Genomic DNA, 287,770 nt, shown 5'->3' with positions numbered 1-287,770 from the left:
GAGGAATGTGTCTCCTTAGAAGAGATCTCACATGGTTCTGACAACTTGTCAAATCACCTGACAAGATGGGTCAACAATAGCCAGGACCACACATTGAGCAGAACTGCCTAATTATGGCCCCTCTTACCCTGAATTTAACCCTAAACCTTATCAAGGGTTGCAAAGATGGACTTGCAGGGAGACACTAGACTTTCTTACTGCCCCTCCTCCCAATGTGTCCACATTGAATAAATCTCTTTTTTTGGCTTTTCACTACTGTTTATCTTTGTGATCAGCATCTTGAGAAAGGTGGCTGAGCCCAGCTTGTTAGAGCTTCTGGATTCTATGTGTTGATCCTAAAGACTCTTATAAAACCCATGTTCCAAGGAACCAAAGGAGGATAGAATGGGATCCAGGCACTGGGTGGAGTAAGCAAGACCCAGCTCCCATCCATCTTCGGAAACTCTGCTTTCTAGTTTGTCAACAACAACAACAACAACAACAACAACAACAAAAACCCTATCACCTCAAAGGAGCTAACAGACAGTTTACTCTGGACCATGACACAGGAATACAGACTTAGGTTACCTCACATTCCATTGTCCAACGTGGCAACATTTTTATATTAATAGAACAAAGGAAGTCATAAGTCAAGGCACTTTTTTTTTTGTTATTTTGTGGCGGGGGAGTGGGGGTTGCTTTTGTTTTTGTTTTGTTTTGTTTTTTCAAGACAGGGTCTCACTATGTACCTCTGGCTGTCCTGGAACTCACTCTGTATACCAAGCTGGCCTCAAACTCAGAGATCCACCTGCCTCTGCTTCCTGAGTGCTGGCATTAAAGGTGTGCGTCACTACACCTGGCTTGTCAAGGCACTTCCAAATGCAACAGTAGGAATATAAGGTAGGTGGGTTACAGCTAAGTAGGGAAATACTTGGTGAGAACTGACAAATACACTTGATAGGTCCTCTGCAAGAGCACTGCATACTCTCAGAGCTGAGTGGATCAGTCTTTGGTTTTTGTTTGTTATTGTGGTGCCGGGGACAGAACTCAGGGCCCTGTACATTTGAGGCAAGACTCCAGCCCTTTGTGTAACTTTTAGCTTCTCCTTTTTAACTAAGAACTAGCTTGGAGGTACTAGCCTAAATCACATCGATGAAAATCAGTAGAGAGTAAACTAAACATAAAGCTGAATTCATCCTGATCATGTTCTTTGTTGCCTCTGGCTAATTTGATGACGAAGCAACTATTTTAATCTTCTAGGCTTAGAGTTTTTGTTGCTGGACACCTTGAGAGGAGGGGGTAATTATACAGCCCATTTATCAAAAAGATTAACGAAACAGGAGAAGTGGGAATTGGTTTACAAGCATTTTAGGAATTACAGCATTGTGACACCAAGATCTCCAGAGAGTTTCTCAAATTACATTGTTTCTCCTCTCCTCCTAGGCCCCACAAATCACCAGATATGACTAAGGCTGATAAGGAGGTGGCTGGAGTCAGGAGTCCACTATTTGCCTGTCCTGGGATGGGAGCTTCCTTATCTTAATAAGGGACTGGCCTGTTGGGGGAAAAACACTTGTTTTTCTGCAACTGTGTTACCATGGATACAGCATCCGGTCCTCAGCATCTCAATGAAAGAGCCCGGCTTCCCAGGTTTTTTTGTGCAAATCATAATTTAGAATGTGTTTGGTTTTCATTTGCAGCCCAGTCTGCCAGCCCGTTTTCCCCTGAGATTCTGCAAAGTTCAACCATAACGAACATGAATAAATTGTCTTCTCAGCTCCAGCTACCTCTTGGAAAGATGTATTTCAGGGTGTTGGGAGGATTAAAGGGTTCCTTGGTTGGGGGTCCTCAAGATTCACCCTCAGAATCAGAGCAGACTATGTGTGACAGACTGTGGTCCTCCAAACAAAACAGCCACCCTCCTCATCAAGTCCCTACTTGTAAGAGTCCATCTGGCCTGTGACTTTCAACTTCCCCTCAGAGAAAGTGGAGACAGGAAGGTCACTGGACCTCACTTGAGCTTCCAGATGCCCCTAGCCATCTGCATGCAATTCTACTCCATTTGCCCCAGGGTTTTGTGCTCAGGGAGGGCAAGAGAATAAGCTGGAGAAGGTTGACGGAAGGGGAATCTCTGAAGCTGTGGAGGAGTCATCATGCATACTGGTTGAAGACTTCCCAGTGTGGCTGCTTTGGGGTCACCCACACTCCTGGCATTAACTCCTCACCTATGCTCTACAAGTAACCCCAAGGGCAACTCTGGTGGAATCACATTTTAGTTTGTCTTGAGACCTCATGACAAGGGGCTGACCTTGTGTCTGAGTCTCCCCAGAGATAAGTCCTTGAGATACCAGGGCTATCTAGGAGACTTCTAGAAAATGCCCACTTATGGTCTGCCATGTGTAGGCTGAGGCCGAGGTGGGTTTTACAGAAGTTCCCCATGTTTCACACCTTCTGTGTCTGCATGGAGTCCAGAGCCTGCAAGCAGTTCCATGAATCCCAAGGTGAAGACCTCAGGGACATACGGCAATCAGCCGTTGCTTCCAGATTTACACCTCATGGTGGCCAGGGGCTTAATGCCTCTGTCAATCATGTGTTCATTCTTGGACCAAGAGGTTCAGTTAACCAAGCCAGTTTGCATAGTCTGAAGTCGGGGAGTTGATATGGCTCTAGAGCAATGTGGTTCTCAACCTTCCTAATGCTATGACCCTTTAATACAGTTCCTCATGTTGTGGTGACCCCTAACCATAACATTATTTCATTGCTATATCATAACTGTAATTTTGCTACCATTATAAATTATAATGTAAATATCTGATATTCGGCCTTTGGGAGTTGAGACCCACAGGTTGAGAACAACTGTCCTAGAGGGAAGGCATGGTTTACTTGAGAGGGATGATGGGTGGAGGGGAGTGGCTTCCTTTTAAAGCTGGGAAAGGAGCTTTATCAAGGGTAAGAAAGAGAGAGTCCGGGAGGGAGACAAAGAGAGAGAGAAAGGCACATACAAACATTGGGAAGGGCATGTGGAGGAGCCTCTTCAGACAGAAACCTGCAGAACATTCTCCTCAGCCTGGCACTCCTCCTGAGGAGTCCTGGACCAAACCTCGAAAACAAGGAAAGAACTGACATTTTATAACCTTTTAAGAGTTTTGCATCAAGTTTGCATCAAGTGATTCAATTCAAGCAGTATACACGACAAAGAGCATGGAGGAGCCAGGTACTCATTAGGACCACAACTGTTTGGGGGCTTCTGGTAGCCATCAAACAGACAACCACTTCACACTGTCCCAGGGAGCACAACAGAGAGGCATAGACTGATTGATCTCTTTAGGCTTATGATTTTGATTTAAAGATGCAGGCCAGTGATCTAACCACTACCAAGGATACTGTTTCACCTGCTGCTGGGTGAGTCTCAGCCTCCAGTAATTGAGCAGGTAGGGGCTAGAGTTCACAACCAACTCAGGACTTAGCCACAGATGAGCCTGACAGGTCAGTGAGTTCTGGAATCTTCTAGACCCTCAACCACCTTACCCCTCGGGTCAACAGGAAAATTATGAAAAGCCAAATAGACAGCATCAACTTTGAGGATAAGAAAGGACTAGTGGCTGGTCCTCAGTTTGGGAGGGAGCATGAGAGAGGGGTGACCAGGCCAGTAGGTCAAGATGCCAGAATGGAGAGTCGATATACAAATGTTGAAACAAAGAAGAACTTGGGGCCGGGTGTGCAACTTACCTTGTAGAGTGCTTGTCCAGCATGCATGAGGCCATGGGTTCCACCTCCAGGACTGGGTGCATGGTGCATACCTATAACTACAGGAAAGGAAGGAAGGAAGATCATATGTTAAAGTAATCTCTGGCTACTAGAGAGCCCAAGACCAATCCGGGGCACAAGAAAGCCAGTCTCAAAAAAAAAAAAAAAAAAGGACCAGGTATGGTGGCACATGCCTGTAGCCTCAGCACTTGACACTTGAGAGACTGAAGAAGGAAGGAGGGAGCAAAAGGAGGGGGAGGGAGGGAGAGAGAGAGCCAGGCCAGCCACCTTATTCCTGACAGATATATCGAGGTCCCTTGCCTCTGCAGAATCCATAGCCACCTGCTATTGATAACCCGTTGGTGCCTTTTCCAGCTGGGCCTTAGTGTTTTCTTGATCAGGGCATTTGGAATTTTTTTTAAACAGCAGAATTCTGAAGCTAATTAGGCCATTATTCTTCAAAGATTTAATTTGCTTTGATGGGCTAATCTATAATCATATTTCCAAACAGCTTCTATTTAATTACTGCACAAAATGAATGAGGTCCTGGGGCAGTTTGTGCCTGATAAACTCACTGCTGTGGTCTGTGTGTTTGTGTCTGCCCCCAGAGTCACATGCTGACGCTGAACCCCCAAAGTGGTGGCATGAAGAAAAGCACCTGGCAGGCTGAGGTAGGAAGATCCAGGGTTTCAGGCCAGCCTGGGCTGTAGGCAAGACAGGGGGGCTCTGGCTCTGTGGATAAGATGCTTGCTGTGAAAGCATGGGCATCAGAGTTTCAGTCACAAGCATCCGTAAAAACCAGGAGTGGTGATACATACTTGGAACCCCAAAACTGGGGAGACAGAGACAGGAGGATCCTCGGGGATCCCCAATCTAATGGAATGGCAAGCTCCAAGTGAGAAACTGTCTCAAAAAATAAGATAGAATGCATGAGAAGAAATTTGACTTTGGCCTCTGAGAGAGAGAGAGAGAGAGAGAGAGAGAGAGAGAGAGAGAGAGAGAAGGCGGGGGAAGGGAAAGGAAGGTAGGAAAGAAAGAAAGGAAGGTAGAAGAGAGGACAAGAAAGGAGAGGAGGAGGGAGGGGAGGAGAGGAGAAAGGGGAAGAGAAAGACCCTGGCTTTGGGAAGTAATTAGGTCATGAGGGTGGCCCCACATGAACATGATTAGTGTCCTTATGAAAGAGGTCTAACAGAGTATGTTTGCTCTCCCACCATAGGAGCAGACAATAGTAACCAAGAGATACAGCTTTTAACCAGGAGATACAGCTTTACGCTGCAGCCAGCAACCCTGGGAGGTCCCCCCTCCTTTAGGGAACTTTTGGTATTTCAAGACCAGGTCTCTCTGTGTAGCCCTGGCTGTCCAGGAATTCGCTCTGTAGACCAGGCTAACCTCAAACTCAGATCCACCAACCTCTGCCTGCCTAGTGTTGAGGTTAAAGGCATGAGATACCACCACTGGGCTAAAGCCAGTAATTTAATTAGGATTTCTATTGCTGTGATAAAACACCATAACCAGCTGAGCAGTGATAGTGTACATGCCTTTAATCCCAGCATTCGGGGGGAAGCAGAGGCAGGTGGATTACTGTGAGTTAGAAGCCATCCTGGTCTACAGAGTGAGTTTTAGGACAGCTAGAGCTACACGGAGAAACCAGCCAAACGAACAAAACAAAACAAAAAACCACCATGACCAAAAGCAGCTTGGGGAGGGGATGTTTGTTTCAGCTTTCTGATGCTCAGGTCACACTCCTTCACTGAGGGAAGTCAGGACAGGATCTCAAGACAGAAAGGTGGAGGTAGGAACTACCAGAGGCCATGGATGGGTGCTGCTTGCTGACTTGCTCCACAAAGCTTGCTTAGCTGGCTTTCTTACACCATCCCGGACCACCTGCCTAAGGAGCAGGCAACCACCCGCAGTGAGCTGGGCCCACCCACATCAGTTATTAGTCAGGAAAATGCACTACAGACTTGCCGACAGGCTAATCTCATGGGGCATTTTATCTCCACTAAGATTCCCTCTTCCCAGTGACTCTAGTTTGTGTCAAGTTGACACGGAGCTAAGCAGCACAGCCAGATTCTCGACTGTACTGCAGAAAAGAATTTTCACAGCAAGCCAGAGTGAGGTGATTCTGGAGCATATATTAAGATGATGGAGGAGTATGAACTTCAAGATTTTTTTTATTTTATACTTGTATGTATGAGAGCAATGTATATGCATGTGAGCACAGGTGCCTGTGGAGACCCAAATAGGTTGTCAGATACCCTGCAGCTGGAGTCAATGGTGGTTGTGAGCCAAACAATGTGAATGCTGGAAATTGAACCCAGGACCTCTATGAGAGGTACATGCTCTTAACCACCAAACCATCTCTCCAGGCCCCAGACTCTAAAAGTAAGTGCAAGCACGAGAGAAAGGAGCTCTTGGAAAAAGGAGACTACCCCATGCAAAGAATGGGTGCAGGCATCTAAGACAGAGAGTTGTCTACCGCTGTCTTAATAGTTATAGACATGGCCCTGGGTCCTTCTAAGTCAAGGACCTCAAAGGATGTCACTGACAACAAGATCCAAAGATTAAGCAAAACTTCACATTTAAGTAAAAAAAATTAAATGAAGTAAAAATATTAAGACGCAACCAGTCTTGTTCATTTCCATTAAGGAATTTCTCTTCTGGAATGGAATGGGAAAGTGGTTTGACAAGGTACCTTGTTTAGACTTAGGCATGAGACAGGTGTGTTAACATTAGACCCAAGTGAGCACAGTATGTTTTTTTTAAGATCTTTTTTGAGGTACCTTTAGGAAAACAAGCATCTCGGCAGACCACTTGAATTTCATTGGTCAAATTTCATTGCTGTTGTTCTCTTACATTTATTTATTTATTTATTATGGTGTGTGTGATAGGGGGGGTGATGGTGGTGGACAGAGGACAACTTTTGAGTGTCCACTATGTGGGTCCTGGGGATTGAACCCAGGCTGCCAGCCTTGGCAGCAGACCTCTTTACCTGCTGAACTATCTCACCAGCCCAGCCTTATATGAGACAGTGTCTCTCACTGAAGCTCAGCTCAGTGCTGGAGTTTTTGTTTTGTTTCTGTTTTGGCAGATATAGCCCTCCCGACCCCTGACTTGGAACTTGCTATGTAGACCAGGCTGGCCTCCAACTCACAGAGCTCTGCCTGCCTCTTGGGTGCAGAGATTAGAGTCATGTACCACCACATTCACCAAACAGTAAATGTTTTGTATGTTTTGTTTTGTTAAGACAGTCTCAGCCGGGCAGTGGTGGCACAGGCCTTTAATCCCGGCACTCGGCACTCAGGAGGCAGAGGCAGGCAGATCTCTGTGAGTTCAAGGCAGCCTGGTCTATAAAGTGAGATCCAGGACAGGCACCAAAGCTACAGGAAAAAACCCTGTCTCTAAAAGACCAAAAAAGAAAGAAAGAAAGAAAGAAAGAAAGAAAGAAAGAAAGAAAGAAAGAAAGAAAGAAAGAAAGAAAGAAAGACACAGTCTTCCTACACAACCCTTGAACTTGCTAGAGCTGGTGTTAAAGGCATCTGGCTTTTATGTGGATGCTAAAGAGCGAGTTCAGGTCCTCACACTTATGTGGTGAGCAGTCTACTAAACAAAGCTACAACCCCAGTTTCTTTGTTTGTTTCTCAAGGACAAGGTCTCACTCCATAGCCCGGTCTGATCACAAAGATGTCATGAAGGTGCCACCACACCCAGCTGATCAACTACATCACCAGTTTGATGCAGTGAACTAAGCAGCAGATAAAACTCACTAGATACGTGACATCCGTGCGTGGGTCCCTCAGGCTGGATTTCCTTTCTTTTTTTATTAAGAAAATTCTTTCATTCATTTTACACATCAAAGATTCCCCTCTTCCCTCCTCTCACCCCCCCAGCCTCCCCTCCTAACCCCCCTAAACCCCCCACAAGAAGGCAAGGCCTCCCATGGGGAGGCACATTCAGTAGAGGCAAGTCCAAGCCCTTCCCCCTGCCTCAAGGCTGCATGAGGCATCCCATCACAGCTAGTGGGCTCCAAAAAAGCCCCCTCATGCACCAGGGATGGATTCTGATCTCACTGCCAGGGCCCCCGCCCCAAGCAAATCAAGCTACACAATTGTCTCACCATGCAGAGGGCCTAGTCCAATCCCATGCAGGCTCCACAGCCATTGATCCAGCTTTCATGAGTTTCCACTAGTTTGGTTTGGTCATCTCTTCAGGTTTCCCCATCATGATCCTGATGCACTTGCTCATAGAATCCCTCCTCTCTCTCTCTCTCTCTGACTGGACTCCTGGAGCTCTTCCCTCAGACCAGGGAGCAGTTATGATATGATATGGAGTCTGTGCAAGTAGTTGGAAGCACATATTAACGAGAGAGGCGGTCCAGGAGAAGACAGTAGGCAACAGAGGCAGGAAGATGGAGCTGGGGTGCCCAGTTGTCCAGTTAACCGGGACTGTCCCATTTTACTCATTAAAAAGACCTGGGCCAAGAGGCTGGGATATTGCTCAGTGGTAAGAGTGCAAACATGAAGACCCAGCGTCCATGTAAAAAAGATAGACTTGCTTTCAGGAGGCAGAGGCAAGGAGATCTTCTAGTTTAAGCTTCAGACCAGCCTAGTCTGCATAGCAAGTTCCAGGCCAGCCTGGTCTACATATTGAGAGAGTGTCTCAAAAAAAAAGAAGAAAAAGAAAGAAAGAAAGAAAGAAAAAGAAAAAAAGGAAAAAGGAAATAAAGAGAGAAAGGAAGAAAGAAAAAAAGGCAAAAATGGGTACCCTGTAATCCTAGCAATGTGGGGAACAGAAACAAGAACAAAAACAACAACAACAACAAAAACCCTAAAGATCCAAGTTCAGAAGTAGCCTTTGACTCAAGGGAATAAAATGGAAAATGATTAAAAAAAAAAAAAAAAAAAAGATGCCTTGATGACCTCCTCTGGTCTCCGAGCAGCCACATGTACCCACTCACTCACACACACACCCTAACACTCATGAATTATGTATGTATAAATACACATAATTTAAATTTTAATTTCTCAGTGGTAAAGACACTTGCCACCAAGCCTGATGACCTGAGTTTGATCCCTGGGCCCCACAGAGTAGAAGAGAACCTACTTCCTCTAGTTGTCCTGGGACCTTCTCATGTACTATGGCATAACACACACACACACACACACACACACACACACACACACACACACACACACCACAAAGGGAATAAATAAGCACAGCTTATTTTTTTTAACTAAATATTTTTTGTAAATACCAGCATGGCCTGGGAAGTCCTATAGTTATAGTGCTGGGCAAGAGAAAATGGGATTCCCCAACATGGATAAAAGACAAAAACAAAAAGGATGTGACCCCCAACAAAAAGGATGTGATCCCAAGCCATCCAGCCTTTACAGCTGGAGCAGAGGATGTAGGGAGGGGTGGGAAGGCACTGACATGCCCCTGGAAGATCTAGTCTGGTGGACTAGATCTGAGAGGCAGAGAGCGTGGGAGGGTGTCACGCAGGAGCACACAGAGCTGTGTGACTTCTCAAGGACTCCCGGGGTTACGGTGAGAAGGAGCATTGTGGGCAGGGATGCCAGGCAGAAAGCTGCCGCCCCCACACAGGGACCCTTCCGGAGGCTGGAGGAAGCCAAAGCCTGAGCTTCTGCCCAAGTGGAGGGTGGCAGCTGACCCACTCTGAGACCCAACAAGTTTTAGCAATTAGCAGCACATCTCCCTTCCCAGCCCCCTTTCCCATGGCAGTGGCTGATGGAGCTGCGTCCCTTCCTCTCGTGTCTCTGTGGAGACACAGGATACAGCTCATCTGCCCTGGATACAGCTCATCCACCCTGATTCTGTGTCTCAGAGAAAGCTCAAGACCTACAGGTTCCCTCAAGCAGACACAGTGATCAACCCTTTCCCTTGAGGTCACAGTCATCCCTACTTCCTGGTTGTTTCTAACCCAGCTTCTGTAGTCACCTGAACACCAAGTGAGTGCTGGCATGTCTTTCCATTAAGCTTCTCTTGTGGAGCTAGGAAGATGTCTCATGCTGGAGTAGGGGAAGGTTCAGGCCCTGGTCTCAGCCCTAGGGCGAACTCGTTGCCTAAGAGATGTCACACGGCCCTGACAACTTCTCAAGCACCTTGTGAGAGGGGCTGGAGCTAAGACATGATAGGTCAGTGATATGCAGGACCACATCTTGACCAGGACTGCTTAACAACACATCGCTCTTGCCCTTAATTTAAACATAAACCTTATATCCGGATGGTGAAGATGGATTTGGGGAGGGAGTTACTTGTTCACCTTCCCAATGAGGATACATTGTATGACTCTCCTTTATCTTTTTTCCAATGTCTCTTGTCTGTTGGTTTATTTAGGACCGGTGGCTGAGCTGAGAATCTTAGGGCTGCCAGGGCCCAGGCTCTGGACCTAACAATTCTGAAACACATGAACAGAAGACACAGCTAACAGTGGGCTTGGGCAAATTTGCCGCAACACAGCAGCCTCTATTTCGTTGGTGCAGCTTTAGAATGGGGGAAGCATGCCTATGAGCTTGTGCCTGAGTCAAGTGTCGGCTGTTATCTTAAAAGGGAGAGGAGTGTTGCAGGCCGGGAGATGGTAAAGTGCCTGTCCAACAAGCATGGGGACCTGAGTTCAACCCTCTGCAAGCACTGTAACATGGGCTGGCAGTTTCAGCTCTGGAGAGCTGGAGACAGGCTGCTTCCTGGTGCTCACTGGCCAGCAGATCAGCCAAAGCTGTGAGCTCCAGGTCCAGTGAGAAACACTGCCTGAAAAAATGAAGTGGGGGGGGCAATAGAGGAAAATACCCAATGTTCGTCTCCGGCACACACACACACACACACACACACACACACACACACACACTCGGAAATAGTAACATGGCAAAGACCAGATTATTCTGAGCTACATTGCAAGATATCATCTCATAGAGAGAAGCAGGGGTGGCATAGAAAATGTGGTACAATTCAGTAGCAGTAAAGGATTTGCCTTATGTGTGGAGAGACTCGGGTTCCAATCTTAGCCTGAACAAGTAACCAAGCAAACAAACAAACAAAAAAACCTACCTCCTTAGGTAAGGCTTTAATGCACTCAGAATCTTTACTGATATGAAACAATGTAGGAAAAAGATCACTTGTGTGTTTACACACGTGTGCCCATGCACATGGAGGCCAGAGATTAAGCATCAGGTACTTCCTCTGTTGCTCTTCACCTCATTTTTTGAGGCAGAGTCTCTCCCTGAACCTGAAGGCTACAGATTCCACTAGGCGGGCTGGCCAGTAAGCCCCAGGCATTCTCCTGTCTCCACACCCCAGTACTAAGGTACATGCAGCTATGCCTGTCTTTTACATGAGTGCTAGAGATCCAAACTCAGGTTCCTGCACTGCTTTGCTGGCTCTTTACCACCTCAGTCATCTCCTCAGCCTGGAAAAAATGGTCGTTTTGCACACAGCTAGAGGTCTCTCAGGAGAGAGCCAGGCCTGTCTGTAGCTGGTCCCTATTCATATCATGGTGACATTGAATCTGCTGTGTAAAGCATTCACAGAAATGAGATACAGCCAGGCAGACATTGACTCTCAGGTGCTAATCCAAGCCACCAGCCACTTCAAAGACAAGACTCTCCAGGGACCTTGGCTTTGCTCTCTTGCCCTTAGCAAAGCTGTTCACTCATCCTTGCTGCCTGCAATCCATCAATAGGATGGCGAAAGCGCCTGCCAAATAGTGACCAAGAATATAGATGGCATCTGGGCACAGCTACAGAAAGATAGGCTCAGCTTCAGATACCAGTCATGTACGAGTCTGGCAAGAGTCTACATGTCCTAAAGAGAGACACGCGTGCCCTTCCTTTGGCCATCAGACTTATTGAATCAATGGTTCCCACAAGGATTGGAATTCTCCCAGGAGTTCCATGCTGGAGAAAGGGAAAGGATGGAGCCCAGAGCCAGCCAGAGAGGGAGCTTGTCTCTCAGGAAGAAATTTCACACAGTTTTAACCACATTGCAGGAGACACTGATGACTCAGTGATGGGCTGGACCACACCTCAACCAGGACAGCTTGGCTATACATACGTGTGTGTGTGTGTGTGTGTGTGTGTGTGTGTGTGTGTGTGTGTATACAAAAGTATGCTTGTTTCTCCTTTTCTACCCTGTCAAGTCATTAGGCTATCAGCAAACACCTTTGCTCACTGAGCCATCTTGCTGGTCCCATACCTCTTGTCCTCTATGTAAACCTAAACCTTATGTCATGATCCTGAAGATGGACTTGGGGTGGCGCAGCGGGAGGAGCGGGGTGGTCATCATTTATTCTTCTCAATGTGACCATATCAAACAAATCTCTCTTCTCTGCTGTTTACTGTCATTGTCTGATTCTCCCCCACCCCCAACTTTCTCTCCAATGAAACTCTCTGTGTAGATGAGGATGAACTTGAACTACTGATCCTCCTATGTCCACCTCCCTAATGCTGGAATGATAGAAATGCACACCACATCTGGTTTGTGTAATGCTAGGGACCAAACCCTGTGCTTTGTGTGTGCTAGGCAGGCACTCTGTAAGTTACGTCCCAGCCCCTCCTCTCTGCTGAACTCATTGCCCCTCTGCCTGGGCTTCATGAAGGTCTTCAGAGGCTACACTAAAAGATGGGCCATAGATGATGGGGACTCAACAATGGCAATGCATTGCCTCTCAGTCTAGAGACTAGAAGTCTGGGTGAGACCAAGGTGTCAGGAAGGTCAGTGCCTTCCCGCAGCTGGTGTCCTTCACCACTCAGTGACTGCCTGCCTTCTCCACTGGGGCTCTGCCTGATGGGCTGGTTAGTTTGTCGTCACCTTGACACAGCTCAGTTCATCTGGGAAGAGGTAACCTCAACTGAAAAAAAAGCCTCGTCAGGTTGGCCTGTAGGCAAGTCTGTAGGGCATATTCCTGGTGGATGATTGATGTGGGAGGGCCCAGTCCACTGTGAGTGATGCCACCCCTGGGCAGTTGCTTCAGGAAGGACATGAGCCAAGAGAGCAAGCCAGTAAACAGTGTTCCTCCATGGCCTCTGCTTCAGTTCTCGCTTCCGGGATCCTGCACTGAGTTCTTGCCTTGGTGGCCCTCAGTGATGGACGGTGATCAGGACATGTAAACCAAATCAACCCTCCTTTCCCCAGTTGCTTTTGATGATGGTGTTTATCACAGCAACAGAAAGCAAATCCACATACCTGGTCATCCCTCTTTATAGGCATGGGCCCTTTCCCTTCTTATAAGGGCACAGATCCTGTTGATAAGGGCACATCCTAGTGTAACTCACCTGGCAAAGGAGAATACAATTTAAAGAGATACTTGAATCCCTCAAAATGACTATCAGACTATGGAAACAATGGAACCCCAAGAAACTAAAATTCTCCCCAGGAATCTCATGCTGAGAAGACCCTGAAGCCTGGGCCAGCCAGAGAGGGGAAAGAAAGACCTTTACAACTTGTTAAACTACCTTACAGAAGAGGCAAGGGGCAGGCAGGACCACACCTTGACCTCAGAGATCTGCCAAACAGAGGCCTTCTGCTTAAGCCTCAGCCTTACTTCAGGACCCTCTGGCAGAGGGGTGGGGTGCCACAGATCTGTGCCGCTTACCCCAGTGTGGACATATCGAATAACTCTCCTTTTTATGCTTTTCACTTTTAATTGGGCTGCTTTAATTGGCTGGTGGAGGACAGGTGGCTGAACCTGGGTTGTTAGGGGCACAGGCTATGACCTCAAGTCCAGTAAACAACTAATGACTTCATTTTGATCTTAAAGACTCTATCTCCAAATATAGTCACATTCTGGGGGGATTATGGGGGTTAATGAGGAGGGTGATGTTCCCAGAGAAACTAAGGTTCCCTTTGTGGGTTCTTAGTGTCATTAATAAAAGACTTTAGAAACACATTCAGAAGAAAGCTGAAGGACAGTTGGGGTTTAAGAGAGAAAGAATACAGATGAGGTGAAAACCCCAGTGGCCTCCAGGAGAGAGAAAGTTAGGTGTGGAATAGAAATAGAGACAACTTGTTAAGAAATTGAAAACACACCAACAATTGGAAGTGCCTAGTGAGCTGAGGAAAGCTCCCAGAAAGCACTGGGCCACCTATCTGTGGGCTTTCCTAACCCCCTACTCCCCCCCTGCACCCTGCCACACCCCACCACACCACACCCTTACCCCGTGTATTTCGAGGGCTTTCTTTTGAACATGCTCTGTTCCCTAGATGATGCTGAGGTAAGGATGGGGCTTCCCATCTTTCTCTGAAAACTGGCTTGCTTTGCGTGTTAACCTTGATGCAGCTTTCTCCGTTTCTACTCTCTTATCACAGAGGCTTGTGGTAAACAAGATGCTGCAGAGACCAAGAGGCCCTGAAGGTGACTGACAAGCAGTAGGGAGCATGTGCACTTGCTTTAGGGCAAGCACAAGAGACAAGCAGAGCTCAGGCACCACCTTGGAGTTCCTGCTTCCTCCCCTGTTGGCTCTGCTCTGCTCTGTGAACCCACCCTGGCTTCCACTGGTGGCTCATCCCATGCCTTGTGCAAGCCTAGCTTTCTGGCCCAACTTTACTGAACTGACTCTCATGTGTGCATTCGTGTGTGTGTGTGTGTGTGTGTGTGTGTGTGTGTGTGTGTGTGTGTGTGCAGGCCAGCAGTCAACCTTGGCTGTTGTTCCTCAGAAACCACCCTCCACCATCCACCTCTGTCCTGGAGTTCACCAAGTAGGCAAGGCTGGCTGGCCAGCAAGTCCCAAGGATCCATCTCTCTCTGCCTCCCCTGAACTGGAATTATAAACACACATTAGCACACACTTCCACACTTAACCTGCTTTTCTTTTTGGATATATTTGGAGGGGTGGGGGGCAGCGCACAGGTATGGAGGTCAAAGGACAGCATTCAGCATTAGCAGTGAGCTTTGGGGCCATTTTGCCTGCCCAATCCATACTAGCTTTTCTTACATGGGTGCTGGGAGTTGAACTCAAGTTCTCAAGCTTGCAGGGCAGGCATTTTATTAACTGAGCCATGTCCCCAGACCCAGAGAGGCAATTTCTGTACCCCAAGTCTTTCTCTTTCTGACTTGAATCCATCAGTGAGTTTTCCTAAGAGGAAATCACTTCCGGATTCTGATCTACACTAAAGAGATATTTATTTGTACCTGTAAGAAGGGAAGTTAACCTGTAAGCCCCACCCACCCAAGGACCAGATAACCTCTAGAATGCTGGGAGTTCCTGGAAAATAACAAAGCCTCATGTAAAAATACAGTGGCAGTATGGGTTTGTCCTTATAAGTCCCAGCAAAACGTGTCTGGGAATTCCGGGGACTAGACCTGGCCAGAGTCCATTTACCTGGCCCAGATTTAATATTTAATAAAGCCGGCTTTAAATTTGACTCTGTAGACCAGGCTGGCCTTGAACTCACCGAGATCCACCTGCCTCTGCCTCCCAAGTGCTGGGATTAAAGGTGTGTGCCACCACTAGGCTTGTGTTTAACTTTTTAATGAACATATATATACATATGCCTGACTCAGATCAAGTTTCTCATGGCCTGGCAAGTTTCAGTTTAACCTGAATAATATTCTGGAACTTGAATGTTAAAGAATAAATATATAACTGTCTCATAGGTTTTTCAAAAATGATGGTAAAAAAATTTTTTTTATAGTTTTAACCAGTTTTTTTACTATTGTTGTTTGAAACTAGGTACTAGGTCTTATGTATTCCAGGATAGCCTCAAATTCACTATGTAGCCAAGGGTAACCATCTCCTGCCTCCTTTTTAAATGCTGGGATTACAGGTGTTCATCCTGATGCCGGGTTTTGTCTCAGTGCATGTTAGGTGAGCACTCTGCCAGCTGAACTGTGTCTCCTGCCCACATCTCAACTTTTTAGTGTATTTAGTTCCATATTGTTGTATATATTCATTTTACTGAGGAGCAGATTCCCCAAACCTCTTTGGATTTTTTTTTTTTTCAGATCTACTAAAAGTGAGAATCGGCCTGTTAAAACACTAACTCACTGTGCCCTCCACAAGCCCTGGAGCATGCGATTCTTTCTGTCTTGTGAATCTCATCACTCTGGGGACCTTACAGTGTCACAGTAGCATTGAACCCGCCAAGAGAAAGCTGATGCCTCTTAGCCAAAAGAATGGGCTCCACTCCTGGATGGAGACATACCACTGTTTCCTCCACGAGGACTGTCCAGATGCGGGGCTGGAGATTGCACAGGAATCAGGTTTGGTTCCCGGCACCCACATGGTACTGCACAACCTTCTGTATCTCTAGCTCCAGGGGATCTGGTGACCTCTTCTGGCCTCCTTGGGCACTAGGTATTCACATGGTGCCCAGACTACATGAAGACAAGACACATATACATATAAAATAAAATAAAGATAAATTTTTAAAGTTAATCCAGATGATTCAGTCAATCACCTGGCCAAGGGACCACCCCTCGGGAAGGCAGTTTCATCTTAGGCTAAACTGTAGAGATAGAAGGAATAATTAGCCTTCCAATGAGACATAATGTACTTTTCCTTTGTGGAATTCCCACCATCTAGCAGAGTTCCTTACAGAACACAGTCTGCAGCTTCATAAGTCTGCCTGCTTCTCTGATCACTCAGAAAAGCATAACTTTGCCTTTTCTCTCTTTTATCTCCTTTTGGAGCATCCTTTCCCTAACACTTTGGACCTCACTCTTTCTCGAAGCCCTTCTCTCCACTGTGTGTGCTCTTGTAACCTCAGCACTGGGGAGGTGGAGACAAGTGGATCCCTGGGGCACACTGGCTAGCCAGCCTAGCCTCCTGGGCAAGTTCCAGGCCAGTGAGAGACTCTTCCCACCAAAAAAAAAAATTAAGATGACTGGCACTTGTGGAACACCTCGCCTACACACACACACACACACACACACACACACACACACATGCACACATATGTAACCCTCACACAGAGAGAAAACTATGTCTCGGGGCTGGCTCTGTGTTGTGTTCTCCTGGGCAATTTGGCCTCTTAGCTTGAGTACACAGTACACTAAGTTAGTTGGCAGGAAAGACCTCTCAGCCCTTATGATCTGAGGTTGGCTTCCCAAAAGCCATTTCCAAAGCCATGTTGTTATTTATTTCCCTCCTCCCCATCTATCATCCGCCCCACCCCTCCCCTGTTCCTGCCATTCCACTCTACTAATGAGTCCCAAGGAGATGCTGCCGTGCCAGGAGCTGCCCTTCCCATCGGCAGACGGGAGGCCCTCAGAGCCTCTGGCACACTTGGCTCTGCTAAGTGCAGCCCTGACTTGGAGTTTCCATGGTGATGGCACCTGTAGTCACAGCTTTGGCTTGTTGCCAGAGCAGATAACAATCAGACCCCATCCAGCTGCACCTGCAACCTGAGGGGAACAGAGATACTAAGCGGGAAGGGGGTTCTCTTATTCCTCTCTCCACTCACCCACCTTTCAGCCCAGAGTGCTATGCCTCCAGGGGCTATCCCACAAGCCTAGACAACCAGGGGCTTCCTAGCTCCTGCCACCACCTCCCAAGCCTGCCTTCCACCTGCTGTGTGACCCTGAGCCAATCCCAACCACTCTGGGCCTTCCTAAAATGGACATAGTACCAAATTGGTCTTGAAGGATTCAAAATGTCTGTGCCTGGAATACTTCTAGTCAAGTGTGGCCACAGTAATGAAAAAGCTTCAGAGAATGACAATTGTCCACTCCTCCTCCTGATTCTGCTCAACTGGATTAAAACATGTATGTAAGGCAAGGAAGATGAATCAACAGCATGTGTGCTTTGCAAACACAAGGACCTAAGTTCAACCCCAGCACTCATGTAAAAAGAGTTGATCATAATGGCATGTTCCTATGATTCCAACGCAGGGGAGGTGGAGATAGGCAGGTCCCTGGGGCTCACTGGCCAGACAGCTTTGTCTACTTGATGAGTTCTAGGCCACTGAGAAACACTGTCTCAAAACAAACATGGCCGAGGAGATGGCTCAGCGGGTTACCTGATGATCTGAGTTTGATTCCTGGAACTCACGGTGATAAAAACCACTCCCAAAATGTCCTCTGACCTCGACATTAATGTACACACACACACACACACACACACACACACACACACACACACACACACACACACAGTCCCATGGACCTAAAGTCCTGATGCCTGTCTGTTCCTCTGGCCACATCTGATCCAGAGCCCTCTACCCAGACCTGGTGTCCCCTGCTATGATCTCCAGACATACAGACTCAGATCTGCAGGTCTCCTGTTACCTAACGTAGTAGGACACAAAGACACTGAGTCCCTTGGCTTACTTATGTGACTTCAGCCCTATGTCTCACTAGGACTTTTGACTGAAAATTGAATCTTATATGACAGGTGCCTGGGGCTGTTTTGCCTGGTGATTCAGTGAGACAAAGTGAGTCCTCTGTCAGATCGAGGGAAGTTACCACAGTACCAGTTTCTGGAGATAGCTAGATCTGGGTAGGCCCAGGTACATAATAAGGCAGACATTTAGCGTCCTATCCAATCACTTCTCAACTGCTTTCTAGTTAGATTTGTCTGTATTATGGTGCAATAAACTTAATAACAGCTACTGTTTGGAAGGAAGGAGGTTCCTGGAGATGGAGCTGAGGGCCTTGTGTATACTGGGTAAGCACTGTACTGCTGAACCACATCCCAGCCCCTCACCGGGGGATTCTAGGCAGGTGCTCTACTTCCCAGCTACAGCCCCAGCACCAACTGTTGATATTGGCTCCATTTTTGAGTGCATTGCTTAATCACATTAAGTACTTTCACACTTTTGTGAACCCGTCCCCATCATCTATCTCCTGAACATTCCCATCCTCCCAAACTGAAACTCTGCCCCTACTAAATACTAACTTCTCTTTTCCCTCCCCAGCCCCTGGCTCCCACCATTCTGCTCTGTGTTCTAAGTCCTCCTTATAGGTGGAATATTCTAGCCTTCTTTTTGAGATGAAGTTTCACTATGTAGCCCTGGATGTCCTGGAGCTCACTATATAAATATACTCAACTGGCCTGAACTCACAGAGATCTGACTGCCATTGCTTCTCAAATGCTGGGATTAAAGGTCTGTGTCACCATGCCTGGCCTCCACCCTGTTCAAGACAGGATCTCCTTGTTGTTTGCCACTAACTATGCCAGGCTAGCTGGTCCATGAGCTTCCAGGAACTCCCCTGTCTCCACCTCCCATCTCACAGTAGAGGCTCTGGGAATACAGCTGTGTGCTACCACACCCAGCTTTATGTGGGTTCTGGGTATTTGAACTCTGGTCTTCATGTTTACAAAACAAGCACGTTATTAACTGAGCCATTTTCCCAGCATGTAGTTTGTTTGGGTTAGAAGTTTATTTTTTCCTTTTTTTAATTAAAAAAGAAAATTTCGAGCCAGCTGGAGCACACCTTTGATCCTAGAACTTGGGAGCCAGAGGCAGGCAGATGTCTTTGAGGCCACCCTGGTCTACAGAATGAGTTTCAGGACAGCCATGGCTACACAGAGAAACCCTGTCTCAAAAATAAATAAATAAATTAAATAAATAAATAAAAAATTTTAAAAAAGAAAGAAAGAAAAGAAAAAGAAAGAAAGGAAAAAGAAAATTTCCCTTTATTTTCATGTGTATGTGTTTTCCCTGTAGCATGTGTATGTAGTATCCTCAGAAGCCAGAAAAGGGCATCAGATCCCCTAGAAGTTACAGATGATTGTGAGCAGTCCTGTCAATGCTGGGAGTTGAATCTGGGTCCTCTGCTCTTAACCTATGAGCCATCTCTCTAGTCCTCTTTTAACAATGGCAAGGAAATGAAATCATCTCTGGATCATGGGCTGCATCATGAGAGGCCATCCTGCAGAGCCGCTGCCCTTCCCACCTCACCCCACCCCCAGAGACAGACAGACAGAGAGGAGGGGAGAGAGAGAGAAAGACAATTTTAAAAAGAAAGATCTGTTTCCCATGTGCCTGCTTCTCACTACCACCAGGTGCAGCCATGCAAACCAGGTTCACAGGGAAGGGACATGTCACTCAGATGGCATATTGAGGCCACAGTCTGAGTGCCAAGTATCTTAGTTGATAAGTATCTTGCTATCAATGGCCCCATTCCATACAAAAAGCAAACAGCTTTCCAGAGAGGATATGGTTGTCAAAGGCTGCTGCTATAGAGACAGCATCTTACTTTCCCCCAAAGGCTGGTGGTATTCACAGCCCTAGTCTTCAACTTAGTGCTATCAGGACATAGTGGGAATTTTTAAAAGGAAGGGTGATTGGTGGGAGGTCTCAGATCATTGAAGATTTTGAAGCCCAGTGTGTTGTATGTATGGAATTCACGTGCTCAGGAGACTGGAATAAGAGGATCTCAAGTTTGAGGCCAGCTTGGGCTACATGGTGAGTTTCAGACTATCCTGGTCTATATAGCATGACTATGTCTAAAGAGGAAGGAAGGGAAGAAGAAAGGAAGGGAGGGACGGAGGGAGGGAGGGAGGAAGGAAGGAAGGAAGGAAGGAAGGAAGGAAGGAAGGAAGGAATACTAATGAGACCCTGGCCCTGCCTCTTCTTGTGTCTTTCTCTCTCTGGCCCATATGAAGTGAACAGCTTGCTCCACCATGCATTCCCACCATGATATGATGCTTCACCGTAGGTTCAAAAACAACAGGATCAATTGTTGGACATCTCCACATCAACATGGAATTCACTACAACTGTGGCCAAAATAAACATTTCCTCTTCATAAGCTTACAGCTTATTTTCCTTACAGCTACGGAGAGCTGAATACCACGTAGCTCCATGTACTCAGTTACTTTGGAATAGTGTGGTCTCACACTTTGCCACCAAGCATGGGCCACGTGTCCAAGGCACCCATGGGAAGCTATGATACTGAAGGAAACCCAAATATGTCTCACTAATCTAAAGAAGTTAAAATGCAAGTGGATTTTCTTTCTGGTGTGTCTGGTTGATCACATAGACAAAGGGTCCTTGTAAACTCCCCAAATTTCTTTCTAAACCCAGGGCTATAAATTGTCCTCTAATGATACCCAGCCAGACATGGGTATGAGAGAGCCAAAAGACTTAATTACCTTCCCATAGTTTCGCCACCTTTGGAGCCTGAACTGCTTGCTCCTCTGTCTCCACACTAGAAGATTTATTACTCGTTCATAAAATGCCATTGTGGAGAGAGTCCCAAGGCACTGCTTTGAGAGAATTACTTTTCTGAGAGACTGGCCCTTCTTCTATATGAAGTATACTGTAATGATTTGTGGAGCGGTGACCAGTGTGCCTCGGAACAACTAAAGAAGAGGGAGGATTTACATTGGCTCATGGTTTCAAAGGGTTCCATCCCTCATGGTGGCAAGGACATGGTGAGACAAAACAACTCCTGTCATGATGGACAGGAAGCACAGGAAAGGAAATAGGGGGCCCTGGAAAGATGGCTGTGTGATGAGAAGGTAATAGTGATTCTGCAGAGGAACTGGGTTCGGTTCCCAGCACCCATGTCGGGCAGCTCACAATTTCCTGTAACCTTGTTCCAGGGGATCTGATGTTCTATTTTGGCCTCTGAAGGTACTACACTCAACACACACACACACACACACACACACACACACACACACACACACACACACACCACAATGATAAAAATATGAGCAAAGTCGGGGGGGTCTATCACCACCATAGCCAGCAGAGTGGTGATCCATTTGAGGCAAGAAGATAGTTCAGTTTAACAAGACGCAGTAGCCAGTGTTGGTTCAAACTTTGGGTATCTGACCCTGAGTAACCGGTTTATTTTGGGCATATTTGAACACAGCACAGTTTGGTGAAAACTTTCCTAGTGATAATTAACTCAATCCCATGTATACAACAAAACACCAAGTAAGCTAAATAAAGATCGTACATGACTACATCCAAACTCTTTGTAAATTGCACATGACACCTTCCATAAAGATTGGTTTTAGCTGGGCAGTAGTGGAGCAAGTCTTTAATCCCAGCACTCAGGAGGCAGAGGCAGGTGGATTTCTGTGAATTCAAGGCCAGCCTGGTCTACAGAGTGAGTTCCAGGCCAGACAGAAACCTTGTCTCGAAAAACAAAAAACAAACAAACAAAAAAAGATTGATTTTACAGATGACTATATGAGACACCTTCCATAAAGAATGGGTTCTATAGATTGACTGAGAAAAACAAGGTCATGTTAAGGATCTAGGGGATCCTCAACCACACAGATAGCTCAGAACTCACCAGGCTATTAACCATGTCTCTCCTCCCAGCCCTCTGGAGAGATAACATGATTACAAATTCCTTCCTTTGAAGGAACATTCCAGATCCCCCCAAGTGCTGATCTGTGATCACAAAGACTTCCTTGCCTCCTATGGGCAGGAAGATGACCTGGTCCTGTCCATTAGCATGCCTCAATCTTTTCCCATCATCATTCTCCTAAGGAACTTTCTAACTTTTACATCTTTAATTGCCCACATATATTAAATACACGGGATCAAGCACATCTGTAATTCTGGTGTTCTGTGAGGCAGGAGGATTGTGAATTCAGGGCCAGCCTGGACTACTATTGCATTAACTTTTCCTGAGAGACATCAACAAACACAATAGTGTACCCAGAGTAGACCAAGATGACTGCACCCAAGTTCTAGCCCAGTGAACCAGTGAGCTTATTCGAGGGACTCACATGAGCATGGTTGACACAAAGGTAGCTGTGTCACCAAAAGCTCACCAGCATTCGTGACAACTCATGAAAGTGGAGCTTCTTCCTTCCTCTTTCCTCCTCTTCTTCCCTCTTCCTCCTCCTGTTTTTCTTTCTTCCTCTTCCTCCTCCTCCTCTCTTGTCCCTCATCCTCCTCCCATTTTTCCTTCTCTTCTTCATCATATTACCCAGGGTTCTATAAAGGAACAGAGATGGCAGATAGATAGATAGATAGATAGATAGATAGATAGATAGATAGATAAATGGGTGGGTAGATAGATAGATAGATAGATAGATGAATGGGTGGGTAGATAGATAGATAGATAGATAGATAGATAGATAGATAGATAGATAAATGGGTGGGTAGATAGATAGATAGATAGATAGATAGATAGATAGATAGATAGATAGATGAATGGGTAGATAGATAGATAGATAGATAGATAGATAGATAGATAGATAGATGATAGATGATAGATTTATCCATGTGATTCATAGGTTGTGATGTGAGTAGTACTACAATGGCTGCCTCCTGATGGGAAGACCCAGGATCTGGAGTTGTTCAGTCCATGAGACTGGATGTCTCAGCTGTCCCCATGTGGTACAGGAGTCCCAGGGAGCTCTTCAGAGCTGCTGTTCCTCAGCCTACATTGGAATCCCAAAGAAGTCAATTATAACGGCAGTGAAGGAATATCTCAGCAGCCCGATGGGTAAACTTGCCAGCTTCCTTCTCCCGTGTCCTTTATGTGGGCTGCCATCAGAAGGTATGACCCAGATTTAGGAAGCATCTGCATACCTCTAATGATCCAATCAAGAAAATCCATGACTGGAATGCCTAGCAGCTTGGGTTTTAGTTGATTGCAGATGTAGTCAAGTTGACAATTAAGATGAACATCACACTCCTCCTCACCCCCTCTTCTCCTTCCCCTTCATCCTCCTCTCTCTTCTTCTCCTTCTCCTTTTCTCCCACCAGCATCTCACAAACAACAGTGAAGGCCACTTTGGAAGACATCCTTGCCAAGCCAGGTTGGATTTTTTACTTATCCTACCCAGCCAGGATTGGTGGCACACACCTACAAATCCCAGCACCTGAGAGGCTTGGGGTAGAGTATTAAAGTTCAACCTGGGAACTTCAAGTAAACAAACTTTTTTTTAAAGTACTGGAACTATTCAAAGTGCCCTGCACTACCAGGAATTGACCCTAACATGATAGGCAGGTGCTCTACCACTGAGCAACAGCCCCAGCCCCTCACTGGGGGATTCTAGGCAGGTGCTCTACCACTGAGCCATACCCCAGTCCCTCACTGGGGGATTCTAGGTGGGTGCTCTACCACTGAGCAATGGCCCCAGCCCCTCACTGGAGGATTCTAGGCAGGTGCTCTACCACTGAGCCACACCCCAGCCCCACACTGGGGGATTCTAGGCAGGTGCTCTACCACTGAGCCATACCCCAGTCCCTCACTGGGGATTCTAGGCAGATGCTCTACCACTGAGCCACACCCCAGCCCCTCACTGGGGGATTCTAGGCAGGTGCTCTACCACTGAGTCACACTCCAGCCCCTCACTGGGGGATTCTAGGCAGATGCTCTACCACTGAGCCACACCCAGCCCCTCACTGGGGATTCTAGGCAGGTGCTCTACCACTGAGCCACACCCCAGCCCCTCACTGGGGGATTCTAGGCAGGTGCTCTACCACTGAGCCACACCCCAGCCCCTCACTGGGGGATTCTAGGCAGGTGCTCTACCACTGAGCCACACCCCAGTCCCTCACTGGGGGATTCTAGGCAGATGCTCTACCACTGAGCCACACCCCAGCCCCTCACTGGGGGATTCTAGGCAGATGCTCTACCACTGAGCCACACCCCAGCCCCTCACTGGGGGATTCTAGGCAGGGGCTCTACCACTGAGCCACACCCCAGCCCCTCACTGGGGGATTCTAGGCAGGTGCTCTACCACTGAGACACACCCCAGCCCCTCATTGGGGGATTCTAGGCAGGTGCTCTACCACTGAGACACACCCCAGCCCCTCACTGGGGGATTCTAGGCAGGGGCTCTACCACTGAGCCACACCCAGCCCCTCACTGGGGGATTCTAGGCAGGTGCTCTACCACTGAGCCACACTCTAGCTCCTCACTGGGGGATTCTAGGCAGGGGCTCTACCACTGAGCCACACTCTAGCTCCTCACTGGGGGATTCTAGGCAGGGGCTCTACCTCTTAGTTGCATCCCCAGCTCTCTTTACACTTTTATTCTGAAGTAAGTTCTCGCTAAATTGACCAATCTGGCCTCAAACTCACTCTCTAGTCCAGGCAGTCCTTGTACTTGCATCCTGTTGTTCAACCTCTCATACAGCTGGGATAGCAGGCCTGTATCACCACTCCCTGTTCCAAAGTGCCTTTTAATTAAACTAAAAAGAAGAGTCCCACTCTTGGAGAGCAGCTCCTCCTTCCTCTTCCCCAAGATTGATACTTGATTATGGGTGTGGCTGGCAGAGGGTAGGGCCACATGGAGAGTGAACAGAGTCTCTACAGTCCTCAACATCTGGGACCAAGCTGATTCTCCTTGGCCAAGAAGAGAAGGCACTCACATCAGAAGTTAGCAGATTCCTTAATTAGAGCCAGACTATTCCGAGATGCACCCCCCCTATGTCAACCTGGGTGGCCCCCACTAGAAGAGGAGACAGCATTGTTGTGTTTATGCTTATGAGGCGGATCTGCTGAAAGAGAGCATTCTAAATGAGATTACATCTTATACATGTTTAATGTACTGTTCCCACCATTTAAAATGCAGCTCTATTAAAATAGCAGGGAGGGGGGAATTGACTCACAGAGCTGGGTGTGGAGAGAATAGATCAGCAGTGAAATGAATAATATATTAACAGAAGAATGCTGTTGCTTTTCATATTAATCGTATAAATCACGGGATTCTTGGGCTGTCAGCAAAAGTTAAGGAGGAGGGGAAACCGACAGCCCTGGGAAGACCAAGGCTGGGGAGGTATGGGAGCCAGATGCCTGGTGACCATGCTGGTAACAAGATGGGTTTTCTGGGCATGATAATGAGGCTGCCAAGGGCCTGGGATTCCCCCAGGGCAGTGCTATTTGCTGTAGGAGGGCATCAACTCAGCCCCTGACTATATCCCTTACTAATACTTACTGCTTACTATGAGTACGAGAAAGATGAATGGGATACAGTCCCTGCCTGCAGGCCAAGGAGACAGGCGTATACACAGATGGTCCAGCAATGTGCAGCCAGGCAGAACAGAGGCCTTCCCAAGAAACACAGGTGGGCATCCCCAAATGCCAAATGTCTCCTATCCTTGTAGGTGAATCTTTATTTATATATAGTTTTTTATGATTTTTTTGAGGCAGGGAGCCTGGTGTGGTTGTTGATTTTTGCAACCCCAGCACTTGGGTGAGGAAGCAAGAGGATCAGGATTTCAAGGCCATCCTCTGCTACACACTGCGTTTGAGACTACCCATGGCTACATGAGACCCTGCCTCAAAAAGAAACAACAGGAAAGATCAGGAGAGATGTCTCCATGGTTAAGAGCAGCTACTGCTCAGGCAGAGGACCCAGGTTATCTGAGTTTGGTTCCCAGCATCCACATTGGATTACTCATAAAATTCCAGTAACTCCAGCTCCTAGGGACCTGACATCATGGCTGGCCATTCAGGCCCAAGCATCTCTCCAGGGCTAGGATTGCAAGCATATACCAACACAGATTTTCTATGTGGATTCTAGGAATCAAAGTCAGGTCTCATGCTTAAACAGCAGCCATTTTACCCACTGAGCTACTGAAGCAAGGTCTTCGGTGATGGGTATCTACCTGAGTCAAGTCTTAAGTTCAAGCTCATTCCCAGGTACATTACTGGAGGCCCATCAATGTGGAATTACTAGTGGTACTTTTCAAAACTGCATTTATTTGTGTGCATGTGCCTGTGTGTGTTCGTGTATGAGTATGGGTGCACACATGCCATGGTAGATAGGTCAGAGTTCAACTCACAGAGGTTGGTGCTCTCCTTCCATCATGTGGGTTCCAGGTATGAAACCAGGCTTGACAGCAGTCACCTTTACTTGCTAAGCCATCTCACCAACCCATCAGTCACATTTATGAATAAATATTTGAGCTCTGATCACATCCACTTCTTTGTTATCCCATGTCATCAGCGTACTGTCATTCAAGGATGTAGGTGTGCTCTCTACAGTGCTTGGAGGAGGCAGTGCTTGTGGAAGTCATTTGACTTCCACAAAGTCACACAGCTAATAAACACCAGGGCTGCTTCTAAGATGCAAACTAGCCAGGCACTATATCAAGTGCTGTCATCTGCCCTCTGTGTTTACCCACAATTCCCTCCTTCGTGGCCAGGCCTCCACTCTGGGCCCTGTAAGTTGAGCCATTGAGCACAGTGCTGAGAAATCACCTTGCTCTAGCAGGGAGGTTGAATCTTGCAAGCTGTGACTGAAGGTGGATGAAGACAGGGGTGTTAAGAAGGGCCAGGACCCACCAGGATAAGGATGAGGCTGGGCAAGTGCAAATGGGCTCTGGTAATGGGTAGGGTTGAGTCTGCTGTTGTGCCTACCTAGGTCTAGGGCAGACAGACCTATAAACAATCTCCCACTTTTGGGATATTTTGCCTCCTTTTCTGATGCCTGAGGGTTTGGAGGAAGACAGAATGCCCTGACAATGACCACACGACCATTCTGACATCTACTAGATGTCCCTGTCTCATGTGACAAATTATGCCAATAAAGCCTTGCTTTGTGGGGGCTGGTGAGATGGCTCAGCAGTTAAGAGCACTTGATGCTCTTGCAGAAGATCCAAGTGTTCAGTGACAAGATTCCTGGGGAGATGTGAATAAACTTCTTCTCTCCCAGATAGTAGGAACCAATGTCAGACCAAAGTAAGGGTACCACTAAAGCCAAGTTGGTGAGCCAGTGAGATTTATTAGAGTTAGCTATAGAAATATGGGTGAGGGGTTACTTGCAGGAGCAGAAATGAGTCAAAGACAGTTGCATCGCCAAAGCTTACCTCAACACAGGTGACAGCTCACAAAAACAGGGAAATCTAAAGCTCACTGCTCAACCCACAGGCAGCTCAATTGGTTGGCATGTGTCTCCCTCAGACAGCTCAGGTAGGCTGAGCCTCTTCTAGGAAGCTTGTCTGAGGGGGTCATTCAGCAGTTATTATTACTGTAAAATACCTGAGGAGAGAGGGTCCTAGTGAATCTGGTAAGTTTCAGGAACTTCCTAAAGCTATCGAGTAGTTTACCTCTTGAGCTTTACCAAGCTTCCCTGCGAAATGGAATGTTCTGCCTCACCTTTAACATCCTGCATCTTAAAGGAGCTTTCCATCCAAAATGGAAGGTCTTAACCCGGAAAAAATGGCTACATGACACCAAGTTTGGTTTCCCGCACCTAGAAGTTAAGTGGCTCACAACCATCCTGTAACTTCAGCTTTGGGGACTCTAATGCCTTCTGCTGGGCTCCCCAGGGACCTGTGTGCACATTCACACATGTACACACATATAAAATGTAAAAAAAAAACTAAATAAAAGTTTAAAAAAAACAAAATGAGTCTCTTTGGAAGCTGAGGAGGTGGCTTGGCTACTAACAGTGCTTGCTTGCAAACATGAGGTTCAGAGCATAGATTTCCAGGAACTCACGTAAAGACCAGGCAGGTGTGATGGCATGCGTGCCATTCTAGCCTCAGAGGTCAGAGATGGAATCTCCCAGAGCAAGACAGCCAGTGAGACTAACCGTATTGAGCTGTAGGCTTGATTGAGAGACCCTGTCTCATTGAATAGATTATGATTCCCAACATCAGGAACATGCACACACACACACACACACACACACACACACACACACACACACACGTGCTCACACATATGTGTGCATACCAAAACCATGCATACACATACACATGAAAAATGGAAAAAAGAAAAAGAACAGAGTTGCTTTGGGACCTAGGGATGCGACTGAGTTCTCTAGCACTTGCCTAGCTTGAAGAAGCCCCTGGTTTTCATTCCTAGCCTTATGTAAAACTGAGTGGGGTAGTGCCTGCCTCTAATCCCAACACTCAGGAGATGAAGGAGTAAAAGTATCAGAAGTTCAAAGTCATCCTTGGTTACTTATCAAGGTCAAGGCTAGTTTGACCCAGCTTCAAAACCAAAAAGCAAGGGCTGGCATGATGACTCAGCAGGTAAAGGTGATCACCACCAAGGTTGGAAACCCAAATTCAACCCAGGACTCACATGGTGATGGGAGAAAATCAAGACCAGAAGTTGTTCTCTGATCCCCACACACATGTGGGGATACAGGTGGGTGTTCAGGTACATGCAGGCTTGTTTACAGTATAAGCACTGCTACTGGAGTAGTGCATGCTCAGGGCCAGCATGCCCAGATGTCCATAGCAATGACCATCCGAGACAAGTGAGCTCAGCTTCCCCTTACAGAGAGGACCAACACAGAGCTCAGCCTGAGGGGAGCACTGGGAACATCACATGTGGGTCACTGTGACTGTTGTAGCCAAGCTGGATCCCTCTCCTGGCAGAGACCAAGCTCCAGCCTGGAACTCTGCCTGGCAGGCCATCCCCTACAAAGATGCAAAGGGTTGAGAGAGAGAGAGCATCTCCATGACAACCATGATACCCCCGTCCTGGCGGGGGGGTGGGAGGGGGGGGGGGGGGGGTGTCATTGGCTTCCCATTTCCAGGCCACAAGCTGGCAACTGAAACCCACAAGCTGGAAAAACTGGGGTGAAGACAAGAGTGGCTTCTGGCAGCAGGCAGATCACAAGCTCCCTAGGTCCCCAGGCTGCAGCCTGAGCCAGAGTAAGCTGGGGGAAAGTAGGCCAAGGCACCCGCCTGCACAGCGCACCCTGCCTCCCTCCCACACTCCTACTTCCTAATGCACTGAAAAGGGATTGAATGTTCTTGGAAACACTGGAACCATGAGTGGGTCATGGGCCTCATGTGGGGGCAGTTCTGAGCCTTGACAGGACCACCAAGGGGATTCCAGAAACCCTTGGGGTGTGCATCTGAACCTGAAAGAGAAAGGAGAACCCTGACTTTCTGTGGCTTTTTAAAAACTTCTGTGGGGCTGGAGATGGAATACAGGATCTACTGTGCTAGAGCCATGCCCACTGGGGGATTCAAGGCAGGTGCTCTACCACTGAGCCACACCCCAGCCCCTCACTGGGGGATTCTAGGCAGGTGCTCTACCACTGAGCCACACCCCCAGCCCCACACTGGGGGACTCTAGGCAGGTGCTCTACCACTGAGCCACACCCCAGCCCCTCACTGGGGGATTCTAGGCAGGAGCTCTACCACTTAGCCACACCCCAGCCCCTCACTGGGGGATTCTAGGCAGGTACTCTACCACTGAGCCACCCCAGCCCTCACTGGGGGATTTTAGGCAGGTGCTCTACCACTGAGCCACACCCCACCCCCTCACTGGGGGACTCAAGGCAGGTGCTCTACCACTGAGCCACACCCCCCCTCACTGGGGGATTCTAGGCAGGTGATCTACAGCCCCTCACTAGGGGATTCTAGGCAGGTGCTCTACCACTGAGCCACACCCCAGCCCCTCACTGGGGGGATTCTAGGCAGGTGCTCTACCACTGAGCCACACACCCCAGCCCCACACTGGGGGACTCTAGGCAGGTGCTCTACCACTGAGCCACACCCCCAGCCCCTCACTGGGGGATTCTAGGCAGGTGGTCTACAGCCCCTCACTAGGGGATTCTAGGCAGGGGCTCTACCACTGAGCCACACCCCAGCCCCTCACTGGGGGATTCTAGGCAGGAGCTCTACCACTGAGCCACACCCCAGCCCCTCACTGGGGGATTCTAGGCAGGAGCTCTACCACTGAGCCACACCCCAGCCCCTCACTGGGGGATTCTAGGCAGGTGCTCTACCACTGAGCCACACCCCAGCTCCTCACTGGGGGGTTCTAGGCAGGTGCTCTACTGCTGAACTGAACTCAGCCTCTTTTCTGAGGCTTTTGTGCTTGCTTGAATGATCATGTCTGCTGGTCAAGAGCGACTGATCACCAGTGTCCTGTTATGATACAAAATAGACTCTAATATGAACGGTTCTGTCTCAGGTGGTGGTTTGAATGAGAAAATCTTTCATAGCCATTTGAACACTTGGTCCACAGTTGGATGGTACTGTTTGGGGAGGTTTGGGAGGTATGGCTTTGCTGGAGAAAGCATGTCACTGGAGGTGGGCTTCGAGAGCTTAACACCTCACCCTGCTTGCAGTTTGCTCTCTCTGCTCTGTGCTTGAGGTTCAAGATGTGAATCCTCAGCTTCATCCTCCAGCCACCATGCCTGCCTGCTGCCTCCACTCTGCCTTTATGGACTCAACTGTCTAGAACCATTAGCCGAAATTAACTCTTTCATCTATAAATTGCCTTGGTCATGGTGTTTATCACAGCAATAGAAAGCAAATTGATACAGAATCATGACTGCTGTGACAAACCTGACCTTGTTTGGGGTAAGATTGTAGATGTGTTTGGAGCTTTGGGTTGGCTGTAAACAAAGTCACCCTCCCCTCCCCTCCCCAAGTTGCTTTTGATAATGGTCTTTACCACAGCAATAGAAAACAAATTAAGATACTCTGTCTAGGAAAATATAGGACAACCAGGGCTCAGAAAGGAAGTCAAGCTGGGCATGGTAGCACAGACCTGTAATCCCAGCTACTCAAGGGATTGAGGCAGGAGGATGACAAGTTCAAGACCAGCCTGGACAACAAAATGAATTCCAAGCCAGCCTAATAAGACTCTATCCCACAAAAAACAAAGTAAAAGTAGAACTGAGATTATTACTTAGCTGTGGAGCACTGGCCTAGATCTTCATGTCTAATTAATCCTTCAATCACAAGGACACTGTTCTGCTGATAGATAAATGCTGAGATGTCTCAATCTACTTTCTGTTGCTTCCGTGGAATATCGTGGACTCTGTAATTCATAAAGACTAAAGGTTATTAGAGCTTGGATATGAATTGTCTTCCCCAAAAGCTTGTGTGTTGAAGCTCAGTTCCCTGTTGGTGGATCCAATCTTTGTGACAAGACTGGGTCGTGAGAGTTCTGCTTTCATTTCTAGATCAAGCCCTTGATTGATTCCTAATATCATGGCATTTTAGCAGGTAGAAATAAGAAGAAGGTGGAGCCTAGCTGGAGGAAGATAGGAGGCAGGTCCTTGGAGGGTATCTTGTTCCTTTTGTTAATTTATGCATGTGTGTGTGTGTGCGTATGCACATTCATGTGTGGCTAGGGGTACATGCACATGTGTATGTGTCATTCCTCAGGTGCTGTCCTTCTTCTTGTTTGTTTGGAACTCCCCAAATAGGTAGACTGGCTGACCAGACAGCTCCAGGAATGCACTCGTCTCTGCCTCCAGAGTGCAGGTATTGGAAGCATACAACACTATACTTTGGGGAATCCCACTCAAGTCCTCATTCTTGCCAAACATGCACTTTACTGACCCCAACATGCTTGCAAAGCATGCACTTTACTGACCCAAACATACTTGCAAAGCATGCCCTTTACTGACCCCCAGGCTCCTAATTACCACTTAAAGATTCCATCTGGTCCCCCTTTTTAGTGTCTTACAATGAGTAACATTCCACCTGAGTTGGTGGCACATACCTGCAATCCTAGCACTCAGGAGACTGAGACAGAAGGAGAATAAGTTCAAGGCAAGCCTGGGGTACATAGTAAAACCCCATCTCCAGATAGAAAGATAGATAGATACATGGATAGGTAGATTAGGTAGATAGATAGATAGATAGATAGATAGATAGATAGATAGATAGATAGAGATAGATAGATACATGGATAGGTAGATAGATAGATAGATAGATAGATAGATAGATAGATAGATAGATACATGGATAGGTAGATTAGGTAGATAGATGATAGATAGATAGATAGATAGATAGATAGATAGATAGATAGATAGATAGATAGAGATAGATACATGGATAGGTAGATAGATAGATAGATACATGGATAGGTAGATTAGGTAGATAGATAGGTAGATAGATAGATAGATAGATAGATAGATAGATAGATAGATAGATAGATAGATAGATAGATAGATAGAGATAGATACATGGATAGGTAGATTAGGTAGATAGAGATAGATAGATAGATAGATAGATAGATAGATAGATAGATAGAGATAGATAGATAGAGATAGATAGATAGATAGATAGATAGATAGATAGATAGATAGATAGATAGATAGATAGATACATGGATAGGTAGATTAGGTAGATAGATAGATAGATAGATAGATAGATAGATAGATAGATAGGTAGATAGATAGACAGACTGACTTACAGATATAAAGATTAGAGATAGAAATGAAATAGAGATGGATACAGACACAGATGCAGGGTTGAGTGTGTGTGTGATTTGTGTGTGGGAATATGTATACGTTGTGTGTAAGTATGTGTGTTCATTTGTGTGTTGTGTGTATGAGTGTGTTCTGTGTTGCTATGCTTTGCATTTCTGTGTATGTTCTGTGTATGTGTGTTGTGTATTTGTGTGTATTCTATGTATTTGTGTGTGTTGTATATTTGTGTTTGTGTTGCATGTATATGTGTATTTTATATGTGGATATGTTGTGTATTTGTGTGTTGTACATATGGTGTAGGGGGTTGTGTGTGTATCCTGTGTGTATTTGTACGTATGTGGTGTGTGTGTGTGTGTGTGTGTGTGTGTGTGTGTGTGTGTCAAGTTTTCTGCCACCACCCTCGGTGATGCTGACCATAAGAATTTGAAAATGAACATGGCATCTCTAATGAGAAATCTGGTTCATCCTCATACTCACTCATCCCACCCATCTTACCAAGGCAAGATGCTGCAAAACTCTTTCCAGGAGGTAGCCCCTGTGGGAGACTGGAAGCCCTGCAAATATTTGTACTCTGGAAATTATATGTAGCTATCTTTGCATCGTTTTAAGAAAACTGTCCTGTTTTCTTTCATCCTAGTTTCCACCAAATGCTCCATGGGTCTTCACAGGACAGTAAATAGACACAATAACACCAGACAGCCCACTCTGTCAAATACTCCAGGGACAGATAAACTACTGCACACAGCAAGAGGAAGACCAACAGGGCACTGTCTAAGCTAAGCAGCGTCTCAGTTGGGTGGCAGGATGGTTGCTTTCAGTGTGGATTCTGACTGTACTATACCCTCACTTGCTGGCCTTTGGCTACACACACACAGCCACCTCCTGTCCTGCAAGCCCACCCGGGATCTAGGAGATGCTCAAGCGTTCATAGCCCACAGGCTTTTAGGAGGAGCCATTGCAGAACAGCCGTCACCATGGAGGGGCCTTGTGTGTTTGCATGACCATCCAGGACTTGTACAAATATATTACACAGGCCACATCTGCCTTCTATGAAAAGTAGTAGTTACTTTTACACAGTATTAGTTACTTCTGCAAAGCTATGATAAAAATACCAGATAAAAACACCTTAAGGATAGAAAGGTTTGTTTTCACTTGGTGTCTATATTAGTCAGAGTTCTCTAAAGAAACAGAACTGATAGAATAAAAGGTGTGTGTGTGTGTGTGTGTGTGTGTGTGTGTGTGTGTGTGTGTGTGTGTTTTATGAGATTGGCTTATAGGATGGAATCCAGGCAGTCCAACAGTAGCTGTTCCAATGAAAAAGGCTGTGAATCTGATAGTTATTCAGTCCATAAGGCTGGATGTCTCAAAGGAATGTCTCAGCAACATGGTACATGAACTTGCCAGGCAGGAGGGCAAGCAGGCCAAAAGCAAAAACTTCCTCCTTCCACATCCTTTTATTTTGGGCTGCCACTAGAAGAAATGGCCCAGATTTAGTGTGGATCTTCCTGCTTCAAATAATCTGATTAATAAAGGCCCTCAAAGGAGTGCCCAGCAGCTTGGGCTTTAGTTGATTCCAGATGTAGTCAAGTTGGCAACCAAAATGAACCATCACCATGTCAGAGGGGGTGTTCTGTATGCTCTGAAATGTGTTGCTCTGAATGGTTAATAAATAAAGTGCTGATTGGCCAGTAGCCAGGCAGGAAGTATAGGTGGGACAAAGAGAGAAGAGACTTCTGGGAACAGGAAGTCTGAGTCAGGAGTCTCCAGCTAGAGACAGAGAAGTAAGATATAAGATACTGGTAAGCCATGAGCCATGTGGCAAGTTATAGATTTATAGAAATGGGTTAATTTAAGATATAAAAACTAGATAGCAAGAATCCTGAGCCATTAGGTCAAGTGTTTAAATAATATAAGTATCTGTGCATTTATTTGGGTCTGAGTGGCTGCTGGCCCAGGCAAGACTGGAGATAACTTCAGTTACACCCATCATAGCAGGGAAGGCATTGGCCCATTGTAGTTCATACTGACAGAGCATGTGATGATGTTCATGCCATGGTGGACCAGGAATGTGGGGTTCACATCATGGTGGTCCAGGAAACAAGGGCAGGAACACTGGCATCTGGGTGTTCCTTCTGTTCTTCCTTATTGCATCTCCAATACTGTAGGATGGCTGCCCTAGTTTCATTTCTGCAGCTGTGATAAAATTTCTTGACAACTTAGAAGAGAAAGGTTCACATTAGCTCACAGTTCCAGGCTATAGTCCATCACTGCAGAGAAGTCAAGAGCCTAAGATCCCAGGTCACATCACATCCCCAGTCAAGAGCAGAGAGAGTGAATGCATGCATGCTTAGTGCCCAGCTCTTTCTCTGCTTTCACACAGTCCAGTGCTGTGGAATATTAGTTTAAGATGTGTTACACTTATATATGCTGTGAAGTATTTGGTTAATGATGCAAAGATGTGCTGCATCTGTTTATGTTGCATTTGTTTAACTCTGTAAAGCTGTGTTACTCTGCCTGTCTAAAACACCTGATAGTCTAATAAAGAGCTGAACGTCCAATAGCTAGGCAGGAGAGAGAAATAAGCAGGGCTGGCAGACAGAGAGAATAAATAGGAGGAGAAATCTAGGGAAGAGAATGAGGATCAAGAAAAGGGGAAGGAGAGGAGGATACCAGGGGCAGCCACACAGCCACACAACCAGCCACAGAGTAAAAAAGAAAGATATATATATATTAAAGAAAGATAAAAAGCCCAGAGGCAAAAGGTGGTCAAAGAGAAACAGGATAATTTAAGTTAGAAAAGCTGGCTAGAAACAAGCCAAGCTAAGGCTGGGCATTCATAAATAAGAATAAATCTCCTTGTATTTATTTGGGAGCTAGGTTGTGAGCCCCCAAAGAGTTAAAAAAAAAAAACCAGTTATACACACACCACTAAACTATCAAATATATGTAATTTTTAAATTTAAAAGAGTGTGGGCACTGGAGAGGTGGCTCAGCAGTTAAGAACACTGGCTGCTCTTTGCAGAGAACCCAGATTTGGATCCTAGCACCCACATCAGGCAGCTCACAGCCATCTGTAATTCCAGTTCCAGAGGCAAGACACCCTCTTCTGGCCTCTGTGAACACTGGTACACATACGAGAGAGAGAGAGAGAGAGAGAGAGAGAGAGAGAGAGAGAGAGAGAGAGAGAGAACAGTGCAGGTATGCAGTCATACGCATAAAAATAAATCTAAAAACTGATTGGAAGCATGCTTCTCTTTGAAAACAAAGGAAAAGAATGTGGAAGGTCAGGTGACTGGGGGAAAGTAATGGAACATTCTAGGCCTCAGCTAGGAGGACCTTTTCTCCAAGGTGGACTTGAAGGAATGAAGCGGAAGGGGGATTTCCAGCCTGCTTTCATACCAAAAGAGACACTAGCAATTTCCCCCTGCTGCTGTCGGCCCCATTAAAGATCTAATTTCTATTCACCTATAACTTTATTAGGCTCATCCAAGCTATTCATCAAGGAAGCCTGTCTGGGAAAGGGTGTATTGTAGCTTTTATTAAAATGTCCTCTCCGTGGCAGCTGTGTTAGGTTTTATGACCCTGCACACAGATCTATCTTGACAATGGGAGTCTTCTCTCCATCACCTCAGTAAAAGAGGTTGCAGGTAGGGTACCTGGGATCTGCATATCTGAGATGCTGTATCCCCAAGTATGAGCTTAAGAGTCTTTCTGCTGTTGTTTTTAATGTTTTAGGTTTATTTTATTTTTAAAATTATGTGTATGTGGGAGGTACATGTACATGTAAGTATAGGTGCCTGCAGAGGCCAGAGGAGGGTGCCAGATTCCCCTGGAGCTGGAGTTAAAGGTGAATGTGAGCCTCCTGGTATGGGTTTTGAACTCGGGTCCTCAGCAAGAGCAGTATGTGCTCTTAACCACTGAGACATCCCCCCCCATCCCTGATTTAGAGTCTTAACTGGGTTTTTACCTCAAAAATTTTCCCTCCTGTAGAATGGCTAGCTCTTTCAGACACTGTCCAAGTTTTCCCTCTGTTGCTGTGATAAAATACCCTGATGGAAAGCAACTTAGGGGGAAAGGCTTTATTCCACGTACAATTCAAAGTTGTAGTTCATTGTTTTGGGGAGGTCTTAGAGGCGGGATTCTGAGACAGCTGCTTACATCATATGCAGAGAAATGAGTACACACCCATGCTGCCTGTTTGCTGCTCCTTAGCTAGCTTTCTTCACTCATGTAAGTTCAGGGCCCACCCTAGGGAATTATGCCACCCACGATGGTCTGGGTCTGCTCTCCTCAATTAAGTTAAGAATAATCCTCCACAAACCTGAGCTAGACAATTCCTCAGGTGAGGCTGTCCTCTGGGATCATTCTAAATTGCAGCAAGTAACCTCTTTAAAAAACAAAGAGTGTGTGTGTGTGTGTGTGTGTGTGTGTGTGTGTGTGTGTGTACACACGTGCATGCATGCCTTGGAGGCAAGAATGGGGAGTTGGATTTCCTGGAGCTAGAATTACTCTAGACAGTTGTGAGCCACTTCCTGGGTACTGGGCACTGATCTGGATCCTCTACAGAAGTAGGACAACCTTTTAAGACCTGAGCCATCTCTCTGGCCTTGCAAGTTGACACTTAAGACAAACCATGTCAACTAGGTTCTTAGCTCAGTTCTGGGAGTTCAGATACAGGTTTCCATCCCATTACACTCTCAGAGGCTACCATCTTCCCAAATTCTTGGCTGCTTTGCCCTTCAGCCATGCACTAAAGCCAATGTGGGTTTTGGGGTTTTGTTTTGTTTTGTTTTGTTTTTGTGTTGTTGTTGTTGTTGTTGTTGTTGGTGGTGGTGGTGGTGGTGGTGGTGGTGGTGGTAGTGGTGGTGGTATTTGAAAGTTGTCCCTAAAGACTCAGGATGAGGTTGGTTACCAGGCTGCAGGAAGATTATGAACGGTGGCCCTAGGGGTACAGGACTTGGCAGGTTGTGAAAAAAACATTGAGGGAAACAAATGCAAGAGCCTAGACTGGATGACAGTTACTCACCGATTCAGAGCCACACAGAAAAGCCTGTCCTCTTTGCTTGACTGAGAGAGAGTAAGCCCCTCCCCCAAGCTCATTCCAGGTCCCAGCTGCTAGGAAAGCCCCACAGATGGACAGAAGCATCCAAGGAGTGAGTTCTACCCCAGCTATCATGAGCTTCACAATCGCCTGCCTGTCGTAGGGTGAATTCCCAAAGATTTGGTTGTTGTTAATGATAATTACAATACTGCTAAAGAGAGGATAATGAACCCACAAACATCTGGAGACAGAGCTGTCGCCTGCCGCAGGGCCTGGCATGCAGAGTAAACGAAACAAATCTCATAATTAATAAAACTGAATGCCAGACACGGTAGTGCAAGCTTGAAATCCTAGTGCCTGGGAGGCAAAGGCAAGAGTTCAAGGTCATCCTCAGCTACAGAGTCAGTTCAAGACAACCTGGGTTTTACATAAGACCTTGACTGCAAAAAATAAAAAACAAACACTGAACTGAAGTTGGTTCTGCTGTTAAAGCTTAACTTTGCTCTTGTAGAGAACCTGAGTTCGGTTCCCAGCAGCTCACAACCACCTTTAACTCCAGCTCCATGCACATCTGATGTCCCTGGTCTCCAGGGGCACATGCACTGAGGTGCACATAGACATGCACATAGACATGCACACATATACATAAATAAAAAATAAAAAATAAACCTTGGGGCTGGAGCAATGACTCAGTAGTTAAAAGTGTGGGATCTAAGTTCAGTTCCCAGAACCCACTCAGTAGTTAAAAGTGTGGGATCTAAGTTCAGTTCCCAGAACCCAACTGTCTGTCACTCCAGTTACAGAGGGTTTGGACACCCTCTTCTGTCTTCTGTGGGTACTGGATATGTGCATGGTATAGATGTGCTGTCAAAACACCCATACACATTAATGTTTTTAATTAAAAATAAATCTTAAAATGTGTATGTGTGTATGATGTCCACGCATGTATGTGTGTTTGCATGCACGGGGGGTGATGTGTATGTGTGTTCATGCATGTGAAGATCCAAGGTTGATGTCCAGAATCATCCTCTATCACTTGTTCACCTTATTCATGGAGGCAAGGTTTCTCGATCAAACCCAGAACTTATCAATACAGCTAGTCTCTAGTCTCTCTAGTCAGCTTGCTCTAGCAATCTTGTCTCCACCTTCTAAGCCTGAAATCACAAGCAGGCTATCGAATCCCCCAGACATTTACATGGGTTCTGGGGACCTAAACTCAGGTTCTCGTGCTTGCGGGAAGACAAGCCCCTATTTTTGGGACTGTCTCTGAACCTCAAGCTCACTGATTTGTGCAGAGTTGACACCTGACCTCCGTGCCTTTCCTTGATAAAGCCTGTCCCCGGCATAGCTCATCTCAGCTTACTTCATTATTCTGCACGGAGGTTAGTTCTCCCAAAAAGGAGCCCTTAGAATTCCTCTTGCTTGGGGTGAGGGATATATTTATCTGCTGTTAGCCTCCCTTTCTCCCTTCTGTATTCTCAGTATAAGGCTTGAGTTCCTTTATAATTCATCAACAAAGGCTCACAGAGTGAGCTCAGCTCTTACTCTGCAGCCAAACTGCCAGCTCACCTCTTAAGAAGCCCACACCTCAGAGGAGGACCCTCAGATCTCCATGTCCTGAGGCTGGAGATGACTCGTCTGTGAGTCAGGCATAGGGCTGAGCAGGCACCACTATCCTGAGCTGCACCCTGTCTGCCTGAGCTGTGTGAGAGGAAATAAGCGGGATGTTCGTTCATTCATTGAACAAGCATGCCCTGGGTGCCTGCTGGGTGCCAGGCACTGGGTTGGGACCTCTTGTTGATGCCATCTGTGGTGGTGAGCTTTATTGCCAATTTAACACAACCTAGAATCATCCAGGAAGAGAATCTCGGTGAAGGGGCTATTTAGGCCAGGTTGGCCTGTGGACCTGTCTGTGGGGATTGTCTTAATTGAATTCATTGATTTGGGAAGACTCAGCTCACCATGGACAGCCCCATTCCCTAGGTTCTGGGATTAGGGCTGGGGGAGGGGAGGTGGTTCTGAACTGTAAGAGAGGAGAAATTGGGCTGAATGCATGCATACATTCAATTCTCTCTGCTCTTGACTGTGAATGACATTCTTGACTGTGGATGTCATGTGACCAGCTGTTTGCCGTCCTTGCCTTGACTTCCCCACAGTGATGCAGTGTGATCTGGAATCGTAAGCCAGACTGGGCCCCTTTTTCCTCTAAACTGCTTTTTGTCAGGGTATTTTATCACAGCAACAGACATGAAACTAGGAAAGCATCTTACGTAAGTCCCCGCCAAGGGAAGGAAGATGTCCGCACATCCATCCGAAAGATGTGGAGTCTGAGTCCAGGAGACTGTCACTTTCGCCTAGCTGATGGGTAACAATGAGTCTTTGTCTGCAGACACCTGCCATCCAAACACTTGGGTGTTTAGGTCAGCCTACAACAAGGAACGAGATTGAGCCATAAAACTATCTCAAAACAAAACAAACAAAGGCTGGCAAGATGGCTCAGCTCCCTGGAACCATGGTGGAAGGTGAGAACCAACCTCCAAAATGTTTTTTGTTTTGTTTTGTTTTGTTTTGTTTTGCCTTGGCTGTCCTAGAACTCAATTTGTAGACCAGGCTGGCCTCAAACTCAGAAATCCACTTGCCTTTGCCTCCTGAGTGCTGGGATTGAAAGTATGTGCCATCACCACCAATTTCCAAAAGTCTTCTGGTTTGGTGAACCCATGAATTTGTTGAAAGCTTACTTAGAGTAGCATGTATGGGGGTTACTTACAGGAGTGACCCCAAAAACGTCACTGAAAAGTCCAAGAGAGACTCCTGAAAGCTTCAAGGTAGAGCTGCACTCCCATGTCCCCCCAGACCTCCCCAGTCCTCCCCCCCCCCCGTCATTTAATTAACTTCCTACCTTTTGTACACTCTAGCATCTCCAAAGACTGCCTGTAGCTGGGTAGGGTTACCTGTGGCTCAGAGAGGGTTGCTCAAGAGGGAGGCAATAATGGTCAGGAGACAGATTCTATGACATCCCCAAGCCCAGGATAACATCATCTTGAGATCCTTAATACCATCTGTACAGACCCTGCTTCCCGGAAAGGCACATTCTGAGGTCTGGATAAACATGGTTTGTTTGTTAGTTGGTTGGTTGGTTGTTTTTTGTTTTGTTTTTTGTTTTGTTTTTTGTTTGTTTGTTTGTTTTTTGAGAAAGGGTTTTGCTGTGTAGCTTTGGAGCCTGTCCTAGAACTCACTCTGTAGCCCAGGCTGGCCTCAAACTCCCAGAGATCCGCCTGCCTCTGCCTCCCAAGTGCTGGGATTAAAGGCATGCGCCACCACCCCCGGCAGAATTGAACCTGGATCCTCTGGAAGAGCAGCCAGTGTTCTTAACCACTGAGCCATCTCTCCAGCCCCCTTGTTTGTTTGTTTATTGGCAGGGGTCAGAGGGAGTTGCATGCCATGGAGCCCAGGTGGCAATCACAGGACAACTTGCAGATGCCCATTCTCCCTTTCCCACCCTTTAAATTCAGCTTGGCAGTGGGCACCTTCACCCAGAGCCATCTTCCTAGCTCATGAATTTCAGAGGGGACAGTTTTACACAAGTGTTTCTCCTAACAGAATTCCAAATTCTAGTAGACTTGAATTAATAGATCTTCGAGGGCCAAGCACTGTGCTGGGGGCCTTGGAGCTACAGCTGGCAACCACTCCCTTGAGGCCAAGAATCACATAAGTGTGGAGGGTAGTTCAAGGGACCTATGCATACAATGGCCCACCTCCACTCGGCTCCTCCACCCGTAGCCAGAGGCTCGGGTCTTGCCAGGCACTGCCTGTTCTAGGACACAATCTACTTGTTCTAGAGCGTATCCTACCTGTTCTGGATTGGCTCTGCCTCTTCTGGAGCCAGGCCCTGGCTTCCACAGCATGTGTGCTCAGGAGGCTGTCATGTTGATGAAAATACCAGGGAGCCATCTGCAGGGTTCTTCCTCTTGCTGCCTCTCTGGAGCCTGAAATAAATGAGAAAGAGATGTTCCTGGCAGGGTCTGCTGAGGAGTTTCACAGCACGAAGGAAAATTGGCTGCAGTAGCAGAGAAATCCTGGAAAGGAGAGGGATTTCTAGGGTAACACACCTCTAGGAAAGAACGTAGGTGTGAGGCTAGGGAGGAGGTGAGCCCACCGCCGCCCCCCCATGCCTGCATGTACCTTCTGTGTACATGTATATACACCAATGCAGATAAGAACATGAGTCTGAGGATCCCAACAGACATCCCAACCTATATGTCCTCACATTGTTCCCAGCCTTTCCCATCACCCTCAAGCCCCCCTAACATCTGGAGTCACCTTGTCCTTATATATTTCAACCAAATTGGGCTCGGCACCCATCCAAGACCTGGGAGGGAAGCCAGGTTCTCCCTGACTCTCTGGGGATTCTTTGCAAGCTGACATGGCTCCAGGCCCACCTGGCAGCGTGTTCTGGCTTCCTCTGTTTTCTCCATCTGCCCTGTGATGTGGCATGCCCCAAGCCAGCCGGTCCCTCCTCAGCCAGATGCCACATCCACAGAATAACAGACTCAAAGCAGCCGATAGGTGGCTTTTCCCAGGCTCTGTCACAGTCTTGAGTGTAGTCACACTGAAAGGAGCCAATTGACTCTTGATGTCCCTGGGCCAACCCTGCCTCTGGGTGCTGCTCCTGTCCCTCTCCTCCCATCAGAATCTGGCCTCAAGGCCCTTACCCGGCAGATCATTGCTCAGTGACGTGTGTGTTTATAATTTCAGCACTTAGGGGTTGGAGAAGATCAGAAATTCAAGGTCATCCCTGGCTACAGGAACCCTATCTCAAAATAACAACAAAACCAATGGCCTACATAGGATTTGATATTCCCTTCTCGCCTCCCAGGTCCTGCTCTGAGTACCCTACCTCACATCCCAAAGGGCAGTAGATCTCTAGACCCTTCTAGAAACACAAACTCAACAGCCTGGTGTTTGCCTGAGAAGCTCCAGCCTTAAGCTGAACTGAGGCATGCTGATATGAAATCTCTGTACAGAGGGGAAACCGAGGCCAGAAAGCAAAGCACCCATCTGAGTCAAGCCACAAGTAAGTGGATTTGTTGTTTGTTCATTTGGAGACACGGTCTCGAGGATCCCAGGATAGCATCGTATATATAGCCCAGGATGACGTCCAAGCTTCTGAGTCCTCCAGCCTCTACCTCTCCAGTACTGCAATGACAAGTGATCCCCACCACCCTTAGTTTATAGGCCGCTAATAATTGAACCCAGGGCTCATGCATGCTAAATGAGTACTCTACTAACGGAGCCACATTCCCCAGCCTGATTCAGTGGTACTGGATATGCTGAGGTCTTCACCCCATCTCACAGGACCAACGGACCTGGGAATGGGGGGCCTCTATACCTCTGAATCCTGCATGGAGAGGGCTCTGTTACATCTGGAAGTTCTAAATCTGCAGTGACCGCCTCCCCTAACGTCTTGTTTCTCACTTCAGGTTTGAGGACACTGGACTATGAGATGGGCAGACCTTAGTGCCTTCCTGTCCCTTCTCTCCACAGCAACCTGCAAAGTATAGGATTTGTCCCATCCTCCTCCTCATGGGAAGCAGCTTTGCTAAAACCATAACGCTGCTATGAAGGAAGCCCTTGTCCCTCCCTCAACATGCATGCTGGAGACCGCACCCTTAGTGGAGTCATAGTCCATAAGGAAGTGTAAACAAAGTTAAACACAGTCTTAAGTGTAGGGCCAGATCCTCGGTTCTGTTCCCAGCACCTACATCGCAGCTCATGACCACCTATAACTCCAGTTCCGGGGGCTCAAGTGCCCTCTTTGGACCGCCAAAAGCACCAGGTACACACATGGTACACACAAACATATATGTAAGGAAAATATTCATATACATAAAATAAAATAAATAAATGTTCTTTTAAAAAAATTTAAGTTTGTAAAAACAGCATAGTGGAACAGGACATGAAATTAATTTGATAGGTCTCATCCAACATTTTTGTGTATTTGTGTTTGTGGGGGAGGGGGAAAGTGCCCATGTGTATGAAGGTCAGAGACCAACCTAGAGTATCATTCTTTAAAGGCTACATGCCTTGGTTTTGTGGGGACAGTATCTCTCTCCAGGTGGGAATTTGTTGATTCAGCTAGGCTAGCTGGCGAGCAAGCCCCAGGGATCCACTTGCCTCTGCCTACCCAGGACTGGGAATACAGTGTGAGCCACCACACCTGGCTTTTTACATGTCAGGATGGAGCTCAGGTCCCTGTGTTTACACAGCACACCTTTACCTCTATGCTATCTCTCTAGCCCCACAGCCAACACTATTTAAAAGTTTAGAGTGTGTGTGTGTGTGTGTGTGTGTGTGTGTGTGTGTGTGTGTACCTACAGTGGCCAGAAGAGGGCATTGGATCCCTTGGAGCTGGGGTCATAAGCAGTTGGGAGCCAACTGATATGGGTGCTGGGAACTGATCTCACACCCTCTCTAAGAGCAGCAAATGCTCTTAACTACGGAGTCACTCTCAATATTTTTAATAAAATAGACTAAGGGGCTGGAGAGATGGCTCAGTGGTTAAGAGCACTGGCTGCTCTTCCAGAGGACCTGGGTTCAATTCCCAGCACCCACATGACAGCTCACAACTGTCTGTAACTCCAATTCCATGTGATCACAGGCATACATGCAGGCAAAACACCAATGCAGATAAAATAAAAATAAATGAAATATTAAAAAAAGACAGAATAGTATAGTCTAGAACACACCAGAACATGTTGCATATAATTATATAATTGGCAGTTTATAAAACTTCCTTTGGGTGTTTGTATGCGTGTGCACATGCTCACAAGTGAATCTGAATACTAATGAACTTCTCACTCCAAGGCCATCCAAGGAGCTGGAAGCTCATTTCTCATGGTTGTTTTCACCACAGCCTTTGCGACTGGATTACGTGATTCTGGTTCGGCCACTGACTGGCTGTGTGACTGTGAGCGACTTAAAAACTTCTCTGTGCCTCCATTCCCTCCTTCATCTTTAAAGTGATCACATCATAGGATGTACATGAACAGTCTTATTAAATAAGAAACACAGAGCCAATTGCAGAGTTAAAAGCTCAAGAGGTCAGAGCAAGAGCTAAGGAGCTGAGACTTAAAACCGCCTTCTTACCCTTAGCTGTCACCACTGTCCTTCCCCTCAGAAAGAGGCCTATTTCCTGTGTGTCTGTCCTTTTTATTGACTTTCTGTTCTGCCTTCTCATTGGTTGTAAACCCAACCACATGACCTCCTCGTCACTGCCTGTCTGTACAGACCTCCAGGTCTTCTATGGTTGGTATTGAGATTAAAGGTGTGTGTTTCCATGCTGGCTGTGTCCTTGAACACACAGAGATCTGCCTAGCTCTGCCTCCCAAGTGCTGGGATTAAAGGCATGCACCACGACCGCCCAGCTTCTGCTATGGCTTGCTATTAGCTCTGACCCCCAGGCAACTTTATTTATTAACATACAAATAAAATCACATTTCAGTACAAATAAAATATCACCATATAGGGTTAGTGTGCAGATTAAGTGAACCAAAGCCTGGAAATCACTCCAAATAACTCCTCAGCTATATCCCTACTGCTCTGTTATGATGATGATGATGATGATGATGATGATGATGATGATGATGATTTAGTTGAGATGAGATTATTTACTATGTATCCCAGGCTGAACTGATGATCTTATATGTTCTCAAGTGCTAAGATTATAGCTGTGCATCACCACATTTGACTAAGAAACTCAACTCAAAAAGAACATAGAATCGCTGGGCGGTGGGGGTGCGTGCCTTTAATCTCAGCATTTAAGAGGCAAGGGCAGGCAGACCTTGCTTGAGTTCCAGGCCAGCCTGGGCTACACAGAGAAATTCTGTCTCAAAAGACCATAAACTCCTCTCCTCCTCCTCCCCTCCTCTTTTTATGTTTTAATATTTTTGTTGTTGTTTTGTTTTTGGGTTTGTTTGTTTGTTTGTTTGTTTTTCAAAACAGGGTTTCTCTGTAACAGCTCTTGCTGTCCTAGAACTCACTCTGTAGCCCAGGCTGGCCTCAAATTCATAGCCTGCCTCTGCCTCCCGAGTGCTGGGATTGGAGTCATGAGCCGCCACACCTAGCTTCATTTTCATTCATTAAAATCGCGTTTTAAAATGAATCCCTGATTCCTTCATTGGAAGACTTAGTTATGTTTGAAACAAGTTGGGTTGGGGTGTGTGCTTTCTCAACTGTGTATCTTATGGAGTCTAAATACAGATCGAGCTGCAATATACTGTAAGGAGAGAATACACCAGATGGCAGAGACATAGCATTAAGGAAGTGAAAGCAAAATATGCCATTAATATGTTTTACATTGAGGGCTAGCAAGATGGCTCAGGAGGTAAAGATGCTTGCTGCCAAACCTAATGACCTGAGTTCAATACCCAGGTCCCACCTGATGAAGAACTCACTCCATCAAGTTGTCCTCTGACCTAAACACAGCATGCATACACACACAGACACACAGACACACACACACACACACACACACACACACACACACACGCATACACATTAATTAATGTAACAAAAGGAAAGATAAAATTACAGCTAGGCCTGATGGTACAACCCTATAATCCTAACATTCAGAAGGTGGGTAGACGGTGAACTTGAGAGTTCTGAAGATTTGGGGCCTTACAGCAACTTGAACTTCTTCCTGGGTAATGAGAAGCCACAGAAGATAGTTGATCAGGACAATGGCAGGGTGAGCTACCGATACTTGCAAGGATCCCCGGGGCAGCTTCAGAGAGAATGGAGACCTCAGCCCTCACATGGCTAGTACACGGCTCAGAGACCTGGTCTGTGGAGAAGAGTCAGTACACAAACTGGTTATAGGTCAGGTAATTCCAGGAAAGAGGAACAAGTTAAATGGCAGAAGCCTGAGAATAAAGACCTGAGACACTGGAGTTCTGGAGATACAGTGTAATGGGAAAGCTACTGTCTAGAATCCCCCAGTGAGGAGTTAGGGAAATGGCTGAGGGACAGAGAGAGGTAAAAGCCTGGGCTTTGCCTAGGACTTGAGTGTCTCTGAAGCAGTGGTTCACACATACATAGCAAATAATATGGGTTTGGCCACATGCTCATCCTCAATGTCCCCAACAGATGTGGTTTCAGAGTGAGAAGCCAGAACCCCTCGGTAGCAGGAGGAGACACACACACACACACACACACACACACACACACACACACACACACACACACACGGTGGTAGGGGATAGAGAGAGAGAGAGGCACAATTCTTTCTACAAATAATTCAGGAAGGGCAGTATTGGTTAAGCGGTGGTGCTCATGGCTGGCCACTGCCTGCGCCGACAGAGCAGAGTGCTGGATGTATCGGTGACAGAAGAGTCATGAGCCATAGTTACCTTTCTAGAGCTTTATTGGGAGAGAGAGAGGGAGAGAGAGGAGATGGAGAGAGAGAGAGAGAGAGAGAGAGAGAGAGAGAGAGAGAGAGAGAGAGAGGAAGGACCACGTGGAGGGGGAAGAATATGGAAGGACAGAGTGCAGAAAAGAGAACACACAGAGGGCACACCCAGCCGCTTTTTAGGCTGGGACGCCGTCGCAGGCTGGTGATGTAATTAGGGACAGAATCTTTACAGGCAGGCCAGCATATGTGAGTCTCAGCACCCAGTATTACCATTATTTTCCCCATGACACTGGAGATGGAACTCAGGACTTCACACATGTCATCAAGTTCTTAACATGAGCTACAAAGCCAGCTGTGTTTCCTTTTCTTTATTCTGAGATGCTCAACTCTGTAGCCCAGGCTGGACCTGAACTCATTCTGTAGTCTACAACAGCCTTCGAGTTATAATCTTCTTCCTCATCCTCACAAGCAACTGGGATTCCAGGCCTGTTCTTGCTATTTATTTATTGTTGGGAACACATGCATGGAGGTCAGAAGCTGGCTTTCAGGAGTCAGTTCTCTCCTTCCACCATTAGCTCCCAGGGATTGAACTCGGGTCACCAGGTCTGGCAGGTCTTTACCCCCTGAGCCATCTTGCTGGCCCTTATTCATTATCAGCTGTTGTCCCCAACATGCATTTGCAAAAAGACAGGCTCAGAGAAGTGGCATGACTGTCATGGCTTTGCAAAGCACGCCTTGTTCCTTAGGCCACCACCCACGTGGGCTCCATCATCCCCCATCCACTCCCCCCTTGAGTCCACCCTTCCCTGCCATCCTCCTGTTTTGTCTTTAATGAGCCGGGTTCTTTGATAACAGTGGAGGGCCTTTCATGAACTAAACAAACTAAAGCTGAGGCTTTTTTCCCCCTTTCACAAAAGAGCTCATTGAATAAGCAATGGGCTTTTCTGCAACTATTTTTAAAGATGGAGCTGCAGGCGAGGCAGTGAGCAAAGTCATGGAGAGTCGGTTGCTCCTGAAGGTCACCAGAACTCAGCGATAAGGGCAGTGCTGGTGGCTTCCCTGTGGACCCCATGTACTGGGCCTCATTACAACGCCTGCCACCATCACTCAGTCTCCTTGGAACAGCCCGGAGTAGTGTCCCTCAGTCTTCTACAGTGTCCCCTAGCCTGGTCTCTTGGATCCAAGGATTTTGTGATGCTTAGACACTGGTCCCCCTAGGACATGGCACTTAACTTCATAGAGCACCAAACAGGCACCATTGTTCCCACTCATCCCCACATCTCGTTCTTAGCTACGTTTTTATATTTCAAACACACACACACACACACACACACACACCTGTGTGTACATGTGAGTGCAGTGCTCACAGAGGACAGAAGAGGGCATTGGAGACCCTGGAGCTGGAGTACAGGCTTTTATGTGTAGTCCAACCTGGGTGCTGGTCCTCTATAAGAATAGCAAGTGCTGGATAATCGTAGTGCACATGCCTTTAATCCCAGCACTTGGGAGCAGAGGCAGGCAGATCTCTATGAGTTTGAGGCCAGCCTGGGCTACACAGTGAGTTCCAGAATAACCAGGGCTGTTACACAGGGAAACCATGTCTGAAAAAAAAATTACACACACACACACACACACACACACACACACACACACACACACACATACACACACACATACACACACACACACACCCCAAAAAAGAGTTAGTGCTCTTAGCCCCAGAACCATCTCTTTGTTCCCTAATTCACAACTACTTCTAAGGTCGCATCTTCAGGAAAAGTGAGGCCCAGAAAGATCCACAAGGCTATATTTAGTCAAGATATCAGCAATCTAGCCTGAGGTTCGCTGTTTGATTGTGGCATTAGCTTTCAGCATTGCTCCCTAACCCGCTGTAAATAACATGGGAGGTTCTAGAACTTTGAAGCCTGTCTGGGCCATGCTGGGAGTTGAGTTTCTATCAGAACTGTGTGGCGAAATCTTACTCACTGTATGCAAGTAACCTCCATTCCCTGATCTGTACATTGGGTTGATAGTAGCAATAGTCCCATTTAATGTTTCCTGGCTCCTCCGCTCATAGCTCAAAGAGTCCACTAGAGAAAGTCTTTGTGGCTTGTGCAAGGTCACAAGGCTTGCAGAGGTGTGAGCCCAGTCGGCCCTGCTAGCTTTATGAGGTTGTTAAGAACTATTATTATTATTATTATTATTATTATTATTATTATAACATTTGTTTGTATATGCAGTGGGCATACACGTGCTACAGCAACCCAGTGGAGGACTGGAGGCAGCTTGCAGGAGCTGGCTCTCTCCATCCACCATGTGGGGATTGAACTCAGGTCACCAAGATTGAGGTCAAGTGCCTTTCCTTGTTGAGCCACCTCACTGGATCTTGAACCTGAATTTAAAAACAAATCTTGGGGGCTAATGTCTGTGTCAGAAGGGGAGTGCTAACCTGCAAACGGGTTGATGTCTGTGCCTTCCCTCACTCTCCATCCTCGTTTTAAAATAATTTTCATTATATTTTGTTTTGATTTGATTTGATTTGTGCTGTGTGTGGTGTGGTGTGTGTGTGTGTGTGTGTGTGTGTGTGTGTGTGTGTGTGTATGACATGGTACACTTATAGAGGTCAGAGAACAACCTGTGGGAGTCAATTCTCTTTTTCTACCATGTGGGTCCAGAACTCAGGTTACCTAGCAGCAAGCACCTTTATCCACTAAGCTATCTAGCTTATCCTTACTTATCTCTCACTGAACTTCAGGCTGAAACTTGCAGTTCTGGCTAGGCTAACTGGCAAGAGAGCCCCTGACCCCTAGAGTTCTACATGGGTTCTGGAGATCCGAACTCAGGTCCCCAACTGAGCCATCTTCCCAGCCTTTGAATCTGGTATTTTCCACTAGAAGGACCTTCTAGGTATCGGGCTTCTATTTCTCCTTTGGAGCCTTGGTACCCCCTGGTGGTCACAGAAGGCCATGCAACCAGACACTCTTCCTGATCCAGCTTCCACCTGGCTACTCCCAATGCAGGTGGGACTCCAGCAGGCCGGCGGGCTTTCTGTTGCACTGAGGAGCAGCAGCTGGGAAGCCCACCATGAGGGGGTCCAGGAATCCAGAGTAGAATCTCAGCTGTGCCATCCCCAGCTCTGTGACTTTGGAGAGATATTTAAGTAAGGTGAAGTCATCATCGTCGTCGTCACCGTCATCATAACTGAACAATTTATGTGGGGTATTTTGGGGGTGGGGGGTTGAGGGTTTTTTGTTTTTGTTTTTGTTTTTGTTTTGTTTTGTTGTTGTTGTTTGTTTTTTTGAGACAGGGTTTCTCTGTGTAGCTTTGCGCCTTTCCTGGAACTCACTTGGTAGCCCAGGTTGGCCTTGAATTTACAGAGATCCTCCTGCCTCTGCCTCCTCGAGTGCTGGGATTACAGGCATGTGCCACTACCGCCCAGCCAATTTTATGTGTTTTAATGCTCTCTCCCAGGCGGAGAGAGGGGGCAACAGTGTTGCATGGCCTCTGTGTCTTTGAATCAGATAATCCCTCTTTCTTGGCATGTATCTAGAACATGAAAGGATTCCCCTGGAGAGGTAAGAAACAGGAGGAAGTGGCTGGGAGGCTGTTAGGATGCACTCATGGGGGTTACAGAGCCAGTCTCCTGGGGTGGTAGGACCCCTGTGCTTTTGTAACTGGCCTGGAAGGAAGAAGCATGTTCTAAAGAGACACTGTGCTCCTGCTTCGGTAATCAAACTCTTGAAACAATGGACCCCCCAAGAACTGGAACTTCCCGCCAGGAATCTCATCTTGGGGAAAGGACAGGGACCTGGTGCCAGCCAGAGCTTGTTTTCCAGGAAGAGATTTCACACAGTCAGACCTCCTTAACCATGGCTGTTTAGCTGTCCATTCCTGTACTAACCCTAAACATCTGTCAGTGCCCAAGAGATGATGGGCTTGGGCCTGGGAGGTCACCGTACCTCTTTGTTCCTCTTGTTAGCAGGGCCACCTTGAATAAACCTCTCTCTCTTCCTCTCTACCTCCCCTCTCTTTTAGACAGAGTTTCTGCTATGTAGATCAGTCTGGCCTGGAATGCTCTGCCACCAACATGCTCTGCTAATGATGTGTGTGTGTGTGTGTGTGTGTGTGTGTGTGTGTGTGTGTGTGTACACTTTTAATTGTCTTACCAAGACACCCTCCGAGCCTGGCTTGTTAGGGTTTGCCAGGGCCCTGACTCTGACCCTAGCAATTCTGCTAACAAGAAATCCCTTTGTCCCAAAAAGTTTGGGACCCCCTCCCTGTGCCCCCACATCCCAAGCCACCTGCTGGTCTCTTGAAATTTGCTTCATCCTGGTGCTCTCTTAGAGCTTAAGTATGGAGAGCCTTTCACAAAAGAATCATTGACTGTACCCTAGGGAAAGAAAGGGGCCATCACAACAGGGCCGGCATCTCACTGTGGGGCTGACCTGAGGTTCAGAAGTTAGACACACAAATGGTTCCGGTTTGTGTTTGTTGTTGTTTTATTACGTATACTTATTTATTTATTGTCAGGGAGGCACACATACAGAGGTCAGAGTACAACTTTTGGGAGTCAGTCTGAAGAACCAGCCTGCCTCCATCTTAGGCTTGAAAGTCATCTTACAGTAAAGACAAACTAGGTTCACTCCTGTTTATGACTAAACCTTTGTTTCTCAAGGATTGGGCTATATACCCCCACCTGTAACCTTAACTACACATAGTTCTGTACTGCCTGTTCCAGGAATGGAAATCACGTCATTGTTTCAAAGAGTTGTTTATAACCATCTTGAGGCCCTCTGTTTCAGTAGGTTATATGACCCCCATGACGTCCTTGTCATGACCACCTGTTGTGAGTGCCTTGTTCTGAGCACCTGTTAGTTCCGCTCCTGTAACCCCACCTATTTCCCCCATTTGGAAACCCCCTACCCCTGAGCTCTATAAAAACCTTGTTTTCCTCACCTCCAATGCTGACCTCTTGAACCCCAACTTAGGAAGAGACAGCCCATGTACATGAATAAAAATCTTGCTTTCATTAACCTGACCATGATGATTTGGGTCAGTGGTCTTTCTCCTCCCATCTTTAGGATTAACAGTTCCTCTTCCTCCACCATGTGAGACCTGAGGATTGAACCTTCACCCACTGAGCTGTCTCCACGGCCCTGTTTCTGTTTTTGATTTTGTTTTTTTTTTTTTGGGGGGGGGGTTGTTTGTTTGTTTTTTGGTTTCTAAAAGAAAGAAGTAGACAAAGGTAGACGTAGGTGAAGGGTAAGAGAGACAGGATGCTTTCTCCCTAGCCACCCTGATGTTACCAAGGACCAGGAGCTCCAGGTGGTGGCCAGATGTGGTGGTGTGCCTGGCAGGAGTATTGCTGCAACCTCATGGCTAGCCTGATCTACACAGAAAGTTCCAGGCCAGCCAGGGCAACTTAGTGAGTTTTGTTTAAATATCCCACCCCCTGTCTCTCTGTGTGTCTCTATGTCTCTCTCTCTCTCTGTCTCTCTCCTCTCCTCCCCCCAAAACAAGAGTAGCAGTGGCTAGCAACATTTTGTTCCAATTGGCCAGTTTACCTACCTCACCACACATCTCACCCTCTCCACTTTTGCATTTGTCAGAGTCTGGGACTCTTGAACCCCACAATCCTCATGCCTCAATCTCCTGAGCAGATGGGATGGCAGACATGTACTGCTGTGCCCAGGTTAGTCAAGCATTTCTGAGGCAAAGAAAGACATGTTGGAGGGTCTTTGTGACCTTGTCTCATGCTAAACTAGGGTGAAGAGGAACCTCCATGAGGTTTTTCCTACCCAAGTCTTTGTCTACGTGCCTGGGCTACATTGTCAACTGGATTTTTTTTTTTTTCATTTTATTTTGTGTTTGCCTGTGTATATGTCTGTGTATCATGTGCATGCAGTACCTACAAAGGCCAGAAGAGGGCTTCAGCTCCCCTGGAACTGGGGTTATAAATGATTGTGAGCTGTCATGTGGGTGCTGGGAATTGAACCCAACCCTCTGGAAGAGCAGGCAGTGCTCTTATTCAGAAACAGCTTGGGATAAGTTAGTCCTTAGTTTTTGTATGTGGGTCTTAAATGTTTTCCCATAACATAAAGGGTGAAGAGGGAACACTGTCCCCATTAATTAGTTGATTCTGATGATAACAAGAATGATCACTGTGTACAAGGAGAAATTGAGGAAGCAAGGGACAACCAGCTAACTCGGCAGTGGAGCACCTGACTAGAATCCCCCCAGTGAGGGGCTGGGTGTGGCTCAGTAGTAGAGCACCTGCCTAGAATCCCCCAGTGAGGGGCTGGGGTGTGGCTCAGTGGTAGACCACCTGCCTAGAACCCCCAGTGAGGGGCTGGGGTGTGGCTCAGTGGTAGAGCACCTGCCTAGAATACCCAGTGAGGGACTGAGTTATGGCTCAGTGGTAGAGCACCTGACTAGAGTCCCCCAGTGAGAGGCTGGGTGTGGCTCAGTGGCAGAGCAGTTCCTAGGGCTCTGGCTCCCTCTCCCGGACTCTGAGGATAGCACATGCACATGCACATGCACATACTCTGCCTCCCTTTTCCTCATATACAGCGAAACTTAAAAATTACAATTAGGGACTAGAGAGATTGTGGTGGTATTTTGTTCCCCAAAATATTGTGTTCCCTAAAAAACCTATCTGGGGTCAGAGAATAGAAAAGCCACTAGATACAGAGGCTAGAAAATGGTGGCACTCACACCTTTAATCCTAGCATTTCAGAGACAGAAATCCCTCTGGATCTCTGTGAGTTCAAGGCCACATTGGAAACAGCCAGGCATGGTGACACACGCCTTTAATCCCAGGGAGTGATGGTAGAAAACAGAAAGGCATATAAGGTGTGAGGACCAGAAGCTAGAAGCATTTGGCTGGTTAAGCTTTTAGGCTTTTGAGCAGCGGTTCAGCTGAGACCCATTCGGATAAGGACACAGAGGCTTCCAGTCTGAGGAAACAAGATCAGCTGAGAAGTTGGCCAGTGAGGGAGCTGAAGCTTGTTCCGTCTCTCTGATCTTCCAGCATTCACCCCAATAACTGGCCTCAGGTTTGATTTTATTAAGACCTGTTAAGAATCCTGCTACAGGGTTGGAGCTCTGAGCACATAGATAATACACATAACTATACTCAGATACACACACATATACACATAAAACAGTATTTTTTAATTAAAATTTAAAAATCTTTTGAGGGAGACTCTTTCGGGCTGGGGGGAGGGGCACTGAGCAAGCATAGCTAACTGGGGACCGCTGAAGCCATCACTTATCCTGATTCTACTCAAGAATGTCCCTTCCCCTTCTGATGGGATCTCTTTCCCTCCAGGCACAGGAAGGATGCCTCTCACAGGACAGCCCCGTCTCAAGGGAAGGGCGGTGACTTCCTTGTACTTGATGCATCTCAAATTCCTTTACTTTCAAGTATTACTAAACTGAGGTAACATTTATGGGGTACCACATCCTGAACCTCATCATTGGCTATTTGTTGTTATCTTTGTACCCCTTAGGGGAAAGCTATGGACTGGTCCACCTCATTGATGAACTCCTTGAGGAACTCAGCTTTCTTCACTGGCCCTTCTGCCGAGCTACACCCCGACTCTTTTTCCTCTTCATTTTGATACATTGTCACAGGAACTGCTGAACTAGAGCCAGGTCTGCTACTCTTTATTTTGAGACAGGGTCTCACTAAGTTACCCAGGCTGACCTTGAACTCACTCCATAGCCCAGATGTGGACCTTCTGCCTCAGTTTCCCCAAAAATCAAGAATGACAGACCTGTGTCAGTAGGCCGGCGGCCTTGTGGCTTTCTGTCTAAGCTACCTATGGTCACTGTGTGTTTGAATGAGAACACCACGCCTCCCCGCATTGGCTCATGTATTTGGATGCTTGGGTCCCAGCTGGGAACTGTTTGGGAAGGATTAGGAGGTGTGGCCTTGTTGAAGTGGGTGTGGCTGGTTAGAGGTATGTCACTGGAGGTGGGCTTTGAGGATTCCAAGGCCCAAGCCAGGCCCAGTCTCTCTCTGTGTCTGTATCTCTGTCTGTCTGTCTGTCTCTCTCCCTTTATGTGGATCAGGATGTAAAGCTCTCAGCTGCTGTCTCAGCACCATGCTCCCCACCATGATGACAGTGGACCAACCCTCTGAAACTGTAAGCCAGCCCTCACTGAACGCTTTCTTTTAGAAGAGTGGCCTTGGTCATGGTGTCTCCCCACAGCAACAGAACACTGACTAGGACACTCACCAAAACTCACCGCAACTGTCAAGACCAATGAAGAAATTCTGTGACAGACTTTAAGCTGAGTGCTGGTCACATTTCAGTCACATTCCCCAGGAAAGGCAAAGAGAAGAGGTTAGCCCCCCTCCCATGTTCCCAAATCATGCAACTGTCTGTGGATGATGTCCTAGTTTGTTTTCCATTGGGGTGATACACAGCATAACAAAAACAACTTGGGGAGAAAGGGGTTTCTTCCATCTTACAGATGAGTCTGTCCAGTCAGGCTTCTCTAAAGGAAGAACCAAAGGGAAGAACATGTATCCAGAGGGTGTTTGTTACATTTGTATACAGGATGTAGTCCAGGTGGTCCAACAGTGGCTGCCTCACACTAGAGAGGCAGGGAATCCTGCCCTTGATCAGTACACAAGACTGGATGTCTCAACAGTGGCTGCCTGGCACTCAAGGCCTGAGCAGTGGTTCTCAACCTTCCCGTGTGAGCCTTTAATGCAGTTAGTTCCTCATGTTGTGATGACCCCCAGCTGTAAAATTATTTTTGTTGCTGCTTCATAACTGTAATTTTGCTACTTTATGAATCATAACGTAAATATCTGTGTTTTCCGATGGCCTTGAGTAACCCCTGTGAAATGTTCCTTTAAACCCCAAGGGGTTGGGACCCATGGGTTGAGAAACAAGACTGGAGGCTTCCTGGAGAGCCACTGATCTTCAGTTCATGTCGGAATCCAGATGTTGGTTTTATTCCCAGTAAAGGGATGCCTCAGGAGCAGGACAGACGAACTTACCAGTGACAGTGAGGGCAAGCAGGCAGAAAACAAAGCTTGAATCTTCTACGACCTTTTACCAGAAGCTGTGGCCCAGACTCAGGGTGGGCCTTCCTGCTTCAGATAATCTGATCAAGGAAATCCCTCCCACCAGTGCCCAGCAGCATGGGGTGTCATTGACTCCAGATGTGGTCAAGTTGACAATCAGGATGAGCTACCATGTGAGGGAAGCTAGGACTCCTGTTCAACCTTTCATTGTTGTATCCTCAGTGTGGCAATCGGGAAGATTTCCTGAATGGATGAGAGGTCAGCTCTGACACCAAATGATGTGATTTGTACAATGCTGTTCCTTAGTTGGATGTCCCTCAAGACACACATTTTTTTTTTTTTTTTTTGCTTTTTAAAAATTTTCTTTTCTACATTTTCATGTGTGTTCATGTATATGCATGTTTTTGCACATGTGTGACGGACCATGCATGTGGAGGCCTAAAGCTGATGTCCAGAATCATCCTCCACCGCATTTCCATCTTCCTCAATGAGGTGGGGTCTCTCAGTCAGACTCAGAGCTCACCAGCATGAATTGTCTAACTAGACAGCTTGCTCTGGGGAATGACTCTCCTGTCTCTGCCTTCTGAGGCTGGAACAATAAGCAGCTGCCAGAGCCACCCACGATCTGTGGGTTCTGGGAATCCCAGCTCTGCTCCTCACACTTGCCAGGCAAGTATTTTTAACCACTGAGCCATCCCCCCATAGTCTGCTTTTTAATACAGGGTTGGTTTCACGTGGCTCAAGCTGGTGTCAAACTCACTATGTCACTGAAGATGACCTTGAACTCTTTTTTTTTTTTTTTTTTTTTTTTTTAGTTTTGTTTGTTTGTTTGTTTTTGGAGACAGGGTTTCTCTGTGTAGCTTTGCGCCTTTCCTGGAACTCACTTGGTAGACCAGGCTGGCCTCGAACTCACAGAGATCCGCCAGGCTCTGCCTCCCAAGTGCTGGGATTACAGGCGTGCGCCACCACCGCCCAGCTGACTTGAACTCTTGATCCTCCTGCTTCCACATCGAGAGTTGCAGGGATTACAGGTGTGCTCCACCATGCCTGGCTTATGGGGTACAGGGGATCGTGCATGCCAGGCAAGCAACTGAGACACTTCACAGAACCCAGTGTGGAGAGCCCTTGGGTTGTTGGAGCAAGCTCTCAGAAGGGAGGGCGGCACTCCATGTCTTTCTCTTTTGCTTCCTAGGCATGGCAATGGCCATTTACTCTGCCACACATTTCTCACCACAAGTCTTTGGCACCTCACCAGAGACCCAAAGCAAGACAGCTCACCCAATCTTGGACTGGAGTCCCAAAAACTCAGACAAAGAAGTCCTGACTATTGAGGATCCTAGGAATTTAGATTAGTGCTGAAAATCCTGGGAGTCGTTGGGGATTTGAGAGGGAATGAGCTGATCAATAGTTGGGGAAACAATATGGCTACAGATGAACTGAGTTTTGGCTCAAAAACCAAATTAATAAATACTCAAGGACTAGGAGTCCCCTACTATACTGGCCTTCTGTGGCATCTTGCAAAATCTTGTAGCACCCCCTGGTGTCCATTACTGGAATTGCACTGGGATTTCTTGGAGAAATCGAGTGGCGAGAGGTTTGGATTACACAGAAGGTTCCAGCTTTGGGGACAGCTTTGGGGTAGACTGGAATCAGATGTGAGAAGTCGAGAAGCCAAAGGTTGATCCAAACATAGATAGGCTCATCAGGAGCTCAGGGTATTGTCTGAGCTGGAGGCAAACATTTGGGGACCATTTTGATGGAAATTGTGCTGGCTAGTTTTGCGTCAATTTGACAGAAGTTAGAACCATCTGAGAGGAGAGAGCCACAATTGAGAAAATGCCTTCACAAGATCAGACTGCAGACATGCTTGTAGGGCATTTTCTTTCTTTTTAATTTCATAATATTTTTATTGATTATTTGGGAACTTCAAATCATGAACCCCCAAGCACACTCATTTCCCAATCTTCCAGATCTTGCCCCCCTGACTCTTGTGACCTACCCTCTGCCCCCCCCAAAAAAAAGAAGGAAAAAAAAGCAAGTCCAATTTGTGTTGCTCATATACTCCCTGGAGCATGGCCAAACTCCTGTGGCCAGCCCTTAAAGGAAACTGAATCCTTCCCCACACGCACCCCATCAGTTATGAAGAGCTCAGCATCCTTACCACAACTTTAAAGAGTTCTCTAGCCAGGCGGTGGTGGCGCACACCTTTAATCCCAGTACAAACTCTGTGAGTTTGAGGCCAGCCTGGTCTACAGAGTGAGATCCAGGATAGGAACCAAAACCACACAGAGAAACCCTGTCTCAAAAAGACCAGTTCTCTTTGGTGGATTTCTGTCTAGACTGTTATTTTTCTGGGAGGGGAGGGTGGGGTGGAGATAGGGGGTTCTATGTCCTTCTTTCTCAGCTGCAAGTCTGCAGTCATCAATACCACTACAGAAGAAGCTTCCTTGTCCCTCACAGCCAGCAGGAGCATGGATCATGAACTTCCACATGGTTTCTGGAGACAGCATGGACCACAGACATCCACATGATCTCCAGCATCAGTACATGCCATGGACCTCTCAGCATGGTCTCTGGTAGCAAGCAGTACAGATCACAGACATCAACAACACAGTACAACCATCTGCTCTGCACCATCCACGGACACATGAGAGCACAGGCAGCACAGGCCAAGGACATCCACATGGCCTCAGGTGGCAGCACAGGCTGCTTACACCAATGTGGCCCTCAGTGGCAGCTCAGCCATGGACAGCAACAACATGTTCAGGTTGCAGCACAGTCCAGAGGCATACTCATGGCCTTTGGTGGTAACATGGGCCACAAACATCAATACAGACCAAACTGCAGTAGGACCACAGACGCTGACGTGGCCCTCAGCAGTGGCATGGCCCGCAAACATTAACATGGCTTTAGGTGGTAGGGCCAGGGACTTGAACACAGCTCCCAGCTGCTGTAGGACTGACTACAGACATCCACATGAACCTTGGGCTTCAACATGATCAGTATCAGCAGACTACAAATACTAAAGTGGCCTCCAGAGACAACATGGGCCATAGAGATTTTTTGAGGAGGTCCAATCTAGAAAATGAACTGTTCTTCATCTTGGACATCCTGTTGCTGCTCAGAACCAGGGTGATTGTGCAGCTGAGGAGTGTTTAATCGGGGTGCAAGCTCCAGGCTGCTGCACACCACCCTGTTGGCCCTACTTGGCCAGGACATGTCCCTGTCTACCACAGGCCTCTCTCACACCCATTACTACCATGGCATCTCTAGTTCCACCTCTCTCCACCACTCACTGTTCTGTTCCTCCATCTTTCCTTCCTCTCCATCGAATGCGCGTTCATCATAATGGAAACTGCAGTGCGTCACTATCTGTATCCCAGACAGCTTTGCATGCAAATATTCATTGCATCCAGTCTTTGGTCTGGTTCAAGGTTTCTGGTTTCTGAAGTGCCATAAACATTGGACCATGGCCAAGACTTGTCTTTTTTTTTTTTTAATCCTGCTGTTGCTGTAGTCATGGTGATCCTGCAACTCTGGTTCTGCATGACTGGCTTATTCATGCGCTCCAGCAGCTTGTAGATTGGGTGGATGTTGGCGTGAACTGGCTCAAAGCACTGGATCCGAGCCTGGATGGTAGCTGAGTTGGTCAGCCACTGCTGGCTCAGGGGCCCAGGCCTTTTCTTAATTGATGGGGAAGTGCCCAGGCCATTGTGGGTGGGGCCATCTCTAGGCTGGTGGTTCTGGGTTCTAAAAGAAAGCAGGCTGAGTAAGCCATGTGGAGCAAGCCATTAAGCAGCAGTACTCCATGGCTTCTGCATCAGATCTTGCCTCCAGGCTCCTAGCCTCACTGCTTTTGATGATGAACTGTTATATGAAAGTGTAAGCCAAATAAACCCTCCCACCCAAGTTGCTTTTTTATCATGGTATTTCATCACAGCAATTCTAACCCTAACTAAGACAGAAAGTAAACCACACAGCCCAGTGGGCTTTCTGCAAAGGGCATCTTCCAGCACACACACACACACACACACACACACACACACACACACACACACAAAATGCATCATAAAGATGGAAATTTGAGGTTCCATAAAAACAAGAGAGAAGTCAGAACATCCCTGATCCTTGTGGGCATCTGTGACAGACACAGGGACAGAAGACAGGTCATGGCCAGGCTGTCCCACAAAGGCATGAGTAGAGCTGTCCTTTCTATCTGGGTTCCATATCTTGCCTCTCCTGAAACCAGAGTCCCATACCTGCTGTTGTGCATAGATACCTGTATTCGTGTGTGATTGTAGAGGCCAAAGGAAGATGTTCGTTGGATGTCCTGTGTAGACGGAGTTTTCCTGTCCTGACCACCTGCTCCCAAATAACCGGCAGTTGCTTCCCAAGTAACTGACTCAGAGACTTAATATAAATTATAAATGCTCAGCCAATAGCTCAGGCTTGTTACTAGCTAACTCTTATACTTTAAATTAACCCATATTTCTTATCTACCCTCTGCCATGTGACTCATGGCTTGCTACCTCATTTTTCTACACATCCTGTTTCCCCTCAGTCTGCTGGCATCTCTCTCAAATCCACCCTTCTTCATCCTAGCATCCTTAGTTTGGTTGCCTTCCCCCAACCCCCAAACTTCCTGCCTGGCTACTGGCCAATCAGCATTTTATTAAACCAATTTGAGTGACAAATCTTTACAGTGTACAAGATGATTATTCCACAACAGTCCTACTCTATCACTGTTTGCCTTGTTGAGATGAGTCTCTCACTGAACCTGGATCTAGGCTGGCAGCTGGCAGTCATCTTCCTGTTCCCACCCACACAGTACTTGGGTTATAGGCACATGTGCAGCCATGCCTGGCCTTTTATAAGAGTCCTAGAGATTCTAAACTGTTCTGTCCTAGAAGGGGCTGAATGTCCCAGAAGCTGATTGCCAGGCTAGCTATCTATCCTGTGGGAGTGAGAGTGGGAGTATGCATGCATGTGTAGCATTTTGCTAAGTCTTCAGACAGGTGCTGCAGCTGTGGGGGTGCATTGGGAGTCTGTTCCCCTCTTGACTCTTGGACTTGGCCAAGGCTGGGCAAAGGAAACCACCAGAAAGGACACATGACCTCTAAGTAACAACTCAAAGAACTGTTGTTTTTCAAAAGCATAATAAAGTATTACAAAGGAAAACAATTATATTAAAATTCTAATAAGTATTTCTATATACAAACATGTATGTGAATGTTTGCCTATGTGAGTACTTGTGCACATGTGTGCATATATGTGTGGTTGAAGGTTAGACTAAAGGGTAACCTCAGGCCTCATTCCCAATAGCTCTCCACCTTGTGTTCCTTGAGACCCCATTTCTCACTAACCTGGAGATTGCTGGTTCAGCTAGACTAGCTGGCCAACGAGTGAGTCCCTGAGGGTCCTGTTTCTGCCTCCTCAGCACAAGGCTTACAAACACATGTCACTGTGCCTGGCTTTGTTTTTGTTGATGTTTTGTTTTTGTGTTTTAAACATGGGCTCTGGGAATCGAACTCCAGGTCTCAAGGAAAGCGTTTTTTTTCCCAGCTCAGCCCCCTCCTCGGGGCCCTGGAATGGTTAATCTTGACTGTCCCTTTGATGGACTTCAGAAGCCTCAAGGAGACAAGCCTGTGAGGGCATTTTCAGAGAGACTCAACAGGAAAGGAAGACCCTCTGGGAATGTGGGCACAATCCCTTGGACCCATGGATTGAATTTTATAAAGGAAAAGTGGCCTGCTGCCTCCCGCTGCCGCTGCCACGCCTCCCCCCCCCCCCCCCCCCCCATGATGGACTGTCTGCCCTGGCACATCTTCCTCAAGTCACTTGGGTCAGGTGTTCTAAGGGCGACAAGGAAAGGCACCAACACACCTGGATCATCACACCTCTAACATCATTGCAGAATGCCTGAAAGGGTAGCCTGATGCTTCCAAGCATCATTTACAAAGCTTCATGGACACACAGGGGACAAAAATTCTCTGCCACACTGACTGCGCTTGATGAAGCTTTTATTCAGGGACAATGGCAGTATGTCATGGGAATGAGCAGTACACGAGAGAACACTATTTCAGCAGGATGTCCAAGGGCCAACCAACAGTTACAGTGACAGAGAGCCATCTTTACAGTCTTGACCATCCCTATCCAACAGGCGCAGGCTGCCCTGGCACACCTGATGTGTGTGCCTGTGCCCATCCATCCAGCACATGCAGGCTGCCCTAGTGTGCTAGATACATCTGTACCTACTTACCATCCTTTGTTCTTTCCCTTTCTTTCCTTTCTTCTTTGTTCCTTTCCTTTCCTTTCCCTTCCCTTCCCTTTCTTTTCTTTTCTTTTCTCTCTTTCCTTCCTTTCTTTCTTTTTTTGAGACAGGGACTCCCTATACAGCTCTGAATGTTGTTGAACTCATTATGTAGATCAGGCCAACCTTGAACTCTGTCCAGAGATCCACATGCCTCTGCCTCCTCAGTGCTGGGATTAAAGGTGTGCACTACCACACCAGGCTTCTACTTATAATCTCTCAAGGTATCTTTTGACTCCTGATTCTTTCTTCTGTTACCTTGGGAGCAACTGAGTGGGTAAGGTATCACACACACACACACACACACAGAGAGAGAGAGAGAGAGAGAGAGAGAGAGAGATCGCCCAAGTCCTCACTAGCAAACCTTTCTTTTTGCTCCAACTCTTCTTTCCTCAGTGGACACTGATCTTATGGGTTTCAGTGAAAGAAGATCAATTTATAGAGCATTCTACACTCACCAGTGTTCATTCCACCCCACCCACCACCACCACCATCCAGCTTCCAGCAAGCAAGCAGGGAACAGAATGACCTGGTAATGGAACTGCAGAGACAAAGGACAGCGTGCCAGGCTCAGGTGTTACATTTGAATTCAGGTCCACCCCAGCAATGATCATGCCTTGGAGATATACAGCAGATCATCTGAGCTACACCATCACATCCATGTGTATGCCCCCTTGCTGTAAGTGTGTCCATCTGAGTGTGGGTTACCTTTCACTATGCATCCTTAACCATCTGTGACCTCCTTCCTAGCTCTCTCTGGTTGGAGTGGAGCTGCATTGCCTCATGAATCCCCAGTGAGTCACAGATGTGCTAACATGAAAGCAACGGGTAAGGGGCATCCAGGTCTACTTGGAAGAGTCTTAATAGAGCACAACAAATATCAGAATCCTGCTCAGGAGAGGGTGGGAGGGTGATGGGGAAAAGCTAACAGCTGTGACTAGAGTGTACAGATGAGTGGATGACATCTGGGAGGGTGACACAAAGGACATATCACAACAACTGGACTGTACAGAGCCATGACCAGTCTGGGCAAACGGCCACACCTGTGTGAACCCCTCCTGCTCAGTAGCATATGCCACCCTGCCCCGAAGCTCCCGATGGGTGATCAGCGAACACTGAGAGGCATGGGGTGGGGAGTTCACACGTTGTAAGTTTTCATAGGTTTGTAGAGGGGTGGAAGCAGCCCGTGGTCCTCTCGGACAATTTCCAGGTACTCGGATGGTGATTCCAGGAAGAGGGATCCACAGCACAGCTGGCAGCAGCACTTGAGCCCAGTGACCTCTGGGCTCTTGTCAGACATAGGGGGAAAGTCAAAATCAGCCACCTCTGGTGAATGAAACCTTTTCGATCAATTACCTCCTCCCGGGAGACTCCTCCACCAGCCCATTCGGTGGGCTGAGAGCTCAGCAGAAAGGAAACAGTCAGATGGGAGATCAGCTAACTCAGCAAACCTACTACCCAGTCTACTCATGTCTCTTTGGTACATCATTAGCAAGACTCCCTCCAGACGACATTCGGGTTGGCCTACCATACCCGGCTCAGTGGTCTAGCCTCCATCCCACATAGTGCCTACCTCCGTCGCATCCTTCTGTTGAGCAGCACTCCGCACAGTCATGTACATGATGAAAACCAGCAACACAGTGATCAGCGTGGCGCACGGGAAAGCAAAGACAATGGGCTGGAAGGCTGGGAGGGAGAGAGGAGGGTGAGAGGACTGGGTAGCTGGTGTTGAAATACTGGTGTGAGGGTAAAGGCAGGTATTGCCAAGCCTGGTGACCTGGGCTCCATCCCAGGCGTGAACACGGTGATGGAAGGAGATAACTGACTCCCAGAGTTGTCCCTTGGCCTCCACGTGTGTCATGGCACACACATACAAGCACACACAATAGCTGGTGGTGGTGCACACGCCTTTAGTCCTAGCACGGAGGAGGCAGAGGCAGGCAGATCTCTACATTTGGGGCCAGCCTGGTCTACAGAGTGAGTTCCAGAAGAGCTAGAGCTATACAGAGAAACCCTGTCTCCAAAAAAAAAGGGCACATACCATAAATAAATACTTAATTTTTTTAAATATTGGGTTTTGTGTGTGTGTGTGTGTGTGTGTGTGTGTGTGTGTGTTTGTAAGTGTGTGGATATATTATATTTTGTGTGCAGTTATGTATGTGTGCACAAGTGTGTGTGCACATGAAAATCAGGACAACTTCAAATGTTGTTCCTTGGGTTCCTTTGGCTTTTTGTTTGAAACAGGATCAAGGCCTTCACCAAGCAGGCCAGGCTGCCAGCTCCTGGCCCTGCCTCCTAGCTACACCCAGCTTTTTACAAGGATTCTGGGGACCAAACTCTGATCCTCATGTTTACAAGGCAAGCACTTTCCTGACTGAGCCCAAAATTCTGGCTCTGAAGAAGCCAAAGAGGCAGCCAGGGCCAAAAGACGAAGAGACCAAAATGACTGAGTTATAGGGATCAGGCTGGAGGAAGGTAAATGGAAGCCCCGCCCCTGAGAGGGAGGGGCTTAGAATAGGGGGCGTGGTGAGGAGTGTTGAGAGCAGCCACAGGCACTGAGCGATGCTGGGAGAGCAGGGGTTGCAGACGGAGGCTTGCATCCTGCTTTTATGTATTCTGGGGACTGGAGCTTGGGTCCTCATGCTTGTACAGCAAGTATTTTACCCACTGAGCCCTCTCCCCAGCCTTGGACAAGTATCTTCTTCACAGAATTCATGGGGTTCTGGACACTCACCAGAGCATGTTGGAGCTAGCAGAACCCAAGGTACCCAATGAGGCCCATGAGGTCCTTCAGGGCCTGGACTGGGATAGAATTCTTGGAGTTCAGAAAGAGACCAGAGAATAGAGGAAGCAGAAATGAAGATGGAAATGGGGAATGGCGGGCATGTGGGAGCTGACTTCATTGTTACTCTTTAATATGCTGATGTTCATGGAGGTGTGGCAGAGTTGATGGGGGCTGTGCTACTAGGTTGGTAGAGTGTTAAGGATTGTACTGGCAGAATTTGGTGGCAGTGGTGGTGCTGGAATGGGTAGAGTATTGTAAACAGTATTTAGTGAGGGTGATGAAGTTGTAGAGTGTTAGGGATACTGTAATGGAATTGGGTGGTGGCACTGCCGTTGGTAAAGACTGGTGGTGGTATAGATTGGTAGAGTGTGATGGCATTGGTGGAGTTCAGCAGTGGTGCCTAGACTGGTAGATTGTTAAGGATGGTTCTGGTGGTGTTTGGTGTTGGTGCTGGAGATGGTGTTGGTGGAGCTGGTGGTGGGGCTGAGGTGGTGTTGTTGGTTAGCAGGATGTTCAGGATAATAATGGTAGAGTTTTGAGTTGGTGCTGAAATAGGTAGTGTTGGTTGTTAATGATGATGTTGGCAGAGTGTGGGTGGTGGTGGTGGTGGTGGTGGTGGTGGTGGTGGTTTTAGCATTTGGTCATTGAAATGTGGGCTGTTTCTTCACCTAGGAGAACTACTCATGACCTTAGTGCTGGTGGAGTCAATTCTTGACAGCCTTGGTAGGATTGGCTACCAAGTGCTCGGCTGGTCACCAGAGGTGGTGGCAGGGTTTGATGCCCGCAATGGTACTGCAGCAGAAGGCAAGGTGTCACTTACTGGAGGGCCACACCTGAATCCTGTGGTACTGGTGAGCCTTGTTGATGACATTCTCAGCACGGAAGATGAAGCAGTAGTCCCCAGGGTCCTGGAAGACGTGGCTCAGGTTAAAAGATGTGCTGGTCACCAACACAGAGTGGCACTCTCTGTCCTCCAGTGGGAGACATTGTGGCTTCAGGCCCCAGCACACCTCCAGAGGTGGGCTACAGAAGAACAGATACACATTTTCAAAATGGCTTGGGAAGGAGCAGGTGCCTGACCAAGCCCAGGGAAGCTAACTGGGGCAGAAACTTCAGAGTCCTTTCCATACGGATACCAGGCTGCCCTGGTCCATGTGATGGTTCATCTTAACTATCAATTTAATAGGACTTAGAATCACCATGTAAACAAACCTCTGGGCATGTCTGTGATGGGGTTTCTAGGTTAGGTTAATTAAGGAGGGAAGACCCACCCTGAATGTAGACAGCACCATTCAATGGGTTACAGTCCTGGATTAAATACAAACGGGAAAGCAGGCTGATCAACAGCATTCATCACTCTCTGCTTCCTGTCTGAGGATGTCATGGGATCAGGCATCTAAAGATCCTTCTGCCATGCCTCTGCACCATGAACTGTGAGCCCAAATAAACCCTTCCTTCCTTAGGATGGGTATTTTGTCACAGCAAGGAAAACATTAACTAATACAGCTCAACATTCCAGATGCAGAACTCAAAAAAATGAAAGAGCTATGGCCACAGTTCTTCCCCAGGTCATAGCCACAGGACAGGAAGGTACCATTCTCCCATGAAACTCAGGCTCTTTAAAGGTCAGAGCAGGATCTGTGGAGTGATTGGTAATCTAGAGAGGCCATGAAACACCCATACATCACTCTTCAGGTTCACTCACCTCCCGAGGAAGTTCATGGTCATTGTGAACTTTTGGAATGTCTGCAAGAGGGTGGGCCCCAAGACCTGGATGCCTTGAAGGGCCTCTGTAAGGAGAGAGAAACCCATCAGACCCAGTGGCTGAGGACTAACACAAGGTGCACAGTCCCTTAGCTTGCATGGCCACATCTATGTCCTTGCCTCTCACCCACTCTCTTACCCACTGTCACTAAACCATTAACTATGCTTCAAGAAAAGCACCAGCCATTACCAGAGGCAAGAAAATCCTCCAAGGGCTGGAGAGACAACTCATTTGATGTCCTAGTTAGTTAACTCTGTCAACTTGTCACCTGAGAAGGGAGTCTCCATTAAGGTATTGCCCAGATCAGATTAGCCTGTGGGCATCTCTGTGATGGATTGTGGAAGGACCCAGACCACTGTGGGCAGCACCATTCTCTAGGCAGGTGGTCCTGGGCTGTATGAGAAAGCTAGCTGAGCATGAGTTAGTGAGTGAGCTGCCATGCAGCAAGCTCATAGTTTCCGCTGTACTTCCTCAACATGACTTCCCTGGTTGGAGGTAATGTTGAGTGGAATAGCAAGCAGTTCTGCCTTCAGGTTCCTGCCTTGAGTTCTTTCCTTGACTTCTCTCAGTGATGGACTGCAACCTGGAGTGTAAGCCATATAAACCTTTTCCTCCCCTAAGTTGCTTTTAGTTGATTTTGTTGTTGTTTCTCTTGTTTGTTTTCAAGAAAGGGTTCCTCTGTGTAGCCCTGGCCATCCTGGAATTCGCTCTGTATACCAGGCTGACCTCAGACTCAGAGATCCATCTGCCACCTGAATGCTGAGAGTAAAGGTGTATACCAACACTGCCTGGCATGTCAGTGTTTTATCACAGCAACAGAGACCCAAATAGAACAGTGGGTAAAGTGTGGAGCTGAATTCCACTCTCAGTATCTGAAAAAAAAATTTTGGGTACAGCGACACCTGCTTGAAATCCCAGAGCTGGGGAGGTGGAGATGTGTGGATCCCTGGAAGTCACTGGCTAGTCAGGCTAACCTACTAAGTAAACTCCAGGCTAGTGAGAAACACTTGTATCACATGAAGATTGTTGACCCAAGAGTGGTGACTCATTCCTTTTATCCTAGCACTTGGAGGCAGAGGTAGACCGATCTCTGTGAGTTCCAGGCCAGCCAGGACTACACTGTCAAAAACAATTAATTTTAAAAAGGTGAAGGGCATCTGAAAACACAAAGGCTTTTCTCTGACCTCCACAAGCATTTAAATACACACACGTACACACACACACATACACGTTAAGCATGGACTCAGGTATACGTGCATATCATGTACATCCCTTCTCCCCCACATTACAAAGAAATCTCTGAAAACTGCCCAAACCAATGCCAGGTAACTAGATGGAGGCTTCCCACCCTCCCTAGCCAGCTTTGATCTGAAACTGTAGTGACTAAAGAATAAGGAGCATCCCTACCATTCCCTGTGGTAGGTGTCTGGTCAAGCTGAGGCTCTGGGGACAGGATGGCCTGGACTCACATGCCAGCTCTGCTACAGAGTAGCTGTGTGACTCTGTCTGGCCTTGAGTGGACTCTCTGGGGCAGACATTTACAGTAGAGATGGCTTCAAGAATACCCGTTCAAGTGCAGCTGATGCTAGCCCAGAGTCACTTGATCTGGAAGGAGTGTGGTCTGGGGTGCCTGGGGTACAGCCAACCTGGCGGGAGACCTACCCCGAAGGTTTAAGGAAGCTGAGAAGTCACCACTCTTCTGCACGGTGCCCTTCACGGCATCCGGCTTTGTCTGCTCCCATTCTGCCACAACCCTGACTTTCACCGTGAAGGTTCCAACACTCGAATAGTTGTAGTGGGCCACAGGGGTGTCAGTGATCAACAAGGTCCTGTAAGATGACAAGGAGGAGGACATGGACACCACTGCTTCCCTTTCCAGGAATTCAGAAGGGAATCCAGCAAGGCATCATGGAAGCAGTTTGTAGCACGAAATCCTAAATGGTCTTATGAAAAAAACCCAGAGCCAGATAGCAGGGTGAAAGCTGAAAGATCAGAGAGGCAGAGCAGGCCACAGCCACCACCTCTTACCTCACCAACTCCTCAGCCTGAAAGAGGCTGAGTGCCTGTCTCCTCCTGCCTTATATTCCTTTCTCTGCCCAGCCATATCACTTCCTGTCTCAACCTTCCTAGTGCTGGGATTAAAGGTGTGTGATCCCAAGTGCTGGAATTAAATATGTGCGCCACCTCTGCCTGGTTCTGTTTCTCTTTTAGACTGGATAAACCTCATGTAGCCCAGTGTGGCCTTGAACTCACAGAAACCTTAGCTTCCCAAGTGTTAGGAGTAAAGGTGTGAGCCACCACTGCCTGACCTCTGTGGCTAACCCTGCAGCTGGATCTGTCCTCTGACCTTCAGGCAAGTTTCATTTCTTAGATTACAAACACTATATCACCACAACAACCTGTAATTACAGCATTCAAGAGGCTGAGGCAGGATCTTAAATTCAAGGCCAGCCTGGGCTACACAGACAAGCTTTGTCTCAAAAATAAAAACAAACAAAAACAAAAACCCATAGCTTTTAAATTTGAATTTGTTGGTTCTGGCTTCCTACATTTCTGTTTGTTTGTTTTTGTCTTTTGAGGTGGAGTCTTATGAGCCCAGACTAACTTTGGACTTGCTTTGTAGCTCAGGCTGGCCTTAACGTCCTGATTCATCTGCCCAAACCTCCTGAATGCTGGAATTAAAGGTCTGTACCACCATACCAGACTCTCTTTCTTTCTTAGGGTTGGAAAGATTTCTTAGTGGTTAAAACCATGCTCTTGCAAAGGATCCCAGTTTAGTTGGTTCCAAGAATCCATTTTGGGTAGGTCATAACCACCTATAACTCCAACCCTGGGGGATCTGTCTTCCTCCTGTGGCCTCCATGGACACCTGCATTCATATGCACATATCTATACATAGACATGAACATACATTTACATGAGTAAGAAAATAAAAACAAACCCTGAAAAAAACAAACCAAGAACAATTAAAACTACAAATCTGAAGTTAATAAGATGACTCAGTGGGTAAAAGTACTTGCTACCAAGTCTAATAACCTGAGTTGGTTGATCCCCAGGATTCATGTGGTGGAAAGAGAACACTAACTCCCACAAGCTGTCCTCTGAACTTCGAACAGAGAGAGAGACAGAGAGAGGGGAATGTTCCTGTGTAGTCCCCACTGTCCTGGAACTCTCTTTGTAGGCCAGGCTGGCCTCGAACTATCAGAGATCTACCTGTCTCTGCCTCTGCTTCCTGAGTGCTGGGACTAAAGGTGTGCATCACCGCCACCTGATGGGCAATTGTTTTAAAGAGTAAATAGCTGGCCATGGTGGCCCATACCTTTAATCCTTGAGAGGAAAAAGCGGGCATACCTCTGCAATTAAGACCATCCTGGTCTGTATAATGAGTTCCAGGGCAGCCAAGGTTGTGTAGTGAGATCCCGGAAAAGGGGTGGGGGGAGAGAGTGGGGGAAGAGAGGATGCATACCCGTCTCCGAAGTCCCATCGGTAGAAGAAGGAAGCCAACTTGAAGAAGTCACTCGGGTCATGGAGGAAAAAGGAGAATCTAAGGCTTTTATTGGTGAGGTAGGCATTCGGCCAAGACACAGAGGTGTTTTGGGTAATGACTAGTTTTCCCACAAGCGACTCTGAGAAAGACAAAGGGAGAGTGAGTTCACAGAGGCATGAGGTACCCATAGCCTGAGTTGTGACCTTGGGCTGGAGCAGAGCAGCCTGGCTCAGCCTCCTCCAGCTGTCAGAACTATGTGCAGTGTGGGGGACCCCACAGATCCTTCAACACAGAGACATTCTAGTCACTGCCTCACAGCACATGCTCAATCTGTGCCCCTGCCCCACCTCCCTTTCACAGTGACTCCACTCTTCCTGGCAAAAGGGCTACCCGCCATGAAGAAAGACATGGGCTGAAGCAGGACGTGATGCCCACACTTGTAATTCCAGCACCTGGGAGGCTGGGACTGGAGGATCAAGGGTTCAAAGCCATCCTTGGCTACACAGTGAGTTGAAGGTCAGCCTGGGCTACATGAGACCCTGTCTCAAAACAATAAAAAAATATGCATCAAAACTGAATACATATACACTATTTTTGCTGTTGTTAATGTCCTCTAAGAAATATAACATAACAACTACTTACATAGTGTTTATATTGTATCAGATACTATAAGGCATAGGGAGATAATTTAAAGGATATAGGCGTGGTAGGGAATGTGACTTAGAAATGAAGCAATTGCCTAAAACACAGGAGGCCCTGAGTTCTATCCCCAACACCAAAAAAAATAGTGTAAGTCCCAGGTGGGTGCTGGATCTGGACTCTGGGCCTCTGCCAGAGCAGCAAGCCCTCTTAACTGCCAAACCATTTCTCTGGTCTTGAGTCTTTATTTTTTAAAATTGTTTTCTGTGTATGAGTGTGTGTGCCTGGTGCTCTAGGAGGTCAGAAAAGGATGCTGGGTCGCCTTGGGCTAGACTTATAGACAGTTGTGAGCTGCCATGTGGGAGCTGGAAATTGAATCAGGGTTGTCTTCAAAAGCAACAAATGCCCTTAACCTCTGAGCCAACTCTCCAGTCCTTTTTTTTTTTTAAGTAAAAAAGTTTTAATTAAATTTATTTATCTACTTATTTATTTTGTGAGTGTTTTGGTCTATGTGTGCACCCATGCCATGATATGAATGTCAAGATGAGAGAGTAACTTTCAAGAGTGGGTTCTCTCTTTCCCCCATGTAGGTCCTGGGGATCAAACTCAGATCCTTAGATTTTGCAATGAGCACCTTTACCCGCTCAACCATCTTGTTGACCCTATGTTCTGTTTTTTTTTTTTTTTAACTTAACGAAGAATCAAGAATCCATGTGAGATGGCTCAGTTGGTGATGTGCTTGCTTTGAAAGCATAAGAATCTGAATTTGATCCCCCACATTTTTCAAAAAAGCTGTGCAGAGTGGTAGAATACATTGTAATCCTGTTGCAGAATATTTGTTTAATTATGTAAAGATGTGTTGCTGTTTTACCTTACCTGCCTAGGGCACCTGACTGGTCTAGAAAAAAGCTGAACAGCAACTAATGGGGGAGAAGGTATAGGCGGAACTTCTGGGTAGGGAGAGTAAGGAGGAGGAGAAATTTAGGCACAGGATAGGAAGAAAAGGAGATGATAGGGAGTCGCCAGGGGCCAGCCAGCCAGACACAGAGAAAGCAGGAAAGCATGACATACAGAAAGAAAGAAAAGTAAAAAGCCCTGAAGCAAAACATAGACGAACAGAAACAGGTTAAATTAAGTTATAAGAGCTAGTGGGACAAGCCTAAGCTAAGGCCAAGCATTCATAATTAATAATAAGTGTCTTTATTTAGGAGCTAGTTGTCGGCCCAAAGAAAATTCCAACTACATAATCCTAGTGCTAGGGCATACTGGCCGGCCAGCCTGTCTAATTGGTGAGCTCGCCAAAGAGAGATTCTGTCTCAAAAAAAAAAAAGGTGGTGGATGCTGCCTGAAGCCCCCCCCCCCCCACACACACACGAACATACAGACACAAACACACATGCACAAGACTTGAAAGTAGGCCTCAGTGGTGAAGCACTAACACAGCATGTTCGAGGCCCTGGGTTGCACAACATGAAAGAGTTTGAAAGCAAACAGGTAAACATGAAAGGCCTCCAGAGATCCTCACCTTTGATGGGGAGTACCAGGGCGTTCTTGGCTAACGGCTTGCACATCCAGCAGTCGACAGCAGTGACCCAGACAGAGACAGAGAAGTCCCCAGCCACTCTGCCCACCACCCGGATGGTTGAGGTTACATTCTTCTCAGTCTTGGCAGTGAGTATCAGTGGTGTGTGGATCCAGTGGAAACGGTAGAGGTGGGTGTCTGCAGGCAGGGACAGGCTGCCATTGTCCTTGACCATCAGGCTGGCTGAGATGGTCACTTCTGTGCCAATGGTGGCAGGACCATCAGTAGCAAGACTAAGATTATAGAGACCTAGGAGACACATGCAGGCCAGGTTTCAGGAAGACAACAAGGAATTCCTCAGTTAGTTTTCCAGTCATCAGTGATAACAGTGGGGCCATCGAGATAGCTCATCACACCAAATCTCATGATGCGAGTTTGATTCCTCAGGCAAAGAAGAAAGCCAACTCCCCCAAGTCTTCCTTTGCCCACCACCCCCCACAAAATAAATGTAGCACCACAGAATGTCCCTATTTATTTACAGGGGATCCTTACCAAGACTCCTACCTGATGTTTGAAATCAAAGACAGCACCAGACCCAAAGTATCCTGTGTGTTTTTCCTTGTTCGTTCACTCTCTCTCATTCATACATACAATTCATGGTGAACTTTAAATCGGTCACAATAAGAGATTAACAATAGTAACTAATAATAAAATGGAACTAAGATCAGTGTTGTATGCCAGTCATCCCAGCACCAGGGAGGCTGAGGCAAGAGGACTGAATATTTGAGTCCACCCCGGGCTACATAATGACTGTGTTCAAGGCCAGTCTGGGCTATATAGTGAGACTCCATCTAAAGAAACAGAACAGAAGCCGGGTGGTGGTGGCACACGCCTTTAATCCCAGCACTCAGAAGGCAGAGGCAGGTGGATCTCTGAGTTTGCAGTCAGCCTGGTCTACAAAGCAAGTTCTAAGACAGCCAGGGCTACACAGAGAAACCCTGCAGAGAGAGAGGGAGAGGGAGAGGGAGAGGGAGAGGGAGAGGGAGAAAGAGAGAACAAAATAGGGCAGGAGGCAGGGCTGGAGAGATGGCTCAGCAGTGAAAGGCATGTACTATTCTTGCAGAGGAATGGAGTTCAGTTTCCAGCACTGGCATCTGGCAGCTTACAACCATCTGTAACTCCAGCTCTGGAAGGATATGATGCCCTCTCTGGCCACTTCTGGCACTGCACTCATGCCCACAAAACCACACGTATGCACACACGCACATAATTAAAGTAATAATAATTGTTGCAGCTGGTTTTATGTCAACTTGATACAAGAGAGAGTCACCTGAGAGGAGGGAGCCTCAATTGAGAAAATACTTCCATAAGATCGGGCTGTAGGGCATTTTCTTAATTAGTGATTTATTGGGGAGGGCCCTAGCCATTATGAGTGGTGCCATCCCCGGGCTGGAGGTCCTGAGTGCTAAAAGCAAGCAAACTAAGCAAGCTATGAAGACCTTGTTTAAAAAAAAAAAAAAAAAAGGCCTGATCCTTCCTACATAGTCCAAACTGGTGTTGAACTTGTGGCAATCCTCCTGCCTCCCCCTCTAGAGCACTCTGGTTGCAGTCTCATGCCATCACACCCAACCTAAGACTCATTTCACCGAAACCCACTTTCCCAGCTTAAGTCCCTGTATGAGGCTCAAGCCTTCCTAGGCATTGATAGTATGTATTCCCTTTCTAGTCAGTCTACATTGTAACCACATGTAACTAGGTGTAAATTAACCTATTGTGACTGCTTACATTTACTTAAGCATTCTGTTTCCCAGTCCCTGCACCCATGCCCTCATGTGTTTAATAACAAGGTGGCTAGTGGTCAATCTTCCGGAGGCACACAGAAAACTTCCGTTTGCTCAAAGCCCCATTTCCCATGGGTAGTTGAATCTCTGAATTTTTGTTCTCTCCTCACTTCTTGTTAGAATGAAAAGAGCCAGGTGGGGTCAGGTGGAGGGCTGGGTACACTCTAAGCAGGCAGAGTGCTTGCCTGGAGTGAATGAAGCTCTGGGTTCCATCCCTCCCATTCCAGGAATGATGGTGACAAACACCAAAAATCCTAGCACTCAGGAGGTGGAAACTGGAGGTCCAGAAGTTCAAGACCATCCTCAGCTACATGTGAATCTGAGGTCAGCCTGTGCTGTAGAACAATCTTCGAAGAAAAAAAAAAAAAAAAAAAAAGCAGCTGTCCCAAGCACCAGCCACAGGCCTCTGATTTTCTCTTTTTTGGGTACCCTCCCTCTTCTACATCACCACTCTATCCCTGTGGTGATGTAGTGTGTACCTTAATAAACTTGCCTGAGGATCCGAAGACAGAGCCACCCACTAAATTAGAAATAGAGGTCAGGCAGTGGTGGCACACACTTTAATCCCAGCACTTGAGATCTCATGCCTTTGCTTGGGAAGCACACACACCTTTAATCCCAGGAAGTAATACGGCAGGGCAGAGAAAGGTATCTAAGGCGTGAGGAAACAGGAACTCACTCTCCTTAGGCTGAGGATTTCGTAGAGGTAAGAACTAATGGCAGGCTGCTCTGCTTCTCTGATCTTTCACCTTTCACCCTGATATCTAGCTCTGGGTTTTTTTTTTTTTATTAAAGACCGTCTAAGATTCAAACACCACACCCCATTCCCAGGGGCCCCACATACAGTCATCTGGATTTCTGCTCTTGGCCCTGATCTATGTCTTTTCTTTTCTATTTCTTTTTTCTTTCTTTCTTTTTTTTTTTTTTTTTTGAAAGACACATTTTTAATAATTTGGATCCTTTCACAAAGAGACAGGGAAGCCCTGCCCCTATAGATAGGCTTTCCCACCTGTCCCTGCACCACAGCAGGACATATAAGATGTGACCAGTACACTAAGACTTTAAAAAGCATCCTGCTGGGCTGTCTGTGGCTGGTGGTGGCTGAGAAGTGTGAAATGGCCAGGAATAAAAACTGCAAACTCAGACTTACTTCTCCTGAAGCTGGTAGTGCCAAGTAGTGCCTAATACTGTCCCCACCTCCACTATTTCCTCTATTTTCCAGTCAAGTGACCGGCTTTATGTCTTATCTCTTGTTGCTCCAACAAGTGTCCCGAATTCAATTTAGTGTAATCATGAACCTTCCTTTGGGGTCTAGAGTCACACTTGGGGACCTTACACCTGGCAGCCAGCCACTTTAACTCTTGCAGTTCCAGGACGTGCACAGTGGCACACACCTTTAATCCCAGCACTCAGGAGGCTGAGGCAAGTGGGTCTCTGTGAGTTCAAGGCCAGCCTGGTCTATAGAGTGAATTCTAGGCCAGGCAGGGTTACATAGTGAGACCCTGTCTAAAAAAGAAAAACTTTCCAGTTCCCAGGATGCTTTGGTCTTCTGACTTCAGGGTTTTTGTATATCCTGGCTCAGTGGGTAATGGCACTTGCTGCCATGCCTGACAACCTGATTTTGATCCCTGGGTATGCAAACATTCTAGTGAAAATAAATCTAAAAATAAAATAAAAAATTCCTGTCCTACCTTCTGTCCCACCATAAGTCTTTCGAGAAGCTTTCCTGCGCCCTGACCCCTCAGTGCTCTCCTGACAGACTGGGTACACTACTGTCACTGAGATATCACTATACTGAATGAAGATTTCTTCTTCTCTCCCAATGTACTTTTAATTCCTTGAGGACAAGAATCATCTGCTTCTTTATTGTGCAAGCAAAATGCTTACCATGTAGTAAGGAGCTCAGGCCATGGCTCTGTGGATAAAGTGCTTGCTACATTGTCGTGAGGACCTGAGTTCAGTCCCCCAGACCCATGTGAAAAAGCCAGGCCTGATGATACGCCTATCCCTGGACTGGGGAGAGGGACAGGAGGATCTCCAGGGCTTGCTGGCCAGTCAACCTAATGGAATTAATGAGCTCCAGATTCTACTGTGATTGTTTAAATTTGATTAAAACTAAGAATTTGGCCTCAAAGTCATATTAGCAAAAACCCAAGTGTTTAATCACAACCATATGCTATTAATGGCTAATATGAGGCAGCCAGAGGCAGACAGAATCTGAGAAAGACATCTCAGGTCACCCACTCACCTCCACATACAGGAGCATGCATGTGAATGCATGTGCACCATTGTGTACACCCATGCACGCATGCACACACTCACACACACACAAACTGTATGGTTAGTGTTCAGTGGTACTTCTGAGCCACGTGATTACCTGGAAAGGAAGATGTGGTATGAAGTCCAGACCGCCTGGCACTGTCACAGAAGACTGTTCACATGGGGGTTACTGACTGAACCCCTTCTGTGTGCCCCACTCCCACAGGTGCTGGGTAACCTAGCATGGACATGGTCTTCCTCAGAGTGAGTTCACAGGATACCTGCTGGAGTCTTCAGCAAAACCAGAAGTCTGTCTGCAAACGTGCCCCTTGTTTACCTCACAACATTCCCAGTCCCAACTGGGGACTCTGGCTTCAGTCCTTTCTGTTGTTCCGCCCCGGGTTCCTCTTACGAATCGCTTTTCTTCAAATCCATTTGTTGAGTTATAAGCTGTTTGAGTCATGATGCTAAAGGCATGGGCTGCCACTGCTATCCTAGATACTGTGGGTTTGAGGGTTAATATGGTCAACATGGTGGGATTTAGTTTAGTTTTGAGACAGGATTTCTCTGTGTACTCCTGGCTGTCCTGGAACTCTCTATGTAGACCAGGCTGGCCTCAAACTAACAGAGATCCACTTGATTGTATATGCAATGTGACTAGCCATGGCCCCTGCTACCATAAATTCCCTGACATGATGGACTCTATTTTTGAACACTCATTTATCTTTTTTTTTGGGGGGGGGGGTTAGGGGGGGTTGTGTGTGTGTGTGTGTGTGTGTGTGTGTGTGTGTGCGCTCTCGAACATATGTGCAAATGTGTGTATCATAATGGACATGTAGCATGGGTCAGTTTTCTCCATCTAATGTTTGGGTTCCAGGAATCAAATGCAGGTCTTCAGCTTTGGCAGCAAGTGCCTTTACTCCCTGAGGCATCTATTCAGTCCCATTTCCAGCTATTTTGCCATAGCATCCAGGCAAGTACGTAATACAAAAGGAAAGGGCTACTGCTGCTGTTCCCCCAGGACTATTTGCCCTCCCTCTAGTTGGCAGGCAGCATGTCCCTTTCCTCAAAGGCTCTTACCTGTTTCCATGCCCCCCATCACTACTACCACCCACCCCTCCCTCCTCCCACTCAAGTGGAGGAGGAACAAGGACCAGAGTGAGGCTCTGAGGTGGCAGGAACACTAAGCTGCATGTTAATTGCCATCCTGCATCTGCAGTGAGAGCGGGGTGACGCAGATTGGTTGCCATGGAAATGGAATCAGGGGGCAGCTGGCTGGAGCGGGGAAGAAGGAGGACCCACTGACGCTGTTGTTGCAAATGGTTGCCCAGCTCAGGGCAACTCCCACCAGTCCTGCCTGAAGGAGACCACAACTGTCTTTTAAAAAACAGAAGCTGGGCGAGAGGGATGGCTCCGGTGGTTAAGAGCCCTGGCTGTTCTTGCCTAGAACCTGAATTCAGTTTCCAGCGTCTACTATGGACAGCTCCCAAGCGTCCTGATCTTGGGAATCCAAAGCCCTCTTCTAGTCTCTACAGACATTCAAACACATGTGAGCATACATTCACACTGATAAGTGTGCATGCTCATAAATTTAAAAAAAATTAAAAAGAAATTAAAAACAGAAGCCACACCAGGCATGGTGGTGTAGCATATCTTTACTGCACTTGAGAGACAAAGGTATGCAGATCTCTGTGAGTTCAAGGCTAGCTTAGTCTACATAAATGAATTCCAGGCCAGTTGGGCTACATAATGAGATTCTGTCTCAAAACAACATCAACAATAAAAACACCCAAAACAACAACAAATTGGAAGTTGGGGCTGGGAATATAGTTCAATTAGTAGAGCGACTACCTAACACCCATGTTGCCCCAAGGTCTATTCCCACTATCTCATCAAACTGAGTGTGGTGGCACACCCCTATGGTCCCCCAAACTCTGGCGGTAGAAGCAGGAGGATCAGAAGCTCAAGGTCATCTTTGGCTGTATGAGTTTGACACCAGCCTCCCAGGTTACATGAGAGCCTGTCTAAAGGAGGGGCGGGGAAGCGGCCCTGGACCCCCTTCACCCGGTCAAGGTGACCTCCTTCTTCCTCTGAGCTTTTGGGAAGTATACAGGGTATCCAGTGGACAGTGAAGACCTTTGTCATACCCCAAGTGCACTCAAGTGACATAGAACTAGATGTGCCAAAACAGAAAAAAGGGCAACGCCCTCAAAAGCATGGCTCCAGTTTCCTAACAGGTTACCAGGGCTTCAGTGTTTTCCCATGAAACATGTGAGGCTTGGAACATTCTAGATAATGACTACAGTGGCCTTTTCACATAGCACATGTAGGCAGCCAAAAACACTTACCAAACACACCTGTGATGGTCTAAATAACACAAAAATCCACCTGCCTCTGTCTCCCAAATGCTGGGATTAAAGAGGTAAGTCAAGAGCATCAGGAGTTCTAGGCCAGCCTGGGCTACATAAGACCCCATTGGGGGAACTTTTTATTTTTAGTGTGTGTGTGACTACAGTGGTGACTCATGCTTATAATCCCAGCACTAGGTAGAGGAAACAGGAGGGTGCAAGGTAGAGGCTAGCTTGGACAATTCATGAAGACCTCATCTCAAAATAAATATTGCCTGATAAGATGGCACATGCCTTAATCCCAGCGCTGGGGAGCCTGAGGTAGGAGATCTGAGCTTAAGGCTAGGCTGGCTACAGGGTGAGCTCCAGGACAGCCAGGGCTATATAGAGAAATCCTGCCTTGAAATAAATAGATAGATGATAGATAGATAGATAGATAGATAGATGACAGACAGACAGATAGATATTAAGTTGTGTATTTCTTGTAATTTAAATCACGTAACTTCTAGACACATATAACCCAATGGGTGTCCATTTCTAGATGAATTCTATGTTGAATTTCCAGGAGTGGGGGAGGGTGCAGGTAATTTGATACGTGCAAAATTCCCACAAAATCCTCTGATGCATGCCAAAAACGCAGGTTGTTTTTTTATTTTTAATTTACTTCGTGGCTCTGCCGTTCTCACAAATCTGCACCAGGTCCCCCTCTTCCCCCACCTCTCTTTTAATGGGCAGATGCGCTGTGAAGAATGATGTGGGTTTTTGTTTTGTTTTGTTTTGTTTTGTTTTTTTCCTCCAGCTACTCACAACCCACCGGTCTCTGACAATTCTCGATTCTGTGTCGTTTGTTACTCCTAAAATGGGGTAAGAAGGTTGATGTTGGTCTTTTCATCACGGAGAGATTGGTCCTGGTGAGCCTAGGGAAGAATCTGTCGGCTCAAGCCCCACCCCACCCCCCATCCCCTTTTTAAAAATCATTCCCAGGGAGGAAATGGCAGACTGGCCTCCTGGGCTGCAGACTAGCACCTGCGCCGCCCCTAAGCGAACTCAATCACGGTGGAAACCTCTAGAAAAAGGGACATCTTAAAGCAAAAGCGCTGCCCCATGCAGGCAAAGGGGGCGGTTCTCCCTGGGGGTGGCTGAGGCGCGATGACCTCTCCCAACCCACCCGGGGTTCCCTGCATGCATCCATACTCCCTGTCCCTCCCCTAGTGAGTACTATTCCCAAGCATCCGGATGGATGTGCTTCCCAGGGCAGAGTGCTGAAGGCAGGCATCGAGGGGGAGGAGGGAGACACCCCAAGTGCCATCTCAGTAGCTCAGGTTCTGGATAGCACTGGACAGCTCCAGGCAGAATTTGGCTTACCTGCAGCCACCTTCGCTGGGCCCAAGGGCAGGAGGCAGGCGAGCAAGAAGACGAGGCCCAGGTCGGACCAGACATCGGCGGCCTTTGCCATGGCGCAGCGTGGATGCTGAGGGACTCCCGGCCGATGTGCAGGGAGCTGGGTTGGAGCTCCGCAGTGGCAGGTTCGTGTGGCTGTGCGTAGAGACGCAGCGCTCGCTTGTCTCCGCCTTCAGCCACCTCCGCCCACACAGCCCTCCGCGGAGCCCCGGAGTCCCTCCCCTCTAGGGATCACAGAAACCATCCTTACTTCACCAGGTGCGCATGCTCTCTTCCCGCATCGTGCTTCTGTGGGGTCCAGAGCCATCTTTCCAGCCCGAAACAGGGTCTCTTTACTGAACCTTTAGCTCACCACATTGGTTAGACAGACGATCTAGGAGCCTATGGAGTCTGTCTACCTCTGTTCCTCCCAGCCTGGGGCTACAGATGCTTACCACGCCTGACTTTTAAATGCGTGCTGATGATCCGAACTCAGATCCTTATGCTTGCGCAGCAAACAACCCACTAAGTCCTCTCTCCCTAGCCCTTAAATCTCTTACAGTCCTAAATTTTCACTACTTTGTATACATTTTGTACTTACACAATGTCGCCACTCAAACTAGCCACAGTTCCTTGGGGATAGTCCTACTGAAGAAGAATGCACATACTTAACTGTTGTTGACTAATTTTTGTTTTTGCTTTGTTGTTGTTGTTATTTGAGACAGGTTTCCCTGGGAGGTGGTGGTGCACGCCTTTAACCCCAGCACTAGGGAGGCAAAGCCAGACGGATCTCTGTGAGTTCGAGGCCAGCCTGGTCTACAGAGCAAGACCCAGGGCATACACCAAAACTACACAAAGAAACCCTGTCTCCAAAAACCAATTAGAGAGGGGGGTGGTTCTTTATGTAGTCCTGCTGTCCTGGAACTCACTCTGTAGACCAGGCTGACCTCAAACTCACAGAGATCCACCTGCCTGTGCCTCTGAATGCTGAGATTAAAGGCGTGAGCCACCACCACCTATTTGTGTAGCTTTGTGTTATTTTCTGCTTGGGAAGACAAATATGACCTGCTCCTCCTAAAATCCAGCCAAAGTTTTCCCTTGCATAGATGGAGTTCCCCCGATTCCCTTAGGCTTCCGTAGTCTATACACTGTATTACTTTCCAGGGCCACAAGCTCATAGACAAGGCAGAACTGTATACTGCTAGCTAAAAGGTATGGGAGGGAGTGGGTGAGATAGCAATTGAGGGTCCAGGGACTTTCCCATACTTCTCTTTCTATAAGGGAATAGGCCCAATCTTGAGAGGCCCTGGTAGTTGCAGCCTTTGTGATGAAGATAATGACTGTCATCCTCAGAGGACCCAGAGACCCATGATAGGTATGGCTAAGAGAATCTCATTTATTTTAGCAGTAGTTTGTTTGGACTAATTTAATTCTTCTGGGTAATAGAAAGTTCACACTTATTTATCTATCTACCTAATTCTATGTGTGTATGTACATGTATATATTATAGTCAAACACCTGCTAGTGTATTGTGGAGGTCAGAAGATAATTTGCAGAAATTGAGTCTCCTGGGTCCAGGGGATTGAACTCATGTCCTTAGGCTGGGTGGGCAGTAAGCACCTTTGCCTGCCAATCTTTCTCACTGGCACCCAACTGATTTTTGCTAATGGTAGCCTTTTGAGAGTAGGTTATTCTGTTGGTACTAGCAAGGTGGTGCAATGGAGTATCTTTTGGTCACAGATGGGAGAAGCCCCAGAGTTCATATCCCTACTAAGGCAAAATAGTGAGGCAGGGAAAATTTTAGTGAGGTGAGAAGGGGGAAGGAGCTCTTTCGTCTTAGAACCTGGTTAAAATCTCTTGCCAAGAGAGAAACAAGAATCCCTGCACAGCACATATACATCATGTATATTCATACAGACATATGCATACACATTAACAAAAAAATTGAGGGGGTTGTTTTTTTGTTTGTTTTTTTGAGACAGAGTTTCTCTGTGTAGCTTTGGAGCCTGTCCTGGAACTCTCTCTGTAGACCAGGCTGGCCTCGAACTCACAGAGTTCTGCCTTTGCCTCCCAAGTGCTGGGATCAAAGGCATGCGCCACCACTTCCCAGCGATATTTTTAAAAAGAACCCCAGCACAATTAACAACTGCTTAAGGTCTGTGGTGGTTTGAATGGGAACGATCCCCATAGACTCATGTGTTTCAATGTTTGGCCCCTAGGGAGTGGCACTGTTGGGTATGGCCTTGTTGGAGGAAGTGTGTCAGTGCGGGGGCAGGCTTTGAGGTCTCATATGCTCAAGCTAAGCGCAGTGTGTCACACAGTTTCCTTCTGCTTCCTGTGTATCAGCATGTAGAACTCTCAGCTCCTCCTCCAGCACCATGTTTGTCTGCATGTCACCATGTTTCCCATCATGATTATAATGAACGAAACCTCTGAAACTGCAATCTAGCCCCAATTAAATGTTTTCCTTTATAAGAGTTGTTGTAGTTGTGGTGTCTCTTCACAGCTATAGAAACCCTAAGATAAGGCCTTTCTCTCTTCCCGACTATAAATCTTCAGTTTTCTGAGATTCTCACTAGAAAATCCACTTTTAGGAAAAAGAAATGTACTAAACCCTGTCTGAACCTTTATATTTTCGGTTTTAGTTTATCAGATTATAATGCCATCCTAGGCATGTACAGATCCACCTATTATCTCACATAATAAATAAAAGTCAATAGATGAGGTGTGTTTCTTAGTAACATCTAGAAAAAATATTTAAGTTTTATTTTGTGGGGTTTTTTTGTTTTTTTGTTTTGTTTTGTTTTGTTTGTGTGTGTATCTGTGTCTGTGTCTCTGTGAGTATATGTGCACTGACTGCAGGCATCCACAGAGGCCAGAAGAGGGCACTGGATCCCTTGAAAGAGGAGTTACAGGCAGCCTAACATGGATGCTGGGAGTGAGCAGGAGTGAGGAGCCTAACATGGATGCTGGGAACCAAATCAGGTCCTCTGGAGAAGTAAGTGCTTTTACCCCAAATCATTTCTCCAGCTCCTATTATTGATCTTTTGAGATGATAGCCACCAAAATGGTAGATTTGGTTAATGCTGAGACAATTAATTGCTTACTCTTCCCTGAGGAGTCCATTCTCACCTGGCTTATATCCTTCTTTCTATGGCTCTTCCTTAGGAAGTGCATACCGACATACAGATGTGTATTGTTTTCTTCTAAGCACCTCTCTTTCTCTTAACCCTTCAGATTAAACCTATATTAAAGTAATCTTTAACAAAACCTCCAACTCAGGGCAGCAACGACAACAGTGGGTAAAGGTTCCTATGGCTGAGCTTCATTCAATCTCTGGGATGCACGCAGTAGATAGAACCAACTCCCACAGGGTATGGGATCTTGCTCTGTCAGCTCACCATTCTGAATGAATGTTTTTATTTGTTTGTTTTTTAATCAGCTGGGTTTTGTGGCACACACCTTCAATCCCATCACTCCACTTGGGACACAGAGGCAGGCAGATCTCTGAGTTCAAGGCCAGCCTAGTCTACAGAGTGAGATCCAGGAAAGGCGCAAAGCTACACAGAGAAACCCCGTCTCGAAACCCCCCCCCCAAGAAAAAAAAGAAGGTAGATATGAGTAGTTTTATTATAACAAAAGTTATATATTATTATTCTAAGTCTATCTCCCTAAGGCTGTTCACGTGTGTGTCATATCTTAGCTGAATGTCAGGTCCAGTCTCTTGTGACATCTCTCCAGATGTGCAGAGCAGAGCATTTTTCTTGGTCTCTGCTTATTGACTGTCCAGTGGGCGTCATAGAGTCTAGGACTGTGTCTGGTTGTCTTGAGTGAGTGAAGTCGCTGGGTTCTGGTTGTCAGAGGCAGCCTTGGGTAGAGTGGAGCTCCTGCCTGTGTTTTCACGTCTAAAAGCCATTTTTACTATACTCATTACAATGGAGAAGTAGAGTCTACCTTCTTGCTCTCAACAATCATAAACTGGTTGATATTGAAATTCTTTTTAGCATAGAAACCACAAATTCTGGTTTACCCCGAGTCTTGGTCCCTAAAAACGTAGGGGTACTTATCAGGCTCCCAAGGATGGCATTGTGGAGCTGTGTCTTTTTCTTCTCACAAATGACACTACCACACACTGTCCTCCACTGGAAATGTTACAGAAGGAAATGAGGACCAGTGGGTAAGTTGGAGGGGTCAAATGGAATTTAGAATGCAGGGTTTGTTTCATTTATCATGGCTCAGGCTTACATCTCCACTCTGCTAGGACAGTTTGACCTGTGAGACCCCAGGACACCAAGTCACCCTGTTGAAACCAACAAGAGATCCTGAGAGGCCAAGCCACCGGAATATTGCCTCAGTATAGTGGAAACTTCATCATGGGGAGAGGGACCACAACTCATGGTTCAGCCTCAACCTGTAAACCCAAGGCCTGTGAATCAGGTACCCAAGTAGAGAAGGGAGCATGGCGTCTCAGTCATTTTCAAAAGATCAGGCTCACGCTGAATGTGGTGGCATATCTAGCACCAAGGAAGCTGAGGCAGAAGGATTGAGAATTGAAGGCCACATACTGGATACTCTCTTAACTGGGAAGGGGAGAGTGTAATGCTGCAGAGATGACTTGGCAGTTAAGAGTTCTTCCTGCTCTTCTAGAGGACCTGAGTTTGGTTACCAACATCTATGTTGATTGGTTCACAACCAGTAGCAACTCAAGCTCCAAGAGATCCAACACCTTCCTGGCCTCCACTGACATCTGCACTTATAGGGCATCTGTGTGTATGTGCATATCAGGGCAGGTGCCTGAAGAGGCCAGAAGAGGGTGTCAGATCCTCTCAGGCTGGAGTTTAACAGTTGTTTGTAAGCCTCTCAGCTCAACATAAATGTCGGGGACTGAATTCAGGACCTCTGCAAGAGCAGCAAACAGTCCTGACCACTGTGCCATCTCTGCAGTTGGTTATCGTGGGTATTTGTTATAGTGATAAAAAGCTGAGCAACCAAACACCCGTTGCAGTCTGCATCACATCACTTCTGAGACTCCTGCATTAACCCTTTTTTTTTAGTGTTCTGTGATTTATTTCATTTTTAGATATACAGGTATTCTGCCCTCATTTATTTCTGGGTATCACTTGTGTGCCTAGTGCCCAGAGACAGAAGAAGGCATTGGAGCCCTGGAACTAGAGTTACAGACAGTTGTAAGTTGCCATGTGGGTGCTGGGAATCGAACCTGAGTCCTCTGCTACAATCCCACCTAAGTCCCAGTGTGGTGAAACAATGACTTTATTGTGTTTATTTACAGAGCAAGGTGAAGGATGTTTACAGGAGTGTGGGTGACCCCAAAACAACAGCATCACTGCAATGTGTCACCCCCAGTATGGATGATGACCTCACGGAATCCCTTAGCCAGTCAACCTTCTACTCTTTGTTGTTTGTTTTATTTTTCCAAGATGGGGGTTTTCCTAAGTAACCCTGGCTGTCTTGGAACTCACTCTGTAGACCAGGCTGGCCTCGAACTCACAGAGATCCTCCTGCCTCTGTCTCCTGAGAGAGTGCTGGCATTAAAGATGTGTGCTCCACCCAAACTTGGCCAACCTTTCACTTTCTATATAATCCAAAATATATATCCCAAGGTCACTTGCCATTGGGGTGTTCAGGAGAGAGGGTCTTGTGGCCCTCCCCCCTGTTTCTACTGAGGAGTGTCAACAGCTGCAGCCACATTACCTTAACCTGGCTAGGTCTTCCTGTCCCTTTCTGATTGACACGGCTACTGGCCTCTGTAGTTTCTACCCCCAGGCAGCAATGGGGTAAACAAGATAGGCCCGAGGGAAGTAACTGCCGTGCAGCACTTCACCTACTAAGTATTGAAATTACAGCTAGAGCAAGTTTGGGGTGACACCCAGGGCTGCCTACGCACTAGACTGCCACTGCCTTCTGAGTCCAATCGGTGATATTTCAGTTGAGCAAGACTCGGCGCCTCTGAGGGAAGAACGTTCCAGACAGGCAGCTGAACTTCAAAGGACCTAAGAGAGGAACAGTGGACGTTAAGCACAGCAAGACCCCAGTAGCTGAAAGGTGATCTTCCAGGGTTGTGTGGCAGGCAGGCACGCAGGCCCAGAACACCTTGATGGGCTGCAAAGTCTTTGTAGATTTTAAGCAGAAGAGACTTGATCTAATTGACCTAATAGGGATGATGTTGACCCTGTCCCTAACCTGGAATTCAGAAGACAAACAAGCAAAACCCTAACAAGGCAAGATTACCTTGGTAAAACTGTACCATTAGGGAAGAGAGGAAGTTTCGCCAATGTTAGAGCTAAAAGCAATTATAGGTCTGTATGATATGCAATTATGCTGGAATTTATCAAAGATAGATTTGCTTTGTTTTTTCTTTTTTAAAAAATTCATCTATTTATTTTACATCCCAGCTGCAGTCTCCCCACCCCATTTTCTCCTCCCAGTCCCTCACTCCCACCCCAACGCATACTCTTCTGTCTCCACCCAGGAAAGGACAGGTCTCCCATGAATATCAATAAAACATGGCATATCAAGTTGCAATAAGACTAATCACCTCATGTATTAAGGCTGGGCAAGGTGACCCAGTATGAGCTGTAGGGTCATAGAAGCCAGTAAAAAGAGTCCAAGACAGCCCCTGTTCCCACTGTTAGGAGTCCCATAAGAGGACCATCTTTCTTCCTTCCTCCCTTTTCCTCCCTCCTTCCCTCCTTTCCTTCCTTCCTTTCTTGACAGGCTCTCACTAGATAGACCAGGCTGCCCTCAAATTCACCGAGATTGTCCTTCTTTGTCTCCCAAGAGCTGGGATTAAGAGTGTGTCCCACCACGTTTTTCTTTTGTAAATGTATACTATTTATTTGTTTATTATTACTGTGTGTGTACATGATGTCTAAATGTGTGAGCATGTGAGGGCACCCTTGTGAAAGTCAGAAGACAACTCTGTGGAATCAGTTCTCTCCTTCCTTCACAGGGTTCCAGAGTTCTAACTCAAACTCAGGTCCTGAGCTCTTTCATCCAGCACTTTCTACTCCAAGGCAGCAATGTGGTAAACATGATATGCCCAGAGGGAAGTAACTGCCGTGCAGCACTTCACCTACAAAGTATTGAAATGGCAGGCTAGAGCAAGTTTAGAATGTAACGCAGAGCTTCCTATGGGCTAGATAAGCATTGTACCTTCTGAGCTACAACTCAGTGAGCAATCTACTCAGCAATCTCACCAGCTTCTACCTGGTTCTACTCCCAAATGATACAAAACAACTCCCAGGGCACTGATTTGATGATCCCTGTTTTAAGCCCTTCTCAAACTCTGGACTTGTAAGTTTTGGAAGTTGTCATGGCATAGACTTTATTTGTAAACAAACAATTTCCTGCAGGGGCGGGGGGATGTCATTAGAACCAAATTGCACCTTGCCAAGGTTTCAGCTACAGCTAGTTTTTTTTGTGTGTGGCAACAATAGACAAATACTGGAGCCTATTTTCAAAGGGCCGTCTTAACCCCCGGGGTTATTTTTTGCAGGCACAGCAAGCTCTGTTTATTACGACTTGAGAAAATGTATCAATTTAGGATCAGAACACAAAGACCCTGGTGGTTCCAGGTTTCAGAGTAGGCACAGGAAGTTGCAGGATATAAATACAAGGAGGCTGGAGGTAGAACAACTGTCATTTACGTGGTTCATCAAAACTGGGTAACTAAACCGGGCGTTTAATCCCAGCATTTGGGAGGCAGAGCCAGGCGCATTTCTGTGAGTTCGAGGCCAGCCTGGGCTACAGCACGAACTCCAGGACAGGCACCAAAACTACACAGAGAAACCCTGTCTCAAAAACCAAACAAAAAAACCCAAACAAACAAAAAACAAAAACAAAAAAACCAAAACAAAACCCTCAGTAACTATGGTTACAGAGCTCTCTCCCCTGTCAGTGGCTGTCACAGAACCCACTCGGTAGTGGAGAATTGATAGTTCTCGTCCCTTATAAAGCAAGGCCTCTTCGTCAGCTTCAGCCTCCTCATCTGGATATCACAGGATTCATTTTCCCCTTCCCTCCGCTATGTTTCTTTATTGCTTTGGTCTGGCTTGAGGCCTGTCTAGTTCTAATTTTGTCTTGGATGGAGGACATCAGCTACAAGCAGGACAATTACGGCTGTCTCGGGGTGGCCTAGCTGCAGAACAAGCTAACAGTGTGGGTATCAATCTATTTGCAACATTCCCAAAAGCCTTCCTTGCCTCTTCCCGCTTGCACGAACTACGAAGACTCTCCAGCGGCTGAGAATATAGATCAGAAGTAGAGGTTCAGCCTAGTGTATGTGAGGCCCTAAGTTCAACACCCAGCATTGCAGGAAGAGGAAAAAAAAAAAGCATCTCAGGGAAGGGAAGTCCAGCCCTAAAGGCCACACACACACTCAGTCTAACTGCGGACCAACTGGATAGGTATTTCGGGTGTCCATCACCCTTCAGGCTGGCCCCCTGCGAGGTAAAGGGACTCTGGGATCACGAATCTTGAAACTGCAGCAGCCCACAGCCCCCCAGGCCTGGATGCTCCGCAGCGAGGTCACCCCAAGGCGACGATTTAAAAGAACAGCTCGCCCACCCAGGCGGCAAACGCCCCTCCCTGCCCGGCCGCCCGCCCAGGCCGCACCCACTTGGGGGCGGTGCACCTAGGCTTAGTTCTCGGTGGGCGGACGCCGCGGCTTTAAGTAGGGGCGGGACTGAGCGCTGAGTAGCAGCGGCGTCGGCGGCGAGAGTTCTCGGACACTCGGGGCCGGATACGGGAGGCTAGCTGGCAAGTCCCGGTAAGCGCGGGGCTGGCGGGCGAACGACCCCGGGAGATGCACGCGCGGATGTGTGTGTCTCAGGTGTGGGCGAGAGGTCGGTGCAGCGCGACGGCTCCATAGAGGGGCGGAGAAGGCTGTCCCGGCAGGACCGAGATCCTTAAGGCCCCCACGGAAGCTCTCTTTGGCCGGATCGGCCCCACTGCAGTGTTTAGTCCTCCGCGGTGCCCGGCTGCTCTGGAGCAGACTGCGGGACGCGCAGCGCTGGCGGACGCGGCGATTGGCCCTCGGCGCTCGCCGTAGCTCAGCGGCCTGCTTGGGGGGCGGTCGCTGAGAGTCCCGGGAAGGACCGCCGACAAAAGGAGGGAACCCGAAGGCCGTTTGCGACCGGAAGGGATTGAGTGAGGAGTCGCGGGGGCTGCGGCGCCCAACTAAAGCCATCCTGGCATCTGCGGGCCTCCACGCAGGCACCTGGCTCTCCGGGCCAGACGCTGAGAGTGAAGGTAGCGGTGGCTGCAGCGCCCCCTGGCGGCCTGGCGGCACGGTGTCAAGCCAGTCGAGCGTCGTGGGCGGGGCGGACCCGACGGAGGACAGCGGACTGTAGGGCCGTTTGCCTTTTTCTTACCTGGGTGGGGACTCGGTGGGCTCGTGGCCTGAGCCTACATCCTCCCGGAAAGTTCAGAACCTCCTTCCGGAATCCGCAGGCGAAATAGGGTCTTCCCCTGATGGCAGGGTCTTAGCCCAGGGGGAAGCAAGGCCAGGCCGCTGGGAAGCCTGGGCGGGGGTTTGGAAATGGCACATTTAATGAGTGGCATATAAAAAGGGGAGTAAGTGTCGCAAAAGTCTGCGCAGATGTTGGGATTATAGCTCAGAGGATAGAAAGCCCGCCTAGCATACTAAAGACCCTGGATTCCATTCCCCAGAACCTCCTAAACCTGGGGTGGTGGTACACAGGCTTGTCAGGGGCGGGGGTGCTGAAGGATCAAGAGTCAAGGCCATCCCTACCTCAGCCAGCTCTTCCTACGAGTTTCACGACACCACCTCACAGCAGGAAAGTTAGATAAAAAGTTGGGCAGGACTGAGGCTTCTCTGTTCTTAAGAAGGCTGTGACCCTGAGTCTAGCTAGCAGGCCTCGGGTGTGAGGGCCCTCCAGTGTGTTTGGACGGTGATAGGAAAAGGCAAGAGTTTAGCCAAGTCATGGTTGCAAGGCTGATAATATCCTTAGCTTTCCATTTTCTCCCTACAAACAGGGTCTCTGATATTATGATATTATGTAAGCCTTGCTGTTCTGGAACTCTCTCAGTGCTAGGATTAAAGGTGTGCTCTACCACGCTCAGCTTTTTTTTTTTTTTTGAGACGGGGTTTCTCTATGTAGCTTTGCGCCTTTCCTGGATCTCGCTCTGTAGACCAGGCTGGCCTTGAACTCACAGAGATCCGCCTGGCTCTGCCTCCCGGGTGCTGGGATTAAAGGCTTGCACCACCACCGCCCGGCCGCTCAGCTATTCTTATTTATTTTTAACATTCATATATTTGTATGTGTGTTGGGTATGTATGTGGAAGTCAGAGGCCGGCGGTGGGAGTCAGTCCTTCCAGCCTGGGGTGGGGCACAGGTATGAAGTCAGTTCTCCAGACTTGGTAGCAGCCACCTTTACATTATGAGTTAGGGGTCAGCAGCCTGTTTCCAACTTAGTGAGGTGCCCTTAAAGCATTCTTTGGGGCCACTGAGGTGGTTCTTTGGGTGAAAGTTGTTTGCAGCTAAGCTGAATGACCTGAGTTCAATCCCTTAGACCCGCATGGTGGGCAAAAGGAAGGGCCTTCCACAAGTTGTCCCTGTGTTGCACACACCTTCCTCAACCCCAATAAGTAAATACAGTAATAAGACGCATTGTTTGAGTGTGTTTTGTGCCTTGGCTGTAGATAAAACCCACAGCTTTCTGGGCACTTCACAGCCTTGGAGGTAATACTTAGGAAAATGGTTTACTTATTTATTTAATAATTTACGCAGTGTTGCCGATAAAACCCAGGACAAGGGCTCTACCACAGTGTGTGTATTTTCTTTTGAGGGTCTCATCAAGTAGCCCTGGCTAGCTTCCAACTCACTATGTAGACCAGGCTGGCCCGTCTCCTGAGTGCTGGAATTAAAAGCATTTGCCACCATGCCCAGCCGTTTTTTTTATGTTTTTAAAAAGTGGCTTGGGAGAGGTGTTGAAGACAGTAGTGTTTCATGATGAGCCCACATCACATGGAACTCACACTTCCGCTATCATGAGTAGTTCTCTTGGACACAGCTGTTGTCATTTATCTATACTTTGTAACTCCTTCCTGAATACAGAAGAACTAGGTCACTATGGTAGACATTGCATAGCTACAAAGACTAAAATATTAAGCCGGGTGGTGGTGGTGCACACCTTTCATCCCAGCATTGGGAGGCAGAGCCAGGTGGATCTCTGTGAGTTTGAGGCCAGCCTGGGCTACAGAGCAAGATAGGCACCAAAACTAAACAGAAACCTTGTCTCAAAAAACAAAACAAAAAATTTACTCTCTAGCTCTCTGGCTTACCCCCCCCCCCCCCCACACACACACTTGGAGATAGTGTCTCATGTATCCCAGGCTCCTCTCTGGGCCTCTCAAGTGTTGGTATTACAAACTTTGCTTTATGTATTGCTGGGGGTCAAACCTAGGGCTTCATAAACATGTTAGGCAAACCCTATCTCCCTGAGCCCCAGCCCTAGCTCTCCCTCTATTCTCTACAGCTCTTTATACAAAATGTTTGTCAGCTGCTGGCTTGGGGAAAGAAGGATATATAATGGGAAAGAAAACCTTTCATGTTAAAAAACAATGTTTAAACAATGGATTTGGGTAAACTTTACATTGAAACAGTATGTCCAAAGCAATCAGAAACAACCTATAAAGAACTGTATTATAATCTGGATTACTGCAAAATCATTTAGGGAGGGGAAGTGAGACGGCTCAGCAGGTGAAAATTTCAAGCACAACCCGTGATGACCTGAGTTCGATTCCTTGGAAGTGCAATTCCTCTGACACATCTGTGGAGGCATAGGGGTCTCCCCCAGAGAATAAATAAATGAATGTAATTTTAGAAGGTACTTGGGTAAAATCTTTCACAGGTTATATGCCTGTGCCCTTGAAAGCTGCTAATTGGATGTTTCTTTTCACAGACGGGGTGAACCCATGGAGTTGGTATTTTAGTTTTGAGAAAGAAACAAACTCAGAAGAAAGATGGCATTTGTTGCAACCCAGGGGGCCACGGTGGTTGACCAAACCACTCTGATGAAGAAATACCTTCAGTTCGTGGCAGCTCTCACGGATGTAAATACACGTGAGTGATTCTTTTTGACACAAGGGGATAAATAACAACCTTAATGTTTGTCCTTGGTCTCCCTTTCTACCTTGTGGAGAAGCAAAGTGATGAGCAGCAGTGCTGGAGCCCAAAGAGGCACGAATGCGTGTGTGCACGCCTGTGCGTGTCTGTGTCTTTGTCTGTGCATGCACATGTGAGTCTGTGAGGACGGGTGTGTGTGACTGAGGGTAGGGACCTAGCCATGTGCCATCTTCCAGGCTGTGACAGTCAAACTGATAAGATCTGATTGCTTCTCTTCAATTCTTAAATCCGGGGATTGTTCTTAAAGCCTCCTTAAGGCAGTTTCAATGACCTGATTGTTTTTTTGGCTTTGTTTTGTTTTATATTTTTGCCATTTACAGCCGATGAAACGAAGTTGAAGATGATGCAGGAAGTTAGTGAGAACTTTGAGGTATGACTTTTATGCTTTTCTTTTCTTTCTAATTACACTTATTTCATGTCTGTGTATTTGCCTGTACATGCCACGGTGCTACATGCTGGTCACAGGACAGTCTAAGGGACTCTGTTCTTTCTCCCATCATGTGGGCCCAGGGATTGACCTCAGGCCATTTTGATGGCCCTGCAGTTTTCTTTGTTTTCTGTGCTTTCTCCTATTTTCACATCAATATTTTTTAAATGTTATTTATTATTATTGTTGTGTGTAAGGTGTGTGGGGGGGGGGTGTACATGCAACCACAGTGTTTACATGGAGTGGTTCTCTCCTACCTCTACATGGGTTCTGGGTATCAAACTCAGGTTGTCAGGCTGGACGATTTGGGTGACCCTTGGCCTGCCGAATCATCTTGCCAGCCCTTTTGTCAGTCTTTCTAAAAGTTCTGTTTAGTCATTGTTACTTGTTATGGCGGGAGGGGGTACAGAAGCACTGCAGCGCACACATGAAGGTCGGAGCACCACTTTGGAAATGGTTTCTCCTTCCGTCTTCACCGTTACATAGGCTCTGGTGTTGAACTCGGGGCTTCAGGCTCATGTGGCAAGCATTTCCACTGCTGAGCCATCTCTCCAGCCCTGTCAGATCCTTTTATTGTTACTGACTCAGAGGTCACTTATAACAAAGGCTAGCCTGTGATAGCATACTCCTGTAGCAGTGGGAAAGCTGAAGCAGGAAAATTGGCAGTAATTATTCAGTGCCAGCCTGGGCTATGTGTACAGCTCCGCGCCAGCCTGGAATATAGTGTGAAAGTGTTTGGAAAAAAAGTCTTATTTTTTTCTCCCTAAACATTTACTTGTTTTGTTTGTGTATGTGTTTGGGCACATACATGCCATGAGGTGCATGTAGAGCTCAGAGAACAACTTCTACAGCATGGGTTCTTCCTGAGGCTTGGCAATAAGCATCTTTACCCTCTGAGCCATTTGCCATTCCCCATAGAATCGATGCAACTGATGGTATTTCAAAACAGGAATTTGAAACTGTGCAGAATATTGCTCATCTTCATGGTAGCAATCTCAGTGTTGTGTTTAGGAATGTTGGCTCTGTTTTGGTTGCTGTGTTGTGGCATTTTTATCTTTTAAAAGGGGGCTCTTTCCATGTTTTCACTTGAATGCATTCAAGTTTGTGTTGTGATCTGTTATGTTCAGGTGATTGCTCATCTGGCAAGATGGGCTGCCTGTCATTTCTGATTTTAGTACTTAAGATGTCTGTCACCTTGATAAAGCAGTTGCTCCCTTCTGAGTTTCTTGTATTTGTACGATTTTATATTGTCCCACAGATCTCCTAGACTTTGTCTGCAATTGGTCTTTGATTTGTTTTTACACTGGAAAATACTGATTGATCTTAAAAACAACAACCACAACAAAAAAGCTCTTTCATTTTATGTGTATCTGTATGAATGCCCAGGTGTGTGCATGTGCACAACATACATGCAGTGCCTGTGCAGGCCAGAAGAAAGTGTCAGTCTCTGGAGTTAAAGGTGCTTGTAAGAAGCCGTGTAGATGTAAGAAAGTCAGTCCAGGTCCCCTGCAAGAATAGTAAGCCCTCTTAATGGCTGAGCTGTCTTTCCTGCTCTTTCTTGATCTATCTTTAGGGGTACTGCCACCTCCAATTCAGTTTACTTTTCCATATGTTTTTAAAGTCACTTTACTTTTAGTTCTAGCCTTTCCATTGTGTTCTTTGGATTTCATTTCCCTGCATATTTCCTATTTGTTCACACACTGTCTTTTTCTTTGGATTTCTTTCTTTCTTTCTTTCTTTCTTTCTTTCTTTTTTTTTTTTTTTGTGTGTGTGTGTGTGTGTGTGTGTGTGTGTGTATATATGTGTGTTTTGTTTGTTTGTTTTTGGTTTTGTTTTTTTTGAGACAGGGTTTCTCTGTGTAGCTTTGGTGCCTGTCCTGGATCTCGCTCTGTAGAACAGGCTGGCCTCAAACTCACAGAGATCCGCCTGCCTCTGCCTCCCAAATGCTGGGATTAAAGGTGTGCGCCACCACCGCCGCCTGCTTAGTTTTACTTTTTGAACAAGCAGGCATTTAATGACTGGGACACATTTTGGGAATTGTGTCACTTGGCAATTTTGTTATTTGAGCATCATTGAGTGTCCTTACACAGACAGATGGGATAGGTCAGTTAGTCAACATTAGCCTCTTTAAAAAATTACAGTTGTACCTGTGTGTGCATGTGCAAGAATATGCACAGGTGTGCATGCCATGGCACATGTGTAGAGGCTAGAGGACAGCTTGAAGGAGCTGGCTTTCTTACTATGTGGTGCTGCTCAGTGGTTAGTACCTTTACCTGCTGAGCTGTCTCTCTAGCCTGCCTCTTAATATGATCAAAATGTAGTGAACACAAAACATATGTGGCTGCTGCCAGTGTGTAACATGGCAAACTGTTGGACAGTGGCATTTAAAGATTCATACATTCAAATAATGATGTATGTGATCATTATTTGATATGTGCCTGTGATATGTGCCTATTTGTCCCAGTAGGGCAACATCGTGTCAAAAAATCAAAAAAGTCTGTAGCCAGTTGAGCTGACCCAAATACCTTTCCTGGAGGGACCATGGAGTGTGAGGATTGCAGATAGCCACCTACTTGGGGTGTAGGCAGCCGGTGTACTGGGCTGCCCTGGGGCCTTTCAAGGCAGTTTTCCTGCAGATACTCATCGCTCCAGTGTCGGTTCTGGCCCCAGCCTTGGCTCCAGGAAGATGAAGATATGCAGGCGCCTTTGGGAAGCCCCAGGGCACAGTGGCCAGAGTTCATGCTGGCCAGGTTTTATGTTCATCTGCACCGAACTGCAAAACAAGGAACATTTGAATGAGGCCTTGTGTAGAGTCAAGCTTTAGTTCTCTGACCAACCAAAGGCCCATACCTCAAAGAAGTAGGGCTTCACCATGTTTAATGCAGGTGAACTTGAAGATACAGTGGCTTGTCCCATAGCTGTTGGCTCAGATATATCCATGGTAGTTGCCTGGACAAATGGCAGGCGCTGCATTTCTGAGGGCTCCCATTGTCCACACCCCACCAAATCATGTGTAGTAATGAATCTCACATCCAATATGTCTTTAAAGGAAAAGAAGCTAAAAAAGCATGGTGGAGTTAATATAGAAACTGTAACAAGGTGGTTTGCTATTTGACTTTAAGCACTGCCATGTGTTATACTTTATCTGAGAGGCAGTGTGGACTTGTTGACATCCCCCTGCCACAAAGACGTGCATTGCCCTTGATGCTGTGATGCCTGTGACAGCACCAGGTGATAGATAGGACTTTTTTTTTTCTTGGCTCCTTTAGGATTTTACAGGACCACTGTCATGTGTCATTCATTGTTATGTGTGGTACCTATTGACTGTATAATGGCTGCTTTAAAAGCCTTATCTTTTTTGAGACAGTATCTCTTTCTGTAGCCCTGACTGGTCTATAACTCAGTATGGAGAGGGGACTTGCCTGAAACTTGGAGATCTGCTTGCCTCTGCCTCTCCAGTGCTGGGATTAAAGGGTTTTTACCACCCTTCATGGCCAATATGTTAGTGTTTTAAAAAGATAATTTGGGGCGGTGATGGCGCACGCCTTTAATCCCAGCACTTGGGAGACAGAGGCAGGCGGATCTCTGTGAGTTTGAGGCCAGCCTGGTCTACAAAGTGAGATCCAGGAAAGGCACAAAGCTACACAGAGAAACCCTTTTCGAAAAGCCAAAAAAAAAAAAAAAAGATAATTTGTTTGATGTGTATGATTGTTTCTTCTAAGTGAAGACCTAAATGATCCCCCTTCCCCCTTGATACAGTGTCTGGCTTTGTAGCAAAGAGTAGCCTCTAACTCATGTCCTTCTGCCTTATCCTTGTGCTAGGTTACAGGCATACGCCACTGTACTTTGCTGACTGGCTTTGGAGGTTAGCCTTGAATGTTCAATATTTTCCAGAGCATTGGCATTTTTTTTCTTTGCTCAAATTCATTTATTTATTTACTTAGTTACTTTTGTTCAAATTATATTTATGTGTGTACCTGGAGTTTGCATATGGAGGTCAGAGGATAATTTACAGGAATGTTCTTTCCTATCACGTGAGTCCCAGGGATTGAACTTGGCTCATCATGTGTCTCAGAAACGTCCTCAACTCACTGAACCATCTTTAAGAGTCCTCATGAGTGAGGCTTAGAACTTACTTCTATGTATGGCTCATTTCATTTAATGTAGTAATCATGTGAGCTGTGTACTTTTTCCCCAAAGGACAGGACAGAATCACATTTTTTCTTAATGGTTGTATTTATATACCACATTTTCTTGAACCAATCATTATTTGATGGACACTTCCTTTGTTCTGATTTCTTGACTCTTATGAATTGTGTTGTGTGAACATGGGAGGAATACAAGCAATTGTGTATGCTGGGAGTCAAACCCAGAACCTAAGGTCTGCTAGGCAAATAACCATTGAGTTATGTGTCTAACTTGGCATGTCATGTGTGTGTGTGTGTGTGTGTGTGTGTGTGTGTTTGTGTGTGTGTGTCTTTTTGTATACCATGTGTATGTGGATACCTGTGAGTCCAGAAGAGGATGTTGAATCCCCTCGAGCTGGAGTTACAGGCAGATGTTATCTACCTGCCATGGGTGCCGGGAACCAAACTCAGGTACCAGAGGAAGAAAAAGACCAAAAGCCTAACTTGTAAGCCATCTCTGCTACCCCTACTATATCCAATTTTAACAGTAGTGCTTAATTCTCTTTATTAGATTTTAGATCTGAATTTCTTTAACATGATATTATCTCAGAAGCATCTGAAAAGCATTGGGAATTAATGTCAGGTCTGGAAATGCTTAGATGTCTCAGTGGTTAAGAGTGTTTACAGCTCTTGCAGAAGACCTGGCTTTGGTTCCACTTGCAATGGCTTCTAACTCCAGTTCCAGGGACCCAGTGCCTTTTTGTGGCTTCCTTGGAAACTTGGGTGCATGTGGTACACATAAAAACTCATGTAGGTACAAGCATAAATTTAAAAACAAAAACAAACTTTGTTTTGTTTTCTTTTGAGATTGTTATATAAATTTAAAATGAAAATAAACATGTAACTTACTCTATCTTTTTTTTTTTTTTTTTTTTAAACTGTCAACTAGAATGTCACGTCATCTCCTCAGTATTCTACATTTCTGGAACATATCATCCCTCGATTTCTTACATTTCTTCAAGATGGAGAAGTCCAGTTTCTTCAGGAGAAGCCGGCCCAGGTAATCTGTTCACAGTAGTGGGGAAAGAAAAGATGCACACTGAGGGTCAGATGCAAAAATGAATCAAAATGACAAAATCAAATCAAAGAGTGCACGGGTACCAAAGAATAAAAAGGTGTTGTCAGCAGGGTAACCACTCAGGACCTCTGACTCCTGGGCTTTATTCATCTTTTCTGCAGGTTCAGTTATTTACATCTGCCAACTAGGGGTGTGTGTATTCAGATTAATTCAGTTAGGCACAAAGGAAGGCTGGTGAGATCGCTCAGTAGGCAGAGGTGCTGGCCTGAGGACCTGAGTTCAGTCTGGTGAGGCTCACATGAAGAAGGGGAGAACTTAACTCCTGAAGGTTGTCCTCTAGCCTCTACATGTGCCCACATCTAATAATCAATCAGTTAAGTTTGGCTGGAGAGTGATTTAAGAGTCTGTGTACTCCTCTTGCAAAGGGCAGAGTTTGGTTCCTAGCACACAGGCAAGATGACTCAAAACCGCCTGTAACTCTAGAGCCAGCCAGACCTGATATCTCTGGCCTCCTGGAGTACCTGCACACATATGAATAATTAAAAAATTAATTCTATAGTTCAACATCATCTCCCAGTACCTCTAACCATATAAGCAACGTAGACTCATTATGCCATTGTTTTCTCTATATCAGCTTTTATTTCTTAAAGAATTTGAGAACAATTGCTGTAATGCTGGTGAGGTTTGTTAATACCTGGAGCATTTTGAGGTTGTACCAGTTCTGAGAGCTTATGTGACTGGCCTCCTAGTTTTGAGCCACTGTGAAGGTTCGTGGAGACTTAGTGTAGTGTGGCTGAAACACACCCAGTGGGCTCATAGAAACAGGAAATGAGTGTGGGGGAACCCTCATTTTAGTTATTTTGTATTCTCTGCTTTTTCTTTTCTCTTTTAAGGACTTTAAAAATGTATATGGGTGTTTTGCTTGCATGTATGTTTATATACCTCAGACATGCCTGGTGCCTGTGGAAGCCAGATAAGGATACTGCATTCCCTAGAACTGGGGTTGCAGATGGTTGTGAGTCACTGTGTGTGTCCTGGGACTAGAACCCAGGTCCTCTGGAAGAGCAGCCAGTGTTCTTAACCACTAAGCAATCTCTAGCTCAAAATATGTATTTTATTATTAATTATATGTCTGTGTGTATGGGTGCATGAGCATATATGAATTCAGGGTCCCTTAGAAGTCAGAAGTGGGCATTGGATCCTTTGGAGCTGGAGTTACAGGTGGTTGTGAGTCACCTGACAGGTGCTGGGAATAAGCTACTGTTCTCTTGCAAGAATAGGAAGTGCTCTTAACCACTGAGTTCTCTTTCCTCTTAAGAGTCTGTGTTTGCTCTTGGGTTTCATTCTACTCTATTCTCACAGTTGAATCTTGTGCTTGAAGTACTGGTGAGGTTGTAAAAGCACAATGGAGTTAATTTGTTACATAGTCATGGAGCTACTGAAGATGATCTGCACACATACTGTTGGTTACATGTGAACCATTTGCAGGTGGTTTCTAAGGTCAGGCCCCTCTTGATGGCGGTTGCTGGCGATGTGAGGTCAAACAGTGAGTCTGGAACCCCTTTGTTTTACATGTGTGTTTCTTACCAGCAACTCCGGAAGCTAGTACTTGAAATCCTTCACAGGATCCCAACCAATGAGCATCTTCGTCCTCATACGAAAAACGTTCTGTCTGTGATGTTTCGATTTTTAGAGGTAATCTTTGCGAATTCTTCTAATAGCCATGTTGAAAACATTTCATACAATAAATCCAGTCGTAGTCCAAGCCTCACTAAAGATCTGATTAATGAGTGACGTTTCTCTTAGTGTCTCTTTTTTCCATTTTTGTCTAATTCAGAAAGAAAGATTACTTAATTGAAGACACCCCCCCCCCCCTTTTTTTTTTTTAAAGAGAGGGTCTCACAATGTAACCCAGGCAAACCTGGAACTCTCTGTGTAGAACAAGTTGGTCTTGAACTAAGAGATTACCAGCCTCTGCCTCCTGAGTGCTGGGATTGAAAGTGTATGCCCACATACCTGCCCTTTCTTCTTTTTGAGACAAGGTTTCACAATGTAACCCTGGCCTGCCAGCGACTTGCTGAGTAGACCAGGTTGGCCTGTCTCTGCCTCCCAAGTGGTTGGGATTAAAGACATGGGCCACCATGTACAGAAAGACCTGAGATTCCTAGGTGAATGTTTTTTGTTAATCTTTTTGCTTTCTCCCATTTTGACATGTTTAAAATCCCGTTGTGCCTCGGGCCTTGAGAAAATAAGCTTCCTTAGGAGACAGTCTGGGGTTCTTATCTTAGCTCTGCTATTCATAGCTGACCACATTGGCCACATTGCATAAGATCTCTGAGGCTCTGTGACCTCCAGGGTAAAATGTATCTGGTCAGTCCCTAACCTAGTCCAGTCCATGGTGGTTGCTCAGTAGCTGATTGTTTTTTCTTGGTCTTTTGGCAACACGGGTTGGGCACCCCTTACCCCAAATACTTGGGAATGGGAATGTTTGAGATTTTTATTTTATTTTGAGTTTCAGGAATATTTGCATATACATAACAGTATTTTAGGGCTACAGTCTGAACCTGAATGTGAAGTTTGTTGGAATATCATTGGCACCTTCTTCAGATAGCTCAAAGATAGTTTTATGAAAAGTTTTTTTCTTTTCTTTTTTTTCTTAAATAAATATATTTTATAAATGTAAATTTTTTTTTTTTGGTTTTTCGAGACAAGGTTTCTCTGTGTAGCTTTGCACCTTTCCTGGAACTCCCTCTGTATACCAGGTTGGCCTTGAACTCACAGAGATCTGCCTGCCTCTGCCTCCCGAGTGCTAGGATTACAGGCGTGCGCCACCACCATCTGGCTATAAAATGTAAACTTAATGAATCAGCTTTTCAGTGATGATAATTCAAAATTATTCTTACAGAATCTGTGTGTTTTGACTTAAAACCATTATGTGAAGTCAGTCGTAGTTTTCCTAGTTGTGTTATCTTGTCTGGTGCTCAAAAAGTTTAGGATTTTAGAGCAGTTCAGGTTTTGGGTTTTTGGATCAGGAATGTGCAACCTGTATTTCCAAGTAGTGAGCCACTTTTTGTTTGTTTCAGCTAGGATGTTATTTAACCATGAAAGCATCAATTCAGGCCTGCCTGTTGTGGGGGTACACCCCTCTAATACCAACACTTGGGAGAGAGAGGCTGACTGCTGTTAATGAGTTTCAGGCTAGCTTGGTCTACATAGTGAGTTCCAAGCCAGCTGGGCTACACAGTAAGGCCCTGTTTCAAACAAAATAATGTTAATTCAGGACTGGGGATATAGCTCAGCTGGTGGAGTGCTTCATAGCATGCACAAAACCCTGGGTGTTCCATCCTCAGTACCACAATCCAAGCTAGTGCTGTCCAGCACTCAGGAGTTCAAGGTCATCCTTCAACATGTAGTGAGACCCTGTATCAAAAGGGTAGAAGAAGCAGTAATTCACGGCGTGGCGCACCTCTCTCTTACACGCTAGGTCACCTATCCTAGTAGAGTTACTCTAACACATTGGGATGCTGTTCAGATGGTCCATCAAGATCGTAGCTCTTTCTGTCTAGGACCTCTATATCTTGGAACAGTGTTTATCAGCAAATCAAATGCAAGCTGATTGATTCAGGAAGAGAAACATGCAGAAAATGCCTAGACTGCTTTTTGCTTTTTGAGAGGGTCTCACTATGTAGTCTTGGTTTTCCTAGAACTCACTGTGTAGATCAGGCTAGCCCTAAACTTAAAGAGCTCTGCTTGCCTCTGCCTCCCAAGTGCTAGGATTAAAGGCGTGTGCCACTATGCCCATCAACAATTTGTCTTAATCTTGAGATTAAAATGTCTTCAGAAATATAACTTGATTTTTTGTTGTTGTTGTTGTTGTTGTTGTTGTTATAAAGACTGAAAATGAAGAAAATGTTCTTATTTGCCTAAGAATAATTATTGAGCTGCACAAACAGTTCAGGCCACCAATCACACAAGAAGTAAGTTATTACATTTATTTATTTACTTGTCTCTGTCTCTGTCTCTGTCTCTCTGTGTGTGTGTGTGTGTGTGTGTGTGTGTGTGTGTGTGTGTGTGTGTTTGTGTCTTTGTGTTCACATATGTGACATGGCATATGCTTGGTATTTAGAGGTCAACTTGGGGTAGTTGGTTCTCTCCTTCTATTATATAGGTCCCAGGAATCAAATTCAGATTGTTAGGCTTGGTGGCAAGCACCTTTACCTTCTGAGCCATCTTGCTGACCCTTATCCTTATTTGAGCTGACTGACCCTTACCCTTACATGAGCTCACTGGCCTTTTTCCTTATTTGTACAAGTACTGTGTAGAAAATAGAGCCTTAGTCGGGAGATTTTGTATCCCTCTGCTTTCCCCTGCTCCTTCCTGTCTTGTGCAGAGTTACATGAGGGCATTTTCATAGAGTACATAACACACTTTGAGCATATTCCTGCTCCATACTCCACTACCTTCCCTCTTTTTAGAGCCGTCTTTATAATTTCTCTTGGCATGAATGGACAGATATCTCCCTGAATTTTCTCAGTAGTTGGAGTGTAGTACCTGACCAGGGTGTTGAGTGGTGAGTTCCAGCCATTTCCTTTTGAGTAAGGATTAAGGGGAATTCTGAAGTTGGAGCTGGGTTTGCATCTCCGCTCTCCAGCCCCAGTAGCAGAGCGATGCTGGGTAAGCTGTAACTTTTGGGAGCCAGGTTCTTTGACCTGTAATTGACATGTGTGCAGGTGTCCATGGAGACAGAAGAGGGAGGGTGTCACATCCATTGAAGATGGATTTATGGGTGATTGTAAGCCACCCAGTGTGGGTGCTCGGAACTGAACTCACATTCTTTGAGAGCAGGAACTGCATTGAACTTCTGAGCCACCTCTCTAGCCTTGATTTTTCTTTTTTATGATCATAATTCTGGTCATTTAAAGTCTTTTCCATTTTTCTTGTCTTTTGTTTTTTGATTTTTGAGATAGAGTTTCTCTCTGTGTAAGCCTGGCTATCCTGGAACTTGCCTTGTAGACTAGGCTGGCCTTGAACTCACAGAGATTCTACCTCTGCCTCCTGAGCTGGGATTAAAAGTGTGTGTCATCACCGTCCAGTTCAAATTTTCTTTCTTTTGTTTTTGTTTTTGTGTTTTTGAGACAGGGTTTCTCTGTGTATGTAGCTTTGCGCCCTTCCTGGAACTCGCTTTGTAGACTAGGCTGGCCTCGAACTCACAGAGCTTCACCTGGCTCTGCCTCCCGAGTGCTGGGATTAAAGGCATGCACCACCACTGCCTGGCTCAAATTTTCCTTTTAATGGCTATTACCAAATATTCTTTGTTTATTGATCAGGCTATTTAATTAACTAGGTTTGCAGAAGCAGGGTTCCTGAGTCAGAGTACAGTTCCAGTGCTTCACATGTGTTCCCAGGCTGGTTCTGGGAAGCATGGTTGGTTTGATTCCCTTAGTGGTATAAGAGTCTCTATTCTTGCACCATCTCAAACACGTGTATTTATTAATTTTATTTTTAAAATATGTGTGTGCCTCGACGGATGTTTATCGTGTGTGTGGTTGCCATCTGAGATTAGAAAAGGGTGCTGGATCTCCCAGAATCGGAGTTACAGTAGGCAGCTGTGAGCTGCCAGAGACAGGGATGCTGAGAATCCATTCTGGTTCCTCTGTGAGAGCAGCCAACCCTCAGCTCACTGTTTTCTGAAGTTTCTGAATGGCCGTTCCTTAGCATTGACCCCTTGGCTGTTGCTGACAGAGAGAACTGGTTTCCATCCATCAGTGTCTTTTGGTCTTCTCCTTCTTCCTCTTTCTTTGTCTTTGTTTGTTTATATCCATTTGTACCTTGCTTACCTTTTAAAGTCAATTCAAAAAGGTATTTGTGGGGTGAGGGAGGCGAGTGTGCCCAGGCACATGTGTGGGGGTCAGAGGACAACTTCTGGATTCAGTGAGGTGTCGGGCTTGAACAGCAAGCGCCTTTACCCCCTAAGCCTGTACTGGCCCTGTAAGTATGTTCTTAAAATGAAGTGTTGCTTGTTTTGTTTTGTTTTAGATCCATCACTTTTTGGATTTTGTGAAACAGATTTACAAGGAGCTTCCAAAAGTAGTGGTATGTTTTTTTTGTTAAAGTTTGAATTTATTGCTTATATTCATTTATTTACCATTATTATCCAAAGGGTATTTGGAGTGTTTTGGTTTGAAGGAGTGACTGAGGTGGGTTCTGGTTTTAGGATGGAGAATATTGAACACCACATGGCACACTGTTTGCCATTTCTGTCTTCTTTCTGTGTAGAACCGCTACTTTGAGAGCCCTCAGGGGATCCCTGAGAACACAGTGCCTCCACCAGAAATGGTTGGTATGATCACAACAATTGCCGTGAAGGTCAATCCTGAGCGGGAGGACAGCGAAACCAGGACGGTGGGTGTTCCTCCCTCCCTGCTGACAGCTGTGTCTCATTTTTTGTGTTCTCTCTCCAAATCTATGACTTCTCCATTTGGTAGAGGGGGAAATGAGATAACTTAGACCATTTGGTTTTTTCTTTTCTCTTTCCATAAACTTGGAGGCATAAGGAGGTCCTGCCACCTTGGGCACTCATGATTCCTGGCAGTAAAGACCAGCCCACTGAGGAAACCTGGGGTCTCTGGCTGGCAAGAGCATCAGGCTAGGCATAGGGGCAGAGAGATTCTGATCTGTTAGAAGTCCTTTGAAGCTATAGGTAAAATTGAAGTGCCCTGAGCCAGAGAGGACCTGGATGGGGCCCAGCCCCACTCTGGTTTCCTGACTCTAAAACTCAGTGAACCTTCCCCTCAACCTTGTTTTTCCTGTTTTTATCTGGAAATCTGTGTCTTGGGCTTTGCAGACGTAATGCGTCACGTAGGAGAGATGTGGTGACCTTTTGCCGTGACTCATTTTTAGGGCTGAGTTAAGAATATTTTACTGGGGCTAGGGACCTGTGTCTATTAGAAGAATGTTTACCGGCGTGCAGGAAGGCCCAGGGCTCTGTCCTCAGCATTGGGTCAACTGAGCATGTGGGTGCATGCCTGTAATCCTAGCACTAGGGAGGTGTGGGCTCAGTTGAAGGCCCTCCTCAGCTGCATAGTGAGTTGGATGCCAGCTTTGGCTATATGTGACAGCCTAAAGAAGGCATTTTAGCACTTGTGCTTGTACTGAGACAAGGCCTCAGCTTGTACTGAATTTTAAGCAAAGCTCAGTCCGTTGCTCGCTGGTAGTGTGCATGCAGCTGCCCTTCTTCTTGTTTTAAGAGTCCTTAATAAGCTCGTTCAGCTCTCCTGGATTTACTATAAGCATTTTTTTCTGCATATAAATATTGTCAAAACCTGTAGGCTAAATTGGACTCTTGAAGTTTTTCTTGTTTGTTTAAGTCAGATAGTGGCTTAAAGAGCTGGGTGTGTTGCTGGGCTGGATGGCACACACCATCATTGCTCTTGGGAGGCAGAGGCAAATGAATCTCTGTGAGTTTGAGGTCAGCCTGGTCTACGTTACAAAACCCTGTCTCAAAAACAGACTGAATGTAGTGGTACATGACTAAGGCAGGATTGCTATGAGTTACAAGTTCACCTTGGCTAAGTAGTAAATTCAGTCAAGGCCAGGCTGGGTTATACAGTGAGACTCTTTCAAAAACCAGACAGCTAGGCCTGGTGTTGCATGCTCACAGTCCCAGCATTTAGGATGCCAAGGCAGGAGGATCACTGTAAGTTTGAGGTCAGCCAAGGGTATGTAGGGAGACCTTATCTCCAAACCAGGCTTCCTACCCTCACAGAAATACCCAACCCCCCAGATTTCTTAGGTGATTTGAATCTGTTTGGATTTCCCCACAAGATTTTGCCTTCTGTGAAGTAACAATTGTATGTACTTAGTTTGGGCCTTCCACAGACACTTGCAAGGATGTGTCACTGTGTCTGTTCAATGTCCCTTAGTGGGACTGGCTAGACTTGTAGGTGCCACAGAGCTGATGGTTGCCTCTCCTCTTCACATCTCACAGCATTCCATCATTCCACGAGGATCACTTTCACTGAAAGTCCTAGCCGAACTGCCCATCATCGTTGTCCTAATGTACCAGGTATGTGTACCCCTTTCATGTGAAATTTCATGTCTCATTTCCTTCAGTGAATAAGATGTACATGAAGCCCACATGCTCATGGATGCAGTGCATCCTGCTGTCTGTGGTGTGCCAGATCAGTCTGTGGTAGATGAATGTGGAACTCCACTGTTTACCTTTCAGCTGTACAAGCTGAACATCCACAGTGTCGTTGCTGAGTTTGTGCCCTTGATCATGAATACCATCGCGATCCAGGTCTCTGCACAAGCCAGGTAAGCAATCCTCAGACCAAGACGAAGCTGACAGCACGGTGCTTTTCCCAACTTGAAATTGCCGTTGCCCCCATTCTTGAGATGTTGAGAATTGTGAGTATTAGCAGTGTGCTGAGACCAAGTGCATCTGGACTTCCTTTAAACTCGCACTGGAGTAGTGGTGGGAAGGATTGTTTTCCATTCCTTCTGTGTGTCTGTGGGTGTGAGTGTGTGCACGCCCATGCCACAGCATGTGCTGTGGAGATCAGAAGACAACTTGCAGAAGTTGGTCTCTCCTTCCACCTTGGGAGTCCCAGGGGTTGAAGTCAGGCTGCCAGTTTTGGCAGCAGGAGCCGTGTCACAGGCCTCCTAGTTGACAAGGTGCTGTAGTAGGTCTCTCTTCTTAGTCCTCAGAGTCACTGGGCATTGCTTTTCTGACTGTCCTTTGAGAAAACTCATAGTGGGATTAACTTCCAGGGCTCCCTGCTGAGGAGGTCCAGGCCCACTGGATCCATCCGTGTGTTAAACCAAATAGCATTCCTTAAGGACACCCTCTCTTGACATGCAGCCCCTCTAACTGAGGTACTTGAGAAGCATCTGAGGAGTGACCCTCTCCAGCCCCAGAGCTTGTATTAAGCACACAGGTGCCCTGAGGAATGCAGGTCATGAAGCATGGGTGATAGGGAATCCATGTTAGTTAGGAGTGCTGTGGTATGGTTTGGTTTGAGCCTTCTAGAACTTCTATGTCATGCCATTTTTATTTTACTTTCAAAAATTCTGTGTATGTGTGCATGGCTATGTGTGGGTGGGTATGTGCACCTGAGTACAGTGCCCATGGAGGCCAGAAGAGGGCATCAGATCCCCCTGGAGCTATAGTTTGAGGAGCTTATGAGCTGTCCAACATGATGTTGGGAGTGGAACCTGGGTTCTTTGTAAACAGCAAGTGCTCTTAACCACTGAGCCTTTCATGTGATTTGAAACTGCATAAAAGTAGATGCATTTATGCTCCAGTGGTGCTTTTGGTCTATATGGAAATGAGGGAACTTCAAGGCTTAGTCCTTGCTGTAGGTGCTTAATTCCAAGTCACTTAAACGACTGATGTTGGACTTGTATTCATTTCCTGCCCAGGCAACATAAGCTTTACAACAAGGAGCTGTATGCGGACTTCATTGCAGCTCAGATCAAAACGTTGTCGTTTTTAGCCTATATCATCAGAATTTACCAGGTAAGTTTCTAGACTTGGTTAGCTTTTATTCTTGTGTTTGTGTGCGTGTGTGTGTGTGTGTGTGCGTGTGTGTGTGCGCATGCCCACTTTGAGTAGGTATGTATTTGTATATGATGTATGTGTGTATATGTATTTATAAATGAATGCACATGTGTGCAGGTATGTGTGTATGTAGGCCAAGGGTTTGTGTAGGGAATCTTCTAGATCACTCTCTCATCTTTTTCTTTTGGAGGCAGGATCTCTTAAGTCAAACCCAGAGCTCATTGTATAGTTAGTCCTGTCAGCACCCTGCTCCAGATCCTGTCTCTCCCTTCCAAGGGTGAAGAATCATTGCTGTTGTGCCCCTGAGTTTCTGTAGGTTCTGGCGAGCTGGCCTCTTATTCTCCAGCACGGCAGCACTTCAGCCCCGAGTCCCCCCGGTTGTTGCTGTACTTCACAGACAGTAAAATTCATTTTCTGTGCGTGTGTCCTTGAGTTGACCATGGATTCCAGTCAGTCATTAGCATATAGAAGGCTTCTGTCCCCCTAAAGTTTGGTGGCTTATTGTAGTCAGTGCTGTCCCGGCATCTCCAGTTCCGGGCAGACCTTGCTGTGTGTTTTTTGTCCCATAGCTTTGCCTGTTCTGTTCTCAAATGGGCTGTGTGTCTCCGGTGTGGTGTCTGCTGCTCATGTCTGCATCTTTCACTAGGCAGGAGTGCTGAGATGTCATGAGTGAACTGCTTCTCTTCAGGCAGAAGGAAGGAAAGGGGACCTGAGCACCCACATTTAGGCTACATTTTTTTTTTTTTTTCTTTTTTGGTTTTTCGAGACAGGGTTTCTCTGTGTAGCTTTGAGCCTGTCCTGGACTAGCTCTGTAGACCAGGCTGGACTCAAACTCACAGAGATCCACCTGCCTCTGCCTCCCAAGTGCTGGGATTACAGGCGTGCGCCACCACCGCCCGGCCTGTTTTTCTTTTTAAAATTTTATTGTGTGTACATGTGTGACTGGTTCTCTGCTTCCTCCTTAATGGGGTTCTGGGGACCTAACTTGGGTCACCAGGCTTGCATGGCGAGTGGTGTTACCTCCTGAGTCCTCTTACTCTCCCAAACTCATCTTTTTCTTCTTTGAGATGTGGTCTCACTGCACATGCATGGTTGCCATGATTTGCTATGGTAACAGATCAATCTCCAATTGGCAGAGATCTTCCTGCTTCTGCCTCTCAAGAGCTGGAATTGCAGGCATTTAACATCAGACCTGGCTTAAGCTATATAATATTTTTGTTTGTTTTGGTTTTGGTTTTGGTTTTTCAAGACAGGATTTCACTGTGTAGCTTTGACTGTCCTGGAACTCACTCTATAGACCAGGCTGTCCTTGAATTCACAGAGATCTGCCTGCTTCTGCCTCCCAAGTGCTGGGACTAAAGGCGTGCACCTCCACTACCTAGCAAGCTCTGTAATTTTTTAATAAAGTTTTTGTGTAGGCAGTCAACAATTATCCTAAAGTATGGAGTAAATGTGATTCTGATCTCTTGCAATGAAATTATGTTTTGTTTCTAAAGCTTTTTGTTTTTGGAGACAGGGTTTAACAGTTGTTTTAAAATAAAAACTACTTTACAGTCTCACTGTGTAGCCCAGCCTGGCCTTTAACCCATGATCCTTAATCTCCAGAGTGCTGGATTGTGGGCATTGACCACCATAATAACCAGGTAAATGGAGGTTTTGTCCCTTGGTGTTGAGTCAGGAAGAGACTGTTGAGAACTCCTCAGAACCATCCCAATCAGTCTGTCGTCATCTCAACTCAGGTTAGTGGGATGACTAAGAGGACCAATTGATTTTTAAGCCATTGTCTTACTATGTAGCTTTGACTGGCCTAGAACTTACTAGGTAGACCAGGGTGGTCTCACAGAGATCTTTCTAGCCCTGAATTTTTTTTTTCTTTTTTAAGATTTATCACGTTTTCTGCATGCAGGAACACCTGCAGGCCAGAAGAGGGCACCAGATCTCATTACAGATGGTTGTGAGCCACCATGTGGTGGCTGGGAATTGAACTCAGGACCTCTGGAAGAGCAGGCAGCACTCTTAACCCCTGAGCCATCTCTCCATCTCCCACCCTGAATATTTTTTAAACAGGCTTTAGCATTTATTTTCTCTCTAACGGAATAATGCATATTTACTATGGAAATTTGTAAAATAATAAAGCAATACAAACACTGCATCCACACTCAACCCACCTGAAAGGCCATCTGTCCATGTTGTCATATTTTCAGAATGACGTTGACTGCATGGCTCTATGCAAACACATGTCCACACTGAACCTTTTGGGTGGTACTTGCTTAGTAGGCCTGACGATTTGTGATAGGACTTGGTGTCTCTGCCACCTCCCACACAAGTATGACTGCTGTCTTCCTTGCTGTGACAGGAGCTAGTGACCAAGTACTCTCAGCAGATGGTGAAAGGCATGCTACAGTTGCTTTCCAATTGCCCGGCGGAGACTGCACACCTCAGAAAGGAGCTTCTCATCGCTGCCAAGCACATCCTCACCACGGAACTGAGGAACCGTAAGGCTAGCTTTTCTTTGAAGGCCTGTGTCGCCTGTGCCAACTTTGGGGCCAGTGACTTCCTGAAGGTTCTACAGGGTTTTGGCATGCCTGTTCTTTCTTTATTGCTTGCTGCCTTGGGGCTTTTCATTTCTTTAATTTTTTTTTTTAACTTTTGTTTACTTTTAATGTGCATGGATGTGTAGATATTTTAACTTGCATCTATGTGGGTCTGTGCACCACATGTATGCTTGTTGTCTGCAGAGACCAGAAGAGGGTGTCAAATCCCTGAGACTGGAGTCATTGTGAGCTGCCATGTAGGTGCTGAGAATCGAACACATGTCTCCTGCTGAGCTAACTTCTTTTCTTTTGTTTGTTTGTTTTGTTTTGCTTTTGTTGAGACAGGGTTTTTCTGTGTTAATAGTTCTGGCTGTCCTGGAACTCACTCAATAGACCAGGCTGGCCTCAAACTCAGAGATCCACCTGCTTCTGCCTCCCGAGTGCTGGGATTAAAAGTGTGTGCCACCACGCCCATTTGCCCTCCTTTTTAAAGATTTATTTTACTAATTGTCTGTGTGCTGGGGTGAGGAGTCTGCAGGAGACCAGAGGCATGAAATGTTGGTTGTGAGCTTAGAGCTATCTCTCCAGCCTGCCTTGGTCAGTTCTCTAACAATAGACATTACCCTGGTTGTATCTTTGTGGGCAGGTGGTTCGTGTGGCCCAGTAGAACCAACATTCTACTTTGCAGTGTCTTTCTGGTCTTTTCTTTGCCCTTTTCTTTGCCTAACAGGTCACAGGCTGACAACTGTAGAAGGTCTATGCAGTCTTTAATGTTCTCATGTGTTTCCTAGAGTTCATCCCCTGCATGGACAAGCTGTTTGATGAATCCATCCTGATTGGCTCTGGATACACGGCACGAGAGACGCTCAGGTACAGCATCATCAGACCCAGGATGCAGGCCTGCCTGGCATGATGACCAGGGTCACCTGCACTCTGGGCGAGCTCTAATGCAGGCTGTTGCACCTACTCACCTGTTGGATTTAGAGTGACAGCAGGTTTGGAAGTGCAGAAATGCTTAGGTTGTGTGTGCTCATGCGCTCATCCAAGGTGTAGAGGTCATTGGACAACTTGCATGACTTAATAACCCAGGAAGTGTATGTGCATACAGTGTCATAACATGTAGAGCATTAACCTATTAACTAGTTAACATTTTGAGATAGTCTCACTATGTAGCCATAGCTGGCCTGGAACAAATAGAGATCTGCCTGCCGCTGCTTCCTAAGTGCTGGGATTAAAGGTGTGTACCACCATGTCTGGCACACAGTTTGAACAAGCCCCACTCAGTACAAGAACAAGCTGGTGATCGTTTATGCTGTGGTTAGTGTATCTGCCAGTACCTGTTAGGTATTTTCCTGGTTAGTTATTATTGTTGACTTGACATAGCCTAGAGCAGTGATTCTCAACCCCAAAGGGTTTCTGACCCACAGGTTGAGAACTGCTGCCTTAAAGGGAACATTTATCCCTGCCAAGAAGCCATCAACAGTCAGTAGCTGATCTAGAGAGTTCCCTGACTAACAGGAGGGAACCTTCATGAAGAGTTGTTCCTGTCTGATTGACCTGTGGTCATGTCGATGGGGCATGTTCTTGGTTGCTGATTAGTAGGAGAGTCCAGTCCACTGTGGGTGGCACCATCCTTAGGCAGGGGATCCTGGGTTGTAGAAAAGCTGAGTGTAAGCCAGTAGGCAGGGCTCCCCATTGTTGCTGCTTCAAGCTCTTGCTTGAATTCCTTCCTGGGTTACTGCAGTGATAAACTGTGACCTAGAAGTAGAAGCCAACTAACCCTTCCCTCCCTAAAGTTGCTTTTGGTCAGAGTGTTTTATCCTAAAAGCTGACTAGGACAGGAACTTTATGAGTTAGATGAAAGTTAGCTTTTCAGTGTGTAGAGTGAAGCATGACAAGAAAGATTGGGTCTTTCATTTGAGCAGCTGGGAGAGGAACAAGGGCCTGGGAGGGGCCTAAGTCTCAGCAGTGACTACAGGGAATACACTGATGACGTCTCTTCCTGCAGACCCCTCGCTTACAGCACACTCGCTGACCTTGTGCATCATGTTCGCCAGCACCTGCCCCTCAGTGACCTTTCCCTCGCCGTCCAGCTCTTTGCTAAGAACATCGATGATGAGTCCCTGCCCAGCAGCATCCAAACCATGTCCTGCAAACTCCTGCTGAATCTGGTAGACTGCATCCGCTCCAAGAGTGAGCAGGAGAGCGGCAATGGCAGAGATGTTTTGATGCGGATGCTGGAGGTACCCGATGCTTTGATTTATCTTACGCATTGTTAATTGCACTGGAGGGGCACTCCAACAGTCTTGAGTCAAAGCTGGATCCTGCTCACCCAGCTCAGAAACCAGCAGCTGTTGACCTTTGTGCATATGTGTGTGGGGGGGCCACAGGACTGTTTTAGATGTCCTCAAGGGCCATCTACTCTATGTTACAGTTTTTCTTTCCTTTGCTTTTTTTTTTTTTTTTTTTTGGTTTTTCGAGATAGGATTTCTTTGTGTAGCCCTAGCTGTCCTGGAATTATGCACTTTGTAGACCAGGCTGGCCTTGAATTCACAGAGATCCATTTGCCTCTGCCTACCAAGTGCTATGATTAAAGGCATGAGCTACCACTGTCTGGCTCTGTTTTGGATTTTCTAAAGATTTAATTTTAAATTTTAATTGTGTGTGTGTGTGTGCATGTGTGTGTGTGTGTGTGCGTGTGCGTGTGTGTGTGTGTGTGTGCGTGTGCGCGCTGTGCATATGTTCATGTGTGCCAGAGGTTTTAGATTACCATAGAGCTGGTTCCAGACAGTTTGAGCCATCCCATGGGAGTACTGGGAATGGATCTTTGGTCCTCTGGAAGAGAAGTATGATCTCTTAATAGCTGAGCCATCTCTGCAGCGTGTTTTGTATTTTTAAAACAAGGTCTTGTTGGTCTGTAGTTCCCCCCTGGAGCCTCTGCTGGCTAGTAACCAGCCTCAGAGTTCCCTGCTGTGTCTGCCTCCCCAGAGCTGGGATTACAAGAGCATGTTGCCATACCCTGCTCTTCTGTGTGGGCTCTGAGAACTGCACACAATCCTCATGCTTGCAAGGCAAGCACTTTTTAGACTGAGCAATCATCCCTTTTGGTGTCCGTTTAGTGACAGGCAGGATGACTTCAGAGGGTTTCAGATGTTTGGCTATTAACTTTTCGCTCCTTCCCTTGACCCTAATTCCTTTTGCCATTAGGTTTTTGTCCTCAAGTTCCACACCATTGCCCGGTACCAGCTCTCAGCCATTTTTAAGAAATGCAAGCCTCAATCTGAACTGGGAGCTGCAGAAGCCGCACTGCCTGGGGTGCCCACGGCCCCTGCTGCCCCTGGTCCAGCACCTTCCCCGGCCCCTGTGCCTGCCCCTCCTCCACCCCCACCCCCAACCCCAGCCACCCCAGTGACCCCGGCCCCTGTGCCCCCATTTGAGAAGCAAGGAGAAAAGGACAAGGAAGATAAGCAAACGTTCCAAGTCACAGATTGCCGGAGTTTGGTGAAGACCTTGGTCTGTGGAGTGAAGACCATCACGTGGGGCATAACGTCATGTAAAGCACCTGGTGGTAATTCTACTCTTACACCTTTTAGACCGACAACATTTTCAGTCGGTGTGTTTGCCAGGTTTTAATGTATTCTCTCTCTTCTAGAAGCTCAGTTTATTCCTAACAAGCAGTTACAACCCAAAGAAACTCAGATCTACATCAAACTCGTGAAGTATGCAATGCAAGCCTTGGATATTTATCAGGTATGAAGCAGCAGCAAAGCATGCTGTTGAGTGTGGAAGGTTCCCTTAGATGGAGTCTAGTGACGGACGGGCCCTCGGACTTCACTCCAAGTGGGATGGGTCTGGTTTTGTTGTTGCTGGCCTGCCCAGCTTTTGCAGGGTAGCACACGTGCATCATCACATGGGTTTATGTGGTTCTGGGAATCAAACCCAGGCTTCATGCACGTTGGTGTTTAATTCCCTCTCCTGTTACTGTGGTAAAGCACTCTGACAAAAGCCATTTAGGGGATAAGGGGTTATTTATTATCAAATGGAGGTTGTTGGGTACCTCTACCCTCTGAGCTGTCTCTCTGGCCTCTTAAGTTTACTTACTGTTTTTTGGTTTGTTTTTTTTTTTTCCCCGTGATGTAAATACCTAGTTTCTTCTTTTTCAAAATTGAGGCAAGAATAGTGATTTTTAGAAGGAGGATAATAACTTTTATTGTTGTATTCAGCACCCCGTTTTAAGTGTATATCTTGTGATTTTGTAAAGAAATATATGTACAGTGGAAGGTGCTCCTTTTTAACGACCATGGTGGTTCCCCCTTTCTAGGTCCAGATCGCAGGAAATGGACAGACATACATTCGAGTAGCCAACTGCCAGACTGTGAGGATGAAAGAAGAAAAGGAGGTGCTGGAGCACTTTGCTGGAGTCTTCACCATGATGAACCCCCTAACGTTCAAGGAGATCTTCCAGACTACAGTCCCTTACATGGTAGAAAGGATCTCAAAAAATTATGCTCTTCAGGTATATAACTCCTTTTTATATTTGTATGTGTGTGTGTGTGTGTGTGTGTGTGTGTGTGTGTGTGTGTGTTTTGGATGTAACAGGACGGTTTGTGGGCGTGAGTTCTCTCCTTTCACCATGTGGCTTAGGGATTGAACTCAGGTCTTCAGGCTTGGTGGTAGTTGCTGAGTCATCTTGCCAGCCCCTTTTATATTCTTTCTGCATTCACTTTAACTTTTTTGTATATTGAATGTCTTGTGTTTACTCATCTACTTTGAAGCTTTAAAAAAAAAAAAAAAAAAAAAAGCTGTCCCTTGGCTGGAGAGATGGCTCAGAGGTTGAGAACACTGGCTGCCTGAGTCCCTGAGTTCAATTCCCAGCAACCACATGATGGCTCACAACCATCTATAATGAGATTTGGCGCCTTTTCTGGCCTGTAGGCATACATGCAAATAGAACACTGTATGCATAATAAATAGATAAATCTTAGGGGGAAAAAAATGCTGTACCAAGGATGTGTTTGTGGGGGAGTATTCGTAATGATGTTTGAGAAAGTTTCAAGCCTTCAGATGCCTCGGGCGGGTTCCTTTCAAGAGTAGAAGCTAATGGGTGCTAAATGCACTTGTCAAGTGTTAGTGGTGAGCAGGGTAGGTCAAAAGCTTGGGGCTCTGGTAGGAGGTGCAGCTTGTCTGATGTGACAGGTTTAGTTTTCTCAGCTCTTGTTTAGAAACTCATTACTTTGCCTTTTACAGCTGCTTTGGGGAAGGGGATTATTTTTGTCATGGGCATTTCTCATTTTGACAGATTGTTGCCAACTCCTTCTTGGCAAATCCTACTACCTCGGCTCTGTTTGCCACAATCCTGGTGGAGTACCTCCTGGACCGGCTGCCAGAAATGGGCTCTAATGTGGAACTTTCCAACTTGTATCTCAAGCTGTTCAAGTTGGTCTTCGGTTCAGTGTCCCTGTTTGCAGCTGAAAATGAGCAGATGCTGAAGGTAATGTGCACCCTGCTCTGAGGGCCACTTGGGGTACTGGGGTTTTTATTGTTTCATTTTTGAACAGAAATTACAGCAACTCTTTTTTTTTTTTTTTTTTAAGACAAGGTTTCTCTGTGTAGTTTTGGAACCTGTCTTGAAACTCACTCTGTAGACCAGGCTGGCCTCGAACTCACAGAGATCCACCTGGCTCTCCCTTTGAGTGCTGGAATTTAAAGGTGTGTGCTACCACTGCCCAGCAAATGACTCTATTTTTACATGTGTAAACACTCTTTAAATTCAGTGTGCCACAGATGAGGGCCGTGTGCCAACAACAGTTTCAGGTCGTACTCGCTGATGCTTGGTTGCTCTGCCAGGTGACAGTGAGAATTCAGGGTCAAGGCCGAGTGTGCAGACCTAGTATGTAATCCGCCACTTGGGAGATAGAGGCAGTGGGATGAAGGCAGCTTCAGCTACTCTAGCACATTTGCGGCCAGCCTGGGCTACATGAGACCCCATCTCAAAAACCTAAAAGAAAATTCCATCCTCAGGTAATGGTACAGAAATCTGGGAACCTATTAAGTACGTCTTTCATAGCTAGATGGCTGAAACCACCCCAGTTGTTATATTCTTTTGCTCCCATTGAAGCAAGCTCTTCATGCTGCTGATGGCAGTGTTGAAGGGTGTGGAAACTCCTCACTGGTGCTCACCCATCTCCCTTCTCTGCACAGCCTCACCTGCACAAGATTGTGAACAGCTCCATGGAGCTGGCGCAGACCGCCAAGGAGCCTTACAACTACTTCCTGCTGCTCCGTGCCCTCTTCCGATCCATAGGAGGTGGCAGCCATGACCTCCTGTATCAGGAGTTTCTGCCTCTCCTCCCAAACCTCCTCCAAGGCGAGTGCAGCATCTTGACAGGGGTCTGTTTGACTGACTGCTGGGCTTATGCTCTCTGCCTGGCATAGCTCAGGAGAGGTGGGTGGGTGCTAGGAAGCCCACCCATTTTAGAAAACAACTTTTATTAGTTTCTATAATCAAACCACATAGGACTTGTTATGTCAAGGCCTTATTTATGTTTATTGCAGTGTTACCTCTGTACAAATGGTGTGGAGTGTAAAATACTTTTGAGTTTTTCGCTGTATGCTTTGGGTGGCCCTTGTACCTGCTCAGCCCTTACCTTGTCTGGTTCTTTTCTCTTTGCCTAGATACATCACAAAAAGTGTAACAGGATGTTTGTTACAGCTTGTGACTTTGTACAGCTGACATTGCATGCATTAGGGAAGTAACGTGCCCCTCTAACCCTGTTTCCAGGCCTGAACATGTTGCAGAGTGGCCTGCATAAGCAGCACATGAAGGACCTCTTTGTGGAGCTGTGTCTCACAGTGCCGGTGCGGCTGAGCTCTCTGCTGCCCTATCTGCCTATGTTGATGGATCCCTTGGTGTCTGCCCTCAATGGGTCTCAGACATTGGTCAGCCAAGGCCTGAGGACCTTGGAGTTATGTGTAGACAACCTGCAACCAGATTTCCTCTATGACCACATTCAGCCTGTGCGTGCAGAGCTCATGCAGGTAAGTGTACTTTCACCTCTGCACCAGCAGGGGGCAACAACTCTTCAAACCTCCAGTTTGTCCTAAAGAGTCACTGTACTCAGTCAGAGGCAGACTGAGTGATGCTTGCTTGCCGAGCCCTGGGATGTACTAACCAGTGTTTATCACTAGTGTAGTCTCCATAAGCCAGTGTGAAGGCAGATGGTGTGTGCTGTATAGCTGCTGATGCTCCCAGAAGGAGCCTGCCTGTATCCACATACTTAGTTTCATAGTAAAATGATAAAACTGCAGGGAAGCTGATGGACGTCTTGCCTGCCCCGCCTCACCCCAAGAGAAAAAGAACAGATAATACCATGTTTTTTTGAAGTCTTAGGCAGTTTTTTGTTGTTGTTCATTAGAAATCAGATATTGCTAGGTGGTGATGGCATACAACTTTAGTCCCAACACTTTCGAGTTTTCACTGTATGCCTTGGGTGGCCCTTGTACCTGCTCAGCCCTTACCTGGTCTGGTTTTGGAGGCAGGCAGATATTTGAGTTTGAAGCCAGCCTGGTCTACAGAATGAGTTCCAGGACAGCCAGGACTACACAGAGAACCCTGTCTCACCCCTACCCCCAAATGAGGTGCTAAGTATCCCGTTTTTCACTTTGTTTTGTACTGTGGTTAGATGGGATTGGTGGTCACTGGTGGCAGGGAACTCTTCACTCCTGCCCCTAGTGTAGGGTTCCCAGGCAGCCCTCCATGGAGGCTCAGCAGCTCCTGACACAGGGCTCTCTAGACTAGCTGGATTGGAGGGGCGACTGGCACCTTCCTTCCCAGCCTGAGGTGATCTCTGAGTCTCTCTGCACTGAAAGAAGAGGATGCAGAGCCTGCTCTGAGGGCTGTGCTGTCGGGGCTCTGGCAAGCGGAGCTCGTGTTGACCTGAGCATGTATGGACAGCCAGGGAAAGTGGAGGCAAGGTGGCTGCGGGGCTGAGGCAGTGCTGGGTCTCCATCTGCTTTACCACGAGGACCCTCAGGTAAGGTTAAAGGTCCCTCCTAGTTCTGGGGGCCCAGTAACCCACAAGACAAGTGGTGGTGTTGTCTCTCCTGATCACCCACTGAACCTCGGTGCTGCCCTCACCTGCCTGAGGAGCAGAAGACCCCTCCCTGAGGCAGGGGCCTCACAGCCCATCCTCATAGTGGCTTGACATGCAAGAACATGAGATAAACTAGATTTTGCTTGGTGGGAGGAAATGTCCCAGGATTCCATGTTAAGCTTGAGTATGGCTGGTTCCTACCAATGACTGTTGTGATGGAAATAGTTAAGAAAATAGACCTAAAACCAGGACAACAGTAATTTTGAGACATGAGTCATTCAGATGAGGGGACACATGAGCAATGTACACAGTGTTCTGCCGTAGGCTGTGCAAGTGTTTGCCGTGCAGAGCACAGCTGAGCTTATTAACCCTACAGTCCTGCTTCAGACGATATTACGAACAAAGATACAGCATACTGAGGCTTTAAGACAGCGAGTACTGAGCAGAGCAAAGGTGGGCTTTATGTGACCTTTGCTTGTTGGTCTCTCATAATGTGCTGTTGGTGATGGTGTTGTTGGTGTTTTGGGTTTGCAAGACAGGGTTTCTCTGTGTAGCCCTGGCTGTCATGGAACTCACCCTGGAGACCAGGCTGGCCTTGAACTCAAAGAGATCCACCTGCCTCTGCTTCCCAAGTGCTGGAATTAAAGCCTGGCTCGTGTTAACATTATTTTATTGGTCATCTTAAAAACCAAAGGTGGGGTCTAAAGATGGCCCGGATGTAGAGGGAGGGTTACTCTGGGGATGTAACAAGGTCTCACATAAGCATTTTGGCAGAGACTGATTAAACCACCCAAATGGTGGCCTCACTGTCCTTCAGGAAGGCTTACTGAGCAAGGAGGGGCTGCAGGAGAGATGTGATTAAGTTTATGTATATTTAAGGACATTGCTTGGCCTTTGTGTCTATTTTCTGTTTTTCTTTTCCCTGGCTCTCAGGGACCCCTACCATACCCTTACCCTCCTCTAATGGAATTATTTATTTGTCATGTTTCTAAGTAGAAGAAAAAAATCCAGGACAAGAATGTTTAGTGGGCTACCCTGAGCCTCATCCCACTCCATACCTGAGAATTGTAGCTTTTTATTCTGACTCTTGAACCTTTCATTTTACAGATGCGTGTTCGGGTGTTCGCTTACATGTATTTACATAACATTTGTGCAGTGTCTGAGGAGGCTAGAAGAGGGACTAGCTCACAAAGAGTAGTGAGCCAGCGTGTGGGGCTGGGAACTGAACCCAGGTCCTCTAGAAGAGCCGCCAGTGCTCTTAATTGCTGAGCCGTCTCTCCAGCCCCAACCCTTTGATTTTTTTTTTTATCCTGTGACCTTTTTTTTTTTTTTTTTTTTTTTTTTTTTTTTTAAATAAAATAGCACCAACATATGTTTGTTTATTTGTTTAGTAAAGACACAGAACTTCCCTGGAGGAAAACAAGTAAGGCTATATTAACATTGACCTTTCCCCAAGAAGAGGGACAGTTTGCAGGAGGAAGAGTCCTCACATCTGACAAATTGGAACTGTGGTCATAAACTGTGAGCTTGTTGCCTGGCCAAGCCTTCAATGCAAGTCCATTCATATTTTAGGCTTTGTGGCGCACATTGCGCAACCCTGCAGACAGCATCTCCCACGTGGCCTACCGTGTGCTTGGGAAGTTTGGCGGCAGCAACAGGAAGATGTTGAAGGAGTCCCAGAAGCTGCACTATGTTGTGACTGAAGTTCAAGGCCCCAGCATTACCGTCGAGTTCTCTGATTGCAAAGCCTCCCTCCAGCTTCCAATGGAGAAGGTAAAGTTGGAAGCTACCAAGGGGACCTTGTGTTGCTCTGGGAAGATTGATCTCGATATAAAATACATGCATGAGCCTATGTTGAGGGAGGGACTCTCACTCAGCCCAGGAGTTACATGATTTGCTTGGCTGGGGAGGTGGCTTGCATAATGCCCGTGGGCCATTGGAATGGTATTCCACAGGAGTTTAGGACCTTGAGTGAGGAGGGTAGAGTTCTTTCCCATGACCAGCTCATCTGAATTGCTGGTCTGTTGGGATCTTACTGGGCCTTATTTCCAGGGCCATTGAGAACTCAGGTAGATTTGTACTTGTCTCTCACCCCTGGTATACCAGGGCCCAGTTTTCTCCCATTTTTTTTTATCCTAACCCTCCTGTTTTCTTTCCTGGCTCTTTGGAAATGAGTTAGTATAAAATTGTACCTCTGTGTTCTCTGTCTCTGTCTCTGTTTCTTTTTGGACCTGAGGATTGAACCCCGGGCCTTCTAGGCAAGCGCTCTACCACTGAGCTAAATCCCCTGTCTCTGTTTCTTTTTCTGTGTGCGCATGTGCCCGCATGCAGATGTGTAGGTTTGGGGGAGCTGGTGGGTGGATGGCTTTCTCTTTCAAAGAGCAGTAAAAGCATAAGAAAGCCATCTTTCAGGTTTCAACTTTCGGGCAGGCAAACATGTGTACCTTCAAAAGCTCATGAGCTTCAGACCTGGCTGAGTGTGTGAGATGACAGCCTGCCACATCAGACCTTCCAGTTTGACTTCTGGTTGTTTCCCATTGGTCATTAAACCATGAAATGAGGGGCTAAGGAGCTGGCTGAGCACTTAACGAACATTTGCTGCTCTTGCTGAGGCTGCAGGCTCAGTTCCCAGCATCCATAGTGTTACCCACACTTCAGCTCTAAGGGATCAGTCACCCGCTGACTTCTGTGGAAGTCAGTGTATGCATAACCTATAGACAGATGCACACAGACACATAATTAAAAATAAAATCTTGAAGTGGAGTTCCTGTGCATTTTATCTGGAGCCATGCAGCTCCTTATTTTCTTCACTGTCTCCATTTTCCGAGCTCTTGCTGTGTTGCCTGTAGACTTACCTGCTCTGCTCTCCCCGGAAGACGGTAGCAGCACACACTATGCATTCTGTGCTTTTTGTCCTAGGCCATTGAGACCGCCCTGGACTGCCTGAAAAGTGCCAACACAGAGCCCTACTATCGGAGGCAGGCTTGGGAGGTGATCAGGTGCTTCCTGGTAGCCATGATGAGCCTGGATGACAACAAGCATGCGCTCTACCAGCTGCTGGCACACCCCAAGTATGTGCTCGGGCCATTCTCTGGGACTGGTGCAGCTTACTACTGAAGTTAGGGACAGAAGTGACTCTCCAGAAGTCCGTTACAAGTGTGTCCCTTTAAGTGGTCAAGGTAGCATTTAACTTACCAAGTGATTCATCAGGGAAGCCTCTAAAGCCATGGTTCTCAACATGGGGGTTGCGACCCCCGGGAGGGGGCAGATGACCCTTTCACAGGGTGTGCATATTAGATGTCCTTTGTATCTGTTACATTAGGGTTCATAACAGTAGCAGACTTACAGTTATGAAGTATCAATGAAAATAAATTTATGGTTTGGTGTCACCACAACATGAGAAACTGTATTCAAGGGTCTCAACATTGGGAAGGTTGAGAACCATGGTCTTAGATACAGTGGAGAGAACATGGGCTCTTACAGTAGAGTTAGTCTTAGATTCATTTCGTTGTGTGCCCTGCCGTCATAGAGTCTAGGGTCATGTCCCTATGTTTGACATATAGCTTTTTAAAATCTCCTTTTTGTGTTTAGAGATAGGGTCTCATGCAGCTCAGGCTGGCCTCAAACTTAGTGTGCACCTGAGGATTACTTAAATGGTCCTCCAGCTCACAGGTGCTAGGTGACAGGTTTCTTGTACACCAGGCAAGTGCTCTGCTGACAGCCATATTTTGGCCCGTGACAGGTGACAGACATATTCTCATTCCCACTCCATCATTAATTTACTTTGGTTTTATGAGACAGGGTTTCTCTGTGTAGCTTTGCGCCTTTTCTGGAACTTGCTTTGGAGACCAGGCTGGCCTTGAACTCACAGAGATCTACCTGTCTCTGCCTCCTGAGTTCTGGGATTAAAGGCATGTGCCACCACCACCTGGTGATTTACTTCTTATAATTTGGCTTTATTTTGGAGATGGACCTGGAACTCACTATGTAAGCGAGGCTCATCTCAAACCCACAGATATCCAATTGCCTCTGCCTCCACAGTGCTGATATTAAGGTGTGTGCCACTATTCCTGGACACACACACACACACACAACTTTTAAAAAAATGGTCCATATTTTTTTCTGCTTGTGTGTGCAGGTGACTGGCTGTCTATGTAGGGAGGCCAGTGGACTTCAGTGTCTAGCCTGACAATCAGTGAGCCCCAGTGATCCTCCTGGGTCACCCCCTTTTCCCCATAGTGCTGCTGTTATAGGCATGTGTGGGTCTTTATGGCTCTTTATGTAGGTTCTAGAGACTAGAACTGAGGTGCTCGTGGCTTATACAACAAACACTTTGAGCCACCAAGCCATCCTTCCAGTCCCCCATATTTTTTTTAGCCCCAGATTTTAAAATTTGTTTACTATACTCTTAGGTTAAAGCTTGGCCAGGCAGCAAGCTCACAATTTATGACCACAGTTCCAATTTGTCAGATGTGAGGACTCTTCCTCCTGCAAACTGTCCCCCTTCTTGGGGAAAGGTCTTTGCCATCATCTTTAACCACTGGACAGCTGCAGCCAGCCACTTAGCAGGGTCTCTCCTTTGATAGCTTTACAAAAACCTCCCCACCCCTCTGATTTCTCAAATTTAGCATACACAGGCTCATCACACTTGGATGCAAGCACTCAAAGATGGGCCTGGAGCTTAAGGCTCTGGAAGCCTTGCAGATTTCACATGCCAGGCCACAGAGAAAGCAGGCTGTCTCTGGTGCCTCTGTGAAGCAGCATCACCATCCAGTATATACCTGCACTAGCAGATACTGCAGTGGGTGACTGGGGAAGTGACTGCAGATGCACTTTTGTAACAGCAGGGAAAAAAAAAAAAACAAAAAACAAAAAGCAAAACCTTTATTTCTCTTTAAAAAGATGTATTTTTATTTTGTGTATATGTGTGTTTTCCTGTATGCATGTGTGTGCACAATGGGCAGCCTGGTGCCCTCAGGCCAGAAGAGGTATCAGATTTCTCGTACAGAGTTTTTGGATGGTTGTAAGATGCCAAGTGGATGCCGGGGCTTGAACTTGGTCCTTTTCTGAACCGATGGCTCAGTATTTAAGAGCACTTGCTGCTCTTTATGCATACCTGGGTTCAGAGTCTGGAATCCACATGGTAGCTCAACAGTCTTTTATGACTCCAGTTCTAGGTGACATAGTGCCCTCTTCTAAAATACATGGACAGCAGGTGTGCACATGGCGCACATAGGTACATGTAGGCAAAACACACGAAAACAAAAGTATCATTAAAAAGAGTGGTCAGTGCTTTTGGCCACTCAGCTATCACAGCAGCCTTGACACATAAAGTAGGAAATAATGACAAAATACCGACTGCCAGCATTTCATAATTTACTTTCAAATCTGTGCTTATGTTAAGTAGAATATAATTCACTGTCTCTTGAAACACTGACCAGAATTGTTGAAAATGAAGGCCATTTCTTGTACCAAATCCTGCTGAAATTGGAGCAAAGGTGAAATTACTCAGGCCACTTTACATGAGCGCTCTAGTGACCCCAGACTCTGCTCACACACTAGGTGTGGTGATGAATGTAATTATGTCTTTCAGCTTTACAGAAAAGACTATTCCCAATGTCATCATATCACACCGCTATAAAGCCCAGGACACTCCAGCCCGGAAGACATTTGAACAGGCACTAACTGGGGCATTCATGTCCGCAGTCATCAAAGACCTGCGACCCAGCGCCCTGCCCTTTGTAGCCAGCTTGATCCGCCACTACACCATGGTAGCAGTGGCCCAGCAGTGTGGTGAGTTTGGGGCTTGTGGGCACAGCCTGAAGGACAAGCTGTCATTTGAGGACAGCAGGGGCCGAGGCTTTTTCTCCTTTGGCCTTCATTGACCAATTGGTTTCTCAGTGGTGAGCACTGTGCAAGTTATTACCAAGTTTCCTTCAACTCAAGTTTCAGGCTCTTTGCATTTTGTCGAAGTACATCTGGGTATATTGGACAAACTGTAGGTAAAACAAAAATGGATGGACTCGAGATAGCTCAGTGATGAAGGTACTTGTTGCCAACCCTGAGTTCAATCGTCAGGGATCCAAATGATAGACAGAGACAACAGACTCTCACAAGTTGTCCTCTGACCTCTACATACAGGCTCCCACGTGCATGCCCTCACACCCACACATGCACACTCAACAGAAATAAATAATTCACATTAAAACAAGATGGTTTCTGTTCTTCCCCTCTCTAGTTGTGTTGTCTAAGGTAAACCCTCTGCCTCTGTCACTCAATCCCCTCAGCCAGCTCCTTATGCCCCCTTTGTGGTGTTTATGTCTGCCCCTGGCTGTTACCCACGTTATTCTTGTTACCCGGAGCTTCTGCGCTGGCGGCGGCTCTCTTGAGCTCACAGTGTTGGCAGGCCTACTTGTGTGTGTTGACATTCTTGCAAACTGTGCTTTTACAAAACACACTAGAAATGTCTGTGGTCCTGCCTGCTGCCACTAAGTTTCTGAAAGCATGCTGTCAGATTTTTGTCTCTTTCCAGAAGGAGTAATAGCTGTAGACCACACTTGAGTAGCACGTCCCCCACTTACTTCACCTCAGAGCCCTAGAGCCCAGAGCCTAGAGACCAGCGACACTGATGAACTCTCCTCTCTGCATTCTCCTGGCCGGAACAGTCAGAACTGTGCAGCTGAGCAGCAGTTGCTTCACAATGTTTCTCTGTGGTGGTAACATTGTCCTCAAAGTTAACCTTGCTAACTTCTGTGTGGTCTAGGGCTGGGGACCCAAGAGACACTGCTTTCAAGTTGTTCTGTGACCACGTGTGTTCTAGGGCATAGCTGTCACTTGCTGTTTTTGTTACTGTCTGGAATGGCTGGATCAAGACCTGTCATCCCAGGCTGTAGCTGATAATGGTATTTAGAAGATGCTTAATTGTTCTCATCTTAAACTAGCACATCTTTGAGTTTTTAAACATTTATTACTGCTGTGTGTATTTGTGTATGAGTGCGAGCATTTAGTGCCTCACTGAGCTCATAGAGGTCAGAGGATAGGTTCTTGGGGTCAGTTCTGTCTCTCCCCTGAGCCCTGGGGGTTGTATTCACCTCGGGCTTTTGTGGCCAGTGCTGTTACCTGCCCAGCCATCTAGCTGCCTTGCATCTTTTTTTCTTTTAAAAGAACCTAGCACCTGCACTAGCCGAGTAGAACTGTAGGCTTCCTATGCTCCTGCGTCTACTTGGAGAGTAGTTCTGGGGGTACAGATGTATATCATCAGCAAGTCTGGTTTATACATGCTAGGGCCCTGTGAGTGCTGTGCAAGCATGCTACTGAATCAGCTGTATGCCCCGCCCTCATTTTTGAATTTTGACTGAAACAATTGAAAAATGATACAATGTATTGTTGAAAACATTCGGAAAAACAGCCTTAATGCGAATTAGACTACTTGATTCTCAAACAATTGCAGTTTAATGGAGGTTGTTTGAAGTACTAGTTCTGGGGCTGGTGAGAAGGCTCAGCCAGTAAGGGTGCTTACTGCCAAGCCTGAAAATCTAAGTTCAGTTCTTAGAATCCATACAGGGGAAGAAAGAACCAACTCTTGTAATTTGTGCTCTGACCTCTGCATGTGTGCCATGGCACATGCATGCCCACATAGTCTACAGAATAATAAAATGTAATTAGAATACCTGTGCTGGCTTCAGTGAGTCCTTAGCCTCAGGGGAAAATGAAGCTGATTTGTAATTGGAAGTCATGCATGTCCCTATGAGTGACCTCCGCTTTGTTGTGTGCCTGCTCCCTCTCTTTCCAGGTCCTTTCTTGCTACCCTGCTACCAGGTGGGCAGCCAGCCCAGTACTGCCATGTTCCACAGTGAAGAAAATGGGTCCAAAGGAATGGACCCCTTGGTCCTTATTGATGCAATAGCTATCTGTATGGCTTATGAAGAAAAAGAGCTGTGCAAGATTGGGGAGGTGGCCTTAGCTGTGATATTTGATGTGGCAAGCATCATCCTGGGCTCCAAGGAGAGGGTAAGGGCATCTGAACAGTGTCCTCTAAGTTTGAAGGTGTTTGTTCTAGAATCTGGTAGCTTCAGGATGGTGACGCCGTCTTACTCTTCACTCTTGGCTTGTTTCTCTCCAGGCATGCCAGCTGCCCCTCTTCTCCTACATCGTGGAGCGCTTGTGTGCCTGCTGCTATGAGCAGGCCTGGTATGCAAAGCTGGGAGGTGTTGTGTCCATTAAGTTTCTCATGGAGCGGCTTCCACTCACGTGGGTTCTCCAGAACCAGCAGACATTCCTCAAAGCTCTGCTCTTTGTTATGATGGACCTGACTGGAGAGGTAGGTTATGGGTGACCCCGAGCCTCAGAAGTGGCTCTGCTCATGAAGAGCTGATCTGCCTGCAGAGCTCTTGGTCTCAGACACACTTTCCAGCTTAAAGACTTGGTTTCATGATAGCATCTCTGATAGAGGGACAGCTCCTAACTCATGTTATCTCCAGGTACTGTCCCTGTTACCTTGGTTCAGAGTGGATCCGAAGGGAATGCTGCCTCCTGGGCACTGCAAAGGTCCCCACAGGCGGGACATTGTTTTTCTTGTTTCTTAGGTTTTGTTTACATACTTTATTGAATGGGGACTTGCCACAGCGTGTGTATGGGGGGCAGAGGACAACTTGTGGGAATTTCTTCTCTACCATGTGGGAATCAAACTGGGGTGGTCAGGATGGAGAGCAAGCTCCTTTACGCTCTGAGCCAGATTGCTAGCCCTAGGCACACCATTCATTATATATGAACCCATGCAAATCTCACTCATCCTGGTAGAATCTGGTGGGCTTGCCAGGATCTCTGGTTAATGCTGAGGTCATGTCTAGATGACCTTTTCTGAAGGGCAAACAGGAAGGACCTACAAGGAGGTAATTTTGACCCAAATGTACTATATAGTGGTCTTTCTCCTTGAAGCTGGCACAGTGGCCATGAGCTCCATCCTCCCAATGTATGTGTGTAGACTTGGGAGTCTGGTGAGTGGCATCACCCTACATTCCTTCTATGGCCTCTCCCACCCCAGGTTTCCAATGGGGCAGTCGCCATGGCAAAGACCACCCTGGAGCAGCTCCTCATGAGGTGTGCAACGCCTCTAAAAGATGAGGAGAAAGCTGAAGAAATTGTGGCGGCTCAGGAGAAATCTTTTCACCATGTGACTCATGATTTGGTTCGTGAAGTCACCTCTCCAAACTCGACTGTGAGAAAGCAAGCCATGCATTCGCTACAGGTCCTGGCCCAGGTCACTGGGAAAAGTGTGACAGTGATTATGGAGCCACATAAAGAGGTACAGACAGTGGGGCTCTGTGTAGTTCACATCTGAGCTACAAGTACTGCTTGGTTCATGATTCTCTGTCTAATGAGCTCTTGCATATACTCTCCGGAACCTTCGATGTGCTATGTGTGTCCACAACTGTTAGCAAGAATAGAAAGAAGGCTGGTTTCCTGGATGTGTATCAGCGTGTGGAATTTTGTTGTTGTTTTTGTGAGGTCACTCGAGTGTGAGGAGCTAAGTGTATTGACATGGTCTTCACTGTAGTTCTTTTTTTTTTTAAAGATTTATTTATTTATTATCTATACAGTGTTCTTCTGCCTGCATGTATCCCTGCCTGCCAGAAGAGGGTGCCAGATCTCATTATAGATGGTTGTGAGCCACCATGTGGTTGCTGGGAATTGACCTCAGGACCCCTGGGAGAGCAGTCAGTGCTCTTAACCTCTGAGTCCCCTCTCTAGCCCTACACTGTAGTTCTAACATGATATGTCCTCCCTCTAATGAAAGTCTAACTCTCTGTAATGACTTCTTGTCCCAGTTTTCAAAGTGGCTACTGTAGAATATGAAGATGAGAGGCCTTCGCTTTTTGATGGGCACCTGACGAGTGGCACCCCTGTTTGTTTTTTTCTAGGTCCTTCAGGACATGGTTCCACCGAAGAAGCACCTGTTGCGTCACCAGCCTGCTAATGCACAGATCGGTCTGATGGAGGGCAACACATTTTGTACAACGCTGCAGCCTCGGCTCTTCACGATGGATCTCAATGTGGTGGAGCACAAGGTGTTCTACACAGAGGTATGGTGTGTGAGGTTGTGATGTTGATGACTGACTGCTAGCCTGTGCTTGCTGTCAGGCAGCTTTCAGAACAGGCTTGAGCAGCTGCAGAGATGAGCGGCTGTAGCTGGCACAGCACTTGGAGCAGGTGTGTTGCTCTGGGGATCCAAGGAAAGGTGGTACCCAGAGGTATCAGCCCAGTGTCGCCTTGCTCTGGATTAGCATCTATAGCTTCCAACTTGATTTTAAATATATTTTACTACTTAATGTTTAAAAGAAATGGTAAAGCTTAAAAGCTAGTTTTCCGGGCTGGAGAGGTGGCTCAGTGGTTAAAGAGCACCAGCTGCTCGTCCAGAGGTCCTGAGTTCAATTCCCAGCATCCACATGGTGGCTCACAACCATCTGTAATGAGATCTGGTGCCCTCTTCTGACGTGACATGCAGACAGAACATTGTATGTATAATAAATAAATAAATCTTTGAAAAAAAAAAAAAAAGCTAGTTTTCCAAGACACGAGTTGGGAGAGAGGGGAAATATTAATAGAAAAAGCATGTTTTAGATACTAGACACAAAGGTGCCTATGAGCCACCAAGTGTGGATTTGTAGCTGGTGGCTTCCCAGTGGCCATTGGCCTCCTCCTATATCCTTTCCTGTACTGCTGTGGTAATAAAAATAACACTGGCAAAGAACACTTAAGGGGAAAGGGGTTTTTTAGCTCACAGTTCCTGCTTATCGTCTATCACTGCAAGGAGGTCCAGGCAGGAATGTAGAACAGTCAGCAGAGAGAAGTGCCTGTGCCCAGGGATTGGCGCTGCCTTGTTCTAGCTTAGGCTTCTTACATTAATTAACATAATCAGGCAGTCCCCCACAAACATACCCACAGACCTGCCCCATTGGGACTCTTCTTCCCAATTTGACAATTAAAACTAATCATCACAAGGACGTGACACCATGTGTGTGACCTGTGGCCTGTCGGTCCATGGGGAAACACTGACTGGTCCAGTGTTGACAGAAAACTGATGGTATTACAGCCAGTCAGGTATGATCTAGGGTGGCTTTAACTGAGTTTGACTTTAGGGTAAGGAAGCAGGGCCTCAGTTGATTATTGAAATTCTTTAGGCTTTGAGTTGAGTTTCTGGATTAATTTGGTTGCAGTGTTTGTGGCAAATTGATGCTATGTGTAACTCGGAATCTTTGTTCCCCATGGAGAAGTGGGACAAACTAAAAGCTTCTTTTTTCTGTGCTAGCTGCTGAATTTGTGTGAGGCCGAGGATTCGGCTCTGACCAAGCTACCCTGTTACAAAAGCCTTCCGTCACTCGTGCCTTTACGGATCGCGGCATTAAGTAAGTGCATGCCAGTGAGAATCGAGCTGTAGAGCATAGAATGGTCGGTCAAACAAAGGATTTTATTAGTGTGTGTGTGTCTGTGTCCAGATGCCTGTGGAGGCCAGAACAGGACATTCAATCCCCTAGAGCTGGAATTACAGGAGGTTGTGAGCTAGCCTATATGGGTTTTGGGGATTGAGGTTGGATCCTTTCTGACAGCAGTATGCGCAGTTAGCAACTGAACTCTCTCTCCCACCCCCTTTAGAGGGTTCTTAATGACAGACAGAGTGTTTGAATTCCGTTACCTCTCAGTTTTCACCACAAATCAGCTTTCATTGTTTGGGGAGATGTGCTAGATCAGGACTGATTAACCCTTGTCCCAGTTAAGTTTCTGTTGCTGTAACAAAGCAGCATGGAGGAGAGGGCATCTTTCATCTTACAGTTTACAGTCCATGGTGCAGGAGCTGGAGCAGAGGCCATGGAGGAGTGCTTATTGCCTTGCTCCCTATGGCTGCTCAGCCTGCTTTCTGATGTACCCCAAGGCTACCTGCCCATGGATGGCATCGCCCACGGTGGGCTGAGCCTTCTCATACTAACCATTAACCAAAAAAGTGCCCCATGGACCAAATTCATGGAAGATCGCATATTCTTCTGTCTTTGTTTTTCGAGACAAGGTTTCCTTGTGTAGTCCTGACTGTCTTGGAACTTGCTGTGTAGACCAGGTTGGCCTTGAACTCCGAGATCACCTGCCCTGGCTCCAGGTGCTGGGATTACAGGTGTGCACCCCCAAGCCCAGCTCTTTTGTCTTTTTCTCATGGCAGCTAACAGGAGAGAGGGCTAATGGTTTGTGAGTGGTAGGATCCTTTAGAGAAGAAAATTACTGAGTTGTTTCTTGGGTGAGTAATAAAAACTGTACTTACTTTTCTCCTCAAAGATGCCCTCGCTGCCTGCAATTACCTACCTCAGTCCAGGGAAAAAATCATTGCTGCACTCTTCAAGGCCCTCAACTCCACCAACAGTGAGCTTCAGGAGGCTGGAGAAGCCTGCATGAGGAAGGTGAGTGTATGAGCCACACCTGCAGTCCTTGGGCTGCAGCGTCTCTGCCCGTGTCTCTGCCCGTGTCGTAAAGAATCTTGAAACGCAGTAAGGCTGAGCTCCAGTCTGTCAGTACTTTCTGGGATGCCTGAAATCAATGCTCCCTTTTCCCAAGGGTAAACTGACATTCTCTGTTGGAGTTGATTCATTCCGTTACTCTATCTGCCACCTGTTTCTCTGGGTAACTTTCCTTTTTGTCTAGTTTTTGGAAGGTGCCACCATAGAAGTAGATCAGATTCATACGCACATGCGGCCTTTGCTGATGATGCTGGGAGATTATCGGAGTTTGACACTGAATGTCGTGAATCGGCTGACATCTGTTACTCGGCTCTTCCCCAATTCCTTCAACGATAAGTTTTGCGATCAGATGATGGTAAGCTATATGGATTTAAACTTTTTCCATAATGCATGGAATAAATGAAAAGACTTGTAGAAATAACATTCATACAGTTTAAAATGCAAAAGGTGGCTGGGTATGGTGGTGCACTCTTTCATTTAGTCCCACTCTTGGGAGACAGGCAGGTGGATTACCGTGAGCTTGAGGCCAGCCTGGTCTACACAGCGAGTTCCAGGCCAGCTAGAGCTACACAGTGAGACCTTGCCCCAAAATAAATAAATAAATAAATAAATAACCAGGCCAGCTAGAGCTACACAGTGAGACCTTGCCCCAAAATAAATAAATAAATAAATAAATAAATAAATAAATAAATAAATGAATGAATGAATGAATGAATTAAATAAATAAACAAATAAACAAACAAACAAACAAACAAACAAACATTCCTAAAGGTGTAAAAATGCTCAGTTTCCCCCACCCTGTCCCTCCGGAAGGTGGCCTGTGTGTCCTTCCAGGTGGCATTTGTCATAAGCATGTGACCGTTTCTTCAGATTTTTCAGTCATCTACATGCTTTGTCCTTTAGCATACCATTATTTTTATCGCTGCTCAGAGGCTTCTGCTTGGTGTTACTGAGCTTCACAACACCTCATTCATAACAGATCCCCAAATGGAGTCTTCTCCAGCCTCTGATCAAAAGGAATCCATGTTCATCTTACCGTCCCCAGGTTCCCTTCAGCCACAGTAGCTGGCAGAGCCCTTGGTGTTCATCTTCCTAGAGCTCACTCTCCTTCCAGTCCCTTAGATGTCCCAGTGTCTCCAAGAGCCCCTCATCCCAGCCCCCAGCACTGCCTCTCACGAACACACATGGGCTTGTGCAGAGCACGGACCTTGAAGCTCCTGGTCCAGATGAAGTCTCTGCTTCCACCCCAGTCTGGCACGGGATCCAGAGAACAGTGGTGGGAACTGGAACTGTGGTGCCAGTTAGGATGCCTCCAGCTGAAGCTCAGACTTTCGTCCCAGAACAAGATCCCACACCTGTCAGCCTCTTGCTGGATGACTAGACTGCAGGTTTCTGCTGAAGGGCAGGATTTCTTGGGAAGTTGTTCTGAGAATGTGTTTTTTTTTTTCTCTTTTCAACAGCAACATCTGCGCAAGTGGATGGAAGTGGTGGTCATCACCCACAAAGGGGGCCAGAGGAGTGATGGGAACGTGAGTGACTAGCTTGTTTCTGGGAGGGTGCCCACGCTCTACAGCTGATATGTATGGCAGTTAATGGTGATGCACGCCCGAAATAGAGATCACAGTTAATGTGCAGTGTGCTGTAGTGCTCCTAATGGCTGAACAATCTCCTCCTTTATGTTTCTTTCCGATCTCCCTTTTGCTCACTTTAATGTGATGTTTCTGTTGACGAGCATTCCAGAAGTATCCAGTATGTTTCCATTTTGCTAGCCTCTGTAAGGTTGTGTCTTCTCTATTGTTTGTTACATGATGGTCCTGAGCCAGTTTTCCTTCCCTTCGCTAGCAGTCACTTCCTGGTGTCTAACTAAGTGCCTGACAAAAACGAGATCCATTGGGACTTAATAAAGCATTCCACAAATACCTGCATGGGTATTTTCTAGGAACAGCCTCCTCACACCTCCATTGTTTATTACAAATTAAATGACTAGCACACACAGCAAATCAATGTTGTTTCTAGGGGGAACTAATATAACTAAGTCTTCTTAAGTAGCTGATGTCTGGCCTGAAACCCTCTTGTCTCTTAAAAATGCCAGCTTCTTGCTGTTTTGACTCTAAAATTGTATATGCTAATTTTTGTAGTGTTTTCTCTAAGTTTGATAGTGTCGTCCCCATTCCAGACAGCCCCCCCCCCCCCCCCCCCCCCCCTGCATGGCTCTTGTCCCCTGTGCTTCCTTGTTGGATACATTGCCTCAGTCCAACCTGGAATTTTTTTTTTTTTTTTTTTTTGCTTCTGTGTCATTTGTTTTAAACGTCCCGTATTCAAGGTGTTCTGTTTCTGTGTCCTGTTTCTGCTGCTTCTGAGGTGCCAGCTAAGCAGAAGTCAACCAGGATTTTAAACTTCTTTCCTGTAAGGCCCATGGGAAGATTTCTTACTTGTATATTAAAAATCAAATGAGGCCGGGTAGGAGAGCAGAGCAGAGAGAGCTGATGGAGCCTGAGCCCTGGGGTGTGTGCAGCCAGCTTCTGCTGGTTCTCCCATCTCACCTCTCAGATACCCACACAGATCTTCAAAAAATAAACTGCATCTTTAAAACACATAGTTCTAGAAAAGACACTTAAATTAACTCTCCAAAAATCAGAGGGCTCATGAGATGGTTTAGCTAGTTAAATTCAGTCCCCGGGACCCTAAAAGTTGTCTTCTGACTTCCACAACATACCCTGGTGTGTGCCTGCGTCCAGTAAATGAATGTACTAAGAAAAATGTTTTAAGAACAACAACAACAAAAAAAGCCGGAAATCTAATGTGCAAGTAAATGACTCCTATTGAATTAAAACAATACTATGAACTTTTGTAGAATGTTATTTGGAGGTATGGATTGAGAAAGCAGGGTTAGAGACGTGTCCCTCTGCATGGGGCACTATCCTTGTGCAGTGAGTGCCCTACGTGAACAGCAAGGCAGAGTGGGTGACCATAGCTTTATGATTTCCACCCAGGGCCAGGCCACTGCTCAGCTCTTGAGTTCTTAGTTAGATGCCATATTTGAATACAAGCATAGCTGATTGAAAGATAAACACAAGCTCCTCTGTAACTTGATTTCTCTGGGGACTGAGCTTTGGAAACTTCCGTGTCTTGGTGGCCTCTTTTTGACACTAAGCCTGCACAGGACCATGTATGACACTGGTGCACACATGCACAGTGCTGATTTTACAGAGACTACTTGACCACATAACCCGCCTCTGGGGACGCTCTAGTTTTTTTCTCTGTTGCTGTGATAAAATACTCTGACCAAACACAAGTAATGGAGGAAAGGATTTATTTCAGTTTATAGCTTAACAGACCACCACTGAGGGAATCAGGGCAGGAACCTGAAGCAGAAACCGTGGAGAAACACACTTTGCTGGCTTGTTCCCAGACTGGCTCCCATGGTACCACCCACAGTGGGCTGGGCCCTCCTGTATCAATTAATGGAAGCAATTCTCCACAGATATGTCCACAGCCAGACTGATGTGGGAAGTCCCTCAGGTGAGACACTAGGCTGTCTCAGGTTGGCAGTTAATGCTCTGGGGCGGCGGTGGGGAACATGGGGGGTGTTGCACTAATGGCCGAGTGCTCTTTATGGGTGGGATGGGGGCTTAGACATGCCTGGGGGGTGAGGCTGTACTGCCTGGTTCTCTCCTGCTGAGCTGGGGAAGAATTTTGTCCTGGTTTTTAAAACTGTTTTAGCACTTGACATAAAATCTTGAATTATTCACTCCAAGAAGGAAGTCTTTAAAGTGTGTTTGCATACAACCAAGTCTTACCATTTTCTCTCCTTGCACAAGAATTCTGGAAAGTCAATTTTAACTTTGGACTTAGGAAAGAGCCCCAGTCTGTGAGACCCTGTACAAGGGCTGTTGACACGTGAGGGTGGAAGGCGTGCTTTCTGCTCCAGAGTGTCCACTGCGGTGTGCTTTCTGATTATCGTACCTGTGCTGTCTTGTTAACCCCAATAACCCTGCCTGTGTTTGAGTATGTGGGAAGTTTCTCTGTCAATGACATCAATAGAAAAAGATGATTTTCCTCCCCATCCTCAGGAGAGCATTTCAGAGTGCGGGAGGTGTTCCTTGTCTCCATTCTGTCAGTTTGAGGTGAGAGCAACCTTATCTAAGTCAGTTATGACTTGCAATGTGAAGAACACTTTTGAGTTTTCCTTTTTTTTCTCTTTACCGTTTGGTTGCCCATTTTTTCATGCTGTGCCTTTTGTTTTGGTCCAGCCTGCCATGGAAGGGGTAGAGGTGAGAACTGCAGTGCAGCTGCAGGAGGGGTCCTTGTCGCATTTGGTTTTGCCGTGACTTTGTTAGCTGTGTTGTGATCCTGTAGTGGACAGAGTGCCTTGTGCCCTTGAGTGCGGTGACCTGTACTGTCTTGTCTGTGGCGGAGCTGTCCTAGTATCATTGCTGTGAACTGTCCGGATGCCAAGCATGTTCTTCTCTCTCTGTTAGGACATTTAAGCCAGATCCTAAGTTCTCGTGTTTTCTGTGTGTCAGAATTGCAGTCTCAGCGCTAGCTGAGACTGAACAGACTCCCTGTCCTAATGTCATGACAAGTGCAGGCCTCCAGCAGCCTCCTGGGAAGATCCTCACAGGATGTCCAGGCCTGCGACAAGTTGGGGATGATTGCACCCTCTGTCCCTTGACGACTCACCAGTTCCCTCAGACTAGAAAGAAGCTGTTCTCCTTACACACACACACCTGCTGTCATGCATGCCTACACACTGATATAGTTACAGCACTGTGTCCTTGGAAGGCCAAGCTCAGCTTCCCCTTCTCTGCAAAATGGGGATGATAACACCTTCTGGCAGTCTTACAGAAAGCAAAGGAGAATTTTTCAGTATTTCTGCTGAAAAAAAAAATCTATGACATAAATTACCATTGTTTAAATGTAACTTCAGGAGAGAATGTGCTCTCTTTAAAGACTTAAAAGTGAGGTAGGGTGATACTGAGCAGTTTATTTATAGCTCACTTCCTACTTTGATGTTTAAGCAGCATCTCATCCTTGTATCAGGCTCCTGCTGGCCAGTATCTGTCATCCCCATTTTGTCCCTAAGAGCCACAGACACAGCTCACACATGGAACATGGCGGCGCCTCTGGGCTCTTCCCTGCCTAGCAGCCAGGGAGAAATGTCCCTTAACAGCAGAAGAAAAACTGGCCTGACATTGGGGTGTTGGGATGACCCTCGGAACAGCCCAGCACCGAGTGGTCTGCACATGGTATAGTGCAAAAGCTCAGGAGTCCCCACACACTAACAAGACCCAACACAGCCATTTGTCAGCTTTTCTCTAGCCTGGCTGACAGATGCTCATCACCAATTCCAGTCATTACTCACAATGGGGTTTAATTTCTGGAGATATATATATATATATTTATTTATATTTATATATTTTAAACTTCCTTGGCTAGGTTCTGAGGGCAGAAAGATTCTGTGCTCTCAGAACTTGGTGTCTTAAGTACATATGACAGGTGGATGGCACTCTCACACCTCGGAATGACTGATGGTTCCTGCCTCCATGAGAAGGGCTAGCTAGGTGACACAGGGTCAGCTCTGACATTTGTCAGTGTCCTGAAAACACAAGGCATAGTACACATGTCAGGCACACTGAGCCCTGTCCCCCAGAGACAGAAGAGCTAAAGGTCGAGGGCAGTGAGTTTCCTCAGGACAAAACAGTTGTGATGTCAGCCTGGTAAGTTGTGGCTTCTCCATGTTGACTCTTTGCTTCGGTGGCCAGCCTTGTGAATGTAGCTAGATGGTAGCAGGGTCTGTAGTGATTGCTCTCCCCATTCACAAAGCTCATTGACCTGTTTATGGTTTCTGGTTTTCTTCATTAGGAAATGAAGATTTGCTCGGCGATTATAAACCTTTTCCATCTGATCCCAGCTGCACCTCAAACGCTGGTCAAACCTTTGTTAGAGGTTGTAATGAAGACAGAGCGCGCCATGCTGATTGAGGTATGGCTAGACTGCGGGTTAATTCTGATTTGCCTTCCATCTATTGCTTGTAGTATTTTTGTTTTGTAATTTATTTTAAAATGTATTTACTTGACAGTTTCATACCATATGTAATACATTCTGATCATATGTATCCCTTCACATTCCCTCCAATTTCATGTCTTTCTGTTGTGTTGTGTTGTGTTGTGACCTACTGAGTTTGACCAGACCACCTTCATAATGCTGTTAACATGTTCCTGTGTGAACTGGAGCGTGGGCAAACACACCAGTGGCTGTGTGGCTGAAAATTGTTTTATTTAGTTAGTTTCAGTGGTTTTTTTTTTTTTTTTTTTTTTCCCTTCAGTTTAGACGTTGTGTCTTAAAAGTCAATTGAAGGGGCTAGAGAAATGGCTAAGTGGTTAAGAGCATTGGCTGCTCTTCTAGAAGACCGGTGTTCAGTTCCCAGTTCCCTGCGTGGCAGCTTACAACTGTCTGAAACTCTAGTTCCAGGGGATCTCATATCTTCACACCAACGCAAAGAAAATAAATTTAAATAAATTATTAAAAAAAGAGGGTTGGGGATTTAGCTCAGAGATAGAGTGCTTGCCTAGCAAGCGCAAGGCCCTAGGTTAGATCCTCAGCTCCAAAAAAAAGAACTGCTCTCATTCAGGGGGATTTATGTAAAAAGAATCAATTGGATTTGTTTTTGACAATTTCATACATGTATATATAGTCATCATGATTAACTTTACCCGGTACCCTTTCTTAGCTCCCTCCCACTCCTGTCACTCCTCCCTCCTACCGACAGCCCCTTTCTTTGCTCTTTTGGCATTGTTTTATGACCCATCGAGTTTAACCAGGACCAACCTAGTGACCACAGGCATGAAATGATCCACTGGAGCCTAGTGGCTCACCAGTCATGTCAGCCATGAGATAGTGACACCCCATCTCCCAAAACCCGCCAGTAGCTAATAGTCCTGCGGAGAGGGGTGGGGCCCATGAGATGCAGCTCCGTCCGGGACTGCCTAGTGCCCAGTCTTGTGCCACCTCAGCCCCTGTGAGATCACCACCTAGTTGACTAGGCCCCATCCCTCTCCCTGTTTCTCACTTTTATGTTTTTTCTGTTGCTCATTTCACAACTACCTCTGCACCCTGGAGGGGATAGTGAGAATGTCCCGTTTAGGACTGAGCACTCATCTCTTCTTACTCTTGACACCTTGAGCTGCCCGAGTCTCTACATCATTGGGTTTTGTTGTTTTGTTTTGCTTTTTCTTCTTCGGAGCTGAGGACCAAACCGAGGACCAACCTCTACCACTGAGCTAAATCCCCAACTCCCATCTTTGTTGTTAGTTATAAAGAGACCTTCTCTGATTAAGGCTGAAAGGAGTGTTTGTCTGGCATTGGGGCCAACATGGGATCTTTTTTAAAAAACAAAACAGCAGTTGCTGGAAAGCATCCTTTTTTTTCCCTTGTCTGTTTGTGTGTTGTGTGGCATATACATGCCACAGTGTAAATGTGGAGGACAGAGAACAATTTGCAGGTCTTCCTAAGTATTCCAGGCTGTATATACTTAAACTTGGAGCCATCTCTGCACTTAGCTTCCCAAGCCCTGGGACAACAGGACTGCTCTGCCCATGCCTGGCTTATTTTGTTAACATGCTTTCCATGAGAAAAATTGACAATATAAGGACATTGATATTAACACTTAATTATGGTGTAATTGGAGGGGGTTGCATTGTTACCGTAGTGACTGCTGGAATGGCCTTGAGAAGGATGGTGTAGGTCGCATTTCTGCCCTATGTTTTGTAGGCGGGCAGTCCATTCAGAGAGCCTCTTATCAAGTTTCTGACGCGGCATCCCTCGCAGACAGTGGAGCTGTTCATGATGGAGGCAACACTGAATGACCCCCAGTGGAGCCGAATGTTCATGGTAGGAACCTGTGTGACTGTTGTGGGTCCCTGCAGAGTGTGAGCCAGGGTGCTCAGCCTCTAAAAGGCTCATGTGTCACCACTGAGTGTCGTGGCTTTGTGTTTCTCAGAGGTCTGGATGTCAGAAACATCTGCAAAGCTGCAACTCAAGAGTTAATTGGGAGGATTTTGGTGGTTGTGACAAAGGAATGCAGTTAGGCTTATAAATTCACAACCCAAAAATGAGATTGCTGTTGGAAAACATCCCTTTTTTCTTACTATATTTATGTGTGTGTTTATGCATGTGTTTATGCCATATTGGTCATATAGGTCAGAAGATAGCTTTCAGGAATTGGATGTTTCCATCCACCACATGGCTCCCAGAAATCAAACAGGTCATCAGGCTCAGTGGCAGCATCTTTACCCACTGAGCTGACTTGTTGGCCCTGAAAGCATCTTCCTGTTTGTTTGTTATGTATGTGGGTGTTTTGTCTGTATGTACATCTGCACACCAGAAGAGGGCCTTGGATCCCATGGGACTACAGTTATAGATGGTTGTGAGCCACCATGTGGGTGATGGGATTTGAACTCAGGATCTCTGGAAGGAAGAGCAGATGTGCTTTTAACTGCTGAGCCATCTCTCCAGCCCAGCATCTTTTTATTTTTTAACTTTTTAGAGGGGGAGTTCTCTATAGCCCTGGCTGTCCTGGGACTGGCTGTTCTCTGTCTCCTGAGTGCTAGGATTAAAGTGAGCACCACCACTCCCAGCCAGCAACAGCTTTTCTAAAAGGAGGCTTTGGTTTTTGTTTGCCTTTTGGAAGAAATGACCACCCAGGAATGGTAGGAATTGTATCTTCCCACCTTTGTGAGTTGGATCTGATCCAAGCAGCTTTCTTCATTCTTTTACTTTCAGAGTTTCTTAAAGCACAAAGACGCCCGACCGCTGAGGGATGTGTTGGCAGCAAACCCCAACAGGTTCATCACCTTGCTGCTGCCTGGCGGAGCACAAGCAGCCGTCCGCCCTGGCTCACCCAGCACCAGCAACATGCGCCTGGACCTCCAGTTCCAGGCCATCAAGGTAGCACATCTTCATTAGAACCCAGAGCCCCTTTGGTCAAGCAGAGCTGCAGGTCCCCAGTGGTGATCTCTTTTCTTACAGATCATAAGCATCATAGTTAAAAACGATGACGCCTGGCTGGCCAATCAGCACTCTCTGGTGAGCCAGCTGAGGCGAGTGTGGGTAAGCGAGACCTTTCAAGAAAGACACCGCAAAGAGAACATGGCCGCCACCAACTGGAAGGAACCCAAGCTTCTAGCCTTCTGTCTGCTGAACTATTGCAAGTAGGTGCATTGACTTCCTCTGTCCAAAAACCTAGATTGTGGCCTTGCCACTGATGTGCCTGGTCTACAGATCCTTGGATAGTGTGGTCAGATTTGTTACAGAGGGTGGGTGGTAACTCAAGTCTTTAAAATGTGAGTCAGGGGTTGGAGGAGGGAAGTTCAATGATTTGCATCCATGAGGACCTGAATTTGGATCCCCAGAAACCCATAGAAATGGCAGATGGGTAAGGTAGCCTGGCTGTAATTCCAGCCTTAGAAGGCAGAGAGCAGAGATGGGATCCCCAGGGCTAGCTGGCTAGCAAGATTGGCCCTAATCAGTGAGTTCTGGGTTTGAATGAGAGAGACTGTTTCTACTAATAAAGTAGAAGAGCAATCTGAGATGATGGTTCCAGACATCGACCTTGGGCCTCCTGCACACATGTAAAATTATGCGTACACACATGCATGCCACACAGATGAGAAGTGGAAAAAGACAGGGAAAAGGCGCAAATCTGGGTTTTGTATAGTTACAGAATTAGCCTTAAGCTAACCTCTTCTTTGTCCTGGCCCTTCAGAAGGAACTATGGAGACATAGAGCTGCTGTTCCAGCTACTCCGAGCCTTCACTGGTCGCTTCCTCTGCAACATGACCTTCTTGAAAGAGTATATGGAAGAAGAGATCCCCAAGAATTACAGCATCGCTCAAAAGCGCGCCCTCTTCTTCCGCTTTGTCGAGTTTAATGACCCCAACTTTGGAGATGAACTGAAAGCAAAGGTGAGTCCATTGGTACCAGGAGGTGGTGGCAGGTGCTGGGGCTCTTAACAGGGAGCCTGGGGCTCTTCCCGAACCGCTGAGTGGTCTTGCCGAAGCCATTGCTGTGTGACCAGATAGATCCTGCTGTGAACTAGGGTTCCTTTCCATGTCTTCAGAAATACCTTGTCCGAGGGAGGAAAGAAAGCCAGGCTGAGGTGGACACTCTTTCTGAAGTTCCAGGCTGCCTCTGGCAGTTGCCATTTGGCTGGAAGTCAAGATGAACAGTGGCTCTTGGTCAAGCCCTGCCTTGATGATGCAGGAAGCCTCTGCTTTGCCCACCCACCCACATCACCATAAAAAGTGTGCACAGCTCTGTTCCCCTTCATGTTTTTCTTTCCCTAGGTTCTGCAGCACATCTTGAATCCTGCTTTCTTGTACAGCTTTGAGAAGGGGGAAGGAGAACAGCTCTTAGGACCTCCTAATCCAGAAGGAGACAACCCAGAGAGCATTACCAGTGTGTTTATAACCAAGGTGGCGTCCCCAGGAGCACCTCTGTGTGGCGAGCCCTTGCAGATGGGTGAATGTGTATGCCTGTGGTAGGGGTTTGTGGGAGTAAGATTTTCCTTGGGGCTCCCTCACCTCACGTGTGTGTGTGTGTGTGTGTGTGTGTGTGTGTGTGTGTGTGTGTCTGTCTGTCTGTCTGTCCATCTGTCTATGTATGTGTATGTGCACGCACATATGAATACAAATTGAGGTCAGAGGACAATTTGAGGGAGTTCAATCCTTCTACCATGTGGCTTACAGGACTTGAACCCAGGTTGTAAGCCTTGGCACCAAGTGTCTTTATCCATTGAGCCATCTTTCCAGCCCCCAAAAGAATATTTTAAGGTTTATTTTTTAAGGATCAGACTTGTATGATCATAATAAAAATCTGAAGTGAGTTCCTGCTTCCATGTCAGGTCCTGGACCCTGAGAAACAAGCAGACATGCTGGATTCCCTGCGTATCTACCTCCTGCAGTACGCCACATTGCTAGTGGAGCATGCCCCCCACCACATCCATGACAACAACAAGAACCGCAACAGCAAGCTGCGCCGGCTGATGACCTTCGCGTGGCCTTGTCTGCTCTCCAAGGCGTGTGTGGATCCTGCCTGCAAATACAGTGGACACCTGCTGCTGGCTCACATCATTGCCAAGTTCGCCATACATAAGAAAATCGTCCTCCAGGTGACTTCCAGGGCTCCTGCTGTCTCCTGGTGTTCTTACCTGATCCCCCACAGTACTCTTGCCATCTGGACAGTCTCATCTGCCCCTTTCCTGTCATCCTCTCAAAGCCACTTTAAAAAGGGTGGGGAGTTACCCATTCCTGCCTTGCAGACGCTGTAAGAGACCATCACTCTCGGACTCACTTAATGAACAATCAAATTGTAGTGGGAAACAATCGAGGAGGACATCCCGGCAGTTGATGAGACAGTTCTAACTCTAGCCCAGGCTGTCCTGGAACCTGGCAGTGATCCTCCTGTTTGACAGTCCCCAAGCGGAAGCCATTATGAACAGGGACAGAGGTTCAGTTCGGGAAGAAAGTGCAGTGAGCGGGGAAGGTGGTGGCAGAGGGCACCCCCGGGGATGGTTCCACTGGAGCAGCACCAGTGTTTGTAACCACTGTGGCGTCCCTGGTTAGTGTGTGCTCACCACACTGAAGACCTGTGGTAATGTGTGTTTTTTCACAATGAAAAACTGAGAGGGCTTTAAAGACGAACTCCACAGTGTGAGCCACCCCATCCCGGGATGCTTGCTCCTCCCTAGCTGCTCTGCCGCATGTTCTTTTCAGCCCTGCTCACGCCCCCTCAGACACCCCTGCTCAGTGCATTCGGCTTCCTGATTTTGAACTGTTTATTTCACTTTGCTGTTTCTGTGTGAGTGTTGGAGAGAGAGAGATGTATGTGGGGGCGCTTACAAGACAACATCATGAGTTGATTCCTTTATCTTTATGTAGATTCTAGGGGTTAAACTCAAGTCGTCAGGCTTATGTGACCCTTAATGTGCCTAGTCATCTTGTGGGCTTCTAGTTCTGACCCTCCTGTGAAACAACCTTAAAAATATTTTATGTAGGATAGTTTGGCCTGCATGTATGTTTGTGTGTGTGTGCGTGCGTGCGTGTGTGTGTGTGTGTGTGTGTGTGTGTGTATACACATACATGGTAAGTGTGCATTATGTGTTTACATATATATGCATGTACATACATACACATACAAACACGTATCATGTGTATGCAATGTACACAGAGAACAGAAGAGGGCATCACATCCCCTGGAACTGGCATTTCTTTTTCTAGGTTTTCCACAGTCTTCTCAAGGCTCATGCAATGGAAGCCCGAGCGATTGTGAGACAAGCGATGGCCATTTTGACCCCAGCCGTACCAGCACGCATGGAGGACGGACACCAGATGCTGACGCACTGGACCAGGAAGATCATCGTGGAGGAAGGCCACACAGTCCCACAGCTGGTGCACATTCTGCACCTCATAGTGCAGCACTTCAAAGTATGTGAAGGGACAGCAGGTGTGCATGGTGCAGTCTCGGGTGCTGGCTGCAAGCCCTTCCCTTTCTATACTAAGGGAGGCCACTCACCTTTCCGTGAAGGCTAAGGCGGTGCTGGCACTGTGTCTGCAGGTCTACTACCCGGTGCGGCACCACTTGGTACAGCACATGGTCAGTGCCATGCAGAGGCTGGGCTTCACCCCCAGTGTCACCATTGAGCAAAGGAGGCTGGCTGTGGACCTGTCTGAGGTCGTTATCAAGTGGGAGCTGCAGCGGATCAAGGACCAGCAGGTAGGACTGTCAGCCTTTGCTGCCATCTCTCACTGCTCTTACACTTCTCCTGGGAACCAGTCGGTAAAATCTGGTGTGTTTCTGTGTTTTCAAGCCGGATTCTGACATGGACCCAAACTCGAGTGGAGAGGGCGTCAACTCTGTGTCATCCATTAAGAGAGGACTGTCTGTAGATTCTGCACAGGAGGTGAAACGCTTCAGGGCAGCCACCGGGGCCATCAGTGCAGTAAGAACTTGTGCTTTCCTCCTGTGTACCTGCCGTCCGCTGGGACGCTGCACATAGTCCATGCATGTTGAGCACTTTTGGGCCAACTGCTCAAGAGGCAGCTGGGAACTGGCCATGGCCCCAGGGCACAATACTCACTGGAGATCCTTCCCTTCTCCTGGTGTCCTCGTCTCTGGCTTAGGACCATCAGGAGTCTGCTAGTTATTTGCAATAAAGGCCACAAGAGGAAGCTGGGGTGTCACAGCCTAGGCTCTACCAGTGAGAGGCTGAGAACTCGGCCTGTTGATGGAGTGCCTGCTTAGAATCTAGCAGTAGGGCTTGGGGTGATGCAGCAGTAGAGCCCTGCCTAGAGTCCCCCAGTGAGGGGCTGGGGTGTGGCTCAGTGGTAGAGCACCTGCCTAGAATCCCCCAGTGAGGGGCTTAGGTATGGCTCAGTGGTAGAGCCCCTGCCTAGAATCCCCCAGTGAGGGGCTGGAGTGTGGCTCAGTGGTAGAGCACCTGCCTAGAATCCCCCAGTGAGGGGCTGGGGTGTGACTCAGTGGTAGAGCACCTGCCTAGAATTCCCCAGTGTGGGGCTGGGGTGCGGCTCAGTGGTAGAGCCCCTGCCTAGAATCCCCCAGTGAGGGGCTGGGGTGCGTCTCAGTGGTAGACACCTGCATGGAATCCCCCATTGAGGGGCTGGGGTGTGGCTCAGTGGTAGAGCACCTGCCTAGAATCCCCCAGTGAGGGGCTGGGGTGCGTCTCAGTGGTAGACACCTGCATGGAATCCCCCATTGAGGGGCTGGGGTGTGGCTCAGTGGTAGAGCACCTGCCTAGAATCCCCCAGTGAGGGGCTGGGGTGCGTCTCAGTGGTAGACACCTGCATGGAATCCCCCATTGAGGGGCTGGGGTGTGGCTCAGTGGTAGACACCTGCATAGAATATCTCAGTGAAGGACTGGAGGTATGGCTGACTAGAGAGAACTTGCCTAGCATGTGTAAGGCTGTGAGTCCTGCTCATAGCAAACTAGAAACCAAAACAATACTCTTGAAGTGAAAATGTTGAGACAGAGTTTCTCTGTGTAGCCCTGGCTGTCCTCAAACTCACTCTGTAGACCCAGACAGGCCTTGAATTCAGAGATCTGCCTGTCTCTGCCTCCTGAGTGCTGCGATTAAAAGCAAGCGCCACCACTGCCCAACCACTTTATTTTTAAAAGGACAACCCATCTGTCTTTTTTTTGAGAGCAGTCTCCTAGAGGGTCTTGGGCATCATTTCTTCACTCATGGTTAGGATGATGGCCCTGGGAGCCTTGAGCTCTGTTCTTGCCTGGCACTGGGCTTGTGGGACTGGCTAACACTACTTTGCCCACTCTTGCTGGCCTACCTGCTTAGGTGCTTCCACAACTGCCCAGGACTACGTGGAAACCTGGACCCATCTCGGCTTTGTCTGTTTCCACCCCAGCATCCATCACTGACATTGTCAGTTTCTGCAACTCCCTCCCTCTTCTGAGGGCTGCTTCTATTTCTCTCTCTGTTGATAATGCTTTCACAAAGCACAGTACCAAAGGCTCCATACTGGTTTTGTAATTACTTCATGAATATATTTTGATCATTTAAATCTAAACATGAGATCAGACTGCCTTGCTGTCCTTGACAGAGCCCCGTGGTGGCACACATCTCCTTCACTGTGCCCTCATGCAGGTCTCCCTGCAGCACAGAGTCTCCAAGCCTCCTCTAGGGCTCCAGCATTTCCCTGACACCAGCTCCTTCTCAGGCACTCCCCTCTGGCTGATTGTCACATGAGCCGTCACTCCTCACTGCCAGTTGGTGCCTTAAGTAGTGTGCCCCTGCCAGGATGGTGTGCTTCACAAAGCAGAGGTCCTGCCCCTGAAGTCCTTCATGCCCACAATCTGGAAAGTGCCAGTGCTTGTCAGCTGGCAGGCTGAGTCAGCACCCTGTTGCATGCCATAGAGATGACTGCTGTGGAGACCCTTCCCACTTTAAAGGCAATCCTTTCCTAGGTGTTTGGGAGGAGCCAGTCACTGCCGGGAGCTGACTCTCTTCTTTCCAAGCCCATTGACAAGCAACACACGGACACCGTGGTGAACTTCCTCATCCGAGTGGCTTGCCAGGTATGGGACTGCATAATAGCAACTGCCTAGTGACCCTGCAGCATGGTGTCTGAGACCCAGCCTGAGAGCAAGTCTGCCACCTTGATGCCAGATTGTTCTGATACTGTACTTGCCTTATGTTTCTGGAGCTTGCTGTGTCTCTCAGGCTGGCCTCTAATTTATAATCCTCCTTGAGCCTTCTGAATGTTGGAATTAGAAGTGTGTGCCACACTTGGCTGCCTATGTTTTTATTGGTAGGTATGTCTGGCCCCCAATTTCTCCTTTCAGTATTAATGAAATAATGGCATGACTTGGGGGAAAATTAGCATCTATTTAATATGTTACAGAGAAGTCACAGGACATGTGGGGATCAGTTCTCTTTCCATCACTTGGAAATTCAGGTCGTCATGCTTGGTGGCAAGCACCCTACCACCCAGCCACCGCAGCCCAGCATATCTTACAGTTTTTATCTTGATATAGTTAAGGGATCTTGGCCAGCTAGTCCTCGTCCTTGTTTTCTCTGCTATATTAAGTTGGGCATGGAGCATAGCTCGTGGCATTGAGTTAACCAGTCTCCAAGGTCTGTAACTACTTGCAGCTTATGTGCTTATAGCGTGTGCTCACTGATCACATCAGTATTTATGTTCTCATAGAGTTTCTGGGAATCTATTTCTGTAACCTGCCATGTTTGTTTTCCAAAATCTAATGTAAATGAAATTTTCCTTAGAAAAAATTTCAGGGGAGGAAGTTGCGTGCCATAGAGATGGCTCAAGAGCATTATCTACACCATGGGACCTGGTTTGGTTCCCAGCACGCACATTGTGGCTCATTCCAGTTCCAGAGGATTCAGCCCCCTCTCCTGGCCTTTGCAGGCATGGGCATGTACATGGTAGACTGACGTACATGCAGGCAAAACACTCAGACACATAAAGTCTCCAAAAGATTAATTGTTTTAATTTGGGGCTGGGTTACTCAGTCCTTAAAATTGTCAAACAAAATACTGTGTTTTATGAAATACTGGAGATTGCTATGAGTTGTGAAGAATCCTGAGCTGTCCAGTCGGAAGATCCCTTGTTTCCTTGCATTTCAAGGAGTTCTGTGTGCGGGTGTCCTCCTCTGGGAGTAGAGGCCCTGCTCTCAGTTACTGCAGACACCTGTTGCAGGGAAGTGTGTGGCTGAAGAGACCCAGAGGGAGAAGGAGAGCCAGGTGTTGGGAGATGCATGGGTGCAGGGACATTTGAGAACAGTGTCACTCTCTTCCTATACCTGTAAGCTTGTGTTCAGTGACCAACCACTTGGCATGTGGTTTTTTTTTTTTTTAAAGCTGAGGATCGAACCCAGGACCTTAAGCGCTCTACACTGTGCTAAATCCCCAACCCGACTTGGCATTTTTGTAGGTCAATGACAACACCAACACTGCAGGGTCACCTGGAGAGGTGCTGTCTCGCCGCTGTGTGACCCTTCTCAAGACCGCTTTACGGCCAGACATGTGGTCCAAGTCCGAGCTCAAAGTGCAGTGGTTCGACAAGCTGCTGACGACTGTGGTAGGGGGGGGGGGGGGGGGGGGGGCCTGAGTTGATGCTGTTACCCGGCCTGCTGTGCACCTCACTTCTGAGTCTGAAAGTCAAAGCTTGGATGTGTGCCCACTCTGTGGCCTCTTCCACTCTGTCTTGATGAACATGGCTTTGACCTTCAGGTCTCAGTCAGCCCAGAGTGCTCAGGCTAAATCAACAGTGTCTTTCATATTTTTTTTTGGTGGTTTGTGTTTTTGGTTTCTCAAGACAGGGTTTCTCTGTAGTTTTGGAGCCTGTCCTGGATCTCACTTGGTAGCCCAGGCTGGCCTCAAGCTCACAGAGATCTGCCTGGCTCTGCCTCCCAAGTGCTGGGATTAAAGGCGTGCGCCACCACTGCTGCCTGGCTGAGACTTAATATTTATTATAAAAACTCAGCTTAAACTTAGGCTTGTCCCGCTAGCTCTTGTAAGTTAAATTAACCCATATTTTTATTGACCTGTGTTCTACCACCTGCTTTTACCTTTCTTTCACTCTTGGACTTAAAAAGCCCAGCGTAGGAATCTGCTGTTTGGGTCCACAAAGAATGAAAACACTCTGTCCCAGGGTTAAAAGGCTACAAGGGCTCATGCTGCTGACCTCACTGTTGTCTATACATGATAGTGTGTGTAAGCCACAGGAATGGAAGTCTCCAGAAGCCATGCCTGTGCCTTCTACGAACAGTTTTTATATTTAATAATATCATCAACTAGTACATTGGTTGCATGATACATTTGGGAAAGATTTTTGTATTTTAAGTAAGTAGGCCAATAGAAGCCTTCTGCATCATAATACCTTTCCATTTTAGTCCAAATTTTAGTGATTTAAGTGATATTTAATATTGACTACTAGTGTCTTAATGACCTTGTAAGGAAGTTTAAAATTTTACGTCCCATTCTAAAGGACACAGCTTTATAAAAGTCCTATGGTGGCCACATACTGTGACAGTGGTACCCATGTTCATTCTTCATCTGCTTTTTACTTAGTTCCAAACACGTGATGACGTCTAGTCTCAGAACTCTGGACTTGCGCATCGCCGCTTATTTCACCTGATAGTGGCCTGTTTTCCCATTGCAGGAACAGCCGAACCAGGTGAACTATGGGAATATCTGCACAGGATTGGAAGTGCTCAACTTCCTGCTGACTGTGCTGCAGTCACCGGCCATCCTCAGCAGCTTCAAGCCCCTGCAGCGGGGCATTGCAGCCTGCATGACTTGTGGGAACACCAAAGTGCTTCGAGCCGTTCACAGCCTCCTCTCTCGCCTGATGAGCATTTTCCCTACAGAACCAAGTAAGCCACCCTCTCCCAAGCCCCTCCTTTGCAGGAGAATACTCATCCGTTAGTCCTTAGTGATCATTGTTTTCCTCCCAACATTACTTCCTTGTTTTGTTTTTGAGACAGGGTCTCACTATGTAGCTCAGGCTGGTCTTGAACTCTCAGAAAGCTGCCTACCTCTGCCTCCTGAGTGCTGAGATTAAAGACATGTGCCACCATGACTAGTCTTTCAATCTCTCTTTTAAAACATTATTTGACTTGAAAACTTAATGGTAACGTGTTGTGTTGTTTCTGTTTTGAAGTTCATATCTTCAGCTGCTGGATTTTTTTTCCAGGTATTTAAGGGAAGTTTAGTTTCAGTATTATAACCAATGTTGAACACTTGGCAACTTGAAATTGTGTGTGTTCTCATTAAGTGCACTTAGAGCTGTCAGGATGAGTTGTCCTCACCGGTGTGAAGACAATGAGGCGCACACCCTTCTGTGGTGGAAGGAAAGGCACTCTGCTGCACACGCCACACCTAGAGCTTGATCTGGGGTTTGCGGCCTAACAGCCCTGCCCCCGGCTCCCTGCTCTGCTTCTGTCTCAGGCACTTCGAGTGTGGCCTCCAAGTACGAAGAGCTGGAGTGCCTCTACGCAGCTGTCGGGAAGGTCATCTACGAAGGACTCACTAATTATGAGAAGGCCACCAATGCGAATCCCTCCCAGCTCTTTGGTGAGTAGCTGTGTGGTTTGCCCAGCAGGGCTTCACGTGGACTGTGGTCCCTGCTCCCTGGACAGCTGTCTTGGGAAAGCCTTGGGAGGAGGGGCTTTGGGCTGACGTGCTGTTTTGGAGTTCTGCATTTTGTCCAGCACTCATGCTCCCTGAGTCCTTTGCTTGGCCCATGTCCACTTAATTCAAAGGGAGTTGCCTGTGCACTGCTGGGATGCTGTCCCCTGGGCTATTTCCACTCGCCAGTCAGCCAGTCACCAGATTTGTCCCTGTCCGAGCTGGATAAGTGCCCCAGATTCTCAGAAGTACAGCTTAGACTCCCTGCCCGTTATCACTCTAGTCCTTAGTCAGCTTAGAATTGGGTTGGAACCATAATTTTTTTTCCCTATCATATTGTATTGTCTTTGTGTAAAACTTGGGAAATCAGTATTTTTATTTAAACTAAATAAAAGTTACCTATAAGTCTCTCAGTTCATTAGTACTAAGTACTAATAGATTGGCATGTATCATTTTCTTTTTGTACCTAATTTTCTTGAGGCAGGAGGTTTCCCCCTAAGACAAGGTTTCTCTGTGTAGCCCTGGCTATCCTGGAACTTACTCTGTAGACCAGGCTGGCCTTAAGCTCGGAGATCTTCCTGCTTCTGCCTTCCGAGTGCTGGAATTAAAGGTGTGTGCCACCACCTCCTGGCCTTATTTTAGTTTTAATTATGTTTATGCATTTGTGCATGTGAGGTACAGGGTGCCCAAGTAGGCCAGAGGCATCAGGATTCCCCTGGAGCTGGAGCTGCTCAGCAGTGGTTCTGGGACTGTTAGCTTTCTGACCCCATTTATTGTTTTAATACGTAAGAACATATGTAAACCACCCTGGTTATGAAAGCGCTTGTGTCTGAACCTGCATTCTGAATAATTTTAGTTATTAATTTCACAAAAATTCATTGCTTTCCAAAGCTGGCTGTTTGCTCTCTGAAATTCAGGACCCAGGTGTATTTGGTTTCATTAGTCTGTCTTCCTGTTGATACCCGGTCTTCCTGTTGACACCTGGCTGCTCTAGAGCCAGCTGACTGGCTTTTGTGACTTTAAGTGGAGCCATCTTGTGTGTTCTGGCTCCTGTCACAAGGTGAAGGAACATCTCTGCTTATTCATTCTCCAAGGTGCTCAAAGAAGAGCTGACCCCCATGGGCCCTGCCTCCCTCTGTAGGGTGACCCTCCATAGGCCCTGCCCTCCTGTAGGGTGACCCTCCATGGGCCCTGCCTCCTCTTCTATAGGTGAGCACAGGCTGGGATGGATGGCACTGGATGAAGTGGGCCTGGGAAGCTGGCTGTGCTTGGTCCTTTTGGTCTGGTGGACTTAGCTCTGTCACTGTTATGTCCTTAGAGGAGAGGGGAGCAGGTCACATCTCATCTTCTTTTCATTTTTATGTGCATTGGTGTTTTGCCTGCATGTATGTCAGTGTGAGAGTGCCAGATTCCCTGGAACTGGAGTTACAGACAGTTGTGAGCTGCCATATGGTATGGGTGCCGGGAACTAAACCCAGGTCCTCTGAAAGAGCAGCCAGTGCTGTTAGCAGCTGAGCCATCTCTCCAGCCCCAACACATCCCATTTTCATCATGGACTTGGTTACTTTTCTTAAAATCAGGCTGCTAGGCAGAACCAAGTTTTAACAAGGGCAGCATGAAATTGTCCACACCTGGGATGTTGGCACCTATAAATGACAGATGCCCTCTGATGGGTCTGTGATGTGACCCAGGAATAGAGTTCAAGTTCTGTCAGGGTCAAGATGTTGTTAAAGACCTCACTAGTGAAAGATCAGTTCTTGGCAGACACTCAGTGACCTGTTCTGATCTTGGGCAGTTTTCATAGAAGCATGAAATAAATTCCAAATGTCCCCCCACCCCAGGACTTACTGTTGTGCCTTATCCCAAACTATCATGGGATAGAAAGCTTTACTGAGGATAATTTGTCAAAGCATAAAATTCAGATCCAAAACTGAAGAGAAGAATGTTTTCTACTAAAGCACAGATGTCAGCTCTGTAGGGTAGTGTCAGTAAAGATTCAGAATGTGGACAGTGTCCTGGGAGCAGGCGCTCACGGGGCTGGTAGAGTTGGTCGTTTTAAAAGCATACCGCTGTTACTTGATTATGCTGTTCCTTTGTGTGTGTGTGAGGACCAGGACCTCCTGTCTGCTGCCTCTGCAGTGCTGGGATTACAACTGCGCACCCCCATTCCTGGCGTGTCACACTTGGGTGTCACACTTGGGTCCCTGGGTGTGCTAGGTGAGCACTGTGCTGATGGAGCTGTCTCCCAGCACAGCTGTCTCTCCTTTGTAAGATGACTGCTCTTCCTGCACTGCAGGAACACTCATGATCCTCAAGTCGGCCTGCTGCAACAACCCAAGCTACATCGACAGGCTGATCTCCGTCTTCATGCGCTCCCTGCAGAAGATGGTCCGAGAGCACTTGAACCCACAGGCAGCATCTGGCAGCACTGAAGCAGCTGCAGGTGACGGCCTGGGGCTGGCGTCCTTTCCCCAGGGAGGGCTGTGGGTTTGAGCACCACCGTGAATGTGAGAGAGGTTAGACGTCAAAACATGGCTTAGGCCAAAATCTAGTTTAAAAGGTGTGAGTGTAAGAATGAAAAGCAGGTGAGAGTGGCTAGTCCTGTGAACCTTCACTACAACCACTGAGCTGTCACAGTGCTTTATGACAAAAGGCCTGATCAGAGTTGCCGTTTCTGAAGTCAGGTTCCACAGTAGAACCAAGACCCCCACCGACTGGGGGGGGCGGGGTGTAGCAGTGGGCTACGCTTTCCATAGCTGCTGAAGGCTCCCCCAGGACCCGAGTGCCAAGTAGCTTCAAGTAGGATGTGGAGAGGCTGGGGTGCCTGTGCAGGCCCATCAGCTCTGTCACCCCGTTCTTGTGGCTGGGCTGCTAAAGGGTACTTTGCAAGATGCAGCCAAACAGAGGTGACATTGCTTCGGACCCAGCGTGCCAGGTGCTGGAGAAGGACTTAGAGTGAAAACATCCACAAATGGTTTTGCGGGCCAGTGGCTTCGTTAGGTACATCTGTAGGGACCGGGCCCAGGTATCTGCCCTTCCTCTGCACAGCTGGGACAAGTGAGCTGGTGATGCTGAGCCTCGAGCTTGTGAAGACAAGACTGGCGGTGATGAGCATGGAGATGCGTAAGAACTTCATCCAGACCATCTTGACCTCCCTCATCGAGAAATCCCCAGATGCCAAGATCCTCCGAGCTGTGGTGAAGATCGTGGAGGAGTGGGTTAAGAATAATTCCCCAATGGCAGCCAATCAGGTGAGCTGGCAGGAGGGCGCCCCACTCTGTCAGGTTGGCATAGACACAGTCTGGTGCCCTCTTCCCCTTCCTTCTGACACACATGGGACAAGGACACTGTTGGATTGTCCCCACAGTGGCTCTGCTTGATGAGGAGTTCTCCGGGCCAGCCACGCAGATGAGCTAACCACCCACTCTTCTCACAGTGGCTTTTCTTTTGTTAAAATATTACGTGAATCTTATTTGTACGTGTGTTCTTTGATGGTGGTAGAGGTGAGCTGTGGAGGTAGGGGAGCTACCAGCATGTCTTGACTTTGAACACCCAAAGATAATCACAACCATCTTTGATTTTTTTTTTTTTTCTCTTTAAAAATGAGCTGGCTTGACTGCAGGAAATAATGTTATTGGTAAAATAACAGGAGTGTGTATGTATAGTTGGACATGTGACTGTGAAATGCTTCTGGATTTTTGGTTTTTCAAGTAGAAGTAATTGGCACTTTCTTTGGGGAAACCAATTTTGTAGACTCCTACACTCCGGGAGAAGTCGATCTTGCTCGTGAAAATGATGACTTACATAGAGAAACGTTTCCCAGAAGACCTGGAACTAAATGCCCAGTTTTTGGACCTTGTTAACTATGTCTACAGGTAATTCAGCACAGGTTACATTGTCTGTGGGTCCGTGGTGTGTTCCCCACTCAGCAGTGTAGTATGACTCGAATCTTGTGCTTCCATCTAAACTGAGTACTCACTTTGTGTGTGTGTGTGTGTGTGTGTGTGTGTGTGTGTGTGTGTGTGTGTGTGTGTGTTTTAAGATTTCTTTTATGTGTATGGGTGTTTTGCTTGCATGTATATGTGTGCAGAAAGTATCCTCGGAGGCCAGAAGAGGGCATCAGATCCACTGGAACTGGAGTTACAGAGGGTTGTGGGAGCCATGTGGGTTCTGGGAACGGAACCCAGCTTTTCTGGAAGTGCAGCTAGTGATCGTAACCATTGATTCGTCTCTCTGGCACCCGTGGTAGCATGTCTGGGCCCTTGCAAAAGTGTAGCTCGAGTCTCCATGGCAGAAACGCAGCTTGGTACTACAGTGCAGTGGAGCTGGTTTGGGGAGCTGGTGTACATCATCTTGAACACTGATCTGGGTGGCTCTTAGGTCCTCTCTTACCTCCTCTCATTACAGGGATGAGGCACTTTCTGGAAGTGAGCTGACTGCAAAGCTCGAGCCTGCCTTTCTCTCTGGGCTTCGTTGTGCCCAGCCATTGATCAGGGCCAAGTTTTTCGAGGTTTTTGACAACTCTATGAAACGCCGTGTCTATGAGCGCCTGCTGTATGTCACCTGTTCCCAGAATTGGGAAGCCATGGGGAGCCATTTCTGGATTAAACAGTGCATTGAGGTAGGGTGGGTGAACTCAAGCTCTGTGGTTGAGAGAGTCTGGGGGTTTTCTGAGGGGGCATAGAAGGCAGTGGGTTATCCTGTGAATTGGTTGTTTTTCTATTGCTGTGTTAAAACACCATGACCATGGTAACTTATGAAAGAAAGCATTTAATTGGGCTTATGGTCCAGAGGGTTACAGTCCACAATGGGTGGAGCGAAGGCATGGCAGCAGGAGGAGCTGAGAGCTCACGTACCTCAAGCCACAAGGCTTAGAGCACACTGGGAATGGCAAAAGTCTTAGGAAACCTGAAAGCCCCTTCCCAGTGACACACCTCCTCTAATAAGGCCACACCTCCTAATCCTTCCTAAATAGTTCCACTAACTGGGGACCCAGCATTCTAACATGTGAACCTATGGGGACTGTTCTCCTCATGCCATTGCATCCTACAACACAAGGAGATATAGAAATAGCTCGTCATGCACCTGTTCTTGTCCCACTACAGGGGAGACAAACAGGCCTTGCTGCTAATCATTAGAAGTAAGGACTTAAAACAACATTCTCATCTTACTGTATCGGAAAGCCGAAAGAAACTTCAGTGGGCAGAGATTCCTTCTCCTTCACATAGAAACATCTTTAAATTCGTCTACCTAGAAAGTTGAATAGACGTTGTGGTTGCCATCCCATCAGTCATCAACAGAGTGGGCAGCTTGCTAGTACTGCTACTTTGGGTTCCTTGGTGTGAGGGTTTGGGCACTGGGGCAGCTGGCAGCTGTGTGTGGTCTGGAACGTCCAGCCTGCAGAGGCAGGTCCGCCATGAGGTCGCAGGAGGACTCATGGGCCACTGTCACCCACAGGCTTCAGCACCAAGCGCACTGGTTTGTCAGGTCACTAGTGCAGATTCGTATCTGCTTACCTAGAGTGAGTGACACCAGCCTTCCCCTTTGAGACAACTACGGCAAACAGTTCTTAAGCTCTTTCTGATGGCTGGGAGGGAACTGTGTCCTGGGCCTCAGTGACAGCTGGTTGCCACAGTTCCCATTTGTGAAGAATTGATGTTTCTTCAGTGCCTGGGGCAGCATAAGCAGTGGCCCTGTAGTGACCATGCAGAGGCTGCTACAAGAGGAAATGTCTTGGGGAAGTGCTGAGAACACAAGGGGCCACATAGGCAGTCAAGGGTCATAGCACATCACAGAAGGCTATGAGAAGTCTTTGAGGGGTTCAGGGAGAGAGGAGAGTCATGGGACTAGCTGTGTGGAAAGAGATGATTGTGAGAGAGTGGGTCTGCCCATGCCCTAGGAGGTTCCCTGGGCTGGTCTTGGGGCTGTACCACATGCAGTGAGAGAGAAGAGGAAGGAAAGCAGAGGTCTCTGCCTGGGGCAGAGGGGAGGATGCAAAGCCAGAAGAAGTTGTGCCAAGGGCACTGAACTAACCTGGGGTGGGGTGCTGTGACCTGATCTGTGGGCCTGGGTTGTCTGTATGTGAGCATCTGTTCTGATGTCTGGGTATTCCTGGGTGTTACACACTCCCAGTGCCAGGTGTCCACTTTAAATTGGTCTTCTTTCCCGTGATCCTCTCTAGCTCCTCCTAGCCGTGTGTGAGAAGAGCACGGCCATTGGTACCAGCTGCCAGGGAGCTATGCTCCCATCCATTACCAATGTCATCAACCTGGCTGACAGCCATGACCGAGCTGCCTTTGCCATGGTCACACACGTCAAGCAGGAGCCTCGGGAGCGAGAGAACAGTGAGTCTAAAGAAGAGGTGAGTCTCTGGCTGCCTGGACAAAGTTGCCACTAGATTTGAGTTGGCAAGAGCAGTGCATGGGAACTTGTTTCTGCCCAAAGGCCGAGTGTGTACCTCAGTTTAGACTTAGTTGCCATTAAAACTGAGAAGCATCTTAGTTGCCACGCCCAGTTGGTGGCATGGTTCTGAGCCAGTTCTGCTTAGATCAGGGGTTGGTTTGGGTTTTCCCTCTGCTGTGGTGCTGTGCTTGGACTGTAAGTGACCTGTTATGTAGGAACCCAGTGCCGAGCCCTCCACAGCCTCCTTGGAGCCTTGTGTATTGCTGCCTCGTCCTAGATGGGCAGCATGGAGCTGAAAGCAGTTGGAAAAGAAGGGTTTCAGCCAAAGCTGGTACCCTAGTCTCCATAGCTCTCCTGGCTCTCCATTCTTCTCCTGGGAGGCTCCTGGCTTTGGGAAGCACAGCCTCTTGGGGTGTGGGTTTTAGAAGAAAGCCTTTAGCAACAAAGAGGACACTTGTTTCCTTTGCTCTAAACGGGGGAGTTGGGGTGGGTTTTAGCTTGGTTGGTAGAGTGCTTGCCTAGCACGAGTGAAGCGCTGGGTTTGATCTCTAGCACAATTCAGTTAAGGAAGAAATCCAGCTAATCAGGTCATTTGATCTGGTCTTGCTGTAATCTTAGTGACATCAGTGACTATCTTTGACTCATCAAGGGCAACATGGACGATAGTGTAGTTGACCTGTTGACTGTGGGGACAGTTTCCTGATTTCATTGTTGACTGACTTTCGAGAGGCTGGAGACAGAAAGCTCATTGTTGTTTTCGACATAGCAGACACTGACCCAGGCATGTCCTGTACAGTGACCCCAGCAACATTAACATGACGGATCAAGGCTGTTGGGCAGCCATGCCGCATCTCAACAAGTGATACACTTTTTTTTATTCCAATGATATTTATACTATTTATCTTGCTTCCTAGAATTCAAATACAGAAACATATGATCATCCTTCCACAGTTGTTTAACAGAGATGCATGCAGTGGGGTGGAGAGAGGCTCATGAGTGGGCAAATGTGAGGCAGAGTACCATAGTGTGCAGATGGAAATGCTGCAGTGATGAAACACATTCTGTATGCTAGCTAAACTCGGGGAGAGCTGGACAGCGGTGGTGCACACCTTTAAACCCAGCACTCGGGAGGCAGAGCCAGGCGGATCTCCATCCAGGACAACCACCAAAACTACATGGGGAAACCCTGTCTCAAAAAACAGAAAAAAAAAAAAATTTAGTAAATTTGGGAGAGGCAGTTCTGGATCAGAAGTGCTGGTCCTAGGTTATGCTTTTAATTAAAGAGTATTTCTAAGGTACAGCAAATGTCCTCCATTGAAAAGGCTCAGAAACACATATGCATTGCACATTCTTGGTGTTTCTGGATTTTGGAAATTCAGTTTGGTTTGTTTTGACTGTAATTTTGCATCTGAGAACCCAAATTCTAAAGTCTGAAATGCTCTAAAACCCCAAAATTTGAACATGATGTGTGTGCTTAAGAAGTTTCACATTTGAAGGCTTTCAGATTAGGGGTAGTCAGCCTGTACTCTGGAAAAGCTTCTAGAAAAGTAAGAAAAATTGGCACTTATCAAAAATGGAGATGTGGAGACCTGGCTCAGTGCTTACAGAGCCTGCTGCCACCAGGCAGTGGTGGCGCACGCCTTTAATCCCAGCCTTGAGAGGCAGAGGCAGCCTGGTCTACAGAGTGAGATCCAGGACAGGCACCAAAACTACACAGAGAAACCCTGTCTCAAAAAACAAAACAAGGGCTGGAGAGATAACTCAGAGGTTAAGAGCACTGGCTGTTCTTCCAGAGGTCCTGAGTTCAGTTCCCAGCAACCACATGGTGGCTCACAACCATCTGTAATGAGATCTGGTGTCCTCTTCTGGCCGGCAGGCACACTTGCAGACAGAACACTGTATACATAATAAATAAATAAATCTTTACAAACAACAGCAACAACAAAAGAACCTGCTGCCCTCTCAGAGGAGTTCAGGTCCCAGCAACAGTGGGTGGCTCACAACCACTTGTTACTCTAGCTCCAGGGCATCTGACACCCTCTTCTGGCTCCCATGTACATCTGTACTTAGGTGTACATTCCCCAAGACACTAACATGTATACATAATTAAAATCTTTTAAAGTAGCCAGTGTTACGTTTGTTGGGATCTTATGAACTCCTTGACCTCCTGCATTTCCTTATGTTTTGTTTAGGATGTAGAGATAGATATTGAGCTGGCTCCTGGCGATCAGACCAGCACACCCAAAACCAAAGAGCTTTCTGAGAAGGACATCGGGAACCAGCTGCACATGCTCACCAACAGACACGACAAATTTCTCGATACTCTCCGGGAAGTGAAGGTCTGTGGGCAAGTTTGGGAGTGAATATCTTTCTGCCCCCATCCTTATTTCAAAACAGGATCTTTCCACACCAGTGTAAATTTTTCTCTCACCAGAGTTTTGTGGGGGAGTTTGGATTCAACATTTAATATAATTGAGGAAGCAGATACAGGGCTTTATAAGGAAAATAGAGATAGTGGTTTCTCTACTACTTACTGTCCTGTGGAAATGGTAAAAATCATTTAGTGATGCCTATAATGAGCAGGAACTCTGGGTTATTGTTCAAGTGCCTCCAATCAGGAGAAGTATGTAGTAAAGTGTGAGGACAGGCTGGTTCTGTGGGAAGAGCTTCCCACATGCCCGCTGTTGGTGGTCTCAGTTTCCTCAGATGGGCGCTCCACAGACATTGGTGAATCATGGGCACTGTTACATTTCGGCTCTGGTCAACTAAGGCTTTGTGCACCCGGTCCTGTTGAGGAGTGTCACACAGAAATGGAGGTGCTGTTTATGTCCAGATTAGGAGGAAGAAAAATCGGTTACGTACCATTAATTTCTGTAACCTGGATTTCTGCATTAAGTCAGTCTTTGAACTGACTTAATGGCATCATTGCTGTCCTGGGTAAGTGTAGAGTGCTGAGGAAGTATCCGCATGGATATAAATGATGTGGCTTCTTTCATCTGCCATTGCTGCTAGAAAGGAGGGCAGTGGATCTGTCCCCAAGCTTGAAGGTCTGACTCATCCGTGGCCTTGGTGTCCCTTTAAGTGGGGATGCAGGAAGCATAGGATGCACCTGAACTCGACCCTTTGTACCCACAGACAGGAGCACTGCTCAGTGCCTTCGTTCAGCTCTGCCACATTTCTACAACGCTGGCTGAGAAGACCTGGGTCCAGCTCTTCCCGAGGCTCTGGAAAATCCTGTCCGACAGACAGCAGCATGTGAGTCACATCTTAGAGTCCTGTTTGGGGAGAGTGTAGTTTTAGCTTTTGATAAATACTCCTGAATGAACACAGTTCTGGGTTCCAGAGCAAGATAAAACTACCAACTCCCAGGACCAATTATCATAGTGCTTCCAAGTGATAAAGGAGAGGCCAGTTCTTTTTTGTTTGAGACAGGGTCTCAGTATATATCCCAAGCTGGCCACAAGATCACATCATAGCCCAGGCTGGCCTTGCACTCGCCGTCCTCCTCCCTCAACCTCTCAGGTGCTGGAATTGCTGCACACCTGGTTCAGGCTTGCTAGATTTGGAATGAAGACCTGAGATCTCTCACCCTTCCTTCTAGGCTCTGGCCGGGGAGATCAGTCCATTCCTGTGCAGTGGCAGTCATCAGGTGCAGCGTGACTGCCAGCCAAGTGCATTGAACTGCTTTGTGGAAGCCATGTCCCAGTGTGTCCCCCCGATCCCCATGCGCCCCTGTGTGCTGAAGTACCTGGGGAAGACTCACAACCTCTGGTTCCGCTCCACATTGATGCTGGAGCACCAGGCCTTTGAGAAGGGGCTGAGTCTTCCGATCAAACCGAAGCAAACAGCCGAGTTTTATGAGCAGGAGAGCATAACACCGCCTCAGCAGGTGACTCCTCATTCCGTCAGTGACTTTCAATGAGTACATCTCCCCAGAGGTCTTCAATTACATTGCTGGGAGTCGCTTTGCTGATTTAAAAAGTATGTTTGACCCAAGCACTCAGACAGTGATTTCTTTCAGGAGATACTGGATTCCCTGGCTGAACTTTACTCCCTGTTACAAGAGGAAGACATGTGGGCCGGCCTGTGGCAGAAGCGTTGCAAGTTCTCGGAGACTGCAACTGCCATCGCTTATGAGCAGCATGGTTTCTTTGAGCAGGTGATGGCTTCGGCTGACCTCCAGGTGGTGCCTGGTGGATTCTGGGTCTTCTGTACTATAACATGCTTAAGTTACAAGTAGTTTACCCTTGGGAAGATTGTTGTTTCCTTGAGCATTCTTGTCATTGGTTGAAGCACTTGGAATGGAACCCAGAACTTCAGTAGGCTCTGCAAGCCGCCCGTACCCCAGCCATACTGCCTTATCTGCTCATGAAGACCCTTTGAAGTCTTAACTTAGAGAAGCCTTGGGACACGCTACCTTACATGGTGTAAAACTTTTAAGTTTTGCATGCCTGTGTGTGTGCATGTACAAACACATGTGCCGTGGCACACGCGGACAGCTCTGTGTAGTCAGTTCTCTTACCTTTACCTGGGTGCTAGGGTTCAAACTCAGGTTGGCAAGCCTTTACCTGCTGCAACATCTTTACCTCAGTCTTCTGGCATCAAAAGCTAACATGGATGCTCTTAGGCTGCTCCTGGTTCTGTTGGAAACAGTGGGTAGATGCACTTCCATCCTCAGCCTCATACTTCCTGTGCGGCCCAGGGTGAATCTTGCCCCACCCAATCCCCAAAAGGATACTGAGGCCCAGAACTGAGCACATTTGCCTGTCCTGTGGCTTTCTCCGCCACCTTTGTGAGGGCTAGCCTCTCCTCTGCTCTCTGTCTCTAAAAGGCGGGTGGTGGGCATCAGGTAGCCTTGGACGAGAAGGCTGTAGTTGTTTTTAGGTTCCTGTCTAGCTTGCCCCAGACAGTTGAAAAAAGACAAAGAAAACACCTTCCCCTCAGTTGTCTGATTGCCTTGCTACCGTTTTAGGCCCAAGAGTCCTATGAAAAGGCAATGGACAAAGCCAAGAAAGACCACGAGCGTAGTAATGCCTCCCCTGCCATCTTCCCCGAGTACCAGCTCTGGGAAGACCACTGGATCAGGTGAGCTGAACTGGGTCTCGGTGGACTTCTTTGAGATATATAGGATTTTAATATTCAAGTGGTACCTCTTTATCTGCATGTGGGGGGTACACACATGCCAGGGTGCACATGTGGAGATCAGAGGACAGCTTGTGGTCTTTGTCTTCCCCTTCTGTGGTGCTCCTCTAAGTACCTCAGGCTTGGTGGGAAGCACCTTTACCCACATAGACATCTTGCCAGGCCACCAAACATCAGTTTTTTTTTAAATCAAGCATTCGAACACAATGCAATCCAGAGGTACATTGATTTGACATGTATGTGGTGAGGAATAATGACAAGAAAACAAAGTCTTTGTTTTTCATTATTAGGCTGTTTTCTCTTAGTTAGGCAATGAAGCTTGTAGTCATAGCATAGTTGTTTGTCTGGAGTCTGAACTGAGGTGTTTCCAGCAGCATTCACTGGATTCATCTCATGGCGTGAGGTCATGGGCATCATGAAGAAGGTGGGCACAAGATTGCAGGAAAGTTACATAGTTCAACATAGCAAGTGCTTCCGGAAGCACATCAGATTCATTATGTGTTTGATTTTAGGCTACTGTGTGCTGGTTATGTGTCTAGAGCACCTGGTATAGAAGTATATGGATGGGCTGGACATGGTGGCGCACGCCTTTAGTCCCAGCACACTGGAGGCAGAGGCAGGTAGATCTCTGAGTTTGAGGCCAGCCTGGGCTTCTTAGAGAGACCCTGTCAGGGGACAGTTTTAATGAATGAATGAAAGAAGTAAGGGAACATATCTGTGTATTCTTCCTGAGTATTTCTTGAAAGGGTTGGATGCTACAGAATCTAAGAAAGTAATGTTGTGTGTAATTAAACGTGCTGATGAGGGACCAGTCGTTGCTGCCTCCCCTCAGGATATAAGAGCTCTGCTCTGTTGGCTGTGTGGTCATAGGGCAGGCAGGTCTCCTGAAGGCAAGCCCGAATACCATCCTACAGCAGTCTATACATCGGCTCTCTTATCTTCTGTAGTAATGCTGTGTCTTTGAACCCTTCTCCGCCTTTCCAAGTCTCAGTGTGTTGTATTGAGTTCCTGCCTTAACCTGGGTCTCCTAGGTGCTCCAAGGAGCTGAACCAATGGGAAGCCTTGACTGAGTTTGGCCAGTCCAAAGGCCACATAAATCCCTACCTCGTCCTGGAATGTGCATGGAGGGTGTCCAACTGGACTGCGATGAAGGAGGCACTGGTGCAGGTAAGACCCCTGTCATGTTGTGGTATTAGCAAGGACCACATTTCCTGGTTTTCTGTCATTGAGACCTTTCCTAGATGTGAGTAAGTTTGGTATTAATTGAGCATCCAGTTAGTGTGTGTGTGTAGTAATGGTGGTGGTGCAGTGCCTGCAGAGAGAGATGAAGAAAAGAGTAATGCATTCCCTGCACAGAGAGAGAATGTGTTTGTGTACATGTGTACGTGTGTGTACAGTAGTGCAGTGCCTGCAGAGACCAGATATTCTTGACCCGGTAGGCCATCTCTCCGTTCTCTTGCCATTCAATTTTACTTTCAAATGAGTACTGGACATTAACCCCTGAGACCAAAGGCAGTACCGTGAAGAGGTTTAGAATCATTAAGTTATGGTGTTGGTAGATTTTTGTCAGAAGAATCAGGAGTAACACAAAAGATTGGAGCCAGAACAGCCCAGGCTGGTGTGTTTGCTGTTATCTGAAAAGCCCCTGATGGGAGGGACAGGCTCTTGTTCTGAAGTGTATTAGGCATGGAGTGTGATGTGCAGTGTGAGTGAGGTGTTTAAAATGACTTGGTCCTGAAGGGTCTGTGCACGTGGCCCTAAGACGGGAGTACCGTCTCTGTCACCTCTCTGGGAGCTTTTCTGGTGCACTCTGCAGCCCAGGATTTGGCTGCTCACCGAGTTCAGGAGAGGATCTCGGAAGAGCAGTGTAAATGCCTGGCTTCTCTATTGAAAGTTAGTTTTTACATTAAGGCAAGCTTTCTGTGTATTGCTTTGTGTAATTGGTCAGTCTGGAGAGCATCATCACCACCTTGGTTGTCACCCCTCACTCTAGGTGGAGGTCAGCTGTCCAAAGGAGATGGCTTGGAAGGTTAACATGTACCGAGGGTACCTGGCCATCTGCCACCCTGAGGAGCAGCAGCTCAGCTTCATTGAGCGCCTGGTGGAGATGGCCAGCAGCCTGGCCATCCGTGAGTGGCGGCGGCTGCCCCATGTAGTATCCCATGTGCACACACCTCTTCTGCAGGTAAGTACTGCCCCCTCCCAGAGCTCAGCTTGGAATCCTTAGGGCTGTAGAGTAGCTGAGGTCCATGGATAAGCCAAGTGACAAAGAAAACTCTTTGTCCTGTTCTCCATCTCTCCCATGGGAATTCCTCCTCAGGAAAGAAAGGCCAGAGTCAGAACATTAGGGGAAAAACTGTGGCTTTTCATTTTGGAATTGAGGGTCTGAGACATTCTCACAAGTCTTATGATAGGGCTACCTTTGGCACATAACAGTGTGAAGCTATTGTTTAGATAGATCCCATCCAGCCTTGAAAGACTGAAGTGACTTGTGCCCTGATATCCTTTGGGCATCAGTAGTAATTTTCTGGTGATTTGTGAAAGAGTACTTTTTTTTTTTTTTTAAAGATTTATTTATTCATGTATTTATGAGTGCTCTATTTGCATATATGTTTGCATGGAAGAAGAGGGCATCAGATCCCATTATAGATGGTTGGGCACCACCGTGTAGTTGCTGGGAATTGAACCTGGGTCCTCCGAAAGAATAGCCAGTTTTCTTAACTGCTGAGCCATCTCTCTAGCTTGTGAAAGAGTACTTTTGAAACCAAACCGATATATTGGGTTTGTCATAGTGTGTGTATATTTATCTGTTTTATGTTGTAAGTAGCACAGTATGGACGAAAGTGTGAACCACCCCAGATGGTCCACTTGGGATCAGTTTTTTTAGAGGACCACATCTTGTGATGGGACTTCTTGCTGGGAAGAGTGGTGTGAGACATCAGGATGTGCTACAGAGCTCCTAGTGTAGAATCTCTCTGCTGCTGACCCAGTCCTGGGCACCTCTTCGGCCCCCATAGTTGGTTTAAGAGGTTGAATCCCAGTGAGTTTTGGAGGCAGGGATTCAGAGCACAGCATTGCAGCTTCTCATAAGCATACCAACTTCCTGTCTGAGACTGTCTCCTGGGGAGCTGCAGCTTTAGTGAACAGTGCCTTGTTGTCATTTGACTGCTGTTCTGTGTGCTTGCTGGTATCTTTGCTTCTTCTGAAGGACGTCCTAAAGTGACAGTTACTCCACAGTTACTGGGTGGTCTCGAGTGTTCAGTTACCAGCAGACTTTTACTCTGCAGTAGGAGAGTTGCTGCTGCTGTGACTGTTGGATTTCCAGGGTTTTCTTACTTCTTTTGGTTCCCTACACACACACACACACACACACACACACGGGGTGGGGTGGGGGCCTTCATGCCAGGTAAGCCACCCCCTTTGTGACTACTGAGAAGTTATCTTTGCATGGAAACAGATAATGGCTGCATTTCTGAGCTGTTCAATAAAAGTACAAGCATGAGTGGAAGCTCACTGTGAAAACATAGGAATAATTGTGCAGTTACGTATTTAAAGTATGAAATATAAAATGTAGCTCGTCACATCATTCTGGAAAGTGAATGCAACAGTCTGGTTTTCTCACTGTTTTGCTAATGGTTTGTAATGGGAGTATTTGTTGGTAGTCTGCCGTGGACAGTTCCTACTGCATTTAAAGAGATGATTGTTAGGGCTGGAGAGATGTCTCAGCAGTTAAGAGCACTGAGTGCTTGCTATTTTAGAGGACCCAGGTTCAATACCCAGCACCCACACAGTAGTTTACAACCATCTAGAATGTCAGTTCTAAGGGACCCAACCCAAGTGATAACTGCCTCCACGCCACTAAGAGATGTTTTTGTTGTTGTATTTGTTTTCTGTGTAGCCTAACTGTCCTGGGACTCCATCAGGCTGGCCATGAACTCAGAGATCAGAGTGCTAGGATAAAGGCATGTGCCCCCATGCCCAGCTGCTTTGTTCTCTGAGACTACCAGGTCTCACTATGTAGCTTTGACTGGCCTAGGACTCAGGCTAGTCTCAAACTTCAAACTATACATAGAGATCTGCCTGCTTCTTTCTTGTGAATGCTCACCACCACAGCCAATGTTTTTATTTCATTGTATGGATGTGTGTGGTGTGTCAGAGAGGACATCTTGGGACAGTTGGTTATCTCTTCCACTGTGTTTCAGAGATCAGTTCAGGCCGTCAGTCTTAAAAGTCAGCACCTTTACCTCTGAGCTGTCTCTCCAGCCCCCTAACTAAGAAATCCTAAAGAAAACCCAGACAACACACATAAGGACATTTTCAGGGAGCCTTCAGTGATTTGGGCTGTTTGGTTTGTGGGGTTTTTTTGTTGTTATTGTTTTGGTTTCTTGAGACAGGGTTTCTCTGTGTCGTACAGCCCTGGCTGTGCTGGAACTTGCTCTGTAGACCAGGCTGGCCTTGAACTCAGAGATCTACCTGCCTTTGCCTCTGAGTGTTGAGATTAAAAGCTTGTGCCATCATGCCCAGCTTGGGCTGTTTTGTATTTGTGTATGCATCTTGGTCCAGGTACAGAGGTTAGAGGACAACTTTTCAGAATCAGTTCTCTCCTTCCACATGTGGGTTCTGGGGATCAAAGTGTCTGACGTGGGTTGACTCAGGTGGTCAGGCTTGGCGGCAAGCATAAGCCTTACCTGCTGAGCTCTCAGCCCGGCCCCGGCTATGGAGTCTCTCCCTGCTCCCCTCAGGCTGCTCAGCAGATCATTGAGCTTCAGGAAGCTGCACAGATCAATGCAGGCCTGCAGCCCAGCAACCTGGGCAGGAACAACAGCCTCCATGACATGAAGACGGTGGTGAAGACCTGGAGGAACCGGCTGCCCATCGTGTCTGACGACTTGTCGCACTGGAGCAGCGTCTTCATGTGGCGGCAGCACCATTACCAGGGTAAACCGACCTGGTCCGGCATGCATTCATCATGTAATTTTCCAGACGCCCCGCTGTGCTGCTCTCATGTCTTCCTTTTGTTTTGGTTTTTGGTTTTTGGTTGTTTTTTTTTTTTTTTTCCCAGATTTTGTGTTCTGGGGTAGATGTAAGAGGTAGCTGTGGTGGTGAGGGAGAGGTGAAGGTGGGAAACAGTGGGAAGGTTTTGTGCCTTGCATCCTACCCACTTAGCTGGGAATTCCTGCTAGACCTCAGGGTGCCGGACAGGGCGAGGGAGTGGTGTCACACTCTGTCTCAAAGGCCCCTGTCCTCAGCTGGCTTTGTGTCCATCCCTGGTTTTCCTGTCTTAAACTTACCAGGCATCCTTATATTGAGAACACATTACCTGTGATTCTGTGGCCTTATCAGGGAAGACAGGCATGCTGGACTCTAGTTTTCCTTTTTTTTCCCCCTTTGAGACAGGATCTCATATATCTGAACCTGGCCTCATTCAGTGTATGGCTGAGGGCTGAGAATAACCTTGAACTTCTGATCTTTTCTCCTCAGCCTCCTGAGTGCTGGGGCTACAGGCATGCTTCACCATGCCCCATTTTTGTGGTGTTAGGGAACAAAACCCAGGGCTTCATGCGTGGTAGGCAAGTATTCTACCAACTAAGCCCCATCCCGGCTCTAGTCTGTGGCCCAGGATTCCAGGGAAAGCAGTAAGGGTCTATCCTGTTTTCATGAGCCATGTTCAGTGTGTTCTTCATTTTTCTTTAAGCCTGATTGTGACATGCTTAGAAAAGAATGATGTGCCTGACAGCCAATTCCTTTGTTCTTTAGCGATTGTAACTGCGTATGAAAATAGCTCTCACCACGACCCGAGTTCCAATAATGCCATGCTTGGAGTCCACGCCTCAGCCTCTGCCATCATCCAATATGGGAAAATTGCCCGGAAACAAGGTCTAGTCAATGTGGCACTGGATATACTGAGCCGTATTCATACCATCCCTACCGTTCCCATCGTGGATTGCTTCCAGAAGATTCGACAGCAAGTGAAATGCTACCTCCAGCTGGCAGGAGTGATGGGCAAGAATGAGTGCATGCAGGTAGGCTCCTGGAGAGGTGGTCGTGCTGGGGCTCCTGGGCCAGGCAGAGAGGATGGAAGAGGAGAGTGTCCCCAATACAGCCAGACGGTGGGGAACTCTTCGTCCAGAAGAAGAAAGGAAAGGAAACCATTCAGTGTAATTTGCATCTGTGTCTCTGTTCTGCCATGTGCTTAGCTATGTGTTTGAGAAAGAAAAAAACAATATAAAGGAGGAGGTTAGGTTGGTCCTGGCCATGCCCGTGCCCGGAGGACCAAGTGAAAGAGACAGCAAGTCTGGCTGGACACGGGGCTTTGGAAAGAAGGGCTTTGTGAGTAGTTGATGAATTGTCTAGAAATTTCAAGAGCCTCCCTCTCTCCATTTCTGAACAGGGCCTTGAAGTTATTGAGTCCACAAACCTCAAATACTTCACGAAGGAGATGACAGCTGAGTTCTACGCTCTGAAGGGAATGTTCCTGGCTCAGATAAACAAGTATGCAGACTGTGTGGACCGGGTGGCAGGGTCTCTAGCTGTTCCTTAGGAACTCAAAGCCAGTGTGTGGCTCCCAGCTGGATGTCATGTGGTTTCATGATGATTGGTGTGGCATTCTGTGTGCGGTGCCCTCTGTGGAGAGGAGCTCACAGCAGAGCTGTGTGTAGCCCCACAGTGTCTTAGAGGAGAGTGGCATGGTGAGCACAGACATCATGGTGGTAACAAGGGCTCCTTACCTGGTCCCTCAGGCTCGCCCTGTCGAGAGTACAGTTGTTTCCTTTATGTGTTGTGGCTTCTGTTGTTTTAGCTGTGGTACCCAGTCAGGACTCGGGCTCCTCACTCGGTCACCCTCTTGGGCTTCCTAATACCCCGCCTGACTGAGGAAAATGGTTTTTTTTTTTAAGAGCCGAAGTCAGTCAGCTCTGTGCGCCAGATCCATACAGGATCCAGCTTTGATGGGAAGTTGTGTCTCCCTAGACAACTTCTGCTTGGCCAGAGCCTTTCCTGTGCTTCTGGAATTGGCTGCTAGTTTTGTTTGGGAATTGAGCCTTTCTATTCATAAAGGACAGAGGCCTGTGCTTTTTTGATTGGTCTTACATGTAAGTAGCGTGGTAGGAAACGGTATCTGGTAGCCTGTTGTGGAGTCGTTTGGCAAGTGGCAGTTGTACAGAAAGCATTCAGACTGGGTTGCCCTGGCCCAGAGGTTTGGTCCTTGGTCTGAAAAGACGTAAGCAAAGAGGCTCTTGTTCCAGAGTATCTGTAGCTGCACGAGTCGCTGCAGCCAGAGTGCGGACATAGCATCCATGTTCAGTGAAGAGCCATCTCTGCACATGCTTCAGTGTGGATACCTCAGAAACATTGCACTAGGTGGAGTCTGGCTGTAAGGTTCGTATGATGTATAGCTTGATTGTAAGAAGTGTATCTCGCTGGGGAGGTGGCTCAGTGCCTAAGAGCACTAGCTGCTCTTCCAGAGGTCCTGAGTTCAATTTCCAACAACCACATGGTGGCTCACAACCATCTATAATGAGATCTGGTGCCCTCTTCTGGCCTGCAGACATACATACATGCAGATACAGCATTCATATACATAAAATAAAGTTGCATTCTTTAAAAAAAAAAAACAAAAGAGGTGTGTCAAGTACATCAGTCCACTGAGATGGAGAGCAGAGTGGTGGCTGGGGACTTGGCATTGCCGGGAGTCAGAGTGACTGCTTAAGGAAGGTCATACAATAGTTCCACGAATGTGTTAAATATTACTCAATGTTCAGTTTGGTTGGTTAGTTCTGGATTTTTAACAGCTTACCTCAGGCTGGCCCACAGCTTGCTGTGTGTTCTAGGCTAGCTTTGACCTTGAGATCCTCGTGCCTGCCCAGCTGCCTGAGTGCTGGGATGACAGATGTGAGCTGCTACCGTTGAACTCCTGTGTTGGAAGCAGTGTCGTGTCATGTGCTGGATGTTTTGGTTCCACACAGATCAGAGGAAGCCAACAAAGCATTCTCAGCGGCTGTGCAGATGCATGATGTGCTGGTGAAGGCCTGGGCCATGTGGGGTGACTACCTGGAGAGCATCTTTGTGAAGGAGAGGCAGCTACACCTGGGAGTATCTGCCATCACCTGCTACCTTCATGCTTGCCGGCACCAGAACGAGAGCAAGTCAAGGAAGTACTTGGCCAAGGTGAGGCTGGGAGATTCATCTTTTCCAAAAAGCAGCTGGTAGCTTTTGAGCTTGGGTCAAGATCTAGTTCCAGGTAAGAGTGAGGTCTGCCTTCTTGTCCTCGCTTACTTCCATCTCCCTACAGTGGGACTTTTCACAGTTGACACTAAGGAAACAGGCCTGAACATTGTGGGGTCTCAGCCTTTCCTTTATGTCCAGTGCTGTCTGGGGTCACACCCTGGACGAGGCCTTCTAGGCCAGTGGGAACTGGGATTCACCCACTTACATGCTCTCTGTGCATTGCCTCAGCATAGCTAGAATTCCTGTTTGCAGGGGACATAAGAATAAGCTCTGCTGGGAGTGTGGGGGGCGGTGTTCTAATCCCTGTTTGAACATGAGCTTTGGAGTGTGTTATGTCAGCAGGCATGGTAGCTAAGCCCGGTGGTGACGCTACCCTGCCATAGTAGCCTCCCTCATGTACTCTGCAGTCACAGGCGCTGAAGGATGCCAGGTACCAGCACGTAGTTTGCCTGCTGCAGATTCTGATAATCAGATTTTCACAAAAACCGGTTTGGTTTGGGTGAGGGTGCACCTGTGAACAAGCAGGTTACCCACCTGTTGTCTCCATGCAGTTACTGCTGGTCTCCAGGTTGGATCAGCTAGCATTTGTCATTAATGTTAAGTCAAAAGAATAACTGAACTCAAATTATAAATTCTACTCAACTCTGAAGGTTAGACTTTAACCACTTTATTTAAGGTTGAGGAGAAGCCACTTAATTGAGGCCCTCAGAATCCTCATGTAACTAAAACTTGTCCTCTGCCTTAGGTGTTGTGGCTTCTGAGTTTTGATGATGACAAGAATACGCTGGCGGATGCTGTGGACAAGTATTGCATCGGTGTGCCCCCCATCCAGTGGCTGGCGTGGATCCCACAGCTACTTACCTGCCTGGTGGGCTCCGAGGGCAAGCTGCTCTTGAACCTCATCAGCCAGGTGGGCCTATAGAGCATCTTTTTATATGTCTGTAGGAGTCCAAAGGATAAAGACTTTTTGTTTTGTTTTGTTTTGTTTTTCAAGACAAGGTTTCTATGTGTATCCATGGCTCTTCTGGAACTCTGTCTGTAGACCAGTCTGGCCTCAAACTCGATCTGCCTGCCTCTGCCTCCCAAGTGACTAACGACATGCACTATCTCAATGGCCACCACCACCTCTGGCATTTATTTATATGAGTGTTCTATCCGCACGTATATGTGCACACCAGAAGAGAGCATCAGATCCCATTATAGATGGTTGTGAGTCACCATGTGGCTGCTGGGAATTGAACCTGCGTCCTCTGGAAGAGCAGCTAGTGCTCTTAACCACTGAGCCATCTCCCCAGCCCCAGCTGAAGACTCTTTAGTAGTGGTGTAGTTAGTTAGACTGGGATGCACAGAGCCTCTGTTACTTCTTAAAATCACAGCTCCTCCTGCTGTGCCCGGCTGGTTCTGTCCACATGGAGATTGTCCTGTAATTCCTGGAAAAGACATTCTTTTGCTTGAGAGCACATGGCAGTGATACTCCTGAACGCTGATGTTTTGCCTAGAGCTTAGCTGCCAGGTTACTGCCTCAGTCTGTCCTGTATTATCATTTATGCAGTGGCTGCACACACACAAGCCAGGTGCCCGGTGGCCTTGGCAGTTAGATGTGCCTATCTTCTAATGTGCATCTGGAAGGGTCTGAGTGACAGGACAATGTCTCCTTGGTCACAAGCAGAACTGATGCCTGCACCACCTTGAGAACATGTTTCCTTGAGTCTTCCTGTAGTTACACAAACAGAAGTTGCCCTTAGTGGCCTTGCCTTTTATTTGGAGTCACTGTATGACTTGGAATGGCTTATGCCCAATACTGTGACTAACAGATGCACAGGAGTCTTTTGTTAGCTAAGATCCAGGTTTGGGTCAGTGTCTCTTGCTTTCCTCAGATTGAAGGAAGTAGAGTGTGGTTTCTGCCATTAACAGTCACCAGGTAGAATTTATGAGACGAGGGGTTTTAAACAATTGAGCTAGCTATTTCATTAATTGGCTAACAGCTACATATATTATAGCAGTCACTTGGTATTGGCCTCTTTGACCCAAATACACAACCAAAACCCATTCACTGCTTGCTCAGTCACTCTCCCTACCCATTGTCCATCACCCGGAACATGTATTGGGACAGTGCCGTTGACCTCTTGCTCTCTCCAAGCAGGTTGGACGAGTGTATCCCCAAGCAGTCTACTTTCCCATCCGGACTCTGTACCTGACCCTGAAGATAGAGCAGAGAGAGCGCTACAAGAGTGGTACGTGTTGGCAGGGAAAGCTGGCGGGGTCTCGGGTCAGTCTGGGGGTATCCCAGAGCACCACTGCTGCAGGTACACACCTGCCCACAGCCCCTCTCCTACATGTGCTCAGTCTCCTCTTTGGTCAGGGCCTGACAGCTGAGCAGTTTGTGGTTCTTCACGTCACAGTGGGAAAGGCATTCATGGGGGCAACTAACTTCCTGGAGACAGACCAGGTTGGAGACGGCCCCAGCTATAGGAAATGAGAGAGCTCTTCTCAGCAACAAAGACGCTAGTGTGTAGATGTGCTGCCAACCTGACAAGGACTGTCTTGAGCTCTTGGCGTTCTGGCCTCTAGTTGTAAGAACAGTCGAAGAATATGACTAAGGATCTACGTTGACTAGCCTTACTGAGGAAAGGACTGACTTAGTGATTTGGGGTACTTGGTAAGCACTGTGCTTCCTAAGCTGCTTGACCTCCTCCTGTTGCACCAGAGCCTCCCTAAGGGAATAAGACCAAGTGGGCACAGGGACCTCCCTGGCTTAGTCATTTGAAGGTGAAGGTTATTCTCTTAGTTCCTGACTAAATGCAGTGAGCTCAAGCCAGAAATTGGTCACGCAGTGTTCTGCAGCATATTTCTTAGAGACTATTTTTCAAAAACATTATTTTGCAAGTGGGAGTTGGTCTTCCTGAAGTATGTAGACCAGTTTCTTTAAGCTGCTTTTAGGTTTTTTGAACTTTAGTAGCAAGGGATGTGTTGGGAGTGATTTTCCACGTATTTTATATCAGACAACAGATAATAAAGGGGCTCAGGGAGCCACGGCATTGCCCACTTGGTCTCTCTGGCCCACTGGCGCACACACACTGGCTTTTCCCTGGACTACCTGTAGCCAGGGCATAGCTGACTATGCTCTCTGCTCCTCAGTCAAGTGGGACAGCTGTTCTTAGAACCAGGGCATCTACCCTGTCCCTGGGGAAGAAAGGTCTTGTCCCACAATGCAGGAACTGGCGTTCCTGTGGCCAGTGGGTCCTGTAGCGCTCTGAACTTGTCATCAGTGGGTCTTACGCTGACATTGGCGTTGTGTGTGTTGCTCTCAGATTCTGGACAGCAGCAGCCCAGTTCAGTGGGTAACCAGTCCCATTCTGCATCAGATCCAGGGCCCATAAGAGCAACAGCGCCCATGTGGCGCTGCAGCCGAATCATGCACATGCAGCGGGAGCTTCACCCCACTCTCCTGTCTTCCCTGGAAGGCATCGTCGACCAGATGGTCTGGTTCAGAGAGAACTGGCATGAGGAGGTAGGTGGACCCGATTCTGCAGCTGCTGCCTCCCTGTAGAGGGAGAGAATGGTACTAGACATGTCTGTAGACATGCTGTCTTCAGACTGGGGTGTTTGGTCAGCCACCTGTTTACAGTTTAATGTAACTATGGACCTGCTGAATAGTTGTTCTCTGGACACCAGTACAACTTCAAGTCACTGAAGTGTGAGGAGGGAGTGAGGGCAGAGGTTTCTGTAACTCAGTAAGTAGAGTGCTTGCCTAGAATACACAAAGCCCTGGGTTTCGTCCCAGTGCCATATAAACCATGGTGGCCCACTGCTGCAATCTTGGAACTCAGGAGATGGGGCAGGAATATCAGGAGTTCAAGGTCAGCCTGGGCTTCATGGGATGAGGAGGAAGAACTGAAGTTAAGTCAGCCACCCATTGCTGCAGTATACCTCCCTAGCCTCAGATACCTCTTGACTAGCTACTGGTGGCCACTGCCTGTGAGGGAAGGACTGTGGCTATGGCACAGGCAGCCTGTGGGTTACTACTTTCAGCCTTTTTTCAACTCTGCCGTCTCCTCAAGGTCAGTCACTTTAGCTGGGGATCAAATACAGCATGCTTTCCTGCCCAGGAAGGTTATCTTACTGGGGATGTCTTAACGTGATCTCGGGGACAGCTCGTTGTTGGTGTAAGAGTTTGTAGGTAACATGAGGTCTCTGGTGTTGGTAAAGGCAGAAGTGACAGTGAGCGGTCAGGCATGGTGGGTGCCTTTGGCTGCCTCACGGTCCTTGACCGTCTTTGACGTCTCTTCTGCCAGGTGCTCAGGCAACTCCAGCAAGGCCTGGCAAAATGTTACTCTGTTGCCTTTGAGAAGAGCGGCGCTGTGTCGGATGCCAAGATTACCCCGCACACTCTTAACTTTGTCAAGAAGCTGGTGAGCACTTTTGGAGTGGGCCTGGAGAACGTGTCCAATGTCTCAACTATGTTCTCCAGTGCAGCTTCTGAGTCTCTGGCCCGCCGGGCACAAGCCACAGCCCAGGACCCTGTCTTCCAGAAGTTGAAGGGCCAGTTCACCACAGGTGAGCCTTGCCTTGGGCACATGCTAGTTAGACTTGTTAAAGCATAAACTCTGGGCATATGTGGTGGGCACAGCTTTGATCCCAGCACTTGGGAGACAGAGGCAGGCAGATCTGTGAGTTCCAGGACATCCAGAGCTACATAGTGAGACCCTATCTCAGCACTCAAAACGTAAGGAGGCCGTGGCTGCCAGAGGTCTGACTTCATGCCCTGTCTTCTACTGAAGGGCTAGAGTTTGGCCTTCAGAGATGGGAGTTAGCAAATGGAAGGTTTTTCGGGCCAAAGCCTTGCCTTCCCTCGCTTTGTGTCAGGGTGGATGCCAAGATTACCTCCAAGGTGAGGTGGAGGATTTGAAAGGCTAAGGTGCAGACTCAATATGACAGGTGGGATGCAAACTTGGAGGGTAGGAAGCAGGATGACAGGGATTGTTTTGTTTCTTGTCTGTGGTTCACGTGAAGACATTTTCTTCCCTAGGCTCAGAGGTGTTTAAATCTTCTCCTGGTCTCTTCCTGCCCGCCTTATCTGAGGGACCTCCCTTCTCCCTGACTCATGTCTGTGTTTACATGGTACAGTGCCTCCCATACTGCTTGGAGCAGCTTACCTCAGACAGGTTCCTAGCCGTCTGAGTGGACATGGAAACAAGATTGGCCTCAGTCCCTCAAAATTGAGTGAAGCATTTTCACTTACTGTTTTTATAACTGTCTAAAACGTCCTTTATTCACTGATACATACTGAAAATGCAGGTGCATTTCTCTCTGTCCGTCTTTCTCAAGCTGGCTAAATACTCAACCACTAAGCCACACTTCCAGCCCCCAAATGTCAGTAATTTCCTTACTGTCCTTAAAGAATGCAATTGAAACTATTGTGTGTGTATACCTAAAGTAGATACCTGTTAATTTATGCAAGATGCTTTACAGTTTCAGCCACAGCCTGCTGTGACTCACCTCACAAGTGGTCTGGGAACACTTGGGCACTTTTGGTGAACTGTAAGGTACTTGAGGGTAACACAACCTGCCTCAGGCTGAGACTTCCACATGACAGATCTTTGTTGAGGACCATCGAGGGATGTGTATGCATGCCTGTAATCCCTGCACTCAGTGGGATTCACACACAGACATAACTTACCCACAGGGATGCTAAATAAGAACAGAAGAATTTGGGCCCTCTTTTTCACCAGGAGCTAGCTACTGTTAGCTAAGATTCTTGCCTCTGAAGTCAATGGTGCCATCACCCTGTTCAACGAAGGGGAAAGCATGTAAAGTCAGTGTTTTACCATCACACTTCACTTACAGACACCGAGGACCACCCACTTTTATCTGAAGGCCGGTGCTCAGGGTCTTTATCTGAAACATCAGATCCTTCCATTCAGTGTAGTCTGAAACAGAATCAGATATGGGTTGAAGCACTTGAATCTCAGTGTCAAAGCTACAAAACCAAAAGTTCAAATCACAAGGCTTCCTCAGATACAGCAAAATTGGAGGAGAGCAGCCTGGCCCTGCTGTTGACTTGTTCCCCAAGGCTGCATCTGTGTGTGTAATGAGCTTGTCTCCACCAGCAGTCCTCAAGAGAAGGGAGAGCACTCAGGGTTCTCATGTAGTAAGGTGTGCAAATCTACAAGCCAGAAACCACCCAGGTCTCCATCAGGAGGTCGAGCATAGAATAGCTGAGTGTCCCGATTGAACGATAGAAGGGAGTTACTGGTGCACACCTCAGCGGGATGAGTCTCCGAGAGCTCCAGCTAGTGGTGCCGGGGATAGCCAGCTAGGCAGACACTGTACCACTTAGCTACATCACCAGCCCCTTGTGAGGAATTCAGAGGTATCAAATACAGAGCAGAAAGTGCAATTCTGCTTATCTCCATTTGTCATCATGTAAAAAAAAATCAACTGTAAACCAGATAGGTGTCATCGAAAGAAAATACATTGACTAATTTGAAACAGACTGCTTATATGCAGTGAAGTTCACTGTTAGGTGGGACAGCCCAAGGCCTGGTGCACTGCCTCCCTCAACCCTCTCATTAGCCCTGTCCCTGAATGGAACTCAGGACTTCCGACACACTGTGCAGGCACTCTACCAACCCAGCCATGTTATCCTCAGCCCTTGAAGCTGGTTTTCATCATGTTTATTTTATTCTGCAGATTTTGACTTCAGTGTCCCAGGATCCATGAAACTTCATAATCTGATTTCTAAGTTGAAAAAGTGGATCAAAATCCTTGAGGCTAAAACCAAGCAGCTTCCCAAATTCTTCCTCATAGAAGAAAAGTGTCGGTTCTTGAGCAATTTCTCAGCTCAGACAGCTGAAGTGGAGATCCCTGGGGAGTTTTTGATGCCCAAGCCGACGCATTACTACATCAAGATTGCTCGGTAAGCACAGGGCCTAGCACACAGAGGGGCTTGGGGATGGCCTTGGGGTGCTGCCATGCTGGTTCCTTGGTGTGGGGTGTGCAGTTCTGTTGTTGGTGTCTTCAGAACCTGAGTTGACTGTAGGGTTAGTGTCCTGAGAGAAGACCAGGTTTATCTGCAGAGACCTTTTCTGAATCACCATAGAACTTGGCAAACTGAACTGTCCCAGGTGTTAACTCTTACTGTGCAATATAAAAGCATATCTAGACCCAGGTGTGGTGGTGCACATCTGTAAGTCCTGGACTCAGGGTGCTAAGGCAGGAAGATGGTTCTGAGTTAGAACGACTCTGAGTTCCATGGCAAGTACTAGACGAGGCAGGTCTGGTAAGACCCTACCCAGAACAACAGAAAAGGGGCCAGTGAATGGCCCAGTGAGTAAAGAGGCCTGCCACCAAGCCTGATGATCCAGGTTCCATACCCAGAATGCACATGGTGGAAGGAGAGAGCCCACTCTGGCTGCCACAAGTACACTATGTATGCAAAATGAAAATAAAAATTAAAAGCCAGGTAGTGGTGGCACACACCTTTAATCTCAGCACTTGGGAGGCAGAGACAGGCGGATCTCTGTGTGTGTCTACAGAGTGAGATCCAGGACAGACAAGGCTACACAGAAACCCTGTCTCAAAAAAACAAAAAACCAAACTGTAATTGGAAAAAAGCCAGAATAAATACATAAAAGTAAAAGCATCATTGGCAGTTGTAGAATTTACTGGAGTGTTGAATCCCACTTGAGGTATGAGCAGCACTTTAGAGAGGCTGCCTCCAGCAGCTGACATGCAGTTATTTATTTCTGAATTGACTCTGCCTTTCCACACACTCAGACCTGTTTCCCTTTCTTCCAAGTCCTCCCCCTCCCACTTCCTTCCATCAGTCCTAGGTACATCCTAGATTACCATCACATCTCTGTGGCCGCTAAACTGCTCTACCTGCTTGTCTATGATAGTCCTTTAACAGTTTCCCCAAGGAAGGGTCTAGCTCACGCTCTCCTCCATCCACTTCCACAGCTTTATGCCCCGAGTGGAGATTGTACAGAAGCATAACACAGCGGCCCGCAGGCTCTACATCAGAGGACACAACGGCAAGATCTACCCGTACCTGGTCATGAACGACGCCTGCCTCACCGAGTCACGGCGGGAGGAACGGGTGCTGCAGCTGCTCCGCCTGCTGAACCCTTGCCTGGAGAAGAGGAAGGAGACCACCAAGAGACACTTGTTCTTCACAGGTACGGGGTCACACCTTGTTGAAGGGCAGCCTAGGCACGCTCTGCCTCAGCCGGTCTCTCACTGTGGGGAGAGCTCTTCATCCTGTTTCCAGCTCTGCACAGTCTCCTTTGGGGGCTGTAGCACTGTAAGTGGGAGCCCTCCTGCCGTGCCTGTGTTCTAATCCTACATGGACCTTCTTCTGACAGTGGAGGTCTGACCAACCCCGCTCCCTACCCCTTCTTTTTTTTTTTTTTTGAGACAGTCTCTCTGGGTTGGGACTTATAGACCAGGCTGGCCTGGAACTCAGAGATTTGCCTGCTTCTGCCTCCCAAGTGCTGGAATTAAAGATGTGTGCCGCTCTGTCCAGCTTAGCCTAGCTCGTTTTGATCAGAGACATCTGGCCTTTAACTTTTACTATCCTAAAATCTGTAGATTGGGGGCTGGAGAAGACGGTTCAGCGCATGAGACGTGCTGCTCCTGCAAGAGCTAGGTTTCTAGGGCTACTTCATTTCCTGTCACGCCGGGTGCAGAGGATATGACGCCCTCTTCTGTCCTCCATGAGAACTGCACTCATATGCACATAACCACACAGACACAGTGTATACATATAATTAAAAATACAAATTAGGAGTTAGAGAGATAGCTCAGCACTTAAGAGGACTGGGTTTGTTTCCCAGCATCCATATGGCAACTCACAGCCATCTGTCACTCTTTCCTGGTCTCTGTGCATTCTCATGGTGCACATACATACATTCAGGCAAAATACATACACATACACATAAATAAATCTTTTTAAAAAACAAACAGCCAAGGCTACACTGAGAAACCCTGTCTCAAAAACAAATTAGAAGATGAATAAATATATAAAAATCTTTAGGTTTGGGGAGGTGTTGTTTTATTTTTTATATATATATATATATAAAAATTTTTTTTTTTTTTTTTTTTTTTTTGAGATAGGGGCTCACTGTGTAGCCTTGCTGTCCTGGAACTCACTATGTACTCCCCACTGCTGAGATTAAAGACATGTACCACCATGCCCAGCTAAAATAAATCTTTTGAATTCAAAAAGAAATCTGAAGAAATTAGTCAAATCAGAAAGTTGTGTGCACTGTAGCATGTATGTGTTGTGGTCCATGCTGCCTCCCATCACTGGGTTAGTAGATGGTACCAAGTCCAACTTGGTGTCTTGGAATCATTATGGGATGTCTCCTGGATGGAAGTCAGGACAGCAGGCCCACAGCTGTGGCTTAGCCATGGTCTCGAATTAGAAAACGCAGCACCCGCGGTGCAGCCCACATGCAGTACCCCATGTTTTGGGGCTCAGCAGCCAGAACAGGGTGCACCAGGAAGGCAGTCAGTCTCCACTCCCTCCAGCTGACTTTATTCCTTCAAGTAGCATCTTAATTATTATCTTGTCTAATCATGGGGACTGTCCCCATGAAGATGAAGAACCCAAAGTGCCCATAAGTCCATGACTCTGCCAGCTGACATCATAGGGAGACAGCTGTGGTGCCACACAGGTAGTGTACCTACCTGCTGGGTTACTCCCAACTAGAGCTCAGCAGTTTGGCCATGACAGGTGACATCCCCAAATACACACTGCTCAAGGAGCCACACCTCAGCTCTGCAGTAGTCATGGAAACAGAATGTTGGATTTCTGTTATGAATGGAGTCCATCACTGAACCTCAGGTTACAGAGAAATGTCAGTTACCTTCTATGCAGGGATGGAGGCAACCCTTCTAGTTGTGGATACACAAATGTAACAGGTGCGTTAAGAGTCAGTGGTGTCCAGCCAGGGAAGGCCTGTAAAGAGAAAGCAGTGCATAGGGTCCTTGCTAAAGGATGCTTGGAGCACCCAGTGAGGACTTAACCCTATGGGTGGTGCTTTATGGCATCTGCTGAGTGACTGAGGTATGTGGCTTGGGCTCTTCAGCTCTGTCTGGTGCATAGTCTACACTCTGGGCTGGTGGCAGAAAGGGAATGCTGAGTGCTGACCCGGTCACTCTTCCTCACCTTGTCCTCTTTCCTCCCTAGTTCCTCGGGTTGTGGCTGTGTCCCCACAGATGCGCCTCGTGGAAGACAATCCCTCCTCACTTTCCCTCGTGGAGATCTACAAGCAGCGCTGTGCCAAGAAGGGCATTGAGCATGACAACCCCATCTCCCGTTACTATGACAGGCTGGCCACAGTGCAGGCACGGGGAACACAGGCCAGCCACCAGGTACCAGGCAGGAGGCCAGCTGCTGCCCCGGGCCTCTGTCCATGCTGCTTGGTTACAGTGGGATGTTCTGAGAGGGACTCCTCACTTCTCATGAGATGGGCGAGGTCAGATGGCTGGTGACCATCTGCTGCAGGGGTTTGTGGTGAGGCTCTTGACCTCAGAGAGTCCATTGTCCCTGCCCTTGCACTTAGGGAAAAGCTCAGAAATTAGACTTTAAACACCAGTGGATGGCATGCTCACTTGGCAGCCAGTGACATTGGGTAACACACATCTAGACCCTGTGGGGTTTCTAAAATGTAGAACATGACCGACTGAAATCTTTGGGACCCAGCTGTTTGGGTTGCCTGGGGCAGGAGCACCGAGTGGGCCATAGGAATCCCAGACAGCCTGTGCTCACAGGGTGACAGAGGGCCCTCTCCTTATTTGCACATTCCTGCCCTTGGCTGGGAAGATTTTGTCCAGGGTTGTGTGGAGCGGCAAGAGGCAGCTGTTTTGGCCCCTCCCCAGGTGCCATGGGGTCCTTCTGTGCATTACCAGGAGAGGCCACGGGGTGGAAGCCATGACCTGCCCTGTGTTGCCTGGGCTCATTGTAGTTTCTCTGGGTCCTGCAACACTGGGCTTTATTAGGAGGCTAGAGCCCATAGGCATCCTTTCCACTCCTGAGCAGGGAGAGCCTGAGGCGGTCCTGGCTGGCGGGGTCTGGAAAGGTTCCCCGCCTTTTCAGGCAGAGGGAGTGAGTCCCTGCTTACTCATAGGTTTCTAGATAGAACTGAGGCCTCCTCAGTTGAGAATTGGGCATTTTATAGCACAGGTCACGCTTGGTCATTCTGTGTGCCCCTTGGGCAGATGTGAAATGTTCATGAGAGAGGCCATCATTCTGCTCTGACAGAGAAAGCCACTAGCTAAAGCTTAGGTGCTTCACCAGTAGCCTGAGGAATGGTGTTGGTTCAGCTCACAGGCACTGCCTGAGTAGAAATACTGACCCCACTGGGTGACTCCCAGCTCCTCCCCAGCTTCCTCCTATACCTGGTTGGTTTGTGCTAACTCTGCTCCATTCCGGTGGTTTTAATAGCACTTTTATTGAGATGAAATTTCATGCTGTGAAAGCCATCCTCGAAGGCCTTGAGTGTCTGTAGCCGATTCTCAGCTCTATGGCCATCAGCTACCACTCCCATCTCTCCAAACCCCAGCCACCCCAGCCCCAGGTGGACCATGGGTCTTCTGCATCTGGTGTTGCCTGTTCTTGGGTGCCATGAATGGAATTGGGCTTTGGTGTCTGACTTCTCACTTAGAGTGATTTGATCCACTCTGCTAGCCTGTGTCAGCACGCTATTCCTTTTACATTGCCACATCATTCTAGTATATGAGTGTCGTGCTTTTAGTTTGTCCATTTATCAGTTGGTGGGCTTTGGATATTTATTTACTTTTGGCTCTAATGACCGCTGCTGTGGACATTGTCATACTTGTCTATGTGAATATGTGTTCACTTCTGAGCATGTATTTCTCGTAGCACCCAGGTGTAGAAGTGTTGGGTTACATAGTGACTCCATGTTGAACAAATTAGCAGTGTGTGTCCTGATTCCTCTGTGTCCTTGCCATTGCTTATTGCCCCCCTTTTCCCCCACTGTAGCCACCCTGGTGGGTATGCAGTACTAGCAGTTGCTCCCCAGTGATGGCAACAGTCTTTCTGTATTGCTGTATTTATCTTTTTCCTTTCATGACACCTGTTCAAGTCCTCCACCCATTTTTAAGTTGGACAGTTTGTCGAAGTATCCACTTTTATGTATATGGGTGTTTTGCCTGAATGCATATCTGTGCACCATATGCATGTCTGGTGCCCTTGAAGGTCATAGAGGTTGGTGGATCCCCTGTACTGGAGTTACATAAGGTTGCAAGCAGCAACGTGGGTGCTGGGAACCCAACCCAGGTCCTCTGCAATAGCAGCCTGCTGTGGAGCCATCTCTCCAGCCCCTGATTTGTCTTTTTAGAGTGAATTCTAGACACTTTCTGCTTTCCTGGACTTAGTCTGTTCCTCTGACACCTGTAACCATTAAAATCAACTCAGTTCGGTCGGTGTGTTTGTGTGAACATGTGTATTTGGTAGTACTGGGCCTTACATATTCTAGGCAAGCACTCTGCCACTAAACTACCACCCCAACTCTTAATTTGACAGATGTTCTTAGATGTTTGAGCCAACATGCTGGTGTCTGTTTTGATGGTGTCTGTCTGGGCCACGACGTCAGCATGTTCAACGGTTTGTAGTTTTGCCTTTGCCCTCACTGCCACTGGGGCAGAACCTCGGGGTCACATCCAGTTAAATACACCTGACCTTCTAGGTTCCTGGAATGTTCTGGAGCTGTCAAAGCCACTGCCCTTCCCACCCCATCTCCTGTACCAGCTCTTGTGTTTGGTTCTTGCAGGCTCTAGCTGATGGCATGGTCTCTGGCCCCTGCAATGTTAGTTACCTTTGGTTCTTTTGGTAAACATTGTATCACTGAGTGAACTCATAGGTCAGGTGGGGGCAACTCCAGGGATGAGGGCTAGCCGTCCTGGCCACTGTGGAGGTGGGAAGGAGCCTGGCAGAAAGGCATGTGAAAGTCCACCATCTGACTGTAGGTAGGAGCTTGCAGTTTCTAGAGACCTGGACAAATTGCTGTTGGCCTTTCCCAGTTAGACTAAAGTTCACTTCCTGGGATTTGGTGTCTTGCAGCACAGAAGTGAGTTCATGCATATGTGTGCCCTTCCCCCCCCCTCCCCCCCCCCCCCCCCCCCCCCGCTTTTTATTAACTCTTTGGTTTATGACACTTCTCTCTCTACATGATTTAAAGAAGATACAGGTATCCAGCTGTCCTTTGTCCCTTCTGTTAGCTGAATGTTGCATTCTGAGTCAGCAAAGGTGAAAGTAGCTTTGCGTGTTGACCTTGAGAGGCATGCTCCGCATAGCCGTAGCTTCTATTCAGACAGTCACACTGGCAGTGGGTCCAAGCTCAGAGGGAAACTGAGGTCTGCAGTGTTGAGTTAGACGCTAAGTGAACCAGGAGTTGCTAGGAAACATGGGCAAAGAATCATAGAGTGATGTGTGTTCCAGGTCCTCCGAGATATTCTCAAAGAGGTCCAGAGCAACATGGTCCCCCGCAGCATGCTGAAGGAGTGGGCCCTGCACACCTTCCCCAATGCTACAGACTACTGGACCTTCCGGAAGATGTTCACCATCCAGCTGGCGCTCATCGGCTTTGCCGAGTTCGTCCTGCATCTCAATAGACTCAACCCCGAGATGTTACAGATTGCTCAGGTAATTCACTGTCAACAGCTAGACCCTGCTTTGACCCCTCTGTCCTGCCAGGGTGGAGCTTAAAAATGTCTCCCTCTAAAATGTAGGACACAGGCAAGCTCAATGTGGCTTACTTCCGATTCGACATAAATGATGCAACTGGGGACTTGGATGCGAACCGTCCAGTCCCTTTCCGCCTCACACCCAACATTTCTGAGTTCCTGACCACCATCGGTGTCTCCGGCCCACTGACAGCCTCCATGATTGCTGTTGCACGGTGCTTCGCACAGCCCAACTTCAAGGTGGGTCTCAGCGTCTTCCCGTGAGCAGCCTGGGCCATTCCTTAATGCCGCCTGGGCTCTCAGTGGTGCTCAGGCCTGCAAACAAGGAGGGAGAATGTTAGAGTGGGGTGTTTGGAGAAGGTTTGGAATGTTCATTGTCTAAAGATGTACAGAAGGAAAGGGAGGTCACTTTGCCAAAAGAAAAGAAGAGTTGATCCCTAGGAGTGTGAAGTATAGGTGGGTTTTTGTTTTGATTAACAGGCTTGAGTTATATAAGCCTCAGTTGACTGCTCATGAATGCCTAGTTATTCACAATCAATTCATAATATTAATTATTACCATAGATATAAGAAGGTATAGATATAAATAGATATAAATAGGATATTTTTTCACCCAGGAGTTAATTCAGAGAATAGTTGGTCTTATGGTGTATGCTACTAAAACCAGTCCAGATCAGCCTAGTGTCTTCCAAAATATGTTTCAGGTTTATTTGCTGTAAAATGGGAGTTGCTAAGGGTTGCTGGGGAGCTGTATGTCAGTGACTCAATGGCCTTGTTCAGAGAAGTGTGTGTGTGTGTGTGTGTGTGTGTGTGTGTGTGTGTGTGTGTGTAGCTCAAGCCAAGCCAGGACTGAATTTACTTACCCTTCACTTGCCTACCTCACCAAGACGCCCTCAGCACCCTGACAAGCGCAGGGCTATCTGCTCTGAGTACAGTGGCAGGACACATCCTTCAAGCCTGCCATTTCTGGGTGTCCTGTCTGTGCCTGGGACACTGGCTACATTCCAATGGATTCTCAGCCGATTTTCCCAACACTGTGTCAGAGAAGAAGTGCCTTGCTCAGTCCCTGGGTGGCAGCCTGGCCCTGGCCACTCTTGTTAGATGGGCCCACACCATAAAGCTGCCCCCGTCACTCCTAGTGGGACACAGCCATTTCCCCTCTCCTTTGCACAGGTGGACGGCATTCTGAAAACTGTGCTCCGGGACGAGATCATTGCTTGGCACAAAAAGACCCAGGAAGACACTTCCTCTCCGTTGTCGGCCGCCGGGCAGCCTGAGAACATGGACGGCCAGCAGCTAGTCTCCCTGGTTCAGAAAGCTGTCACTGCCATCATGACCCGCCTGCACAACTTGGCCCAGTTCGATGGCGGGGAGAGTAAGGTGAACACCCTGGTGGCCGCCGCCAATAGCCTGGACAACCTATGTCGCATGGACCCTGCCTGGCACCCATGGCTGTGAGCTCAGCCGTCACCTCGCCCGGAATGTGAAATGTGCCTCCTCAGCCTCTGAGCCCATGGCTGTTGAGGCCTCGCTCTGCCTTGTTACCCACTTTATTTAGTTCCTTTCCCAGTAGTTTGTGTGCGGAAGAGCTTGAGACTTGTCCCGGGGGGCCCCTGCACACAGAATGGCCCGGCTCTTAGAGATGGCAGAGTCCAACTAGGCAGCTTCTGAGATGCTTTTAGTTTAAGGATTCCCAGGCTGGGGTTTCCTCTTGTGTACTCCTGCCTCAGTGTGACGGGCAGACTGAGAAGGTCCCTACACCCCCTTAACTTCCAGAAACTACACCTCAGAGCAGCTGCGTGCTGTGCACAGACCTTCAACGGGGTCCAGGAAACCCACAGTGTTAGAGAAACAGGAACCGGGAGCAGACAGACGGGCTCTCTAATCCCAGCACAGGTTGTCACTGTTTATCACTGGCTTTGGGGACCTCACTACGTCTCAGTGAGCCCGCATCACCTGCGGGGGAAGCTGCGCTTGACCTCATGGATTCTGATTCAGCTGGGCAGAAATGGAAGTGTGGAGGCCAGCAGGCCAACCTTGCACTTTTTACGCTGGCTTGTTGGCTATCTTTTAGAGATTTACTATCATTGTACCAGGAAAAAAAACAAAAACAAAAACAAGAAAATCATTTTGGTTTTCCTTCCTAACTTCAAAAGAAAGCGGTGAAAGTTTGTCCCTTTTAGTCTCTGTTATGTTGACATTTTTATAAATCTGAGCATTGAGAAGGTTCTAGCTAAATTTGTAAAGTGTGATTTTTTTTTTTTTTTTTTTTTTTTTTTTTTTAGAATAAATATTTTACAAAAGTGTTTGTTGTCACCTGTCTTTGTGTTAGCCTGTTTCTGTGTGTCATCTGGACAGAGTGGTGTGTGGCTTCCAGATGATGGGGCGTGCTGCTGTGCGGACGCAGTGGCCATGGTCACTTGGCTCCAAGGGTCAAAGCAAACCAGCCTGTTTAAAGTTAGGTGATAGGGATGCCAGGCCTGTCGATGTTCATCCTGCTGTCTGTACCCATCTCTGTGGACCCTGTTGGATGCTCAGCTGGCTTTCAGTATCCAGTCTCAACCCTGGCCAGGTCCTCCATTTGGGGAAAGCAGTATGAACCAGTGTACCGGTGGACACGAGACAATCCTAAGCATACAGCTGTGACATTGGCATGACACAGGATGTGTGGCTCCTACTTCAACATAGGCTCTGAGTTGAATCTAAAGGAGTTTGACATTGACAGGTGCCAACTTTCTACAAGGACTCTGTACAGCTGCTTTCGACATGTGGGGATGGGTAGACACAGCCCCTTCTTGGCCTTGGACTCTCTTCTACCTTCCCAGTGTCCCCAGCTTATGGAGATCATCTCTTGAAGCTAAGCTTACCCTAGTCTGAGAAGTCAAGTCTGAGGAACGCAGCCTCCTGGTTGCTGTACACCTCAGCACACAGCTGGACTGCCTGTGACCTGGCTGCGAGCTCCTTGGCGGCTGGTTGGCCCCAGTAGCCTTCCTGTCTTTCTATTCATCCCCAGTCCTTGGGCTCTGTGGGACTTCAGTCGAAGAGAGGGATGGCTCTATATGTTACAGAAAAGGAATTGCCTGCTCAGAGAGGGCGAGGAGCCCTTCCAAGGTCCCAGAGCCAGTCCTGGAACAAGTGGGATTGTACTTGAACCTGCTGAACTCCATCCCGCTGAGCTGCACCCTGGGTTACTGACTGACTGAGGCTGAGGGGAAACATGGTATCCATCTGTCTTTCCTGCTGGTTCTTCATGGTTAGCTATGCTCCTCAGTTTCCAGAGAATTGCTTCCTTTTTGAGAAAGTGTCTTAGATACTGAAATAGCAGGAGTTGATGGCGGATGATGAGATCAAGGTCATCATGCTGCACCAGGCTTGAGTAGTAATGCAGCCCTTGATTCTCACCCTGCCAAAGCTAGTCTAGACTCAATGTTACTGGTGAGGAAGAGGCCTGAGGTTCTGTGCCAGGCTCAGCCACGCCATCCCTCTGGATTGCCTCTGCCCCCTGCTGGTAACAACCAACATTACAGAGATGGCCAGGACAGGAAGGGGTCTTTCCCCCATAAATGCCCAGACCAAGAATAAATGAGAATCCCACAACAGGAGTCCCAGGATGCCATTGTGACATGAGCCAAGGTATTCTCAGCCCAATGTGGTAGTGATGTCTGGAATTGTGCTCAAGGGTGCCTGTTCAGAATTTATAGAGGTCACATGTATAGAGGACTACCATTTTGAGGTAAATTAAAATTTGTGTGTGTGTGTGTGTGTGTGTGTGTGTGTGTGTGTGTGTGTGTATATGTAAGAGTTCTTTCCTTCTTAAAGACAGGGTCTTCTATAGCCTGAGCTGGTCTCAATTTTGCTATGTAGCTGAGGATAATCTTAAGTTCTGATCATCTGCCTCCAACTCCCAAGTGCTGGGACCAAATGCATATATCACTGTGCCCGTTTATCATGCTCTGGGAATCAGACAGACCCAGGGTGTTGTGCATACTTGGAAAGTCTACTCCAGTCCTGCCCAAGCCTTCGATTGATTTATTAAGACAGAATTTTGCTTTAGCTCAGGTTGACCTGGAACTTACTGTGTGGTCATTCAAGCTGACTTGAAGTAATTCTTCTGCCTCGGCCTCCATAGTCTGAGAGTATTTAATTTTGATGTGTTTTATATTTTTGTCCCATTTTGAGTAGACACGTATATCTGGTCTGAGGTATGTATGCTGCCTAATCCTTTTGCATGTGTGTATTATTTTCCCAACACCATTTCCTTATGACTTATTTTTTTAAGTTTTGCAACTGGCAGTCAACTGATGGTGTTTGTGTATGTAAACTGGGTCCAATATACTTCCATTCTGTGGAATATTCCTTTACACTTACACTGTGTGAATATATGTTGCTGTGATTGGGTTAATAAAGAAGCTGACTGGCCAGTAGCTGGACAGGATGATGTCAGAAGACTGCTTTCAGGAAGTGGTTCCTCCTCCTGCCCTGTGGGACCTGGGAATGGAATTCAAATTGTCAGACTTGGCGGGAAGTTCCGAGCCACATCACCAGCCCAAGCCTTCAGCCTTGTACGATTTCAGACTTGCTCCAATTTCAGACTTGCTCCGTGGCCTGGCCCCAGGTGATATTTCAGGTGCCCTTGAGAAAAAGAAATGTCTTGTGGGCTAAGGTGGTGTCTCCATGCTAGAGCTTTGCCTAGCATGCACGAAGCCTTGAGTTCAATCTCCAGTACTGCAGAACACAAAAGATACACACAGACATATACACACAGACATATACACACATATACACAGACATACACACACATACACACACATATGCACACATATACGCACACATATACACAGACATTGTGCTGCTTCTAAGTAGGGCCAGCGTTCTGGGTTAGGCCCACTCGGCCTGTGCTGTGTACAGGTCCTCTACCCCTCGCCCCTGCTCCTTGCTGTATCTGCTGAAGACAGGTTTTATGCCAGAACTGTTTCTCCCCCCTGCTTCTGCCATGTTTGCTTCTGATAGGTAAGAGTTAATGGTGTCTAGTGTGAGTCTGTAGCAGCGTCTCGCGTTAACTAAGCTGGTGTTATGTAATGTCCTTTGATTCTTGTTAGCCTTGGCATAGCCCTCCCCCCCCACACACACACACTTCTTCACCATTTAAATAGGATCCTTTTGTTTCAGTCTGAGGATCCTTAGATCTAATGGGATTCTCTTCTATTCAGAAGAGCGTGGTTGGATCCTGGTTTTTATTTTGTTTCTAATGCATTCTGTTGTTCTGTGTCTTTGGAGGGGTAACCCTTTTCATTTAAAGGAGTGACTAACAGAAAGGCTTATGCTTGTGTGTCCTCGCCATCTCTCCAGCTTCTTCATGGCTTGTCTTTCATTGCTGTCCTTCCGTGTGGGCCAGTGATCAGCTTTGTAGTGACACACTGTTTGGAAACCTCATTTCTATTGACATAAGTCTTATAAATACTGTGTAAAAATACGTGGTCTCTTTTTTCTTCATTTAAAAAAACATTATGGTCATGGGGGTGGGGTGGTGGTGGCGCACACCTTTAATCCCAGCACTCGGGAGACAAAGCCAGTTGGATCTCTGTGAGTTTTAGGCCAGCCTGGTCTACAGGGCGAGATCCAGGACAGGAACCAAAACTACACAGAGAAACCCCATCTTGAAAAACCATATATATATACATACATACACAGACATATACATATACATATATATACACATATACATATATATACATACATATACATATATATACATACACACATATATGCATATGTATATATACATATATGTGTGCGTATAGGTGTTTTGCTTGCATGTATGTCTGTGCACCACATGCATGCAGTACCCTTGGAGGCCAAAAAGTGGCAGCAGATCCCCTGGAACTGGCATGTAGGGAGAGATCCTGGGTCCTCTGCAAGAGCAGCCAGTGCTTTTAACCACTGAGCCAGCTGCCTCTCCAGTCAACAAGTTGTCTCTTAATATCCTAAAATTAGGACAGTCTGATTTGAATTTCTGCTATGTTTAATTCCATACAAAAACTGTACACTTTACAAATGTCTGCCCTGTCTCATTTTGTAAATATCAAAAGTTACAGCTTTGAGGGGCTGTAGATGATTCCGAGCACTTGCTGCTTTAGTAAAAGACCAGAGTTCCATCCCTAGGCAGCTCACAACACCTGTAACTCCAGCTCCAGAGGAGCAGAGTTTCTCTCCATGCCCCACAGATGCATAAATAAAAATAAACTCCTCCTTTTTTGCTTTCTTTTTCTTCCTTCCTTCCTTTTTGTTTTGTTTTGTTTTGTTTTGTTTTGTTTTGTTTTGTTTTGTTTTGTTTTTGAGACAGAGTTTCTCTGTGTAGTCCTGGCTTTCCTGGAACTCACTTTGTAGACCAGGCTGGCTTTGAACTCAGAGATCTGCCTGCCTCTGCCTCCCGAGTGCTGGGGTTAAAAGTGTGTGCCACCACTGCCTGGCAAACCCCTCCTTTTGAAAAATTACACCTTTGTGTGTTGTCTGCTCACATAGTATAGACTTACTGTTTTTGATGCATTTTATCTTTCAAGTCATGTAGGAAATTGTGGCCCATTACTAAAGCATCCTTATCTTCAGGATTCTGTTTGCACACACATTCACCTTCATTGGGGAGATGCCTCTTTACACAGCTTCCACTGCTAGTGCCCTCTCTCAGGCTGAAGGTCTGACTCCTTGTAAGGTAGTGCCAGTGGCCAGGAAGTCCTCCCTGGTCTTCGTCATTGTTTAAATCTCAGAATGTCCCAATTTTCCTCATTTTGTCAAGTACAGAGTTCTCAGTTGGCAGTTGTTTACTGCTTTTAATCTATCTTCCACAGCTTATTGAGAAATTGTGTGTATCTCACCAAGCATGCCTGGTACATGGTGCTTGTTCTTGTTCTGCTTCCAAGGTTTTCTCTTTGCCTGTGATGATGTCAGTTATCACAACATCTTGGAGGCAGAAGCAGAAGGACCTTAAGTTTTGTAGCTGACCCATCATAGCAAGAACCTGCCTTTTGATAGACATACATAACTGTTGTGTGATAAAACTTTTCATGTGTCGATGCAACACTCACACACGTCTATTCACCCCAGAGAGGGAGCACACAAAAGACCAAAGTATGGATACTACCAGAGTACACTTTGGTGAATGAATGAGTTTTATTTGGGTTAAGAACTGTGGCACAGTCTTCAGACTCAACAGTTTGGAGAGTGTCCTTTTCAAGTGACTCAGTTGATCTACACCTTTTCCAGGGTCCTGGAAGAATCTACAACCAGCTGATAATCTAATCCCTGATGATAAAAAATGAATCTGCTCTTTAAAAACCAAACTCTTAGTCCATACACTGTATTCTTCTGAGTCAGTCCCTCTCCACAGCTTCTAGTCTGCTCTGGTGCCTAGCTCCTTCCTTGCCTGATTTCTCGCCACATTTATCTGCAGTTTCTATTCTTTTCTCGTGCCCAGCTCCTTTCTGGCCTGACTTCTCTCAGCGTTTATCTGCTGTCCTCTAAATTCTATCATCTCTCATCTTAGTTCCGCCCCATCTAGGTTCTCATCCATCTAGTTCCTTCTCATCTCAGCTCCTCTCTCTCCCATCTCCTTCTCTCTCATCTTGTTCTTCCCCATCTGGCTCGTCCTCATCTCCCATCTCGCTCCTCTAGTACTCTCTTGTAGTGTGCTTGGTCACTAGGCAACTTGGCTAGGCAACTTCCGTCACAGCTAGATGTACCTGTGAGTAGGAACCCTTTAGTTCTGAGTTAATTGTTAAGGGTAGATCTAAAACTAGAGATAAAACTTTGGTAAGGATGAAGTTAGCTTGAGTAGCACATCTGCCAGGCCTTCTCAAACAGGTGTCTGGATGCTTAAGTCTGTTCTTAGAGACTACAGAGATGTCTCTGATAAGATACTTTTGTCTGTCCAGGGATTGTCCTGGCCGGATGCTGCTAATGACAAATTACAGAAAGGCCTGAAATTAGGGATCCTGGCTGTGTTACTGCTCAGAAGGTTATCTAAATATTCCTTAGTAGAGGGGAAATGGTGCCCAAAGAATGATGGGAAAGCTACACTAGCACACAAGAAACTCATAGCAGGAAACGGCTGATAATCAAAAGCCAATATCACCAAGGCTCCTTGAGCCTCAGCGTGACCTCTGGAAGGCCCTGGGCTTCTTCCAGGTATTAGTGTGTCATAATCAGCCAAAATCCAACTTTGTATGTGTTTGCAGCTTGCAGCACACACACCCACACCCACATGCAGACACATGTGTGCACACAGTTCCTGATAAGAAAGTAAATCTTTAAAAACACATTACTGTGAAAAATGTGGGTTTTCTGAAGTCAGTCATTACTGAATGACAAATGTCTTTTTTCTAGTAACTTCTACGTCATTATCCTTCAGGGATGGTCTCTAGGCATATTTTCGTTCTAGAAATGGCCCCATATTCTTGCTTCTTTGTATGTTTTGATTCTTTGCTGGAAAAATAGGATCTAGAAAAAGTAGCCATTCTCCCTTGGTCTGCAACCATGTCTCTTCCCTGACCTGTGCATATGGATTGCTTCTGTCATTGTACTCTTTGATATACATGGTTGTTTTTTGGGGGGTAGGGGTGTGCACAGGTGCACCTGTGTGCAGAGGCAATAGGAGGGTGTTGGAGGTCCTGCTCTGTCACTTTTATTACCTTGAGACAAGGTCTCCTACAACTTGTAACTAGGCTGGGAGCCAGCAAAACCGAATAATTCTTCTGTCTCCACCTCCCACCACACTGGCGTTACAGGTACTTGGCTTTTTACAAGGGTGCTGGGGATTTGAACCCAGGTCTTCATGCTTGTGCACCAAGTGCTCCTGTTTACTGAGCCAGCTCCCAGCCCTGTAACAGCTTTCAATGTTACATTCCTCATCACCCCAGCCTCTCCATGGGGTCTTAGCTTCTTCTCCCTTCAGTCAGTACTGGGTGTGTCCACATCCCTCACCCCGACTGTTGACAGTCCTTTGTAGCTGTCGTCAAGCCCTGCTTACTAATTTTCAACAGCTGAGCTGTGCCTCAGGCTGGCCCGGCACAGGTTGGATATAGATCTAGTTTCCTTAGGGCGCAGCCAGGAACCAGGACCAGGCCACAGCTTCCTGCAATCCACACCAGGCCAGTGAGGTCTGGGGACAATGGCATGTAAAAATTAGGCAATTTCCTACTATTTTTTAAATTGTACATTTATTTGGGGGGAGGGATGTGCTTGCCAAGGCATGTGTGGGTGGTCAGATGAACTTGTGGGAGTCAAGGTTTTCTCTGCCAAGTGGGTCGGTCCCGAGGACCTAACTCTCTAGCCATCCCATTGTCCTTTCCTGCTACTGTGGGCTTTGGCTCCTCTTAGTTGTGTTGGTTTGCTATCCATCTCCAGCTGTTTTCCGGAGTACCTAGGGAGAGGTTTCAGTCTTCTCTAGTTGGTCATCTGTGTTCTTGCCTGGGACCATTTGAGAAGCTAAAGTGTAGTCTGCCATATTGCTGACGCCATTCCTAGACATTTTATTTTGTGTGTGTGTGTGTGTGTGTGTGTGTGTGTGTGTGTGTGTGTGTGTAGCAGGGATACAGATGTGGGCACATGTGCACATCTAGGCCAGAAGACAGTGCTGGGCCTCAGCTGTAATCCTCACGGCACCACCTACCTTCCAAACAGGGACTCTCATTGATGTGGAGCTCACTAAGTAGGCTAGGCTGCCTGGCCAGTGAGTCCCAGAGATCTGCCTGTTATGGCATCCCTAGTGTTGGAATTAGAAACACATGCTGTGAGGCCCCGCATTTTATGTAGGCTCTAGGGATTGAAGTCAGGTCCTCATGCACAGGAGGCAACTGCTTCACCATCTCCTCAGTCTAGATATGATATTGTTAATATACTGTTATTTTCATGAAGTTTAATGTATAAAAGTACAAATTTTAGAAAATTATATTCATTTAATGTATGTGAGTGTTTTGCCTGCATGTATGTGTGTTCATCGTGTGTGCCTGGGGCCTGGAAGGTCAGATGAGGTAACTGGATCCCCTAGAACTGGAGTTAAATATGGCTGTGAACCACCACCATGCGGGTACTGGGAATCGAACCTACTTCTCTGCCAGAGCAGCCAGTGCTCTTAACCACTGAACCATCTCTCCAGCCCCAAAGGGTAAATTTTAAAATGACAAACTACAATTTATTTAAGTAAGTATATTTGTCATAAAAGTAGACTGAGTTGGGGGCTGGAGAGATGGCTCAGTGGTTAAGAGCACTGGCTGCTCTTCCAGAGGTCCTGAGTTCAATTCCCAGTAGCCACATGGCAGCTCACAACTGTCTGTAACTCCAGTTCCAGTAGACCTGACACCCTCACACAGACAGACAGGCAAGGAAAACACCAATGCACATAAAAATAAATCTTTTTTTTTTTTTGGTTTTTCGAGACAGGGTTTCTCTATGTAGTTTTGCGCCTTTTCCTGGAACTCCCTTTGTAGTCCAGGCTGGCCTCGAACTCACGGAGATCCACATGCCTCTGCCTCTTTTTTAAAAATGTAGACCGAGTCCAGCCTCGAGCTTACAGAGATGCACTGTGAGGAACCTGCAAAGCCCAGCTATAGCCAAAAGAACCAGGGACCAGCAGCCATCGTCTCCCGTCCTGCTGGGGAGAAAAAAGGAAAAAAATCACCTCATAAAATTCCTTTTAAATAAAATGTATTTGTAAAGTGAGCCCCAAAGAATTATAATTGTTGCTCAGTTTCCATTTGAGCCTTTAGATAACAACTTAGCTGCCAACATTAAACTAAATGAGGAAAATAATCCAAATCACTAAGAAGAGAAACAGGAAGTCGCTGTTTCCAGGAGAAGAGAAAGAACTCATTAAGTAGCAAAACACAAAGGCCGTTCTCACCACAGCCAGAAATCAGAGAGGATGGAGATAGTTCCCTTTTTAAAACTTACTGTATATTCTGTATATAACACCAGTCAAACCCAGAGAGGACAAAAGCCAGGTAATTGTCTAATATAAGAAATTATTGGCAGGCTGGTGAGACGGCTCAGTGGCTAAAGGTGCTTGCTGCTGGAGCCTGGCACTCGGGTTTGATTCCTAGATTTCCAGTGGCAGGAGAGAACTGACTACAAGAAGTTGTCCTCTGGCCTCCGAGTGCACTCTGTGGTCTGTCCTCTGCCCTCATCTACATAATAACAACAATAATAATAACAACACCCTTTTAAAAGGAAATAATTAGTGGGCTAGAGAGATGGCTCAGAGGTTAAGAGTACTTGTTGCTCTTGCAGAAGGCCTGGGTTTAGTTCCCAGTACCCACATAATGGCTCACAACTATTATAACTCCATTTCCAGTAGATCTAATGTCTTATGACCTCTGAGGGCACATCATACTTGCAGGCATACCCATAAAGTAAGTAAATTATATTTTAAAAGGGCAATTACTAGGGCTGAATATGTAGTAGGCGGCTTTACTGCACATATGAGACCCTGGGTTCCATCTTCGGTCTTCTGACGACACAGGTAATCACAGGTGTTGGGCTCACCTTCCACCTTGTTCCAGACAGTCTCCTGTTTGCTGTTGCAGATGCCATGTGAGCTGGCCCACACATTTCCCAGCATTCTCCCATCTCTACCTCTCATCTCTACAGAAGTACCTTGGTTACAGACGTGTTGTGTCCAACTTTTATACAGGTCCCAGGGAGCACTCAGGTCCTCGTACTTGTGTGGCATGTGCTTTATAGCGGCATCATTCTGCAGGAACTTCATTTTCTATCATTGCTTTTTCTGATAGTGGTTAAATGATTTGTTTGCAGTTGTGTGTACATGCATGCACACACCTGCCAGTCTGCCTGCCTGGCTGCCACGTGTGTGGTAGTGCCCACAGATGCCATAGAGGGCATCAGATCCCCTGGAGATGGAGTTAGAGGTGCTTGTGAGCCACCTGATTGGGTTCTGGGAACTGATCCTCTGAGCCCCTCTCTCCAGCCTGTTTGGGAACTTTTGAAAACACATTTGAAGGGTACTGGTGACTTCACCTTTCTTCAGACCCTTTGGTATATGTTTACTTTTTGCTGACATGGGGTCTAGCTATGTAGCTCAGGATGGCCTGGCCTTCACTGTGCAGCCCTGGCTGTCCTCCAACTTTCAATCCCATGTGCAAGTTTCAGGTGCTGAAATCATAGCTAAGGGTCACTGTGCTCACTCAGACTGGTGTTAGCCTACCAATACTGATATCTTCAGAAGTCCCTTCCCTGGACCCGAGGCTCCTCCATTTCCTCACATAGCTGCTGCCTCCTAGGCAAGTTCCCATGGCCATCCATCCATGTCTTCTCCAAAGACCGCCGGCCCTTCCCTGGCCTTGCACAGGCTCTAGCTGATACCGTCCGGCTCAGCTCTCACTGCAGCACGGCTGAGCCAGGACTGGCATCACTGTCGCCTGCCGGGCCCTGCTGCTCAGTGCTGCTTCGCCCTGCCTGCTGTTCCCTTCTGTGCAGTATGCTCATCACACCTGTCTTCTGACCTTTGGCTTTTGAATGCAGCTGCTTCCCTGCGACCAGAACCTGGGTCTGGAGCCTTTAGAATGTCTTCTGCAGTTACTGTACCTCCCAATGAGTTCTAAGTCAGGAACTGAACTCTGGGTGACACCAGGTGTGTCTTAGCTGCTTCACGCACCACCCTTTTGGCTTTTCAGATGAGGCTTTGCTGTATAGACCAAGGTAGCCGTGTTTTTTGTTTTGAGTCAGTGTCCACCATGTAACCCAGGCTGGCCTCAGACTCAGAGATCCACCTGCCTCTGCCTCCCAAGTGCTGCCATCAAAGGTGTGCGCCATTGCTGCCTGGCCGGTTTCTCACTCTTAAAAGGCCAGCACTTACTGAATATTTACTAGACACTGTAGCAAATGCTTCAGGGCCACTTTTAAAAAATACTAGTGTGTGTGCGCCATGGTGCACATCAGAGGACAACTTCTTTCCTTTCACTGAGGGATTGGGGGATTGAACTCAGGTCATTAGGCTGTGCAACCAAGCACGTTTACCCACAGCCATATCATTTGGCCCAACGTTTTGATTTCTTTCTTTCTTTTGATAGTATGTAATTCAGGCTAGCCTGACACTCTCTATGAAGCTAAGGATGACCTTGAACTCCAGACCATCCTGTCTCCACTTCCCTCATGCTGGGATGACCTGTGTGCCACTGTTTTTGTACAAAGCTAACTGGTGTGGTATCTTCTTTCCAGACAGACACTTGCTGACATCTGTGAGTGACTGAAATTTTAGTCACCATCTTCCACAGCCCTGAGGGACCTAGACCTGGGCATGCTGGAGTCCCCAGTGCTGTCAACACCTGACACTTGGTCCCTTGACTAGAGTGATGATGCCCAGCACCAAGCTGGGCAGGCAGGTAAGAACGTCTTCACTGCCGGACAAAAGGACAGGCCACTGGGAGTAGAGGTGGCGGACGGGGTTGCAGCCGAAGTACCCATCACAGCTGCAGGAAGTAGAATAGAGGGGTGGAGTGGGAAGGGCATTATGGGTTGTTGTGGCATCTTGGGCCACATCTTGGGTGCTCAGATGGGGCAAGGTCTAATTGCCCTGCCTGCCGACATCAAGTGGGACGGCAGGGAGGAGGTGCCAGAGTGGAGGACCAAGGGTGGACCAGGGCCCCAATGGCTGGGGACAGGCTCGGCCTGGTGTGAAAAGTGAAAATTACCCCACGTAACTACTCTGGGTGGAGGACAGCAGACAGGCAATGTAAGCATACAGCTTCCCCAGGACACCCACCCCTGCCCTGCACGAGGCCGAGTCAACGAGAAAGCCTGTGCATGTGGTCTGCAGCCAGGTTTGCTCAAAGCTCGGGGCTGAGTGCCTCCCCTCCACAGTCAACTGTTGTCCCTTGGTTTTTCAGGAGCAGTGACCCCGTCATCTCCAGCTGTGAACTGAAGGCCCAAGACCCCTCCGTGGCTGAAGACACTGCCCTCAGTATTCCCTGGTAGGTGGGGGAGAACAGGTGTAGATATGGCAAGTGACACCAGCCTGCCACCCTGTCCCTTGAGATGCGCTGACAAAGCAAGTGTCTGAAAGCTGTGGTTTTTTGTGTTCGACCTGTAGTTCCTGTGCTGAAGTTCCAACCTGCACGACAATGGACAGGTGAGCTCCCAGGAGGGATTGGCTCCTGAGGTGGAACCCTCGTGGGAGACCTCAGGGCCCTTTTTCCTGCTGTTGTGAGTACAGCAAGGAGGCGTCACAGATGACGACGACAATGTGGGGGGCGGGCTTCCCAAAGATGCAGATCTGTCCAGGAGGGAAATCTGTTGTACACCAGCCACAGTCTAGTGTTTCCTTACAGAGACGGACGAGCCCAAGACTCTTTTGGAAAGGAGCAGAGTTCTGACTACAGAGCAGCTGCGTCCCACACAGCACTTCCTGGGTAATCTGTGTTGTGACACTGAGAAGGAGAACGTCACCGCAGAGGCGACGAATGGTATCTTTGACTTGGGTGGGACAAGTTTACCACGATGGACTATCTCAGTTTTGTGAGAAACATCTGGAGTAGGAAGGGCCCTCAAAAGTTAACCCGGGGCGCGTTGACCCGGGATTTCTAGTAGCCTGTGATACGGACTCAGCAGGTGTTTGTGCAGCCTTACTCAAAATAGCCAACAGCAGGGAGAGTGCAAGGAAGTGGCTTGCCAGCTACTGCGGCCCCGCAGAGCACCAGGGAGGGCAGTGTCTCACCTCCGGTCCAAGGGGGCGGGGCAGACTCAACTCTACTTACTGTAGAAGCCCTGCTGTTTCCATCTGTTTCCCCAAATCCTAGCTCTGCCTCTTTTCCTTAGAGGCGGACCAGCTGCGGGTAAGACTACATAAATCAGAATCTTGTTACCACATCAAAGTCACAGATGCCAAAAAAAAAAAAAAAAAAAAAAAGTAAAGTCGTGAGTTTATTGCATATGTAACAAAATGAACCTGACCTCCCGGGTCCAGCCTGCTCTACAGTCAATGTTTTGTGTTTCCAGCTGGTTCCACAACTGCATTAAATAGAACTAGCTTTTCTTTAAATACTTTCAATTCTGACATAAAACAGAACATTAGTGTACAACTGTCACAGGGAAATGGGCAATACAAACAGAGAGCGCGAGGGTAGCGGCAGCACTTCAAACAGGACCTCACAAAATAAATTAGAGTACATTACAAACACATTTAAAAATCCACACTGTTTCAGAAGGCTGCCATGTGGCCCCCACCTGGCTGCAGTAGGATGGGGTGTTTTCTCTGCGGAAGGTCAGTCCAGGGTCCACCCATCCTGAACTTGACCGTGAGGCCAAGCCAGTATAGGGGTCAGCATCCCATCTTGTGGCAGATTCTCCTAACAGAAAGCAAGAGACTGTGACCCACTGCCACCCCGTCGCTGCTGCCTGGCACTTCTGAAGCACTGTGGAGCAGAGTGGTGTTCGCTGCATCCCTGAGTGTGGCTGCTGGCCGCTGGTGAGGGGAGCCTGGAGAGCTGGGCTCCTGAAGCATCTGGGTGACATGGCGACGGTGGGTCGTCTGGGGCCACCAGGAGGGGTGACAATCGAGATCTTATATGAAAGGGCTTCATCCAGACCCAAAGCAGGGCAATAGAAGCTCTGCCATGGGCTGGCCACGCAGTGTTCTTTGAGGAGCTTCTGAAGGGCCTAACCATGGTAGACAGACAAGGAAGTGCAGCGGTACCAACAAAGGACGGCTCTGTGCAGACAGATGCACCTGGGGGAGGCTGTGACACTCAGAACTGGCAAAGGGGAGAACCCACAGGCAATGCAAGCGGAGAGACTTAGAAGCCTTAGTGGGTGGTCTATGTGCCTACTACCACAGTCAGCCCAAAGGCCCAACCTTGGATCTTCCTCAAAGGACACCTGACACGGGACTCCTAAGGCTTGTCCCCCATCACTCCAACTCAACACTCCTGCAGCATATCTCCAAAGCACCGGACCCTGGTTTCCTTCATCGCTGCAGACTGGCACAGTACCACAGCAACAAGCAGGGTTTCCAGTCTCCAGAGAACGTCACTCTGCGGGGTCTGGCTGGTTCCCATGGACTGGCTGCCACTAAGGGCACAGGCTTCCTCACACTTTTAAATGCTCCAAGTCACAAGGGAGCTGGGTTTTAGAACACCCTCGGAAGCATTAAGGTAGATGAAATACAGAAGCCCTACTGGGGCAAGGCAGAAAATTGAGAGACTGATAAGGCCCCAATCTGGCCTGGATGGTGGGACGGATTCCGTTTTTGTGCAGTGAGGTCTACCAAGCATCCTTTCTGTCCCCAAACTGCAGACCCTAGAGTTTAGCTGACTCACACTCTGCAGTACCAGTGGCCACCAAGCTGGGTAAACCTCTTGGGGTAGGGTGTGTATGACCTGTCCAGTCACTTGGGAACTGCTTCCAGAGCAAGCTGGACAGAAGCAGCAGGGAAAGAAGGAAGACACTTGCCTTCCCTAGCCTGAGGGTAAGCAATGAAAAGAACACAAAAGCCAAGTGGTCCAACAGGACCTTCCCCATCACCCCGCACACAACTTGAACTCATGGCTGAACCTGAACCCCGGTACCAATGAAATGTCTTGCTAATGAATTACCCTGTTCTTGCCCCCACCACAAACAAAAATGACAAACCACACATGGACTATCGGCTGCTGCTCTGCCTTCCACCAGAGTTCAGCTGCCTGAATCCAGCCCCTCTGTTGAAAGAGTCACTGCTTCCGAACACTTGTGCAAATTGGAAATGGTGTTAAAGACACGGCGTTAGGCTGGCTTTGGCCTTGCTCATCAGAAGATGAAGACTGAGCAAGCAAATTAAGTAGAACTGTTAGCATCACCATTGCCACTGGGGAAGAGGGCCATGTAGGGAGGTAGAGCCCCCACCCTGTTACCACAGGCTTCATCACACCCTGCTTTGTGCATAGCACCAATCCTGGGGAGCTGCATCAGGGGACCCCAGGTCAGCGGCCTCTCCTGCTGTCCCATCCAGTGGCTGTGGTGACAACAGTGTTAGTTTAGCTCCTAGAATCCCCATGTGAAAGTCCATTAGCATATCAAGACAGTCAGGAGCCTCTGGTCCCTGGCACAGGAGTCGAGCTGGACCTGGGGGGGATCTGAGCCTGGTTTTGGTCATTCTTTGATTAGCTCCATAACGTGTGAGAATTTCAAACTGGGTAGAGAACACAGCAGATGGGACTTTTAAAGATTTCCCCCCTGTGCAAAACCATCTTTTCGGCCAAGATACCCTGAAAAGAAATCCCTGGGCCTCCAGTGAAGGCTGCTCCAATTCCTTTACCTCTTAAAGGGGGAAACACATTCTGCCTCGAGCTTCTTGCCTTGGTGTAATTCCAGCAAACATACGCTGTGCAGTTATTTCCTGCTTAGAAATCCACCTGCTATCTGGAACAGGCTACTAGCTGGATGTCTGGAATTTGAGCTTAGTAAGCTGTCGGCAGCTGCTGAACTTGAAAAGGGCCTTGAGCCTACACTGTGAGAGGGGAGAGCTGGTACAGAAACCATGCAAACCCTCAGGGCCCAGCTTGGCCCTGACCATGCCCGCTATGCCAAGGGGGCCGAGGGCGAAACCTGGCTGCGTTTTATTGGATGGGTGATGGAAGGGTGGGCGGACTATAATAAAGGAGGGATAAATGGGTGGGAGCCACCTATTAAAGTCCCCTGGCTTGCCCTCCCCAAAGGAGGGGGGAGACGAGCCTTTTCCCTCGGGTTTCTGGAATCTCAGGCCTCAGCCCGCCAAGCGGGAGGCGTGCAGACGCCATATGCTTTGGGTCTGGTGGTTGTAAGACTCTGCTGCCACTGGCCACTCTTCACTCCACAGCAAAGCCACAGGTCTCCTCGACTGCTGTCAGCAGCTTCTCATAGAGCTTCTCATAGGACTCATAGGGTGGGATGTCGATCCGGTTAAAGCTGGAAAAGGACAATGGACCAGAGTCACTGTGGGGTCACTTGTCTCCAGTACAGTGGGGTGTGGGGCAGAAGGTGGTGTCCCATCTGTGGCGGGGAGGAGCCTATTAAGTTCTGAACACACACATGCTTCAGGTTTCAACCCAAGTTTGTTTTTTGTTTGTTTGTTTCTTCCAGTCAGCCTACAGCAAAATCTCAAGATCTACAAAATCAAAATATAAACTCGGGCACTTAGTACTCGTTGTTTGGAATCTGGGTGTGAATTCTCTACACTAGGAATGGCTGGCCTGTGGTGTGCACTGGTGACCATCAGGTCAGCCAATCCCCTACTAGAGTGTGCTGGGTCTCAAAAGTAAAAGAATGCCAAATCCTAGAAAGATGAGATGGATACCAACCTCCCCACTTAAGATTTCTGGGGGAGATTCACTTCAAGTATTTGTGTAAAGAGATACATCTATTGTCTCATAGTAATTTAAAAACCAGTAAACAGAGGAAACGTAGAGATACATGCAGTGCCCAAGGAGGCCAGAAGAGGGCATTGGATCCCCTGGAGCTGGAGTTAAAGGAGACTGTGAGCTGCCGTGTGGGTGCTGGGAACCAAGGTCAGGTCCTCTGCAGGAACAGGAAGTGTCTTAACTGCTGAACCATCTTTCCAATTCCAGTTTCTAAGCAGTCTACAGTAAAGAGTTTCATAGAAAGTGAGCAGTTCAGGCTCTAGGGAAGCAGAGACTTTATGAACTCTGCCTTTTTAATTTTCCTGCTGAATTCTTACTTTAGGCCATAAACATGGACCATTTTTTACATTTTATTTGTGTGCACCTGTTTATGTGTTCAGGCGAAGGGCAGAGGCTGATGTCAGGTGTCTTCCTCAACTGCTCCCAGCTCATTTTTTGAGGTAGGCTGGCCAGTGAGCCTCCTGTCTCCACTGCACAAGCTCCAGGGTTAAACTGGCATATGCCACTGTGCTGGGCTTTTGCGTGGGTTCCAATGCTTGAACTCAGGTCCTCCTGCTTTCAGGGCAAGCACTTTACAGAATGAGCCATCTACTCATCACTTGTATAATGTAAAAAAACTAGATGAATGTAAAAACATTGGAGAATGCTAATCGTTTTAGAAATCTGGTGAGAAGACACTGGTTAACTTATTTTCTAAATTCCTTTAATGCTTGAATCACTTTACTCTTAAAAAGAAAAAATCCCAAACCCAAAGCTGCCAAACACAATAACCACTTCCACTGGGAACTGAACCAAGGCTGTGGTGGGGCTGTGAGGCACCCTGCTGTGGGATGGGTTCAATCCTGCAGACACCTGAATGGATGGCCCCTGACAGCAGCCTCAACTGTTACTGTGGTGTCTGTTACTCTTCAAATAGAAAGGAGTCAGGTTAGCGGAGGTAGCACAGATCAAAGCCATCTGTACAAGAAAGTGGTGGAAATACACAGGAGACACAGACATGTCAGACCAAACACAGCAGAAGATTAATGCTCTCCCAGGCGGACTTCCTGTTACACATCCTCTGAGGACCATGGGCCTTCCTTGGTCTCGGCTACTGGAATTGTGCTTCCCTGCTCCTTGTGCTCCCTAAACACTCCTCCCTCATCCGGTCAAGAGTACAGGAGAGCAGGGGCTGAGAAGATGCTGTGATGTACAGCTGCACCCAGAACCCAGGTCACTAGAGTCCCCAGGTCTGGTGGCTATTGAACAACTACAGGCCCTACAGAGCACACTGGGGAAGCTGGAAGGCTCCAGGGAGAGGACTTGTGAGAGAACCCCCACACAACCCATAATTACACATCAGATGCATCTACTTAAGTCTTCATTTTATAACTGATTACAATGGAATTCAATAAACTAGTGTGGTATACAGTAACTTAGAACCCCCCCACCCCCCATAATAAACTAGAGTGGTATATAGTAACTTAGAACCCCCCCACCCCATAATAAACTAGTGTGGTATATAGTAACTTAGAAACCCCCCCACCCCATAATAAACTAGTGTGGTATACAGTAACTTAGAAACCCCCCCACCCCATAATAAACTAGTGTGGTATACAGTAACTTAGAAACCCCCCCACCCCATAATAAACTAGTGTGGTATACAGTAACTGAGAACCCCCCCCACACACAGACCCCATAATAAACTAGAGTGGTATATAGTAACTTAGAACCCCCCCACACCCCACAATAAACTAGTGTGGTATATAGTAACTTAGAACACTCCCCCCCACACACACATACCCCATAATAAACTAGTGTGGTATACAGTAACTTAGAACCCCCCCATACCCCATAATAAACTAGTGTGGTATACAGTAACTTAGAACCCCCCCCACAGGCCCCATAATAAACTAGTGTGGTATACAGTAACTTAGAACCCCCCCCCACACCCCATAATAAACTAGTGTGGTATACAGTAACTTAGAACACACACCCCCACACACATACCCCATAATAAACTAGTGTGGTATACAGTAACTTAGAACCCCCCCACAGGCCCCATAATAAACTAGTGTGGTATACAGTAACTTAGAACCCCCCCCCAGGCCCCATAATAAACTAGTGTGGTATACAGTAACTTAGAACCCCCCCCACACACACACCCCATTGCCTTTAAGCACTGAAGCCAAGGTAAGGAGCCCTGCAGAAAGAGAGAAAAAAGGAAAGAGATGAGAAATAAGGCAGACAGGAGGAAGCACTATGAGACTCCTGGACACAGCAGAGATCCCGGGGTCATTCTAGCACTGGGGATCTGGCCAGGAACTACAGTTTCTCATCAAGTGCAGCTACTGTTGGAGGCACAGACAAGAGAAAAATTCTGTACACAATGTTCCCCAGGGAGAGGCTAGCAAGTGGCTGGGACCACAAAGCAGACGCAGCTTCAGCTGCGAGGAGCACAGGGACCGATCTCTAGGAGATGGCTGCAAAGTGCTGTCCCGGGGATTCCATGTTATGGGGACAAGGAAGTCTGGTTTTAAAAAGAAGACAGGTGTGGTAGTTCACACCTGCAATTCCAGCACTCAAGAGGCTGAGGCAGGAGGATTACCTTAGGTTCAAGACCAGTCTATGCTATGTATTGAATTCTGGGATAGGGAAAATGAGAGGGAAGGAGAATCTGGGAGGGAAGAGAAAAAATAGAATTCACAGACAAACTCTAAAGAGCTAAATAGTATTCTTAATTTAAGAGAAGAGGGACTGGAGAGATGGCTCAGTGGTTCAAGAGACTGCTCTTACAGGGCACCTGGGTTTGACTCCCAGCTCCCACAGCAGCTCAGTAACTACACTCCCAGGGAATCTGATGCCCTCTTCTGGCCTCTGTGGGCATTGCATGCCATGGTGCTTAGACACACATGCAGACAAAACCACCTCACATAAAGTGAATTCATCTTTAAAAGGAGAAGTGTTTCAGATCACTTGAGTAGCAGACATGACAAACTGAAGACAGCTCACTATCGGAGCAGAAGTTAAGCTTCCTTTTACTGCCCAGTGTCTGTGTCTGTGGCCAGATCCCTACATAAGGAGGTAGCAGCCTGAACCTGACTGCATCAATGATACCAGATGCCTCTTGGAACCAACATTAAGAGTTAGGACAGGAAGCCCTTGTCTCAAACGTGAAAAAGGCCGGGCAGGAAAGGGAGGCTTCTCATTATTCTTTTTAAATTTACTGTAATTTTTCCAACCAGAATGCTAGCATCTTGTAAAATTCCCTTGATAAAGGCACAATTTATACATATGTCCCACCCCATGCTACAGTGAGAAAAGCCAGGCTGCCTCCATGTTAAGTTCAGGAGCAGCCCTTCAAGTTCTGTGTTCAGACACACAAGGTGAAGGAGTGTGCATCCAAGTTTCATCCTGATTGTACCAAGTAAACAAAGTGATACTCGTATATTTTCTAACCAGTGACGTCAGCAGCTCAGGTCAGAGGAGCAGCCTGAGTGCCCCATGGGGATGCTGGCACAGTGGGGTAGGGCACTTGGGCACTTGGGAAGTAAAGGGTAAATCAATTCCCTAAAATGCAACTGCAACAACCCAAGACTCAGGTGGGGGAGGGGTAAGTGATCAGCTCACCGTGCCACTCCGCCGTAGTCCAGACCTTCCTCCCCTCGGAACTTCACCATGAGGCGCTTCTTCAGGTCTTTCGGCCGCATCTTCATGATCTGCCGATAAGACTCCTGCGCATCAAAGCCACAGGTTCAGAAAGAAAAATGGGGGTGGGGCCTGGGGATGGAATCCAGGGTACTGCAACATACTAGACAGGTCTACCACCGAGCCACACCCCAGCCCCTCACTGGGGGACTCTAGGCAGGTGCTCTACCACTGAGCCACACCCCAGCCCCTCACTGGGGGATTCTAGGCAGGTGCTCTACCACTGAGCCCACACCCCAGCCCCTCACTGGGGGATTCTAGGCAGGTGCTCTACCACCGAGCCACACCCCAGCCCCTCACTGGGGGATTCTAGGCAGGTGCTCTACCACTGAGCCACACTCTAGCTCCTCACTGGGGGATTCTAGGCAGGGGCTCTACCACTGAGCCACACCCCAGCCCCTCACTGGAGGATTCTAGGCAGATGCTCTACCACTGAGCCATGCCCCCAGCCCTTTTTCACATTTGCACTTTGAGATAGGTTCTCACCAAGTCTCCCAAACTGGCAAACTGCCTCAGGTGGTAATTTCTGCCAACCGTCCCCACAAGATGGGCAGAGTGAAGCCCAAACAAAGCTAAGGTTTTCTCTCCTAACCCATGTATCTTGTGGAAAAGGGCCTAACCATGCAGTAATTTTGACTGCCAGGAACTGGTAGGGGGTGAAACCTCTTTCCTTCCTGTTCCCAGAGACAAGTCTGGGGCCCAATGGCCACGTGTTATCTCTGAGAAAGTGCCCCCACTCTGGAAGGAATGAGTGGGTATGAGAACACCCCAGCTGAAAGATGATCTACATCTGCTCAGGGACAGCTGGGACCCCAGCCCTGAGTGACCAGACTCTGCAGAGCTCTCCCCCAGAAACCACTGAGCACGTAAACCTTGTCTTAGAGGAAATGCAACTCCACTCAGCACGAGCCTGGCTCCCTACAAACCCTGCATCTTACTAAACAGTAAAATTGACCTCTTGGGGGGAAAAAATCTTTGCTAGCCATACTAATCTCAGAGGATTCATATATACACTATACAGAGAACTCAAAACAAACTACATGGGGAGTCCATTTCATCCGTCAGAATGGTAGACATTAGGAAAAAATCTGCTGTTGAGAATGTGGTCAGAGGGAACGCTCACTCACAGCTCGTGGGAGTGCAAGCTAGTCCAGGCACCAGGGAAGTCCGTCTGGAGGGTTCTCAACAAACTACAGCTGCATCTACAGAGCAATGCTCATCCATAGCAGCTAAGCTATGGAACCAACCTAGGTGTCCAAAACAGGGGAATGGATAAAGAATATGTGGTCTGTATAGACACTAGAATTGTTTTATTTGTAGAATACAGTTATGTTGTTTGCAGAAAAGTGGGAACAACCAGAGATAATGATAGTGAATAAATTAAGCCTGTCTTAGACAAAAAAAAAAAAAAAAAAAACCATGTTTTCTCTCACACATAAGATTCCTAAATTTTATAGATACATAAAATCATATATGTATCTGTGAACATGTTGAGGGGAACAAGAGGACTATGGGAGGGCAAGAAAATAAAGGGTGGGGGATGGGAGGCCCAGCAAGGTATGAAAGTACCCTTGTGTAACTAACTACTTGTGTACTGAATATCCACAATAAAAAACAATCTTTTTTGAGACAGGGTTTCTCTGTGTAGCCCTGGCTGTCCTGGATCTCACTCTGTAGCCCAGGCTGGCCTCAAACTCACAGAGATCTGCTTCCCTAGTGCTGGGATAAAAGGCGTGTGCTACCACATCCAACTACAATAAAAGCTGAACAAATCAGTAAAACTAATCCTTCAAATATGAAGCAGAAAGCAGAGTCCACCGAGTTGGTGTAAACAGCTAATTTAACACAGACCTCCCTGTTTTTTCCCCATGGAGCCTCACGGTTTAGCAAGACTTAATTCTTTACCTCAAATATTTCTTCTCTGGAAACTTCTATTCGACAATGACCAGCTTGGGGCTGCTGAAGAGAGAGCTCATGTCTGAGAACTTTGAGCTTCTGGACTAAATCTCTCTCATATCTCTGGGCAGGAAGCTCCTCGTCCTCCATGGAGCCCTCGCTGGGCAACTGCAGAGGCTGGCTGGGCTCCTTGAGTTGGCACTGGTGGCTACATGAGGAGAGACGGAGTCGATGGCCAGGCCCAAGAGCTGCAGGCCAGAGCGCACCACTGACTCAGGAGACCCCAGCACACACTGAGGCAAGCAGGCCTCAGTTTTTTTGGTTTTTTTTTTTTTTTTAAGGAAATAAGTGGGAAGACCTATTTCTAACCTGGATCTTTGAGGTGGGAAGACCCATCTTTAATCTGGACCACACTTTCTGTTCGCAGCCCACACAAAGGACATGGAAGAAGGAAGCTTGCTCTCAATAGCACATCCATTCCTTCACTGGCATTAGAACCAACTTCTTCAGGATTCCAGTGTGTACTGAAGACCAGCTGAGACACCCAGTCTTGTAGACTGGACAACTACTGGATTCTTGGACCTTTTGTTGGTAGACAGCCATTGTTGGACTAGGTGGACCAAAGCCTGTAACTCATTGTATCATTCTCTAAATTTTGTTTCTCTAGAGAACCCTGACTAATACAATCTGCTATATTATTACTGAAAATTACAACAGAAATTGTCTTTGTGCCATGCATCTATCTATGTGTGTCATTGATACCAACTGGTGTGCTACTGGCAGGGCCTTGGCAGGAATGAACTGAGACCGGCAGAGGACTTTTACAGGAGATCACAGGAAGCCAGGCCGGAAGTGAATAGCAAACAACCCATGACAGCCAGTGACACCCACTCCTCCTTTAGATCAAGATTCCCAGCCCTGTTAACTAAGAAAGAAGATCAGTGGCAGGACTCGAGCCATTAGGACAATGTGGCATTTGCTTTCTTCAAGTTTTGCCACCAGTGCCAGCAATTCTGCAGAGCTACATGTGAAGCTGTGTCTGTGGGTGGCACAAAGATGACACCCATTTCCAAGGCACAAATGCTGGCACAGGACAAGCCTCCGGAACAACAGCAGCATCCCTATGGAATGTGCCCTGCAGATTCTGCTGGAACACCTCTTCCTGCCGTCACCTCCGTGGCCTTCACTTGGGCTGCTTGTAGGAAAAGGGTGCCCACAATGTACAGCCTCAGCAACAGCCACACAAATCTCAGGGTTTAAATGATCTCAACTCTCCATCAAATATCTACCCTATTTTGCTTGGGCCCATTGTTGAGCAAACACTGCAGAAGATACATTAAGAAAAATATTACTGCGGGGCTGAGGGAATGGCTCAGCAAGTCAAGTTCTTGCTTTGCAAGCATGAGGACCTGAGTTCATGTCCCCAGTACCCAGGTAAAAACCCAGTTGTGCTCATCCATCACTCTAGTGCGGGGGCGGAGCCAGGCACATACCTGGGACTTGCTAGCCAGCTACAAGCCAAAATGGTGAATTCCAGGTCATCCTGCTCAAAACTTAGGGTGGAGAATGATAGAAGAAGAACTCTACATTGACCTATAGCCTCTGCACACACCACACCACTGTTAAGCACTTGCTTCCCGCCCCCCCAACACCCCCACCCCACCAATATTGGTGCAAGGAGGCATCCAATTATAAAGTGAAGAGGCCAGCAGAGATGTTAAGGTCTTACGTCATGATGTGGTGAAGCCGTGGGTCTGTAAACTGGGTTGTTCTATTATTGTGATCTACAAAATAGATTCTTCCCGACACTGTACTTCTGACTTCCCAGCCTGGAGGCAGCGGCCCAAGTTCATCGCAGTTCACACTGTTAAGGTCTCTAGCAAAATGGAACATATACAGAGCTTTATTCCACTGAGAACCAAGGCACAGACCAACATTCAGTGCCAGCAGCCAGAGGTTTCCTAGCAAGTACCCACGTCCCTGTCACACTGCTATTTGTGCCAAGCCCACTAAATCCAGACAAACCTCTGGCCTACAAACAGCAGCAGCACACGGCAGGTAAGGGCAGACCTCTTAAGTGTTCACGTTCACCCTAAGCAATTTTTACCCCAGGAACAGCTATTCTCATTCAACAGAGGGGCACACTAGCAGGAAGCACCTGACCCCCATTAGGAAGCTCTTGGAAATCACTAATCAAACCAGATGCTTGGTGCGGCAAAGATTCCTCCACTGAAAAGTTCCTGAGGCCCACACTTTCAAGGCTGGGAATAACACAGAGCATGCACTCAATGGCACGGGGGCCACAACAAGGCACCCCCATGTTCAGCAAGTGCTTTCTTTCACCTTGGCCCCTTGATGACGTCACTGTGATCTCGTCAGAAGGGACCAGCATGCCTGATCAAAACACTTTAGGTTAACACAGACGCTGGTCACTTCTTACAACACATGCCAAGAGGCCGGCGCCGCGGTCATTTGCCACATTCATTTGCAGGTAATATTCCCAACACAAATGACAGACCCTGAACTGTAAACTCAACAGCAAAGACAGGAAGCTGGTTCTCAGGGAACAAATCATGAATAAAAAGGAAAGGAGCATTACCCAAGGTCTGTTAGGCAGTAATGCTACTGTAAAGGGAAACAGAGAAAAGGAAAATAGCAAAGAAAGAGACTTAACTCTGGCACAGGGTGGGGCGGGGGTCTCTGACCTGGGCTCGGATGTATGGCCTTGTAGAAGGAATTCGTATAGAAAAGCTTCATCTCCCCCCGGAATGGTCCCCAAGGGACTGAGGCAAGAGGGGCAGTAAAGTAGGAGAGAGAAAGGGTAACAGAGTCTTTATCTTTCCCGTTTCACTTTGTATCAAGGACAATGTTATGCATTTACAAAAAAGGAGAGAGAGAGAGAGCATAGTAGATGGCCACGTGACCATCTTCAAAGGCAACCAAGGCCCACCGTGGTTCCACGCTCCCCAACACATGCCCCTGCCCAGCAAGTCCCAGCCTCCATCTCCCTTCACATAGCACTGTCAGCTTTCATGAGAGGGGCTGGCTCTTCAAGCCTGTGAAGCCTACCTGGGGATCCTGGGGTCATGCCACGTGCTGACTCCAGTCTGCGTGTGCAAAAAGTAAACTTGTCCCTGTACTGTCGTCCTTTGCTCTGCATGAGAAAGGAATCTGAGTGAGTAAATTCAGTTTCCCACTCTAATCCTATTTTCAGACTCTTAAGCTTTATTTAGTTTTATTTTATGTATGTATGTATGTATTATAGTGTTTTGACAGAGATCTTACGATGTAGCCTAAACAAGCCTTGAACTCATGATTCTCCTGCTTCGGTGGCCTCCTTGGTGACGGGACTGCAGGTGTGCACCACTGTACCCTCATCCTCAGTGATGGGACTGCAGGTGTGCACCACTGTACCCTCCTTGGCTGGCTTCCTTAAATCTACTGTCCCAGGTTTGGGTAGAATCCACTTCTCACTGAGCCACCCTGGAGTTGATGCCTCCACCCACTTCTGCCATAGACTCAACCTTCCATCTCCTAACATGCTTGTATCTGGGTGATCTGATGATGTGAACGAGAGCCCCTCTTGTCATTCTCTCCAGTGCAGCCACATGGCTCTGTTCCTTCCATCCCCTGATGTCCCTTCCATTCTCAGATCACAGACCACTATGAGTGTCCTCACTTGCTTCACACTGCTTGCCTCCCTGGTATGTCCAGAGGTAGCATTTCCAGGTGGCCTCTACACAGAGAAAGGATGCCTGCTCCAGAGTTCATTACAAGTTTCCCATCCTTATGTGGCCACAGCCATCCAATGCCACAGCCATGGAGCACAGCCAGGCCATCAGCAGCTGTGCACAGGATACTTTAACGATCTGACAACATAAGCTCTCAAGAAAAGTGCTGATTCCCCAGGGAGACAGGGTGAGTTCCTCACTGTCCTGACTGGTTTTCTATCAACTTGATAGTAGCTAGAGTTATTTGGAAAAAGAAAATCTTAATTGAGAAAATTCCTCCATCAGACTGGCCTGTAGGCAAGTCTCTGGGGGCATTTTCTTGATTAGTGATTAATGTGGGAGGGCCCAGCCCACTGGGCAGGTGGACCTGGATAATGTAAGAAAGCAGAGTAAGGCTGGGCATGGTGCACATATCTGTAACCCCAGTACTCAGGAGATAGAGGTAAGTGGATTTCTGAGTTCAAGGCCAGGCTGGTCTACAAAGTGAGTTACAGGCCAGCCAGAACTTCATAGTGAGAACTTGTCTCAAAAACCTAAACAGCTGGGCGGTGGTGGTGCACGCCTTTAATCCCCTCACTCAGGAGGCAGAGCCAGGTGGATCTCTGTGAGTTTGAGGCCAGCCTGGTCTACAGAGCAAGATCAGGACAGGCACCAAAACTACACAGAGAAATCCTGTCTCGAAAACCCAAAAAAAAAGAAAATAATAATAATAACAACCAAAAACAAAAAACAAAAAAAAAAACCAACAACAAAAAACCCAAACAAACAAAACAAACAAAAAAACAAACAACCAGTCACTGCATATCAAGTAGCAGGTATCTTGATATGACACTTCTGTTAAGACTGAACAAGGCAACCCGGTAGAAGTTAGGTGTGGTGATATACTGTGTACCCTAATAAACTTGCCTGAAGGTCAGAGAAGCAGAGCAGTCAGCCACTAGTTCTCACCTCTACGAAATCCTCAGCCTAAAGAGAGAAAGTTCTTGTTTCCTCACGCCTTATATACCATTCTCTGCCCTGCCATATTACTTCTTGGGATTAAAGGCTTGTGTGCTTTCCAAGCAAAGGCATGAGATCTCAAGTGCTGGGATTAAAGTGTGTGCCACCACTGTCTGGCCTCTATGTCTAATTTAGTGGCTGACTCTGTTCTCTGACCCTCAAGCATGTTTATTAGGGTACACAATATATTATCACAGGAAAAGGCCCCCAAATCAGGCAACAGAGTCAGAGACAACCACGGTTAGGAGTCCCACAAGAGGACCACGCTACACAACTGTAACATATGAGCAGAGGGCCTAGGTCAGCCCTGTGCAGGCTCCATGGTTGTCAGTTCAGTCTCTGTGAGACCCTGTGAGCCCTGTTGGGAGGAGGGGAGGGGGAGGGGGTGGGAGGAGGGGAAGCAGAGGGGTTGGGAGGAGGGGAAGGAGAGAGGGGTTGGGAGGAGGGGAGGGAGAGGGGTTGGGAGGAGGGGAGGGAGAGGGGTTGGGAGGAGGGGAGGCGGAGGGGTTGGGAGGAGGGGAGGGGGAGGGGGTGGGAGGAGGGGAAGCAGAGGGGTTGGGAGGAGGGGAAGGAGAGAGGGGTTGGGAGGAGGGGAGGGAGAGGGGTTGGGAGGAGGGGAGGCAGAGGGGTTGGGAGGAAGGGAGGGAGGGGAAACTGCAGTCAGGATGTAAAATTAATTTTAAAAAAGAAAGAAACTCAACAAGCCATGCGGAGCGATGTGTTAGCACTCCTCCATGGCTTCTACGCCAGCTCTTGCCTTGAGTTCCGCCCTGAGGCCGCTCAGTGACCATCACCTGGAAGCCCAACTAAAGTCCTTCCTCCCCCAACTGCTTTAGTCGGGAGCAAACTAAGACACTCACCATAGCCTTCAGGCAGCTCTGGGGACTGGTGGCCATGTGGTCGGTTCTGGGGTGTCTGTAGGGACCCTCGAACCTCAGGATTTCGAAGTCGCTGTACCTGGAGTCTCTGATCTTGGCTTGGAGACTCCACAAACCTGCAGTTCCCCGCTCCCGCAGCTGCACCAGTCCCGTCTGTATAGGGGGCAGGCTCCTCCATAAGGCAGCTGAGCGGCCTTCCAGGGCCCGAGTCTTCATACACTGTTCTGGAAGGGATGGGGGCAGAGCAGGTGTGGGCACAGCAGGCATTTGTTCTAGGTCCCTTTAACAAGTGAGCGTGCTCCCTCCCAATGCTAAGTTTCATGTCCAATGAGAGAGAAAGACTCTCAGGTGGACAAGCAGCCAGAGGGAACCACAATTTAGAATAACAGGGTTATTTACTCTGGGCTACAGCTCTACAGAATGTGCTCCTGACATTTATTTTTCTTGATTCAATCCAACACTCCATTTCCTTTGTTATTTCACTGAAGGATGAAATTCTTGGTTACATAAAATACTATGACTTGGGTTGGAGAGATGGCTCAGAGGTTAAGAGCATTGACTGCTCTTCCAGAGGTCCTGAGTTCAATCCCCAGCACCCACATGGTGGCTCATGACCATCTGTACTGAGATCTGGTGCCCTCTTCTGTATATATAATAAATAAATCTTTAAAATACTATGACTCTTTAAGTGCTTTTAAATCATTTCTTACCCCACCCCAGCAGTTTCAAAAACAATTAGCCTTAACGAGTCACTTCCCTTACGATGAAATACTTTTTAAAACCTTCTTACATTGAAACACCAGAACAATGGGCTTCTACCCTAGAACCAGCAGCCAGTTACAGCAGATGTCAGCAGGCTGCTCTCCAGTCCTTTCCACCACTGGCTGATTGTCAGTCCAATCCCTACACTGCACCATTTTTGACCCGTACATGTTTTGGCATGGACTACTTTTTTTAAAGGCAATGACTTCTCCATTATTGCAGCTAATAAAGGAACATTAATTTTGAGAAAGAAAATCAAACACGAGCCAATGTTCAATTTCTCTGTCTTATAAATCACGATTGAAACAAAATTCATGGCCTGGGGTGATGGCTCAGCTGGTAGGGTGCTTACTGTACAAGCACTGAGGACCTTACCTCAAAGCCCAGTTAGTGTGGCAGTATATGTTTGTCATCCCAGCACTGGGGAGCAGACAGGTGCATCTCTGCGGCTCACTGGCTGGCTAGCCTAGGTAACTGGTGTACCCCAAGCCAATGAAAGACCCTATCTCAAAATCCAAGGTGGGGGGCCGGAGAGATGGCTCAGCAGTTAAGAGCACTTCCAGAGGACCTGGGTTCAATTCCCAGCACCCACATGGCACCAATATACAACAAACAAACAAACAAACAAACAAATAATAAATAAATCTTGGGAAAAAAAATCCAAAGTGAGTGGATCCTTGGGAATGATATCAGGTTGACCTGTGGCCTATACAAACACACACATGCATGTGAGTAGAGTCCCATACTGCTTTAGTAACTGTTTCTTGGGCTTTTGTTTGTTTGTTTTTAAATAGCTCAGGCTTGCTTGGAACTCAGGATCCTCCTGCCTCTGACCCCTTAGTGATGAGACTGGAGGCGTACTCCACCATGCCCAGCTAAACTGTCACCTCTAGCTGGTGGGAACCTCCCTGAGTTATTTCCTGGGTCTCTGGGCGTATACTCCCTGGGGTAGTTATACCTTCCTTCATAACTAGTAGTTTGGAATAGTTTTATCCTACACAGTAGTGTAAGAATCAAAGGGTCCTTCCTATGGAGAGAAGGAACATGGCTGGCATCACGGCTGGCATCAAGCTGGCATCATGGTAGGCATACGTACCCTTCATTTTCTAGCAGTCCCCTGCAGTCCACCACCGACCCTCCACTGCCTATTCGGTCTCGGGTCTGTAAACTGACTACAACAGAAAAGAAGAGCTTCCATTAAACCCAGGGCTGCTCTGCACCCCTGCACTGCAGCAGTGAGCCTCTGACAGCCTATAACCTATGTCCAGTGTCATAGCACTTGATGCTTTCAGGGTGAAACTTCTCAGGCCAACAGCTGCACACACCACATACTGTTCAACAGTCCTTGAAAGCAGAGAGCAGAAAGCTGCTGAGTTTCTCATGCCCCACTGCCCCCCATAAAGCTATAGAACACAGAATTTAATTCCAGTCCATTAGCTTCTATCTTAAGAAGACCTGGTTTATGTTTAGTGGAGGCACAAAGGACATCTTCGGTGCTCAAAGTCTAGCTCAATCTAAAGAAACATTCATGTTCTGGCCTCACTGGCACAGACAAGAAAGATGTTTTACTCACTCCCAAGTTTCAGTTCTTTGGTTTTTGCCCCTGACACATCCCTCCCCGAAGGAAAGAAGAAATACCAGGTGGGAATGCAGTTCGTGAGAACATTATCGTTAAGTTACCTCCAGGGCAGATACACTGCTCACCGTCTTGGGACCTGAGGCATCTGGAGCTGCAGGCTCAGCCTGGCTGATGCTCCACAACTCCATGCAGTGCTCACAGCCAACATGTGCTTTCCCTAAAACACTGCCAAGGACAGGGTGGGCAGGGGGACGTTGTACTCAGAGAAGTCACTCCGTCAGAGTGCCTCCAGTCAACAGCGCGAGCACACTGCAATCCTTCTCTCCACACAATGGAGTCCTCTGACTGTAAATCACATTACTTGGATTTGTCACACATCATCATTGTTTTTGCCATATAGGATGGGGCTTCCCAGAGAAGCCATATAATCCATCTCCTGCATATGTGGCCATCCCAACTCAATCTTCAACATGGGGCCTCAGCTCTTATTACCCCTGGACAATACAAACGCCAACTGTCCATTCTTGTGGTGACTGGCACGACACTTATAAATCACAACCTCCATCTCAACTGGAGTCACATTAACTCAGTTTCAATGACAGGATGAAGGGACCAGAGAAAGGATGAAAAGCACACAAGGGACAAGGCTTAGTTCTGGAGAGACGGCCCAGATGTGGTCTGCCCTGGAAGCCTGTACCCCCATCAGCACCGGGAGCAGGATGGTGGGTTCCGTCAAAGAGCCCTTTATGCAGATGAGAAGATTCTTACCCACTATTTGGCCACGAACCGCATCAGTATCTGAGGGATTTAGTTTGCATAGATCCAAACGCTGGTCTGCAAACAAACAATTCAAAACTTAACCCAGGGAAGGTTAACTAGGGAGGAAAGCAGGAATTCTGTATTCAGCATTCTAAACAAATCAAAGAAAGAAAAAGATGCCTCCTAAGCTTTCTCCAGCTGCACTGAGAGGCGGAAGAGCATTTGGTTCTTACAGCCAGTGTCTTTCAGTCTGCTGATGGCATTGGAGAGCAGCCGCACACAGCCCAGGAAGCCAGCCCCCTGCTTCTTGTGGATCTTCTTGTGGTTCCACACACTGATAGTTATAGAGTCGGTTTTCCCAACGTACCTGTGAGAGCACATGAATCCATTCAGGTACACTGCTGAGCTATGGCAGCCTCATTTACATGCATCTGGCTGACTTAGAATCCCGGAGTAGGGATAGAGCTGGCTGTGTCTCACCAGGCACAGGAAAGGGACGCAACCAATACACAGCAGGGAGTGTAGGTAACCCTGTCATAACAAGCACTTTAAACTTATCTTCCCTTTCTTCATTTGTCTTGCACTAAAGACTGACCTGAGGGCCTCCCACAGGCCAATGTAAGCACTCTACCACTGAGCCATGCCCTTGACCCTTCACTGGCAAGTGTTCTCCCTTAGCCATTTGCCCAATCCCATCCCTCCACCCTTTAAAAAACAAAAACAAAAACAAAACAAAACAAAAAAACCAACTTCTTATTTTGAGATGGAGTCTAAGCTACCCAGGCTGGTGTTGTGAAACAATTTCCTTGGAAGTAAAATATTCTACACTAGAGGGAGACTTATTTAAACTCAGGGAATTCTAAGGGAATCTCATTAAAACACAGGAAATAAATTCACAAGTCTCAGGAAATCCTGAAACTTACCAGATTCACCCCCCACCCCTCCCCCCCCCCCCCCCCCCCCCCCACCCCCCGCACTCCCAGGGTTACATGGTAAGAACTGCTGAGAAGAGGAGACATCCCAGGCTGCTGAGCTGCCTGCAGCGAGCCCTGCAGAGAGCAACAGGGCCCAGCGCCTAGGGGATCATTGTGCTGGGGTAGACTTTCAGTCCAGCAGCTGCTCCTCTAAGTCACCCTCCCCCACTCCTGCAAGTAACCCCAGTGCACTCATGGGTTCACTAAGCTGAACTCTGGTGAAGTCATTACCTTGGTCTGTATGTGCTTACATTTCCCCATGTAACAGCTAGAACGAACTGGAGCTGTAAACTAGGCAGGCCTTCAACTTGCAATGCTCCTGCCTCAGCTTCCCAAAGTGTCAGGATTACAGGCCAGCATCACCAGACCCAGCACATGGTAAGATCTTGTAAGGAGATCTAGTACTTCAGGAGGCAGTGACCCAGGGTTGACAGAGAACACTAGTGTGCAACAAGGGACTCCTTACAAGTCTACAAAATCCATCCAAAGCACACAAAAGGTACGTGAACCAAGATAATAACCCCACTTGCTCCTGGGGCACATCCACAGAGAACTATCAAGACAGACGGCGACCACGTTCCAAGCCATGTGAAGAGAATCACAAAAGGCAACTACTACTAAACCCCCACCCACACATGCACACACAGCACAATTTGTGTTAGTAATCATTATGCAGGGACATGGGTCCATATAAAAATTGTATGATGGATTATAGAAAAAAATTGGTGCCAAAAAAAGGCCAACATTTTCAAAAAATAGCAGAAATGTGTGGTTGTACTAATACACTTTTTAAATAAAAACTACAACTAGATTTAAGTTTCACGGAAAAAAAAAATGTAGCACACTGGGCCATGAATCATAGTTCTTTGTTTTTCTGCTAAAAACGGCTAGGGAGTTGAAATATCCAAGGGTCACAGCATCACTCTGTTAAGAACCAAAGCATGAAAATCTACGAGAACAAATGCCAACAGCATCCAGGGTATTAACTGTAAAGTTGGCAGTGTGTTCAGTTAGCTAGCCCTTTGGTCATCAGTTAAAAAGTCAGCCATCTTTCTTCTTTCTCCAGTATCTCTTCCAAGCTTGTGCCTGCTTTCCTCGTGCCCCAGAGCCTCATGGGAGGTTGACTCACAGGTCATAATGCTGGTTCCACTTTGGGTCCAGGGTGTTTTTCACAGTGTCAGTTGAGTGGCACTGCCCAGAGCCATCCACAACAATCTTGGCAAAGGGGTCAGGGAGTCCTGGGGGAGAGAGCAGACATACCCAGATGAGATGCCAGTCTACCTGGTGGTACAGTGTCATCCTCCCTGCAGAGGGACCGGCAGGCAAGACACCCCTTGGGATAAAGGCACTGCACATGTCACTCCTCACTAGTCCCTTTGAAGGTTAGTCTCCAGTAGCAAAGAGAGTTCAGAGATGAGCACACCTTCACAGCTGGATTACAAGAGAAAATAGGCTCAAATTCAAAGGCTCAAATTCAAACTCTGCTGAGTTTTACATGTTCAAAATTGCTTTTATTTATGTGTATGTGTCTCTGTATATGTATGCACATGTATGTGTATACTGCAAGAGCTAGAGTGTCGGATCTCCTGGAGCTACAGTTGCAGGCAGTGAGCTGCCCGTGAAGGTACCGGGACATATAAGCCATCCCTCTCCAGCTAGACCCATCTCTGATGATCATTATAGGGACTAACTAAATGTAGGAACTTCTATGATGAAGTAAATATCCCAGAAACTTTGTTTATTGATCTTCTGCCTGTGTTAGCTGTGGCATCATGGAGTCCCCAATACTTCATTGGGGAAGGTCTCTAAATGCTGGCATATGAATCCAACAGGTTTACAGCATCAGACAAGCAGCAAGGCAGGAGGTTTTGGAAAGAGACTGCTCTGTGAGCCACCACTTTTGGAGTTTCCAGACCACTGGATAAAGTCTTTGAACCTAAGTCTCTTTTTCCAGAAAATGTGGAAGATGGCCTTGAAGCGCTGAATCTCCGGGAACTGGAAGTGGGAGCTTTCAGGGCTGTAGGTGCTGACTTCACTGAGGTAAGGCACACACACGGGTGCAGCCCCACTCCTTCCCAATTCCTCCCACTACACACATTTTTAAATGGATTCAGTCTGCCAATTTTAGTCAAGCCACCTACATCATAAATGCCTTGTTTGTGTTTGACCAGAGACTATTACCCCACCCAGCAGAGAGCAAGGTCCTCCCAACTACCAAGTCAGGAAGCAGGGGACTCAGGCATGGCTGGGATGGAGGATGAGACCAATGCTGTGTGCAGCTGGGAGATGTCTGTCAAGCTCTGGATTCCTAGATTTTGAGAAGACCACACCCAGTGCTTTTACAAAAATTAAATGTCAGGAGCCAACAAGATCTAAATCCAATGCCTAGTACCAACATGGTGGAAGGAGAGAGCTGACTCCTGCAAGCTGTCTTCTGACCTCCACATGCATGTTGTGGGGAACATTCACACACACAAAAGCATGCATGTGTGCACGCACACACACACACATAAAAATTAATTTTCAGAAGTACATAAATCACATTAGACAAAAGCAAAGCTGGGTGTACTTACTGAAGAAGTCTTTCTTCGCAAGGTTCTTGGCACATAACACTGAAAACAAACAAACACTGAGTTAACATTGATAAAGCACACTTCCATCACATTTAGTGTTTGCAATGGGAGGGAAAAATCACCAGTTAATGTGCCAGCGATCTCTCAAACTTAGTGTCACATTAGATAAACATCCCAGCAACTATCTAAAAGTACCTCTCCTCAAGTTGAGGAATCAACAAATTTAAATGCTGTAACTTCAGCTTAAGACATTAAATGCATAAACATAGAAAATGGAATTACTGGTGTGTTTTAAAGCTATATAAATGCCATTTTTTTTTTTTTTTTTTGTTTGTTTTTTGGAGACAGGGTTTCTCTATGTAGCTTTGGTCCCTGTCCTGGAACTCACTCTGTAGACTAGGCTGGCCTCGAATTCACAGGGATCTGCCTGGCTCTGCCTCCTGAGTGCTGGGATTAAAGGTGTGTGCCACCACCACCTGGCTATAAACACCAATTTTTAAAAAGGCTTGGTGCATTTACCTCAGAGGAGCTAACAACAAAAGGAGCTACGCATTCTGGGTATTGTGATAAATAACACCCTGTGTGAGTGTGTGTGTATACATGCGTGCCTGTGTGTGTGTGTGTGTGTGTGTGTGTGTGTGTGTGTGTTTCATGTTTAAGGGAGGAGCCCAAGACCCTGCACCTATTCAGCACACATCCTGCCACTGATCTACACCCACACCTGTACTTTTGTAAACATAAACTTTGGTACAGTGGAGTCTAGAAAACAGGACACTAAAATACAGAGCAATTCGCAGAGTGTTGTGGAAAAGTAACAGCTGCACATTAAGAATGTTGTACAGGGGCTGGAGAGATGGCTCAGTGGGTTAAGAGCATTGGCTGCTCTTGCAGAGGTCCTGAGTTCTGTTCTCAGTACCCATGGTAGCTCACAACCATTGATAGTGGGGTCTGTACATGCAGATAGAGCACTCATATACAAAAAAACCAAATCTTAAAAAAAAAAAAAAAAGGTTGTACAGGAGCTAGATGGTGGGGGTGCATGTCTTTAATCCCAGCACTCAGGGGGCAGAAGCAGGCAGATCTCTGCGTTCCAGGACAGCCAGGGCTACACAAAGAAACCCATCTCAAAATAAAAATAAAACATTTAAAGAAGAGAAAGGAGCAGGCTCAGTAAGACGGCTCAGCAGGTCCAGGCAGGTCCCACCAAGCACGACCACCTTAGCTCAATTCCCAGGACCCACAGGCGGAAGGAGCTGCAACTCCTACCATACACACGCAGTAACTTTTAAAGAAAGTAGACAGCAAGAATGTAACTGATAGTATCACTGTTGTATGAATGAGGGGCTCACATCTGCAATCACAGCCTTCATGAAGCTGAGGCAGAATGACCATGAGTTCAAGGATAACCTGGGCTAGTTAATGAGTTCCATGCCAGCTTGAGCTACATGGCCAGGCACTGCCTCAGACAGACAGACAGAAGGATGGATAGATGATACACTGTCACACATCTGTGGCATGGCGGAAGCATCAGGAGATACACAGTGCACTTTCCTATTGTACTGTTTCATACATTTTGCTAGTTTTCGAAGATAAACCACACTGTGTTCATTTCCACTCAGTTCTTAAGAGACAACTGTAGGACCTCATCCACACACCACACAATCTCCCCACTTAGACATCACATAACCTGATGCTTTCCTGCATTCGTGAGGTAAACAGCTTTCACCACAACTAGTTTTCAAACTTTTCTAGTGTCCCCAAAGAAGTGCTGTCCCATTAACATCACCTCCATCACCTCAAACTCTTCAGCCTGAGGCAACAGCTGCTCTGTTTCTTGGCTCTGACTATTTGCCTAATTCTGAACATCTCTGATGATTGGAATCACAGGCTGTAAAGTAGCTGAAGGCTGGTACTGTGTTAACTTTTCCTAGGGAGACATGAGCAAACTCACCCCACATATAAAGCCCTGTGTTTGATCCCAGCAACTAAACCAGGTGAACATGTACACACCCATAATTCAGCACCTGTGAGGTGAAGGCAGATAGATCAGGAGTTCAAGGTCATCGTCCTCAGCTACACAGTGAATTCAAGGCCAGCCTAGGTAGGCTAAGATCTTGTTAGTAAATAAACATGCTCCTCATTTCAAAACTCTGAACTTAGTACACTCTGGCCTCTACCTCACCAGCCTCAAATATTACTCACCAAGGCTGGGCCTCAGTTTTCTGAGGCGCTGGAGTCTAATGACTTCTGAATGGAGTAATTCTGATCTCACTTTTCAAAAATAAGAATTATTATTCATATTTACAAAGCTACTGATGTTTTCATTTAGAGCTCATTCCAGTGGAATCTGGTTACATCATAAAATGGTGACAGTCTTGGTAATTGAGTGTGAAGCAAGCCTTGCCTCAGTCTGTGTACAGGTCACTGAGGGCCACTCCGTCTACTTTAAAGAAACAGAATTTCTCCTGCTAAAATAATGGCTGCCAACTTGCAATCTCCATCCTCTCTTGATCCTCCTGCCTCTATAGGAGGGATACAGGATAACAGTGGATGTCCGTTCTTCCTATAGTGCACATGCTGCTGTACAGAGAAGCCACCTTTACCATAGGGCCACTCTGTAGCCCCAGCTGGCTGGCCTCCAACTCACAGAGATCTGCCTGCCTCTTCCTCCCCAGAACTGGGATTAAATGTGTCCCACCCCCACACTGGCCCCTGGCCCTGCCCCTTGTTTTTAAACAAATCTACTTTTGCACTAATCACATGGTGGGGGGGGGGGGTAAGAGGCAGAGGGATCAAGAGTTCAAGGTCGTCCTTAGCTTTATGACAGAGGCCAGCGTGGGCTACATGAGAACTGGTATTTTTTTTTTTTTTTTTAAAGGAAGACAAAGAAAAGGAAAGTTATGGGAAACTCAGCTTATTTTCCAGAGCAGAGCACTGTGCAGCTGCTGCCTCGGCTCTGTTTCGGTTTTCCGTGAGGCTGTGGCTTGGGTAGTCCAAGCTGGCCTTGACCCCATTATGTAGCTGGGGACAACCTTGGACTCCAGATCCTCTTGCTTCTACCTCCTAATTGCTGGGGTCACACTATTCTTTATTCTCTACCCCTGTACAGGTGTGCGCCACCAGGCAGGCCTTACCCAACTGTAATGTAGCCCTTGACCTTGGCCCTAAGTCCCCTCTGCTACATCCCATGGTAAGCTAAGCACATTCCACTGTTCTCCCAAGCTGTGACCATGATAACTCAAACTTGCGTCAGTATTTTACTAGCTTCCTATTCTCAGTTTCTAGAAACTGTTGCTATAACTTTAAATTTTGTTTCGTTATGGGAATCAAGTTTCACTACACAGCCCACTCTGGCCTCAAACTCAAGGCAACAATCCTCCTGTCTCAGCCTCCCAAGTGCTGGAATCACAGGCACTGTGGTGTGTGTCTGTTTACTGCACTCTTTACTACGCTCTTCCTCTTAAATATCAGAGTTCACCATCCTTCTCAGTGGCTCCTGAATCTGTCATTTTCTGTGTGTACATGTTTGTATGCACTATACATGTTTGTATGTAATGTTTGTATATGTGCATATGTGTATGGGTACACATGTACATGTGCAAGATGCATTCAGAGGTCAGAGACTCATGTTAGTGTTTTCTTCATTCTCTTATTAGTCTTTAAGTATTTATCAGTGTGTGTGTGTGTGTGTGTGTGTGTGTGTGTGTGTGTGTATACATGGGTGTGCATGTCACAGCAAGTGTGTGGAGGTCAGAGGAAAACTGTGGAATTAGTTCCTCCTTCTACCCTTCCATGAGATCTGGGATTCAAATTCAGGTCATCTGGACTTGCAAGGCAAGTGCCTTTACCAGCAGAGCCATCCCACTGGCCCCTGGTTTGTGACAGGGTTTCTCATTGAATTTACAGCTCAGCAATTTGGCTGGATGAGCTAGCAGAAGCCCAGAGATCTGCCAATGTGTTTCCAGATCCCCAGCACTGGGATTACACACATGTATGCACCACTGCACCAAGCTTTCCACGTGGGTTACCAAGTAGTCTCAGCACGTAGTCCAGGCTGGCCTGGAACTCTGTAACTAGACTCATCATGAACTTGCCATCTTCCTGCCGCAGGCTCCAGGTGCTAGGGTTGCAGGTGTGCACCACCATGCCTGGCCACAGGTCCATGTTCAAGAGCCCAGCTTTAGCCCTAACACCCTGGCCGTGCTGTGTGGATGGATACCCACATTTATTGACATGTCTTGACTGACCTGGTAACTGCTGTTCTAGTCACCAGTGAGCTATCCTCTCCTTCTAATCACATTTTAAGAATCACATGGTTGAAGCTGGGCAGTGATGGCACACACCTTTAATCCCAGCACTCAGGAGGCAGAGCCAGGTAGATCTCTGTGAGTTCGAGGCCAGCCTGGACTACAGAGTGAGATTCAGGACGGGCACCAAAACTACACAGAGAAACCCTGTCTCAAAAAACAAAAACAAAAAACAAAAAACGAACAACAACAAAAATAATCACGTGGTTGAAAAGGGCATGGAGGCACAATATGGAGGCAGGAGAATCAAGGGCTGCAGGCCTCCCTAGTCTGAGATCTTGCCTCTAAAAGGAAGAAGAACTAAAAAGAAAAAAGAAAGAAAAGAAAAACCACATGGCTTAAACACTCAAAGCATAGGTGGCCTTACCACCCTGGTGAGGTGGGTTTCTCTGAAGAGGCTTCTGCCTTTAGAAGTGGCCTGGCTGTGGCCTGGCGATGGCATGCACAAAACAGGGGACTCATGAAAAAGAAGGGAAAGAGGAAAGAAAGAAAGAGAGAACAGTGTCCCAAACCAAATCTACCCTTGCAAAGTTTACTAACTTGTTATTGAAAGTCCTAGTTAGAGAACACGGGGTGTGGCTCAGCTGCTGCAAGAGCACGCCCAGGGCGCACCAAGTCCCCAACACCACATAAATCACTAACGCCTCTAATCCCAAACACTCAGGAGGTGGAGGCAGGAGGATTTTGAGTTCCAAGTTGGCCCAGGCTACATGGTGATCCCATATCACAAATCCAAAATTAAATAGTCTTTAAGTGACAGGGACCACTAAAAACAGAAGTGCTACCCAAGGCAGGGGATGAGGCCCTCATGCTCAAGGTTGCTGTCCCAAAGCCACTAGCTTGTAAATTCTCATACAAACTCAGGAAATCCCCAATTGTGTATTAAGAGACAAACATAAGAGCTGGAGAGACGGCTCAGTGGTCAAGAGCACATACTGGTCCTCTGGCCTGAGTTTGGTTTTCAGTACCCATGTTAGGCAGGCCACACAACCTAGCCAGCTCCAGAAGTCCAATGCTCTCCTGCAGCCAAGGGCATTCACACTCATGTGTGCACACACAACTAAAAAGAAATGCTTTTTTTAAAGAGGCAAAAATGGGCTGGAGAGATGGCTTAGAGGTTAAGAACACTGGCTGCTCTTCCTGAGGTCCTGAGTTCAATTCCCAGCAACCACATGGTGGCTCACAACCATCTGTAAGGAGATCTGGCTCCCTCTTCTGGACTGCAGAAATACATGCAAACAGAACATTGTATACATAATAAATAAATAAATCTTAAAGAGGCAAAAATGAATTAACAGATAAATCAAACATAGTCACACTGCAGCTTGTATCTAAACAGACTTATCATGTCAAACCGCAGCACAGGCAGAGCTGAACCTATTTCATGAGTGAGCAAGCGAGCAAAACGCCTCTCCCCAACCCTTAGCAACTTCCTGGGCAAACACGAACACTCTAACTATTCAAACACCACTAAGTTGACAGAACTTGGGTTCTTCATGCATCAAATGACAAAGGAACAGAAACTCCTGGCATGGAAGTATGGAGCTTACACTCCAGAACCTGTAAGGCGAGGGTTCCATGCCAGGTCTGAGGCATCTGCCCGTGCCATGCCCACACCCTACCCTTACTGCTACCTGCAGGCACCTACATCACTTAACAAGCGCTTTGGGGCCAAAGAGATGGCTCAGAGGAAGACGACTGAACGCACGCACGCACGCACGCACGCACGCACTGAACTGTATTACCGGTTCTTATAAAGCACTTCTACCGGTTCTCACAGAAGGAGGCAGCCTAAGAGGCCAGGGCAAGACTCCTTCTCCAACTCTGCGGGCTACAGCGTCCGATTCAGTAGCTTGTGCTGGCTTCTACCCTAGTACCAGAAAGCCATTCTCACCAGACCTGGGAACCTAATCCACTCTGGCTCATCACCAAGCACCACTGTTCTCCTCAGAGGCTGAAACCAAGTCCCCTGCTGCCATATAACCTGCACCAGAAAGAGGGCCGTGGCTTCCTTCCCACAGGTGTGTCCTGATGGCCTGGTATAATGCTCGGTACACAGAAGTGACTTTAGAAACAGTTGTTCCTGGACAGATGGACGGACTAGGCGATAACACAGTACAGTTCCCTGTATCTGCCTATCCACCAAACAGACTCAAGAGGGCAGAGCCTGTCTTCTGACCTATTACACCCCGACCACGGCCCAGGGCCTAGCGCAAAGCTGTGTTCAATACATAGATCTGTAAGAGTCTCCACAACGATACCCCTGGGTCCCATGACGTCTTCCTCCAGAGCAGAGGCCAGAGCTGCATCCTGCCATCCAACAAAGTTTACTCAGCACAACCCGCCATTCTTAAGGTGGCCTTAGTGGCAAGAGTTTTGCATTAGCCAAAGAATGCTCTGTAGCTTCAAACCTGAGGCGCCATTACAGTGAGGGGAAGTAAGTACACGTCCAAAGAATGCAGCAAAGTCCCAGGGATGCTTGGGACTTTTAAATAAAGTCTCAAGGGGTGGCGGCGGCAGCGCACAGCTTTAACCCCAGCACTCGGGAGGCAGAGGCAGGAGGATCTCTGTGAGTTCCAGGAAAGGCGCAAAGCTACAGAGAAACCTTGTCTCAAAGAAAGAAAAAAAAAAGCAAGAGTCTCATGAATGGATAGAACCATTTTTATACCTTAAGGGATGCTCTCCCAGGATCTGTCAGGACACTGAATTCTAAGAAAAGTCCTAACTGAACTGCAGGGTTTCTAAAGTTTACTGAAGAGGGAACCCAAGGCCTGTGCATGGCAGACAAGCCTTCTGAGCCATGCCCAGCCCCTGAGGGAGGAGGGAGTTGGGGAGGTTGGGGGGCCTAGGAAGGCAGGTGCTCTACAGCTGGGCTATGCCTCAGTCCCTCCCTAGGGATTCTAGGAAGACACCCTATTGTTGAGCTTTTACACTAACCCCAATTGTTGCTCTTTTAATCCCCTGGATCTGGCCCCTTGAAACAGGACAGCCCTTCCTGAGGAAAGAAGTTGGCTTCAGGGGCTTCAGTCTGCAGAGCTGCTCCTGTTTTCCTTACATTTCTTCCAAGCATCACTGACTGCATTTGGAGATGACGGCTTTGGGAGATGTGAGACCCGCCTCACTTAGCCTGTCTCAACAGGACATTCCCATTCATGGAGGTTGGAATGAGAACACCCCCACAGGCTCACAGATTTGAAAGCTTGGTCTACAGCTGGTTGGAATGTTTGGAAAAGATTAGGAGGTGTGTCACTGGGGGTGGGCTTTGAGGTTTCAAATGCCCAAGCAAGTCATTTCCAGTTAGCACCCACACACACCCCCACCCCCGCTACACGTGTGTGGATCAGATGGGAGTGCCAGGCCTCCCCCTGCAGCCACGTTCCCGGCCATGATGATCGCAGACTCTAACCTCCTGGAACTGTGAGCCCTAAATTAAATGCTTTCTTTTATAAGTTGCCTTGGTCATAGTATTTTGTCACAGAAATAGAAAAGAAACTAAGTAACTCATACCATCCCAGGTCCTGTTTCTCTCTCCCATTGAGTTTGAACAGGGCATTTCTCAACTGTGGTCAACAAAACCAGGGGCATTTATAGGTAAAAACAGACTTCCTTGCCTTGGACTAGAGGAATAAAAACTTGTTTTGTCATAGAAAGTTTTGACTAAACACTATAACTCAGAGGTATATAGAGGTCAGGTAGCTATTGAATGCTGTCTCCGTGTAATTTATTTCTCCTTCCCCAACATTACTAATCCAAATGCCACACATAGGACAGTGCTTATCAATCCCAACAACTCACGCCACCCCCCAATCATTAGCTGTCTCCTATCTCCTAAAAAGCTCAGGGTAATTCTACAACCAGGAGCTAATGAGCAGTTTGCAAAGCAGGTGCTTCCAACACCACCCTGGGGAGCAGTCTGTTACCCAGGCAACCATCTGACCCATCCATGCCCCCAGCGGAAGTAGTCAATGAAATCTATCAATGGAATACATTGGGCTGTTGGCACATCCTGTTATGTGAGAATTTAAAAATACAACCTACTTCCCTTCAGTGGCGCTAGTCACAGCATATAACACGCATTAGCTGCTCACAGTCATGTCCGTGAGACACACCTACCCACTACCAGAGTTCCATGAGATGGTTACTGCTCATTTAACGGACCACAGAAAACTAAAGTTCACAAGTCTAAACAGCTCAGGCTGGGGTATATCTGCTGGAATGCTTGCCCAAGAATCACGAAGTCCTGGGTTCCATCCTCAATATCACATAGGCCAGGCGTGATGCATGCCTGAAATGCCAGCACTTGGGAGGTGAAGGCGGAAGGATCAGAAATTCAAGGTCTATGTCCTCAGTATGTGGTGAACTGGAAGCCAGCCTAGGCTATGTGAAACCTTGGTGGGAGGCAGGGGGCAAGAGTGTGTGCTCCTCTGAACAGCTTAACAAGGCCACAGTTAGGAAGAGCTGTGGGTTCTGGGCAGCAATGTATTTTTAACATTTAGCCAACAAGTTACTGGAGGTGGACCACACACCAAGGTCTGATGGGAGCTCTGAGGACACAGGCACCAACAAACACAAAAGCTGCTTGTCCTTGCCAGGCCCCAAGGGCTGGACTTTTAAGCAAAGCAAACTAAGATCACTCTCAATTTTTTGTTTTCTACTTTTACAACTGCTTAAAACTGACTTCTCAGACTAGTACTGGCGTCTTAAGGTTGTATGGTATAAAACCAAATCTTCCAGAAAAGCACAGAGCTTTAACCCCTACCTGTCTTTCAACAGACAAAATGGATCTGATCATCATCCTAGAAGATAATCAAATTAATTCCACCCCCAGGGTTATCAGAGAGAAGATGCCCTCTTTAATCCAAATCTCCTGACTATGCTCTTGTTAGTTTTTTTGCTTTTAAAACATCTCTCACTATTTAGCCCAGGCTGGCCTGCAACTTGAAGCCCGCAGCCTCCAAAGTACCAGGACTCCAGGCATGCACCACCATCACCTGCTCCCAACAACTGTTGATGCACCTGAGACGCGGCTCTTTTGATGACACTGCTTTAAACAAGAGCAAATGCTCAGAGTGAGGAGGAAGGCTAGATGACTTCACAGATAAAAGTACATTAGTCTCTACTGTCATTAAACCAGACAAAAACAAACGGGGTGGGTGGCAAACAACAGCGAGAAACAGCGCCGTCCTAATTCTCTCTCAGCTGCCGTCTCATCTCACCAGCCCAAGTTCTACATTAATAAATGCACACACAGGAGCCAGGAGGACTACATTTGGAGAGGGATCAGGCTCAGCAAGGTGACACTCTGTAAAAGCACACACGTGCCACAAAAACTCCAAAAGTCTGTCACCTTCTGGAACCCTTTCTTCCCTGAAGAGATTTTGGAACACCTAAGCACTCAGGGCGGCCTCGCACACTGTAGAATTATTTAGGTGGCCATCATGCAAACTCGAGTGTAAGTTGGGGAACACACATAGTAGATAGGAAAATAGCAGCTCAGAGATCAAAGCCACTGCTCAAGATGTCCCAGCAGAGGCCAGTGACTGATCAGCACTGGTCTATTTGGGGCCATGGCTCAGCATATGAAACTACCAAGCTTAGGGACCAGAATTTGATCCCCAAAACTCACAAGGTAAAAGAGAAAATCCACTCCTGCTTGTTGTCTGTCCTCTAACACCATAAGCACATGGTGGCATGTGTACTCCTCCCCCCCAAAAGTAAATTACACACACACACACACACACACACACACACACACACACACACACACACTTTTGTAACTGATCTGCCCTAGGAGGGAAAGACACTGTAGGCCACTGAGGCCTGTGGTCGCACTAAACACTGAGTACTCAGAATGGGACAATGTGTCACAACAGTAAAGAGTTCAAGTCACTGTGGCCACAGACAGATGACAAGACCCTTCAAAAGTTTCTTTTAGCTGATCATAAGCCATCAACTCCACCCTGTGGCACATAGTCGGTGGAAATGCATGTATGAAGTATGCATATATACATGTTCACAGTATTACTCTAGGGTCACAGACAAGGCCTGGGAACCACTGAGATAAACCTCAGTGCACAATGTATACAAAAGGAGCCAGGCACGTCCATAAAAGTTTGTAACCCCAGATACTGGGAGGTCCACGTAGGTACAAGAGTTAAGGGCTAGCCTAGGCAACACAACAAGACAGCATCTCAAAACAAAAACAAAAACAAAAACAAAAACAGAAAGAGAGAGAGAGAGATATCAATGGGCTGGAAAATGGCTCGGCAGTTAGACAACTGTTCTTCCAGAGGACCAAGGTCCAATTCCCCATGCCCTTTCCTGGCCTCTGTATGTACTATGCCCGCATGCGCGTGTACACACACACACACACACACACACACACACACACACACACACACACGGTACACAGGCTCATACTCATAAAATAAAATTTAAAAAAAATTCAGGGAAATCAGCTCATACTGGTAGTGTCATGCCCAAGGGCTGAGGAGTCACTTAACAGCTAAGCACCAGCCTAAAACATTTTACACAATGAAACAAGGCAATACTAAGCTTTAACCAAAACAGCCATCAATGTCCGTGAATCTGTCCACACAGATATAAATAAATGAGACAGTAAAGTAATAAAGGGAGACATCCCGAATATGCAGAGGTCCCCCAAATTGATGAGGCTGACTCCCCCCCTCAGGACACCGCACAACGGCCTGCCAGGAAAACAGCAAGGGCTGAAGGAACAGGACACACCACTGCAACCAACACAATCCGGGCAGCCAGGTGGCCACTGTTAGGTCCCACTGCTAGTGCATCACGTGACATGCTGGGTGACAATGATGCCCCAGGGGTCAGCCTCCTACAGTCTCACAGTGAGAAAGACATCCCACAAACTCCAGCTGAGTAAGTCCACAAAGCACCCAGCTAGCTCCTCTAGAAACTGCCCAGGCCCGGAAACAAGAAAAGGGTGAGAGCCTGTCCCCACAAGAGGAGCCCAAGGGATGAAAAACAACATTCTGAAAACCTGGGAGACCTGAACACAGCAAGGACTCCAGCCGACAATAATGTATTAATACTGGTTCACTGATTAGAAGAGAGCTCACGTTCAGTGTGAACTGGGGAAGCTCCCACACGAGTGCAGTGGGCACTATTATCTGCCAGTAACTTGAAAATACTAAAATACCCTTAAGAAGTAAGTCTGTTGATAAAAATGGAACAGGTGGACAGTATGACCCTCCATGATGCCTAAGACACATTGCAGCACCGTGTGATGCAATGAAGCCTTAACACTGCATGAACTTGGCAGAGGCACACATCTTCAATAACAGCGTGATACTGACTGAAGGAGGACTAGAAGTCTGAGGCCAGCCTGGGCTACAGAGTGAGTTCCAGGACAGGCTCCAAAGCTACACAGAGAAACCCTTTCTCGAAAAACCAAAAAGAAAAAAAAGAAAAAGAAAAAAGGAAAACATTCATGAGAAAAACTTACTTTCCAATTAAAAACATTAGTGACTTTGTAGGAGAGGGGGGACCAGGAGCTGTGTTCTTGTCGGCTTCTTAGCCAGTCGCCAATGCCGTGCCTGCCCCCCCTGTGGTCTCTGCTTGGGTTATTAATGTGCATTTATGTTGTTGCCATCAGCCGACTCAAAAGGCCGGCTGTGGCACTGCTGCAGGCCAATGCATAAATACCCAGAAGAGAACAAAGCAAGTGAAAAGGGGTGAGGTTCAGGTCAGTAAGAACAGAAGGAGACCAAGCACCCCAGACTGGCCTCAACATGTACTCTTTCAAAAACTGATTTACAAAATAGTCTGCACTGGAGCTGACAATGTCCGCTCGCTTGTCCTGCTAACCCTGATGCTTTTCTCTTTTACAAAGGAGAACAGGCTGCGAATGTGTTTGCCTCCTCTGCCCAGCCACCCCAGCACCAAGGGGAAGTGTGTGAGCATGCTGGTACCCGAAGTCTCACTTCCTACTGAATGGGGGCCCAGATGAGGAGGTGGAGGCTGCCAGGCTGCCAGTATGCTGCTGTCCGCCACCTCACTGTATAAAGAAGGCAGCAGGACAGAGATCCTCCATACATTCCCAGAGCTCTACTCACAGGCAACACTCACAGCATGCCTAGGTGGGTATGTGGGCAGAAGAGGTCCCAGGAGGGATGGTATGGGGCACAGGATAGTATCCTGTGTGATTCAAGAACAGCGTATCAACAGAACACCTCCTCCTGCTTCTCATGCACTTGACCAAGAGGCAGGAAATCCCAGCTGCAGAGTGAATGCAAAACTCTCCCACAGAAGTCACAGCGTAAAAGAAAAACATCAACTCCATCAGCTATAATCAACCTATGTGGGCATCAGGAGATTTTTAAAGTTTTAGAGCAGTTCTTGGATTAAAAAGAATGGTGGTATGGAATACAATAACAAAATCCCACCTCAAATTGCAGGGCCAAATTTCATTCGGCAGAAACCAGCAAGGGAGCTGGGGGAGGGGTGGCACAATGGTCAGAGCACTTGTCACACAACCCTAAGAACCAGAATTCAGAACTTCCAGAAATGGGGGAAATGCTCCGTGGTCATGACAGCCAGCCTGCAATTCCTGCCTCAGAAAGAGAACAGGAATCCCTAGAGCAGACAGGGCACATGAGTGAGTTCTGGCCTTGATAGACCCTCCCTAATGAATGAGGCAGAACGCAGAGGTTAATTCTAGACTTCCAGACATCAACCTTGGGTCTCCACATGCCTGTGTACTCATATGGACAGACGGACACAGACAGACAGTCGCACAGACAGACAGACAGACACACACACACAAAATCAAGACTACACAGATAAAAAAAAAAAGAAAGAAAAGAAAAGAAAGTCCATCAAAAGCCAGGGGATGGGGTGGGGGCAGTACTGCATGCCTATAATACTAGCACCCAGGAGGCTGAGATAGGAAAATGGTGAGTTTAAGGCCAGCCTGGGCTAAGTTATAAAACACTGTCTCAAACAACCAACCAAAACAAACCCAAACATTATAAGTAGATGAACTAAATCCTCTAAGTAAAGAATAAATAAACCTATATAAAGGTGGCAAACAACCCACATCAATTTAAAAAGTAAATAAATAAAAGACTACAGTGGACTAACCATCAAATCGGGACCAGGTCCTGATCTAAAAGGCTAGGCTAGGCAGGTACAGTAGTGTGCTCCTTAAACTCCTTAATCTCAGAACTTAAGAGGCAGAGGCAGGCGGATCTCTGTGGGTTGGGTTCGAGGTTGGCCTGGTCTATACAGTGAGTTCCAGGATAGCCAGGGCTACAGCTCTACCCTGTCTCAAAAAAACACCACAGTCAGACCTCAGCACACAGCACACCACAACACACAAAATGAGTAAAAATGTAACAAAACATTTTCTAAAGATTAGGTAAAATAAAACAAAAAGAACAAATGTGTGCCAGCAAGCTTGAGAAAAAAGAAATCACAATATCTATGAAGACCAAAACCAGGGGCTGGGGGCTCAGTCATTACGAGAGTGAACCCTCTTACAGAGGATTCAAGGCTGGTTCCCAGCACAGAGGTCCGGCACCTCCCAAGCCTCTAGCTTCCCAGGCACCTACACTAATGTGTACACATGTATGTGCTCACATACATGCACATAATTAAAGTCTTTAAAAAGACAAAGACAAGCCAGGCAGTAGACCACACCTTTAATCCCAGCAGCACTTGGGAGGCAGAAGCAGATGGACCTCTGTGAATTCGAGGCCAGCCTGGTCTGCAGAGTGAGATCTAGGACAGGACAGCCAGGGCTACACAGAGGCTACCCTGTCTTGGAAATTAAAAAAGAAGAAGAAGAAAAAGAAGAAGAAGAAGAAGAAGAAGAGGAGGAGGAGGAGGAGGAGGAGGAGGAGGAGGAGGAGGAGGAGAGAAAAGGAAAGGAAAGGGAGGGAGGGAGGGAGGGAGGGAGGAAGGGAGGAAGGGAGGGAGGGAGGGAGAAAGGCAGCTAAAGAACTTTTAGAAAACTTCCCTGGGGCAGCTAAAGGAAGGAGGACAGTGGGAACTGAGGGCAGGAGGTATGACTCCTTTGGGGTGAGGGAAATGCTCTGTAATTGACTGTGGTGGTGGCTTTGGGATGCACCAAAAACCACTGGTGGGAACGCTAAAAGGGTGACATTTTATGGCATGTATTATTTATATCTCAATTAAAATGTTATCAACCAAGAAAGGGCAGTACTCAGCATTGTGCTGTGCGTTAACCTCCACAGGGTTTTTGAGGCCAATGTGGAAGACACATTGTTACCACACTGTAAATTTACCCCAGGCTTTTAGTGTTTGAGACTGAGTCTTGCCTCATCATTTACATGACTCCAGGGACTTGGATCAGTGAAGGAAGACAGACAGACAGATACACAGAAAAGCTGGGATGGGGTGGACTGGGCTCTCTGATGGAGAAGTTGCAGCACCCGGAAGTTTAGTGTGTGAGTTGGACAGAGTCTGGGTTGTGGCAAACAGCTGGACAAGGAGAAGGTGTTATTACAAACAGAAAGACAGGGTTAAGTCTATACAGCTGAATAAGAAGCAGGGTTAGCTAATCTCAGCAGGAACAGTCTCTGCAGGGGAGCAGTCTTCAGGCCAGAAACATGAGGGGTAGAAAACTATGGTGGACATTTTCTACACACACTCTCTTAACAGCCACACGTGGGCCAGAAGGTAAGACTGCCATGGGCCTAAGGCTAGTAGGGTCCTAGACATGCCCATCTCCACTCATGTCAACAGCACATATCCACTCACACCCACTCAGGTCTTCACACACTTTCTGATCCCTAAAGAGTCTAACATACCGCAGGTTGGCAACAAACTCTTCATATATCTGAAAACGACTTTGAACTTCTGGTCCCCTGCCTCCATTCCTAAGTGCTGAGATTTCAGTCAAGTGCTACCTACCATGCTAGGTTTTCCTCAGAAACAGTAACTTCTCTTGAGTCAGTCTATTAAGAAAATTCAAAGTAACTGACTAGAATATTAAGCCATGGGAAGAGGAGAACGAGCCTCTGCTGCATGCTTTTGTCAATTATTAAATGGAATGTTGACCGAGTAACATTTCAGATTGACAGATAAATAGCCTGACCACTAAGTAAACCACTAAAGTCTTGATCAAGATTTGAACTATCCCTGCTATGTTTACTGAATTATTCTTCAACAAAATCCTCCACAATTCCCAAGACTCTCCACTGCCTAAAAACTGCTTCCCTTACAGTTCAAGGCTAAGACTGTCGATGGCCCTCCTGGTCTCTTGGGCCAAGTGTGATTTTTTTCTCTAAACACACGTCTGCAGATGCATACACACAGAGCATATATGAGGAAGTCAGAAAACAATCCTGAGTGTGAGTCCCAGGGGCCTCCAACCTACTGTTTCAAACAGTCTTCCACTAGCCTGGAACTTTGCTGCACAGGCCAGCTTAGCTGCCCGCAAGCTCCCAGGGCCCGTCTCTCTCTGCCTCCCACCTCAGACCACTGGGGCTGCAGTGCTGCAGCACTTGACTTTTTACCTTGGTTCTGGAGATGCAAACTTGGGGTCTTCATGAGCACCTTCTAAACTGAGCCATTTCCCACGTCAGTGACCCTGAATCTCTCAGTTTTGGGTTCACAAAACAACTTAGTGAATGATAGGGGAGCAGAACCCATTCACATGCCCATCATGTGATTAGGCAGAAACCAAATGTGCTAAATCCACCACAGACTACTACTTCGCTCCAAAAAAAAGGGAAGGTATATGCTATATCTGGTATGGTGATGCACAGCTGTAATCCCAGCACTTAGGAGACTTAGGCTGAAGGATCATTAGTCCAGGCTAGCCCAAAATTCTGTCTCAAAAAAAAAAAAAAAAACCCACCATAGGAGGGATACTAATATGACGAATATATGCAAAAACATGGATGGACCTTCCAGAGCCTGAGCAAACTCTGGAAAGGCAGAAGCAGTGGACACAGATCGCATGATTCCACTCAGAGGCCCAATACCCTGAGTAGACAAGCAAAACCCAAGAACATATGAAGTAGACTAGTGACTGCTAGTGGTTTCACAAAGGAGAATAGGAGAGGACTCTGGATATTTTTAACAAAAAAACAAAACCTGCATTGGGGGCTGGAGAGATGGCTCAGAGGTTAAGAGCACACACCTGAGTTCAGTTCCCAGCTCTCACAATGGCCAGCTCACTCCTGCCAGTAACCCCAGTCCCAAGAGTTCTACCTCCCTGGGAACATACTTGCACGTACATTAACAACTAAAAAAACCTTTTCTTTAAAGACTCCTGAAAAAAAATACTGAAATAACTTCAAGGTGTGAAGTTTACCTCAAGCGGAGAAGCTAATTAATTATATTTCAGTAAAAATTCAGACCCAGGGCTGGGGCCACAGCAGGAACAAAACCCTGGATTCTGTCCACAACACCACATAAACCAGGCATTCTAGTGCACAACTATATCCCAGCACTGAGGAGGCAGAGGCAGAAGAATCAGGAGTTCAAGGTCATCCCCATCTACAATGAGTTCCAAACCAACCTAGACCAAACAAGAAGTAAATGTTAACAGTGACTTGGAAATCACTATCCGTAGCATTTGCTTCTTCTAAGAGAAGCCCTTCAGTCTTGGGGCATTGTACTGATAAGCACTGCAGATGGTCTTGGGTAACTGCACAGACACCCTCACCGGGTCTTCTCCATTCACCATTGTAACAGCTCTCTGTCAGGCCTGTCCTGCTCAGCCCCAGCAACTCTCCGGGTCCGGGCGGCCACAACAGGCACTGGCACCTCTTTGCTCTGATTCATTTTCATTTTCAATATGAAATAATGATTTGTTGGGTAAGTGAATAAAGCACTTCGTTACATAATATCCCCAGCAGCTAGGATTAGCACCACCCACAAAACAATGTAAATTAAAAAATATATAGTGTAAATTGAGTCTAAACACCTTAGCACCCGGCACCCACTTCCCATGTCCCATAATCCCATAATCCCAAAGCCTTCTCCAAGGCAGACCGCCAGGTGCACGGCACCTGTATGTACTGATGTATGTAGGTGCCTACACACCTACACACACTGTGTAGGTACACTGTCATGCACACACATACAAACACACTCTTGTGTGTATATACCCCTGGGTCCCCAGAACTGTCACACAGCTTTCCAACATGCTCCTCCATCTAGCTTCTACTTCCTCCTCCTCCTCCTCCTCCTCCTCCTCCTCCTCCTCCTCCTCCTCCTCCTCCTCCCCTCCTCCTGCCCAGACCTTGCCTCTGGAGCAAGCCTCCCTTCCCCTGTCAGCTGGCCTTCTGGCCCTACAATGTCCCTGTGTCGTCTATTAGTTACCAATACAACTCTCCAAGCAGACTGATTTTTAACTCCCTTGATGTAGAATCTTCAGCAGGCAGGGGTCTGTCTAAGGTAATGAACCCTGACAAGTGGGATGAAATTTCAAAATGAGCTACAGGCAGATAACAAGAATTCAGAAGAACCTGGGCTAGGGCTGTAGCTCAGCTTAGTATGCATAAAGCCCACCCCCTGGGTGTGGTGGTGGCCACCAGAAATCTCAGCACTCAGGAGGGGACAAGACAAAGGGGGAATTCAAGGCCAGCCTGGGCTCCAAGAGATTTCTCTCAAGACAAAACAAAGAGCTGTGGTGAGTGTGTTGTAATGGGACCAGGAAGTTTGCTTCAGTTTGGGAGTTTGTTTCTGTGGAAGTGAGACAGGCTATTTGCAGGAGTGGGTGGATTTGGGGCAGACAGAAAGCATGCGGTACAAGAAATCAGACATGGTGGGCGGATCCCAGGACTCGCCTGCCCATTTCTTGCACACTGTGAGGTAGATGAGGTACAGAGTTACAGTCTCAAAAATCTAACTGATGAGGCTTTGGTGTGGCTCCAGGGAGAGCTCTTGGCTAGCATACTAAAGGCTTCGAGTTCAATCCTCAGCAACCCTTCCAAACAATAAAGCAATGGGACCAAAAGATGGCTCAGTGAAAAAAATGATGCTTGCCACCAAGCTTGATGACCACAAGGTGGAAGGTGAGAACCAACTCAGGACTGTTCTCTGACCTTCCCATGTGTGCTGTGGCAGGCACACGCCCTCCCCCTGCCACCACAATAAGATAGATCTATAAATGTAAGTTAATAATTTTTTTAAAAAAAGGTACGATACAACTGATCAGTGGTTTGTTGTTGGTTTTTTCTGAAGCCTTTAGAAGCTTTCTGGGCAGGCCCAGTCAATGGGAAGCGAAGGACACACCAGGTCACTCAGCTCCTCCGGCTGTCTGCTTCCCTTTGTCACCCAAGGTATTTCTGCAAACCCAACTATGCAAATCTTTTTATCTTATCACTGCATGCACCCAGTCCTTTCTAAAAAAGTAGGCCTCTACTGACTGAAAACCAAATAATCACTGGTCAAACAGTTTGATCCTGGCTGAAAAGCTCCAAACCCACCTGCTCCTTCCCTTCCCTACAGCAGAGGGAGGCTGAGGCATCTTGTGTGGAGGCGAGAGAGCCTTTGTCTTTCCTGCCACATAAACTGTTGACCTCAGACAATCAACTCCCCAGCCACCACACTTAGGGATGGATAGATGGGCAGACGGATGGACTGAAGGACAACAGAAAATTCCACATTATGAGAGAAACGCAGTGTTCACTAACTTCACAACCACTGGTAAATCCAGCTCCAGGATGTCCAACACCCTCTTCTGGATTCAGCAAGTACCTGCTGGCACATGTACAGACACATGGACACACAATTTAAAGTTAATAAAAGTAGACCTTAAAAAAAAAGAAAGAAAAAGGAAAAAAAAGAAAGGAGAAAGGAACACCCAAATGACCGGAATGATGTGGCGCTAGGATCCATAAGTTCACAGGAAATACCTTTCTGCCGTGGCATGCCTCTGCTGCCTCTGCTGGTCTCTGCAAGACTTCACCCTGACAGAGGCTCCCAGCAGCTCCTGCCTCAGTTGGCAAACTGTGCCCAGTTTCATACACAAAGCTCCACTGGCCCTCAGTTACACCCATGGGCTTGCTTGGTATCTATGGCTACAACACCAAAATTGTGTAGATACAATAGGGACCATAAGGCTACTGAACATACAATATATACTATCTGGGCATTTTAGGAGTTTGTATGTAAACCCCAAGAATCTAAGGGAAACACATTCCCAAAATATTGCACCAGCTTTTGGGTACTTATTTGTTTCTTTACATAATTTGAAACACACACAATTTGGAATAGTTCATACAGTGTGTACCCACCAAACTTGGACCATATGTAAGTACAATATAGTCAAACCACAGGCAGCCCAGGAAGCATTTCTCTCAGGTTGCTAAGTGGGCATCAAGTGGAAAATATTTGCAGGATAAGGGGAAGGAAATGAGAGGAAACTTGCAGGAGTCTCCCTGAGAATCTGGACTCTCACAGGTCAGCTTGGCCTGGGCTCAGAATGTCCCGTGAGAATGCTGGGAGGGAGAGAGGAGTGGAGCACCTTCTTGAGACCTCACACACCAAAGGGGTGGGGAAATGGGATGGCCCTAATCCATTCCACCTGCAAACCTCAGCCATGCCAATGTTTGAAACCACTCCAGGAAAAGATCTCTCTGGAATGAGCCAGAACCCACCATGGTGACACATGCAGAGCAAACAGAAAGAGCCCCTCACAGAGGTGAAAAAACCACCGCCCCCCCCTCCCTCCATGTCAGCTGTCCACAGGAGGAAGGTTCTCAAAGACTTAGGACTTACCAAGGGCAGAAGCCACCCAGGCTAGTAAGTACTGGTCTTTGCAACTTTAGGTATGGACAGCTAGGAAGGTGGCCCAACTAACTGAAAATATCAAGGCAGCTCAAAGTCACAACCTCCTCCAAATACAGCACATGTCCTACCAGGCTCCTTCCGTACCTATCCCCACTCAAAGCCACCACTCTCTCTTTCTAGGTGCCCCGTCTTGGACCCAGAACTGTTGTGGGTTTTCTGTCTTTGCCACTCAGGATGGGTCACTGGGTTTAATCTCCAGCCACATGTCACAAAGTCTCCTGTCCACCTCTGCCCTTAATGTGTGGTGGCTCCAAACTCAACTATGCAAGTTCCAGGCCGTACGGAACCTCTCTCCACAACACCAGGCCAATAGACAGATGAGGGTTTTGAAATTACTAACTCACGAGTTCAAAACTCACACTTTAGCTCTTTATCAGATGGGCTCCATGCAGGAAATTACTCAACTTCTCCAGATCTTAATCTTCCCACCTGCACCACAAGGCTGCTGGTGCTACATTCAGAACAGCAAAACTACAGAGTCACTGGCAGCGTGTGTTCCTGGCTGAAGTCAGACAAGGTGCCACTCTACTGGACTCACTATGATAAACAAGCCATCTTTCACAATCTGCCTGGTCAAGTTTTTACAGGCTCCTGTTCTGTCAGTGTTTAAAACAATCCCCAAACGTCATACTCAAGTGCCAGGCAGTGTTTCCAAGCATGGATGGCAAGGCTGAGCCATCTCTCCAGCCCCTTGCCATGTATTTTTGTTCAAATGATGGATGGGAGTCGCTCTGTGGCTCCTCTGTAAGAGCAGTATGCACTCTTAACCACTGAGCAGCCCTCTCTAGGCCCTAGACACACACTTCCACAGGGAAAAGAAACCCAGCCAACAGGAGCTGAGACAAGAAACCAAGTCTTCAATTGTGAATTGAGGATATCTAACAACTCTGCTAAAAAGTAAAAGGCTCAGGGGCTTGGTGGATGCTTGCCTTGTAGACAGTTTTGTCCGGACCTGGATTACTGAGCGGTTAGCCTAGAGTTCAGCCATCATGAACGACAACTAGAGCAGCGTACATTAAACTCAGCTGTCTATCAGGCAGCTGGTGATGGAGTATGTCAGGAAAGGAGCTCTGCTTTCCTCCAGGAGCTGGGACTTGATGCTCACTGTCCTCAGAGGGAGGGTGTGTGGATCATAAGGACTGTGAATAATGAGAACTGACCCCTCTCCTGCCTCTTTCCACTGACTGTCAGAACTGGTTCTAGTCCCATCAGGTAGTATACACGGACTGTGGTGACATTCCCTGCCCTGACCACACCACATCACCCATGCAGACAGGCCAGGAACAAGCATGACACAGGCAGGTGGCTGTGGACAGAGCATCCCCAGTCAGCCTGTCAGGAATGACAGGGAGAACTGAGCTGCACTCAGAACATACTGCTACTCTCTGCCCACGCCTTCCTGGATGTATGAGCAGCTTTAGTGTTCCTGAAACCATCGTATTTAGGAAATGTTCCCCCAAAGTGAATTATGAATCAATCAAATTAAAAGCTGCCTTTAGCTCAGCTCCATGGGTAAGCGTTGGCTTCACTCTCCTCCCATGTCAGAGCCCCCTACCCACTGTTGCCAGCTTTAGTTACAGAAATCAAATGAGAACATGCCAAGTAATTACCACCATAGTGATATGTGAAGTCTTACCTGGGAGAATAGTGCCAAAATGTCAACAAAATGCAACAAAGCCACTGCCCCATAATGACAATAAATTACTGCGAGTCTTCTAAAAATGGCACCCAAACCTGAGCAATTCTGCCATTTCATGCCTAAAATTTTCATACAGAAGATATTGTGCAGCACATTAAGTACAGTTCATGATTTTACTCTGTTCATATGGGAGAGTTCATTTAAGGAACCTGGCCAGAAAAACTGGCCCCACTCTAAAATACATACATAGAATATTTTAAAGACTAACTTTTACTCTATTATTTATGTGTACATGTGTGTGTCTGTGTGTAAGTGTGCACACATGTGCATGAGTGCACAAGGAGTCAAGAAGAGGGCGCGGAACCCCTTGCAGCTGAGATCATAGGAGGTTGGGAACCACCACCACGAGTGCTGGGAACCTGAACGAGGCTCTCTGGAAGAAGAGTGAGTGCTAGCAGGTGAGACGACTCTCCAGCCCAGCTACATGCGACAGGAGAAAACTACAGACCCCAGGTTGAATGGAAGTAAGAAGCCAAGTTTTCAATTATGAGTGTTAATAAATAAATTTAACATAACAAAAACTTTAGGAGCTGGAGATGTGCTCATCTGGTAGCGAGCCTGCCTGCCCACAGAACAGAGCCCCAAGTTCTAGCCTCAGCATCACTTTAAGCTGGGTGTGACACACACCTGTGACCCCAACCCAGGGAGTAGAGGCAGAGGATCAGAAGATAGAGATCATCTTCATTACACAGCTAGCCTGGACTACATCAGCTCTCATCTCAAACACACAAAACCCCATACCTCATCATGAATAGCTCAATTGAAATTTATGCACAAAGTCGACACAACTATAAGCAATTAAAAGATGGAAGCCGTGCTGGAGAGATGGCTCAGAGGTTAAGAGCACTGGCTGGTCTTCCAGAGGTCCTGAGTTCAATTCCCAGCAACCACATGGTGGCTCACAACCATCTGTAATGAGATCTGGTGCCTTCTTCTGGCCTGCAGACATATATGCAGGCAGAACACTGTATACATAATAAATAAATAAAAGCTTTTAAAAAAAAAAGATGTAAGCCATGTGAGTTGTTCATTTATTTGTTTGTTTATATAATTTGTTTGGTTTTTGGTCTTTTCAAGACAGGGTTTCTCTAGGTAACCATGGCTGTCCTGGAACTCACTCTATAGAGGAGGCTGGCCTCAAACTCAGAGATTCGCCTGCCTCTAACTCCCAAGTGTGGACTGAAAGTGTGCACTAACTACCACAGCCCAGCAGGTGAGTTGTTCTTAAACAAACTCTTGCCTGACAGCAGCAGTCTTAAATATTTCAGGGATGCAAACTCAAAATATTAGAAATTTGCTGAGGACTTCATAAATAATGCCTTTTGTAAGACAGGATATCAACAGAAACAACAAATCATTTCTCTACCATAAAGAGAACGACTTCTATTAAATGGGAATAGCATTATGTAGTTGATATAAAGTTTGCCTGAAGACTCAAGTGCGGAACTAAGCCACTAGTTAGCCATAGAGGCCAGGCAATGGTGGCTCACCTTTGATCCCAGCACTTGGGAGGTGGAGACAGGAAGTGATATGGCTGGGAGGAGAGAGGACTATAAGGCAAGAGGAGACAGGAACTCAGCCAGCCCCCTTTCAGGCTGAGGATTCAGCAGAGGTAAGAAGTCTCTCTAGTAGCTGGCTGTTCTGGCTTCTCTGATCTTTCAACATTTACCACGATTATCTAGCTCCAGGTTTTATTAAGACCAATTAGGATTTGTGCTACAGTGCTGAAACTCAAAACACCCAGGGTGTATATATTAGCTTAATTTTTAAATAATTCCACACTACAACTTTAGCTCCCTACTGGTTTGACTCCTGGCACAGTACAATCAGATGGATGGGTGGGTGTCCTAGGCAAGGAAAAAGCAAGCCCTTTCTAACTTGGCCTCATCATGAATCCTATCTTCATGATGGGTCTTGATGCCAAGCCAAAGGCTCACCAAGAACAGGCTGACATTGGTGGGCATTCCTTATGGCCAACCATCACCCCAAACCCCATCCATGTATATAACTCAAGAACTGCCAGAAGTTCCATTTTGTAGGCCTGGGTACTTAGCTCAGTCGGCAAAGTGCCTGCTTAGCAAGCACGAACTTTTCAGTTTGACACCCAACACTACATAAACCAGTGTGGTGGTGCACACCTGTGACCCCAATACAACACTCCGGAAGTGGAGGCAGGAGGCTCTAGACATTAACAGTTACCCAAAAAATTAAGAGGCTAGCCTGGACCACATGAGACCTCATCCCAAAAAATATACTAGGCCCAGATCTGATCCACAGCAGTACCTGACCCTAGAGAGAACCCAGAGGTCCATGCTTTGGCCCAATGTAACCTACTGACCAGTGCCATTTTAGAGCCTTCAGGATGAGGGCTGTGGCCCTCTAACTATGAAAGCAGGGTCCCTGTGAATCTCTGGTCCCGTTGGATCAGCCTTCAAAAGGACAGTACCCGTGTTCAGAGGGCAGCCCTGCCTTGGATCAGGGCTCCACATGACAGTGGATGGCTTTCAAATACAAATGGCCAGCACACCTGAACTGTGGGGACCACTGTCTGTCCCTCCCAAGGAGGTTTAAAAAGTTCCCTAGCACGGGGCACCCAGAGAGGCTGGCTACAGCGAGGCCATGAACAGCAGTACTCCTACAGTATCTACTCATAGGACTCTCGAGTCTTAACTACATAAAATCCAAAGGGGGGAGGATGGCTCAGTGGTTAAGAACACTGGCTGCTCTCTCAAAGGACCCAGGTTTGGTTCTCAGCAACTACATGGCAGCTTACAACCATGTGTAACTCTAATTCCAGGGCATCCAATGCTCTCTTCTGTCCTCCCCAGGCACTGCAAACACATGGTACACAGACATACGTGCAGGCAAAATACCATACACATTAAATAAATAAATAATCTTAAAAACGAAACAAAACAAAACAAAAAAACCCTCCAAATGGCCAGGGTCTGACTCTGGTTGGTACTCAGCATATGAATAGCCATGGCAATCTCACCTCAAAGAGAAAGAGGTGTTACATTTAAATAATGATCATAATAGGGACCAGCTATTCATACACACCAAGCAGACTTCAGGGCAAAGAAAATTAAGAGAAAACCAGACACTGTGTAACAGCAAAGGATCAGTTCACCAGAGTCTGTACTCCTGTGGATGTCTGTGCCGAAATCTCAAAATTATAAAGCAAAGCATGACAGAACCCCAGAGAAATAGGAAAATCTAGACTAGCAGCAGATGTCAACACTGTAATCACTAGAACTGAAACCATGTTCTCTGGTCATGGAACTATACTAGGAAGCAACAGAAGAGAGGAAATGCCGTAAACACTAGCTATTAAACCCCACGCTTCTGAATAATCCTTTCCCGGCTCCGAGGAAGACAACTTCCGGAGCTCAGTTGTCTCTTTCCACCTTGTTAAGGTGTGGACTCTGTGTTTCTAACAACACTGCAAATTTCAGGCTAGCTGCCCTTGAACTTTAGGGAGATTCTCCTTACTCCACCTCCCATCTCACCATAGAAATGCTGGAATTACAGATGTGCACCACATCTGCTATTGTACAGGTTTCCAGGGCATGACAGCAAATATATTTACCTGCCGCACCATCTTGCTGCCCACCCTCATAGAAGGAAAAAAAAAAAAAAAGATTAAATGTCTTTATTGGAAAAGAAGAAAAGTCATAAATCTTGAGTCTAACTTTATACCGAAAGAAACAGAAAAACAGAGCTGGGCATGGTAGCGCACACCTTTAATCCCAGCACTCGAGAGGCAGAGGCAGGTGGATCTTTGTGAGTTTGAGACCAGCCTGGTCTACAGAGTGAGTTCCAGCTCAGCCAAGACTACTCTGAGAAACCCTGTCTAGAAAAATCAAAAAGGAGGAGGAGGAGGAGGAGGAGGAGGAGGAGGAGGAGGGGGGGGGGGAGGGGGAGGAAAATAAGCAAACAAACAAAAAATAGAGAAACAAACTAAGCTCACACAGTAAGAAACTCTAAATTGAGCTCAAGTGGAATCCAGAAAGAAAAGAGGAAAAAGAATAGAGGCAACAATGGAGAGATTTGTGGCTAGAATCTCCAAGAAGTGATAAAGCAGGACACAATGGTGCAGGCTGCCATCGAGTAAACAGGGAGCCTAAGACATGGCTCAGCCTGTAGAACGCTCTGCAGACGACCCGAGTTCAGATCCCCAGCACCCACACAAAATTCCAGCACATTCAGTACCAGGGACACAAAGGCAGACCCCTGGCATTCACTGGACAGCCTATCGAACTCCGGGTTCTGTGGGAGACTGTCACAAAACAGAAGCTGGAAAGTGACAGAGGAAGACCTCCAACCTACACACACACACCGTGAGTCTGGGAGAAGCCCATGCAGAACATGCAAACAGAAGCATGACTTGGCTAAGGCACTGCTGAACTGCAGATGATGGACCCGGCAAAGCCTAGAAGCAGCACGGAAGGAAAGCTCTTCCCAAGTACCCGGACCAACTTCCCACGAGCATCCCAAGGCAGCCACTGCAGCCCACAACAGCTGTCAAGAGTCAAGCAGACCTCAGTGAAGACCTTTTGGCCCAATTCTAAATCAGCCATCCAGCAAGTCTTCATCATTACCATCAGGAGATACTTTTATCTGAAGCATAAAGAAGAGCTCCTAGTTCTGAGCTGTGTTACCATTGGACACAGCAGCTTCCCTGGATAAGTCAAGAGTCAAAGCCTGGAAGTCAACAGTGGAAATGCTCTATTAATAGTCAAGCTAAGGCTCAAAATAGAAGACTAGAAAGAGAGAGTTCACGGCTGCAGTGAGGAGGAAATTGAGACATCTATGCCCTGGGAAGCAATAAGAACATGCAGAACCAGAGAGATACGACGTCATCCTTCCCAAGTTATCCAGAGATGTCCAGACATGAACAGAGCTCCACAACAAATGCTGCACACACTGACATGCCCCTGAGGCTCATGCACCCACCTAAGTATGTATCTGTAGAGTGTGTGTGTGTGGTATGCACGCGCATGCACATGCATGCTTACATGTTGCCAGAGACTGATGTGGGCGTCTCGATCAGTCCATTCTCCACTTTACTGCTTTGAGATGGAATCTCTCATTGAACCTAGAGCTTGCCATTTTGGCTAGGCTGGCTGGCTTGTGAACCCCAGGATTTGCCCTGCTCAGCCTCCCTAGCACTGGGGACAGGCGCATGCTGCCATGCCCTGCCTTTTCATGTGGATGCTGGGACCAGATGTAGGTCCTCATGCTCACTCAGCAGGCAGAGTGCTCCAGCTCAAGTTTAAACACCTCAAGACAGTGAATATTCATACCCCAAACCAGAGAGAATGCATACACATACTAAACAATGTGCAGCCCATCTTGTAAGCGGAACTCTGACATTTCAAGCCCATGCTAAGAAGTGGTAAACAACGAAAAGTATTTAATTCATATTGTCTTTTTTGTATAAAAAATATAAAAAAGCTTGAATGTGATACTATCATGAATATTTGAATTTAAAAAAAAAAAAAAGGCTGGAGATATGGCTCTGTGGTCAAATAAACTTGGTGCTCTTCCAGAGGACCCAAGTTTGATTCCCAGCACCCTGCTCAGGTGACTCACAGCTGTCTATAACTCCAACTCCAGATCTAACTGCCTCTACAAGCACCTGAAATAAAGTCAGGAGCAACACAAACACACAACACACACACACACACACACACACACACACACACACACACACACACCCTCAAAGAATCCAAACAAGAATACAGGATCCCCTGGAGCTGGAATTACAGGCAGTTGTGAGCTGCCAGCATGGCTGCTGAACCCAGGTCATCTGGAAGAGCAGCAAGTACCATAAATGTGACTTTAGATTTGAGTCCAGACAATGAACAGCAAGTGAGCCGAGTTCTTGCTCTCCAGCCTCTTCCACACACAGCACTCACAGACAATCTACAGTGCGCGCATATGTGGGCCCCTTTCCTAAGACTCCTGCAAAATCAAATGCTAATTTCACTCCAATACAGAAATCTCTCGAAGGACACAGACACAGCAGAGTGTTTAGAATGAGTACTGCTATACCAGCTAACTACTGGGTTGCCATGAATTACTGCAGTCAACGCATGGCCTTTGTGTTAAGACATGACAAAGCAGAAATCTTTTTCAGGTAGATATTATGTCAGGCACTAATTTCAATCCATGACTCAGGATACTTTAAATATATGTATGGAAACCACAATCTTTTCATAACCAGACTTTACAAACAAGCGGATGCCAACATGTAACAGACACACATTCTCCAAAGCTGCACAGAGCTTCCATTTAAGGCAAGGACTGTCTCATCTATGCTATTCTGTAAATTCAAGGACATTGCCTGGTTTGATGGTAACTGCTCTCACAGCCAATGATAAAACACTGAATGACACACAAGCTCAAAGATGGAATCTCTCAGCTGGGCCAGCCTGATCTACAGATCGAGTTTCAGGACTGCCAGGAATATACAGAGAAATCCTAAGGAAACCAAGTAATCTACCCAAGGTGGCAGTGCTAAGGGGTCTAAGTTTGTTGTTGCTTTCTTATTTATTTCACAGTGCTGAGGATGTACTCTCCATACTAGGCAGGTGCTCTACCACTGAGCCACACCCCAGCCCCTCACTGGGGGGTTCTAGGCAGGTGCTCTACCACTGAGTCACACCCCAGCCCCTCACTGGGGTGTTCTAGGCAGGTACTCTACCACTGAGCCACACCCCAGCCCCTCACTGGGGGGTTCTAGGCAGGTGCTCTACCACTGAGCCCAACTCCAGCCTCTCAGCAAGTGCCCCTGCTACCAAGAATCTGAAATCTAGCAATCCAGCTTCATGCTGTGTTCATAACCACATATTTGTCGTATTCAGACAGATATTTGCGTTCTAATCACATCTATAAGATTCCACCACACAGCTGGGTTCCCACAAACACTGGCCTATCCCACTATCGCTCCTCTCCCAGGAGTGCACTGCCTCCAAATCCCAATGACCCCTCTTCCCTCAGCACACAAATGCCAGCTGCTTCCCAGCTGTGTGCCTCTGCTCCCCTCTTTCCCTGATGTGCATCCCTCCCAGCCCCCACTCCACATCCTTGTGATCTTCTCTCCCTCCTGGACTTTCATCTGCTACTTCCCTGAACCCTTTTCCCAGGAGAAAATTCTAGAAAGCCCAGGCTTCCAATCAGAGTCTCCCCTTTGTAAGGGACAGTGCATGAAGTCGCTGTCACTTCATTACTACCGGAGTTAGAGGCATCAGGACACTTCTCCAGAGATGTGGTCCCCAAGAAACCAAGTGGAAAATATGGAAAATTTAGGAGTGTCATGTCCCACCCATCACGAAATTACTCCAAGTCTTGTGTAAATCTGAATTGAGACACACTGATTTGTGGGACTTTAACATTTATCTCAGTGGGTCCTTTTATGGCCTGAATGTGCAGCTTATGAAATGAAGGGCAAAATTTGGGGGAAAGTATTTGAAGTATTTGGTAAACACTGAGAACATAAGGTCACAAGAACCATAGGAAAATGTCCTAAGCTCTGGCTGCCACTACAGTGGGGGTGAGCATGCATGTGGGGGTGGGGTAGGGGGGGAGAGTAGGGAAAGCCCAGTCAGACAGGCGGCCAGCTCTCACTCTAAGAACTCTAAGGCCTTGGGTTGGGAATGTAGCTCAGACCTGACCATAGCCTTGAGACAGCGTATTGGGAATGTAGCTCAGTGGGTACAACACTTGCTAACATCCACAAAGCCCTGGGTTCCATCTGCAGCACCACATAAACCAGGAGGGATAGCACTCAGGAGGTAGAGACAGGAGACTCAAAAGTCTGAGGTCATTCTCAGCTATACAGAGTTAGGAGTCAGCCTGGGCTACAAAATACCATGTATTTAAGGGGGTGGGGGGAGGTCTTGCCTGGTGCTGTGGTACACACCTGCAATCTAAGCAAGCACACAGCAAGCAGAAGATTCTTGAGTTCAAAGCTAACCTGGGCTACATAATGAGTATACATTTAACCTGATACCCTATCAAAATAACTGAGGGCTGGGGGGTGGGCAATCAGAGTCTATGAATGAATTCCAGATCCTTCTGCCTTCTTTCCCTTTCAGGTGGCCTTCCTCAATGACCCCAAAGTTGTCAACATTAAGACGCACTTTCTAGCTGTCACCCATCACCACACACTTTCCCAAGTGTCTTAGAGTTCTCACTGCTGTGAGGAAACACCATGACCAAAAGTCACATGGCGAGGAAAGAGTTTATTCCTGTTTAAAACTCTCAGATCATAGTCCAGCACTGAGAGAAATCCAGGCAGGAACCTGGAGACAAGAGCTGATGCAGAGACCATGGGAGAACACTACTTTCTGGCTTGCTCCCCATGGCTTGCTTAGTCTACTTTCTTATACACCCCAGGATCATCACCAGCCCTGGGGTGGCACTTCCCACCACTGGGCTGAACCTTCTTACATCTGTCATTAACTAAGAACAGCTCCACAGGCTTGCCTCCAGGCCAATGGGATGGAGTCATTTTCTCAACTGAGCTTCCCAAGTAACTCTAGCTTATGTCAAGCTGATAAAACACTAGCCAGTCAGCAAGTAAACGTGGGAAGATGAAAGAAGTCCTAACACTGCTTTAATTACCAGCCAAGAGAAAAAGTAACATTAGGATCTGTGTCACGTGTTTAACAGTGGTGCATCCCTGTGTCACCAGAAGAAACATGACTGAACCAAAGTAACCGGTGGCCCACACTGCTACAGACCAAGAGAGAAAGGGATCATCTACAAAGAAGTGGACACATCAGCCTCACACACACACACACACACCCCCACACACACACCCACACACCCCCAGGAAGCCACTCACAATGGGCAGTGCTGTTTGAGGAAAGCTAAAGCTGGACAATGACAAAAAGGGTCCAAACTTGGAAACAATCCTGACTGGGTTTTCTGGCTCCTCATGACCCAAACACATGAGCTGTTCATGGAAACCCCCAGTCTCATATCCTCTATAAACAGGGACAACTTCCATTGAACACAGAGGTGAGCGTCAATCCCTAGCAGTTCCCAGCAGCAGCAAATTTTCATCCAAAAGTTCAGGAAGCAAGAAACACCGGGCTTCCCCTAGGCTTGCTGAGGCTAACTCAAGTGGCCTTTCGTGATCCAAGAGGTGACCTTTACTGCCTCCTGGGTCTCAGTAACAATAAAGAACTATTAAAGACAGTTTCTGCTCATCTTACCAGCAAACACACAACTGTCCCAGAATCCTGTGACAAGCAACCCAAAGGATGAAAGGCATGGCTGCTGAGCTTGGATAAGAATCCTCAAAACTCACTGCCCACAGACATCTCCAACCTCAGAGCTTTGAGAAAAACTATGAAAACCCCAAGAGAGCAGAGCAAGTCACCCGAAGGAGGCTGTGCCCTGATCACACCTACAGGGCCAAAGCCATGGTGTGGTGTCTGAGCAAGGGGCCCCCAAACAAGCCCCTGCACACAACCTATCAGGCTCACTCATCTGAAGAATTGTTCCTTTCTCCACTCCACCCACCCCTGGTACTGAGTTCTGTAAGCCAGGGTCTCACACATGTTAGCCAAGAACTCTACCACTGATCTATACCCCACAGTTAGTAAAGAGTAGCAGCACTTAACCTGGAAACAACCTCTGTGAGCATCCAATGAAGGCCCTCATTGGGCTCCAGAGAGCCCTGCCTCTGCATGCCCACCTCACGTGGTAACCTGAGGGAATAGTGAAATACCAGAGAAGTTTAGCTTTGAAAGGTCTAAAATAGAAAACATACTGGAGGAGCTAGCTCAGACATCGGTCAGATAGATTTTATGTAAAGCCACCCAATAAACAAACCAGGGCACTTCTTAGAAAAAGGCCACCATAATGACAACATCAGGCCAACGAGCTGGATATAGAATTGTGCTAGCTACCCTAGAAGACACCCACCAGGAAGAAAAGAAAAATACTCCCTTTCCAAGAAATCATTTCCTCTGTGCCACAGACAGCACACCAGGCCGTAATTCACCTGCTGGTGAATTTATGATCAAAGATGATGGCCTGAATCTACAGGCAAAGGCAAACTCAGATACGGTGACGACTTGACCCAGTCGTTCCTCCAATAAGCTCTAAGGCAGGAACCAGCTCACTCCCTGCTCACTGCAGAGAGAGGGAACTGGGGCCCAGCAGCACTGCCTAGCACACCTGGGCTCTGCAAAGACATCTTTTCTACCTAGTCACTAGAGACACAGCTGCCGGACTACCGTGATATGCACAACTTTATTTGGGTGAGGTTAGTGTCACCTGTCATTTAGAACACAACTATCCTGCCATACTACTAAGAAGTAAATTCACCCTGCAGAAAAGCATTCTGGACATGCAGAAACAGCACATAAAAGGTGGGGCAGGGTCCCATTTGCTCTTTTCCCTAAGCCCACTCTGCTATATTCCATGCTGTGTGTCTGCTAGAATCCAACCGGCCAGTTCCTGCAAAGGGACATCCTCCATTAAATCTAACGTTAATCTTGACTGTCACTTTGACTGGATTGAGAAGCGCCTATGAGCGTTGGTAAGACAGCTTGTACAGAGACCTGAACAAACCCAACAAGGTGTCTGGGGGAAAAAAATAAATAAACTGATGCCCAAGAGTTGTCTTCTGACCTCCACACGTGTTGTGGTGTGGCGTGGCCTGTGAGCACACACACACTCATACAAACACTAACAATTTTTTTTTTAAAATAAGTACCACTCAGAAGACAGGTAAAACATAATTGTGTGTTCAAGGGCTTTTCTGGATCACAGGGAACAGATGGCCAAGCCATTGGTGGATTCAAGATTAGAATCCAGCTGTTGGGAGGTGGTGCTGTAGAAGGAGAAGCTGGTTCAGGACATGTCCCTGGAAGTGGGTCCTAGAGGCTAGGTCTTATCCAGGCTTCTTCCAGGTACTATTCAATTCTATTTCCTGCCCACCATAATGTGAGCTGCTCTGCCCACACCTGCCTACCATAATGGACTGATCTTTCTAGAACTGTAAGCAAAATGAGTCTTCGGGCCCTCAAGCTTCTTCTCAGGAATCTTGTCAAAGCAATGATGTGTGACTGACAGGTAAGGAGAGAGAAAGCAGGGCTCCTTCCTGCTTCCCTGTTTCTGTCAGCACCACAGCAACAGCAGCAGATGGTGGCTCCAGCCTCCACCTTCCACCCAGCCTTCCACACTCCTCCAAGACACCCTGTAGGCTGAGCTCTAGGCTGTCCTTCAATCGCCCTGCATGGCTGCAATCACCAGAGACACCAAATAGCATATGATAAAATCTCACACCCTTCACCATCTTTAAAACCTGATAAAGAACACAGAAGAGCTTTCCCAATGTGACAAGAAATACATATTTCAACTTAAAACCTAGCACTGGGCTTCATGTGAAACAAGAAATATTTCCATAAAAGTCAGAAGCAGGCAGAGACAGCCACAGAGCCACCTGTATGCCTACCTCTGCAGACTGTCACAGAGCGTTAAGTACTTAAGAGGACATGAGCAAGTGTCAAAAGTAAGACAGACGCTCCTCCAACATCCCAGTTTGAAACCTCGTGATTACTCCAGGAACCAGCTGAAGCACTGTTCTGATGGATTCCCGTAAGAGCACTGGCCATGTACACAAAAACCTCAGTTCAAAGTAAAGGGGGGGAGGGGGAGTCCTCATGTGGTGGAACACATAAAAAGAAAAGATTCCCCAGCTGTAAACTTAAGCGATTTCATCAATAGGAATTAAGCTTTGTATATTGAGAATTGAACACATGGGAAAACCTAAGTTGTGGAAGGAAAGAGTCAACACTGTTGTAGACTTTCCAAATTAATCTAGAAACCCAATGCAGCAAAATAGTGGCCCTACTCTTCTCCCAGAGAGATGATATCAAAAAACAGCTCTGTTAAGATGCTCAACTTTGGGATGCCTCTCATCCTTGATGCAGGGGGAGGAGCTTAGTCCTGCCTCAACTTGATATGCCATGTGTTGTTGACTCCCATGAGAGGCCTTACCCTTTCTGAGGAATGGAGGGGATGGGTAGAAAAAAGGGGAGGAGAAGAAGGAGGGAAAACTAGGGCTGGTATGTAAAATAAATTTTTTAAAAATTTAATAAAAAGAAAAAGTTACTCAACCTCACACAACAGATACAGATTAAGCCTACATGGAGGTGCCATTTCTCACCTGGCAGACTGGCAAAGTCCAAGATCAACAATCTATGAAAAGACAGTGAGGAAACAGACTGGGACAAACATAAACTCACAACATGCCACACAGTGATCCAAGCATGCAGGGTAGTTCTCAAAGTATGTGTGCCTTTGGTTGTACGCCTTACCCTTTAATGCCTAGCGTCCCGCCAGCCCAGGTGTCTTTTAAGTCAGCAGTCCCCCTCTGCTGTGGAGTACCGTCCACAGGCACCTGGTGCCTGCACAGAAATGCTGCCTGTGAGTGTCACCCTCCGCATCACTGAGGACGGAGTGGTCCAAGAGGTGGGAAACTCTGGCTCATCCACAGCGCTGCGTGTGATCATAAAAGTAAGTCCAAAGATGAACAAGGTCTCAGGGAATCAGTAAGTGAGCAAAACTGGATGAAAGAACTCTACATGGGACAAAACAAGAAGAAGACAGACAGATCTCTGTGAGTTCAAGGCTAAACTGGTCTACAGAGCAAGTTCCAGGACAGCCAAATTTAGATAGTGAGACCCCGTCTCAATAAAGTAAAATAACCAAATAAATAAATAAAGGAAAATACAGAGGCTAAGTATAAAGCCCAGGACTACAGTTTTGGCCTATAACCTCTTTGTTTAAAATATGTTTCCACAAACTACTAACCTACGGTGATGAGCATATAATGCAAAGACATATACTTCGGTGACAGTAACAAGAAAAATGGCAGCATATTTCCCATATACTACACCAACGATACAGGCAGTCAAACTAGAAAGTCGTAAATTAAGACTTTTTGTGATCCACAAAATACACACAAAGAAAATAGTTTAAAGTTCATGATAAAATAAATAAAAATGAATCAAAATGCTATAGTAGAAAAATATCCATTTAATATAAACATAGGAGCAATGGAGGAATAGAGTGAAGAAAAAATGTAAGACATAAAAACAAAAGGCAGACTGAAGCTGGCACAATGGCACATGCCTGTAACCTTGGCCTAGACAGTGGAAGCAGGAGGATTATGGGTTTAGAGACCAGCCAAATAATGAGTTCTTGTTCAAAGTTTTGTTGCTTTTTTTTTCTCCTTAATTTATGTGTATATATGTGTGCTTTTGTGAGTTTATATGCACCATGTGCACACAGATGCCCTTGTGGGCCAGAAGAGAGCATCCAATCTCCTGGAACTGGAGTTAAGAGTAGTCGTGGGCTGCCATGTGGGTGCTAGAGACAAACCTGGGTCCTATATAAAAACAGGAAGTGTTCTTAAGCACTAGGACATCTCTCCAGGAACTCCAAAAGTAAGGCAATCACATGAACACAAACAAGTTAAACTCTTCAATTAAAGGTAGAGACTTACAACACATGATCCAAGATGTGCCATCTAGGTTAGCAGAGAATCCTCCCTGATCCAAATATACCAACAGGTTGAAAGCACACATATACATAAACATCCATACACATAAGCACCACTATGAGTATAAACATCCATACATAGATTCAAACACATAAATGTACATACACACACATACACATAAATGTATATACACATAAACACACATACACATAGACACTCATACACTAAATATACATACACATAAACACATAAGCAAACACACATACATACAGACACACATACACATAAATACTCATACACATAAACACCTGTACACATACTCATGCACATAAAAACACATACACATATACACATAAATAGTTATACACACATACTCATAAACACACATATACAAACACATACATATAAACACACACAAAATAAAATAAATTTTACTTTAAAACTAATATAAATAAGATAGAGAACATCCATAAAACAACAAGACAACAACTGATATTTCCCAAAGACATACAAATGCCCCAGAAAGGACACAAACTATCATCAGTCATTAAAACAACACCATAAAAAAACACTTGACACCCATCCTGGTGTTTCTAACAAATGAAGAGCAAAAACCAACTCAAAGCAAGCAACAGACAATATCAAGTGTTGGCACAGTGTGGAAAACAGACGGCACAGTGCTGGCTGGTGAAACCATGCTGCCTGGTGAAAACAATGTGCAGTTCCTCAGAACTGATGATCCCAAACAGCCCAGCCATTTCCAAACTCAGGTCACCCTAAAGCAGTTAAAAAAAAAAAAAAAAAAGCTCACACACGCTCGCTGCCCACAGACACTCATGAGCATATTACATCCTAGGCCAAAAGTACAAACACCTGGACTGTCAACAAAGTGACTCATGGGTGAATGTGATAACTCTGGATGATAGGATACTATTCACTCATAAAAAGGAATAAATGTAAGCCATTTACAGTGGTTCTTGCCCATAAACACAGTGATCAGGAGCCTGAAGAGGGAAAATCATGAGTTCCAGGCTATCTTGGACTGTTCAGCAAGACTTGGTAATGATAAGACTCCAAGATGAAAGAAATCTGAAAACCTGTACCAAGCTAACAAAGCTACATGTTACACAATGTTGATATGAAATATCCAGGACAGGCAGGTTCTTAAACAGGAATCACATTAACTGTCACCAGGACTTGGGGGTGGGCAATGAGTCTGCCTAATATGTCCTGGTTTGGGTTTTTTGGGGGGTAACAATGAGAATGTTCTAGAGTGGCGTTTCTCAGCTTGTAGTGACTACCCCTTTGGCAATTAAACAACTTACAGGGATCGCCTAAGACCATTGAAAACAGATATTTACATTATGATCCATAACAGTAGCAAAATTACAACTGTGAAGTAGCAATGGAAATTATGTTATGGTTGGGGTCAGCAAGCATGAGGACCTACCTGTATTAAGGGTCGCAGCATTAGGAAGGTGGAGAACCACTTTGCCCTTTAGGGGATCACCTGGGTGCTCTTACAGTGGACCAGCAGATACCCAGCACTGGGAATGAACGATGCAGTGGACATCTGTCTCTATTGGGTCAATTTCATCTCCACTTTAAAAGCATTTACATTTACTTATTTTGTGTGTGAGAGCATGCTGCTGGAATGCACATCTGTAGCATATGCACCCTAGAGTTGTAAGCAGTGTAAATGGCCCAGGATGAGAGCTGGGAACTGAACCCGGACGCTCCTGACTGTTGAGCCATCTCTCCCCGCCTCACCTCAGTTTAAAAACACTGCACTATCATCTACTGACACAGGAAGATTATCTAGATACAATGAGTTAAAGTACAACACTGTAAACAGTACATGCCACCCACCCCACTTAGAGAGGGGACAGAGGAAGAAAAGGTGAAGAGCTGAGGTGGCCTCTGGCGTGGGCAGCTTGTAGCCAGGCCAAGCATGAAGACACTTCAAACAGCTCATCTCCCAGCTTCAACACTGCACTGTGGGTATATTACCTTAGCGCAAATGCAAATTAACCTTTTTTGAAAGAATAAATATTTAAATAAAGGGGAGCTAGAGAATGAAGATTGGCTCATGGGAAGGCTGTTGACCCAGGCTGGGAAAACACTGCGAGTGAGACTCTCTGTGTTTACTGAGCAGCCATGGACCTTGGGACAGTTTTCAAGAACCTGATCAGGTCATGCCTTTAATCCCAGCACTTGGGAGGCAGAGACAGATGGATCTCTGTGAATTCAAGGCCAGCCTGGTCTACAGACTGAGTTCTAAGACAGTCAGGGCTACACAGAGAACCCTTGTCTCAAAAATCAAACAAACAAACAAACAAACAAAACCCAACCCACCTGATTTGGCAGGTCCCACGGGCACAGGGCTGTGTGAGGGCGTGGCAGGCCAGGGCTTCTCTAAACCCAGTAGACAACTCTGAGGACCTAAATCTAGGACAAGAAGACCTGGGCATCAGCCTCCCACAACATCCTCTGCACGACTCTCTTGTCTATGTCTGGACTTCAAGTCCTAAGAAATGAGAGCGCACCATCCCAAGAGAAGCCTGAAAACACCACTGCTTTTCATCTGTTTGGTTTTATTGGAGATGGGTCACCTTATATAGCCCAAGATGACACTGAACTGAGGATCCTCCTGCCTCAGCCTCTCAAGTGCTAGGATCACGTGCCTTAGCCAGGAAACTTAGCTTCAAATACCATTTCTATGACTCAAGAAGTCAAAATACCCCTGATTCTGGCCCAACATGCTGTTTGACCCACTCACTCAGAAAACCTTCCAACTGCATCACTGTCCCTAACCCTCAGTGTCCTGGTCCGACTGAATGTACACACTGATGGGGACATTGATAGGTAAGGACGTCCACCTAGGGCTACAGCCCAACCAGAACAAAAGTCATTGTGACTGTATGCCCTCCAACTCAGATTACTCCCACACTTGCTAGACTGCCACCAAATCCTCACTGCGTGTGTGTGTGTGTGTGTGTGTGTGTGTGTGTGTGTGTGTGTGTGTAAAACCCAGGCCAGTCTCCAGATCACTAGGCTGGGATAACAAGCTTGTACCACCATGCCTAGTTTATGCAGTGCTAGAGTTCAATAGAGCCTTGTTCATGCTAGACAAGTATTCTACCAACTAAGTACATCCCAACCACTCCCTAACTTTTTTTACATGTTTTATTTATGTGGGGAGGTGTGCAGTACCACGGCATGCATATGGAATCAGAGGACAACTTGTGGGAGTCAGGTTTCCTGCTACCACGTGAGTTCTGGAACTCAGTCATCAGGCTTGGACAGCAAGTGCCTGGACCCCCAGTCTTAACATGGTGCACACAGGCAGAGCACCCAGAGAAGCCAGGGTACAAGGCCTCTTCATTCTCACCTCTCGGGGTACCCAGCAGCACAGGAAGCCTCCACTCAGCGGCAGCCTCCCAGTCGGGGAATCTGAGAAAGTTGCTTTCGAAGCCTCTGAAGGAAGCTAAATTTAGGTTCAAGACTTGCACCACCCTTGCCAGCCATGCAGCTCAGAGCCCACACACACACACACACACACACACACACACACACACACACACACACACACACACAGTGTGTGGAGGAGGGACAGTCACTTTCAAACACAGAGCAATACACTGAGGTCAAGGCAGGCAGGCTTCACAGCCCAGAGTCACTGCTCCTGGCATCACCAACACCCTAATCTGTGATCACGGGGACCAAAGACCCACAAAACTTTTAGCAAAGGAACAATGAGCTAAGGGAAACAGTCTTTACAGGATTATTTGCAGCAAGGTGTCAATGATGGGGAGACAGGCTACTTACAGGGTCGGTCCTCTTTCTCCCAACCAACAGCCTGATTGTCCCAAATGTATCTACTGAGACAAATTTGGAAATGATGGGGGTCAAACCTGCTGAGACTTCAGTTTAAGGCTTCCTCCCTTCCTTCCTTCCTTCCTTCCTTCCTTCCTTCCTTCTTTCTTCTTCTTCTTCTTCTTCTTTTTTTCTTTTTTTTTTTTTTGACAGGATCTCACTCTCTTATCCTGGCTGGCCTGGAACTCCACTGTAGACCAGGTTAGCCTCAAATTCACAGAGATCCTCCTGCCTCTGCCTCCTGAATGCTGGGATTAAAAGGCAGACACTACCATGCCTGGATGAAATTAATGCATTTTTAAAAATAGCATGAATACTAAGTTAAAAGCTAATTTTGGGACACCCCATTACCAAATTAAAGCAAAAATAGTACCCATTACTTTAAAATTACCAGTTAGCTGTTCTATCCTGCTCCAAAGCAGATTTTTTTTTTCAAGCTGTGTCTGCAGACAGACCTCAGCAGAGAACTTGTGAAGAGAAAAGAGTGAGGTTTCTGGCTGTTCTTAAACCTCCTCGCTCCACCCCCAGACTGCTGGGAAACATTCCCAGACTGGGCTCTGGCTCTGGGAGTGAAGCTGAACCCTTGTAAACAACAGCCCAGGAAATGCTTGGGGTCTCTGCCCACCAAAAGAACTTCCTGTGCCCTGCCCAAGAGGTCTTCTCACAGCCCCTGTGATGGGCGGGTGGCCATTTAGCATGTCCACTTACATGTCACCAACACCGCTAAAAGGTTAAATCCTAAGCATCATGCCCAGGAGCACCCAGACTCCTGGGCACCACTGCTCACAGTGCCCAAGGGTTCTGTGGGATCGAGGTGCAGCAGACAGTCCCCACCCGGGGCCACTGTGTGGGTTCCCTCACTGTGCCCCCTATGAAGTGCTCCATGCTGTTAGCAACAAATGCCCTGGGATGTACAAGAACCAGAGAGACTTGCTGTAAGGACTATGTCCTTAATTACATCACCAGCCTGTGAGACCTCCCAGCCTAAAAAGCAGGCATGCCCTCTGTGTGTTCTCTCCTATTCCCTACTATCTCTCCTTCCATACGGCGCTCCACGTGCGGAGAGGGTACCCCTCCCTCCCCCCTCTCTTCCCTCTCCTCTCTCTTCCCTCTCCTCTCTCTCCTCTTTCTCCCCTCTCTCTCCTCTCTCTCCCCTCTCTCTCCTCTCTCTCCTCTCTCTTCTCTCCCCTCTCTCCTCTCTCCCCCTTTCTCCCCCAATAAAACTCTAGAAAGGTAACCATGGCTGTGATCACCTCCAGCACTCTCTTCCATCGGCATGGCCGCTGCAGGCAGCAACCAGCAACCAGCACCACTGCTTAACCAACACTTGAGTTTAGGAGTTTTCACTGGGCTGGATTTTTTTTTGGGGGGGGGGTTTGGTTTGTTTCTTTGTTATCGTTGTTTCTTTTTGTTTTGTTTAGTTAACTGGTCAGGGTCTTGCTATATAGCCAGGCTGGTCTCGATTCTCCTGCCTTCACCCTCCAAGTGCAGGATTAGAGGTGTGTGCCATCACCCCGGCTTAAATCTTTAGAATTCTGGAAGCAGTAGTAGCCTTACACTACACACAGGCAAACTCAATCCCAGAAGCATAATTTCATGTCCCTTCTCTCGCAGCCCTTAGACTGCTGGGTCCCATTCAGAATGGCTCCAGGATCCAGCAAGTTTCAGCTCACAGACCCCCTGGACCTTGTTCTCACGTTCACAGACTGATCAGGCAGAGATGCAGGCTGCTCTGACTCAAAGCCACAACTGCAGTGAGTAAACGGAAATAAGGTGAAGTCCTCCAAGGAGAGGAGACGGTGGCCGGCAAGACCAAGGAAAAGGACAGTCACAGCATGGCAGGGGTGGCCGGACCACCAAGAACTCTCTACCTCTGAGAAGTCCTGGAAACTTCACTTTGGTTTTCTGACAGAGGCACTCATGTAGCCCAGGCTAGCTCTGAATTTGTTGTGTAACCAAGGATGACCTTGAACTCTTCTTGATCCACTTGCCCCCACCTCTCAAGTACTATGATTATAGGCATGTGTCACCACAACTTTCTCTTCCTATATATTTTCCCCAGGCCTGAAGTTTTTCTAAAGAACTGCAGTTACTGAGTGACAGTTCAAAACATAAACAGTAACTGGTGAGGTATAGCTTACTCTGATTTTGGTAAGCAACCAATAGCAGTGGTCAGCCGAGTTATGGCAACAAAAAGGAACTATTAGGTTGGTAAAAGTCGAACAATGTGGAGAGAACAAATATTCTCTCTCCTTGTTATCTTATCACCCAATAAATGGACAGACACTTCCTGGTCCACACAGCCTTGGACTGATTACTCCCAGGGTGGGTCACGGGATTTCCAATGAATGACTGCCACAGATGAGGGGCTGAAGATTTGGCACCAGTGGTAGAACCGAGTTCCATACCCCACGGTATAGAAACATAACCCAAGCATGGTGGGACACGCTCCTAATCCCAGCATTCACAAGGTCATCCTCAGCTACATAGCGAGTTCAAAATCAAGGTCTACCTGGGCTCTGTAAGACCCTAATTTATATATTTATATAATATAAACTCAAACACAATCTATACTCCAGCTTATAGAGTAAAAAGAAGGCCTCCTCCACTCAACTCTTCAACTTCAGTCCACTTATAAAAACATCTCGGGTAAATACAGCCTTGCAAGGCCAGCCCCTGCTAGGAGCTGAGCTTCAGCGGAGTGTTGGGTTTCCTCACTGGAGCCTTGTAACACTGATGAGGTAGGGATTGTCTAAGCTGAAAGATGAACCTCCCAATTTGCTCAAGGCCAAGGGTGTGGGTTAGAACTGGGTCACTGACTCTACTACCCTGCATCTCTCCAACACGGGGACAGGAACCCAACCTCCCTCCTGAGTTTACGGAAAGAAGGAAAGTCAGCGAACGTGATTAGCACACTTCCTGCCTGGAGAACAACAAAAGCTTTAGCAATGGGCATATCTTTATTAGTAGTATATGGCCAAAGTCACCCAGCTACTGAGCAACAAGGCCAGCTGGAGGCCAGATTAGTGACACTCTCTCTAACATCTACCTTTTTCTTTAAAGATAGGATCTGGCCCAGGCTGCCCCTCAATTCTCTATTTAGCCAAAGTTAATTCTCCCCTTCTGGTCCCCCTACTTCCTCCTCCTGAGTGCAGCCATCAGCACACCTGGTTTATGTACTAGGTAAGGATAGAAGAACCCAAGGCTGCATCTGCCTTCCACCGGGCATGCTCCCAGTAGAACACTAAGTCAGGGGCTATAGAGACCAGTGGCTCAGTGGTTAAGAGCCTTTACTGCTTTTCCAGGAAACGTTCTAGAAAATCCTAGTTTGGTTTCCAGTACCCATGTCAGGTGGTTCGAAATTGCCTATAACTCCAGCTCCAGGGGATCCAACACCCTCTTCTGGTCTCCATAGGGACTGTATTAAAATGCACATACCTGCACTGGGACACAATACACATAATTTTTAAACACAATACTAACTCTGACCTGTTTCTATAGAAAGGGGCCAGGAGAAAGAAGGAACACCCCCAAAGAACTGTCCCAATCCTGAGTCATCAAAGCTAGCCCTTGACAGTATCTTGTTCTAGAATATTTGGGGAGTGGATCCAAGCTCTGAGCCCGAAAGCTACATAGCTGCAGCTTAAGTGAGCCAGGCCAGAGGAAGGGAAGGGAGACACAGAAGCTGTTGGAGAACTGCCTCCACATCAAACAGTCAGGCCTGCGTGCTCTAGGCTTCACCAGCCTTCCCTGCAGAATCTGAGTGACTGCAAGGGGTCAGAACGGGAAGGAAAGTCAGCACACAAATACCAGCTCCACCCACCGAATGGGCCTCCTTGGGACCCATCAGAACTTGTAAGAAGGGTTTAAGAAAGCAAGGACAGTAAATCAGCAGGACAGTCAAGGCAGGCCTCGCAGTTAGGGCCACCGGACTTCCAGCGCCTCAACTGAGCTCCAGAGGAGGACACTGTGTGTCCTGTTCTACACTCTTGAGACAGTCACTCACTGAACCCCAAGCTAGGCTGGTAGCCAGCAAGTCCTAGGAATCATCCTGTGGTTACCGGAATTCAGGATGATGCTTTTCGCAGAGGTGCTGGGGATCAAACCCAGATCCTCACGCTTACATAGCACGGGCTCCTCCCCAACTCTGCAGTCTCCCGGCCCTACAGCTGTGCTTTATTTAGAGTGTCTCTAAGACTAGCACAAAAATTGCTCAGACACCCTCAATCTCCTCTAACTACAATGTTTTTTCGAGGGCCAACAGAAACAGTTAACTTTGTAATAAAGTGCAGAACTAGCAACAGTGTTTCTTCTCCATCTCTGCAGTCATTGTATCACCTGTCTACTTGCCTGACAGTCCAGCACACAGTTATTAAACAAATGTATTTCCAAAGATTTAATTTTAGGACTAGAGAGATGGCTCTGTAGTGCATATTGCTCTCCCAGAGGGCCTGAGCTTGACTCCCAACACCCACATGAGTTGATTCACAACTGCCTATAACTCCAACTCCAGAGGGACCTCTGACGTGTGTGTGTGTGTGTGTGTGTGTGTGTGTGTGTGTGTGTGTGTACATATATAGCTAAAAATAATAAAAATAAATCTTTAAAAATATTTTATTTTCTTTCTTTCTTTCTTTCTTTCTTTCTTTCTTTCTTTCTTTCTTTCTTTCTTTCTTTCTTTCTTTCTTTCTTTCTTTGTTTATGAGCATGGATCGAACCCAGAGCCATGGATCGAACCCAGAGCCTGCAAGCACTCTACCACTGAGCTAAATCCCCAACCCCTTTATTTTATTTTTTAAGATTTATTTATTTACTATGTATATAGCATGATGACTGCAGGCTAGAAGAGGGCACCAGATCTCATTACAGATGGTTGTGAGCCACCATGTGGTTGCTGGGAATTGAACTCAGGACCTCTGGAAGAGCAGTCAGTGCTCTTAACCTCTGAGCCATCTCTCCAGGCCCAAATATTTTATTTTTAATTATGTATTTGTCTATGTATGAGCATGTGAGTACAGTGTCTATGGCGGCCAGAAGAGAGCGGTATATCTCCTAGCACTGGCATTAACAGTTGACTGTGAACTACCCAACACGGCACTGGGAATAGAACTCCAGTACTCTGGAAAAGCGGTAGTGCTCTTAACCACTGTGCCGTCTCTCCAGCCCTAACAAGCATCTTTCACAAGAATCTGTAGGTCATTTAGCTTTAACTTAGCGCAACTTAGGAATCCCTGCAAAGTACCTGAGAGACTGTCAGCCTGCCTTTGCGGAAGCACAGGAACATGACAAGTCCCACTTTGTGGAGGGGTAAGTTATTCCCTCTTTGGACAGCATTCTGTCACTAGGTTCCTTTCCAAGTGGCAGCAGCAGTAGCCTGAGTTAGGACTCTGTACACCCTTCTCAGCACTCCCCACAGCCGGATGGCAGCCAGGTCTACTAGCCTCTAATCCTGGGGCCCACCTCCCAGCTACCCGATTTGCTGAAAGAATGAGCCCCTTCCTCCCAGTCCCCTCTCTGCTCCAATTCTGTGCACCACCATCCCAGCCCCCCACCACCCACCACCCACTAGCTCCCATGCAGACACCCTTGTGCATAGATAGTCCCTTTGCCCATCTAGGCTTTTCCACTGCCCATTTCCACTTCCCGAGCAGCCAGACAGCTCAAACCAACTGTTCCCTTCCAACCAGAGACTTTTTAATGCCTCTCAGCATTCTAGTCAGTATCTCTCACCTCTGCCCTATGAAGGTCCTGGCAGAATACAGGAGCTCTTTCCCATATCCTTTATCCTGTGGGTCTACCTTGGAAGGAGCACAGCCAACAGACATGGCTTCCATGTTTGTCTTCTTCCCTTAGAAATAACCTGACTATACATATCCTAATACAAAAAGGATGCCCAAGAATGAGGACTTGAACCCCATAAAAATAATACTTACTTCTCAGATATATATATTTGGGGGGGAGAGTTGTTTGTTTGGTTTTTGTGTCCTCCCCCAGACAGGGTTTCTCTGTGTAGCTTTGGAGCCTGTCCTGGCTCTCACTCTGTAGACCAGGCTGGCCTTGAACTCACAGAGATCAGCCTGCCTCTGCCTCCCGAGTGCTGGGATTAAAGGCTGCACCACCACTGCCTGGCTCTCTTATATTTTTTAACAAGTAGGTAGTTTTTGTTTTGCTTCTACAAAGTATCCATTGGTATATATCCATTTGAGGGAAAGACTTTATCTAGTGGTTGCCTAAAACTGTTAATCTTCAACTAGATGTTCTTTGTTCTTTTACAAACTATCAGATCATCTGAACTGGGGTCATTGAAAGTATCATGCATTTCACAGCTGTCAAAAGAAAACAGGCTGTGTCAACTGGGAGGGGCCAAGAGGACAGAAACAAATTAATGTAACAAGGGCTCATTCCCTGGCTGCACTGCATTACACGTGCCCAGTACTGGCTGGCCAGGGGACCATGGGGAGAAAGAAACACCCTCAACTCTAGAGATTATTAAGGAACCCAGGCGGATGGAGAGTCCACCACAACATACAGCTTCAGGGTACTCCATGACAGAACAGAATCATTTAACATCTCAGCCCCAAAGGGGGACAAAGCCACCTCTCACAGCTTGCTAGCCCAAGCTAGTCCCAGCAAACAGTAAGGCAAACAGGAAATGGAAAAGAAGATATGGGTGTCACTGAGCCACTCAGGCAGACCCTGAAGTAGGAAAATGCATTTGCTCCTTTGTCTGAAAACCGGAAAAGGCAGAGTGCTAGGGGACTGAAGCCTGGGCATGTCAGACCCTGGTACCCACTTCTACCAATGGCAGGCACTGTCTATTTAAAAACACTAACTAAAACAAACCCCAGGCCGTGAGGCATGTACTTCTGAATAATGAATTTTTCTTTTCTAAGTAAAGCGCAGTCTATGCTGGTGTAAGAACCACTGAATCCTTGACTCACCCTGCTGGAGCGGAACCCATGGACGGCACTGGCACAATCCCACTTCCCGAAAAACCCGCTGGGAGGTCTAGACTGGCTTTGGTCTGAGCTGCACTGCCCAGCAGGTGACCAGGAAAGGACTACACTGGTTAACTCTCCCCACTAGAGGATAATTTTCCTTTTATTTCTAATTAGGCGCCGTTTTCTACTCCTTTTCCAGAGTAAACTCTAATTGCTCGTACTGTTTTGGTGAGCTCTATACAAAATTCGGCAAGTAGACTCTGCTGGGTTTTTTTATTTGGGGAGCAGCACCTATGTTTCAGGATGCATTAAGACATGAAAATACACTGGCTTGATTTGTTATTACTGTTTGTTTTGGACAGAGTCTCATACAGCCCAGGCTGGCCTTAAATTGCTATATAACTGAGGATGACCTTGATCCCTCTGCCTCTGCCCTTAAGTGCGAGGCCTGCCTACAAGCATAAGTCACCATATCAGCTAGAATCATCTTTTATAAAATTATAATCAACACCTCAAATAATATTCTAGTATGAGCTGAGCATGGTGGCACATTCCTGTCAACCCCGAACTCAGGACCCTGAGGCTGAAGGATCAAGACTTCAAGGCCAGCCTGGGCTATATGAGATTCTGTCTTAAAAAAAAAAAGAAGAAGAAAAAGAAAAGTTGTTATATTAGAATTCAAATACTTTACATGCTGAATGTTCTCAAGACAAAGTAACCCAGAAAGCATCTGCCTCCTGGGTGGGTTATCTGGTTGTCTTTAAAATTAGAATCCAGCAATTTGGAGCCAATGGAGTAAGCCACAAATAATGCAGGAAGTGAATAGGTCAGGCCCCTAAACAACTTCCATGATTCACTGTGGTATTAACAATAAGAAATGGCTTTTTTTTTAAAGATATTTTTGCCAGGTATGGTGGGACACGCCTTTATTCCAAGCACTCAGGCAGACAGGCAGATTTCTGTAAATTCCAGGTTAGCCAGAACTATACAGTGAGACCCTGACCAAAAAGTGAGTTTTATATGAGCCCTATGCACAACACTAAACATACATGGCTCTTAAGAGAAATGGTGTCAGGCAGGCCGTGATGGTGCGCACACCTTTAATCCCAGCACTTGGGAGGCAGAGGCAGGTGGATCTCTGAATTCCAGGCCAGCCTGGGCTGCAGAGGGAGTTGCAGGAGAGCCAGAGCTACACAGACAAACCCTGTCTCGAAAAGCCAAAAAGAGAGAGGGAGGGAGGAAAAGAGAGAAATGGTGTCATCCAGGCCATATGCCATCAGGTATCTTTTTACCCTTTGAACATTACCTACCTTTACCATTAAGCATGTCCTATAGCAACTCTACCACACAAAGTGGCTGCCTAGGTAGCCTGTGATTCATTCAACCTCTGCAGGACACAGTCCACATTTAACTCATAGTGGGAAACCCAGACAACACATTGCTTTCAAATACCAACATTGTTCTTGCAGAGCTGAAAGTGTTTGGATGTAGCCAAGGTGTTTTCATAGCAGGCTTTCTGCCAAAAACCCTGAATCATTAAAAAGGTGATGGGCACCACCATCCCCTCCCTTGCCTTCAGCTTCCAAACAGGTCTACCAACAGTTCCATGCTTGATTTCTGAAAACATGGTTCATATAAAATATGGCTCACATATTTTTTTTTTCTAAACTGCTGAAGAAAGCAAATGAAGTCCCCATGCCTATCTGGAGTGTCATCCAACCTATCACCTAAACCTAAGATAATTCAACATGTTAATTTCCAATACTATAGCTCACAAGACCAAATCCAACATAAACCTGGTACAAAAAAAAAAGAAAGAAAGAAAGAAAGAAAAAAACTTCCCTCATACTGTGTTATATTTAAACTGAGGACAGATGGCATTAATTTGTGATATGCAAACAATTTTCAGGACTTTAAGTCAGAGGCACCACAACACCATCTATCACCAATTCATAACTTGGTGTGTCTGAAATCCTCAATGAATGGCATATTGTAATTACTGGCGTTTCTTCTTAGTGCACACAAGGCACTGGTGTGACTCTCGGGCAGTCCTACCTGATTTCCTGAAATCAGGTGACAGGAGCAGGAACTGACATGCTGGAGAACTGTCTAGGTGCCAGCCAGCCTGAGTGCATGTCTCATTCCTCACAATACTCTCAAGGGCTTCTAACTACTCCCCCCACATCTCCCACTTCAGTTTTTGTTTTTTTAATGCAGCCAAGGCTTCCGGGTATGATGGTGCAAGTCTTTGATCCCAGAGGCAGGTGGATCTTTGTGAGTTCCAAGCCAGAGTTACATAGCCAGGCCCTGTCTTGAATGAGTGAATGAACAAACAAACGGATATAGCCAAGGCAGTACGGATGGATATCCACTGTCTAAGCCAGGGGTTCTCCATCTTTCTAATGCTGCAACCCTTTAATACAGTTCTTCATGCTGTGGTGACCCCCAACCATAAAATTATTTTCTTTTTATTTATTTATTTTTATTTTATGTGCATTGGTGTTTTTGCCATGCCATTGGTATTTTGCCATGGGTGCCAGGTCCTTTAAAACTGGAGTTACAGACACTTGTGAACTGCCACATGGGTGCTGGGAACTCTTAACCACTGAGCCATCTCTCCAGCCCAATAAAATTATTTTTCATTGCTACTTCATAACTGTAATTTTGCTATTGTTATGATTTGTAAAGTAAATATCTGTGTTTTCAGACGGTCTTAAGCAACCCTCGTGAAAGGGTTGTTCGACCCCCAAAGGTTGAGAGCCACTGGTCTAAAGACTCAAGATAGCTTTCCCAGGCCCACCGGAGTTCAATGTCAGGCCCACAAGGAAGAAGAGAACTGACTTCTGCAAGTTGCCCTCTGACCTCCACAGCTGCTGTCCCATGCACACACAAAGACAGACACACACCAAGAACACGCCAGGCATCCTGGTTCTCAGCACTTGAGAGTCTGGGTAGCAGAACTGCCACAAGTTCAAGGCCAGATTTAGAATCAGAATTAGAATTTAGAATCAGACCGTCAAAAGGAAGGAAGGCTGGACATTCACTCTAGTCTTTTTTGAGACAGTCCTGGAATTCACTATATAGACCAGGGTGGCCTTGAACTCACAGAGATCCATCTGCCTCTGCCTCCTGAGTGCAGGTATAAAAAGTGTGTGCCACCATTCCCAGCAATTCTAGCATTTGTGTGTGCATGTGCCACAGCAGCTGTGTGGAGGTCAGAGGGTAACTTGCAGAAGTCAATTCTCTCCTTCCATGTAAGCCTGAGACTGAACTCAGGTTATCAGGTGGGGCTATAATAATTTATCTCAAAAAAAAACTATAACTTTGCATAAAATATAAATTACCTTCTTCTATACATGCTAACTTCAGCTTAGAACAATGATCATGTACTGCTCTGTTCTTTCTCAGAAATGCCATTCTCTCCAAAGACACAGTATCAAAGAAGCACTCTGCCATCTGTACCTGAATTCTGCGTCATCCCAAATAATGTATCACACAACCACATGTTATTTTCAAACAGAGTCTCCTATGTTGCCCACAATGGCCTCGAACTCAAGGCTGTCCTGCCTCAGCCAAGCAACATCACACCTGTCTTAATCCAGAAACATGCTACAGTCATGACACAACACTCACACAGAGCATTCCTAACCCTCCGCAGAGATTCCCAGCACTTCTGCAAATACATGTCTTTGACTTTGTTCACACCAACAAAGAAGCATGCTGCTTCAGACCAGCACTAAATGAAGGCTTCGCTGTCCTTACACCCAGTACACCCAATGCCACTGTCACAAAGACGCTAACTACTTCAAGAGCATTTGATCCTGGGGACCAGCAGTCACAGAGCTGACTGTGGATGTAAAGCTAGAAACCAGCTCCCAGTAGCCATTTTTCCCCGCTTTGGGGTTAAAAGGAAAGGAAACTGTTTGCTTTGAGATGAGGTGATTTCAAACTCCATAAGTAGCCAACAATAATCTTAAACTTGTGATCCTCCTGCCTCTGCCTCCTGAGTGCTGGGATTACAGGCATGCACTACCACCCTGGTTACGTAGTGCTGGGGATGGACTTCGTACATGCAGGCAAGCACTCTACCAACTAAGCCTCACCCCAGCCCCTAACTGACACCTCCCAGCACAAGAAGAAGAGATGAGCACTGTGAAATGGAGAAGAGCTGGGCCCTCCCAGGCCACCACTGCTACTGCTTCGAGATGTTTTGATTAACTGATCAAAATCTGCCTATTGAGCCAATTAAACTAAGTTTTCTGCTGCTTATACCTGAAAGTATCCTGCTTTTTTTTTTCCCCCCCGAGACAGGGTTTCTCTGTGTAGCTTTGCACCTTTCCTGGAACTTGCTCTGTAGCCCAGGCTGGCCTCGAACTCACAGAGATCCGCCTGCCTCTGCCTCCCGAGTGCTGAGATTAAAGGCGTGCACCACCGCCACCACCACCTGGCATATCCTGCTTTTGAAAGGTCATGTAGAAAAAAATCATACCTTGTAAATGAAACACAGAACAAACCAAACCTGGGCTGAAGAGTGGAGGCAAAGTGATTACCAATGGCAAATCTCTAACAACAGTCAGACTGTGGCCTGATACAGCCACCAAAGTGAGCAGGAGTAGTACGAGACCCTGAAGGAAGTATGCCAAGTGAGGCAACGCCCAGCTGGAGGTGTGCCTACCTCTCACACCAGTCAGCAGGGTCCTAGGAGAAGGAGGAGGGGTGTTTTTGCTGGAAGAGGCCCTTCTGCTGCAGAGGCGAGGGAAGAAGGGCCCAGGATGTACTGAGAGATGCTGACTCAAAGCACAAGATGATGGTCCCACAGCATTCAGGACGCTCTCTGGTCTCCACACAAACATGCAGGCACACACACACGCATACGAGCACACACACGCGCACTCACATGCAAGCACACTCACACTCACAGAATTGGCATTACTTACTGGATACTACTTTCCTGAGGCAGCATAGCCATAAGGCCCAGTCAACAAGGAGGCAGGCAAATGTCTGCACATGCACCGGGCGTCAAGCAATGTGCAGTGGGGACACAGGTGACAAAAAGAGCAGGCCAGGCTTCAGGGAACTTCTAGGGACGGAGACAGAAAACACAGCGGCATGATGGCTCTGTGTGTGACAGATGAACAGACCAGATCCATAAGCAGTCACAGCTGAAGGAGGGAGGGAATGGGGAGCCACAGGTCAGGCAGGGTCTCCCTGGGGTGGTGACCACGAGACTGAGCTCTGAGGGACAAGAGCAGCCACAGGAAGTGGAGAGGCGAGCACTGGAGCCCACCCCACACCAACCCCCAGAGGAATTCTTGTAAAAGCCCCAAAGCAGGAACCAGCTCGCCACAGTTCAGGAGACCTCTGCAGAGGCTTGATGTTATTCCGAGTTGGAAGCCACTTGGAGAGCTTTCAGAAGGAAATGGCATGACTGAGCCATGCCACAGGATACAGGGGACTACGGTGCCAGGATCAACAGTTGAAGGAGCTGGGTCATGAAGGTCTGAATCTTAACTGTGATGAGAATTTACCAAATTTGTACCTATGACAAGACTGCTACACACACACACACACACACACACACACACACACACACACACACCAGGTCTGACTGGGGAAATCTAAACAAGTACCATTGTGACAAAGTACATGGTTGGAGTGTACCCATGGTAACCATCAATCTCCTAATGCTGTAGTTATATATTAAAAATAGAGAAAAGGTTGGGGATTTAGTTCAGTGGTAGAACACTTGCCTAGCAAACACAAGGCCCTGGGTTTGCTCCTCAGCTCCGGAAAAAAAAATATGGAAGAAAGCTGTCTGGGTGCTTGCCCAGCTTGTGAAGGCCTGGGTTCCATTTCCTGCACTTGAAGGTGGAGGTCACCCCCAGCTACACTCTAAGTTTGAGGCCAGACAGCACTACATGAAATCCTGTCTCAAAAGAAAGAGGTTAGGGGGAGATAAATTGAAACCAGTGAGGGCCTGTAGGATGGCTCAGTGTGTAAAGGCACTTGCAACTGAGCTGGACAACCCACATGGTGGAAGAAAAAAAACATTCCCACAAATATCCCTCTGCCTTCACAACCTTTCCCCAACACAGACACACACAAAAATAAAATCATGAAGAAAAAAATAAGCCGGGCAGAGGTGGCAGATACCCTTAATCCCAGCACTCGGGAAGCAGAGACAGATGGATCTCTGTGAGTTCAAGGCCAGCCTGGTCAACCAAGGCACCCAGAGAAACCCTGATTTTATAGATATAAAACTGAGGGAAGGGCACACAGGACCCCTACAGTTTGTCTCACTCTCTGTGAAGAAACTGTAATTACTTAAAAATTAGGACTCTGAAAGCAGCAGCCTAAGCTGCTAATTAAGGCTGAGATCGGAGGGGGATTGAAAGTCACAGAACTACCAGATGATGATTCCAAGCCATACCTACCGAAAGGGTTCACTGCCAAGAGCAGAGAACACCAGGGATGGCCAGCTGGAACTCTCACAGTATAATGGGGTGGGGGGTGGGGGTCACCTGGCAGACCACTCTGAGGAAATGTGTGGCAAGTTTTGTCTCAGCTGAACATATGCTCACTCTACCCCTATCTAGCAATTCTCTGCCCAACAGAAACTCAGACGCCCATGAAAAGACATGAGGCACAGGTGTGCCAACTAGAAAGCACCCGGTCACCTACCAACAGGGAAAGAAATGCCTTACTTAAAATACAGCGATGTCACAGAGTACTGAGCAGCAAAGAGGATGGATGAGCCACAGCACACAGTGTGCACAAATCTCACAAACATGATGCTGAACTGAGGAAGCCAGTGGTGAGAAGGCTGAGTATGAGCCCATCAATATGGAGCCAGGCTGCTTAGTGACTGTCTTGGGGGTGAGGGAGCGGAAGCAGAGAACGCAGCATGAGGCACTGCAGCAAGCATAACTCCCTGCTCCCTTCCTCTCCCTCTACTTTTTGAATCAATCCAGCCACAATTTGGACTGCAGATTTCATTACAATGATTAATTCCTATTATGTCTGTGTCTGAAAATAATGATTTAAAGGAACAAGTCCCCACACTGTGTGCAAGCAGCATTCTGTTTCTCAACCCAGCCCCAGGTTTCTCCATCGCTGCTCACAGTCGGAACTGAATATTCCGTGTACGGGATCTGCAATGAGGGCCATTCAGCAGCTGCCTGGCTTTCAACCCACTACATACCAGAAGCATACACAGAGCCAAGACAGACAAAAATGTGTGCCAACGCCACCTGGGGCTCCTGGGAAGGCAAAGCACGTGTGCTTGAGAACCAGTGGTCTAGATGCTTGCTTGCTGCACGGCATGATCAGGCTGTAGCACACGGCTGGGGAGCTAGCTGGGGACAAGCACAGAGGACAGGACCCACCTACATAAGTGGGCAAGAGTGACTGCTGCCTGTAACCCTGGTGCTCGCAAGACCGAGACGGGGATCCCAGGGCAAACTAGCCAGCCGGTGTGGGTGAGCTCCGAGTTCAGTAAAGGACTCTGTCACATACATGAAAGTGAAGAACCACTGAGGAAGACCTCCACACGCACACATACATATATGCACACATAGACACATGGAAGCACACCACACAAACTAAATAACAGATAAATAAAATACCCAAATTAACACAGAGACGGGAGCTCTGTTCTCTAGGAAATGGCCAGTTCAACACACAGAAGCCGAGACTTCTGTAGGCAGCGTCTACTTGGTACTCTGAAGGCTCGAATGAAGTCTTCCGTCTGCCTTCCCGTGTGGGATATATCGTCCTGTGCAGCTACCCTGGGTGTGACTCAGCTCAGTCATCAGCCTATGGAGAGTTCTACCTCACACTGACAGAGACCAGTGACCAGCCTCAGCAGACCTGCTGAGGAGGGGCAGAGCAACAGGGGCGGAGGCTGAACCGGCCAGAATGGGCAAGGCAGACGGCCAGTCTCCATCCACTCTACTTTCAACCACAGGAACAAGAATGTTTATAACCTTTTTTTTTTTTTTTTTTTTTTTAAATCTTCTGGGCTTTGTTTTGTTTTAAAATGTCTTATTATGTGGCTCAACTAGTCTGAAACTGGTGGCCTCCTGCCTCTGTGTCCCATGCACTGGGCTTACAGACATGTGCTGCCAGACCCAGCTCTAACCCAAGAATATCTAACACAGTAAGGGTAAGTTACATGGGAGCTGATGGTTTTGGTGACAGGAGAGAATCTAAATAAAACAGGGTGAGATGTGGGTGTGCAGGCAAGAGATGATCAACTTCAACTATGATGGGGGTGCAAGGACGGGAGAAAGTCCAGAGGAGGAGCTGTGCCAGAGACAGAGGCCCCAAGGAAAATCAGGGATGAGGACAATCTGGGTTTTCATCTAAGCAACTGGAGAAATGTAAGGAAGTGAAAAATGCAGGAGACTTGATTCCCTTTGTGAACAAAAGGGAATCAGAAGACTCTCTGAGGGCTAGGGATATAGCTTGATAGCAGAGTGCTTGCCTAGAATCCCCTAGGGAGGGGCCAGGGTGTGGCTCAGTGGTAGAGCACCTGCCTAGAATCCCCCAGTGAGGGGCTGGGGTGTGGCTCAGTGGTAGAGCCCCTGCCTAGAATCCCCCAGTGAGGGGCTGGGGTGTGACTCAGTGGTAGAACACCTGCCTAGAATCCCCCAGTGAGGGGCTGGGGTGTGGCTCAGTGGTAGAGCACCTGCCTAGAATCCCCCAGTGAGGGGCTGGGGTGTGACTCCGTGGTAGAACACCTACCTAGAATTCCCCAGTGAGGGGCTGAGGGTAGAATGTTTGTCTAGTATGAATAAGACTCTAGGTTGGGAACCCAACACAAAATAAATAGACAAATAAATAAATACCCTTCAAGACATGTTTAGCTTAAGACATCTAGCAGGAGTCATATGTGATTGCACACACCTGTAATCTAAGCGCTCAGGTAGTTGAAGCAAGAGGATTTTAAGTTCAAGGCCAGCCTAGGCTACCCAGTAAAAATCTGTCTAAAACCAAAGAAAGAAACAAACAAACAGATAAACGTCAACATCAAATTTCTAATCTTGCATAACTACAGGGAGGAAAAAAAGGCCTTTTAATCAAAACAAAGACTTTCAATTTCTAAGTCTGGGGCTGGCAAGACAGCTCAGCCTTAAATAAAGGTGCTTGCCATCAAATCTGACAATGTGAGCTCAATCTCCAGAACTGAGAACACAGAACTGACAACCCCCAGCTGCCCTCTTGCTTCCACACACATGCCTGCGTGCACATGCACACATAAACACACAAATGTGAATAAATGCAATACATTTCTAAATGTAAGTTATCTTCTCTAAGACTCAAGGAGAGTTACACTGATGTCATAGTTAAATGTGGTCCTTTTTCTAGACGTGACCACTGATTATTCTGAGCAGAGCAGTATGTTGCAGGCAGCTCTTCACTCATGATGGGAAAACATCCTTTTTCTCTGTGGTACAACGCGTTTCCAGAGAATAAAATAAATCACACACTATTTTCACCCTAGAAATAAAAGTGCACATGGAAAAGAGCTCTCAGTAAGGCCGGCCTCACCCCTGCTCCAGTGAGGGCTGCCTACAGCCCTCTGGAAACTGCGAGACACTGTGAAGTGATGCACAGTGATGCACAGACCTGAGGCCAGAGTAGCACCAGCAGATGACCTACAATCTGTGATGGCCCTAACAGATACAGAGGTGCAACTGAGTGCCACTTTGGATTTTATCCCTAAGATCTAAGAAGTAAAAACAAGTTCAGATCCTCCATGGGAGCTGCTGCTTTCTCTGTTTTTATGGAGTCAGATATTAAAATATCCTTAGGCACTTCAAAAATTCAAATAAACAAAACCTCCTGGCCAGCAAGACAGTACAATAATGGATAAAGACACCTGCTGTCAAGCCTAAGGGTCTAAGGTCAAGCCCCAGGGCCCACGTGTGGATGGAGCCAACTGACCCCCCAAAGTTGTTCTCTGACCTCCACATGTGTATCTCCCCACACACATTAATTAAACAGAAAACAAACAAACTCAAGTTCAGTGCTGGCATACACTAATTTATAAATGCTGTTTAGCATGTCACACCTTTCACCTTAGGTGGGAAGGCTGAGTATTTCACAAAAATAAGTCAGAGATGTCCCTGAATAAATAAATGGTGCAAACCAAGAGAAAATTTCAGAATTAAGATCCCAGGTCCTCAAACTGTTTATGAACTACATAAGCTGGGGCTGAGTCTGGGCGAACAACTGGGATTTTCTTTAGCAAGCCAGACCAGAGGGAGAATGCCTCAGCATCAGAATAAACATTCAAAAGGAGAAGCTTCTCCCAAGCAAAAGACAAGTGCTCCAAAGTCCCCTGTGCAGCTCCCAGGATGCTCCTTGGCAATGAAACATCCCACAATATGGGTATATGCTGGGATGCTACTGTAGTCTTTAAAATACTTTTGGGCCTGGCATGGAGGCGCACACCTTTAATCCCAGCACTAAGGAGGCAGAGGCTAGGAGTTCTCCATGAGTTGGAGGCCAGCCTAGTCTACATAGTGAGTTCCAGGCCAGCCAGGGCTACACAGTGAGACCTTGTCTCAAAGAAGAAAAAGAAGGGGAAGGCTGTGGAGAAGGAAGGAAGAGAAAGGAGGGAAAGAGGAGAAAGGAGGAAGATGAGGAAGAAGGAAATGGAAGGCAAGGTTAGAAAACAGGCTTAAGAACTATAAAGCAGAGTATCTTGTCATGGGTCGGAAATCCACCCCCCTTCTCTTTCCTGTGGTCTATCTATCCATGTTCCCCACCACCCTGTTCTTGCCCCTTTCCAGACTGACTTCTGAAAGCACTTCACACACTGAAAACCACACTGTTTACCACAGAGAGACTGTCCACCCAGCTAGTTTACTAACATTTTTCGCTGCTTACTACTGATTTTTAGACGCTCTTTTGGATTTTTATAAAACATAAAGCCATCATGCCTATAAAATCCCAGCAGCAGGAGGTAGAGGTGGAGGCAGGATGACCAAGAGTTCAAGGTCATCCTCGCTACAGAAAACCCTCCAAACACAACTCCCTCAATCATGCCCATGTCCACCACTGAATTAATTATTCCTGATCATGTGTCCAGGACTTCACTACTAAAGATGATGCTGGGGGTGGGGAAATGGCTCAGTGAGTACTTGATGTGCAACCATGAGAGCCCAGGACACACATGAACAGCTAGGCATGGCCACACAAGCACCTGTAACCCCAGGGCTGTGGAGGGATGGGATAGGAGGACCAATGGTATTTGCAAGCCAACAGCCAAGCTCCTGGCCCAATGAGGAGACCTTGTCTCAAGAGAGTAAGGTGGACAGTGATAAAACAGGACACATGTCCTCCCCTGGGCATGTAACACACACACACACACACACACACACACACACACACAGGCACACACACATGCTCATTTGGGCTCATTAGCACTATTGTGCCAGCAAATTTTCACGATTTCACACAGGAAACAATTCAAGTGCTTGTTTCTGAGAATTATTTCCATGTTTACCAGTCACTTTCACAGTGGTCTTCAGTCTCAAAGTACAGCATTACCATTAGCGTCGATTTCAGTGGTTCTCAACCTATGGGTCACAACTGTAGTTAGAGTTTTCCTGCCTGGCCCAGTCAGGACAAATCTCTCTTACCCACAGTCGCTCAGACCCAACCAAAAAAGCACACAGAAACTTATATTGCTTACAAACTGTATGGCTGTGGCAGGCTGCTTGCTATCTACCTTTTCTATCTTAAATTAACCCATTTCTGTTAGTCTATACTTTGCCACATGGCTTGTGGCTTACCAGTGTCTTTACATGTTGCTTTTCATGGCGGTGGCTGGCGGTGTCTCTCTCCAGTCTTCTACTTCCCAGAATTCTCTACTCTCTTGTCCCGCCTATACTTCCTGCCTGGCCACTGGCCAATCAGAACTTTATTTACACAGAGCGATATCCACAGCACACAACCCTTGAGGTCAAAGGACCTTTTCACTGGGATCACCTAAAACCATCAAGAAACACAGATATTTACATTAGGGTTCATAACAGTAGCAAATTTACAGTTATGAAGTAGCAAGGAAAATAATGTTATGGTTGGGAGTCAGCACGACATGAGGCACTGTATTAAAGGGCCGCAGCACTAGGAAGGTGGAGAACCACTGCTCTATTTGGTTACGTGGGTGTAAGAAATAACAGCTGGCTAACGATACAGCTTAGTGGTAGCACAGCGCTTGCCTAGAATGGCCAAGGGCCTGGGTCCAACCTCAGCACCACAGAAAGAAGTGAAAGAGAGCCAGGAACACAGCTCATCAGGTAGCCGGCCTGCCTCGCTCGCATCCCTGAGGCCCTGGGTTTGATGTCCAGCTCTGGGTAGATCACAATGGCAGCACTCGCCTGCACTCGACGCATTCAGGAAACAAAGGCCAAACACTGAGAGTTTAAAGCCCTTCTCAGCTGCACATGAGTTTGGTGTCAGTTACGGGCTCTTTCCCGCAGAGACAAAACAAACATCTATTCCCCACTCCTGACAGAGAATCTAGGACAAACCAAAGTTCAATTCCACCAAAGGCCAACTTGAGGAATGAATGAATTTATTGGACTTAGAGAGCATGGGTTACTTATGGGAGCACAGGTGACCCAAAGCAGCCACCACCCAGTCTCACCCCAGAATGGACAAGGCACAAAGCTCCCACCTTCCATTAGTCCTCTACACACTACACACTCTAGCCCCTGCCCAGACAGAGCAACAGGCAATAAGGACAAACTTACCAACAGCCAGCCACAAGGTGCAGGAGGGAATGGCTGAGGTCAGGTGAAGTTCAGTGACCCTCCCCACCCCTCTAGTGAGAGAAGGTCACCAGGCCAGACCTGGTGGGTCTCCGGCTGCTCTGGTGAAGATAAAGACCATTGTGCTTGAAGGATATTGCTCTACCATACTGGACTCCGTGAGACAGAAGAGAGGGGGAAAGGAAAGGGGGGGGGGGGGCGATACAACAGCCTTAATAACACAAATAAATCATAACTATTCACTGAAATATTTAACCCACTATGGCCAGGCTTTGAGTGGTATGAAAGGGGAGAATCCCTTCCAGATATGAAAACGCGGCCATGAGAAGATGCTGATTCTACAGGCCTCCCTTCCTCACCCAGGTGCTTCTAGGAAAAGGGACTCAAACCAAAACCAGCGACTACAGCCCCAGAAGGTACCAATGCCTTCAGAGACTGTGTCCACAGAGAGCGCTGACCAAAGAGCCCCTACAGACAGAATCCAAGGAAGAGCTTAAGACATCTGCACTACATCAGCCAGCAGCCTGGGTTCCCGCTTGGTGACACTTGATGCGGACATTCCTCAGCCAATTAGAATTCCTTTCAGCAGCAATGGGGGTGCCTGCAGCTGGAACCACAGATGGGATGTAGCCCCAATACTCCATACTTAAGCCTTATTTTAAAACAATAAAGAGCCCCACCCCCACCCCACCACTATTAACCCAGAAATGTAGAAATATTTCACTTTGTTTAAATATCTAAATGAATTAGGTCTGGTCTGGAGACACAACAGCAATTCTAACATTTGAGAAACAAGACACCTCGATCTAGGGGCTGCGCTGTTTGTCTTTTGGAGTGCTTCCTTCAGGCTCCCCTTTGACTAGAGTGACCTTAGGGACTTCAGTGAGGGAGAGAGAGAGCACTGGGCTACAACCAAGTGCAAACCGTGGCTTTCTCTAAATAAAACTCACCTACAAAACCTCTAACCAGCCAGTGTGTAAATGGCTTCGTGAAAAAAACAGTTTTTTTTTAATTCTACATTTGTTTTAAAGAATTTAACTTTCAACATTGTTTTAAAATTACAAAGAATTTGACCCATGAAAGAATCCTGAAAGTTAGGTTTTCTCAGCCAGAAAACCAGGAGCATTGTGAGGACAGATTTATTTTGCTGGGGTGTAGGCTGAGCCATAACATGGCCATTTTAATTTTTAACCAGTGTCCCAAGAGCGTTACACAAGTCAGCCTAGTTAACTGACCCCTGTGCTAATGCTGACACAGTGCCGTGGTCGGGCGTCCCTTTCCTTGTTAGTTAGACAAGACTGACAAGGAACAGCTCCTGTGGCTCCACTGAGCTCAGATGCAAGAGAAGGGAATGTCAATGACGGCTGCAAAACAAAGAGCATTGATATGTCTGTCCCTCTGTCTGTCTGACTGACTCCTCACACACACGCGCACGCACACACACACACACACACACACACGCACGCGCACGCACACGCACACACACATAAATTTAAAAATTCTAACTTAGGGCCCCCGATATCCCAGTGTTGGGTCCCAGGGGGGCATGGGGGAGCAGAGACATCCTTGGCTGGCCAGGAAGTCCAGAGGAATCAGAAGCTCCAGGTTCAGTGAGAGACCCAGTCTCAAAAAATAAAGTGAAGACTGACTGAAGAAAATACCAGACATTGACCTCTGACCTCCACATACACGAACTCTCCCACCTAAGGGCAAAAAAATCTATTTTGATGTGAATTCACAATTACTTAAAAATACAGATAGGAGCCAGGCAGTAGTGGCGCACACCTTTAATCCCAGCACTTGGGAGGCAGAGGCAGGCAGATCTCTGTGGGTTCGAGGCCAGCCTGGGCTACAGAGTGAGTTCCAGGACAGACACGGCTGCTATACAGAGAAACCCTGTAGCGAAAAACCAAAAAAAGAAAGAAAGAAAGAAAAGGAGAAAGAAAGTACACAACTTTTCCTGTACCTAAAGTTTACCTTCCGCAAGTTGTTGAGAAGGACCCTAAGGAAAGTGTACTTGCAAGAGGAGATGGCGGCTATAAGCGATCATATGGTCTCTCAAGCCAGCACACATCACTCATCATGTTACAATGGTCAAAATAACTTACCAGACTACTCCTGCTCCTGGACTCTGCTGGAGCAAACTGACGGTCAGCACTGCTAACGGTCCTTCCCTCAGTCTTTGTAAGATCCACCCATCAACTGGGCCACCAGACTGTAAGTACTAGCAACTGTGACTACAACTACCTCACTCCAACTTGCATCATTCGAATGGTGAGCCGCACACCTATGTCAACTTGAAAAATGGTCTCACGTGTCCAGACACAGCAAGCCAGACCAGTTTCCTCCCTCTAACTGCAGTTATACTTTCTCTTCATGGGACACAGTCCTGGCTCTAAAAGGCAAGAAAATACAAGGAGGTCCAGGTGAGTTCAGGGTATAAAAGCAGGATTGGAAAGGTAGTTCAGTGGTTAACGGCCGAGGCTCCAAGTTCAATTCCCACCACTCCCATAGCAGCTGACAACTGTTAACTCCAATCCCAGAGGATTCAACACCCACTTCTGATCTTCCAGGGCTCCAGGCACACTATGGTCCACATCCACACATGCAAGCAAAACCCTCACACACATGAAATTACTAAATACTAAATCTGAAAAGGAAAAATTGTTTTAAAAGGATAAAAACAGACATGAAAAAGCTGTGACAACTGGTCAGCAGCAGAGACAGATCACAGTTTTTAAAGAGCAGCATGGAACCTCAGAGTCCAGTCTCCATTTGTCCGAAGTACCGGGGTTCATGTGCAGACCCAAGTGTCCTAAGTAAGTACTTAGGGTTCGTGTGTGGACCCAAGTGTCCTAAGCAAGCACTTAGGGTTGTGTGTGGACCCAAGTGTCCTAAGCAAGTACTTAGGGTTCTTTGTGGACCTCACAGGAATACAAGTCTTACAACTCCCACTGAATTAGAAATCCAAATTTCCAAAAAGGTTGTGTTCTCTAGTGAACTGTAAGATGTCTACAAGATAATGCTCTCTAATAAGACTACTAGATTTTGCACATATTGATGCCCCTAAACCTCATGAAACAGTTCCTACTAAGTAACACAAAGATATTCATTAAAATTATATTAACTTAAACACAAAATTTTGAAATTCTTTTCTACTGGGAAGAGCAGCTTTCCAAAGCATTCTGAAGTATTACCCAACAATTGGGGGGGGGGGGGGTAAGAGTCCCAGGGGAAGAAAAAGAAAGCATAAATGTAATCAATGCACCAAATTATGGCTCGACACACATCAACAGAAGTGCTAGCCTTCAACACAAACTTCTGCATCTCAGGGCTGAGAACAGAAAGCCCGCACACAGGCCAACAGCAATGTCAAGTACACACTGATGGATCGTGTACAAGACCAAAGATGTTTATAATAAACAGGGCTGAATTCTCATCCAAAAGCGGGAATGGAGACCCTGAATGGTAATTAATTGGCTGCACGTCATGAACTGCTAGTCTGACTGATCCAAGTGCCCTGATCTGATAGGCTGCTCCCAAAAGCCAACTGTAGACCCCAAGTTCTCAATGCTCGTTAGCCACTCCAGTGTCTGCACTGGCTGCTGCTATGTGGTGTTCACTGCCAGGTGACAAGAGCCTTCCTCTTTTTAACTCTATGTATTCGGGCTTGTGTGTATGCAGGTATACCTACATATGTGTGCATGCAGGCCAGAGGCCAACCTCCGGTTATTCCTCAGGAGCCATTGACTTGTTTGGGACAGGGTGTCTCACCAGGACCTGGTGAGGCTCCAGCTACCATACGCACCACATTCGATTTCTAAGTGGGTGCTGGGGATCCAGCTCAAGTCCTCATGCTTGCTGGGCAAGCCCTTTCTTGACGGAGCCATCTTCTCAGTCCCAATAGCTCTCATTTTTAAAAGTCATTTTTCCCCAAATACAAATACTAAGTAAATGCTGAAACTCCGTAACAGTATTTAGCTTTAGAGAGATTGCTACCCAACCATTCCCATTTCCTGTTACAGCATAAGAAGGCAAAACCTACCTCATCATCAATAAAATGGCTGGTTCTAAGCTTTTCACATACTGTCACCCCATATCACCACCAAACCTCAATCCCAGGAGCACACTCGCCGCTGCACTCAGACCATTAATTAATAGCACCCATCCCCTGGCCCTTCCCCATCAAAGGCCACCTACCTAAGAACTTGGAAGCTTCCAAGTCTTCAATGCTGTCTAGGAACTGTTAACAGACACCTGACACAGCCATGGTCATTAGGATTTCTAAGCCGCTGATCTCATTTCTACTGAAACTCCCCAAGTCAGTCACTTTAACGGGAAGGCCAAAACCGATGTGGATTATCACTGAAATCGAGCCCAGTGCCAGTGAGCCAACAACGTTCACAAGGATGACTGGCAAAGACAACTTTCTAAAAGTAATGCCAACACAGGGATGTAGACTGCACCCACCGAGTGAGAGTCCCCAACAGTCACCTGCTGCTTGTTCAGGGGCAAAGATGTCCAACAAGACCCAGGGTCTGGGTTCTACTTCAAAACATTATCTGACTTGACATCTTCAGAGAAAAACATCAATCTTTTCTTAAGCAGAACACTCAACAGCTACAAACTTCCCAAGAATTTCCACCATTGTGGGAGGACACCACCATGGTCACAGACGTTACCCAAAGGCTCAGTCTGACCACCCTGCCTGAGAACAGAAAAATCCAGGGAAATCCCTGTAAGGCCTCAGACTTAACGTTGTATTTCCTTTTCTGAGCTGGAAAGCCCCAAAGCAGGCCCTAAGCCAGCCCTGCCATCCAGCCTTAGGGATGGATTCAAACTGGTACGGTCAGCAGGAAAAGGAGAGGGAGAAGGGAAGAGGAGGCCAAGGGCAGGCAGTGGTCCAGACTCTGGACCCACGAAGTGGGACAGCTATGACGGAGAACTCTGTATAGCAACTATCCTGATGCACAGACCCACAGCAAAGCTTCGTGCTCACCCTTGAAGGTGGCACTACAGAGCACATTCCTCTAAAGACTCAGAGTGCACAAGGAGCCACAGCGGGGGTGGCGGGGGTGGATCGCGCCACAACAGGGACTCAAGGATGTGGCATTGAGGGGGATGGTGGTGAAGGCATTGCAGAGGAGGTAGGAACCGAAGACTCTGGAGAACTAAGTGGCCAGGCCTCAGGGAGAGCGGAAGTGGACGAGACTGCAGAGGTCTGGACCATTGAAGAGGTGGGGGAAGTGAGAACAAGGCTGGGAGACAGACGTTTGGTCCCAGACAGGCTTGAGGAATTTGCGACTGAAGGGTGGAGGCAGTAAGACATAAGCGAAGGGGCGGGACTGAAGATAAGCGAGGGCGGGATCAGGCAGGGATGAAGGGCGGGGCTTGGGGCAGCGGAGGGGGCGGGGCCAAGAGAGGAGAAGGAAGCAAGAAAGAGGATGGAGATGGGGAGGGGGTGAAGCCGGCCAGAAGGGCGTGAGTCTGAGGGTCCGAGGAGGGAGAAGTGAGAAGAAGGCAAACGACAAGTCAGGCAGGGAGTGGGGAAGGAAGAAAGGAGGCGAAGTAATGAGAAGCTACGGGGAAAACGAGCAGACAGGTGGGAGGGGACTGAGGGACTGGAGGGGGACAGCAGGTAGGAGGACGGTGAGGGAAAAGATGGATGATGAAAATCTGAGGTGAGGGTGGAGAGAGGAAAATGAGGTGCAGCGAGGGGCGGGTCCTACTGAAGTTGAAAGTAGGTGTGGGGCTGAGGGAGCGAGGCACACGGCCTGAAGAGCAGGGAGGGGGCAGGGAGGGGCAGAGGGTGCCGGGCGGGAGGGGCGGGACCTGAGGCAAAGGGTGAGGTTAGGGGTAGGGGCAGGCAGCAGGGGCGGGGCCGACAGGGAGGGGAGAGGGGGAGGCCCTGATGAAGAGGGAGGAGCCAGAGGCGGGACCTAGAGGATCAGGGAGGTGGGGGGGTGTGAGTGGAACCTGACAGAAAGATGAACAGCAGAAAAAGCCAAAACCAGCTTCCTGGGCCTGCAGAGCAAGCAGGGGGCGGGGAAAAATGCAGAGGGAGGAGCCAGAGGGCGGAGCGCCAAGGCTAAAGCAAAGGGGTGGAGCCTGTGCGGGGGAGGGGGTGGGAGTCTGCAGAACAGTCGAGGGCTGAGCTGGTTAGGGGAGGGGGAGGGTCAGATTAATCGGGGGCGGGGCTTGATGCAGAGAGGGCGGGGCTGCCGCAGCGGGGGCGGGGCCTGATGCAGAGGGAGGGAACTGGGCGGCGGGGGCGGCGCCTGCAAGGCAGCCGGGGGGCGGGGCCGGAGAGCGAGCGAGGGGCGCACGCCGTGGGGGGTGCGGCGGTCCCGGGACAACGGCCGGTGCAGGGGGGGGCGGGGTGGAGTGCGCGGGGTCCCTGGGACTGCCTGGGGGCGCGAGGGCCGCGGCCCTGGCGTGCCTACCTGTCAGACGGATCTTGATGCTGGAGCCGTTCCTACGCGTCCCGGGGTTCGACATCTCCCGCCAGCGGCCGGCCGGCCTCGGATCCAGCGCCGCCGCCCCCCAGCCCGGCCCGGCCCGGCCCCGCCGCCGCCTCAAGGTTACGGCCACGGGCTGGGCGCCGGGGTCCGAGCCGGGACGCCGAGTGAGCGGCGCAGGCGTCGGGACGGGGGCCGCGGGCTGGAGCCGCAGGACCGAGCGCTCGGCTGCGCCGCCGCCCGGAGCCGCCCCTGGCCGGCCCAGCACGGAGCCGCCGCGCTCGCAGCCGGACGCCCGCCGCCCTCGCTGCTTCCGCCGCCGCCTCCCGAGCTGCGCGCGCCCGTTGCCGTGCCGGCCCGGCCCTGCGCGGCCCCGCGCGTGCGTGCGTGCGCGCGCCCGAGGAACACGGCGCTACGCCGACCGTGCTCGTCCTGAGCGAGCACGCGAGGCTTTAAGGAGCTGCAAGGCTTCTGCAGCGGGTGGGGATCCTTGAAACAGACATTCCGCCCCCCCCCCCCACACACACACACTCGCGAAACGAACTGATATGCTTGTGCAACGACTCGGGGAATCGAATCATTTTTCCAGTGTCCGACTTTTCAAGGCTCCTGATGGACGCCAGAGGGTTGCGCGAAACCCCAAGCACCTTGCGCGCCTGCGCCCATGGGCACGCGATATCATTTTTGAGGAAATAGCGTTTAGATCCTACAAGTTCCAAGAGAAGACGTCCCGCAATGATCGAGTGTCTCGGGTGTGCTCTGTGCAACTGGTGTATTCGATTGACAAGGTGGCTAGACCCGCAGGAAGTGAGGCATATGAACCAGCTAAACCAGAAGAGGGATGTAAACTGGAGAGGTGGTGGTTTTGCGGTTAGGGACCTGCATGCAATCGAACTAACCCAGAAAAGTAAGCAGTCGGGTTTGCGATTCCCTGCCTTCAGATGAAACACACACACCCTCCCTACCCCGCGCGCGCGCGCCCACAGAGTGGCAGGCAGGTAAAAAAGTAAAAGCTGTGCCTTCCCCAGCAAGCAAACCCATCTCTATGGTAACGCATTCTAGAGAGGAAATAAAAACGTTGTTGAAAAGGCCGAGTAGCTTTACCAAACTCACACAAGACACGAACCTAATTCGTTTCATGGACAGATTCTTTTGGTGGCTTTATGTGGCTTCCTTAGACCCGCTACTCACAGCACTTGGCCACCCCCTTTGGAGACAAGGGCTCATCTCTAGCCCAAGCTGGCCTTGAACCTGTGATCCTCTGGCCTCAGCCTCCTGAGTGCTGGGATTACAGGCCTGTACTACAACCCACCTGGCCTTTCCCTGGTGGTTTCTATGACCTTGTGCAGCCAAGCCCAGAGTTTTGAATAGTTGTAGTGAAATGTCTAAGAATAGGAGCAGTGTATGAGCAACAGTTAAGCTCTGTCTCCATTTCTAAGAAGTTGTCACTGAGAGCGAGACCCTAGGTCAGAATAAATCCATTTAAGAGTCTTTCATGAGGGTTGGGAGGGTAGCTCCATTGGTAAGGTGTTTGTTGTACAAGCATGAGAAACAGAGTTTTGTGGAGGTTTTAGATATTTCTTTAATCTATATATGAGTATTGTTTTTCGTGTGTATTTATATGTGCATCAGAAGGTGCTGGATCTGAAACAGATGCTTGTGAGCTATCATTTGGGTGCTGGGAATTGGACTCAGGTCCTCTGGAAGAGAAACAAGTGTATGTATGTATATATACATATGTATGTATGTATATATATAATTTAATTTTATGTGCATTAGTATTTTGCCTGTGTAAGGGTGTCAGATCCCCTAGAACAGGAGTTACAGACACTTGTTACAGGAGCTACTATGTGGGTGCTGGGAGTTGAATCCGGGTCCCCTGGAAGAGCAGCCAGTGCTCTAACCACTGAGCCACCTCTCCAGTCCCACAACAAGTGCTCTTAACTGTAAGCATCTCTCCAGCCTCAAGGACAAGGTATGAGGGTGATCCCAGCCCTGGAGAGGTAAAGACAGGAGGCTTAGTGGCCAGTCAGCCTCGATGAACTGGGGAGCCCCATACCAGAGAGTCTGTCTCAAGAAAAATAAACTGTTGAGCAAAACAGAGGTTGATCTCTCTCTCTCCCTCTCTCTCTCCCTCTCTCTCTCCCCTCCCCTCTCTTTCCGTGTGTGTGTGTGTGTGTGTGTGTGTGTGTGTGTGTGTGTGTGTGTGTGGTGTGTGTGTGTGTGTGTGTGTGTGTCTCACACACACACACCCCTCGATTCCTTTCTCTCTCTAGCTCCCTTCCAGCCCCGTACCTCTCCTCTTCCCTCCTTGCCTGTTCTCTCTCTTCAACCTTACCTCCTTCCTCTCTCCCCAGCCCCACCTCTGTGCACTTCCCTCCTTTTCCAGTCTCTCCCCCCCCCCATACCACCCCTCCCCCACCTCAGCTCACAGGTGTTTTCTTCTTTTCTAGCTATCCCAGACCCAGGAAGCTTGAATTATTCTACCTTGTTTTCTACTACTTGGGTGCCAGATTATCCCAAGCCCTGAGTCACAACTGTGCCTCCTGGAGGCTACAGGGGATCGTTCCCTCTGCTCACTACCCAGGAGCCAGCACGGCTGTCTCTAGTTAGAGAATTCTAACAGTGTCCTGCCATACCCTGCTTCAGAGAGAAGACTGTCCTCCATGGAAGCTGATGAACATCTTTGTTGAGCATGAGTCTCTGTATGCTGCTACAATATGTACACATGCATCTGGAAGATATAGTCAGACATTCACTGGCTGTCTTTTCCAACCACACCCCACCTCAATTCTCAGACAATCTCTCACTGAACTTAGTGATTCACCTCCATGGGCTGGCCAGCAAGCCCTAAAATCCCTTATCTCTTCCTCCCTCCACAGGGATTCCAGGTGTGGGCTGCCACACCAGTG

General features: G+C 47.3%; 3 protein-coding genes, 1 long non-coding RNA gene and 1 other non-coding gene across 11 annotated transcripts; 3 read left to right on the top strand and 2 right to left on the bottom strand.

Annotated features, from left to right (window-relative positions):
- Positions 1-63,383: 63,383 nt before the first annotated feature.
- On the bottom strand, positions 63,384-80,764 carry Tmem130 (transmembrane protein 130). Its single transcript, XM_036171845.1, has 8 exons — positions 80,566-80,764; positions 72,756-73,061; positions 70,571-70,730; positions 68,767-68,933; positions 67,045-67,129; positions 66,160-66,362; positions 64,128-64,240; positions 63,384-63,842 (listed from the first exon to the last, which is right to left on the bottom strand). The coding sequence occupies exons 1-8, from the start codon at positions 80,654-80,656 to the stop codon at positions 63,693-63,695; spliced, it is 1,275 nt and encodes a 424-aa protein (XP_036027738.1). The 5' UTR covers positions 80,657-80,764; the 3' UTR covers positions 63,384-63,692.
- Positions 80,765-89,051: 8,287 nt separating this feature from the next.
- Positions 89,052-185,541, top strand: LOC118572727 (transformation/transcription domain associated protein). Of its 7 annotated transcripts, none has more exons than XM_036172528.1 (73): positions 89,052-89,368; positions 92,527-92,687; positions 93,071-93,120; positions 98,254-98,364; positions 99,973-100,077; positions 102,276-102,359; positions 104,419-104,475; positions 104,659-104,784; positions 106,370-106,447; positions 106,610-106,698; positions 107,806-107,902; positions 110,301-110,439; positions 111,270-111,348; positions 112,487-112,721; positions 113,686-114,046; positions 114,131-114,228; positions 114,800-114,994; positions 115,778-115,969; positions 116,680-116,845; positions 117,260-117,516; positions 120,144-120,344; positions 121,491-121,642; positions 124,165-124,364; positions 126,364-126,581; positions 126,694-126,891; positions 127,615-127,875; positions 128,492-128,653; positions 129,880-129,976; positions 130,893-131,014; positions 131,256-131,426; positions 132,532-132,600; positions 135,145-135,198; positions 135,325-135,345; positions 136,937-137,056; positions 138,845-138,964; positions 139,856-140,020; positions 140,102-140,283; positions 140,838-141,036; positions 141,418-141,546; positions 141,975-142,241; positions 143,350-143,556; positions 143,687-143,845; positions 143,940-144,071; positions 146,070-146,180; positions 147,557-147,703; positions 148,787-149,000; positions 149,575-149,700; positions 152,051-152,197; positions 152,803-153,005; positions 153,508-153,629; positions 154,162-154,375; positions 155,936-156,115; positions 158,349-158,495; positions 159,292-159,411; positions 159,758-160,045; positions 160,178-160,315; positions 161,129-161,241; positions 162,330-162,465; positions 163,292-163,483; positions 166,041-166,236; positions 167,056-167,321; positions 167,690-167,790; positions 169,263-169,464; positions 170,270-170,434; positions 171,668-171,758; positions 172,836-173,035; positions 173,820-174,081; positions 176,218-176,443; positions 177,487-177,704; positions 179,720-179,904; positions 182,993-183,196; positions 183,283-183,477; positions 184,410-185,483. In XM_036172528.1, the coding sequence occupies exons 2-73, from the start codon at positions 92,588-92,590 to the stop codon at positions 184,692-184,694; spliced, it is 11,619 nt and encodes a 3,872-aa protein (XP_036028421.1). In that variant the 5' UTR covers positions 89,052-89,368; positions 92,527-92,587; the 3' UTR covers positions 184,695-185,483. The 7 variants fall into 7 exon arrangements, with proteins under 7 accessions (XP_036028421.1, XP_036028418.1, XP_036028424.1 ...); XM_036172525.1 differs by having other exon boundaries at positions 166,041-166,269; XM_036172526.1 differs by lacking the exon at positions 89,052-89,368 and adding an exon at positions 89,693-89,850 and having other exon boundaries at positions 166,041-166,269.
- LOC118572855 lies at positions 95,675-95,804 on the top strand. Its single transcript, XR_004943550.1, has one exon. It is a non-coding gene; the product is annotated as a small nucleolar RNA SNORA70 (small nucleolar RNA).
- Positions 185,542-196,469: 10,928 nt separating the features above from the next.
- Positions 196,470-197,795, top strand: LOC118572166. Its single transcript, XR_004943477.1, has 4 exons — positions 196,470-196,627; positions 197,132-197,215; positions 197,335-197,373; positions 197,573-197,795. It is a non-coding gene; the product is annotated as an uncharacterized LOC118572166 (long non-coding RNA).
- A 350-nt stretch (positions 197,796-198,145) lies between these two features.
- Smurf1 (SMAD specific E3 ubiquitin protein ligase 1) lies at positions 198,146-285,178 on the bottom strand. Its single transcript, XM_036172317.1, has 13 exons — positions 284,844-285,178; positions 219,452-219,490; positions 218,008-218,116; positions 216,138-216,271; positions 215,914-215,979; positions 214,663-214,738; positions 212,787-213,028; positions 210,266-210,350; positions 209,902-209,979; positions 208,926-209,072; positions 207,206-207,404; positions 205,223-205,326; positions 198,146-201,188 (listed from the first exon to the last, which is right to left on the bottom strand). Exons 1-13 carry the CDS (start codon positions 284,896-284,898, stop codon positions 201,062-201,064), a joined length of 1,461 nt encoding a protein of 486 aa, XP_036028210.1. The 5' UTR covers positions 284,899-285,178; the 3' UTR covers positions 198,146-201,061.
- Positions 285,179-287,770: the final 2,592 nt, after the last annotated feature.

Source organism: Onychomys torridus, chromosome 22 (assembly GCF_903995425.1).
Source record: "Onychomys torridus chromosome 22, mOncTor1.1, whole genome shotgun sequence".
Taxonomy (NCBI): Eukaryota; Metazoa; Chordata; class Mammalia; order Rodentia; family Cricetidae; genus Onychomys; species Onychomys torridus.
This window is presented reverse-complemented; position numbering and strand designations above follow the sequence as displayed.

Excerpts from the sequence above, each read along its gene's own strand:
- Tmem130 (XM_036171845.1), bottom strand. The coding sequence starts at position 80,656 with ATGGCAAAGGCCGCCGATGTCTGGTCCGACCTGGGCCTCGTCTTCTTG. Across the intron at positions 70,731-72,755 it reads CCTGGTACTCCCCATCAAAG|AGTCGCTTGTGGGAAAACTA; the intron begins GTGAGGATCTCT and ends TGTCTTTCTCAG. Across the intron at positions 67,130-68,766 it reads AGCTTCCTTAAACCTTCGGG|AGGCCCTTCAAGGCATCCAG; the intron begins GTAGGTCTCCCG and ends CTCTCCTTACAG.
- LOC118572727 (XM_036172525.1), top strand. The coding sequence starts at position 92,588 with ATGGCATTTGTTGCAACCCAGGGGGCCACGGTGGTTGACCAAACCACT. Across the intron at positions 92,688-93,070 it reads TCTCACGGATGTAAATACAC|CCGATGAAACGAAGTTGAAG; the intron begins GTGAGTGATTCT and ends TGCCATTTACAG. Across the intron at positions 126,892-127,614 it reads TGATGGACCTGACTGGAGAG|GTTTCCAATGGGGCAGTCGC; the intron begins GTAGGTTATGGG and ends CTCCCACCCCAG.
- Smurf1 (XM_036172317.1), bottom strand. The coding sequence starts at position 284,898 with ATGTCGAACCCCGGGACGCGTAGGAACGGCTCCAGCATCAAGATCCGT. Across the intron at positions 216,272-218,007 it reads TGGAACCAGCATTATGACCT|GTACGTTGGGAAAACCGACT; the intron begins GTGAGTCAACCT and ends GTGCTCTCACAG. Across the intron at positions 209,980-210,265 it reads CATGACCCCAGGATCCCCAG|TCCCTTGGGGACCATTCCGG; the intron begins GTAGGCTTCACA and ends CTCTTGCCTCAG.